The sequence below is a fragment of the Podarcis cretensis genome, assembly GCF_951804945.1.
Source record: "Podarcis cretensis genome assembly, chromosome: 3".
Taxonomy (NCBI): Eukaryota; Metazoa; Chordata; class Lepidosauria; order Squamata; family Lacertidae; genus Podarcis; species Podarcis cretensis.
In genome coordinates, this window is record NC_137172.1 from 35,718,641 (window position 1) to 35,957,871 (window position 239,231).

Sequence of the window (239,231 nt, forward strand, 5' to 3'; positions counted from 1 at the left end):
TCCCCCTCCACAAAGTCATGGAAATTGATTGCTATTGCCCGGCTTGCTGTCCACGCCAGTCTGCAGCGTTCAACAGATTGTATCCAGAAGTCCTCCTCAGCTTAATCACTCCTTCTTCCACTGTCTTCTTCAGTTCTGGGCAGGCACACAGGTATCTGTATGCACAAACCTTTTTAAGAGAGAAATTCCCAGGAAGTGTACAAGAACGCAAGAGCAAATATTATCAGCCTTATCCAGATGGCTACCATGGTTTGCAATAAGCAATAAGCAAAATGGGGGTGCAATATTCATTTCTATTTTTTAAATACCTCCAATAAAGAGCTTTGTATTTTTTATTTTTTTATTCTTTTCTGTTGTTTTCTTTCTTTCTTTTTATTTAGATGAATCTGTTTTTTTTAAATGTTATTCTATGCTGAAAAGTTTCAATAAGAAACAAATTTCAAAAAGAAGAAGCATCATACAGCATCAGACTGAAGGTCTCTCAGTGAATCTAGTCAGGGGGATGGATCCTGAACACTCCCTGTGAGTCATCTGACAGGTGGGTGGGGCCATCCTGTTGTTATCAATCACCTAATGTCACCATAACATCAGGTGATTCGACTTCAAAGGAAAACTAGTGTGCTCCCAATTCTTGCTTTCTTGTATTGTAGAACAGGGCTTGCATTTAAAGCTGCACCTACAAAGGAAAGCAATGCTTCTTCTTTTATTTTTTTGAAAAACAATGGCACGTTTGGTATCAGTGCCTTTGGCCTAGTTTTCACTGAAGCTGTAACCCAGTGGCTAGGCTGTACCACATTAGACACCAAATGACATGATGCTCCTTTGTACAAAAATCCCCCAAAGAAATTGGGTACCTCAGAGGCTGAAGTCCAGAAAAGTCGAATCCATCTCCCTGGCATGCAGGTCTCCATGTGGAGGGTTTTTTATGTTTAGTCCTGAGCAACATTCAGTTACGTGAGTTCCCATCCGCAATCTGAAACAGTGGAATTTGCCACCTCAACTTTCGCTGGCTCTGTGTGCATACGTTTGTAATGCATAGATGTATAACCTACAGATATCTAAAACATTTTTAGCTTCTCACTGCCTGTTTCTGGGTGGGACTATTCCTGATCATCTGGATTTAATCTTATTTCTTTCTCAAGAAAATATGCTATTTTAGTGTTTTAGCGTCTACTGTAATGGAATCTGTGTTCCTTCATTCTGTTTCTTTTTCCACGCTCCTTTTGCTGATCAAAGGACTTTCATCCAAAACCATTTCATGACATAAAAACCAGCTTGTTTAGCCTGTAAGATGTATTGTGTAAATGAGCAGTCCTACTCTTCCCTCCACCCACATTTTTAAAACCATTTTGCAGGGGGCAGAGCAAAGAACACATTTCTTCTGAGATTACATGAACATAAGAGGAGTCCTGCTAGATTAGACCAAGGGAAACTGTTGTAAATCACCTTGTACACAGAGAAAACTCAATTCCTGAGCTGGAACAGGCCAATGAGAACTGGAGCCAATGACCTGGCTCACATTTCACCTAATTACGGTTTGTATGAATGTGTGAACCTATCCAGCAGACTATAGTTTGTTTGCTGCCAGCAAACCATGATGTGAAACAATGGTTTGTTGTTGGTTTACAAACTATGTCTTAGTCCAACCACAGATTGCCGTTATGTCTGAACACAACAGCCTTGCTTACCCATGTTTGGCAATCCAGCCCCAAGCTACACAGGCACGAGGCAAAAGCAGCTGGAAAACAAAACAAGTGTCAGAGATAGAAGCCACGGCTTGTTTGCTCATTTGCGAGATGACTTGTGGGTTGTTGAACACACCACTGTTAAAACAAAACATAGAATCATAGAATCATAGAATCATAGAGTTGGAAGAGACCACAAGGGCCATCAAGTCCAACCCCCTGCCAAGCAGGAAACACCATCAGAGCACTCCTGACATATGGTTGTCAAGCCTCTGCTTAAAGACCTCCAAAGAAGGAGACTCCACCACACTCCTTGGCAGCAAATTCCACTGTCGAACAGCTCTTACTGTCAGGAAGTTCTTCCTAATGTTTAGGTGGAATCTTCTTTCTTTGTAGTTTGGATCCATTGCTCCGTGTCCGCTTCTCTGGAGCAGCAGAAAACAACCTTTCTCCCTCCTCTATGTGACATCCTTTTATATATTTGAACATGGCTATCATATCACCCCTTAACCTCCTCTTCTCCAGGCTAAACATGCCCAGCTCCCTTAGCCGTTCCCCATAAGGCATCATTTCCAGGCCTTTAGCATTAGGCACAAATATAGCTATTACAGAGCAGTCACAATACTTGACCCAGGAGAGGTTATAGCTGCAGGTGAAACCATAGCGAGGGATGCTTGAAGAGATTAATCATCATGAAATGACATGAGACACATCTCTTGGACTGTTGAGTAGACCGGAACAGAGCTCTCCACCAAATTTCCCACTTCTCTGAACACTGCAAGATGCAATTCTTGAAAACATATCACAATAAGCATTTGAATACACATTTTAAGAAAAAAGAGAGTTGCAATGTGATTGTACACATGCACACTTCTTACGGGCTAAAATAGTAACAGAGATAAGAGACAAGCAATTCACCCATCCCTAACCAGAGCTGAGTATATGATTTACACACAGAAGGCCATTAACAGTATCTCCGGGTGGGAAAGATCTTTGCCTAGGACCCTGGAGACTCACATCCAGGTAGCCTGACCTAGAATGAGGCTGGTCATAGGATGTGGGTGTGGTCCTGCAGTTAGACAGAAGGCATCCTTTGCTGTCTTCCAGTCGTAGGATTCTGTTCCCAGCTCTGCGGTTGATTAGTTCTTGTTGACGGCTTCTGGACGACTTCCCAGAGGGATGCTTTTGTTCCCCTGCATGTACAACAGGCCTGTTGGCTGCTTTGCAGGGCTGTTGTGAACTTTAATTAATTAAGGCTTGCAAAGTGCTTTGATGCTCCTGGATGAAAGGTGCTGTGTAATTGCAAAGTGTTATTAATATAATCCAGAACTTCGCACGCTGTCTTCACCTGGCAGGAGGGGTGATGAGATAGGATCAGCTTGTGATGCATACATTAACGGAAGCTGCCTAAACATGACTTTCTTCATGCTTATTAACAGCTGCTGCAGTTACTATCCATCCAAGCAGAGTCCCACCCAAATGCCCACTTCTTGCGACTGTGAGACAAGGATGAACAACAATCCTCCAGCATTTCTTCAAAGTATAATGAGATACTGATATGGTGAAATTATGAGTAGTTTTCATTCAAAATTGTACCATGATATTTTGACCTCAAATCAAACAAGTGTTTTTTAATACAGTGGTACCTCGGGTTACATACGCTTCAGGTTACACACGCTTCAGGTTACAGACTCCGCTAACCCAGAAATATTACCTCGGGTTAAGAACTTTGCTTCAGGATGAGAACAGAAATCGCAGGGTGGCAGCGCAGGAGGCCCCATTAGCTAAAGTGGTGCTTCAGGTTAAGAACAGTTTCAGGTTAAGACCAGACCTCCAGAACGAATTAAGTTTTTAACCCAAGGTACCACTGTAATGATCATGCATTAAAAACCCGTCTATCCCCATATCTGATTTTATGAACTGGGGTTTCCCTGCAATGCCCTTTCTCTTATGTGATCTGTCAGAATATGTTGGTGGGGAGAAGTCTTGATCACAACAAAAATCACAGAATTGTGGCGCGGAAGGGACTCCAGCAGTCATCTAGTCTAATCCCCTGCAATGCAAAAATCACAGATAAAGATGAAGGCTGGCTCCACTCCCTGTCTGTATCAATGAAATTAATGTTTGATGTTTTACTATGTTTTATATATAGCCATCCAGAGTGGCAGGGGAAACCCAGCCAGATGGGCAGGATAATAATAATAATAATAATAATAATAATAATAATAATAATAATAATATCATCATCTATGTATTATAATATTTACGTATCTCCAATTCATACAATGTAACACAGCAATGTACATTAGTATATACAAACCAGTATAAAATACAATAAAAACAACACAAAAATATAAAAATATAAAAATGACTGGCTGATCAAAAATATCAAACCACTGAACAGGCCTGCCTGTAGTGCAAGAACAGAACATGCCACAGCTTTGAGGCAAACCCCCCCCCCCTCAAATAAAGGTACACAGTAGTCAAGGCTGTCCAAGTTATTTTGACACCTGTGGCTGGAAACCCCACAAGTGCGTCTCCCTGGGAATCATCACCTTCAATAAATTCCTGCCCTTGCATGACACCCCAAATCAGCTCCTAAAAATAGCTGCCTCACTCTGCCTAATATTAGTGTTGGCTTGTGGGTGCCTGTCTTTATTCTCCCAGCCAGGTTAATACCTGGGTTGGAGCAGGGTGAGTTTGACTGGGGAGGCAGAAGGCTGCTGTTCTAATAAAGAATCAATCAGGCGATATGATCGCAGCTCTCCTGCATCACATATATGTCAGCCTTAAATTCTCTAGGTTTCGCAACCAGGCACCCTTCCGATGTTTTGGACCACAACTCCCACATGCCAGCTGAGGCTGATGGGAATCGTAGCCCCAAACATCTGGAGTGCACATGCGATTGCTCATGCAGTTGAAGTTTTATTTTGTCTAGTCACTTGGGCATTAAATGTAAGATGCTTCGAATACAGTTTTAGGTGTTCTGCTGAATGTCACAGCCTTGTTCAGTTGCTGTCGTTCTTGTAGTGATTCCGAGATGTAGTTTTTTATTATTTTATTGCATGTTGCCCTGAGAATTATTACAGAAGGATGCGACAAATGCACCTTCAAAACAGACCCACCAAGTGTCCCTATTTTCCAGGGACGTCCCTGATTTCGAGAAACCATCTGGGTTTCTGATTTGAAACTGGAATGTCCTGCTTTTCCTTTGGATGTCCCTATTTTCATTGGAGAAATGATGGAGGGTATGGAATTAGCCAACCCCCAAGCCATCTGAAGGCAGTCCTGTATAGGGAATGTTTAATGTTCTATTATTTTTTTATATATGTTGGAAGCTGCTCAGAGTGGGGCAACCTAATAAGATGTGTGGGGTATAAATAGTAAAATTATCAGCATGGAATGGGACGTCCCTATTTTCATTGGAGGAATGTTGGGGTGTGTGTCAAAACAAACAAACAAACAAACAAACAAACAAACAAATGCTAGGCATTACTTGGGAATTCACACAAGATGTTGCTTGGGAGATCTAGTATATCAACAAAATCACTTCAGGTTTGAAATCAGTGCTTAAGGTTAGCACAGTTTTGAAAGGTTCAGTCCGCCACTTTGATTCAAAATGGTAGCCAAACACGGATTAAAAACGTGCTCCTTGATTTCAGGTACCATCATGCACCATTTGGTTACAGTACCTTGAGAGGTGTCCAAAGGCATAGCAAGCAAAGAGAAATATGTAGTAGATACTGCTGTGTTAGGAAAAGGTAATGGAAACATGCAATGAACGATTAATTTTGCAATAGTACTGAGGCACGTCAGGAGACATAGATAGGATTGAGATCAAGCTTCACCTCAGCTTTTCTTTTTGCTGTTACCTCCCAGGCTTAAGCTGAAAGACGCTGTCCTTCTAATTAATAAAAGATAAATATGTTAATTCATGTTTTGTTACGTGCGAGCGAAGGATTCCTGGCAAGCGGCCAGGCAGGCAGGCGTCACAGAGCTCTGAGGTACCTGTACAGTGAACTCCTTAGGCCTGTTTACATACAGAGAGAGATCTTCGGGGTGATGCCAGCCTTCGTGTTGTGCGCCGAGGACGAGGCCTCTGTCTGCATGCCAGTGGAAAGGAGCAGCAGCATTGGCAAGGGCAAAGCCCAGAGTAAGCACTTTTTCATGGCTTCTGCCCACACACTTCTGGAAGTAGTTCAAAGGACCAGAGCAGCAGCCCTCGTAGGCTGGGTTTGTGGCGAGGAAGTGGTGAATGCAGGGCCAGCGCCCAGCCCCAGCCTTACTGGCGTGCTATGCCTAGAGAAAGAGAAGGGGAGATGGAACCATGGGAGAGGGAGGGGAAGGAAGCAAAGCTGGCTAGCTTCAGGTGCAAGCAGCTGGGCACCACACAATGAGAGGACAGGACGCAGTGTGGGCCCTGCTTGGCCAAGCAGTTGGGCAGCAGGACAACAGAGGCAACTTCAGGCCTACCCAAACAAGAATATTGGTTGCAGATGGCTTAGATGAATCCTTGCGAGTTATGTAGCTGCTCCAGGAATTTGTGTAGTCACCAGTCATTGGGATCTAGAGAAGAATTCTAATGACCGACAGTGGAGAATCGGGCGTATTCACTCAGAATGAGTCCCACTGAGGGGTGCAATCTAAAACAAAGCTGGGCTCAGCATCTGGCACTCTTAGGCAGCTGTTGAGACACAGCACCCTATCAGGGCCCAGGGCACACAGACACCTTTCCTGGGAGTGAGTGGGTCTGCCTCATGCCTTCTTAAATTTTCCACAGTGGCCTTGTGGCTGCAGGGTATTGTGGGAAATTCTAAATAGTGGTTTATTGCTGCCCACTGCTGCCATCAACTGAGCCACAGTCAAGGCCCTACTGGCATATGAGGAGAACTCGCCAGAGATTATATTGCTGAAGATCCTCCTTAAGCTGGATATAGGGCATACTTGGGAGTGCAGCACACTGATAAATAGGTAAACAAAAGGTTTTGAAAGTCTAGAGATAAAAATGCAAACGGCCTTCCCTCTGGAATTCAGGAACAGAATTTCCTAGTATGGGTGGGAAGACTTCGCTTTTTGTCTCCTGGCAAATTAAGGTGGCTGGTAGCTGGGACCCCACCATCACCACACTTTGTAAAAGGCCCCACAAACAAGTTATCACTTTAAGTTATAAAAAGGAGGCAGAAGTGATAGAGGGCTTGCTGCCCTCCCAACCTGGGCTTGAGCTGAGCCACATTAGAAGACCCAGCAATCCTATATTCACGTCCCTGGGAGTAAGCGCCGTTGAACTCAACTAGGATTTACTTATGAGTAGACACGTCTGGGCTTGCACAGTTATTGTAATGAGAGAACTTAATTATCGTCTCATCAGAATGAATCGTATGAAGAAGAAACAGAGCTGATTTGAATTAATTAGGGTTGCCATATTTCAAGAATCAAGAATTTCAATTTCAAGAATTTCAAGAATCAGAACAACCCACACTTGCCTCCAAATGGTCTGTGGGGTCAGCACAAATATATTTTTCCTTCCAAAAACTGATGCACCATGTCATATCTTCCAACATCTTGAGTCCCAGAACTGGGAAGTGCATCTTCCCACCCGTGTTCCAGTGTGAGTCACATAACCCACACAAGATCAAGGAGTCCAAAATATGTGTTTTTTTCAGGGTGTGTTAGCACATTTTGGGGTGCTGGGTGAGATCATGGCCCCAGAAAAAGATTTTTTTTGGAGGGGTGCTTTTTTCATGGCACCTAAAATGGCTGCCGTGCTCTTTTGTGAGAAAATGACAGGTCCCTTTTTTCTGGGACACTTGTGGGGTATACCATGTGATCAGGGAGAAGATATTTTGCTATGGTGCAGGAGAACCTGGGTCACACCTCTGGAGTGATTGTGACAAGAGAGATTATCCCAGCATCCTTGACAGTGCGAGGGAATCTCTGAAAGTACTTCTCCAAACCCACCTGCTTCACTGGGCCTCCTTAAAAACATACTGACTCGCTACAGAAGCTGCTTTTTTATAATATTTTTATTCATTTTCAAAACATTTTTATACAATCAATTCACATTTTATCACACATTCATTGATTTTTTGACTTCCCTCAGTTTCTCTGCCAATCTTTCATTTAAATTTATATTGTTAACACATTTCTAAACTTAATATTGTCTTTAAATATCACCTCTCCCTTCTTACTCTCTTTTTTACAATATTTCTTAATTTTTCACAGAGTCTCTTGAAAACCAACAAGCGTTATCTGTACATCACATATGCTTTTCAGATATTCTGTAAATCTCCCCCAGTCCTCGATGAACTTTTGGTCTCTCTGGTATCGAATCTTCCCTGTTAGTTTGTCCAATTCTGCATATTCAGTCAGTTTCGTTCTCCATTCTTCCACCGTTGGAATTTCTTCCTGCTTCCATCTTTGCGCTACAGAAACTGCTTGGGCATGTGTTGGTGGCTTGGCTCTGCCCATTTGCACAGCAAAAGTGGACAATAGCAAGTCCAAATCGCACAGGCCAAAGAGGGATGTTGCTCTTGGGACTTCTGGATATCCTGACTGACCAAAAAATGCCACACTGTAAAGAGCAGATAATCAAGTCCCCAAATGTTTATGCCTTCTGTAACTGTTGTTTTGGTCAGCCTGCTTCCTAAACAGCTGTTTTGTCTGTGCGATTAAATCTTGATACATAAAACTGAGCACACGCAGACACAAAGCTTCAAAACAAAGCATTTTAATAGAGCAAAGTGGTGGAATGGCAGAAAACAGGCTTGGGAGCAGAGGCGCAGCGCTGGACCCCTGACGTTTATTAGTATCTGAGGTTACACCAATACCTTGTAGATACTGACGCCACTACATCTGATCAATGGCTGTGCACTGATGTTGGATCAAGCCCAGTTATGCTGTTTGCTATATCAGACAAAGCAGTATTTTGTTTAAATAGCTATGCTTTCAGAGATTTCAGTATTACATGGCATCCCAAGCTGCTTAGGCAGCACAATATTTAGCAGGAAGTGATCCCCACCCAGGAAGGGTGGTCTAAACCACTGAGCTTCTTGGGCTTGCCAATCAGAAGGTCAGCGGTTCGAATCCCCGTGATGGGGTGAGCTCCCGTTGCTCTGTCCCAGCTTCTGCCAACCTAGCAGTTCAAAAGCACACCAGTGCGGGTAGATAAATAGGTACCGCTGTGGTGGGAAGGTAAACGGTGTTTCCGTGCGCTCCGGCTTCCATCATGGTGTCCCGTTGCGCCAGAAGTGGTTTAGTCATTCTGGCCACATGACCCGGAAAGCTGCCTGTGGACAAATGCCGGCTCCCTTGGCCTGAAAGCGAGATGAGTGACACAACCCCAGTCGCCTTTGACTGGACTTTGACTGGACCTCAGCCTTCTCTAACATGGGATTCCCAACTCCCACCAGTCCCCAGTCAGCATGGTCAGAGTAGGCGAAATGTAGCTGGAGGGCACCAGCTCTAGGAATGCTTCTTTAAGTTGTCCCCGACCATGAGCAAGGTCTCTCAATTAGGGAGACATGGCCCATACCATACAATTTAAAGCAAATCCAATGCACGTGAGTTCCTCCCACAAATCCTAGGAAGTTGTAGGAAGGGAAACTAGAGGTCCCAGCAATCTTTGGAGGAAGCAATGTGCTTTTAAATGTGCTTCAAATGCACTTTAAAAGTATGGTACGGATCTGCCCAAGGAAACCCCAGCTTGACAGGGTTGTTGCTGCAGCAGAACTCCCAAAGCATATCACATTATGCTTTTTTGGGCAGTTGATGTGTATTCAGAGTCTTCCAACTGTAAAGAAAATACTACAATGCTTTGTCAAGGAAGGCAATGACCTCTCCTCTATGTTTTTATTCAGGTAATAGCTCAAGACATTATTTAAAGGAGCTTAAAGTATGCTTTTCTAAAATGAGCATTGATGGCTATTGGCTAGGTTCTGACTATGTGGGCAGGGGAAACAGAGAAACGCTTGCTTTCTCCTTGCTCATGTTGTGTATTTGTAAAAAAAAATGCCTTGAGGTCTGCAGGATTGTGTCATAATAAGGTAAAATGCAGCTTCTGAAGCTCTCCAACTCTCAGAGATCAGGGAGAGCAAAGCACTGCCTGTTTGCAAGATGGGCAGTTGGAAGATGGCTTGCATAAATGTGATACAGTCAAATCTTGGTCCCTGAACGGCTCCGTTTTGGAACTATTTGGCTGCCGAATGCTGAAAACCCGGAAGCAAATGCTCCAGTTTTTGAACTCTTTTCAGAAGCCAAATGTCTGACGTGGCTTCCACTTGAGTGCAGGAAGCTCCTGCAGCCAATTGGAAGCCCCGGTTGTTGAACATTTCAGAAGCCGAATGGGCTTCCGGAATGAATTACATTCAACAACCGAGGCATGACTGTAACAATAAATTTACAAGTTAAAAGATTTTCAAGTTTTCAAAAAAGGACGCAGTATCTCAAATGTTCCTATAAAATCATGAGAATCTTGAGGTTTAGTCATTTCCCCCAAATAGACCAACATTCTATGACATTTTCTTATTCTGCAAACTATCTATTTAATGCACCCTTATACATTATGTATATTAAGTATATTTTGCCATCACTGAAGATTTTGGTGTCAGATCAACATCTCTTTAACCAGGGTGAGTGGATGTTTTCCCTAACTTTGTTTTGCTGCTCTTGTGATTTTGTTTAGTTCTGTGGCTTTAACTTAATGGTTTTAATTAATCGTACATTATTTTAAATTTGAGTTATTCGATGTAACCCATTATGGAACAAATTAGTGACTGGCAGAATGTTTGTATAAACTTACATAATATAAATAACATCACAGTATTTACTTATATACTATCAGTGTGTATGGTACTTTGATTTGTGCTTGTTTTACTTTTCAGTCTGAGAGGAAATAAAGATTTTACAGAAAAAGTAAGGGACAAGCCAGTGTTGCTGCTTTACAGAACACAAGAGGGCAGGTCTCTGCCCCCAAGAAGCACACAGTTCTAAATTTCTATACCGCCCCCCCCCCCCCGAGGAAGGGGAGGCGGCAGCAAACACCAAATATGAGGTTTCAGTTGCATATGCTTAGGCTGAGCTCCAGAAAAGTAGGTGAAGTAGAGTGTTGTGCCAAAGGCATCACAGAAAAGGTGAGTTTGGGGACATAATTTTAATGATGACAAAGAGGAATCATTAGGCAGGTAACAACAACAACAACAACAACAACAACAACAACAACAACAACAATTTATTTATAACCCCAATTATCTGGCTGGGTTTCTCCAGCCACTCTGGGTGGCTCCCAACAAAATATTAAAAACACGATAAAACATCAAACATTAAAAACTTCCCGGAACAGGGTCTTCTAAAAACAGATGTCTTCTAAAAGTCAGATAGTTGTTTATTTCCTTGGCAACTGATGGGAGAGCGTTCCACAGGGCAGTCACCACTACTGAGAAGGCCCTCTGCCTGGTTCCCTGTAACCTCACTTCTTGCAGTGAGGGAACTGCCAGAAGGCCCTTGGTGCTGGACCTCAGTGAACGAGGCTGAACGATGGGAGTAGAGACGCTTCTTCAGGTATACTGGGCCGAGGCCATTTAGGGCTTTAAAGGTCAGCACCAGCGCTTTGAATTGTACAATCAAGATGGGCATTCCAAGAAAATGGAGCAGCAAGGAAGAAAATACAGCCTTTTGAGGGAGCAGGACATCTCCATGGGGCACAGAACCTCCCTGGTGTTTTGAGTCTTAACTTTAAAAACAACAACCCACGTTCAGTTCTGTTGAATTATCTCGGCACATCTTGATCACCTGAAACACTGTTCAAACTGCATTTGGTGTTGCAAAAAAAATGACCTCACAAATAGCCTAGCTGCCTTCAAAACAGATTAATATGGGTTACGAGGGAGTGTCCATTTCCGCATAAAGTGCCACATGATTGGCTAACCAGCACCACACACAGGAAATGGAATTTGGTAGACTGACGTCGAAGTTGGCAAATCCGGTGCTTCAGCTCAAAGGTCTGACTACATTGACTAAGTAATTTTTAATTTTGTTATGTTTTACATTTTCCTTTGTGCTCCATCAACATAACCAGATGTTTATATAGCTTTGCAGTGGCCAGTCTGCATGGGCAATAAATGCCACTCCATTAGAAGTTGCACAGGAAGATCCAGTTAATTTGCTTTTACCTTCAAGTAGCCCATAATTAGGCTCACACACAGGGTGAGTCATTTATCAAAAGCAGTCCAAAGTGCTATTACAGCCAGACACGCCAAGGCCCGGCATATAATTATATAATCCACCACCATGTGGAAATTGCCCTATTAAGCCACCTGACCCCATTAGCATGAAGATGTTTTTTTCCCTTGTTGGCTAGAAGTACTGTTAGTGCTTGGCAGGAAGACCTTTACTCAAAACTCAAAGATCTTTACTCAAAACTCACCTTGTTCTTGCTGAAACCAGAAAATGCCATCCCATTTCCTTGGTTCATCAGCGGGTTAAGGGAAACTAGGATTTGGCATCCCAAGGAAAGCAGAAGATGCCGAGAGATGGTGTGAGGTCTTTTCAGATGAGGTTTTTCTGATAATGCAGAACAGGAACACAGAAAGCTGCCTTGTACCACTAGAAGTTGGTATTGATGTTTTGAGCTGGACGGACTGATTGACAGTGACTCTCTAGGATGCCTCTCTCCCAGCTGTTCCTGGAGATGAACCTGGGACCTTCTGCACGCAAAGCTGAGGTTCTACACTGAGCCATAGCTCGGATGCTATTTCTCAAATCAGCATCTCCACTGCATCAAGGGAATCCAAGCCCTTTCCTCTACAGAGCATGGCAGTTGTAAGGAAACCGGTTCCCCCAGGATCCAAACCTATGTTGCAGCTGAGGCTGCTGCAGGGAAAATGCAATTATCCCTCAAACGTGAGGTTTCATTATTTTGTGTATTCTGGTATATATGTCTGAGTTGCAGGCACCTACTGGTCCTACTTTGACCCTGAAGTCAAAGGCGGGTTTCCCACTCTAACTGAACCTGGCTACTAACCCGATGATTATGTTCTACATCCACTATTGAGGGCAGCATGTTTCTGAATGTCAGTTGCCAGAAACTGCAGGAGGGGGGAAGTGCTGGTGCACTAAGGTCCTGCACGTATGCTTCCCATAAAGGTCTGGTTGGCCATTGTGAAAACAGGATGCTGGACTAGATGGACCACTGCCCTGATCCCAGAGTCTCTTCTAAAGTTTGTACTCTTTCCCTCAATGCCTGCATTGTTTTAATTCTGCCGTAAAAAATAATCAAATGCAGTAAACATTTTATCCACGATTACAAAGATGTGGGGCATATTTGGGTGTCATTTGAACATTCTGAACCCCAGCCCAGAGAGGTACAAGTTCAAATCCCTGCTGAACTCTGAACCATCCTTGACCACGTACTTGCAGCCCTGCCTACCGCACAAAGTTGTTGTGAGGATAAAATGAAGAAGTGGAAGAACCATTTATGCTACTTTGGGGGATGTGGCACAGTATAACCTTTTGGGAGGAAGTGTGGGATAAAAGTGAACCAACCAAATAAGACCTTTGCCAACTGCAGCCATATTCCACCACTGATGGGACCGGTGTGTTTTCTAAATGTAACCTAATGGGGATTGCCCCATGGATGTGACAAATTTTCCTATTGACTACACCATGACCTATATCCACAGAGGCAGATTTCAGGACATTTCTGGACGGAGCATTTTCTACATGAAGCATTTTACGAGTGGTGACTAAGAGCACTGGTCAACCACAATCCCCATGTTCTGGGTTAAAATCCCCGTGCCAGCAACTGCTAAGCCGGACATGTAATCATATTCAGCACATGTGGCATTAACTGTTGTTGCAGCAAAACAGTCGCCAGAGACCTAACCTTCCCGCCCCAGTCAGATAAACAGGACTCCTCGCTGTAGATGCGTTAATAAGATACCTTATGCAAGCTGGCACTGCAATCTTTCCAGACACACAAACCCCCAGTGTGTTTTTTTTTCTTTTCCAAGGCAATTATTAACAATCTTTTAGCTGTAGGGGATGGTGGGTGAAAAGAAACAACATGTCAAACTGAAACCCAGCTCGAATTGTCATGAACAAATCCAGAGGCACGACAAAGGTACCCCGGCTCACTGGCAGACTTAACCAGTTTGCAGAAATGACTTGCCGCACTGCAATTCGAGGACTTTTACAGCTCTGCACAGTCGGAGCAGAACACCAGAGCTCTGCATTTCATTGGCAAGGCTTTGCAATCCTCACAGGTGGAAAAAAAGAAACATTATGGCTTCAATACACTTCGATGAAAACATGTAGCGACCCACAGATCAATTTTCGCTGCAGGTGGCTTGCAAAGGACATTTATTCAACAAGAACGCATTAATTCTTCAGCCAGTTCTGGAAACAAGTGCGCTCAAGAGAGCTACCCGCATGAATAATGTTAGACTTTTGCTCTCTATTTATTCTGAAGGCACCTGCAATTAAGCACTTGCCTCCTTTCCAGCTATTTAAGATGGCGTCTATTCTTTATTGGCTTATGAAAGCCCTCACATTTAGATGTTTTATTTCTTTTTAAGTGGTGCCGGGGACTCACTTGACGGTTTGGATGGTGGCCTTGGCAAATCAGCGGGGCACCTGCTAAATATTCTACGCTTGCATTCATTGTCCATTTCTTGACACTTCAAACATTACGCTCAGCAATTGATCTTGGCCTCCCCTCTTGCCCACATTCCTTCTCCACAATTAATTGCTGTGCAAATCAAACTGCTGCTCGGTGGTGGAAAAGAGTGGCACATGTGAACACAGGTGAACGGGAGGCCTCAGAAGCCCCAAAAGCCTTGCAACACAAGGCAGGGCAAGACGCGACAGCAGCAGCAGCCAACCTGCATCCTGTTGATTGTCTGCGGAACAGGGATGGGGAGCAGGAGCCACAAGACTGGGAGAGAGGAGGAACTGATCCGCCAGTAGCCTGCGCTTTTTTCACAAGAAAACAACTGCCTGAAACTTTCCTGCTTTTCTCTTTCCACTGTAAGAAGAATTACTTGGGCATAATTGGGGGAAGGGATGAGGAGCACAGCAAAGAAAGGGCTGATCCACACTTTCTCTTCTCCCGCTGTTTTTCCCCAGGGGCAAACAGCAATTCGAGTTTTCTCTAGATAGACGTCTGCTCCGATTTAGCACTGAAGAGCAAGTTTTCTCTGCGAAAGGAGCGGGGCAAGGGTGAAACCGCTCAGACCTGTGCCTAGAAAGCATGAATCAAGCGGACTTGTGCTTTCTAGACGCAGGTCAATTGGAAGTATGGACGAGCTCAGAGGGATCAGCTGCCACCAGCCCATTTTATAAACTGCTCCATCCTAGGCAGGCTTAGATTTAGGGGGAGATGAACCAGGTTAACACCTGGGGTGCCAACTTTGGAGGTGCTCGTCACATACTATCCACTCACAGATGAAACAACATGCAGAGTTTGTTTTCACTGGCAAAGCTGGAAACAACAATGTGCACAGTTTTCTCTTTCATTATTATCCTCACCTGGGTGGTGGTGGGGGAATTGACAACGTTGGTGCCCGTTCAACAAACAATGTGAAATGAGAGGAATTGCAATCGGATCCCTGCATGGAATGTACGATTTTAATGACAAGAGATAAATCATGCATGTAGATCATTTCTCAAACTCACGAACATGGGCTACAAATCCAGCAAGAAGGTATTCAAAAATTGAACCAAGGAAGGGAGGGGAAATGCCATAGAATCTTCCTGCCAACCCTTTGGTCTCTGCTGGTATAGACTGAGCAGCAGATCCAATCCTGTACAGGGCTCTGCCACCACCACATCATATCTGTTTGGGCTCATAATGAACATTTAGCAATATATATCTCCTATATTTGCACCCTTCTGATTGCTCAGAATAGCCGAGTCACCTTAATTTCTAGTTTCACAAGCCTTTGAAGGAGGTTAAGCTTAGCGATAGTGACTTCTGAAGGAGACCCCGATAGCTTCATGGCTTCAAGGGTGATTTGAAACCAGTCCAATTCATTTTCATGCAAATCTTTTCTTCTTTTTTATGCATCCATGTAAATATAAAGTATAAGGAGAATATTGGCACACATGTCAAAGCATCTTATAGCTCTTCCAGTTAATAACAATAAAAGCATTTTTCCCCATGACCTATTACTAGTGATACCCTTGATCTGCAGCGGCTCTGTATGATCAAGTTCCCACATGTTAACAATAGGCTTCTGGTTTTTATAACCATAAGCCAAAACATACCTCTCACCAGGCTTTGGGAAAGAGGAGGGCAGCCTAGTCAAAAAAAGGTAAAGACATGTGTGCATCAATAGTGGAGCCCACAGTACTAATTTAATGAAAAGTCATTACATGGCAGAAGTGAACCGACAAGATTTCCCTTTCACACACGCTGTTGTCAGGTTCACCCGAAAACAGAAGTGAAGGTAATAAGTGAGTAGCTGCATCTGGAATAGAAGTAATTTAAGGTTTTTAAAAACCCACCGTAAACCAGCTATAAAAAAGTGACGATGCAATAGTTTGGGAGAAGGTTGTCTGTCTTCGCAGTAATAAACGAGTGGCTGAATGGTGTCATCTAAAAGGAGAAAAGAGTAAATGTAGAAGCATGCTTATGGGTACCTGCAGGTTACAAGTGAGGCAGTTTATTTTGCAAAGAAGCAGATGGAGGCGATTAGCTTCTCACACTTATTATTCATCCGATTCTATGCATGCATTGTATTTGGAACTGAGAACCTGCCAATTTGTGGTTTCTTAAATGCTCATTAATGCTTGGCCATGCCAACTCCCTGGAAAAGACCCTGATGTTGGGAAAGATTGAGGGCACAAGGAGACGGGGACGACAGAGGATGAGATGGTTGGACAGTGTTCTTGAAGCTACGAAAATGAGTTTGACCAAGCTACAGGAGGCAGTGGAAGACAGGAGTGCGTGGCGTGCTCTGATCCATGGGGTCACGAAGAGTCGGACATGACTAAACGACTAAACAACAACAATGCCAACTTGTTTTTAGACATTGATCCATCACTGATGGAACTGAACCAGAAGGGAGATGTAACCTTGCTCACCTTGGTAAGTTCTAAGCATAGGCCACGATGCTACGTACCTGGGACTAAAGTTGCACTGGAGCAAATCACAAAACACATTTCTATATGGAACTAGTCCACTGCACTTGCTATGGGGAGCTATGGATTCTCTATGTGATCTTATATGGTACTCTGGAAAGCTTCCGGGAAGAAATGGACTTTTGAGTTCTAGATGACAATTTTTTATATTCAGCATTGTCTTTTTCTAACTTTAAAAAAAACCCCACTCCTATATATTTGAATATTTGACCATGTAATTGACCATTATTGACCAACGCTGACCAATCCTACCTAGAAGCAACTTCAATATAATGTTGACTACATGCAGGATTCATGTACGATGTAGGAAAATTGGCCTTGTGCGCACATGCCTCAAAAGATTTGAGCCCAACATGCTGGTGTGGAGGCAGAAGGCCCTGTAAGCCACCTAGCCTGGTGAGAAGACCTCTGCCCTCTGAGCTGTATTGAAACAAGGCTGCTCTGGACAATGGAAGTCCTTCAGATACTTGGAACTACAAATTCCCATCAGTCCCAGGTAGCACAACCAACTGTCAGGGGTGATGGGAATGGTAAGCCAGAACACCTTGAGGGCACCAGGATGGGGAAAGCAGACCTAGTCTGGTAAGAAGACCCTGCCCGCTCCAAACTGTATTTAAGCCAGACCCTTGGAATGCAAGATTGGAACTAGTTACGTGGGTTAGCATTTATTTTACCTGTCTGTTAATTTTGTTCTGAACTTATCCCGCCTTAAGTCTAGATTAGGTAAGGTAAAGGTACCCCTGCCCGTACGGGCCAGTCTTGACAGACTCTAGGGTTGTGCGCTCATCTCACTCTATAGGCCAGGAGCCAGCGCTGTCCGCAGACACTTCCGGGTCATGTGGCCAGCGTGACAAGCTGCATCTGGCGAGCCAGCGCAGCACACAGAACGCCGTTTACCTTCCCACTGGTAAGCGGTCCCTATTTATCTACTTGCAGCCGGGGGTGCTTTCGAACTGCTAGGTTGGCAGGCGCTGGGACCGAATGACGGGAGTGCACCCCGCCGCGGGGATTCGAACTGCCGACCATGCGATCGGCAAGTCCTAGGCACTGAGGACCCACAGCGCCACACGTGTCCCACCAAATCTAGATTACTTCATTGTAATAATTTATCCTATGATTTTGGAATTGTTGATGTTGTCTTGTTTGAATTTGCTGGAGCTTTAAAAAAACCCATTTTTTAAATAAAAATGTTCTGCGTTTTAAAAAAAATTGTTTATTGCTATCTGCTTTGGGCACGTTTTACGGTGGAAAAATGGCATATTTTTGTTTTCGTCAGCTAAAAATATCTTCTGTTATACAGCGCTAATGCACAATTGGGAGCCTTAAAGAACAAATCCTGGTAGTGCAATGGCAAGGGGAAGCAGGCTCTATCTCTACTAATGGGCAATAGAGACAAAGCCTGCTGGATCAGGAAGCAAGATTCCCTTGTGCACACAATGCCAGCAGAAAGAGGCCTGCTGACCAGGTGCACCCAATCCCTGGGACAAAGTAATTGGGTAGTAATAATAATAAAGAGTACTGTCCACTAACCTTCTAAGAATGATATTCTATGGGTTCTATCCCACTAAGCAGCCATTCAAAGTATGACTTAGATACAACTCTATAATGTTAGTTACATTTCAAGGTATAGTGTCATATTAGGCTACTAGAGGTGTTCTGGATACAACAGCAGAAATTGTTCAGTTTTGTTCTGTGAATCACAACGGAACTAAAGTATGTTTTCCGCATGCTATTTACGAACGTTTGATTCCCTGTTGGAAAGCACCCTGAGCTATTTACAAAATATGGGAAGTTAGTCCACGGCTAGTCAGACAAGCGGCTTGCCGAAATGTATCACAGGAAAGGAACAACAAATGGCTCAGATGCTGAATGTACAATTCCTGTATAAGAAAGAATGATGCATCCAATTATGTTTTCTCATAAAGTCATCTAGATGTGAACTAAACCATACATTTTAGGTTGAAAGACTATGCATTATAAATTAATAAAGGTACTAATGACACTGTTAAGTTGAAAGCCTGTTCAATAGTGGCATTTGTGTTTCTCATCAGAGCTGTGCTGTGAAATGTGAATTCATCATAACTTACACATTTAATTTTTAGACACTACTGGTATTCAAATGGTAGACATTTCTTGGTAGCATACTGGATAGTGAAAAGATAGCTCATCTCAGATTTGGACCTGATAACAAGAGTACAAAGCAGAATTCTACAACATGGGGGACTTCCAGTTAGAAGCACTAAGAGTTATGTGCCATCATACTACCTTCTGTAGCAATTAAAATGTTCCTCTGGTTTTGTTCTTTCAGACTCAATTGGAGATAAATCTTGAATACAAATAATTACAAAGGCATAATACGGCAGTGCTTCGTCTAACAAGGCTTATTGCTCAGCTATTTTCTGTTTACTTCTAATATGTCAAAAAGTTGAAATTCATCACGGAAAAGTTCACAAGAAAGCCTGAAACACTGGTATAGAAAAAGAATTCACAAATAAGGCATCACGGGAGGGGGGGCACATCTATGCAAATTATTTTTAATTTTGATCACACAGATAAAATAAGAAATGTGTTTGCATGTAGGAAAAATGAGCAAAATATAGCAAAAAATGTTTAGTCAGCCAAGGTCCTCATATAGACAAGAGTAAATTCAATCTGTGGTGATCACAACAGCACCCCAGAGGCAAAACACACCAAGAGACTGAAGTCCAAACTACTTGCAGGAAGCCATCTTGCAATTTGTTGACAGGCAATGACATAAGACTCTGTTTGGCATCCTTTCAGGATGAGGTTGTCTCCCCCTTTTATGATCTTAGAGTTTTCCATTGGCAAATGCTGCCTCCTGGAACTGAGGGACAAATGTTTTGAAATGAGCCCTAGTGGAGGAAAGAAAAGGGTTGAAGTTAGTAAAGAACATAATTATTTACTATTATTATTCTTATTATTAGAATTTATATACTGCCCTATACCCGGAGGTCTCAGGGCAGTTCACAGAACGAAACAGAGAACATGCTGCACAGGGCAAGATCTTCTAATGTGCAAACCTCAAGACAGATTGAGAACTTTTCTCAGTTAAAAATCTCCTTGTGTAACACCTGTGCCTGCCTCAGATCAAGTCTAGCAGCACGATCTCTCAGCCCCAAATAATGTATAAGGGATATCCTTGCTACATCAGAGGGCTATATTCCTCTTCATTTAAAAAACAAACAAACACCAAACAGCAGATATGTCTCTTAGGTCTTGAGCCATGACCAGTTTGCACACTTCAATCTTACTCTCAGTGAGTTTCCCTGTTATTTATACCCCAGCCACTCTTTACTGCGATTCTTTATTGGTGTTTTGTCATGGAATCTGCTATCATTCCCACTGAAATAGATTTTGTAGGCAGCTAAGTATCATCAACAATGGCTCTCTCTCCTGTCTCCCTCAGCCCAGATATAGTAACTCTAATTCTTTTAAACTAAGCAGAGCAGTATTTTGCAGCAATCAGCATGAAAAATGTACTCCCCTCCATAGAACTTCAAGAAATGGACATGCCTGCCATTTTCTGTCATACCATTTGCTTCAGTGTAAGGTGGTAGAGCACCTCTGACATCTTTGATTGTCACGTTTTTGGGTTAACTGGATTCATTCATGATGACAGGGCATGGATATTTAGTAGAGCAACCAATGGAGATAATAAATACTGCAGATGGTCATAAACTAAAATCTGCTTTCAGGTAAGTAGCAGAGCAGGCTGCCAGAGGCAGTTAGAGTTGATCTTAAGGGGATCAGTTAATTCAGGTTTTTGAGAAAAAAACATGGTATTTTAAAGTAACTTAAAATCAGAATATTTTGTGTATGTTCTGGAACTGATGAGTGCATTAATTGAACATTTTAAAAAGGTTTAGGTTCAGAATCCTCTCTTGTTCCAATAATGGGCAGAGAATGTCACATTTACCCCAAAGTTGAATAAATTCAAACAGTTTCATGATAATCTGCATCTTGTAATTGAAGAAGAGTAAATGTAATCCACTACTGCTCACTTGCTAGGCTAAAATTTAAATTTGAGCAGACACTAGCCTCCCTTCCTTTTTTCTGTAGAAGCGTTATTCTACAGATTAATATTTCTCTTTCCTCTCATGCTGTTCTGGGTAAATTTCTGGAGAGAAGGTAGCTGTGAATTATATCCTTTGCTTTATTACAATGATTATTATGAACAAAGTTGCCAAAATCCCAGGCATTTCTTAATACAAATTCTATGCCAAGCATCCCTAAAGCAAGTAAAGGGGGGGGGGAGGGAATAGCTCTGAATGTCACAATCTGGATAGAGACATTAGCAGCTTCTGAACTCCAATTATTCCTCTGAATGGTGGAGGTTGGAAAACCTGAGTAACCATAGAATAACAAAACTGGAATATGTCAAAAACAAAGTAGCCCACTTCCCAGCAATTCAAAACTTCCCTTAACCTAAAGCAGACTCAAGAAACGCTATTGACTTTATCACAAAGACATCTGACCGTATCATAGAAATGCAAATGGGATCTAGCTGTACAAACAAGCCAACTCCTTTTGAACGTTCTGTAGAAGAGGAATCCAGAAGGATGCTGTGCAAATTTCCTCATTGTCCAACAGTGTAAACAATTTGCCACCGGTTCCCTGAATATTCACACATGTGTTGTTTGACACAAAATGAACCCAATGCTTAAACGACCGTTGTGCAACTAGGCTTCATCAGAGCTAAGCACAATGTGTTTCTTCTTCCTTTCCTTGTTTACACAAAGCTCTGATTTTTGTGACTTGCAGAAACTAGCTCACCCATCTTCTAAACAGACGTTTCCGAGCACGATTCAAAGTGTTGGTGCTGACCTTTAAAGCCCTAAACGGCCTCGATCCTGTATACCTGAAGGAGCGTCTCCACCCCCATCGTTCAGCCCGGACACTGAGATCCAGTGCCGAGGGCCTTCTGGTGGTTCCCTCATTGCGAGAAGTGAGGCTACAGGGAACCAGACAGAGGGCCTTCTGGGTAGTGGCGCCCGCGCTGTGGAACACCCTCCCACCAGATGTCAAAGAGAACAACAACTGCCTGACATTCAGAAGACATCTTAAGGCAGCCCTGTTCAGGGAGGTTTTTAATATGTAACGCTGTACTGTTTTCAACACTTGACTGGGAGCCGCCCAGAGTGGCTGGGGAAACTCAGCCAGATGGGCGGGGTATAAATCAATTATTATTATTATTACTATTATTATTATTATTATTATTATTATTATTATTATTATTATTACTACTACTACTACTACTACTACTACAGGGGTCCTAACCGTAACAGAATAAAATGATACCTCTGTTTACAATGTCTTGCATGCAATATATCCTCCCCTCTTTTTTGCAACAGCACAATATTGGCCACTCCTTGTGTTTATATTTTTCTGTAAGAGGCAGTGTTTTATAGAGTCAGTGTACCCCCCACCCATTCTTGGACCTGTGGAAACCATTAACGGAGACAAAGCCTTGGGCAAATTATGCAGTTGCTCACAACATTAGCTTGGTATGTAAAACAAAATACGCCACACTGTACTCTACTATCATCTTGAGGGATGGAACACAGTAAAAATCAATGCAGCCTCCTGTTCCCTGCCTCAAACTGGTTGTTGGAACCTGATGGTTCTGCCTGGGAGCAAAAGGGTAGACTGCAGAATAAAAAAATAAATGCAACAGGCATATAAATAAGAAACTTGGGAGTGATGCACATCTTATATCCTCCATCACCACTGCTGAAAACATAGACTCAGATTTGTCATGGTTGCCTTAAAACAGGAATACTCTGATCTGCTTTATCAGAGACACTACATTTGCACTTAAATGTACCTGAGACGAAATAAAAGAAATGATTAAGAGAATGACAACAGTGGAACTGTCAAAATGATACGCAAACTCTGTATCTATCTTTCCTACCATGTCTCATTATATCTGTATGTTATATGGAATTGTTTGAAGATGCTTTTGCTTTCAAGGAAATCGTTTGAAGATTTTTTAAATAAACAAACAAACAAACAAAAATCATAGTTTAAAAACCAAACTGGATATCTGTGGAAAGGGGCACAAACCGCTTTATTGGTTAAAGGTCTACAAAGCCATCTCTGTGTGTGCAGTGACCTCCACAAGAAGTGCTGAAAGCTCTTGACTGCTGTCAGTGCAGTTACCACAGGCTGGATATCAACCGAAACAGAAAAGGTGTGATCCTACAAACCCTTATGGTTGCAAAGAGACTATCTTCCCAGCCATGAAGTATAAAACACTCACTACCCACTGTTTAGTGGTCTGAAGACCTCCTGCCCTTTCTACATTTGAATGTATATCTTCTAATTGTCAATCTCATTTGGATATTTATTTGGACATAGGGACTCTGTGTGTGTCTGTTGTGTGTGTGAGAGAGAGAAAAAAATGATGTGCTAATGTGAGCTGAGGAAGTTTCTTCTTGTTATATTTGCCAAATAAAAATAAAAGAGGAAATAATGTGTAAGCAGGAAGTAGGGCCAGGAGGGAAGAACTGTGTGTGTGTGTGTGCGCGCACACACATGCATGTTTAGGTACCATGCATCAGGAAGAAGCAGGCAAAGTGTAAGTGCTAGTTGCACACATGCCAGTCCAGAAGCCAAAATGTGTATGTGAAAGATTTAGTCAACTTACAACTGGGGTGCAATTTCATAAGAGTTTTAAAAATCATGCTGCAGACTAAGCAAACAAGATACAGCCATACAGATCACCATTAAAAAAAAGAAAAAACAGGATTAACTGCATAATGTTATAAATGTAAAGAGAAGTTACAAGTTGTGCTGAGAGTTTCTTTGTGGAAAAGGAGTGGGGGGAAAGCACAAATTATAAACTAATTTGTAACAACTTGAGGGCAAGGGAAGGAGATGGCAGTTCACCTCCATACCATCTGGCATGCCTGAAATGTGGGTAGCTGATACCAGAGTCTTACTGCTACTACAAAAGAGAGATAGACTGAAGAAGCTATTGCCCTGCAACAGATGGAAATAGCATTCAAATGGATAAACAGTTTCACCATAATTTACAAAAGACTGCAGTAAAAGAAACAAAAAACCAAGTTAATTTTGAGAAGCATCAAAACAAAAAAAACGTTTCTGTACACGTGAAACGCGGAACAGAACAATTTCTATTCACGTGAAGCACAGCTCTCTTTTTAGTTGTTCTTGTTTTATCTGTAAGCTGCCTTGAGTCCCTGTCAGGGAAAAAGGCGGGGTATAGATCAATATAAAACAACAACAACAGCAAGAACAACAACAGGGTGGGTCTTGTTGTCTGGGCAGCTGCATGCACACTGCCCAGGCTTGTGCCCCAGGAAGGTCATTTCGGTGCTGCTAACACTTCACCCCCGGAGGCACACTCCATTGTCTTTCGAGACAGATGGATGCCAACAACAACAAAGAATGATGTGATGAAACTTAAAAGAAAATGTTACACTTGCCCTATTATTAAATTAGCTGTGCACGTGCTGCTTATATTTGCTTCCAATGTCTATCATATGCCACTGGCATGCTGGATCTTCCACTCTCACCTCCTGAACTTTGTAATAATTTGTCAAGGTACATTTCCTCCTACATGTTTTCAGTAGTTTCGCTAGGCTTGTATGTGGTGTTGATTTAAGTCACGTGATGTGTCTTCCCAGGTACCATAGCATGTGGGTGACCGTAGATTACCTAGCATTTAGTATTCTGTTGTTGTGTTTGGCAGTACTAGAGTGGAGAAAAAATGTCTTTGCATTTCAAATTGGTGATAGTGTGCAGTGGTTGTACACAGAACCCACACAAGATATGTAAATTTGTTCAGTTTGCATCAACTAGTGCAGCGGTTCTCAACCTGTTGTTGGACTACAACTTCCATCATCCCTGAACTCTAGCCTTGCTAGCTAGGGGTGATGGGAGTTGTAGTTCAACAACACCTGGGGACCCACAGGTTGAGAAAGGCTGAACTAGTTCAACATTTAAGCTTGGGAGTCCACCCCACCCCCTAAGTTAGGGTCAGTGGTATTGGTGATAGTGAGACAAGAGAGAGGTGAGTGAAAGAAAGCTCAATGTTGCATTTCCCCTACCAACAGAGGGTATAATATTGTATGTTTCACATCCCCTTCCTTCACACCACAGGCACCAGCTGCTTTGGATAGCTAGAGGGAGGGATTTAAGGAACTCTTCCTATGAAACAACCCATTGTGGGGATGTTGGACCATAACCGCAGTGGAGCTCAAGACAGGGAAAGAAAGGCACTGCATTTCAACCTACGCAGTTACAGTGGTACCTTAGTTTACAACCATAATCCGTTCTGGAGGCCCGTTTGTAAACCAAAACAGGTTGTAACCCAAGGCGTGCTTTCGCCAATGGGGCATCCAAATTTTTTTTGTTTGTAATCCCCCCCCCAAAAAAAAGAAGGGTTGTAATCCAAAAAAGGTTGCAAACCAGGACACGCACTTTTAGAAATGAGGTTTGTCACACTCCTGTGTGTTCAACAAAATCTGTTGCAAAGGAAGAGGAAACAAAAGAAAGAAGGAATATGAATTGGGGTGTTGTTTTTTAAATGACCCTGTGTGGAGGAACACACTGACTAGGTTAGCCAAATTGTGAGTCAGGGCCCTAGAGTTGTGGTATCTCCTCTTCCTAATGTTCCAAGAAGGACTGATTTTGATCCAGCAAGCTGGGGTTCAAAGGCTCAATAAATACACTATAAGGACGTATCAATACAAGGCAAATCATTAGTTTCTTTCACCATCCATACTCTAGAAGCTATCAAGGAAAACTTCACATTTCACTTGCTTAAGAAGCACACTGATGCCATGCCATTTGACAGTGAGAGCCTCAAAGCCTTCTTTCCATGATATAACTATTCATGTTGACGTACTTCTATCTGTTAATACTCTGGCTATAGTTGCCCCAGTGCCTTAAATGTCAAGAAGTGTCTTCAAGAAGAAAAAGCAAACATCAGTTGATGGTCCAAAGATGGTTGAAAGTATGAAGTGTAAAGTCAGCACCTAAAGTAGACAATTCATCGCCAGTACAGAATGGTTTGACTTAACCCCAATTTTCAATAGCAAGTGACAGGCCTTTAAGAGAAAATAAATAAATTGCAGCGTAGTCATCAACATTATGTAATGTGCCATTTCCTTCTACAAGACCACTGAATGCTCTACGGTTATTCTTACTTGGGGGCAGTGTCAACTAATCTCACTTGTGCTTCTCTTTACTGGTGGCTTTCAAGAGATGTGCCAGTTATTTCTGGTGTGCTTACCCCCGCTAATTAGTGTTATAGTATCAATCACTCTAAAGCTAAAATCACAAATACTGGCACAAATATTTTAGCTGCTGGGAAGGGGATGGTAAGCTATATGGCTATACCTCAATGAAAATGAAGGATCACAGTTTGAGTACGGAAAAACTCATGTGGAGATCAGGGTTCGAAATTAGCAGGGCACCAGATTCGCCATTTGTGAGCACCTCCAAAAGTCTGGGTGCCATTTTTTGCACCTGGCTGACACTCAATGATTACAGAAATGTATGGGCTTTGAAGCCTCAAAGTATATGTTAAGGGTAGACAATATATTAAGCAGTTTAACAATAAAGAGTAGAGTGTTTTGAAAACTGAAGCATGGTACCAATATTTTTATTGTCAACACCAAATTAAACATACATTAACAATTTCTGCTAAAATGTGATATTAACAATATGTTACTTATGTGAATTGGGACGCGGGTGGCGCTGTGGGTTAAACCACAGAGCCTACGACTTGCCGATCAGAAGGTCGGCGGTTCGAATCCCAGTGACAGGGTGAGCTCCCGTTGCTCGGTCCCTGCTCCTACCAACCTAGCAGTTCGAAAGCACGTCAAAGTGCAAGTTGATAAATAGGTACCGCTCCAGCGGGAAGGTAAACGGCGTTTCCATGTGCTGCTCTGGTTTGCCAGAAGTGGCTTAGTCATGCTGGCCACATGACCCAGAAGCTGTACGCTGGCTCCCTCGGCCAATAAAACAAGATAAGTGCCGCAACCCCAGAATCGGCCACAATTGGACCTAATAGTCAGGGGTCCCTTTACCTTACTTATGTGAATTGCGTATTAATTCATGCTTATCAAAATAATAAATAACAAGTGTTGCTGATCCCCGCCCCCAGTGGTAACTAGACATTCTGTTTTGGTGCCCATACCCCAGATTCCATAAGCCAGGGATGTCCAACCAGTAGATTGCAATCTACCCGTAGATCCCTGGCTGATCCTGGTAGATTGTGGGATCCTTATTGTGTACAAAAAGTTACGGGGAAAAGCTTAAAAACTCTGCAATCCTCCCCACAAAAAGCTCAACAACTCTGGGCAATCCACCCACCCCACGCCCGCTCCTCCTCCCTCCAATGACAATGCGTAGATCACTGCCAGTTTTTCTATGCTGGGAGTAGATTGCAGTCTCTTGGGAATTGGACATGTCTGCCATAAGCCATTTGGCTCTTAGCTTTTCTATCCCAGTTTCTAAGACTGGTGGAGATTAGGAACAGGATGATTATTCACAGTGGCCAGTAAGCAGGGACAAAAGCAGAGAAACAGGCATTTGGAAAGAGCCCAAAGGGCAGTTATGGGGAGCCCAGAGGCAGGAGGCACTGGATTACAAATTTGGGATGTATGGGAAGCATAGGTAAAGGGTTGCAGAGACATATCAGGCTGGAAGATTCACATGTCTGAATAGAACCATGAGTTCAAGGGCAATTCTGCATTTTTAAAAAAGGTTTCAGGAGAATTGGCATGGTTTCCAAAGTGCATTTTAAGGTATTTATTGACCTGTTTTCTTCTCTTCATCTGCACGTAGCCCAGAGTAACACTAAACTTATACAGGACAAACTAAAAATCATAATATTAATTACAACTTCTCTTCTTACATTTGTCTCGGCACTGCAATCAGAGGCCAAGTGATAAATGGAAAAAAGTGGAAGAAAATGCCTTTCAGAAATATTAACATGAGAACACCATAGTAATGTGGCTTTTATCAAGCATTTCTGTTTATCTTATTAGGAGTCACTCCATCTCAACAGTGCCCAAGCATCATGATTTATGCAAGCAGGCCAAGAGTAGACTTTCAGTATCAAAGGCTTTGCAATCCAGACCAAATCCCTTCTAATCAAAATAATTCAGACCAGGGAAAATCTGGAGAGCGTTCCACTCTCTTCCATAGATGAGATGAAAGCTATAGCTAAACTCAAGAAAGACCAGGGCAAAGATCATATGACTTTGTGTCTTTGACCTATTCATCTCAGACTGTAATTATGATGTTGCCAATTCATAATAATGTCATGTTACATAAAGGATGTCAACAGTGTGGCCACAAAGTGCACCCAAGTTCTTGTAAATCCCTCTGACTATACACTTTTTGAAGCTCAGACTGGTAATTCTAAAGGCTTTATAGTTCCCTGTTCTTGCAGCAACTTGTCCTGAAACAAAGAAAACTTGTTTTGAAAATGCTTGCCACCCACAGCAGTCTGTTCTTGGGCATTTGACGAGGAGAGGGCCAACCCTTCCCTGACCACAGATAGTCTGGCTGGCTCTTTTTGTGCAACTCCCAGTAATTAACCTTTAAAAGCACAAAAGACAGATAATAGGATGCTCTCAGAGACAGGGTTACTACCTTTCCAGATGCACTGACCCAGAGACATGCACTAGGGGTGGGGATAGTTATAAAAAACACAAGTGATTTCAAGAAATTTAGTTTTATTACTACTTATATAACTGAAGTGATCAAGGCAAAAAGGTGAAATTTAAGAACGCGTAGAAACTGATCCCAAAGAGGTCTTTTAGCCACAGTGGTGGACAGACATCTGCATGGCTTTTGTGGAAAGTGAAACAGAGTCACTGCATCTCATGCCATGGAAAAACACTTCAAAACTTTTTGGCTCCTTGTGGTTTCGGTGCACTGGCTCGTTGGCAACTGCTTTGGAATAACACACAAGGAGCTATGGGCTCTTTGGATGAATGGCAGAGTATTGATGTATAAAATAAAAACCATGTGCACCTTCATGTCTGAAGTACAAACACAACACAGCATCTTTTGCCATTAGTTACTTAACTCAAAAAGTGATAGGACAAATGTCATTCCTAATCAACTGATGGTTGCAGTGTGGCAGGAAAGAAAACTGCCTATGAAGTTCTCCCCTCACTTCCGGGTTAGCGCCTCCGGCAATGGAGGAGTTCCTCTGATCGGGAGGAACTTGCTCCGTGGAATTTAGGGTCTGGCCGCCACGGCGAAGGCGGAGACCCACTAAAAATCGCAGGCGGGAGAAGCCTGTGAACGTGGGATTCGGCTGGCACCTTTTGCGCCTCCCCTACTCGCGGGGAGACCCAGTTTCGGGTTTCCGGAGCGATGTGGGGTGAGCGGCGCGGTGCTTCGAATTGACTGTTTCTTTCATGGAGTGAAGCCGCATTGCTGTTGCCGGATTGTTCCTGTGGACAATTTGATTCTAAACAACTACCTGTGAGTAGAACGGAAAATTGGATTTTTAAACGGGGAGGTTTCAAACAGGAAGTCTGCCTTCCCCTTTTGTAAATAGATTGAAGCAAAGAATTTGCAAGCTAAAGTCTTGGAAAGTCCTATGTAAAGGATTAAACCTCCAACGGCTAAAATCATTAAACCCCCCTTGGAGGCAGGAGAAGAGGGAGGAAATTTTGGATCGTGTAAGCCTGCAGGAGAGAGTGAAGAAAGTTGGATCACCACCGCTCTGAATCTGGAAATGGACTGCTAGTAAGACTGACGTTTTTGGGAAAGTTACAGATAGGTAGCCGTGTTAGTCTGCCATAGTCAAAACAAAATAAATAGTAACTTAGTTGGTTTTTAAGGTGCTACTGGAAGGAATTTTTTAATTTTGTTTTTGGGAAAGTTCATTGACTGTGACAGTTAGTTAAATAAGAGAAATACATTGTTTTCATCGTCTCCTTCTGCGTTGAAAAAGGAGTAAAAGTAGCTGAAAATTGAAACTAATTTTACTGCTTGAACTGTGCTTAAAAGGATTGATACAAACAGAAATTGTTTCCCTCTAGAGGGAGCCTTTGAAATTCTTACAAGAGTTGGGCTGGTGGAATCTCCAGCTGCAAGAGAAAACCGTGAGATTGACCTTGGATTGCTTGAAAATGTCGACAGAAGAAGCCTTAGTGATTGCACTATGCAAGATAAGTGAGTCATTGGAACAGCTCCATAAAAAGATGGACGTGATGAATATTAAAATTGATATTTTGGGACAAAAAGCGACTAATTTGGGACAAAAAGTGAACATCTACACAGAAACTATTCAGGAACCGATACAGGAATCTACTTTGACATGCCAAATGGTGGAGAAAGCAAGGGAGAAAGTTGTGGTTGTTGAACCTAAAGTAATACAAGTGGAGAGGGAGAGAGCCCCAACCTTACAGAGGCAACTTGATGATTACAAGTTGTTGCCCTCTATGATTGAATTCAGAGAAAGTCAGATTGGAACCCTGCTTGGACTGGAGAAGGAAAGTTGGATAGATCACCTCATGCAGGGATTTACTGACCTTTGGGACCTGGACCTGGGTCAGGAGGAAATTGGAGTTGTGGGGACCTGCAGATTTGGAGGGACTTTGAAACACGTCCTGAAATATCTTTTGGATTTTAGTTTTAACCATGGAGATGACATGTCGAGAAGGAATAAAAACATTGTTAGGTTGGAGCTCCCTCGAGACCTACTCTTCAGCATCAAAGAAAGGAAATTAAGAACAAGATCAGCAGAAGACAAAGTAAAGTGCATGTATAAATGCGAAGACGACTTGTAGAAGGTACCTTGAAAAGAGTTAAGAGCCTCGGACAGAAGAGCACCAGGTTGATCGACTATATGGAATTGACGGAAATGACTGGCAGAATCCGAGATCAGGGAGAAGAGACGGTGGAAGAAGATTGGAAAAAGTTTAAAGTTTATTTATAGAAATATGGTAAAATTAATTAACATGTTAGAAAAATGTTGGAATGAAATTATATGGCCTTAGTAGAAGTGTTATAAGGAGTTAAGCATAAATAAGTATTATAGTATTAATGGAAAATAAGTTTAAAAGAAGTTAAGATATTTATATGACAGAAAATAGTGAAAGATGGAAAGGATTTGCTGAAACAATTAATAGAAGTGGAATACAAAAAGGGAGGTGAGAGGAAGTCGATGAAACAAGGGAATGAAAGATAAGGCATTGAAATGGTATGATGTATGTTTTTAAATTGTTTTTGTTCTGTTCTGTTTAGTTTAATGCGTTAATGTTGTGTGGTGTATTGTTTATATATTGTATTGTATTGTTTTTTCTTTTTTTCTTTTTTCTTCTTTTTTCCTCCTTTTCTTTTTCTTCTTGTTTGTAAGGTTTAAAAGTAATAAATATTATTTTTTAAAAAATGAAGTTCTCCCCTCAAATGGTATGTTTCCAGATCACTCAGGAACAGTAACATACCCCTGCCTCCATTTCCTCCTTTCCTCTGTTTCCGTGTATCAATTTTATATTGTAAGCCCACTGAAGTAGTGACCTGTCATGTAAACATCATGGGGCATAGACGGCACTAAGAAGATAAATATGATGGATGGTTTTTGTTCTCTGAATAAAAAAAATCAGGGAATTATTGACTTGCGCTGCAGCTCAAATGGATTATTTTAAAGCTCACGTGCAAGGTCTATGCTGGGCTTTTGCACAACCCCACAAAGGACACACGGACTGACAGATGGACATACCCTCTTTTATTCACACATACAAGCAAGCAACACATTGAGACAGATCCTCTCACACATGTAAAGGCCACCTTCCAGAGATACTCACTCACATGGGGGACCCTGATCCTGATCCTGAGACAGGCTGCTATTTCACTGCTGTACAATTTTTGACACTGTTGTCCCCTTCTGGGACCAATCTCCATGCACTACCCTTGTCAGACTGGTGAGCTTATTTCTGGCAAGCTGATTCTGGCATATGTGGTGGCAATCAAGCACTGAAACTGCTGAGGGGCAGGTCAGAGGTGACTGCCAGAGTTCAAAATTGCTACTTGATGCTAGGAGCATGAGAGGGTACAGCAGGCAGGAGCTTAAGTTCTGTGAATCAGAACTTGAGCTCCTACACAGCAATGCCTAAAGTCTCGATGGTGTAGCTTGCAGGATTCTTCAATTTCTGCAACAAATGGACTCTGGGGAGCCAGCTTGAGAGGAAGTAACCCACTCTACCACTGGGCAATCAAACTGCATGGCTCTGGGATCCTCGGTCTCCCTCACCTCCATATCTGCCACCTACATAGGCAGCCGCGGCATGTGCACACAGATCCTCCACTATGTGTTTATTCTAAAGTTCAGCAGCAATTTGTTGGATGTCCAGTCAGCAGTACACACCTTTCTAATGCATGGTCTCTGGAAGTCGCCCAACTTTGCCAATGGCTAATGAGAGAGCCTGATCACGTGTCCCCAGGTCACAGCTTGTGTGACAGTTACGCTAACTAAAAGTGGGACAAAAGAATACAATGAAATGTTTATGGACTTGTCTCATTTTAACTTATGTATGCCTAGCAGTTTTAAAGTCCTGTTTATTCAGACAAACAACGAGAATTTAAAACTGCAAATAGTTATTGTTTCAAGTGTGGTTTGGTATGTAGGTCACATTTCATAACAGGATTAGATGGAACTGTAATGTATCATTATACTCAGAAGTATCCCTATGATCTAGAAAAGAAAGTCTTACGTTAAGCATTTGCTCAATAAACAAAGTTTATGAACATCCCAAGGTCACATAAAACATTTCAATTATGCTTAACAAAAGACGCAGGCCTTATTAAAAATGAACTTCCATTCAAATTAAGCTCTGTTTACATTCAAATTAACATTCTAAAATCTTTTTCTATTTCTAATTACTATCATCTACAATTCTTTTGTTCCAAAAAAGTAATGGAAAATTCCATATATTTTGTTTCCTATGCAGTAGTTGTGTTTGACTGTCCTTATGGGACATAAAAGTTTACATTAAGAGATGAAAAGTTTTGTGTGTTCTTGGAGAGCATCTTGTTGGGTTGGTCCATCAAACACACTATTTTATAATTAAACTGAATGTGTTTGTTTTTCTAAGTCATTATACATGTGCCATCCAGAACAGGCAATTATTTGTCATAAATCTAGACGGTATCAGTTTCCAGATTCAAATGCAGAGATCAACTCATCATTTCTATTTGGTTGTGTGACAAGTTCCTATGGAATTCCAAAAAGAAACTTTCCCAGTCATTTTGGTTGGTAAACTGGTTAAAAGGGGACTAAGTATTACTGCATTGGCCTGAATATCAGCCTCACTTTCCCCCCAAATTCTGACCGTGAAAAGTTAAAGTGTGGCTTATATTCGCAACCTTATGGTATGCAGCCAGGAGCGTGGGGCAAACAGAGCCAGGAGCATGGCAAAGCGGTGCCTGCCCCGTGCATAGTCCCCTGTCCCCAAGGCCAGGAAGGGAGAGAGTGAGGAAGGGGAAAGGCGGACGGCAATGCAGCAGGGCTCCCCTCCATCCCCAGTATGCAGCCAGGAGCAGTGAGGAATGGAACGGCTTATATTTGGGATATTTTCCTTTTTTTCTTCCCCCCACCTCCAATTTTAAAGGTGTGGCTTATATTCGGGTACAGCTTATATTCGGGCCAATACGGTATTACTCTCCAGTGGATCCATGGTGTGATGGGATGATGAGCTGCTTGTGCATAAAGCTTAGTCCCTCAGAGTTTGGCCTGGTTATCAAAGCTCTGTCTATAGCGGAGCCCCTTAAACATGACTCCCTCAATCGCCGGCAGAATCCGACAGTGGGCGTTTGCGGAAACGCTTCCAGCATAGAAGCTCCTTAACGGAAACGCGTCTTCTGGATTCTCGGCGCGACAGTTTCCGGCGAGGGGTGGGTGTCCCTATAGGAGGTCCTGAAACTTCCCCACTGTTTTCGCTGGAAGTCTCTCTGAGCCATCCCTCCGATTCACTTTCCCTTGGAGCTGCTTCTCTCCCCCTGCTGGTTCCCTCCTCTGCTGCCGAGTCTCTCCTAACCTCCGTGAGCCCTTCCACCGCCTGCCCTTCCGATGGCAGTTCCCTGACACATGGGTAGTTGGGCAACTGTACTCAAAGACTCTCTATGAAGATGGGAGTCACTGGAAGCACTGCTGCTGTTCAAGTATTTTACTACTGGATCGTATGAAAAATACCAAATATTTAGCATGGCAGTATTCTAGTTTAGAAGACAGGAGTGCCTGGCGTGCTCTGGTCCATGGGGTCACGAAGAGTCGGACACGACTAAACGACTAAACAACAACAATTCTAGTTTAGCATATTCTACTGCAAATAGATGAATACTCAAGTTAAAACCAACATTAGTTAGCAACAATTCTTCAGCTTCTTTTGGATTTCTTTCCCTCTTCCTTCAGGCCAAAAGATGCATGCTGCATGCATGCTCATTTTCAAGGTCTCCACACACATATTTAGGGTACAGAAGGAAATAGCAGAGAAATATCTCTCACCAGATATTCAGTTCACATTCTGGAGAGCAGAAATTGTCTTGTGAAGAATTCCACTATGTAGATCAATACATAATTAAAGAGTACTCATTTCTGGGCATTGGGGGGAAGCTACACTTAAAAAAAAAATGTACTGTCTGTCATAAGAGATCCTATACTTTCATTGAATAAAATAATCTAAATGTAATTATATACCTTACTTAATACTTGAAATTTTGCTATTTACAACAATGCTGAGATGGAATGTTTCAATACTGCATATTCGTTATTTAGAAAACCCTGTATTCCGTCAAGAATTTCGCATATGCTTATCTCCCACCATGGTATTACATCTTTAATCATTGTTTTTCCTTTGCCAAAGTCAAAGATTTAATGAGAAGTGACCAGAAATAAGTTTCCCAACCCTCCTAATTTGGCTGAAATCCACATTATGCATGACAGCACTGAAGATCCCTGGCAGGCACCTGTCAGAAACCAACATACCATGTCTTAAGAGCTGCACTCAGCTATCCAAGACGACACTTTTCAAAATGTACATGAAAAATGTGATTCAACTAGCCAGACACTACTGTAATGCCACCCACCGTCATGAACATACACAGATTTCACTGCAATATAGATTGCTCCTCCATTACAGACCATCATTTGCATTCGTTTTTGGTCCACTGGTTTTTTATTTGTCTCTACCACAGCATCTATCTAATTAAAGGGGATTTTACAAGAGCTGTTAAGCTACTAATGCATTAAGTATCTTAATAATAAAGCATTATGTGATATTAGAGTAAAATGGCGCTTCCTTCTACTTTCGTCTTTCTGGATGTTGGCATTTTATCCCATCGGTAACTATATATTTTATTTAGTGAACAATTCCTTGAAATTAAAGTGTGCAAATTTAAGGAGGGTAGGCTTCATTAACTCAAAGGAAGTAAATGAGGACCTTTAGGGTTCTTTCCCAGAATCCACTCTGCTTTCCAGCTCCAGGAATGAAATCTCACTATCAATACTTTTAATGAGATTTGCAGTGTTTAGTTAATTAATCCATTTGATTAAAAGTCATTTCAGCAGAGTTAAAATTTCTCCTTACAATTTGTTTTAAATTTAAAATATTATTTCTAACGCTAAAAATATTCACAGAAAATGTGGTTGGCAGGTACTTTCATAGAAGAAGCTCTCCTGCTGGTTTCAGGTTTAAAGTGCCCTCTGAAAAGTGCACATCACCGAGTTCCTTCCTAAGGTTTGCCAGAAGGATAGCCTGGAACATGGCAGAAGAGCGTTTTTTTCTTCAACTTTAAACTGCAAAGAATAGCAGCTGAAATGAGTGGCGATGGAGCTTTTTGGCACCTGACCTTTTCTTTTTCCTGCATGCGCTGGATGTTGTCATCTATGCCACTTGGGGTGACAGGATAAGATTCCAGATGCCACAATCATATGTCAGCTGCCCCTGAAAGCCCTCTTTTCCCCCATCTGCAATGCCCTAGACTGAGTTGGCATTTGGACACGGTGGAAAGAAAATGGTAGCTTCCAGGTGAACTATGGTCATTGGGGGATCAGAGGGTGGGCAAGCATCATCAGCATGGCAGAACCTACCAAGGAACTGGTGCTCCAGTAGCCTAACAATACAGAATATGGATACCAGGTCTGAAATAAACCATATTTGTGGTTTTGCATAATTTATCCTGCTTCTCTAATCAAGGGGAGGGGCAAAGAGTTGCCAACCACAGAAGTCTTACTTTCAAGTATCTGAAATGGTTCATTCAGAGTCAACCAAGTATTGCCCTACATGAGTGTCTGGAGGCGGTTGGAGGATGGATGGCGGCTAACAGATTGAGGTTGAATCCTGACAAGACAGAAGTACTGTTTTTGGGGGACAGGAGGCGGGCAGGTGTGGAGGATTCCCTGGTCCTGAATGGGGTAACTGTGCCCCTGAAGGACCAGGTGCGCAGCCTGGGAGTCATTTTGGACTCACAGCTGTCCATGGAAGCACAGGTCAAATCTGTGTCCAGGGCAGCTGTTTACCAGCTCCATCTGGTACGTAGGCTGAGACCCTATCTGCCTGCGGACTGTCTCGCCAGAGTGGTGCATGCTCTGGTTATCTCCTGCTTGGACTACTGCAATGCACTCTACGTGGGGCTACCTTTGAAGGTGACTCGGAAACTACAACTAATCCAGAATGTGGCAGCTAGACTGGTGACTGGGAGCGGCCGCCGAGACCATATAACACCGGTCTTGAAAGACCTACATTGGCTCCCAGTATGTTTCCGAGCACAATTCAAAGTGTTGGTGCTGACCTTTAAAGCCCTAAACGGCCTCGGTCCAGTATACCTGAAGGAGCGTCTCCACCCCCATCATTCTGCCCGGACGCTGAGGTCCAGCGCCGAGGGCCTTCTGGCGGTTCCCTCATTGCGAGAAGCAAAGCTACAGGGAACCAGGCAGAGGGCCTTCTCGGTAGTGGCGCCCACCCTGTGGAACCCCCTTCCAGCAGATGTCAAAGTGATAAACAACTACCTGACATTCAGAAGACATCTTAAGGCAGCCCTGTTCAGGGAAGTTTTTAACGTGTGATATTTTACTGTATTTTTTGTTTTTATGTAAGCCGCCCAGAGTGGCTGGGGAGGCCCAGCCAGATGGGCGGGGTATAAATAATAAATTATTATTATTATTATTATTATTATTATTATTATTATTATTATGTAGCTTCTTTGCACCCAAATGAGCTAGAATTTTCCCTCCTTCCCTCCCCCATAGTCAAGGACAAGATTCACAAGATGCTGAAACATTTTAACTGCCCTTGCCTAGATGTGTGGGAAATGCCTAACTTGCACTTTTTAGAATTTAGACTACGGTATGGAAACATGGCTAACACCAGGCCTCGCCTGCATTTCCTGAAGCCTCATGGGATTTTTCTGGAACCGAACAAAGCGTAACTGAGAACAGACACTAATCCGGCATGCTTCCAATAGCTAAGTATTACGTGCACAAACAAGTAAGCTTTATTTACAATATTCCTACATAAAATTGCAGCCTGAGAGACTGTATGTTCTGTTTACATAGACATGAATGCCTACTTAAGAAGAGAAAAACACAACATTTTTTTCCCCATGGAAACAAAAATCCTGGGTCTGCTTTATATCTATACCATGAATAGGAGCATTGGTTGTTCACAATTAGCTATATATTTTATGCCCACCATAGATTACCATGAACTGTGTGTTTCAGTACACTGGCCTGCAGTTGTCTCCATGCATTCCCCTTTTCTGCAAAAGCAGCTTTTGTGTTGTGAGAGTAGAACTACTCTTGACGGCTAATCTATAGATGTCCTCTTTCCCCCAATCTTCTGTTTTTCTTATAGGTCATTAAAGTCAGAGTGAATTTCTGGGTCAATCCATTACAATCTACCTTCTTCTATAACTATCTCCACCCTTAAAATGGTCCTAGCTACTTTCTCACGCTTCCTTGTTTTGCTCCTATAATGCAGTTTGTCGTCTCTCCTTTAACTTCCTTCAACTTTCTCCAGCTCACATCCTTACCAATGCACTCACATTTTCTCCCCACAAAGTCTCCTATTCATTAATTTGACTTGACCACAAATAGGCATATGGACAGAAATAGATAAGCAGAAAAGACCCACATGTTGTTCTGTTTACTATTTGCATTTTGCTCCATACTACTTCATTCATACGCATGGAAATTTATATACGGGCCTCAAAGAAGATAGCAACTCAAACTGGGTAAGACAGAGAAACAAACAGTTTCAAATCATGCTGCTGTTACAGCAGACTGGCATTCATACATATTTCAGGAGTGGATATTTATTTTCAAACTAAGAATTCATAAATCTCTTTAAGAAAGGAAACAAGATTTTTCAGGACGATGTGACTGTGCGTTGTCCCCATTTGTAAATACGGGACATAAATAAAGGCTTTACAAGGGGAAATATATGGAGTCACTTTGTATATAAAAAGCAAGAGCAAAAATGGAGAAAGCTTGTGTAGAAATTACTCATCAGTTGGAGGCACGTAAGTAGAAAGAATTTATAAACGAAAACAGGCAAAGAGAAAGAAGGTGGGTGTTTTGAACATAAAAAGTAAAAAAGGTAAAGGTAAATGACCCATGGATGGTTGAGTCCAGACAAAGGTGACTATGGGATGCGGCACTCATCTCGCTTCAGGCCAACAGAGCCAGCTTTTGTCCACAGACAGCTTTCCGGGTCATGTGGCCAGCATGACTAAACTGCTTCTGGTGCAATGGAACACCGTGACAGCAGCCAGAGCACATGGAATCACCGTTTACCTTCCTGCCGCAGCGGTACCTATTTATCTACTTGCATTGGTATGCTTTCAAACTGCTAGGTTGGCAGAAGCTGGGACAGAGCAATGGGAGCTCACCCCATTGTGTGGATTCGAACCGCCAACCTTCTGATCAGCAAGCCCAAGAGGCTCAGTGGTTTAGACCACGGCGCCACTCAACCACTTCACTCAACAATGGCACTTAAAATAAAATAACAAAAGTTGATAAAATAGCCTGTAAATAACGCAACCATCGACTTGTATTCTTTTTACTAATGAAACCTGACCAAGAGATTTTATAGGTGTTTCCTAATTTTTATGAAAAAATTAGAAAACCTGAAAAAAGATTCTAAGTTTCTTAAATGAAAATGTTCCCCATATGACTTTAATGCATAATGAAAGCTAAAAATGAACATTCAAGTTCCTCACAAGGGACTTAACAGAATAAACCCAACCTCTGAATATCAAGACTAATAAGCAGGGCTTGGTTCCTTGCAATCATGAATTGGATTATTTTGTGCATAGCCTTACTGTCTTAAGTCCTGGCATAAGAATAACCGTGTTGGATCAGATCAAAGGTCCACACAGTCCAGGATCTAGTCCTGATTCCAACAGTAGTTGGAGAGATGTCTCTGGGAAACCCACATTTGAAGGTAAAAATGTTTGGTCTCAACCTCCAGCTGGTGGTATTTGGAGGAACACCACCACTGACCTCACATTTGAAGGCTATTGCTTGATTATACGAACAGCTTTGTCAGTCCAATGGTTAGGGCAGAGAGCACAACCAGAAGCAGTGAAAAGGAGGGAATAAAAAATGATCTTCTTTTATGATGTCTTCCCCAAACTTTTGAAGAAATTGTGAAGGCACTGTATTTTAACTTGTTCGTTTTCTTAAAAAGGTCTTATAATAAGAATTTACAGTGACCTCTGCGAATTCTTATACTACTACACCTGTCTATGCTGCGTAATATTTTGTGAGAGATGATATTGATTTATAACTGCTTCTCTTGATCTTCTGAGTAACACCCATGCCAGAACCCTGGAAGGGCAAGATAATAAGGACACACCCAACAAGACAATAAAAGGTAGGCATGTTTAAACTGGCAGCACCTCCCATGAAGGATCAATGTCTTTAAAAATTCCCACTGCAGTATATCACCATAAGGACAGGTACTATTTGACATTTCTGCATTTTATAAAAGTACAAATTCTCAACCACACTGGTTAACTATGCTGCAATTCACCACTGCAGATAGTTAAAAATGCTGTATACTGAACTCCTATGTGAGAGGTTTTTTAAGGTCTATTCCATGACTACGTAACAATAAGCAAAAAGCGAAACAGAATAATCAGCCAGCCTGAATTCAGAACCTGGTCGCCTTCAACAGTGAAGCAAATTCAGGTGTACAGTTCCCTTCACATATTACTGAATATGTGTTTCCATAGCTGAAGCTGTTTCACAAGTTCAAGGATGTCACCTTAAATTGACAGCCTTTGTTTACAATGACAAGGAATCTCATTCCCTTCCCAGGATGCTTTCAGATTTCCATGTGCTCACCCTGAACTGTAATCTATACCTTCATGCAATCACGACCAGCCCACATACTTCAAAACAAAACAAAACATGAAATGAGAAGCCCCCTAATTATCTGGTGGCACTTCTACCAGTCACTTTATTCATCCTTAGATTAATTTAAATCAATCATGTCACTGATCACAAACTTAACTGAGGGCAGAATTATAGTTCTTTATATTCCCCTGGCAAAAATTATTCATTTATTAACAAAATTATATACTGCTTGACTGTAAAAGCAAAACAAACAAAATGCCTTCTTAAGTGGGTTGCAAAAAATATATAACAAATCAAAATTGATTTTAAAAAACCAGTTAAAAACAGGTATTTAAACATTCAAAATATGACTGAAATCAGCAGTAGTTAAAAAGAAATAAAACACATGTAAATTCTGTTTGTCTGGGCAGGCTTGACTAAATGAAAATGTTTTAAGCAGGTGCTGATAAGAGTACAGTGAAGGCTCCTGCCTGATGTCAATCAGCAGGGAGTTCCAAAGTGCAGGTGCTGCCAGACTAAAAGATCGATTTTTTTGCCAGTGCGGAGTGAGTATTATGCAACACCTGCCATAATGCCAGTTCTGCAGATCAAGGCAGTCAAGTGGGCATATATGGATTAAGATGACCCCACAAGTAAACTGATTCCAAGCTCTTAAGGGCTTTATGTGCTAATATTAACAACTTGAACTTGGCCTGGTAGCAAATCGGCAACATCTGAACAAGATGTTATATACTGGCAGGGTCTCCCTCCTGACCGCAACTGTGCGGCATTATTATTATTATTAATTGGATTTATATACCACCCTATACCCAGAGATCTCTGGGCAGTTCACAGAAAAGATCAACATAAAAACCACAATATATATAATCAAAATAAAAACAACAACCCAGTAACACCCCAACTGCATTCTGCACCAACTATAGTTTCTGGATCAAATGCAATGGAGCCCCACAGAGAATGCACTAATTACATGTAGCAATCAACATGTAACGAAAACATTTCTATTTTGCTGAGTTTATACAATGGTACTAGCATATTCATCCATTAATCACAACTAAACTAAACCGAACGGTGCTTTCTGCTATGTTTCAAGGAGTGATCAAACCTATTTTATTTTTTTCAACTTGCTGATCTCTAACATGTTGCTGTTTCAACATTTTTGCAATTTGACAAGTCAATAGAAAGCACCTACAAGGGGCTGATCCGGACCATGGAAAACACGGCCTCCATGGGGCTGTCCCTGAATAAGTTTGGCCCATAGTCGCGGACATGACTTAGACCTGGTGTTCACCTCTATTGATGTGGGTGATCTGACACTCAGTAAAAGTGAAACAAAAGAAGTGCCATGGTCAGATCACTTCCTGGTGCAACTGGACTTCTCTGCGACCCTTCCCCTCTGCAGGGAGGTGGGACTGATTTGGATGGTCCGCCCCCCGCCTTAATGGATCCAAACGGTTTCCAGAGGGTGGTAAGGGATGTTTTATCCCATGTTGATGGCCTTTCAGCTGATTCCCTGGTGGCCCACTGGAATGCAGAGTTAACCAGGGCTATCAACTGTCTGGCTCTGAAGTGCCCTCTCTAATTGCATGAAGCCGGGTCAGCCCCATGGTTTCTCACGGAGCTGAGGGCGCTGAAACAGTCGCTGAGACGGCTAGAGCGCTGGTGGCGGAAAACTCATTCTGAATCGGACCAGACACGGGTTGGAGGTCAATATCGAGCCTACCAAGTGGCGATAGCGATGATGAAGAGGACTTTCTTCATATCCTTAGGAGACTCTTTCAGGTGGTTCACAATTTAACAGAATCACTTTTGCCATTGGGGCCTGGTAAAGACCCCAAGATCTCCTGCAATGATTTTGCAAAGTTTTGCAGATAAAGTCACTCAGATTTGAAAAGAGGTAGACTCCACAGTGGGAGCAGGGCTGGGGCGGGAGAGTGCTAGACTCCTGTCTAGTCGAGTTGCATGGAATCAATTCCAATCTATTACCTCTGAGGATGCGGACAGGCTGCTCGGACGAGTGAAACCGATCACCTGTCTCCTTGATCCTTGCCCATCCTGGCTAATAAAAGCATGCCGGGAAGGGCTGGGCGATGGGCTCTGCAGGGTGGTGAATGCTTCCCTCTGTGAGGGAGCCTTCCCAGACCTGCTGAAAGAGGTGGTTATTAAACCGCTTCTTAAAAAACCATCTTTAGATGCGGCCAAAATGGCCAACTATCTCCCAATCTCAAATCTTCCATTCATTTTACTTCAAATACTTTGGCCCTTAATGTAAAGTGAAACAAAGCAAAGAGTGGCTTAACGATGTAGATCTGCTCAATATTGCCACAATAAAATGGATAAATACAATTGTATAATCCCACTACAGGTTTCAGAATAAGAAAATTGCTGAAAGTAACAATTACATGCCTGCTTGAGCTGATGGAGGTGGTGTGGAGAACCCCAAGGCTATAGTTTTGGGGGATTTCAACATACATGCTGAGGCAATCTTATTTGGAGCAGCTCAAAATTTCATCGCTGCCATGACAACCATGGGTCTGTCTCAGATTATATCTGGCAAAATGCATGTGGCAGGACACACTTTAGACCTGCTTTTCTGTACTAGTGTTTGGTGGGGGAGCTGACAAAGACTGCTGTCATGGATATATGACCCTCTAATCAGACTTGGGCTGTATGCTGCAGGGTATGGGGCCAACGGAAACATCTACCACTGGAGATGTATGGAGCCAGATAGCTTCCTAATGTCCCTGGGGGAATTTCCCACAGATCTGTCCAGTGGCCCTGCCAGAAATTGGGAGATTACTCATACTACCAATATGGTCTCATTGACATGTCTGTCAGCAAGTCACTGAGTCATGTTGGCTCCTTGGTATTTCAAGGAGCTGAGGGCAATGAATGGCAGAGTCAACAACTGGAGGACTTGAGGAGAACATGGCCGGACAGAGATGAAAAACCCATTTTTATGTTTATCATTTTTATGTTGGGAACTGCCCTGGGATGTACTTAATAAAGGGTGGTATAACAACAACAACAACAATTCTGCAGCGGTGATGACAGTCTGCCCAATACCAATCAAAAGACCTTTTTAAATTGGTAAGAGGCCTGGGTCCAGGAGGTGGGCCCATTGAGTCTGCAAAGACCAGTTGTGACAAATTTGCACTTCATTTAAGGAGGACACCTGAGAATTTGAAGGTCTTGTAATAGGGAGGGGAGCTAAAAGGAAAAGGAGCTAAAGTCTGGTGGTAAGGAAAAGGTCTGGAGGGAAGAAAGTGAATGGAGCAGTGTTTATCTGCATGTAAGAAAGTAGCTTAGGCTTCATCCGCCTCACTTTCCCCTAATCACATTTCAGAGGCAGTTAGCTAGTTCAAACAGAAAGCAAACTACATGTATAGTATCTGGCAGAATTACCCCACAGAAAGAGAGATGACTTACTTTGCTCTTTTGGCCATCTCATTGCCATCCCAACGTGGACTGTAGGGGTAGTTTTTCTGGGCTTGCGAATAGAGCTCCCCACTGTTAGTGAAGTGATAGACAGACTGAAACGTTAATGTTGGCTGGTCCCGAGGAAAATAGAGTGGGAGGTCAACTGCAAAGAAAGAAAAGATGATGAGTTAAGGGATTTTGTTCTTTCTTGCTTTCATCTTCTTCATTTGACACACAAATTAAGAAACTTCTAAGCTTATCAGTGTAACATCCACAGCAAAACTTTAACATCATGACAACGTAAAGCTTCCTTTCACTCAACAAACTCAAATTGTTTTAGTCACAGGTAGGTAACCGTGTTGGTCTGCCGTAGTTGAAACAAAATTTAAAAATTCCTTCCAGTAGCCCCTTAGAGACCAACTAAGTTTGTTATTGGTATGAGCTTTCGTGTGCATGCACGAAAGTCTCTGAAGAAGTGTGCATGTACGCGAAAGCTCATACCAATAACAAACTTAGTTGGTCTCTAAGGGGCTACTGGAAGGAATTTTTAAATTTTGTTTCAAATTGTTTTATAAGCTCTATAATGCTCTCCTTCCCTGGAGTCTTTTAAGCAGAAGCTGGACGGCTACCTGCTTTGTATGATCTAGTTGAGATTCCTGCATTGCATAGCGTTGGACTAGATAACCCTTGTGATCCCTTCCGACTCTATAATTCTATGATTCTATTCTTTGTTGTTTGCGCTTTGTATTTAAATTCCATTTCCTTTATGTGTTTGGTTGTTATTTTAAATTACTTTTCCCTCAAGCATCAGGTTTCTTTTAAAAGCAAAATTTCTTTGTGCAAGTGGTATAAAGCAGTGAGAGAGGATAATAAAACTTCAGTGAAGAAAGTTAACAGTATCTGTTGTATTAGTTTCATTTGTCTTTTTACTCAAGAATCCTAAGTTTCCCCATTATCTAGATTTTTAAAACCTCTGACTTACTGAGAAAGGCACTAATAGCAGTTTTCCTCTTATTAAGTAAGTCAAAAGCTTTGTTTTAAGAGCAAAGTATATAGTACTGAAGTCATGTTTAAAAGCATAATAGAGACATGACTGTCAATTCAGAAAAGCTTTCATTTGCGGTGATTAGTCTTTCAGTGATTGCTGAATCCCCCACCCACCCCAACCACAGGACTGTTTCAGAAGAAAAGGGAAGAAAAGGCTTCTTCCAGTTAACTAAAAAACCCTCACCAAGGTTCTATTATGTCCAGCTATTAAATCAATGTGCATGATCAAGTTGACCCCCATGCCTTCTCAGCTTTCTTGCCCATAGTACATTTGTACTTCTATAATTCCTCCTTAAGGTGCCATTTCTCCTGACCCCAACTCTCCTGTGAACAATTTCACTTCTTAGTCCCAGTTGATTTCCAATTTCTTACAGAAGTTTCCCCTCGTTCTCTGTATTCATGACCCCCCTCTGAAGACGAGAACTCGCCGCACATGAAATATAAAAGATCAATGTAACTAGATACAAAATTGAAAAATTTAACACAAGCAGTGGCCTTGGAATGTATTTATTTATACACACAGGTATGTATTTATTTCATTACATTTGTATTCTGCCTTCCTTCCAAAGAGTTTGAGGTAGAATAGATGTTTTGTCCCCGCAACCTGTATCCTCACAAGCAACCATAGGCCAAGATGTAGACACAGGCCAAAGTAACACAGTGAGAATCATGGCTGAGCAGGGATCTGAACCATGTCTGTCCCAGTTCTAATTCAACATTCTAGTTACTACTCCACACTGACTCTCATACCACCAAATCTGAAACAGCCTACATTTCATCTATAGGAAGTCCAACAGGAGGAGGAGAGGGAAAAGCAAAGCAAGGGGGACAGGGGAAGATATGTACAGACACTCTTCATTATTTCTTTAAAAAAATTAACCTTGGTCCTTTGCCCAAAAGTCCTAGGGCAGAAAGACATAAATTCAAAACTAAACATAGCAATAAAATCAAAAATAGGAAACTAAACACAACTTTCCAGTTATAAATTAAACCAGCAAGAACAAGAACTCAGGTAGCCAATACACCTCTCTCATCCCCAGAAGCCTGGGCCGATAAGCTGACAGCAGCAGTTGGAATAACATGAGGTTACCAGCCAAAGGCTTAACAGGTTGGAAAACGAGTGAGGTCCCAACTAAAGAAGAATGGTAACTTAAACTGATGGAATATGTGCAGCTTGCGGACATATCACATAGAATAAGAGAACAAGAAGAACATACATTTAAAGAAGACTGGAAAATGTTTATTGAAATTGTGTACACTTGAAAACGTTGGCAGCGTTAAGATAAATTCAACAGTGTAAATAAGCTTTGATGGATGTAATAATGGAATACTGAATGGTTCAGTTTATGTAAAATATGCAGGGATTTATGTTATGCAAAATGAACCATGGAAAGAGAAGAAGAGAAGTCATTGATATTTCAAGGTTGCTTAAATGAATGTTCTAAAACGTAAAACAGAAAAATTAATAAAAATTATAGAAAAAAGGCTTAACAGGAGAAGTCTGATGAGGGATTTTGAACAAATATTGGGAGTTAAAACAATGTAGTCCTAGGAGGGGATTCAGTGCGCAAGAAAGGAAGGGCAGAAAAACTTTAAAAAGCAGGACACTTGAGCAGCAGAGGCAATATGAGTCTGAGGAATGAAAGTCATGGGGTGGAGGACAGGAGACAGGAACAAGTCTGTGGGGGGGCTTTAGCGGTAAGAGCAAGGAGTTTTTATACCAGATGGTGGGAAGGAGCTGGGAACACAGTGTAGAAAACTGAGGAGAGGTATCATTTGGACTGAATGAGGCTAATGACTTTGGCACATCTCAGTTCTCTCACCTCTAGCCATAATCCTCCTTCCAAAATAAGGTTGAATTAGACAAGGCAGGAGATGACTAGAGCACAAACCTTGAGTTTCAACCAAGAAGAGAAAGAGAGATTTTGCTATTAGAAATGACAAGGCTTTGCAACAGAAAAGGGGGAGCAAAGATAAACCCAAGGCTTCTAGCAGAATTACTGGCGATCCTAGATTAGATCAAGGAACAGCTCTAATAAAGATAGAAAATGCTGACACCAGCATATGCAAACATTTCAGACAGCTTGCTACATGCCCAAAGACTGCCTGAATTTGGCTTGAGAATCTGAACTTTGCAAAACCATGCTTAAGTTTTTCCCCCCATGTTTTGTAGATAAAAAGTATGTTAGCATTCATGTCAATTGCTGCAAATACTATTTCCAAACAAGTTGACTCACAGATACCTTGGTGCTATGTCTGTAGACAATAGATGCGTGAGTCATGTCTGTAAATTCCTGGAAGTGCTAACCAGACCCCTTGCTTAGTCATCTTTTAAAGGCATGATGAGTTCACGAGCTCTGTAAGCCATAATAAAGGGCTCTAAGCTGTATACCATCTCCCCCCGTTACATTCTGTATAGCACAAATTAAAAGTCTAAAAATAACTTCATACATATGAGTCACTTCATCTAACACGTTTGCACAACTTGTGTTGTTAAACAGTGATATCTAGTCAGGAAGGTATAATTCTGTCGCCATGCTAAAAATAAAAAGGAAAAATGTGTCAGTGGAAGACATGAGATTTATTTGACCCCAAGAATATAAGTGCTTTTCGAGGAATATTTCCACGAAGTCTATTACAAGCCACAAAGCTTCACAATAATTAATTTTAAGGAACCTCCAGCCCATGGATCTAATTAGGCCTGCCAGGCCTCTTCATTTAAGCTAGCTGGGCCAAAAGGGGCTTCTGAAGTACCAATCAGCAGATTATCATGGATTCTAAAGCCAGTATGCAATTCTTCTGAAGTCCTAATGATCAGTTGATTTATAGAGCTAAAGAAGTGCTTCACACTTGGCTTCTGAAGTACCGAAGATCAGCTGACTGAAAATAACAATGCAATGAACTGAAGCTCCACTGATGAGATGGTTGTTGGTGCTGCAAAGTGCTGTCCATCTCTCAAATTTGGCCCATGGGTGGTGTGTATGTGTGTGTGTCTGTGTAGGGGAGATAAGAAGCAACCTGCTGGTCAGATTCAGTTCCCTTTGCACAGCTTCCAGTGTTCTCTGATGTCAAATATGAAGTGCAGAGGGACCCATGTGTCATCAAATGCTTTGTTGACTGGCACTACTAGAACTGAAGTGCTGATCAGTTGACTGGCGCCTAAGGCAGGCTCTGCAGAAAAACACATTCTTTGTCCACACAGCTTGATGTCAAACTGCAGGGGCAAAGGAAAACAGCTCATTTGATGTTATGATGAAATCAGGCAACTGACAAGTGGCCCACTGGCGTTGGGGGACATGCCCACCAGTTCAAAATGGCAACAACTCTTGCTGCTGCAATTTTTGTTTCTTTAATAAGAGTGTGGTACAAAAATTAAAATTCTTGCCAGCAGTATTGAACAAAAGCAGCTAGACTCAAATCCAATACTTTTTGCCTTACAGAGGGGACCACAGGATCAAAAGATGAGTATTTCAAATTTATCACTTTGGTATATTGCAGCTTCTTAAATTAATTAGCTATAGAATAAGGGTGAGGACATTTTTTTGGCCCACCCTGCAGGTGGACTTTCACAGATGGGTGAAACAACCCACCTGTCAATCAAATGATGCCATTATTGACACCACATGATTAAGAGGTGGGTTGTCTCATGCATGTGTCAAAATCCTATATTCAGGGCTCCCAAGTGTCTGACACCCAAATAGCTGTTTGGCGCTTGGGAACTGTAGCATAAGGGGCATTGCTGGCCCAATGCTCTGTACCAGGCTAGCAAAGCACTTCTTGCTCCCATCTCCATCAGCTGATGGAGTGGCAGAGAAGCTGGCATTTTGAAAGCATCTGCTGCAAGACCAAAAAGTCCCTCTTCTCAGCCAATACCTGCAAACTGCTTGCTTGGACTGGGTGGGACTGGTTTGGCTATGCATGGAAGAGGTATGCATAGCCAACTGAGCATGATTTATCCTTGGTACACATGCAGCCAGCACACAAAGGAAACCCCCCCTCCCCCATAAACTGATGTCACAAGTGATGCCAGCTGATTGACATGTGAGCAGGAGTTGGAGAAAACGGTCTTGCATGCCAAATTGGACACCCTAGCTGGCCAACAATGGCCCATAGGCTGGAGTTTCCCCACTCCTGCTACAGAAGTATTGTGAAAACCTTACTCCAGTAGGGATGATAATAATAAATAATAATAATAATAATAATAATAATAATAATAATAATAATAATAATAAATTTTATTTATATCCCGCCCTCCCCAGCTGAAGCCGGGCTCAGGGTGGCTAACAAAAATAAAACAGTACAATGACTGATCAGGGGCAAAAAAATTATGTGTTACAAATACAGGCAGTGGCTTCTTGGTTCAAGCCAAAAGCCAGCATCGCCCTTCATTCTATTTCCAACACCAAACAGCAAGATTCCTATGGCAATCTCACAAGAAGGGAATGACAGAAATAGAGCTCTGTGTTTGCATACCCAAAGAGCTGATACTCGGGGGCATGCTACTTTTGAACATGCAAGTTCCATTTAGCCGTTATGTTTAAAAGCTGCCAAGATGTTAGGCTGCGATTCTTTGGTCACGTACAACTTCTGCTGCACATAAACAATATTTGAGAAATTTGATCTTTATGAATCACAACATGAACTGAGCTGACCCTCATCCTGCCAACTAATATGCGGATCAAAATGTACATGCGGAAATGGGGCAGAACGGGATTATGAAAATTATTACTACTTATTAAATTTGCACGCCACCCTTCACCCAAAGATCACAAGGTGGTTCACAAATGAAAATGAAAGGAAAATGGACCAGAAAGCTCATGTGAAACCCATGCAAGGTAGCTGTGATTCCTACTACTGGGGAAGATCCATAACTAATTGAGAGACAAGAGATTGCTGACCCAGGCATTGCCCATTTCTAATGCTGGCCTAGCAAAGCTTTGGAGAAGCGGTGTTACCCCTCACTGATGCTGGTCTGGCAGCTCCACCCCCCCCCCCATCAAGCCTGACCCAGGAGCGGAAGCCGGGGGCTCTGGTGGCACTCATCCACCCAGCGGTGCCTCCCACCCCAGTGTGTGCATGCACCTCTGGAGGTAATCGTAGATGCTAAGCCCCTGAACACAGCCACCATTACTAGTAGTCACTGATAACCATGAATTTGTCTAATTCTCTTTTAAAGCCATCCAAGTTGATGGCCATCACTGCTTTCTGTGGGAGCAACTTAACTCTCTTTTAAAGAGTTTCAATGACTGTAGGCAGCAAGCAAGACTCCACCCCAGGTTTTAACTCCATTATAATTTATCACATTGGTAAAAATGTGCAGCATAGCTATGTATTTAAGACAATGACTATTTTGAAGCCCGCAAGACCTTATTAGGTTTCCCACGATATTCTGCCGATAAAACAACAGCTTCCTGGCACTTCATCTAGTTATCTGTTCCTAGTTATTCATTGATCTACTCTGAATTATTCCTTTAGGGTTCAGAATTTTAGGAGCTTGCTTAGTACGTTATGAATCAGGCGGGACACCAAGAATGTCAGTCAATGAGGCATACACTGATGCAGATGGCTCTAAGGAATGCTCCATATTGGCATTGCTTTGCTTTAAGCTAACCTAGAACTGCATGACAGAAGCAGTGTGCATGTTACAAAGAAGACAGAAACAACAAAAACTGTTTGCATTGGAAACCCTGTGGTATGTTGCAACCAAGCAAACAAAACCAAAAGAAAGGAAGCAGAGAAATATAGGGGTCCAGTGTGTTAATAATTGTCTAACTGTAGGTGACCCGGCAATGCATTGCTTTCTATTACAATAGCTCTATTCATATTTTCAACCTCCTTCTATACACTGGGCTTGTCTCCCATGCTTATAAATCCTAAGCGAAAGATAAAGTAACTTCATTAAAGGTAAACATATAGTAAGAACATAAAAAAATACAGTTTGGCTTTATCTTTCTACTAAACCTATATTTGACTAAGACCCTCCCAGTAGATTAGTTACCTATTAATTCATAAATAAATTGCTGTACGGCAAACAAACACCCTTGACAGTTCAACACATAGCAAATGAGTTCAATTCACTTTTGTGGTATGGAAAGAGGTTGATGGCTCAGTTCTACAAATGATTACAGTGGTGCCGCGCAAGACGAATGCCTCGCAAGACGGAAAACTCGCTAGACGGAAGAGTTTTCCGTTTTGGAGGTGCTTCGCAAAACGAATTTCCTATGGGCTTGCTTCGCAAGACGAAAATGTCTTGCGAGTTCCTGCGGTTTTTCCCCCCTTCCCTCCCTTTTTCTAAGCCGCTAAGCCACTTATCTGCTTATCCGCTAAGCCAATAAACCGCTAAAAGCCGCTAATAGCGCTAATCCGCTAAGCCGCCAATGGGCTTGCTTTGCAAGACGAAAAAACCACTAGATGAAGAGACTCGCGGAACGGATTCTTTTCGTCTTGCGAGGCACCACTGTACTTGGAATGAAGTTTTACCGAGTTCAGTAGGACTTGCTTATCACAAAGTGTACTTAGAAAGGTACCCTTAAGAATGCCTGATGGAGTACATTCAAGTATATTATAACATTTATCCCGTGTTTTGAAGAAACAAACTGTTGGCTAAATCTGTGCTGGGTCCAGAAGTTAAAATGCCTGGAACCTTAATTATCACTATCTAGCGATCCCTATATATGTTTTGAAGAACACAACAAGGCCTGGTATTGTTATACTTCCTCTGATGTACAGAAGCTTTTATATTTAAATATCATACTTTTAATTCTGACTTTTAAACATTTAATTACTATGACACCAGATGCTATGGAACATGACTTCAGAAAGATGGGGCGCACAAAAAGACACTTGAGAATCTCTGCCCTACAAAGGAACACAGGAAGTTGCCTTGCAGCAAGTCGGACCATTGGTCCATAAGGCTCAATACTGTCTGCAGTGACTGGCAGGGGAAACTGGCAAGGTTTCAGAAAGATACCCAGCCCCACCTGGAAATGCCAGCAACTAAACCAGGGATCTTCTGCATACAAAGCAGATGCTCTGCCACTGAGCTATGGCCTGTACATTCTGCCCTATGCCATAGGGCTAAATAATAGAAGAAAGAATAATAGTCAAGAATTCCCTTACAAAAAAATTAAGTGTGTTCATTAATTACATCTGTACCATTAGCTCCTGTTCAGCAGCCGCTACTAACAACACTCTAGATTATTTTTTTTAAATCAAAGCTCTCTCTTTAATTGGGAAAGAAGTCAACATTTCCCAAGAATCAGTATGCAATGAATAGCCCAATGCCAAGTGCTGGATCCTGGTTCTGTCTGAAACAACAGCAGGCCCTGGTTGGGAGCAGAGGCTGTGTGATCTGTGGATCATCATTGCGGCTTTCACTGTGCAATTAACAAGGTAAGTGAGCCTCTGGCAGGAGATGTTGCCACGGACCCCCAGGTGTGTTCTGTGGACCTCCAGGGGTCCTCTGACCCTGCACTGGGAACCACAGATCTAAGCCATGGGAAGTTGCCTGAAAAAAGGAGTTAACATTTTATAATGGCATCTGAAGTGCCATTTTTTTTGGCTTTGTATTATTTACTTTGAAAACTTCAGCTGACTCAAGTAACATCTGGAACAGCGTTTTATAGTTGGCAAAGCTCCTACAATCCTTCTGTATCCCTTAGTTACTTACTTTCCATGCAAAGCCATAAGAAAAATTGGACTAGTACAATTTAATATACTTGTATATGTGAATCAAGGACAGGATGAGCAACAATCAATATTTCTCAATAAACTGTCCTCTCTTCATCCATATATAGTAGCCTTCTTGAGTCTGCAGCACTTTGTTGTTGTTGTTTAGTCGTTTAGTCGTGTCCGACTCTTCGTGACCCCATGGACCAGAGAACGCCAGGCACTCCTGTCCTCCACTGCCCCCCGCAGCTTGGTCAGACTCATGCTGGTAACCTCGAAAACACTATCCAACCATCTCGTCCTCTGTCGCCCCCTTCTCCTGCAGCACTATAAACTCATATTTAAATTTAAAGGAAAAAGGGGAATGAGGAACAACATTCAATTAAGGCTAACTGGGGAATATAGGTCAGCTAAATATACCGTATTTTTCCCTCTATAACACGCAGATTTTTTCTCCTAAAAAGGAAGGGGAAATGTCTGTGCGTGTTATAGAGCGAATGTGTGGTCCCTGGAGCCGAAAAAGCAGGCAAAAATCAAATCACGGGTCTCCTAGAAGGGAAACTTGAAAAGAGGAAGCGGCTGCTTTCCTCCATTCTGCCTCAGGGTCTTACTGCCCACCCTCCTATGTTTCGTTGCTGTGTTTGCTCAAACGGAACAAAGAGCAGGGAAAGCCCCTCCCTTCCAGGCAAGCAGAGGGGAAAGTGTCGTCTCTGTGCTCCGGTACTGCTGGGGGAGAGGGAGAGAGGGGGGGGGGGGAGGGAGAGAGAGAGAGAGAGAGGGAGGGAGGGAGAGAGAGAGGGGGAGGGAGAGAGAGAGAGATAGCTGGCTTGGGTGGGGGGAAACTTTTGCCTTTCCTTCCTCCCTCCCGTTAAATCCCTCTCCTGCATTCCTCCCCTCCAGGCAAGAAGAGGGGAAAGTGTCGTCTCTGTGCTCTGGTACTGCTGGGGGAGAGGGAGAGAGAGGGGGGAGGGAGGGAGAGAGAGAGGGAGAGAGGGAGAGAGAGAGAGAGAGATGGCTGGCTTGGGTGGGGGGAAACTTTTGCCTTTCTTTCCTCCCTCCGTTAAATCCCTCTCCTGCATTCTTAGCCAGCTGCTTCTCTGCACACCCCTCTCATGTCCCTTCTTTGTTTTTCCTTCGCTCCCCACTTAAAATGTGGTTACAAAGCATAGATCCACATGGATCCTCAGGATCTTTGCATTGGGTCACCCCAAATTCACCATCAGATCACATAGCATGTCCATGGCTACAGCCTGCCCCCCCCAAATCACGCACCCACTGTTGCCTGGGGCTGCAATGGTGCAAAAACGTGGTTAAAAAGCATGGATCCACATGGATCCTCAGGATCTTTGCATTGGGTCACCCCAAATTCACCATCAGATCACATAGCATGTCCATGGCTACAGCCTGCCCCCCCAAAAAAATCACGCACCCACTGTTGCCTGGGGCTGCAATGGTGCAAAAACGTGGTTAAAAAGCATGGATCCACATGGATCCTCAGGATCTTTGCATTGGGTCACCCCAAATTCACCATCAGATCACATAGCATGTCCATGGCTACAGCCTCCCCCCCCAAATCATGCACCCACTGTTGCTTGGGGCTGCAATGGTGCAAAAACGTGGTTACAAAGCATGGATCCACAGGAATTCTCAGGACCTTTGCATTGGGTCACCCCAAATTCACCATCAGATCACATAGCATGTCCATGGCTACAGCTTGCCCCCCCAAATCACGCACCCACTGTTGCTTGGGGCTGCAATGGTGCAAAAACGTGGTTACAAAGCATGGATCCACAGGAATTCTCAGGACCTTTGCATTGGGTCACCCCAAATTCACCATCAAATCACATAGCATGTCCATGGCTACAGCCTGCACCAAAAAAATCACGCACCCACTGTTGCCTGGGGCTGCAATGGTGCAAAAACGTGGTTACAAAGCATGGATCCACAGGAATTCTCAGGATTTTTTGCATTGGGTCACCCCAAATTCACCATCAGATCACATGTCTGTGGCCACAGCATGAAGCCCAAAAATGATACATCCACTGTTTCATTCAGAATGTTTTTCCCTTTGTTTTCCTCCTCTAAAAACGATGTGCGTGTTATGGTCAGGTGCGTGTTATAGAGCGAAAAATACGGTAATTACCTGGATTGGAATTTGGCCAGTACTTTAGGGTTCACATGTTACTGACAGAAGAAATATGCTAATATTTTTAAATGCACACTGACCAAGATGAAGCTGAATCTAGTGTATTTAGATATAATTAACAGCTGTATGTTGTGCTTTACCTGCTCCTGTATTTCCTATTCTAATTAAGGTTTCAACAATTTCTGTACCTCATTTTTCTGTATGCAGAACAAAAAGCTAGCAAAGGAACTCATTCATTATGCATCTTGACGTTAAGAAAGATGATCTATTGCTTGGTAAACCACACAAAAATCATAGAATCATAAAATTGGAAGGGACCCCAAGGACCATCTAGTCCAACCCCCTGTGGTGCAAGAATCTCAATTAAAGCTTCCATGACAGATGGTCACCCAACCTCTGCTTAAAAACCTCCAAGAAAGGAGAGGCCACACTCTCCTGAGGGAGACAGTGTTGTACAGGTCTTACAGTCAGAGAGTTCTTTCTGGTGTTAAGTTGGAGTCTTCTTTCTTTCAGGTCCTACCCTCCAGAACAGGAGAAAACAAGCATACTCCCTCTTCCATGTGACATCCCTTAAGATATCTGAACATGACTATCATATCTCTTCTCAGTTTCCTCTTTTCCAGACAAAACATATCCAGCTCCTTCAACCATTCCTCATAAGGCTTGGTTTCCAGACCCTTGATGATCTTGGTTGCCCTTCTCTGCACACGTTCCAGCTGATCAGCCTCCTTTTTAAATTGTGGCGCCCAGAACTGGACACATGCAATATCAAATACAAAAGTCCAAATATGCCAATCAATTTGGACTTTTGTATTAAATATCAAGATCAATTTAGACTTTTAGGTCATGTGAATGCTGATGCATACCCAGTGGGCACATGAGCACTGGAAATTCATCATGACAAAACCCTCACTCCAAATTGATAGCACTGAAATGGACCCCCAGGTTGACCTTTCTTTGCAAGAAGCTACAATGGTAGGAATACACTCTATTGAGATATGGGCATGCTTGAGCTCCAGATGGGCAGGGGCCCTGCCTCTCCACATGGAGACAGACCAGCCCAAGCAGGGAACATGGAGTATAATTCTGTTCCCTCCAAGCCTGACCAAGCTGCTGCTCACTTTCTTGTTTTTGTAGAGTTTGGACACATCAGAGTTGCAGGCAGCTGGCAGAAACTCTAAGCACTCGCTGCCTAAAGTAATTCCCCCCCTCCCATGAGCAGCAGCCACCCCCAGGAACTATTTGTTCTATACTTGCCTAGATATATGCTGTTCCTCAGAGGACAGATAAGAAGTGATTTTTGCAGATTGCTGGGAGAGGGAGGAAAAGCAACCCATTCTGCCCAAGCTGACCCTGAATTAGGATAAATAAGCAGCAACGCAAACTCAGTTTTTTGGGGGGTGGGAAGAATGCAAATTAAATTGTCAGGAGGCTCCCCCCCCAACAGATAAGATAGGGATCAGAGGTTATACAGCCACTGCCATTTGTACTTTGTGGGGAAGATCAGCTCTACCCCTTTAGTGCTGAGCTCCACTCTACCCCACTGCATGGATCCTCAGAAAAGGTTCCAGGTTGTAGGTTGGGGTTTGAGGTGGGTCCCACCTCATCAAGTACTGATCTAGTATACGGCATGTGTCAGTGCAGAGCTTCTCCATCCTTTGTTTAGTCATTTACCGTAACCTTGTTGTTGTTTAGTCGTTTAGTTGTGTCTGTCAGAATTCAGGGCCGGTCAGAGGTATGTGCCTATCTCTCGAGGCACCGGCTGAATTCTTTCGACCTCCCTCCGGCGACTCCCGGTAGGAAAAACACACGAGGTCCGTTCCGGCGATTTTCCTCAGGCTGTGAGGAAAACACACCAATTGCTCTCCTCCTCCCTGCTCTCCAGCATATCCCCAGGGAGGGGAATCAGACTCAGACAGAAATGTATCTACATTGTCTTTATTCCTGTCTTTCACTTCAGTACAGAGAAAACATGTCTGCTCTCACCAACAAACAGAGAGAAACTCCAAACTCCACCCATGTACATCCTGTACAGGTCATATGACACACACACTGAGCTAACATCCTGTGCTCAATAAGGAGAATGGACTGCCCCTTTGTTTCCATGGCAACAGTCACATACATCCTGTTTGGCTTTCCAGCCACAAGCAGCTGACTTGGCAGCTGGTGCCTTTGCTTGCTGCAGCATTGCTGCTTTAGAATAACATACTCCCCCTAAAGTATCAATGCGTGCTGCGAGCAAAGCGTCATCCAGAGAAGAAAACAAACAGTTGTTATACTTATAACACTCCCCTGTTGTTTCAGTTCCACCCTTGGAACTACCCGCCACTGGTTTTACCAATGTACCTCTCTGGTTGTGTGACTTCCAAGGAATGAGTGCTTCTGCATTACCTTGGTTAGCAACTCTCTGTTGTGCCTTTGTCTCTGACTCAGACACAGCTTCAATTTGACCTTGGTCGTTTACAACAGCAACACATGCAATAGCTAGGTTTGCAAACTCCTTTGAATACCTTTTGGGTGGTACACCCTTCGTTGCTCTCTCAGACCTACGTAAGAGGTGCTGCTCTCCCTTGCTTTCTGGTTCAGCCTCTGAACTCTCTGGAGAACCAGTACTAAGCTTAATCAGTGGTTCATCCTCCTCTTCTGAGGGTCTAGTCATCGTGTGAGATTTCCTCTCAATGACTGTGACAACTGAGCTGTCTGAGCTATCGCTGTCATCATCAGTACTACTGAACTCAATAAGATCAAACTCATCATCATCATCATCAGAATCATCATCATCTCCTGTGGGAAATGTGTGAACAATCACTCTCTCCTGTTCAGGAGCACTCTCTAGAAATTTTGTGAGAATCACCTTACCAGATTCAGACAAAATTACTCTGTAGAGACCCTTTTCATAACCCACAAAAATGCCTCTGGTATTCTTTACTCCACCTGGAGCTTCTGTTCTCACATGAGACCCAAAAACCTTGAAATGGGCAACAGAAGGTTTTCTGTGGAACAGTTTCTCAAAAGGAGAACATCCCAAGTCTTTTGAAACCTTTCTCAACCACGTGTAACAAAAAGACATTAGTGACTCAGCCCAGTACTCATGTGGCAGATGTGAACTAAGCAATTGCGCATGCATTCCCTTTTGCAATTCTTTGTTCACCCTAACACAGACACATCTGTTCCAAGCTTCTTCGGAAGCTGCAATTTTGTGTCCTATCCCTTTCTTCTTCAGGAACCTCTGGAAATCCTGTAAGAGAAAAATTGGCTTCTCATCTGTGCAAAGACAATCTATGTCAGCATCATGCATATTTTTAACCTTGTCACAAAACTCTTTAAACCTTTCTAAGGCGTCTTTTGGTCTCTCCAAAAGATAAATCCAGACAAAACCTGTAAAAGAATCAACACATATTAGGTAATACTTTGCATTGCCTCTAGATGGTGCTAAAGGACCAATCACATCAGCATACACCCGCTGAAATGCCTTGTCGACCCTTGAGGTGACCTGCTTGGCGTTCTTCTTGGCTACACCTGCAAAAGAAATCATGTTAGAATCACAAGAATTACATTCCATGTAATCACTTTGATCAAAAGTCAACAAATACAGTCCATCTTTCTCTTTGGCAGAAAGATACAACTCTCCATCTTTGTAGATCTCGCAGTGTTGATCATCATAGGACAGTTTTAGTCCCTTCTTGGCAATCTGCGAAACGCTGAGCAGATTGTACTTCAACTCTGGAACCAAATAAACATTGTTTATAGTCAAGTTCAGACTTTTAAGATACACAGTCCCAATTCCGGTGGCTTCCAGCTCTTGACCGTTGGCTTGTTGTACAACGAAGCTTTGCTTCTTAAACGACGAAAACAAATCCCTGCGATGGGTCATGTGAACCGTCGCTCCCGTGTCTAAAACGAAGGAATTCCCCACTTGTGGTGTGGCTTTTAGGGACATCAAAGCCTTTGCAGGCTTCGCCTGTGACTTGGCATGACTTCTGCCTGACGCCTCAGACTTCGTGGAGCTTCCCTTGGCTCCTTTGTTCTGACGTGGCTTCCTGCAGTACCGCTGAAGATGCCCAGTCTGTCCACAATTGTGGCATTGGACAACGTTCAAAGCTACAGCGTCTCCTCCAGTAGCTACAGCAGTGGGGGTGTTAGAACTCCGTTCTTGACTCCCCCTGTCCTTGACTTCCAGGGCGGCAAGTCTGTCATGTTCGTTCAGAACCACGGCAAAGACCCTGTCCGACGTTAGATCTTGCGCTGGGAGAGACCCCAGCTGACTGGCAACCGTTTTGTAAGTCCGATTCAGGCTGTTGATCACCATGAAGCAAAACACTTCCTCATCCAGACGGAAATTGCGTTCCACCATCTGCTGACGCAGAAATTTCATTTCCGTCAGGTGCGCTTGAACATCTCCATCAGGCGCAAGCCTCAGGTTAGTCAGCTTTTCAAAATACAGCAACGCTGAAGAACCTGCATCTCTCTGATGTGTCCTTCTCAGCGTGTCCCAAACATCTTTCGCGTGCGGTAAATCTTGTATATGAATAAGCTGAGAGTCTGACACGCACAGAATTATAGCAGTTCTGGCCTTCATATCCTGTGACTCCCAAGCACGCGTTGGTGCTGCAGGGATGGGGTTCTCAATCACCCTAAACAGTCTCTGATTCTGCAGCAAAGCCTTCATCTTAATAGACCAAGATGCATAATTGTCACTGGTCAAGAGGGATGGAGAAGGCAGGCTTCCCTTCTTGGCATCCATTTTGAGTCCTTGCATTGACTCTCAAACACAAGCCTCTAAAATCCAATAGCTGGCTTGTTTACACTCTGTGCACCTGGCAGCAATAACACTGGCCGCTTGGAAAGTCCCTTTCCAACAGTTCCTTTGTAAGGCCTAGTCAAAACACGAGCTGTTTGTGCCTCTTTGGGCATAGCCTGACTTCCAGCTCTTATCTTGAAACTGGCCTGCGTTGCTAAGCAACCACATTCCTTTCCTTGGACAGGAAAAACCACAGGAATGTTGGAATGCAGACTCTTCTCTCTCGGAGCTGTTTTTCCCAAACGTTGCTCCCGTGAAGCAGAGAATTAATCCATCTGCATTCACACTCTTAAGCCCGAAAATCTCATACCTGGGCTCCGTAGCTTGGCTTTCAGCTTCTTCTGGTCAGCTTCTGGCTGCAGAGAATCAGCATCCATCTCAGGCTTCCATGGAGAGGGATGAATACAGTCTCCTTGATGCAGACTCCCATGGATCGTAGCAACCATCCTCTGCTACCAATGTCAGAATTCAGGGCCGGTCAGAGGTATGTGCCTATCTCTCGAGGCACCGGCTGAATTCTTTCGACCTCCCTCCGGCGACTCCCGGTAGGAAAAACACACGAGGTCCATTCCGGCGATTTTCCTCAGGCTGTGAGGAAAACACACCAATTGCTCTCCTCCTCCCTGCTCTCCAGCATATCCCCAGGGAGGGGAATCAGACTCAGACAGAAATGTATCTACATTGTCTTTATTCCTGTCTTTCACTTCAGTACAGAGAAAACATGTCTGCTCTCACCAACAAACAGAGAGAAACTCCAAACTCCACCCATGTACATCCTGTACAGGTCATATGACACACACACTGAGCTAACATCCTGTGCTCAATAAGGAGAATGGACTGCCCCTTTGTTTCCATGGCAACAGTCACATACATCCTGTTTGGCTTTCCAGCCACAAGCAGCTGTCTTGGCAGCTGGTGCCTTTGCTTGCTGCAGCATTGCTGCTTTAGAATAACAGTGTCCGACTCTTCGTGAGCCCATGGACCAGAGCACGCCAGGCACTCCTGTCTTCCACTGCCTCCCGCAGTTTGGTCAGACTCATACTGGTAGCTTCAAGAACACTGTCCAACCATCTCATCCTCTGTCGTCCCCTTCTCCTTGTGCCCTCCATCTTTCCCAACATCAGGGTCTTTTCCAGGGAGTCTTCTCTTCTCATGAGGTGTCCAAAGTATTGGAGTCCCAGCTTCAGGATCTGTCTTTCCAGTGAGCACTCAGGGCTGATTTCCTTAAGAATAGATAGGTTTGATCTTCTTGCAGTCCATGGGACTCTCAAGAGTCTCCTTCAGCACCATAATTCAAAAGCATCAATTCTTTGGCGATCAGGCTTCTTTATGGTCCAGCTCTCACTTCCATACATCACTACTGGGAAAACCATAGCTTTAACACCATAACCTTAACAGTATTAAATTTAATACTGCTTCAGAGATGTTTCTGGAAGCAGCTTTCAGTGTGACTCAAAAGCTTGCTTCCCATATTTTATATATGTCTTACATACATATAGTGGAACCTCGGGTTGCGAACGTGATCCATGTGAGAGGCACATCCGCAACCCACAGTGCTGCATCTGTGCACGCACGTGACACGATTCAGTGCTTCTGCGCATGTGCGAGCACCGAAACCCAGAAGTAACCCATTCTGGTACTTCTGGGTTCGGCGCAGTCTGTAACCTGAAAATGCGCAACCCGCAGCGTTCGCAACCCAAGGTATGACTGTTCGTCATTTTATTTGTATGTTGCCTTTCCACAGTTAAAACCATGCTCAAGGCGACTTAAAGGTAAAGGTAAAGGTACCCCTGCCCGTACGGGCCAGTCTTGACAGACTCTGGGGTTGTGCGCCCATCTCACTTAAGAGGCCAGGGGCCAGCGCTGTCCGGAGACACTTCCGGGTCACGTGGCCAGCGTGACATCGCTGCTCTGGCACACGGAAACGCCGTTTACCTTCCCGCTGGTAAGCGGTCCCTATTTATCTACTTGCACCCGGAGGTGCTTTCGAACTGCTAGGTTGGCAGGCGCTGGCACCGAGCAGCGGGAGCACACCCCGCCGCAGGGATTCGAACCGCCGACCTTTCGATCGGCAAGTCCTAGGCGCTGAGGCTTTAACCCACAGCGCCACCTGCGTCCCTCAAGGCGACTTACAACAAGAAAAAATGACATTACAGACATCACAAAAGCAGCCATAAACCACAATTAAACACATAAAAAGTACACAACCAAATGAATAACTTCCACATATATTATAAAATCTAAAAATAAAGATGCAGAAAGCTAATATCAACAACAGCAACAAAAATCCCTAAACAATACTCCAAGCCCAAGAGCCTGTTCAGCCACCTCAGCTTTTGTAGCTGGAGTTAGTCAGGGCCCCTCCCTCGCAGGCCAGGTGGAAAAGGGCCTGCAAGGCAGGGAGCAGGTCTTCCAGGACTGACAGCCAAGCTGATTTAAGTAGTATTTGAATAAATTTAAAGTATTTCTTCACTTATTTTGAGATGTCTAATGCAGGGTTGGCTAAACCCTGTGGTGATCTGAATATTCAAACCCCACCGAATATCGCGGAACTTACTTCTGAGTAAATATGGCACAGGACTATCAGCAAGCAAGCAAGAAAAAACTTACTCTGAAATGTAGCCACAGTAGAAAATTCTTTACTACTACACAACAGTCTCAGTAACTAGCCTGAACAAGACACCCGAGAGTGCACTAAAAGGAACAATCCACTTTATCCTCTAATAAGGACCTTGGAAGTTTACTGAGTATGAGATACAGGCCTAGTCTTAATGGCTTCTACTTTATCTTCCTTTAGTTCTCAAGGCCTTTCTCCTAGTTCCCAGTTCTTAGCTTTGTTTCTGCTGCATGAGTTGCTATAGCAACCCCTCCTAACAGTGATTACACTGGCACAAATTCGTATTTCACTACAGAGTATTAATTATGCCAACAGGAGCCATTTAGAAACCCATATTGAAGCCCAAAAGGACACACAGCACCAGTTGTGAAAGTTTGCGTTTTTCATCTTTTCACAGAACACAGTGTCTCTCGGTGATGAAACAGAACTGTTCTATTGTTGGTGGAACTACAACCATGGGATGGTAGATGAGTACTGAGAAGCCTGCTAAGGAACAAGGAGGATGGAGGCTTCTTGCCTTCAAATCCAGGTGTGGAAGACTGCTGTAGTTTGGCTGTGGAGCTGGCAATAGGGAAGTAATTTAAAATTTACCGCAGAAGCCCTTTAAAGGTAAAGGTAAAGGTACCCCTGCCCGTACGGGCCAGTCTTGACAGACTCTGGGGTTGTGCGCCCATCTCACTTAAGAGGCCAGGGGCCAGCGCTGTCCGGAGACACTTCCGGGTCACGTGGCCAGCGTGACATCGCTGCTCTGGCGAGCCAGAGTCGCACACGGAAACGCCGTTTACCTTCCCACTGGTAAGCGGTCCCTATTTATCTACTTGCACCCAGAGGTGCTTTCGAACTGCTAGGTTGGCAGGCGCTGGGACCGAACAGCGGGAGCGCACCCCGCCGCAGGGATTCGAACCGCCGACCTTTCGATCGGCAAGCCCTAGGCGCTGAGGCTTTAACCCACAGCGCCACCTGCGTCCCTTTTATATCAGGACAATCTGTAGACAGCCAGACTCAAATTACAAAACAGAGATAGACACTTAACAGTTCCAAGACTTCCTTCCTTCCTTCCTTCCTTCCTATGGTCTGTAGTTTTGTTGTAGGTCACCTCAGAACATTTTAAACATTTTAAAATAAAATAAAATGCAAGGAAGCGAGAAAAGGAAGGCTACTGGAATATTTTAGGCAGTTACTGGCATTGTGGGCTTAAGACACTGAGTGTCTGAAGCAGTCCAAAGATGTCTCAGTTGGGGAAAGAGTGAGATAGGGAAGACAAATGTTCCAGACAACACACTGTTGCTTAAACTGCAGTGAGTACACATAGTTTGGATTTTGGAGGACAAGAACGGAGGAGGCAATGACAATGAAAAAACAGCACTACAGCAGAAGCCATAGAGCCGTTTACTGCTTTCTGCTGCTTTGCCATTTGAGCCTGACAGTCTTCCCCCTATGTCTCCTGCAACAGTTACGTTGTTCAGAAGGCTCCTTTCATAAATAAAGAAAATCAGAATGTTATTCACTATACTATCATACAGCACAACCTTATTTCTTTTACAACACAAAACCCAACCAAGAATGCGGGGCAACATTTTGAGTGATAGGCCACTAACTGCTTCCGCTAGCACAAGAATTTCTGCTTGTTCAATGGAACTTTTCCTATCTTTCTCCCCTTACAGCCTCCCCAACTGTGCTCCGGAGGGTTGGGAAAACCCCCCAAAGGAGATTTTAGGGGGGGGTGTGTGTGTCAAAAGTCTGTGCACTAGTGGAAGCAGTTCACTGGAAATGCCCAACAATATTATATAGCACTTTCCTCACCACTCAGAGCATTTACTAATCATGATTTCCCAGGATTCCAACACTTGAGCAAAGTTTCTAAGTAAGATACTGGACTCAAACACTGGACTCGAACACAAGGAGGTCCCAGGTTCATCCCAGGCAACTCCAGGTAAGATTGGCTCCTGCCTGAAGTCCTGGAAAGCCTCTGTTAGTCAGTGTAGATAATGCTAAGCTACATAGACCTATATAGTCTAAGTCGGAATAAGTCAGATTTCTAGGTTCCTATGTTGCTAAGACTCTTTTCTCTGGGGACAACTTCAGTCTGGATGCAAACTTACTCTTCTTCCAAGTAATTGACCTACCAAATGCAGTATTAATTTGCTTTTCAGAGGAAACCTAAAATAATACATTCATATTTGTGTCTAAGGAACTCAGGCAATAGTTACAGCTTCTGAACAAATGTGCCTAAGTGCCATTTTCGCTCGCCCCCCTAGTTGTGTGGCATGAAGGAAGCTACTGTGAAAATAATTGTCATTCAATCCATTTGTTAAAGTGCTTTCCATTTTCATTTGAGAGCAGGTGAAGCAATAGCAATATAAAAAATGTTACGTGTCCATCACAATACTAATTACAGAAATGTTGATGTTTGTGCCCATCTTCACAAGAATCTTTGCCTTCAATATATCATCAAGATAAAATATTTCAACAAAATATCATAATAAAAAGGCTTAATTGTTTATTGTAAGCTATTTGCAGTTTCCTTTTATTCAACAGGCTGATAGCAACCACTTAAGTAATTCGCAGTCAAAGAAACTGTTCTTTAAGGGGTGCTGTCATTAAAAAGTAACAGTGTTCATATTGTAACTTTTTGGTAGAGCTATTAAAAAGGTTCAGCTCACCAATAGTTGAACTAAAATTAACATTCTGAAATCTGACAAAACCTCCAAAGAACTCTATACACAAGGGCATATTTTCAGTCTTCAGGAACAAAAGTCAAACCCATTCATTAAAGTATCCGCCACTAAATGTAACAGAACAGAGTACTGTACAGCCAAAAAAATTAGGTTCTTTAACATACCTGACTCAAGCTTTTTAATTTTAAACATAAATTAAAAATGATAGAGTAGTGAAAACACCTCTTTGTTCACAGAATCTAAATAGCAGAATCAATGCCTCCCTATCTTCTTTTTGATCTGACAATTACATGCTCTACCCACATTTTAAAGACTTGCGAGACTCTAGCAGATTTCACTTGCTCCGCTCATTCCCCACCCTCACTTTGAACTTCTTTCTTTTAAATAGACACTATGCACACATTTACACACAAACTATTTTAATATAAGTAATTTCAGATTTGAAAACTGAAATGTTTCCCTGGAACACTATGTTTTGGTTGACAAGAGATTTCTTAACACCTGGGAAGCTCAGAGGAAAAGTTCAGTTTTGCCTTAAAAGAACACAGCGGTGGATCACAATCATGTCTGTTAGGCTATATCTGATGAAGCCAAACTAAGAATTGACCCACTGAAATCAATGGACTTAAGTTGGTCCCAACTAACCTGATTTTAGTAGGTCTACTCTGAGTATGACTTATCTGGAAACAATTAATTACAGGCAGCTCCCAATTTGCGTGGGGGCTGCCTTCTAGGTTATCTTCCGGCCACATGCATGGATGCACAGTGAAGTGTCAATTGGATGCATATAAATTGGTCATTGCCTGTACATACATTTTGTATTTTCCACAAACAAAAAATCAATAAATTCAATGTTTTTCTCCATAAATGTTGGTATCATTTCATGTATGAGTGGTTTCTTTGCACTGTCTTTTAATACATGGAATGGTTTGCCCTGGGTTATTCATCAAAGCTAGTGATGCAACAACTTGCATGTGTACGTTGCTATGTGAGCTCTAAGGCTGTAGGATTAATTGATAGTGACAAGCTATTCAATTGTAATAATCTTTCTCAAGAGCTTTAAAATTAATTAAAACGAAAGCTCAAAAAATTATTTTACAGTGAAAACCTTTGGTTACTGAAGACTGAATTGACTTTGTGAAGCATGGCAATTTAAAATTTACTGAGAACATATTCCACATTCTTTCTGACTTCAAATATTTGAATTTTTAAGTAAGCTTAAATTACAATCTATAGTTTTCTTAAAAATAAAAAATAACCAACCATAAACCATGAACCAACCAACCATGTGGCTTGAGGAAAATGAATTAGCCCAAACAATCCTTCAGAACTGCTCCATGCAAAAACAGAAGCTCAAATCAAATCAAACAACCTACAGTTTGACTACCTACAAGAACAAGCAGTGCAGTGGCAAGTGTTGGTTTGCCATTTTGTCCAGATGAAAAGAACTATGGTCTGTGCAAATTGTAGTTTACTTCCTTTGTACAAAATAGCAAACTAGAAACGGAAGCTTTTAATCTCCCACAAGTAAAGAGGAAGATGGAGAATGCAAGACTAAGGCTTGCCACTTCTTATTCACGTGATGTAGTTTGTGGTTATGCCTGAATTGAATCACATTTTATCAAAGTAATGTAAATTTCTGTAGAACGAAATGCAACACCTGTAAGACCCAGACCTGGAATTAGGGTCATATGCTAAGTAGAAGAATCACAGAGGGGATAAAGACGTGCTTCATGTGGGGAACTCAATGAGAAGAACAAAAAATCCACAAAGTTGTGTGGAAGATCCCAAGGAAGATCCCAAGAAAAAGGAAAATGAAATTCAGTGCAGATAAAGGAAAAATGATTCAAAACGGGGAAACAATAATCCTAAATGTACGATAATGGCTTCTTAATTGAGATCTTGTAGACATTGCTTGGTGAAAGTGTAATCTCAGTAAAGCTGACCACATGCACTGTATACAATTAACATACGGAATTTTGCCAAATGATGGGGTGATTGCTAAGAGTACAAGGGGATTCAAAATGACTCTCAATTATGGAGAATAAAGGATATCAGCAATCTGTCCTTACTTGTCTTTTAACCTTACCTTGCCATAGAACAAAATTCTGCTTTGAATAAAGGGAAATAAAATGCTGGAGAGATTAAAAAATGGTGTCTCAGCATAAGCTGCAACTTTACAGAAAATCATTGCAAAAGATGCATGGCAGCCAGGGGAAGATAGAGCACCCTCAGAACCAACTTGAGAGTGATGTCACTGGGGCCACCAAGGCATAAAGGAAGCAGCAGTGTGAGAAAAGAGGATGGGAAGCAGGCAGGTGAAGAGGTAGAATGACTGCTGCAAGAGAACAAAGCTGCTTGCATAAAATACTTGCCCTTCTCATTACAACAGGTGACTAAATTGACTGCTAAAGGCTTGGATCTCAGATACACATATGCATGGTCCTACTGTATTGAACCCTCTGTGCTGGGTCTCTTGTTAGTGTACTCACTGAGGTGAGTGGACAACCTCCAATGAATCACAGAATCATAGAACTGTTGAGTTGGAAGAGAGTCCAATGCCCTACAATGCAGGAATCTTTTGCCCAACATGGGGCTTAAACCCGCAATCCTGAGCATTAGTTTCATGCTCTATCCTGGGCTATTTCATCCATAAGTATCACTTGTCGGCCTTCTACTAACAGATGGGCTGTCAGAGTGGTACAATCTAATTTTTCTGCCTATGACTTTTAAGTGACTTTCTGTTGCATGTGACAGTTTAAATGCGCACACAGACAAATGAATGTTCCTAATCTGCATAAAACATTTCCCCTCCTTTTTTCAGACTGCAGGTGGGATTTTGCAAGTGTGAGGGCCACATCAAAAATGCATAGACATAGAGTAAAAATAGCCCAAACCTTTAAACTGTTCTTGTAAGTGGTTTTTACCCTTTTGAATGTTTTTTATCTTTAAGGGGCTAGACATCTGTGCCCAAGGCAAATAGCTACTCACTGTGAACCAGGAAGCAGAAATCTTTCCACATCAGTAACAAGGTGAGTTTTGTGAAACCCTCTGCATCGTATTCTACCACGCCACTATAAAAAAGCATAGTTTTAACTATAAATATTGAAGCATAAAAATAGATTTGAATATGAGCACAAGTCAGACTGCAGGGAGCCATCTCTTCCTTCGAATTCACATCTGCAGGCATGGGCTTATCGCAGGATATAATGCAGTTCCACCCTCTCTTCGCCAGGCACTAACAGTATCAAACAGTTACTCCCAGCAGAAGGACCATCAGTACCTCCCAGCCAGCAGCCTTTTCCAGGTCCCTGGCTCCACAATGGTCTTAGAGAATTCCCTCTTACATTGTGCATCTATAGTTATGGCAGCTGCATGCATAGGGGGTTATTATAACATTCAATATAAGTCCACCAGTAGCTCCTTAACAAAAAGAATTGGGTGTTTGTGTGTGGAATAATACACTGAAGAATAAACATACATTTTTAAAAAAACAAACATGCAGAATAAAAAAAATCATAAGAAGCAGCAATTAAAGTCATTAAGAGAGGTGGCTGAATTAAAACTTGAAAGGCTGTTTGCATAAAAATATTGTGCTGCACCTAATGAAGCCATGTGTTAGATGAAAACACATCTGCTTGTGTGAAGTGGGGCAGCCAATTTTCAACGAGCCACCCAACCTACTGTCATCACCCCAAGTGTTCCTTTAAAATAGTGTTTCTCAAACTTGGGTCCCCAATTGTTGTTGGACTACAACTCCCATCATCCCATGTCCTGCTAGCTAGGGATGATGGGAGTTGTAGTCCAACAACAACTGGGAACCCTGGTTTGGGAAACACTGCTTTACAAGCTTGCTCCTGAGGGCTGGGGGACTTTCTGGGAAGTGTAAGGGATATATTATGGAGGGTAGGTTGGAAGAAAGGAGGGGATCAATGAAAAACAAGTGCCTCACTTTGCACAAGTGATAGTGCAAAGTCATCATTGGATGCAACCTATTTTTAATTTTTGTGCAAAACTCGACAAAGTAGGTGTCAAGCAAATTTAATCAGGAATGACATTCCAAGGCGCTGGTCATCCCTATCCAAAGTGCAGATCAGCCTGGCAGAACTTACCGTGGTGAATTGAATTGTGATGGGAAGAGAGAAAGGACTTAAAACTTTTGCCCCCGCAGGTGGCTGCTACCATTGATCTCACTTTCAACAGCAGTGATATTGACTTTGATCTTATGCAGCTTTGTCACAAATGGAAGGGATTCTTTTGTTTAAGGAAAAACTTTCAAACCAAAGGAGGCTCCTGCCAGCAAAATGGTGGGCTGCGGAGAGGTGATTTCATAGACCATCCCTTCCTGTTACAGCCCCATGTGCAACTACGCTCACTGGTCCAGAGAGTCCCCCGACCCATCACAGCAGATGCTGAGGAGAAAATGTCCTAAGAGGTATTAACCAGGGCTATGATTCTCAACATACATTGTAAAATTAGGGTAAGTGAAAACTGGGAGCAGGTGCGCACTTCTTACAACTGCTAGGATCTGGTAGCGAGCTAGAGAATAAAAAACCATTTTAATATGGTTCTGTTCACTTTTTTAAAAAAGTATGTAGAAATACTTACGTTCCAAAGTGACTAAGAAATGCTGCAATATACTCTCTTCTCTTATGGTAACCCTGAATAACATATTGTACCTTGAATAAAAATGAAAGAAAGAAACCATAAAGACACAGTGAATAATAGTACAAACTGTTCATATTAGGGCATTTTTCTAGGAAAATGTGCTGGTTTCCTATTAATAACATAGCTTACAAAGTTATGAATGCATATCCGGTGTGGCTGGTTAGTGGTATTACAGGTTTTTCTTTTCTTTCTTTCTTTATTTTACATCTCCTGTAGTTGTCTGGGTTCTGCAGTATGGCAGATTGGTGGGGAATCAGCAAGTGGGTTGATAAAGTAAGAATGAGCTTCTGTTTGTTCAGTGATGTAGAGAGATGGCGATAATGAAACGTGGTGACTGGGTTAAGTGGCACAGTGCTAGGTTGACTACCATCCTTGGGGAAGCTGACAGTGACCTGATAAGCTACTTCCGGGTATACTGTGATTTTGATATTTTATATTGTTTTGATGATTGATTTAATTAATTATATTTATTGTACTTCTACTTTATCTTTCTTATTAATGAGCTGTTCAATGCTTTGGGGGACTTTGGGCCAAGAAGCAGTATATACCATATTTTTCCGTGTATAAGACGCCCCCTATTTTGAGGGAACCCAAATTTAGAAAATGGGCATATGCACCATCCATGTATAAGACGCCTCCAGATTTGTAACCGTATTTTAAACTAAAAAAACCCTAGTCTTATACACGGAAAAGTACGGTACAGTGGTACCTCGGGTTAAGAACTTAATTCGTTTTGAAGGTCTGTTCTTAACCTGAAACTGTTCTTAACCTGAGGTACCACTTTAGCTAATGGGGCCTCCCACTGCTGCCACCGCACGATTTCTGTTCTCATCCTGAAGCAAAGTTCTTAACCTGAGGTACTATTTCTGGGTTAGTGGAGTCTGTAACCTGAAGCATCTGTAACCTGGGGTACCACTGTATATATATAACAGTTCTATATTGATACAGAGTTTAACCGAATGGGATTCAAGAATATCATTTTAATATTCATATTAGCAATAAGGATAGGTAAGATTAGACTCACATAAGAGTTACCTAATGCTTTTGGCACCTTAAAAACTATCAGATTTACTCATCCTGAACGTGCTATGTGACTCTGCTGTTTTTGCAATAACAGAGTGGCATGTTACGCCTCTGGAATGTCATGTATTTAAAAACCTGTAAGCTAGATACTAAAGAGTATCTATAGCTAAAAGCAGCACCCTTAGATTTCCAGGCTGCTTTGTTATGCCAAAAAGGCAATTTTACATTTATTTCACATTCCTCAGATTTACTGTGCCAACATTTAATACCCAATTTTAGAAAATGTCAACTGCAATGCCAGTATAATATGAAAGTATATGACAAAATGCGAAATTATAAAAGTATTGTAGCTATGTTGTGCCTGTGCACAACACTCAAACAATTCTCCATTAATATTTTATAACAGCTACTTTCTACAGCTGCATTCTTACAGTAAAAAAATAAAATAAAGTATACACGTTGTTTATGTTGGCTGCATTAATACTGGATTACCTTGGCTGGCAAACAGCTGTGCTAAATTACTTGAAATAACCATGATACAATCAGTGCTAAGAGCCATGTTACACCCTCTCAAAATAAAATAATTCTATTTATAAAATTGGATGTATTTCAGTTCATGAACAAATGCTTGTTTTGAAGGCTTTATGTGGGATCTAAAATGTTACTCTGGGAATAGGAAAAAAACAGCTAATCTAGTTTAAGCAAGCTTGAAAAAAAGTTTAAAAACAGGCTCGTGCACTTGAAAAGTAAAAACAACAACACACACACAACTAACTTCAATAGAGAGCCACAACAAAAACAACTCCAAAGATAGATTCCTGCATAATTATAGAAATGCATTTTGAAAGAACGCTTCATAAAGTCATAATTTATAGGCTTCCTTTAGAAAGAAAGTTTAAATTGGAATAAAGGACAAATCTGGAATATTTGATAACCAGATTGTTGAAAGCTCTGACTACAAGTTGTCTCAAAAGCTACTGAGGCTGAGATTCAGAATGCTATGCAAAGACTTTTCTGCTTTTCCATCTGGAGCATTCTTTCCCCCACAAACTACCACTGAAGACTGGGAGAACTACCAGGCAGGTATTTCCTTAGGTACTAGAAGGTAAAATCATCAGCCAATCAACACATGCATTTTAGAACTCTTTGGATCCTGGCCTACATGAAACTTCAAATATATTCATCTCATATGCATGATTGCTCTTTTCACCTTGTTAAAGCACTACAACATAAAACAGCAGCAAAAAGCAACAGTTCATGCCTTTTGGATGTGCTGCAGAGAAAAATCCCAAAAGAGAACAGCATTTCCTTTAAGAGACAAAGCAGCCAAATTTTACAGTGGTAATCACCATGTATAACTCTAGAAAGATGCATCGCCTTATCATGAAGGTTTAAATAAGCTTTCCCCACCTGGTGCACTTCAGATACTTGTAACTACAACTACAACTTATCCCAGCCAGAACAGGGCTGATAAGAGCTGGAGGCCAAGGCATCTGGAAAACAGGTTGTGAAAAGCTTGTTTAAATACTTTTGCTGGGCACTGGCGTTTGTTGTACAGCCTGACACCTTCCTTATCAGCATTGTTTTTTAAAGATTTTTTTTAATCCATCAGATTCCAAGACTGTTCTTGGAAGGAACTAGCAGAATAGTTTGTCTTGCCTAAGTATGCTGCTATCTAGTCAGAAACTAATATACTCTGACTGGGATGTGAAACTTTAGGTCTGCTCAAGAACTCAGGAACACACAATCAGATTTTAACTTTTTTTTTTCCAGGGAAGTACACTTCCTCACCTCCAAATGTCATATCTACCAATTTGAAAAGCACTTTGCCATGTAGCACGGACAGACAGACTCAAAAAGCTTGAGTCTGAAGCCCTATCAGATCACAGAGAGTTAGGTTATGCTAACATTTCATAAACAAGCCTGGCTCTTCAGGGTTCCAGCCTTCATACTGGTAACATCTTTATAAAACATCTCAATAGGATAAAAGTAATTTTACAACAATTTACCTTGTTGGTTAGGAGTTGACATACTTGGGGAACGTAATCAATGAGGCAGCCTCCACCTGGAAAAGCAGGGATGTGAAGGGCAGAAGATCCTCCAAGAGCACTAAAAAGATGAGTTCATTGAACATATTACATTTATTATTCTTAATCCTTTTTTCAAATCATGTTTTATGAACAAACAAGCTCACAGTCATCCTCTAATACAAAACATTATATAGGTATAACAGTAGCATTACTTGAGTCTCAGTAAAGTACAATAAAATAAGTTTATAAAATGGTGCATGGTATTAAGGAAGTGGGTAGAAAACAGTTTTCCTCCCTCTCTCATTACACCAGAACTTGCGGACATCCAATGAAGTTGAACGTTGGAAGACTTCTTTAGGCAACACATAGTTAAAGTATGGAAGTCTCTCCCAAGGGAAGCAGAGATGGCCTCCAACCTAAACAGCTTTAAAGGAGAATTAGGCAAATTCATGGAGGAGACAGCTATCAAAGGCTTCTAGCCATGATGCCTATGCTTTGCCTCCACTATTGAAGGCAGTAATGCTTTCAGGTATGAGCTGCTGGAAATCACAGGAGGAAGAAATACTCTTGTGTTCAGGTTCTGCTTGCTGTTGGGAATTTCATTCCTCCGTGCTGCAGATGTGTGACTGCTGTGGTCACCTGTCTGTGTTTACATTCTGGTTTCCCACAGGCATCTGGTTGGCCAGTGTAAGAACAGGATGCTGGACTAGATGGGCCATGGCCTGATCCAGCAGGCTCTTCTCATGTTTTTATATCTTTACGTACAATATGGAGCCACTGCTGAAGCATCGTTTTGGGTACGGGGGAGTCAGGCTCCAATCTATGCTCAGTAACAAAGAGCACTTACTGACTTTGGACAAGTCTCTAAATGTCCTGTACACAGCTGCTGTGTGCAATCCTGTCTAGAAAAGGCTGTCTTTCCACCTTCTGGATTCAAGAACTTGGAACTTTTTGTATACTATATTTAGTAAACCAACAATCCAAACAAGAAGAGCAAATGTGGCAGGCAGATAGTGGTTATAATTTATTAATCACTACTATAAGCATCCTGGGCTCTCTATTTTTCAGAAAAACACACCTATTTGATATTTTATACAAGGAAAAAGATGAACCCAGTTCTGCATACTTTCTCAAGGACACAAGAACACTGGATTTATGGTTGTCTTGGGCAATTTGCAAAGGTAAGGTAAGTTCCACTTAATACAATGGTTTTATGCTCATGAAATGTAAAAGGCAGTGTCTTGTCAACAGAATAAGACCTGCTTTGAAAGTTCTACAATTAATAGTTAACAAGAGATCTCCCATTGTTGAAGGGCAATGTTTCTTCATCACTTTTAAAACATGATGCAAATATCTGCAAGAACAAGGAAATAGCACCAACACATCTAGAGGGAGTAAAGAAAAAGATTAGATTGCATAAAGCACTAATGCTGATAAAGGTCTTAGCTGTAGCAATGAACAGCACGTGGCATATTTGATCTCACTATCCTTAGTGCTAACTCCTGTGTTACAAGAATTTTAAAGTCTTATATATATAAAATAGATGTTCATAAATATACCAAGTAAACACATACAAATATGTAAACCACATGTCTGAAACTTACAGAAATGCCCTGAAACCATTTTCTCTCTTCCAAAATGACCTCAAATATTTCTCTGCAAGGTTGAAGGAAATGGGAAATCTCACCATTGTCTCTTTGCTCACAAATCCGGTCTTAATCGCATATTTAAGATATGAATATGGCGAGCCTGTGACCTGGACTCAGGAACTGAGTATTTACCATTACAAAGGAATCACCAGACTGCCCAAATAATGTAATCAGTTATCATTCTCAGGTAACATGCAGACAGGTTTTCTGCTGTAGACCGCCTCTTCTATGATGTATCTATGATGTATTGGGGGGGGTCTTGGGCTCCAGGGTGGGCCATTCAAAATGTCTATATAAGTGCTTGCGCGCCATTGTTTTGGGTCCCCCCCTCCTGTGTGTGTGTGTGGGGGGGAGCATTCTGTTGCAACAGCTTTAATAAAGATCAGGCTTACTAGCTGCTTTGCTTCTCAATATTCTCTGGTTAGTCTCTATTACAGTGGTGCCCCGCAAGACGAATGCCTCGCTAAACGAAAAACCCGCAAGACGAAAGGGTTTTCCGATTTTTTAGTGGCTTTGCAAGACGAATTTCCCTATGGGCTTGCTTTGCAAGACGAAAGCCCATAGGGAAATCTCCGGGGACAGCGGGGAAGCGCAGCACCTGTCCTGAAGGCTTGCGGTGGGAGGTCCGGGAACAGAGGAGAAGGCGCGCAGCGCTTCTCCTCTGTTCCCGGGGCTTGCGGTGGGAGGAGGGTTTTTCCTCCCCACCGCCAACCTTCAGAACAGCCTTCTGAATGTTGGCGGTGGGGAGGAAAGCCCTCCTCCCACCACAAGCCTTCAGGACAGGTCCGGGAACAGAGGAGAAGGCGCGCAGCGATTCTCCTCTGTTCCCGGGGCTTGCGGTGGGAGGAAGGTTTTCCTCCCCACCGCCAACATTCAGAAGGCTGTTCTGAAGGCTGGCAGTGGGAAGAAAAGCCCTTCTCCCTCCTCCAGCCTTCAGAAGAGTTCCCCGCAGGGCTCCCCAAGCTGTGAATGTCTGCCCCGCGCGAGGGGCGCTCTGCTTCAGAGCGTCCCTCGCACCGGGCAGCAAGCTGCTATCCGCAGCCTAGGCAGCCCTGCAGGAACTCTTCTGAAGGCTGGCGGCGGGAGAAGGGCTTTTCTTCCCACCGCCAGCCTTCAGAAGGCTGTTCTGAAGGTTGGCGGTGGGGAGAAAAGTCCTTCTCCCCCCGCCAGCCTTCAGAAGAGGTCCGGGGACAGACTGTCCCCGGATCTGGTCTGAAGGCGGTCTCCCTAGGAACGCATTAATTGATTTTCAATGCATTCCTGTGGGAAACCGTGCTTCGCAAGACGAAAAACTCGCAAGAAGAAAAAACTTGCGGAACGAATTAATTTCGTCTTGCGAGGCACCACTGTACTTTCTCCTACCGATAGAGAACCTACAAAAGGACTATATGGGCTCTTGGATACCCCATAGGGGAAAAGGAGCAGTTTTTCCCCTCATAACACCTGCAACACAAATGAATGCTTGGGACTGGTGATGTTCTATCCAGGCACGTGGAAAACAGGCTTCAAATGGCAACACTTGAATAGAAGAAGGAGGAAATCAAGTCCCATTCCAAGTTGTCTGAAGACCTTTCAAGACTTATGTACGTATGTGTTTCCATAGCTCTCTAGTCCAGGAAGGAGGACATGAAATAAATCAAACTTTTCTAGTTTCCTTATCTCATTGGTTCTCTAGGCAGCTGGGTTGTCTAGAAAGCTGGCAGTAATAATACTAGAACCCAGGATCATCCAATGAATTTGAATGTTGGAAGATTCAGGACAGGCAAAAGGAAGTACTTCCTTATGCAGCACATTGTTAAGCTATGGAACTTGCTGCCACACCCTTTAGTAATGACCACCAACTTGGACAGTTTTATAAGAGCATTAGACAAATTTATGAAGGAAAAAGCTATCAGTAGCTAATAGTAAAGATTGCTTTGTGCTACCGCCACCTCCAGTATCATACTATTCTGCTATAAACCTCCCCATTAACTGCCGTCATTTTCAAAGACCCCACTCAGGCTGCTGATGCCATCAGAAGTAGAATAATGGGAAAGGCTTTTCAGTGATGATACACAATTGGAACTAATTCCCAAACATGGCATCTCCTTTGTTATCTTTTAGGTGCCAGGTGAATTCCACCCTGCTCTCTGAAACTTTTAAAGGTATTTAAGAGCCTTTTAACTACTCATTCAACCTTTTTTAAAAAACAAAACAAAACACTCTAGGAAGACATGGCATGGTCACTATGGGAAAGATTCTCCAAAACTGATCCCTTAAGTTGATCCTTAGACTGGGTAAAAGGTAAAGGTACCCCTGCCCGTACGGACCAGTCTTGACAGACTCTGGGGTTGTGCGCCCATCTCACTTAAGAGGCCAGGGGCCAGCGCTGTCCGGAGACACTTCCGGGTCACGTGGCCAGCGTGACATCGCTGCTCTGGCGAGCCAGAGCCGCACACGGAAACGCCGTTTACCTTCCCGCTGGTAAGCGGTCCCTATTTATCTACTTGCACCCGGAGGTGCTTTCGAACTGCTAGGTTGGCAGGCGCTGGGACCGAGCAGCGGGAGTGCACCCCGCCGCAGGGATTCGAACCGCCCCAGCAAATTCTTGGACTTGGGGAAGGGGAGAGACACACAAAATCACTTAAGAGGCCAGATCAAGCTTGCAGCCCAGGGAGCTCATCACCCCTAGCCTGACTGCTAACTATAACAATAGACTAGATTAAAATTAGATCATATCAGAAGCAAGTAATAAATAAATTATCTTTGTTGCTTCACAGTTAATTCAGGATGTTTTACTTTCATATTGAATCCTTACATGATTTGTTTTGTTATGTTTCAAAATGCATCAATATGGCTTGCAAAAGCTAAAAGATGGAATAAAATACCTAAATAAATGAATCAAGCATTGACTCAGTAACTTCTAATGCTTAAAAAAAATAAAATCTGAACAGTAAATATTTAACCCAATTTATGCGTCTGTCACTATGATTACGAGTTCTGTGCTATTTTAAGCAATCAAGTGACTGCACTATTCTCAGGAGGCTGGGAATGCTAAGCTTTTTAATAAACTATAACAGGGAATTCTTATTTTTTCCATCAACAATAAAATCAAGGGTGGTCTTATCAATGCAAACTACACTCATGACTGCCTACAACCTCTATCAGGAGTATTTACAGCTATGTATATTTTAGAAACCCCTTCATGGATCACTGCCTTGTTGTGGTGAAGGGGCTTGAATAACTCAGAGAAGTTATGAGCTACGCCGTGCAGGGCCACCCAAGACAAACAGGTCACAGCCGAGAGTTTAGACTAAATGTGATCCACCTGGAGGAGGAACTGGCAAACCACTCCAGTATTTTGCCAAGAAAACTCCACGGACATAAAAAGGAGAAGCTTTGAGAAGAAAGTGAGAGTTTCCAAGGCATGCTCTGGTTCATGGGGTCACGGACAGTCAAACACGACTAAGACGACTAAACAACAAAAACATTTTAGAAAAGATGTGAAATCCCATCCTGACAGCATGAGCATGGGGTGCTTCCATTCATAACCAAGGTTATGATGCATGCACATGAAAGCTCATACCAATAACAAACTTATTGTTGGTCTCTAAGGTGCTACTGGAAGGAATTTTTTTTATTTTGCTTCGACTACAGCAGACCAACATGGCTACCTACCTGTAATTAATCTGAGGCAGCTTTTTAGCGAATTAAATGTTTTTTAATCACTGACTGAATTTATATACCAACTCTCCTCTGCGAGGAGCCCAAACTAACCTATTTAGATACTGCAACCCTAATGACGCACCACAAAAGACAGGAGGTAAGAAACAGCAGTTTTAATCAAACTGTCAACAAAATAAAATAATAAATTCATAGATGGGAGAAAACCAAAAAGGAATACAGACTAATGGGCATGTTCCTGGACAGATTAAACTGCCCATTCTAAATGAATAACCATGTCAAATGTCTGGCTAAGCAAGCAGCAAATTGTATTCTTTCTGGGCCATATCTTTCAGATCCATCAAAAGGACAACAATAGCCTGAAGTTAATTATTTAGCTTTCAGGAAAGAGGTCAAGGGAAATAGTCATCTGATTTTCATTATCTCAGTGAGGTTAGATTGAAGTGTCTTTCACAAACGAAACCAGCTTAAGAAAAGTGGTCTTTTCTTCAGAAATATCACTGATAGAAGAAATCATTCTTTAGGGGACACCATAATATACATGACCACACTGCCCTGTTCCTTAACTTTTCTACTGCCCTCCCATGTGATGTTTGAATCTATAAAATAAATCCAGGTATTTCTGCCACTCCCAGAAAAGCACTAAATATAAACCAATTTCCATTTTTTGAAAAACTGACTGTTTAAGACACATTCATATTTGTGATTATTCTTCCAGTATGCACTGTGTGTAAACTTTAAACCTCGACAATTAAAAAAATGAAAAATGAAAGTCCCTAGAAGGGACAATTTTTTTTTTAAAAAAAGCATATAAATCACAACTGCTACTTCATAAAATTTCATTTCATGAAATTGATTTCACAGAGCAAGGAAACGGCAAAGGGGGCATTATTACTACAGAAGCATTTTAGTTGCATAAATGATTTTGCTGCAAAAAGGAAACCAAACGACTTCACTTTATGAACCACAAACAAGTGAAAATCATGTTTTAGGGTGAAATCCAACAGCCCAGGTCTGCCAGAAGAACGAACACCATTGATGCCACAGATTCCTCCTCCCCCTGAAGCTCCCTATGTACTTCCTGAAATCTGGTCTGGAAAGCTTGAGCCCCTCTGGAGCAGATTTGGAGGGTGCAGGGAAAGGAGAGGAAGGGGAAATCTGCTGACATGACACAGGATGTCACTTGAGCGATATGCTATCAAGTGATGCTTGTGAATGTCTGTAGAAGCAATGCGACATAGTGGGAAAATTTTGGACACAGACGAGGCAGACCTGGCTTTGATGCCCCAAGCAGCTACAAAGGAAGGATCTGGGGCAATAATTGTCTCTTAACTCTGCCTACTGAACGGAGTTGTTCTGATTATAAACATGGAGAAAATCTTGCACATGACACTCTGAACCACATTACTGCTAACCATCTTCCATCTTCATTACTGTTGTTGTTTAGTCGTTTAGTCGTGTCCGACTCTTCGTGACCTCATGGACCAGAGCATGCCAGGCACTCCTGTCTTCCACCGCCTCCTGCAGCTTGGTCAAACTCATGTTAGTAGTTTTGAGAACACTGTCCAACCATCTCGTCCTCTGTTGTCCCCTTCTCCTTGTGCCCTCCATCTTTCCCAACATCAGGGTCTTTTCCAGGGAGTCTTCTCTTCTCATGAGGTGACCAAAGTATTGGAGCCTCAGCTTCACGATCTGTCCTTCCAGTGAGCACTCAGGGCTGATTTCCTTAAGAATGGAGAGGTTTGATCTTCTTGCAGTCCATGAGACTCTCAAGAGTCTCCTCCAGCACCAGAATTCAAAAGCATCAATTCTTTGGTGATCAGCCTGCTTTATGGTCCAGCTCTCACTTCCATACGTTACTACTGGGAAAACCATAGCTTTAACAATACGGACCTTTGTTGGCAAGGTGATGTCTCTGCTTTTTAAGATGCTGTCTAGGTTTGTCATTGCCTTTCTCCCAAGAAGCAGGCGTCTTTTAATTCCGTGACTGCTGTCACAATCTGCAGTGATCATGGAGCCCAAGAAAGTAAAATCTCTCACTGCCTTCATTTCTTCCCCTTCTATTTGCCAGGAGGTGATGGGCCCAGTGGCCATGATCTTTGTTTTTTTGATGTTGAGCTTCAGACCATATTTTGTGCTCTCCTCTTTCACCCTCATTAAAAGGTTCGTTAATTCCTCCTCACTTTCTGCCATCAAGGTTGTGTCATGTGCATATCTGAGGTTGTTGATATTTCTTCCGGCAATCTTAATTCCGGCTTGAGATTCATCCAGCCCAGCCTTTTGCATGATGAATTCCGCATATAAGTTAAATAAGCAGGGAGACAATATACAGCCTTGTCATACTCCTTTCCCAACTTTGAACCAATCAGTTATTCCATATCCAGTTCTAACTGTAGCTTCTTGTCCCACATAGAGATTTCTCAGGAAACAGATGAGGTGATCAGGCACTCCCATTTCTTTAAGAACTTATCGTTGTTTGCTGTGGTTGACACAGTCAAAGGCTTTGCATAGTCAATGAAGCAGAAGTAGATGTTTTTCAGGAACTCTCTAGCTTTCTCCATAATCCAGCGCATGTTTGCAATTTGGTCTCTGGTTCCTCTGCCCCTTCGAAATCCAGCTTGCACTTCTGGGAGTTCTCGGTCCACATACTGCTTAAGCCTGCCTTGTAGAATTTTAAACATAACCTTGCTAGCATGTGAAATGAGTGCAACTCTGCGGTAGTTGGAGCATTCTTTGGCAATCTTCATTACTACCTGTTGTTTATTTAAGGACTTTTCTGCTTGCCATCATGCTGTGTTTCATATGATATCTGAAGGCCCTGGAACCAATTCCTTGTCCTGTGAAAAAGTGTTTTTGCATTTAAAACTAATAATATTAAACTGACTAATGTGGGGGAGGAAGACAGTGCTCCTGAAGGTAGGAGTCTATCAATTGATGAACATGATCATCCAAATGTCATAGACCAAATGGAGCAAACAGCACGCAGACCTAGTGGTGGGAGGAAAAAATCCTTAAATAAGAGACACGGGGGAATGATTAATGGACTTCAATGTCTGTACACTAATGCGCAAAGCATGGGTAATAAACAAGATGAGCTTGAGCTCTTGGTACAGCAAACTAAATATGACATAATAGGCATCACTGAAACCTGGTGGGATAAGTCCCACGACTGGAATGTAATAATGGAGGGTTACAATCTATTTCAGAGAAACAGACCAGACAAGAAAGGAGGAGGAGTGGCGTTATATGTCAGGGATGTGTATACCTGTGAAGAGATCCAAGATTTAGAACCTCAAAGCCAAAGTGAGAGCATTTGGGTCAAAATTAAGCGAGAGATGAATAACAGGGACCTCATTGTGGGAGTTTACTATAGATCCCCAAGCCAAACGGAGGACATAGATGATGCCTTCCTGGAACAGATGGCCAAGCATGCAAAAGGAAGGGAGATAGTAGTAATGGGGGACTTCAATTACCCGGATATTTGCTGGATGTCAAACTCAGCCAAGAGCATAAGGTCAAACAGATTCCTCAATGGCCTTGCAGACAACTTCATTGTCCAGAAAGTGGGAGAAGCAACAAGAGGAACAGCCATTTTAGATCTGGTCCTAACCAATGTTGATGACCTGGTTAGTGGGGTAGAAGTGGAAGGATCATTAGGCGCGAGTGATCATGCTCTTCTGAAGTTTACTATACAGCGGAAAGGAGCAGCCAAGCATACTAGGACTCAATTTCTTGACTTTAAGAAAGCCGACTTCATAAAACTTAGGGAAGTGCTGGGTGAGATCCCATGAACAGTAATACTAAAAGGAAAGGGAGTTCAAGATGGCTGGGAGTTTGTTAAGAGGGAGATAGTAAAAGCACAACTTCAGGCAATACCAATGAGACGGAAACATGGAAGTTGCCTAAAGAAGCCAGGGTGGCTATCTAAAGAACTTTTAACTGAGTTAACATTAAAAAAGGATGTGTACAAAAAATGGAAAAGGGGGGAAACCACCAAAGAGGAATTCAAACAAATAGCCAGCACGTGTAGACACAAAGTCAGAAAAGCTAAAGCACAGAATGAACTCAGGCTTGCTAGAGAGGTTAAAAGCAACAAAAAAGGCTTTTATGGGTATGTTCGTAGCAAAAGGAAGAACAAAGAAACAGTGGGGTCACTCAGAGGAGAAGATGGTGAAATGCAAACAGGGGACACAGAAAGGGCTGAACTCCTCAATGCCTTCTTTGCCTCAGTCTTCTCCGATAAAGAAAACAATGCCCGACCTGAAGAATTTGGAGCAAATGATTCAGCAGAGGAAACACAGCCCAGAATAACTAAGGAGATAGTACAAGAATACTTGGCTAGTTTAGATGTATTCAAGTCTCCAGGGCCAGATGAACTGCATCCAAGAGTATTAAAAGAACTGGCAGATGTGATCTCAGAACCACTGGCAGTCATCTTTGAGAATTCCTGGAGAACAGGCGAAGTCCCGGCAGACTGGAGGAGGGCAAATGTTGTCCCTATTTTCAAAAAGGGGAAAAGAGAGGACCCAAATAATTACAGCCCAGTCAGTCTGACATCAATACCAGGGAAGATTCTGGAGCAGATCATTAAGCAAACAGTTTGTGAGCACCTAGAAAGGAATACTGTGATCACCAATAGTCAGCATGGATTTCTGAAAAATAAGTCGTGTCAGACTAACCTGATCTCGTTTTTTGACAGAATTACAAGCCTGGTAGATGAAGGGAACACAGTGGATGTAGCCTACCTTGATTTCAGCAAGGCATTTGACAAGGTGCCCCATGTAAAGAAGCTGGTAAAATGCGGTCTTGACTATGCTACCACTCAGTGGATTTGTAACTGGCTGACTGACTGAACCCAAAGGGTGCTCATCAATGGTTCCTTTTCATCCTGGAGAAGAGTGACTAGTGGGGTGCCACAGGGTTCTGTCTTGGGCCCGGTCTTATTCAACATCTTTATCAACGACTTGGATGATGGACTCAAGGGCATCCTGATCAAATTTGCAGATGACACCAAACTGGGAGGGGTGGCTAACACCCCCAGAGGACAGGATCGCACCTTGACAGATTAGAGAACTGGGCCAAAACAAACAAGATGAATTTTAATAGGGAGAAATGTAAAGTATTGCACTTGGGCAAAAAAAATGAAAGGCACAAATACAAGATGGGTGACACCTGGCTTGAGAGCAGTACATGTGAAAAGGATCTAGGAGTCTTGGTTGACCACAAACTTGACATGAGCCAACAGTGTGACGCGGCAGCTAAAAAAGCCAATGCAATTCTGGGCTGCATCAATAGGAGTATTGCATCTAGATCAAGGGAAGTAATAGTGCCACTGTATTCTGCTCTGGTCAGACCTCACCTGGAGTACTGTGTCCAGTTCTGGGCACCACAGTTCAAGAAGGACACTGACAAACTGGAACGTGTCCAGAGGAGGGCAACCAAAATGGTCAAAGGCCTGGAAACGATGCCTTATGAGGAATGGCTAAGGGAGCTGGGCATGTTTAGCCTGGAGAAGAGGAGGTTAAGGGGTGATATGATAGCCATGTTCAAATATATAAAAGGATGTCACATAGAGGAGGGAGAAAGGTTGTTTTCTGCTGCTCCAGAGAAGCGGACACGGAGCAATGGTTCCAAACTACAAGAAAAAAGATTCCACCTAAACATTAGGAAGAACTTCCTGACAGTAAGAGCTGTTCGACAGTGGAATTTGCTGCCAAGGAGTGTGGTGGAGTCTCCTTCTTTGGAGGTCTTTAAGCAGAGGCTTGACAACCATATGTCAGGGGTGCTCTGATGGTGTTTCCTGCTTGGCAGGGGGTTGGACTCGATGGCCCTTGTGGTCTCTTCCAACTCTATGATTCTATGATTCTATGATTCTATTTGCATTCTCATTGGAGGAAAACAACAACAACAACAATGGTCAATGTTAATTATCAGTGGCTTGCTACTAATGACCACCAAGAATATAACTGAAAGCAGGACAGATATTAAGTGCAGGCAAAAAAAAAAGTGTCAGAAATGTTGAACTTGAAAGCCCTGTGCAGCTAGTTTAGCAGAACTCTCATCACACCTAGTGTGAATTTTTGAGAACATGGGGGACTGCGATAGAGAGTGAAACAACTACCTGCAAACAGAGAAAAAACATTCACCTTGGGAATAAAAAGGGTCATTCCCAGTCACCACCTTGTCTGAATGAAACACACATAACTATGGGTCCCAAGAAAGGCTCCTAATTCTGAAACGCCACTCAGCCATTGTAACAAGGTGTGTGCCCTTTATCCCAGTAGGAAGGAGAGAGCTGGAGTCCTCTAGTCATTTCCCTGCCTGTCTTATCTAAGTAAATGTACTCAGGAATCAGGTGTTAGTTGCTTTCTTATGTCAGAAGATTATAGAAACTATAGACTCTCACCAAGCTGAGAAGACTTTATGGCCTTGGGCCATTTTTAAACTTGCTCACACACAAAACAACTGAGTTCTCAGTCTCCTTCAAGCAGAACCCCACCTTCCTTTTCTTTTCCTCCTTTCAATAGCAGCAGCTTAGTTTGGGAACATCAGCTTAGTTTTCAAAGCGGGAGGCAGGCCTTCCTAGGGACATCGCAGCAGTTGCCAACAAAGCATTCACTTCTTTTTGATCTTTCCCACTATGTGCCTTTTCCAAGACAGCAGACAGAGTGGCAGCCCCTCCTAACCAGTAAATGCCGTGCACATTTTTAATTATTATTTCGCGTGTGCCTACAGTAACTAGGCGTTGTACATAAAACAAATTAAGACACAGCTCCTGCGCACAGGCGTACCGTCTAAAAGCAGGAACAGACAGTTACTGCAGCCAACTTACCCACACAAGTGGGTGTAATGGAGGAAGAGATTCGTCGAGGGTTACTACTTCTCTTCTGTATTAAGTGTGCAGGAGCAGTTATTCGTGTGGCCAACTCTGTCTGAATAATGCTGTTTGCCTTTCAACGAACAAGGTTCTTCTCCTTACAAAACAGCACAATTCAACAAGGAATTTAAGGGCTTTATGAATGTTTCGGTCGTATAAAGTACACTCCCCAGCAACTTTAAATAGTTAAACTATGGAACTTGTTGCCACAAGATGTGGCAATGGCCATCGACTTTAATAGCTTAAGAAATTCATGGGGAATAAGGCTATATTAATGGCAACCAGTCATGATGGTTGTGTTTTGCTGCCAGTTTCATGGGGCAGTATGCTGCGAATAACAAGGATGTTGGACTAAATAGCACGAGTGCTGGACAAAATGGCCCTTTTGCTTGATCCCGCAGGGGTCTTGTCATGTTCTTACATGAAATTATAGAGAGACCACAGGGACGTTTAGAGGTATGGTCAGATTTTAAGGCCAGATTTTAGGGCCCGAGTGGCACACTTAAAGCTGATAGTGCACCAGAAACGGAAAGTATAATAATATGTGGTACTGCAGCCAATACTAACCTGAGATCCTCAACAGGCAGCTTGATACAATAATGTCTGAAAACCATAGGAGGTAGCAGTAAAAACATATTCTTGAAGCACAGCACAGTTCAGGAAAAAATAATCTGAGAGGATGCTTTGTAAACTCTGTGGCAGTTTAAGTAGTTTGCACTATTATTCTCCTCAATACAGGCACTGTGTCCATAAGAAAGTTCTTTGCCGTAGCTTTGGGATTCCCAACATGCTGTTTGTGGGTGCTGTGGGGCTCTGAGCCATTTTTCTCAGCACCTGCTGAGCCCCTTGTGTCTCCGGATTTATGTATTTTTAAAGAGATGAAGGTTTTTTTGTTTTCTAATCTTGGGTAGCACTGGGCTACTCAAACCTCTTCTCTCATTTTCTCCAGAATGCTTCTGGGCTCAAGTGGTCTGGAAGACATCCGTAGGAAGGGAGGAGGAGGAGGAGGAGGAGGAGAGTTGGGCAGCTGAGGGAATGGCCTTGTCTTGCCTTCTAGTCTCCACCTGAAATTCTTCAGAAAAGGAAAAGGAAGTACCGGTACTGCCTGGCAAGTCCTGGAAGAACTACAGGGTGTGTGTTTGTCTTTTGTGTGTGTATAGGGGATGACCATGTTTTGTTTGCTTTTTTGTTATTTCATTGGGGGAGGGGATTGCTTATTTTGGTTTAGTTAGGAGGGCAGTCTACAAGCTTCATTTGTTCTGTCTTTTTGGGGGGGATGCCTGCTTTTCTTGCCTATGTTCTCTTCCCTTTGGGATTTGTGGGGATGTTTCACCTATTGTTTTGGAGAGCAGGTGCTTCCGAACACTGCCATTTTTTATTCCGCGAAATGGGGATTTTGTGGTTCCATTAACACTTTCTTAGCATTCCAAAATGTGCCTCTGGACCCAAAAAGATTGGGGACCCCTGCATGAAAAGGCATGATTTTGGGAAGGAGCTGTAGCTCACAGGGGAAGAACGCAAGGTATGCAAGCAGAAGGCCTTAGGTTCAATCCCTGGTGAACCGCTCTGAGATCTGTGGATGAAGGGAGGTATACAAATTTAGCAAACAAACAAAGAAACCATGGAGAGACATCACTAATCAGTGTAGGCAACACTAAGCTAGACAGACCAGTGGTCTAACTCAGTATAAACCTATTCCCTAGCTCTGTCAGCAAGAGAATATTAACTTTGCTTTCTACAACATTTGCAAAAGGAAGCTCATAGAGATGGGGTAATCCTGCATGCCTTGGGGTAGATGTAGGTTGATATGCTGGTGTGTGTGTGTTTGTGTGTGTGTGTGTGTGTGTGTGTTTTAATAAAACAGGTAACAATGTATTATATTTGCTCCATGCAGGGAATTAGCTCTAGGTTTGAGACTGGAGTTTCGTAAAATAAATAAAACCCTGCACGGGCATATGCTTCTACCCATAAACATGGTTTTGCCCAGGCAGGCAAACTATCCAGTACTGACTCAAGTTCAGAAATTTCTGTAATCATATATTCACTATATATTAAAACTGAAATCATCAGAAAACAGCACTGGGGCTCTTGTAAACTATTTGGTTAGATGTTTACTCTGCTCTAAGATTTTAAATAATGCTATGCCTGTACATAAGAAACATTTTGTATTGGGTTATTTAACCACAAGACGCTTATCCCTTCACCTGGCTAATGTTCAAGCATTAATATTGCTATTAATTGAAGGCATGGCTCTTTGTCTAGAATTATTTCTTTACCAGCACACATGCTTCATAATTCTCTAAATACACACACTACGCGCTGTTTCATTGGGAAATTGCAGCTTATTTTAGGGATAGGTAATATTGAGAGAGAGTATGTCTGAAACTTAATGGCAGCCTGAGATAAGAAATTAAGAAATACACAGGAGTGCTCTTCCCTCTCATTTCTACATTTTTTAAAAAATGGCAAGTACTTTTTGATCTCCATCTGTATTTCTTACTATTTCCCCTTTCTTTTTTATTACTAAGCAGTTCCTTTCATCTTTTTCTTTCTTTCAGATTTCTCACTTTTTATACATTACCCCATTTTGTACAGATGACTTAAGAAACCACATCACAACAAGGAATGTGACCACAAAATCTGCTTTTGAGACTCTCTGTTCCAAATTCGTCATCCATTTACCAGTTTCAGACGCATTTGCCCATACCTTATCCTCCATATCATATTGCTAATAGGGCCGTATTTCTGCTTTTATCTGTAGTAATAACAACAAAACAACAGAAGTCTGATCCTGTCTGCCCAAGTCAAGCATTTGCAAGTTTTGCCACAGCAAGATTCCAGGAATCGAACACATACAGGTTTGGAAGGTTCAGGCCTCCCAAATGACTGGCAACCAAAAGCACCTAGCAAGTTTTTACTTAGCTTCCCACCCTGCTTCTTCAGAAGAGGGAAACAGATCTTGAGGAAAACGGGGTGGAGGTGGTGGTTCTAGACAAGTCAGAGCCAGCGTCAATATACAGCTGCTGGTCAGAAGTGCTGCCAGAAGGGTCATAGAGGAGCTTATGCTTCATCTAAAGCACTTTCTTGTGTCTCTTTATGAGATGACCCACATCTTATTCGTGCACTTCGCAGATCACAGTAAACCATCGTTAATGACACCTTTATGGGCTGCTACCAAATGGAGAAAACAAGCCATACTCTGTCCAAAAGAAGCATGGTTTGCCTTGCTGCAACAAATACCCATCAATTTGCCAAAAACAAACTTTGGTCACAGGCTATGCTTTGCTGGGTGCAAACAAATCATGACTCCCTGTTTCAGAGGTAATTCTAAATCAGGGATTGTGGTTTGTTTCCTCCATGTGCTATCAGGAAGGAGACAATCAACCCAGAAAAGTGTGATTATGGAAAACGATTAACTGTGGTTTACTGTGATGTGTCAACAAGGCCACTGAGAAGCTCTGATTTACATATCCAATTTTACAATGTCTCCAGCGCACTCTCCACTAAGTAGCAAATCCTATACTACAATGGCCAGACAAAGGGGTGTCTGTGGTTTTTGGAGCTACGGTTAATCGGGTGTTGCACAATGAGGCATTCAGTGAGATATGCAGGCAAAGGATTAAGATGTGTTATAAAGTTCCACTGCTGTAACTAAGAGGTCCCCCTGCTATGTGGATAGGAGAGGGAATCCCATGTATATCCCTAAATTTTAACTTAGTTTTTGTTATACAAGCAACAGTGACAGATACAGACAAACAGAAGCCAGAAAATAAATCCTCAGCATATGGTAAACCTGCCTATATATATAGGTGTTTTAGTGCTATCCGTAAAATTATTTTGGATGTTACACAACATTTCAGCCCCTGATTTCTTGGAGGGATACAAACATAACAAGTATAGAAATGGAACAATTCATGTTGGTTAAACAGCCTTTTCATAGATCAGAGGCTTGTAATCTGTTTTGGGATGCTCATCCGGAAATTATCAGTAAATGTCCTAGAAGCAACAACTATGGGTTGCACCTGAAAACCAGATGTGCGTGAATGTGTATGATGTACAGGCAGGAGGAAGCTGTGCAAAAACCACCTGGAAGATTATTTTGGCCTTTTGTCACTTGTACTGATTCTGTTTTGGAATCAGCAGAATCACTACTACCATTCTCTGTCAAATTGGTAATTATTATTGTTGTTGAAAATGAAGGCACCTTAAACTGCTAGCCTGGCTGTCTTGTCCTTGATCAAGAACAATCCCGCCCCAGATGAGATACGGCAGCAGAGAAGAGGATAGGGCAGAGATTTGGCACACCACTCTCACAGATAGCTGACTTGGATGTTGGAATCCTCACAGGAGGGGGCTCTATAGAGAGACCCTCTTTCCTCACCAATGTCAGTGGTGGGTATTGAAAGCTCATGAAATGTATGAGGAAATTTAACAAATTAAGATGCTCATGGGAATAAATTATTCCATGAAGGAAACAGCTGCTGTAATAAAATGGATATATTACATATATTTGCATGCAACTTCAAAGGAGCTTCTCGGCAAATACAGGTTCTTGCTTCCCTTAAACCAGGAAATATCCAGCCAGCTGTAGCCTATTTCCCTTGCAAATGTAGTATTTGTTTGTTACATTTCTTTGTATTCCTCAAGAAGTTTGTTACGGCCACACAATGACCTTGTGAACTAGATTTTCCACATCTAAACCTAACATTCTAGCTACTAGAATAACTTGGAGCTATTCTTGTGGCACTGCAAAATAGAAGGCAGATGGGATTTATTTATGTGGTAACATTTGTGTACCACCCATAACTTCCATGTTCTGAGCAGCAGGCAATATAACTTACTGTACATATAGTTTTGGACCAGCTGAAGTTTCTAGACTGTTCTCAAAGGGAGCTTCATGTAAAATTCTTTGCAGCAATGCAAATGGGAGGTTACCAGGGCATGGATGATGGTAGCAAGGCTAGAGTTCGCACAGCAAATCTTTCCCTTCGTCCCTCCTGCAGTTTCTTACATGTCTTAAAAACTTCTTCAGGGGGTCATAGAGACCTACAGAACATTACGGGCTGCAGTGGAAGGAGAAGAATCACCTGAAATCAGGTGAAGAAATCTTACATTAGCACAGCTCTCCTCATTCAAGATTCTTCCACCTGATTTCAGATGATTCCCCTTCCCATTTCATCCCTATACAACCCAAATAAAATTTTCAGTAGATTCCTCCTGAGTCTCTGGAAAAGTTTTTCAGGAAATACAGGGGTCTGCAGATGAGAGGAGGAAAATATTGGCTGCATGAGCTACCATCTGCTCATGCAACCATTGGATACAACCCAATATCCTTAGAGGAAATGATAATTTATTGAGTATCACATTTTGCAGTCCGGAAGGTTGTGAACCACGTAAACTAGCAGTGCTGTTGTTTTAGGTTCGCAGATGCTGCCGTCAGATCCCCTCCAGTTTAAGTGGGGAAAAGAATGGGTGTGGATATTTGTTAAAACTTTGCTAGTTAAGAAGCAGACATAATATATGAATTTACACTGAGTGATCTTCAAATCATTTTGATTTTTTTGTTCTCTTCAATTGCTGAGAAATCTCTGCAAAATTATATGAAGCTTAACTATACATTTTCAGCATTTTGCTGTAGCAAGGTAACATGTTTGTGTTTAATCTTAGGAAAGTAAAGTCTTGCAAAGTGTCCCAACTGTTTACTGGAAACTGACTATATTGTATTAAGCCTTGGTAAAATCATGTGAGATATCACAAACAAAATCAAGCCTGAGGATTCTAACCCTATTTACATGTCTGATGGATATCATGAATTTCACAACTGAACTTTAAAAACAGAAGAACAATTTAATTTTCATTAACACAGACAAACTTTAATTTTCATAGCTTCTCTCTCACCACCGTAACTCTTTCCCCTGAAAAAATACATTGATGCCTCATATGCCTGCATTCTGTCCTGATGAATCTTACAGAACTGGATGTGTGAAATGACCTGCAGTTTAGAATACTTCCCCATAATTCCAAATAACAACTAGAGGAAGATGAACAGATATCAAAAGGGGAGACAGCCCAATCTGATTATCTGGATAGGCCATTTTCTGGTTCACAGTGAGAAGCAACTTTTCAAAGTCCCCAAGGATAGAATTGACAATTGCCAGTAGAAATCAAAAGAAACCCAAGATTTTAATGCTGCTGGGACCAGGTGACCAGTGGGCCCCCATCCTCTGCATAGCATAGAATGCTGACTGGAGGCTTGAGGAGACAGGAACAGGATGAGACAGAAAAACAAAGAAGGGGGATTGAAAGAGATTGGTCTGAACCTTCTTTGGTAAAAGGGCAAAGATTTATACTACCTGAGGAGAAACCAGAGGCTTCATGCTGCAATATTTGGTTGCAGGACCCCCCCCCCCCCTTGTCTAGAAATATCTACATGTGATTATAGCTCCACACTATTTTATTCATCATCATCATCACCTTCATCACAAAGAAGTGCCTGACATTTTCCATGCCATGTGGCATAGAATATTTCTGAAAGACAACATGAAACATTAGAGACTCTATAATGAGAGAGAGAATGAACTACTGATGCAATCAAAAGAACAGAAAATGAAAATTAAGCTCAGAAAATAAGCTTAACCCATTACTCATGGGACAAGAAACCACCAGTAAACACTTGTCTGCCGGGTAGCATACAGAATGCCAGCAAAGTCTGTAAAATTAGCAGGGACAGCTGGAGACAGGAGAGGTACACCACAGGGTTTACCATAAAGACTTCTGCAATCTAGTCTGATGGGAAGAATGTGCTCTCTTTGTCTCTTCTTGCCTAAAAGAATGTTAACCAATAAACACACCTTTCAGGGAAATCATCAAATGGAAGGTGGGCAAGAGCAAGAATGAAAACAAGGAAGAAAGTCGAGAAAACACACAAACACAAGCAACAAAGCCCCAGTGGCCAATTTTAGTGAATAAAAACTTATTCAGAAGGGTGTATATCCACATGGTGACAGAATGAAGGAGAAAGGGCCAATAACTGCCCCATCTCATGTCCTACTGCCCCACACTACAAAAGGGGAACAGGAAAGCAGGGGTTGGGAGTGGGAGGTAAGCTGAAGGCAGAGGAAGAGAATCCAGGACATCTTTATCAGGTGAAGTGCTGAGTTTGAACACAGCACATAATCAAGGCACAGCACAGTAGACGCTCGGGTTGCGAACGTGATCTGTGCGGGAGGCACACTCGCAACCCACAGCGCTGTGTCAAAGCGTGATTTAGCACTTCTGTGCATGCGCTGAAACCCAGAAGTAACCCATTCCGGTACTTCCAGGTTTGGCACGGTGCGCAACCTGAAGCATCTGTAACCCAAGTATGACTGTACATACCTAAACACAACTAATTTGCATTATGTTGAGATACCAGCTATGAGATGGTTGCTGTATCAGATTATTTAGCATTACTTAGTAATCATGAATAGCCTTGTAAGCAATAATAGGTATGGGGGGGGGGTGGAGCTCATTCCCACACCCATCTAATTTTTTGCTACTCTTGTCAGAATTCTAATTTCCTTAAAAATTTCTCATATGTTTCTCTTAAACATGAGCTTTCCAATCTGCTGCAAAATTTTGCTCTCAAGCTTGTGAACTTTTCCCCAAGGAAAAAAAAATGTCCCTGGTCTTGGCTTAAACCAACATTTCCCAGAGCAAAAGCTTTTACTTTACCCTTGGCCAAATAATCATGGAGAACTATCTGCATAACTGTTCTTGCATTTGTTTACAATCAATATGTATTTTACTCAACCGATTGTTTTCTAACATTTTAGGTACCATTATGCTTGACTATTGCACCCAACAGGGCTAACCGCATACACTACGGCTGACATTTCTTCCAAAATAAAAATAAATAAATAATGACAAACTTTATTGCTAAGGCCACCAAGTTGCTTTTATGCCATCTGCATATGCAGATGAAGAACAGAGGTCTAGAGCCCCTGTAAACTTACCACTGAAATATTTTCAGAAATATAAAAATGGTTAATTTTTTAGTATAGATTCTAGTGACAGATTGTAAATTGGATAATTTATTAACTATTCTTATTTTATTGATATTCTTTGGCTGCATCCCACACACAATGACTAGGGAGTAAGCCCCATTGAACGCAGTGAGACTTATTTCTGAGTAAACACACAGAGGTTTGTACTGTTGTAACATATTTCTTTGCAACACTGCCAAGAATATTACTGGTATTATTAAAGAATACGATTCCAAAAGGCCCCACTTCAGATACTGCATTAATTTTGCATCTTTCTCTAGTCCCTTGATAATTGGGTGGTGCTGTTTGAGTAGGATTTTTGAATTTCAGATGGAGAATTATGTTCTAAGTGTACATACTAACTTTCTTATCCTTCTCTCAGTGCTCAAAGGAAATAATGGTAAGTGAAATGCTTTCATCTTCTCCCCCCCCCACGACAAAGTATCCAGAAAGAACAGATCAGTATCCTCCTTGCATCAGCAGCATTAATGTTTTCATATACTTCAACCATTTTAGAATCTGGATTACCGAGATTGCATTGGAAAAACTTGCCTGCCATACCAGAAATTTTTTAAAAGGCGTTTCAGAGCAAACTTGCATTATGGATTTCCCACAGATTTCCCCTCATTTTAGAGGTTAAAACACAGGTACTGCTTAGTCTATAGTAACAATTTACTGTAATGCCAAACAATGAGATTAATTCCTCATGGTGATAGACATAAATACAAACACTTATTGTGGGTATATGTATATGTTGTTTAATTACAAAGGAATCAAAGAAATTCCTGTAAATGCCTCACTAAAGGAAGTATTTTTAGCTTTATTTACCTGAATCTGAACTCTTTTCTTGAAAAATATGCTGTTCATTCCCGCAAAACAGTGATGTTGGTGATTAACAAACAACAGAAGTAGAATTGGTGTGCAAAGCCCTTAAGCAGGGCTGCTGCCATACATCAATGGGCATTTGGCATGATGCCACCAATGGGCCAACCTGGGCCCCTACCCAGTGTTGCTGCATGCTGCTTCCACCCCTGTATATTTCTCCACTGCTTGTCACTCATCTCACCCTAAACTGGGCTGACCTGGGAAGGTGGCGGAGGCTGGTACCTTCCACTACCACTTTTGAGTAGAAGCCGGCAGTCTCTGATGGCAAACTGTCATGTCTGAATACCCAAAATGCAATGCCTGACCCAATGCGGGTAATGGGATATGGCAAATGGCCACTGCAGATTGGAGCTGACTGCTGGCTTGGCTCGCATTCGAAAGCACTGCTGCCTCACAGACCAGCAGGCAAAACAAGCCTAGAAGGGAAAGGTAAGAAACCAGTGACGGTAAGCAGCAGCAGTGCCCTGCCACGCTGTGACTCAAAGGTGGCATTTCACCACGGCCCTGGTATTGCGAGTGCCAGGGACCTCAGCAGGTACCCAGTCAGATCTGGGGACAGGATTGCATAGCCAATGCAAAGTGAAACCACTGTCAGCTGGTGGGTGGGCATGGTTTCGGGGGGAAAGGTAAAGGGACCTCTGACCGTTAGGTCCAGTTGCGGACGACTCTGGGGTTCCGGCACTCATCTCACTTTACTAGCCGAGGGAGCCAGCTTACAGCTTCTGGGTCATGTGGCCAGCATGACTAAGCCGCTTCTGGTGAAGCAGAGCAACGCACGGAAACACCATTTACCTTCCCGCCGGAGCGGAACCTATTTATCTACTTGCACTTCAACATGCTTTCAATCTGCTAGGTGGGCAGGAGCCGACCAAGCAACAGGAGCTCACCCCATCACGGGGATTCGAACCGCCGACCTTCCGATCGGCAAGCTCTAGGCTGTGTGGTTTAGACCACAGCGCCACCTGCGTCCTTGGAAAAGGATGGAATAGGGGAAACAGGTTCCCTATTGCTGATTGACTCCCGACTGCAAAAATGCATTAACTAGTTTTTCAAAGTTAAGACAAAGTCATGCAATATGACTTCAACATGAAAAGTGCAGTAGCATATAAAGATATGCACAAGATAATTAATACAACTATTAACTGAATGATTTAAGGGACGCGGGTGGCGCTGTGGGTAAAACCTCAGCGCCTAGGACTTGCCAATCGCATGGTCGGCGGTTCGAATCCCCGCGGCGGGGTGCACTTCCGTCGTTGGGTCCCAGCGCCTGCCAACCTAGCAGTTCGAAAGCACCTCCGGGGGCAAGTAGATAAATAGGGACCGCTTACCAGCGGGAAGGTAAACGGCGTTCCATGTGCTGTGCTGGCTCGCCAGATGCAGCTTGTCACACTGGCCACATGACCCGGAAGTGTCTGCGGACAGAGCTGGCTCCCGGCCTCTAGAGTGAGATGAGAGCACAACCCTAGAGTCTGGCAAGACTGGCCCGTATGGGCAGGGGTACCTTTACCTTTATTAACTGAATGATAGGAGATCACAATCTTGTTTCATAAGAACTACATGCTACTTCGATACTACATGAGGCGTTTCTATAGTTGAATTGATAAAAATTCAACTGCAGACCTATCCAACGTCAGAGTAAACCCACTGAAATTGACGGGCTTCTGATTTTAATGGGTCTACTCCAAGCGTCACTTACTTGGGATATCACTCAAAAAGGTTATAAGCAAAAGAGAGAAAGGCTTGAGATGGAAAAAGAAATTGGGAGAGAGGATTGTTTGTGACCCATTGTTTAAACTTTTTCCTTTGAAGGGAATAAATTATATGACATGCAACAGGAGGTTTTTTGGTTTTTATTTCTCAAAGAAGTCATTACACATTTAACAAGTTTTGCAATATATTTAGTGATCCTTATATGACAGACAGAATTGCAAAAGGTGCTATTAGACCTAGAATGGCACCAGAAGATCTGTCAGACAGTTTATTGGTTATATAAAATCATGCCCAGGAAAGCAATTTTAAATATATACTGTGGGAAACAATTCTCAGTGGAATTCCTCAAAAAAATTTTTTAAAAAAGAAATAACTATATTCTTGTTTTTCTTTACTAGTTCACAGATTTCCACAGCTCTGTGGAATATATTCCCTGAGGGCTGATTCTGGCATTTCAAATAGATGGTTAAAAAGGCTGACTTGTTTGTATATTGAATGATTAAATACATCTGAAATGTGTAATTTTTTTGTTCTGGTTTCTCAGTTTTAATTATTTTATGGTTTTGGATTTAGCAAGCTGCCTTGAAACACATTTGAGTGAACAAATACATGTTAATAGCAGTACAGTATTTCTGGGAATATGTAAGAATACTAATCCCAAAGATAAACTATAGCAGTAATGTAACAGCCCATAACGACTCCAGAACAAGTTTCCCTGACTTTTGGTTCCCCAGAAGATCAAAAACCAAGTGATTGGCTTGTTTTTGACAATTGTTTGGTTTGTTTCTTCCACTGCTGTACTGGCTTTTCTGTATGTTGATTATATTGGTGAGTTTTAATTGTATTTGTTAGCTTAAAATTTTTATTATATTTTAATGTTCTATTGGGTAAACCGCTCTTGGATTTTTTAATATATTTTTTTTAATGCAGAGTGCTTTATAAATACAAACAAGTTCCTCTAAGCAATTTAGCTTAGAGTCCTCTACAGTAAGGACAGTGGGAATATTGCAGTCAAAGTGGAAACACTTTTTAGACACATTAGTTTCACTGGAACAGAGCTAAGCATGGGGTTAAACCTTTCCCCATTGAAATACAGATGTGCCTTTTGAATTTGCAAATGTAAAGAATGTGTGAACATTGGTGTTTATCTCATGTAAGCTAGGAACAGTAAGACAAAGGCGAAGGCCAAGCCACAGAAAAATATGTAGTTCGAAGAAAGCAAAACAATAATGGGACAGCACCCAAAGCCTTAGATCAGTGATGGCCAAACTTGGACCTCCAGCTGTTTTTGGACTACAACTCCCATCATCCCTATCTAACAGGACCAGTGGTCAGGGATGATGGGAGTTGTAGTCCCAAAATATCTGGAGGGCCAAGTTTGGTCATCACTGCCTTAGATGAACTTTCTCCAAAAGGTAAGTTTATGGTAAATTCATTTATCCCTGTCATGCATGCCCATGAAGCCCACCTAGACAGAAAAGCAACAGTATATAGGCGTATAGCTGACAATTTTTCATTTTTGGTGAACCTGCAAGTAACCAAGGAGCAGATTCACAATGGCATTGAGATGCTGATGCAAAAGTATCCAAAGGATGTTGACCTTAGTCTAGTCGATGAACTCTTGCACTTCCACCCATACGTCAAACAAGCTCATCCTGAAAAAGAATATTTCAGCCACCAAGATAAGTATCAAATAATATTCCAGGAGAAAAGTCAGACAGCTTTTCCAAACGTGGAAACAATTTTCAGTTTGTTATTGTGTTTAATCGTTACAAACTGTTCTGGCGAAAGATCATTTTCTAGACTAATAACCTGTGCCCTCTGCCTTATTTCAAGCAGCTCACAGAGATGGGGAAAATGGCAAAGAGGCAGCAGGGATGTGGTGGCAAATAGAGTGAGTTATACAATCCTGCCATGCTTCACCTCCTGACTTCTCCCATTGGACCATGACCTTTCACGTGAAAAATGTTATCCATCCCTGGCTTAAAGATTGCCACAGAGAAGAAAGAAGGAGTGGAAATTTTCCTCTATTGCTACATACAAAGCAGATTTCCTCATGCACTTGCCCAATTCCATATCCAAGCTCATTTTTTCATTCCTACCCTGAAATTTTGGCCCTTACCATGCATCAATGTACAAGCAAATGGGTGAGTCAAACCACCTAGAAAGTTGATAACATCATAAAGAATGCACTGCCAAAGGTTCCCAGAATGGCTTGCACAATTCCAACACTGCAAAACAAACAAACAAACAAATAACGCAGCTCCATCTAGAAAAGGCAAGGATAGAATAATACAGAGGTACCTCTAGATACGAATGGGATCCGTTCCGGAGCCCCGTTTGCATCTAGAGGTAAACGTAACTAGCGACGGTACATCTGAGCATGTGCGCGTCGCTTTTCGCCGCTTCTGCACATGTGCGTGATGTCATTTTGAGCGTCTGCGCATGCGCAAGCGGCGAAACCCGGAAGTAACACGCTCCATTACTTCCAGGTTGCCGAGGAGCGCAACTCGAACGCGCTCAACCCGAAGCGTATTTAACCCGAGGTATGACTGTACATGCAAAAACAGTACTTCAACACACTAACTCAGGGGTAGTCAATGTGGTGTCGTTCAGATGTAGCAGGACAACCCTCATTCCTGACCATTGGTCATGATGGCTAGAGATGATGGAAGCTGGTGCCCAACAACATCTGAAGGGTAGCAGCTTGACTACTTCTGCTCTAAAAAGGCTGAAATCTTATAAGGCCTTGGAAAATAAAAGGGTGTTGATCTGGTGCCAAAAAGATATCAGATTCAGCATCAGGTGAGCCTCACTAGGGAAGGCATTCAAAAGCCAGGATGACACAACTGAAAAAGACCACCCTCTTCACTTCTGAGACACAAAGAATTGCCTCTGCAAATTTCATGTGGGAGGTGGTCAATAAGCCAGCTGACTATGAAACACGTTGTGGGGAATTCATTTTGTGACATTTTGCATCCTGCTAATCAATACTGACACTTTACAAGCATCAATGGTAGGTAGAGATGGAAGTTATCCTTCTTTTCATAGAGAAATTGTTTGGTATTGGTAAGCACACGACAGATTCCAACCTTACGTATGAAGTAATTGTTAGGTAAAAAGGTTTGGGTTAGATCTGGGGAAATGTTTTCTTAAAGCAATAATAGTTCAGCAACAGAACATGTAGCAGAACAGAAAGAAGTATTCATATATATAAATTTTTAATTAGTTTTCCAATATACCCCCAATAATAACAAATTAGAACAGTAACAATAACAATTAATTCCCAAAGTATACAATTATCAAAATGCCAATCAACTTCCAATCAATACATTTTAGTTAAAGTGGCTCCCCACATGGTGGTTTGGGTGCATTTCCGATATTATATCACTTAATTAATGTCAGTTACATTTCAGTTATAATAACCCCTTAGTCAACAGCTACATAATTAATGATTTCCATTCATGATGTTACAATATAAAAATTTATAAAGCTTCAAGTGAGGAACTCAAACTATTATCTTTATTCTGCCCTGCGTGTGAAAACTATCATGTCCCTGGAGATTCCTTCTGTCCATGTATGGGGTTGTCGTTGTCTCTTTCACTTCCCAGCTATTGTTTTCTCCCATCGTGACTTGGGGCAGAACTGAATCTCAAAGTTTCTCAGAGGTCTTATCTCTCCGTCCCTTGTTTCAATGTCTCGGAACAGGCAACAGTCTGCTAGAAACCATTCTGCCTCACTAGGAAAACATGTCGCAGATCTTTGCCATTTCGCCGCAGACTAGGAAAAGGTGGGCAGTTTTTGAACGCACTGAAGATTTAATATTCCTTTCCAACTCCCAGAATCTCTGCATCGTTCTTATCACAGCCCCAAAATTCTTTTCCTTCCAGCTAGAGATTTATGGCCCAATTAAATTTTATCCTAGATTACATTCTGTCAGAAGCACACACAAATCTCGGTCTCTTTTTCCTTGTCTGTTGTTTTTAAATGGAGGTGAGGGCAATTACTCTGTCATTCCAACACAGTCATACTTGAGCTTTCCTTTCCCCTCCTTTTTTCATTTCAGATCACATGCAGTTTCCATTTTTGCTTGTTAATATCAACATTACCCCAATGCCCCTTCTTCACTTGTAAATACATTTTTTATCTTGTATTCCGGAGAGGGTTGCCGAATCATAAATATATAAAAGCAGCTTAGAGTAAACAAACTGTGGGCTTCCCTCTCTCCAACTGACTCTTGTGCCGAAGAAAATCTTATCTCAATTCAAACCTTTGTTCCATGTGGCTGATATATTTTACAGTATGCTGTTGCAACTCTTTTCCATCATACAGAAAGCCAGTTAAAGATCCAATGAAATGGAGAACCTCTGCTTCTTAATGGTGACATGGGAGGGCTTTTGCCAGGCAAAATGCTTTTGCACTTGGTGCCTCCCTGCCTCCCACATTCCATGTTGGAGTGAGAGCCAGGTACCAAGATGAACTGTGAGTGAAATCCATTCCCCGCTGTCCCTGGGGGGAATTTGCAAGGATGATTTACCCTCTGTCACCCTTGTTTTTTGTTTGCAGACAATTTCCTGCTGTCTTGGGGGCTGCCTCCAGGAAGGTAGTCAGGACCGGAAGCTGAAATAAGTATTCTAAAGGGGGTTTAGCATCAACTACGTGCTCTGTCCATCACTACCAGCTGCTACAGGAATACCTGACTATTCTAAGCTCTGTGTCTATTCTGCCTCCATTGCCTCCAAAGCTGTCACTCAAGGGTGTGTCATAAAGTTTGGAGGAGAGAAAAACCCACTATGACATGGGCGTAGTTATGACAACTGAGATACAATAGAAAAAACATTTACGATAACTGAACAACTGGGAAACAACTTTGATTGGTAGCATATTTAAAGAGCAATCAGGATAGTACATGAAGGTTAGTTTGAGCAAGTCACCTTGGTTAATATGTGATCTTACAAGGCCACAAGCAACTTGCAAACCAGCATCACTCTCATTCCACCCCTATCAAATATAATTACAGGGGGGAAAGAAAGCTAACCAGAAACCAACCCAAGAGATTGTTTTCAACCCAGAGAAGCAATTTATTCAATATGATTTTTTTTTTCCAAATCCCCAAATTACTGTCAAGGATGGTGGGGTGGGGGGAGAATTCAAGCATAACATGGAGATAGGAAATCTTCCAAAGGGAATGGCACAGATGAATGCTTGAAGGCTGTTGGGAGTTACTAGCAAACAGAACAAAGGGGCATAAACTTAGAAACTGTACACAAGGCAGCCAGCCACTGGCAGAATTTTTTTGCATGCAGAACCAAACATATGGAACAAAGACTACCAAAGCAGTGCAAGGGAACAATTAGCATAAACAGTTTTGAGACTATCTTGGAAAAATTTCAAGGAAGAAAAATACTGCGGGATACATCACTTAACATAGAAGAAGGCAGGGCCCCAGACGTTTTTCTCCTGGCTTGCCTATGTCCTTAAGTGACCTGGGTTTTTGTGTTTGTGTGTGTGTGCCTTCAACCAGTAAATAGGCTATTCAAGGTCAGAACAGTACTATAGTAGCATAACTCCCTCCAGCAAGATAAGAGCTTGACATTGCTAAGCCACACAGAAGAGCAGAGCCTCTCCTCCAGAAACGCCATGTTATCTGCAAGCAGAATTGTTTTGCTCTATTTGTACAAGTTTTGTTCCCGAAAGCTCTGGTGTAACTTCATCTCTGACAAGATTTTGCTCATTTAATAGGGTTACTTTTTTATTATTATGAAAGGTGCCCCGTACTGCAACAGAACTGATCCCTGCTTTTAAGTTACATATCAATAACTGCTTTTAGGTTATATACAGATACATTTAATTTCTCACTAGAGGAAAAGCAAACATTTTATACTACACTTGTTGTTAAAAGCCTTGATCATACAATGATGTGGAACAGAGCTGTGTGTGCATGTAACAACCTGCACAATTAATTGGGCAACTGGTAGTCACTAGTCAAAAAAACAAGGAAATTTGCCATATCAGAACAATTTCCTTGAGCAGATCCATCAGCTACATTAGCAGGGCAGACCAAACTACCAAGCGAAGTATTTCTAAGGGAAGCTGGAACACTTCTGAAGAACGTCTCGACAAAAACCTTTCCAGCCTCCTGATTTAGCAATAGATAGTTGTCTCCTACTAGATTCACAGGCTGGCAAACTAGGGCTCGTACAAAGATGCAGAAACAAAATCAGAAATGTAAAGGGCATTGTGAAACAAAGACTGAAGTGGCAATCTCCCAACTGAGTGAGGTTTCCATGCATGTTTATTAAAAGGAAGCTAGCTGCACATGAAACTGGCCACGGTAACAGTACTGAACATTCTGAATTGCAAGATTTCACATCTGAACAGGGTTTGAACTCTCACCAAGAACAAACAAATAAATAAATAAATAAATAAAAATTATGTCCGCACGGCAACAAAAGGAGGCTTACAGAGAGGGAGTTAACCAGAAACCATGCCTGTCAAGAGCTTTGAACAATTAACCTTTTTGAACCTATTACAATCACTCTGAGGACAAATTCTAATTAGTTAATTTAAAACTACTGTTACTCACTTCAGTAATTAGTGCTTGGGTCTGTGTATTTTTGGTGGGCGGTGGTACAGGGCAAAGGAACGATACGGCAACGGCTGAAGCTTTCTTTTTGGGAACAGGAAATGTGATGCCCCAGTCACACTACAACTGTGATAAGTGCACATTTAAGGGTATAAATTGGCAAATCTAAACAGGACCCCTTGGAGAAGCATTAAACTCTATGGCACTCAATAATTTTGACATACTTTTTTCCAGCAGGAGTCATGTTTTGTTCTAGCAGAGACATAATTTGTGTGGGTTGGGCAGTCTTTAGTGCTGCTTCAGTGTGATTTCCCAGCAATTCTTCACCCCCCTGAAACATTTTGCAAGTGTACCCAAAACACCAAAGCAAAGCTAATTAGCTTTTGATCTGTAAGCATACAGAGAACCTTAAAAAAAAAAGCTTATTGTAACATTTACTTGAGATGAATTGAAAAGCTGTTTACACATATGGGGAACAATCAATTTCTGTCTACTAGGTTGCTAGTACTACACTGAAGTAGTCATCATACCTGATCAGGTATCTTCTACTCCTAAAATCTGTGTGCAAATGTTCTTGTCCAAGAAAACTGGGGCACCCTTCTTGCCCCAAATTGGATGCAGATCATGGGCATGCACTGAAGATGAGGTATGCCAGATACAGGTCACAAATGTATTTTACAGCTTGGGCAGTGCATCAGAGCCACAGGGCGTGTGGGTTGCAACCAGATACAGTATAGAAATGACTGGATACTTCCTTTAGCTTGAAGGTTTACAAAGGTCTTTTCCTAAATGGGAGCCCATTTAAAGTTATGCTAACTTAAGCTTTCTGCAGGCATGAGGACAGCATGGTAATGCACAGGGAAAGAACTGCAAGGACAAGTTCTACCCTGATTTGGAGAAAACCATCTTGAGGAGACTCCTCTATCAGCAGTGTCTTCCCATTCATTTAAAAACCTGCTTTAATGTGATATGCAACAGTTAAAATACATTGGAGAACCATACTTCTCAGGAGGCCACACTGTACCCTTTTATTTACAGGTTCTGACACTTCAGAACTTTCAGATCTACAGCTAACACTTTTCCCATGTTTAAGCATGCTAAAGCCTCTGAGAAGTTTACATATAACTTTTTTGCCATGAATTAAAACTGTAACATGGGAAGTGGAACTGAGGGAGAAAAGATGCCCTTATTATAAAATGGCATAAGCCATTTTCTGACTACTTTTCTCCAAACCTCCATGTCCTTTTGCCCAATTCTGACACATCTTCTGATTCTCTACAGTGTTGGTTCTGAACCACTGGCTCAGTTGCCTTACAGCTGTGTTTGTATACCACTTACTGACCTTTGCCGCCTATGCATTTCAGCTGGCAGACATTGCCAGCATGGGATCCTCGCCTTATAAACATTTTAATGAGCATTTAAGCAATATGATGTACAACTTTAAGAAATCTGATTTGTATACCAGCTAAATTATAACCAAAGCTTTTGAGAATGTATAGCAAAATGTTACGGATCACAAGTTTCTTTATAAATATTATATCTGTAAATTCTCTTGTCTGTCAGTCAAAACAAAATAAAGTGATTTTTACAGTTTTTAGTATTTTATCAGTTTAGAAACAGTGAAATTAGAATTATTCAGTCATGCACGCATGTGTGCATGGAGACAGCCCCATAAGGGGTGTGTGTGTGTGTGTGTGTAGGTTTCCTGAGAAAACTAGCCCATCAGCAGAAGTTTTGTTTAGTTTTCATAGAGCAAAATTCATGTTTTAGCTTTTAGGGGTCAAGATGTTCTTTTTGGGGGTCTGGGAGGAAAGCTAGGAGGGATCTGTGTGACTCAAGATGGAATTCCAAGTTCAAAAAGTTTTCAACATTATGGGCAATGTTACAAACACACACACACACACACACACACACACACACACAGCCCAAAATGTATGGACTCATCTTTTTTATTTCACACAGCTTGATAATGAAATATGTATATTTAAAAAACTGATGGAGAAAAAAATCAAGTCATGTATGAATCTATCTTGGAATTAAGTATTTATGGAAACATGCTGTTATATAAATGCAAACAACCCCTAAGCAAGTAGTAATATTTAGATGCTTTCACCCAGTTATCTTTAGAGAGATGTTTGATGAGCAAGGAGGAAAACAGTGAATGTGAAAAGGAATGTGAAAAGGAGTCATTTATAGCTGATTGTAGGGTGACAGCTTATTGGAAATCTTGCCTAGTTTGCATGTATGTAGTGCATTATGAAATGTTTGACGAGGATGTTAGGAAAATGGTCCTGTGCAAACAAACAATAGCAATGAATGCACAGCTGCCTGTGTTTCAAGTAGCTGGAAATTAACAGCATCGCGGGTGGCGCTGTGGGTAAAACCTCAGCACCTAGGACTTGCCGATCGCATGGTCAGTGGTTCGAATCCCCGCGGCGGGGTGAGCTCCCGTCGTTTGGTCCCAGCTCCTGCCCACCTAGCAGTTCGAAAGCACCCTTAAGTGCAAGCAGATAAATAGGTACCGCTTTATAGCGGGAAGGTAAACGGCGTTTCCGTGTGCTGCTCTGGTGCCGGTTCGCCGGAGCAGCTTCGTCACGCTGGCCACGTGACCCGGAAGTGTCTGCGGACAGCGCTGGCTCCCGGCCTCTAGAGTGAGATGAGCACACAACCCTAGAGTCTGTCAAGACTGGCCCGTACGGGCAGGGGTACATTTACCTTTAATGAAGGGTGGGCTATAATTAATATACTGGTTATCCAGACACTTTAGTTGGCTTGGATATTAACATGCTAACATAGCATATAGGTATAGGCTCTCGCTTTTATATCTCGTCCTCTATTGCAAACAATCTCAGCATATTAAAGACTAGGACACAATGCTTATGCAAATGTAAAGAGCCCAGCATACATACGCCATACTTGTTCAGCTGTATGTGGTTTTTTAATGGCTGCATAATTTGTTTACAAAGTCCACTAAGCTCAACAAGGAACCAATTTTTAGAGACTTGTTCCGAGGTGAAACTAGCTGCCAGGGCTTTATTTCCCAGAGGAGCTAATATTACAAAAGCTCTAAAGGAGGCCTAAAATGCCTTCAAAATGCAAAACAGGCCCACCCAGGGAGACATGTCCTTAGAAATCAGCATGCTTAGATCATGTCAGGCTCTCCATCTTTACTGCACAAATGTCAAACAAAGTCAAGGAGACTGTGTTCATAAAGCACTACAGAAACGGACTTATTTAAATTAGCAGCAGCAGCTACCTACACCGCTGAATTAGTATACATATGTGCAGCAAACCCAAAGCTCCAAATGCTTTTTCAACACTGTCTGAGAGAGACTACAGAACACACAGAAACATTTAGAGGCAGGGTCATGTGAACAACTTTGAAGTTGACTTACTGCTACAGAGTTGAAATTCCTTCCAGCCTCCCTCACAGGACTTCCTGTGCCAGTAAATGTGGTTATGGTGGGTCTTATTTAGCAAGGACACCATTCCCACTCTGGGCAGATATACACATAATTGTGAAGCATACGAAATCCTAGAGACCCCAAAGGGCTATGGCCTGTAAATCTATCACTAATACAGTGGTACCTTGGGTTACAGACGCTTCAGGTTACAGACTCCGCTAACCCAGAAATAGTACCTTGGGTTAAGAACTTTGCTTCAGGATGAGAACAGAAATCGCGTAGCGGCGGCACAGCGGCAGTGGGAGGCCCCATTAGCTAAAGTGGTGCTTCAGGTTAAGAACAGTTTCAGGTTAAGAACAGACCTCCAGAACGAATTAAGTTCTTAACCCAAGGTAGCACTGTACCTGACTTGACCTGCAAAAAAATTAAACCATTTGATTAAGATTTCTACTTACATTTCAGATTGTACTGTTGTTTAAAATTTTGTTTTATATTTTAATAAGCCCCCTCTACCTATTTCTAAAAGTTCCTCCTTTTAGCTGTGATTTTACCAGATGGATCTCCTGATATGACACTTTTAATTATTGAAGCATACTGGAAGCCAGAGGAAGCTATAATATACTGGTAATAAAGAGAAGGCTACCAACTGGAAAGAGTTCCCCGGAGATTTATGTTCCTGAAACTGGTTCACTCTCCAAATCACTTGGAAATGAACTTCATTTGCTGCTCAAATTTGGAAACAGTTGGATAGTGTGAGTCAAACAATAAATCAGTGTTTAGCGTAATAGAAATGTAAACATGCAACTCCTGTTGCTGCTAACTGTAATACACTGTGCTTTTAAAAATGTTTTAAAGGGAGGCAGCAGGAATTTGATGTCTTTCCATTCCCAACATTGTTGCTGAATGACTTGATGCTCAAAATCCATGTTAGTCACTCAGACTCCTTCCTCCTTGCCATTGCCAAATAACAGTAATGTGGTTAATCACCATGTGTGTCCAGCACCTATTTAATAATATCAGTTTTAAGACTTGTGGTCGTTGTCTCCAAGGTACTCCTTGGACCTAACATGGGATTAAAAAAAAAGAGCAGGCTGCTTGTGATCTCATTAAAATTTCCCTTTCTTCTGACTTGTAAGTTGGAGAAGGAGGCCAGGGGCCACCTATTTTTAAGAAGAGACCAAGAACATTTTTTTTTCATCCTTCCTGATATGCATACTCATTCTCTTTGTTAAACGTGCCTCCATCTTGGAGAGGGGAGTGGGTTCTTGCTCTTTTCTGTTTCGTGACCACTTGCAGCAGCTGTATCTATAAACTGCACCCAATTATTCTGTGCAACACAGGGCTGCTGGTGCGGGAAAACATAGAAGCAGGGTTTACAGCTATTATATCTGGCGCAGCTCACTAAAGTTGACCCATTATAATAATTTTGCTTGTTAAGACAGATATCAGATACATTTTCTTAATTTTGCAATAAATACCTCTTGGTTAATGTTTCAAAAATGGTGAGGCAGAGCTCTGCCTTGTGAATATGTTTATATAAAGTACACAACACGAATCTGGAAGAGTTCTAGCCACTAAAGCATAATTTTTAGATTTCTGGAGGCCTTCTAATATTCTGACAAAATTACATGCAAGTAGATATATTTGTATGAGTGTCAAGTGATCACAAGTGGCAGCTTGACTTGATAAGCCAAGGCTCCATGATGGATTAAGTCTACATTTAAACCGTTAACTTTCAGGAGGGTAAGTGTACCACAAAGTTGAACACTGCAAGTGCCTACTCATGTTTCGTGTAAGATGTTAAACATGAAGCCAAGATTTGCCAGTTCAGAAATACCTGATAAAAGCTAAGTAAGCAATTATTCAAATTTAACAAAGTTTCTTGAGTAGTTTTCTCTCCCCGTAAAAAAAAATTTGTATAAACTTTACCTTAAAAACTCACCAATCATAAATCTAAAGAGATGGATCGATCTTTACAATTACCCTCTTCTACACCACAAATTGGGACGCGGTTGGCGCTGAGTCTAAACCACTGAGCCTCTTGGGCTTGCCGATCAGAAGGTCGGCGGTTCGAATCCCCCGCGACAGGGTGAGCTCCCATTGCTCTGTCCCAGCTCCTGCCAACCTAGCAGTTTGAAAGCACACCAGTGCAAGTAGATAAATAGGTACCGCTCCGGCGGGAAGGTAAATGGCGTTTCTGTGCGCTGCTCTGGTTTCAGTGTTCCGTTGCGCCAGAAGCGGCTTAGTCATGCTGGCCACATGACCTGGATAAACCGTCTGAGGACAAACACCGGTTCCCTGGCCTGTAAAGTGAGATGAGTGCCGCAACCCCAGAGTCATCTGCAACTAGACTTAACTGTCAGGGGTCCTTTACCTTTTTACATCACAAATTACCCCCCAAATAAAATGGTAGTATAATTTAGTCAGTAGAGGCTACACCAAAGAAGGGACAGACCATTAACTATCCTGAACTTTTGCATTCCTAGCAAAATTGTCAAAGTTATACCTTCTCATGCGAGATAAACAACTGTGGAGATTACAATTAGCATTGTAACAAGCACTTGCTGAAGCACTGGCCTTCCTTTTCACAAATATAGTCAGCTAGCATTAAAACAATGAAATAAACTGGGTAATTTGCTTGCATCGGAAGTCAACAAAAGATTATTTCTAGTGCTTTCTTCCTTAAAAGAATCTTGATGACATGCATTTCACTTAACCTTTTCACATGAGACCATTATGACTTGTATTTAAAATCTTATCACCCCATTATTGCTAAAGAATGTTTGAAGGTGTCTGAACAATATATTTTCATAAAATATGTCTAAGTGCTTAACTAGATGCTAAATTTGACAGCAGCTGTCATAGGGTCAAAGTAAATGTGATGGTAAATGCATATTGTGGTTCGAGGACCCGACCCCCGCGAGTGAAATGAAGACACAGGGACACGTGATAAAAGGTTAATGGGCTAGAAAAGGCCACAACTTTATTGATTACAGCAATGAAAAGGTATTGGCTTAGGCATTGGATCGCGAAACAAGTGGGTTTATTCACCAGGGGTTCATCACCTGTTGATGCTAATCCAACTATAGGCTCACCCCTGATGTCACCGAGGGTCGTGCCATGGCCTCCCGCCAAGCAGGCTTCGGACGGAATACACGACCGCCAGATTCCTTTAACGGAATACCCCTAGAGATTGAAGGCATAGGCGATGGCCACACCTAGCACTTCGACACACCACAACACATTATTCCAATGCCTAACCTACCCACCAATACCACAAAAAGTTGTGAGGATTGCTACGAGGTAGGCGAAAAAACCAAAAAGCCTAATGCCAAATGGAAAAACTCCTACCAGGCCCCCCGGGCAACCGGGGCGACCAACCTAAGGTCCATAGCAAGGCCAATGACCTAAGCCCTAACTCAAAGGGAGTGGAGGGTGGGTGACTCGCACAGGACGACGAAGAGAAATGAGGCCGGGGAGAGGCTGGCCCTGCAGCATAAAGGCTGCTGGACACGCCCCCCCATGGCACCTGGTTGGACGGCCACCGGGGGGGGCGTGAGCGCCAGCCAGGTGAGCTGGAGGCAGGGGGCAACGCCCCCTGCTAGGGGCGGTGTTCGGGCTCCCGCCCACAACCACTCCCCTCTCTTTCAGGGAGGAGAGTCTTTTGCATTTAATGTGCATAGTTTTAAAAATGAAAACAGTGGCTACTGGGCGTTGTATTTGATAACTATCAGGATTACAGCACGTAGAGAGGGTGAGTTTAACCCTTTCCCTCATGCTATGTATGGGCCTGGGGCCAGAGACCTATCCTCTCAATGAAAACAGCAGCTTTTGAGAAACATTCCTTATGACTGATTAAGCTCACTTATTACATTTTTACTTATGCTGGTCTGCAGTAATACAGATCTTAATGCACACAGAGGTGTACAGAGAAGGTGGAGTTCCTCCAAATATCTGGGGTCCAAACCACTTGGGCCTTGAATGGCTAAAACCAATACTCTGAATTGGCCTTGGAAACTCTGGTAACCATAATGGCTCAAAAATGGAAACAAGAAGAATTACCAACATTGGAAGAATGGAGACGGAAATTGATGGATTTTGCGGAACTAGACAAACTGACAGGAAAAATTAGATACCAGAAAGATCACAAGTTCACACAGGACTGGAGAAAGTTTACGATTTATCTGGAAAATATTTGTGATGAACAGACAACGCTAGTTGGTTTTAAAGAGGCTTTGTGATGAGAAAGGGTATTGTGGGAGGGATAAGAGTTGTAAAGTTTAATTAACTGGCAATACAATTATAAAGGAAATGTGAAATAGATATAAAATCATGAGGATTGTGGAGGAAGCGGGGGGAAGTCCAAAAGAATTTGACATGATGGTTGATGTGAATGTCTTATTTAAATTTGTAAAAGAAAACTTTTCTAAAAAATTAATAAAAAAAAAAAAAAAAAAAGGAAACTCTGGTAACCAGAGCAGTCATTTGTGAGTTGGAGGTATGTTGTCCTCAGCTGCAGCCAGTCAACAATGTAGTCAGCATTCTGGACATTGTTCCAAGGTAGACTTTTAAAGGATGCCTTGCAACTAGGCTACTGGACCGTGGTAGGCAGGCACACATATTTCTCAAGCAGACACTATGAATATACCACAATATACTACTCAAAGTGCTTTTTGGGGGGAAGGAACATATCTGGCTACAGTGGCCACTCAAAGCTAGGTCCAGCAACACTCCCAAGCCCCAAAGCCTCCTTCAGCATGATCAGTATTAATCCTAATCAAAAATTAATCCTATCTAATTACACTTTCTTCTTTTGCAAATTACTTGGCACTGTGTCCCATAGGCGTTCACAATCCAAGTGTATGCACATTTAACATCTATAATAAAAACAAACCTATGAAGGATGTATTTGTCCAATCAGTTACCTGAGACCATTTCTTTCTTTCAATATCCTACACTGTCTAGACTAAAAAATAAATAAATAAATAAAAATCATTCCAGTAGCACCTTAGAGACCAACTAAATTTGGTATTGGTATGTATGCACATGAAAGCTCATACCAATAACAAACTTAGTTGGTCTCTAAGGTGCTACTGGAAGGGATTTTTTTATTTTGTTTCAACTACGGCAGACCAACACGGCTACCTACCTGTAACTATGTCTAGACTAGGTATTTGAAGAAGCAGGTCTTCCACCTTAGATACTGCATCCATTTAAGGACACTAAAAACCTTTAAAGCCTTTGAGGCTTTCTTTCAGGTTAACAACTTGTAACTTTCTCTTTGGAAGCCTTCATCTGTTAAGACGTAAAGCAAAACAAGAGGTTTTTCCACGGATTCTTATCTCTAAGGTAAAGTACATTTAAGCCTGAAGCTCTGAAGCAGACCTTTCAAGACTGAAGTACAAAGTGCCGGGGGGGGGGGCTGGAAAAGGAACAGAGATGCACTCAGCTCCAAAAATGGAAGAAGAGAAAACTAAAGAAGGAGGTGGATTTTCTCCACCACTTCCAATGCTTCCATTTTAGGAGCAAAATTAGTTTATTAGCAGGTCTGCTAAATGTATTGCACAGTAACTTTCAAGTAAAATGTTCCTTCATGTGCTTGGTCAAAATAGCTTTTTAGACCACAGATTCCCAACTGCACTTTAAGAAAAGCATTCTTACAGCTTGCCTAAATGCCGCTTAATCTGGAGAAGCCTTTTTCTATTCTCATAGGGCATAGTTTAGGGGGAATGCTATTCAACAACAACATATAGCAAAATTATTTGATAGCTTGATCCTATTCCCTGTTAAATACTGCATTAAAAAGGTGAGAATTAAATTTAACCAGTGCTCTGTCCATTTGCAGAATGAAGCTTGTTGCATTGCATTCCTCACTCCTGACTACACAGGTTGGAAGATTGGCTACTGACTTACTCACAATGTAATAATGACGCAGCACCAGGCATACAGAGGCTGCGGCCGGGAAACAAACATCACTTCCTGGTTCACACCACTCTGACCCCATTCCTACAGTAGTGATTCAGAGATAAAGAAACACACAAGCTAGCACAACAGCCAAAGAGTTCCAGACGCTTTGATTTATGCCTCTCAATAAAAATATCCACTAGCTACAGCTGAAACACATTGCAAGAATCTAAGTTCACTGCATAGGAAAACACAATGAAAGGGTTAACAAGACACCCAACCTGGGCGAAGGCATGAGTTGGGGCTGTCACTCATGCAGCTGTGACATTGCTGAATGGTAGCATTTAATTACTTTATTTCATTTTTAATAGGTGCTAGAACCATTGGTGAGTTGTGCCATTTTCTATGGTTATTCACTGCTGTTTTTTCATATATTATTCTGTCAAAGTTGCTCCTGGGATAGTGCGCTGACTGACCAGATGACTGACATACAAGCAGTGGATAGCTCAGGCAGTAGAGCATGAGACTCTTAATCTCAGGGATGTGGGTTCGAGATCCATGTTGGGCAAAGTATTCCTGCATTGCAGTGGGTTGGACAAGAATCTTGTGGTTCCTTCTAACTCGACAATTCTGTGATTCTATGATCAGCCTGTCACTGCCGTTTTATATGTTTCCCCTAATGGAAAAAATCTGAGAAAAATCTCTGCACCTTAAATCCCCTTGGGTGGGGGGCGTGGTCAATGGAATAAAGAGAGAAAAGATGGAACCTTCAACCAATACCATTTCAGGAAGCTACAAGCTGCTTGCAATACTGCCAATGTTGGCTCAGCTCTAATAGTATTATATACTTAAGGATGGATCTGGCATGGGAAACTGCATGGCTTTACCACCATAGCCACTTACAATCATAATCTTGGCTTTTGTCAATTAAAAGTCAGAGAGGTTTGATGCCCCCCAAAACTTCCTGCATGAACAGCAAGAGGTATAATTAAATGTTATGAGAACAGGAATATCATATATGAGGTGCTGCACTTACTGTTCGATTCGTGGAGACAGATACAGTTTGGGGAAAACTTGAGTAGCTTCTGTATCCTCAAAGCTGACGGAAAGAAGAGCAACATCTTCCCCGGGGTCTTCATTTGCATCCTACAAACAAACATACACAAAAAGAAAACAACTTCAGACTGAAAGTAGGCATAAGCTCAATAATGGGAGAGAGTCCAAGGCCTCTTCAAGAGGTTTGCAGTCTGCAAGTGCAACCCATTAAAAAAAATGTGGAGAGACAACTTGCTCAGCACTGAGGGGCACACTGGAAAACAGAACATTAGCAGGGACAAATCTGCATATTTTAGGTGCATGTGGTCGACATAAATTACATGTCATTGCTATGAACATGGCAGATGTCAAATTACTGCTAGTGGGCATGTCACAATATTCTTCTGCAGAAATTGTTGCCCTCAAAACTCAACTCAGCTCTTAATAATAATAAAATTTTTATAACTGTAACAAACAAGGAATATGGGTTGATTCTTTGCTTCATGATTTGTAATCTTGAGACATTTTGCTGCCACCATTTCAATTTGCCCTTCACAACTATGAATGCAAGATTATTTTTAAAATTAAGGAAGTGAGTTTATGGTTTTCTAGATGCCAAATTTGGCCATGTGCATGGACTATTCTGCTGACCCTCCCAAAATTTGAAAAATGTAGTTCTCCAATTGTTTCAATCAGCTTGACTTTCTCTGTTTTTGTTTTAAAAGTTGTAAGAGGACTAGTGAGCAACCAAGCAATATCTCTTTCCAGTGTTGCTAACATTCCAGAGAATAAATATTCTGGCAAAAAGTCCCATGGCTCAGAAGTCCAGCACATGCTCTGCATGCAGAATGTAATCAGGTTCGTTCACTAGTAGAAAGGCTGGGAAAGGCTGAAATCCAGGAGAGTTGTGGCCCAATACTGGGCTAGATGCAGCAATGGTCTTAATTTGGGAACAAATCAGTTTGTTCTATTTCCATAATTCAGTAGGGTATTTGTATTGCTCCTAAATGTTTATATATTGTTGCACACCTCCCTGAAGCCTTGTAAGATGGGGGTATATAAATACTGTGATAAATATATATATATACTTAATTATTCATTTGGTAAAGAGATAACAATACAACTATGTAAGCATGATGGAATCCTTTTTCTAATTATCGCAACTTGAAAGAGAAATACCCTATGGGGGTAAACCAAGCCAGAGGTATCACAGATGACACTTGCAGGAAGAATTTGTAGCATGCCTGGACAAGAGCTGAAGGTCAAGCAGGCCTGCTTATAATACTGAGTCACTTCTATATGCATGTCTGTTTTTTTCAGTGCCACTGTCTGCTCCCTATCTGCTGGGGGGGGACACACCCCTAGACATTGGGGAGCCCGGGACTGCATATGTATTGTTTTGCACACTTAACTGCACTTTCTCTAGGCAGAGTGCACTTACTGAAGAAAGCAGATCTGACGTTGGTAGTCGATGTCCTAGTGGTTTAACCGCACTCAGAATGGACTATTACAACACTTTCTATGCAGGGCTGCCTTCAAGGACAGTTCAGAAATGATAACTGGTACAAAAAGTGGCTTGTCAGGACAGGCTGTGGCAACTGGAGCACAAAGATTCTATACCAAAGGCACTGGCTACCTATTAGTATACAGGCCCAGTTTAAGTTAACGACACCCTGATTGGTTGCCTTCGCCCGTATAAATCCACTTGATCAAAGCCTCAGCTCAGTGACTGCCCTCACTCAGCTTACTGACTGCCCACACTGAAAGGACAGTTGGTAGGATCCAGGAACAGGGTCATCTCAGTGTTGGCACAACTTTTACAGAACTCCCCCCTAGTCTGATAGACTCTCTCTCTCTTCTTTAAATGTATGATCACACTACTCATTCATACTAAACCAGAGGATGGGGGGAAGCCCAGAACAGATTTATGGGGTACAATGGTTTATACTGTGAACAAGCCGTATGAACATAAACACTGCTCAAAATTACCTACCACTGTTCCTGGTTCTGAAAAAGCCACGGTTCCCAGTTTTGAAGATCACAGATTTTAAGCGGGGGGGGGGGGAGGGGGGGAGGGGAAGGATGCTTAGAACATACAACTATTTTAAAAACAACAACAAACCATTTCATTCACCATAAAGCTCTCAATTTGTTATGCAGAGATTTTGATATTATTTTTACTTTTATTTGTAAACTGCTTCATGTGCATATTGGAGTGATGGGGGTATAAGTTTCTTTTAAAAACAAATAATTTAAAGACAATGCATTTTTAAAGTAATCATTTCCCCATAATGTATAGTATGCTAAAATTCTCTTAACTGAATTTTGTGTTTTATCCATTAGGATCATTTAAACGATGCGCCAGTTCTTGTTCCTTGTAGTGATGTAGGTTTCAGGATACCTTTCACAATTTGTTTTTTATTTGACCATGTAAGCCATTAAACAACAGAGTAACCTTTTAAAAAATAGATTCCTGGCAACTAATGCCCAAACACATTCAAAGCACAATGCACGAACACATTGTTTTCCTGCATCCTTCTACCTACTGTAACCAAAAACTGGGAACTTACTGGAACTGAGGATTTATGATGAGTCACAGTGCTAATAGCCAGTCCAACCAAAACATCTGCTCTACACTGTTACAACTGCTATAATTCATTTCCCCTTGTGTTTGGAGTAGAACCAAGTTGCATAGTAAGGACCTGAGAAACGAAGAAGCCTACAAAAAACAGGTATAAACTCAGGAAAGGATACCGATTTTCAAAAGACAATATTTATGCCAACCAAGTACCCATAATTATTTGTAACTAACACCCATCTGAGAGGGTGTGTACATGTTCCCAGTTCAGCCCTTTGCACAAACCTACACAATTATCCTAACCATTTTTGCCCAGTTAGATTGAAGGACACCACCATTTGCCTGTCTGCCTGCCTGCGTCCCCCCCTCCATTATTAACATTTATAGCCTCGTGTTAATAGGCAGTATTGGAGACAGCTTCCTCATTCTGGAGATATTAGATGCTAAAAATACTGTGTTGTATGCAGTGGTTGCGTGAGAGGAAAGCAGCTTGCGCAAACAAGCTTTCCTTTCCCCTCCCCTCTCCAGAGGTTGTTTTTTCTTTGTGGTGGGGGGTGGGTGGGATCCTGAGCATGGAACTGCAGTCTAAGGGGGAAACTGCCTGAAATCAGATGGAGGAACCTTGCTTGAAATGGAACTCCACGGCTCGATTTTGGGCCATTCCTCCTTTGTACTGTAGTTCTGTGCAAGAGAAGCTTAGATAAAATAAATAGACAGGCATGAAAGATTTCTTCATGCTCCATCTTTATGACCATATACCATCTGCCTCCTACAAAGACACACTCCTCCTTCCATCTCAGAGAAAAGAATAGCTTGCATCTCAAGTTATCCATTAAATATGCTAGCACTGAAGCTCCTCTGTACAGTGGTACCTCAGGTTAAGTACTTAATTCGTTCCAGAGGTCCGTTCTTAACCTGAAACTGTTCTTAACCTGAAGCACCACTTTAGCTAATGGGGCCTCCTGCTGCTGCTGCGCCGCCGGAGCACGATTTCTGTTCTTATCCTGAAGTAAAGTTCTTAACCTGAAGCACTATTTCTGGGTTAGCGGAGTCTGTAACCTGAAGCGTATGTAACCTGAAGCGTATGTAACCCGAGGTACCACTGTACTGTATGAATAAAGATATAGCTAGCCGGACAATACTAGAAGCTTTTAATCATAGTAGCTATCTTAAGCAGTTGAGGGGAGGATTTTTCAGCAAAGGTACTCTCCTGGGCATGGCGGGCTCCAGGAGAGAGCAGAAAAGTGAATGCCAACCACATAAGAAGAACTGAGAAATCAATGTTTAGATGCAAACTTGTTGGAGAGCAGCAGTCCATCCTTGTCTAAAAAACAAGCCTCAAGGTTACTGACCAGTGGAAAAAGGGAGAGTGGCTATCTCCAAGGATGAATTGAACAGTGGTGCCACAACATAGTTAACATACAGAACTTAAATACTTCTGCTGCAATATGGATGTGTATTACAGTGATACCTTGGTTCTTGAACTTTACCTGTTCCAGGAGTCTGTTCAACTCCCAAAACCGTTCAAAAACCAAGGAGCAGCTTCTGCTTGGCTGCAGGAGCTTCCTACACTCAAGTGGAAGCTGTGTCGGACGTTCAGCTTCTGAAAAACATTCCCAAACCGGAAAACTTACTTCCAGGTTTGTGGTGTTTGGGAGGCAATTTGTTTGACAACTAAGCCGTTTGAGAACCAAGGTACCACTGTATGTCATACTGCCACTCTAGAAGTTGCCTGTTGAACTGCTGGCTGCCTCAAACACAAAAAACACTCCTATACATAGTTTAAAACAATGGCACATACACACAGATATCTCTATTCACCTCCTCAACTCTAAAGATGTGGTGTCTTTAAAAAATATCAGTGCTTCAGTGTCTCATGCATTCCATGCAATACGTGATCTGCCTCTTTGGAAGGTACTTTGGCTTTTCTTTTAGGTTTCTAATGCCGCAAGTGGATGTAGGACCTACATAAATTATAAAGCTTTTTAATGCTTTATAGAACAGGGCAGCCCAAGTTTTCATACCACGTGAGGTTCAACATGGAACCTGCGGGCCACACACTGCTTTGTCCTGCGTGGGGGCAGGAGGGGAAGACTAAAACTTGATGTCTCCCCCCCCCCCCAGCCCTCATGCTGCTTTCCCAAAGCTAGCTATGCAAGGCTCCAGGGCTTTGGGAAGGAAGTGTTAGGCTCCGACAGGGTCCTAGAGCCCTCCAACCTCCTTCGCAAAACTGGGAAAGCACTAACTAGGCTTTGGGAAGGAGGTGGGAGTACTCTAGGACACTGCTGGAGCCCTCATGCCTCCTTGCCAAAGTCCAGCAGCTTGCTTAACCAACTTTGGAAATGTTGCCGAAGGGCACCAAAAAGGCATTGAGGGCATTGAGCCACATCTTGGACCCACCCTGCTATAGACTAACTAGACATTCTATCAGATCCAATAGCTATTTTCAACAGCAAAACCATCACAACCATTCCACCAGCTGTTGCTTGCAAACCTTATGGCAGCACCTCAGAAATTCACAACTTGGAGGTGCTCAGGCAAGAGTGCCATTTCTCTCACACAGAAATACTTTTGAATACTCTTCCTTGAGTCCAAGTTATTTTGCTCAGTCCCTGATGACAAAAGATCCAACCAAGAAAAGAGAAAGACTGTAATGAATTCCCACCCCCTGTCCACAAAACATATTCTCTGCAGCTAAATGGCTCAGATCAAATCATGCCCAAACAGCAGATAAAGCTCTTGCTGAGATTGTGAAAACTCCTTAATTGCTTGCATACTGGAAAGGTTTTCTAACCACACGGATCTGCACAGCAAAGGTATTTTCTTTCAATTTTACAGCTTTCTGGGATAAAAACCATCATAATGAATAAAACTGATTGATAAAAGCAGTAAAGAGACTACACTGCTCCTTTCCAAGTTAAGTGGTTGCTTTTAGAATATATACTGAACAGCGACAACAACTTCACTGCGAGGGAATAAGAGTTGCTTCACCAGCTCTCCCTCCATCTCAGGCAGCTTTCATACTCCATGCAAGAGCCCAGCTCTCACTACTAAGTCAGGAGAGAGTTAAGAATGCCATGGGTACACCTTACTTTCACCTGGGTGGGGGATGGGGACCATTTCTACTGAGTCTGTTATCAGCTGCCCCAGGCCTCCTCTAACCTCAAGAAATGCAAGACTCACACCTCTGGAATTCCCTCAGCTGCTGTTCCCTACCCTGGATATGATGCTATTGAGGTAAGTACTATTTAGTAAAATATCCACTTTCCGCAACTTGAAATCTGCTGCTTATTATACAGCCTTGGATTGATGAAACAAGAGGGTTTCTTTTGACCTAGAGCAGGGGTCAGCAACCTTTTTCAGCAGGGGGCTGGTCCACCGTCCCTTAAACCATGTGATGGGCTGGACTATATTTGGGGGGTGGGGAATGAACAAATTCCTATGCCCCACAAATAACCCAGAGATACATTTTAAATAAAAGGACACATTCTACTCATGTGAAAACATGCTGATCCCCGGACCGTCCGCGGGCTGGATTTAGAAGGCGATTGGGCCGCATCCGGCCCACAGTCCTTAGATTGCCTACCCCTGACCTAGAGTATTTCCAGCCATATATCTGGTACAACATTAACCAAGAGAGGGCATACAGGGAGGAAGGATCATGCCAGATGAGTGAGGTATTTCCAACAGAAGATACCCAGTGGGGAACATGGCCAGTTTTGTACCTTGTGCTGCGGATCCATCAGGTGTCAGACAGATACACAACTATTTGACTTTTAGAAGACATCTGAAGGCAGCTCTGTTCAGGGAAGTTCTTAATGGTTGATGTTTTACTGTGCTTTTAACACTTTGTTGGGAGCCACCCAGAGTGGCTGGGGAAACCCAGTCAGATGGGCGGCATATAATTATCATCATCACCATCATCATCCAGAATTTTCAGCTCAGCCACAAAGTTGGCCAGGCAGCAGGACTGGCAAAGGTCATTCTGGATTTGGCATTGTGAACTTCTAACATATTGGGGGTGGGGACTTCAAAATTTATGGCAAATGCTGCCTTATCTGGGTCTCAGCTAAGGACTTCATGGTCACTATTACCACCATAAGATGGAAACCAATATTCAAAGCTGAACCCATATCATCTTAAACTGAGATTGTTGGCTTTCATATTACACAAACTGGGCCCAATCCAAGTTCTTATTTCCCTCTTGAAAGGAATGGAAGCTGCACATGAGTCTTGCTCAGGAGAGCTTCTTAATTATGCCCATTATTCCCATTTCATATGAACCCACTGCATTCTTTCCCTAAGCCTGAAAGACAGGAAGCGCTATAAATCTAAACACATACTTGGCTACATTAGATATAATCTACTGGGAAAACTACTGTCCTTTCAATAAACAGGACTCCAAAGTATTTTTTTAAAGAAACATACAATTTCACCAGATTATGTCAAAACAATATTTTAGAAAGTGACACATTGAGTTACTGTAACCAATCCGATATTGTCAAACAAAGAGTAGAAACCGCCGAACTGATTGCAGTCTAGCTAAAGGATATTTCTACCCTTATCAACAATACTGCTGTGTGAACACCCTGCTCAGGCTCCTTCAATTCCCATCCCCTAACCATATACACTGCATGAATACTATGAACGTCTCAAGATTGAGGTGACCCAATTGAGCTCCTATGTCTTTCCTGTCCTCAACAGAACAATCATAGTTATGCCCAAAAACAAACATAGGAAGCCAAAGCAACAATGAAAAACAGTGCATCGGTTTCAAGTTCATCCATGCAGGTGGTTTCTTTGCATCATGCAATGCACACTAAAGGCATCTTTTGTTTTTATGATGGTAGTGCAGTAAGAATGAGTTAACATTACAGTCATGTGCCTATGTTTGGCCAGCAGGTAAAACACTCAAAGCATATTTTAGCTACATGACAAGTCTCTAAACCTATACCAAACAGTTTCGAATAAACCTTGCAGTATTATTTTGCTAAGTGGTGACAGTGTACTTGAGCTATTCAAGACATAAAGGAAAAGATGAACTCTTGCCTGAGGAGCCTGACATCTTAATGTGAAAAGATAAGAACTGACAACATACTAAGGAATCTTGAGAATGTTATAACACAGGGCTTGATCTTGTGAAGTACAAGTAATAAACACTACTATTTAGTATTAAATTTGACATCTAATCTGCATAAGTTAAGACGCATTCTGTGTATGCTCTGTTTGCTTTAAGATCTTTCAGTGGCACATCATAATGCTATTTATATTACCAGGATTGATTCTTGGACAGCATTTTCTTTCATTGTATTTAAAATGTGCATCCTGCATCAAAATGCATTTCTTTTTCATTTCAGCTGCCCAATCTGGCACTTTTAAAAAAGCAATGTCCCTTTCAGGTGTGATCACAAGCCCAGATATTCTGGATATGTTTCTTAATATGATCAACCCTTGTTGCATACCTACATGGGAGGTAAAAGGACACCTTGTTCCCATAAACTATCTTAGGGTGATGCAAACATGGTATGAGTTAGTGTGTTCTATGCCAAACTGTGCCCAACCTAGAAGGCTATCTATATTTGGTAACAAACCCTAGAAATAAGCAACTAGTCCTGCTTGGCAAGGAGGACTACTCTTGACAGGCTAAAATATGAGTTTGCCAGTAGCAAGTAAGTAAGCACATCTGCAAAAGCTTTGCTCTTCATATTGCCTATTCTTTCTCTTTCTGTCTCTTCCTTCAAAACTCTTTCTGCTATCTTAAACTCTTCAGCTCATCTAACTTTTAAAAAAAATTCAAATACTTATAGGCCACCTTCATGACTAAAACTCACTTGTTGAGGCTAACTGATAAAAAAGAAATTTATGTTCCATTTGTTGCAAAGTTCATTTTGCTCCACCACACTTCTCTGAACATTGGCTCCCTGTTTCTTCTCACATTTGTGAACTTCTACAAGTTTTCAAATGCCTTTGTTCCCTTCCTTATCTACCTGCTCTTCACAATTCCCACGCACCTGGCGCTGTTTGTTTCCCCTTCTTGCTACTCTCTACTATTGAGATGGATGTTAGGAGCCATATTCCAAAGTGAAGAGGCAAGTTTAACTTTCGCTTTCTCTAACAGAACTTGCACCTTTTCAGTTTCCACAACTCTTCCGCTCCATATCTCATTATATTAAGGTTGTAGGATGGAAGACAGGGTTCACTCCCCAGTTTTATATACAGCAGATGAATACTGAAATAATCTCAAGGACAAAAACAATTTGACAACCTGTATCCTTTGGTCACTTCAATGAGCACAATGAGCACAGATGTGGCAAGGAGCTTCACCACAGCAAAATGTCCCCTTGCCTTAGGTGAGCTGAATGGCATATAATGGTTCTACATAATTATGCTGATAACTCCTTCGCTAGCTCAGAAGTTTGATTGTAGCTCGGGTTCAAGTGCTACCCAGAACCAACGTAGTAACCTTAGTGAATGCAAAGAGGAAAGCATCATATCCTTAAGAGATGCAAGATGAAAACACACCAGAGTGTATTCTAAGATAGTCTACAACAGGCTTGGGGAACCTGTGGCCCTTCAGATATTGCAGGCCACCAATTCCCTTCTTCCTGTTTATCAACCATAAAGACATGAGTTTGAATTCAACTATATCTGGAGGGTCCGTATAATTAAAGCTACGGTTTTCCCAGTAGTGATGTATGGAAGCGAGAGCTGGACCATAAAGAAGGCTGATCGCCGAAGAATTGATGCTTTTGAATTATGGTGCTGGAGGAGACTCTTGAGAGTCCCATGGACTGCAAGAAGATCAAACCTCTCCATTCTGAAGGAAATCAGCCCTGAGTGCTCACTGGAAGGACAGATTGTGAAGCTGAGGCTCCAATATTTTGGCCACCTCATGAGAAAAGAAGACTCCCTGGAAAAGACCCTGATGTTGGGAAGGATTGAGGGCACAAGGAGAAGGGGACGACAGAGGACGAGATGGTTGGACAGTGTTCTCAAAGCTACTAACATGAGTTTGACCAACTGCGGGAGGCAGTGGAAGACAGGAGTGCCTGGTGTGCTCTGGTCCATGGGGTCACGAAGAGTCGGACACGACTAAACAACAACAACAACAAATATCTGGAGGGACACAGGTTCCCCACTCCTGGTCTAGACTATCTACCTGATGTAAGTTCCAATTTGGATTAATAATGCCAGGCACTGACAGTCTTCCTAACAGATTATGATTCTAAACAGGCTTGACAACAGCACTTCTTGGAAAGGGATCTGAAAGGCAGTAGAAGTCTTGGCCTTCCCGCAGCCTCTGTAATAAATACACAAAATAAAAAGCACCATAATGTTGGGCATTTAAAGCAGGGTATATATGTCCTCCCAAAAGTACACAGAGCAGCTTGATTACAATCCTGCCCCCTCCAACTTCTTCCATGAGACTGAGAAAGCCTGTTCTTTCTCACAACAAAATGTACGGTTTTCACATCATAAATTGTTTGGCTGCTGCTGTTTTTGGTTAGCATCCTCCTGCAACTTATCCCCACGGGAGAGGCTATCACAATGCTGCAGCACATAATATTCTGCATTTACATTTATACCCGGGCACAAATGAATCATAGAACTGCAAAGTTGGAAGGGATCCCCGAAGGTCATCTAGTTCAACCCCCTGCAATGCAGGAATCAAAATGCAAAACGCAATACAGGAAACAGATTCTTAAACTGGCAACATGTACTGTACAGTTTCTCCTGCATTATACTTTTAACTGCTTCATCATCTATTAGATCACATGTTTTCTGTCACTTGAAATAAGCAGGAAACACTGTCATTTAAACTGGCTCCCTAATAAACTACTCTTCAAAGTTTTCAAGCAACCACTTCAACCTATTTTGTACTTTTAAAAAGACTATTCAGGAGAAACTGTTACTTATTTTGTGAGTCTCCACATGCACATATAGTAATTAGAATAGTATATAGTTGTTCATGGACTAGTATAGTAATTAGCAGCCAGAAAGTGCATATTGTGAATAACAATTTGCTGCAAAGGCTCTTTTCTGGAATATTATTCTATCACATACTGTTTGAACGGAAATATTTTTCTCCAATAAAAGTTCGTTTTACTCCTTTCCCAGCCACACAAAACAGGAAGACATAACACATCGCCTTTTATGGTTAGAAATATCAGACTGAGGTCTTAACGTTCTTGGACAAGCAATGCCCACATTACTACCAACACTTTTTTTTTTTACTTAACAATCTTTGAAGAGGACGTCAATGCCTCGTATGCTCTAGGCTAAATAGAGTTATTAGCAAGACAGATACTGACAGAAATGCTTACCAGAATAAGGTCATTGATTAATCAGGCAAGGAGTCTGCTACAGGAAAGGAATTAATGTATTTGCCGAATGCCACTTAGGGCAAGTTCACACATTTGCAAAAATTAAGATTTTCTGTGTGGCAAGGTGAAGACCCGCACGCGACCCTCCACCACATATGACTCAGAAATTTATGAACCTTGTTTTAAAATTAAATAAGTGCAGAGATCGCATAAGAGTGGGGAGAAGCAATGTAGATACAGACCAGGAGTCGGCTTTGTCACTGCAGCAAATGGAAGCCACTGTATGAATGAGAACTGTGTGCATCCACATGCATTCAGAATCATCTAGATCAAATGATTGCATTCCATGATGGGAAGAACACAGTGACCTGGTTCACATAACATGTTAAGCCAAACTATGACATAGTGTGAACTCAAAGCACATGAGCTCCCAAAAAGGACCTCATGGCTTCTTTGCTCCTTCTCAGTCATTTTGCTGCTGCGTTGCACTGAGTTAAGCCATAGTTTGGCTCACCATATCATCCACGTGTCTTAGCTCTCTAACAAGAGACTAACCGTGAGCTGTAACCAAGGTTTGTCCTACGGTTTATCCAGCAGAATTAAAACAACAAGTCCAGGTTTATATGACATGCTAAGCCAAGCTACGGCTTATGTCAGGGAACTGACATCGGAGCGAGAGGTGGAGGCAAGGCTCCCGAGCGATGCAGGAGAGGGGACCAGCAGAGGGGAAGGAATTCAGCGCAGCACCAGTAGAGAAGGGAGGGAGATGGAGGATTCGGAGAGGGGTCTCCAAGACTCTTCGCCCGAAACTAGTGGAGAGAGCACAGGCACACCTCTGCCCACCCCTTCCTTGTGCAGAAGAGTTCCGCGCAGGGAGAGTAGGCGGAGACTTGGCGTCAAACAACTTCTATGCTGGAAGAGGTTCAAGAAACGCCCACTGACGGATTCTGCAAGCGACTGAACGGCCACGGAGTGAAGGGCTGTCAGCCGAGGCATGGTTAGCCAGGCAATCTAGCCGAAAGTAACGGCAACTTACGCACAAGTAACCCCTTATAACCATTACAGCTTAGTTCACCATAGCAGCAAAATGACTGGGGGGGGGGAGGGGAGTAAACTCATCACTATCTCCTCTCTTGAAACCAGTGCATTTGTGCTAAGCTATGGTTTGGTTTGGTTTGGCTTAGCATGACATGCAAACTAGGGCACTGCTCATCCACAGCCATAATGAACCCGCAACAGGTTCCACTATTACAGTGATATTTTCATCAGCTAGAGTGGTCAGGAAAATCTCTGCAGAGTCATTGCTCCTATATCCATGGATAGGCCATTTTACACCTTAACAATGTTCACAACAGTGCTGCTCCTAGGGTCATTGATAGCTTTCTGGATGGAGTCAATCTTGTCCAGTTAAGCTGAACCCCAAACACTGACGCCATTATGAACTTAACAGCTGTTGTTCAACTCTACTTGCACATATAAGTTTACACAAATTCAGTGTGGTGTTTCAGCTCAATTACACTTATCATATAGATATTGATTAGGGAAAACTTTTTGCAGTGTTATGTGAGATAAATATGAAGGCAGGGGCAGCACACAGTGGCCCACATGCACTCTACCACTTCTGTCCCTTCAGATGAAACGTGAGGCAGAAGTCTCCCAGTTTCCCACCTACTGCAACATTTTTTTTCTGGCCTTCCTTTCATATACCACTGACTTCTCATGGTTTCCACGTAGTTCCCTTTTCGGCACAAAATGATGACCTTAGAACGGGAGCAGCTCCTACACCGATGTGCCTTTGCTTATGTTACAAAGATAAACTACAGAGTACTTGCAAGGCATTTATATGCAAAGGCAACATGGAACATATGACAAAATAAGGAATATTTCAAATCTTATCAGATCAGATTTGTGGGGCTATTTAACATGTCCAATCATCATGATCTAATTTAATAAATCAGAAAGTGGACACATTAACATTTAAATAAGCATTGTAGAATGGCTGAAATTAAATGGAATTAATTTTCATTTGAATACTCAGCATTATGAATACTAAAAGAGTGAAAATTCTGATTGGAACAAGCTTCTGTAGCAATCACCGTTTGAGGTTAACCAACCCACCAGCCCCCAGGGTTCTTCCAAACAAGTAACTGATGGTTTATGTATCATCAGAGAGACATCAGTCAGCTAAGATGATTTTTCCCATCTGTCTAGAATTTTATACAACCTGAAAGCACTTTTCAAGAGAGGAAAGGAAATTTGCTGGCTCAAATAATAAATACATAAAGCATACAAAGAAGAGGGCATGTTTGCATGACTGAGTAGCAGAAAAAGTAAAGAAGTTTGAGAGGTGGGAAGAGAATTCTGTTATATGGTCTGAATAAAATACTTGTTGTTTTTCAAGACCTGTGTGTTTTTCTTTTCTTTTATCAAAACAGTCTTTGGCTTTTAGTCTTTTCCTCAGGAATTGTCATACTTTTCTCATTTCCCCCAATCCACTTAACTTTTTCTATCAAAACCCTAACAGAGGAGCACCCTCACTGTCATTGTACAAACCTGAGTCATTCATTTTTCTTAACGTCTTACTTCATGATCGATTACCATGTCACCCACAGTCAATCATTCTCAACCAATACCTTCCTCTTGGCATCCAGGAAGAAAAGATGACACTCTAACAGTTTTCCCAACTTACAGATGCAAGAAATCACTATCAAGTTGAGGGCTTATTTTAATTTTTTTTATATATAGAAAAGACAAAAGAACTGAGCCATTTCTACACTCATAAGCCCTATGCACCAGGTGGAAGTGTTTGCATTACACTACTTGAATCAGATTTACCATCTTGTTAGAACCTGTATTCATGCCAATTCTGTACCGTAGCAATATAAGCACTGATTTATGATACTGGAATGCAATGGCTATAAAAAATAATTGCAGGTTATTACTCAATGGCATCACCTATTTTCCTCTTATCCGGATCAAAGCATTTTATACAAATGCCTGGCCACACACGAGATCTAAAAAACCAACCTATTTTCTCAAATGATTTCTCTTTCCATGTCAGTAAATTATCTCTGCCTACATATAACTCATGTTAAGCACATATGTTAATACGCTATATCTATCCATTTCTCCATACTTATTTCTGGTCTATCAGATATAGCTATTATTCATAACATAAAGAGCAAGTTCAATCAAATATGGGACCCAAGTTATTCTGGTTTCAGTGACTTAGGGTTACAGCCTTAATGCCACAAGTATCCAGAATCAAGGAGTCAGTCAGTATGAAGGCATTTGTATTGTGTTAGGGGTATGAATTGACTTTTTAAAAAAGGGATCTCTACATTGTGACCAATACATGTAGCAGTTCTAGGATACCAAGCAGGTGCTCAAATAAGGAGTGAGCAGCTGCTTTCCAAGATTTCAGGTAGAAGACTTTCCTAGTCCTGCTTCCCAACATCCTTTAACTGGATACTGAGGACATTTTACATGTCAGGGGCATGTTTTTCCTTTGCGACTGAGTGCCACTGTGAGTATTTGGACCTTTTGGAACTAAGCCTTAGGCACCAGGCTCCGCAACCTGGCCACCAAGCTTACATGTGTGTCTGACTACCTTGTTCTGATCCTACCCTCTGTTGGGCAGAGTTCAAGGAAAGAAACCAAGAAATAGCTGAGAGGGAGAATCAACAGATATAATGCTTTTGTTTCCTGTTAAAGCCCCAAGTAGATTTAAAGACACTCTCAAGGCAAATCTAAAAAAAAAAAGGAAAAGAAGTAACATAAGCAATGATGACTGGGAAACACGGGCCTGCGAGCACTCCAGTTGGAGAACAGCCTTTACCAAAGGTGTCATGGACTTTGAAGAAGCACAAACTCAGGGTGAAAAGGAGAAACGAGCTCGTTTGGCAAATCCTCACCATGATCAACTCCTGCTCAGTAACCTATGTCCCCACTGTGGAAGGATGTGTAGATCCAGAATTGGCCTCCACAGTCACTTATGGACTCACTCTTAAAACCGTTTCCATGGAAGACAATCTTACTCAGCTATGAGTGATTGCCGAGGAGGAGGAGGAGGAGGAGGAGGAGGAGGAGGAGGAGGAGGAGGAAGAAGAAGAAGAATGAACTGAATTGAGAGGAGCATGGGGGAAAGGGTGATAAAAAACTGGAATTGTGCACAGCATAGAAGATGACTATAAAAATGCCTGGATTTATGTAGACTTTTGGTTTTTTTTTAATAATTTTTTTTTATTAAATTTTCACATTTTATAAAGACAAACATACACACATATAGACAAAGACAACACATATGGAGTTTCATATCCTTACATTCCTAACCCCAGTTCTTGACCTCCCCCCACCCCCCTTCATACATCCTAATTCAATTAAATTAACTCAGCAAGTTCATATCTCTCATCCTTTACATATTATTATTGTATATATATTTTTATTTTTTAAAAAACCTTTTACTTGGCCAGATTTTACTTATCCAGTTTTCTTATAAATATTAAAACCTTTTCTAAGGTCGACTCGAGTTCCTTCCACGAATTTCCCTTTTATCTTAAAAATAGGTCATAATAATCAAACACAAAGGTCATAAACATTTTTTAAAAAAATTCTTTTTCTTCCCCCCCCCCGCCCCGGTTTCTGTCCCTTCCCAATGTCCCCATGTCCACAAAAACAGTTTTTAGCCTGGGTTCCTCACATCTGAGGCCTTTAAGTCCCTGTCAGTCTCTCTTCGCCGATTTTGTTGGTAGCCCTCTTTGTTGGTCCTCGGGTCTCGAGGAAGTTCTAGCTCAGTCTCATCAGAATTTCTTCCATCCAAAGTACTTGATACCAGCTGCTGTGGAAGGTCAGCTGATCCATACTCAAAGAGGAAGCCCCAGTCATATTTCTTGTTTTTTTTAAATTCAAATATTCCAAATGTTCCAGGGGCTTCCTCCCTCCTCTTTCGCATCTTTCGCAGATTTGTAATCCAAGGGTCGTCTTCTTTGTATTCTGACAATGTAAGCTTGTGGTTGGTACTCTCCATCTGTACTGGCCCTTGTTCACTCTCCCCCTGTTCCGAAGTTATCTCTTCTGGTTCAGCTGCAGGTTTTTTCCCAGTCAAGTCCATTGTGCCTTCAGCAGAGTCACTTATTTTAGAGTTCAAGGTTATAAGTTGTTTACTCATAGCCGTAGTCTGCTCCTGCAGCTTTCCCACAAGAAAAAACATTCTTTCTATCTCTGCCTGTAATTTTCCATCTGCAGCCATTGTAGTATTTCAATGTTTCCCCTAGGGGGATTCTGGTTACTTATTAGTCTTTTCCCAATAGTCCGTTACCTTGTTATTTCCCTACTTTGTTTCCAACCACTTTAGTTCAAATATAGCAAATTAAGTCCAGAAAGGTGTTAAATAACAAGGTTTTTAACTTTCGCTGCCCGTTTGGCAGCTCCTTTGACAGCTGTCAAACTCCTCGTTCCTTTTTCTCCAGCTCACATAGAGGACACTCCCGGGTCTGGGGAGGTTTAAACAAAAGCTTCTAAAATTCCACTCTTACTCTCCAGCACAAATCTTCTTCTGTCAAATTCGTGCAAGTATTATCTTTTACAAAACACCAAAGAAAGAACTCTCCACCTTAGTTCTCCGATCCTTGCTTTAAGTTTTCTGTAAGCAGGGGGGTGCGGACTTCCCTTTAGCACATCCCCCGATCGTGCCGAATTCAAGGATAAAAATTTTAAAGTCCAAATTCCAATCTACTCACGGATTAATTAAAGTCCGAATTTCAGGGAAGAAAGTCAGCGGTCTCCGGCCATGGCTCGCGGCTTCGCTCCACTGCAGTAGCGGTCTACTCACAGCACCACGCCACTCCCCGTACCCTCTCCGCAGCCTTTAAAAAGGCTCTTCGTGGGTCGGGGGGCGCTTTAGGTGCCCGCCGAGTCACCAGGTCCGCAGGCTTCCGCGCCTGCGGTTTCTGAGGGTCCCCGCGTCGCCGTCGCGGTGGACCCGTCTGCAACAGAGCCGATTCCCTCCGGAGCTCGGAGGGAATCCGCCATTAACCGGATCGCGCTAACCCGGAAGTCCCATTAAACTTTAATTAGTTTAATGTAAAGTAAATGTCCGGTGCGCTTCCATCGTCTCAAGTCCCATTACAGCAGAGCATTTCGCGCAGCAGTTTAAGAAGGGCAGGAGAGGCAGTATTTCTTTTCAAAGAGGAGTCTTGGAGCAAGCGGTTTTGGAACTCAAAGAAAGGTTTATTTACAAAAACAAAAAACCCGGAGACGAACCACACATATCAGCAAATACGCCCAAAAGGGGAGAAGGGAGGAGCAAACACACAGGAGACTATTTATACAAACTCATGTTCCTGGAAGCCTAATGACTTCCAGCTGCTCAGTGATTAGAGCGTTTCTGCTACCTTTTAACCCTTTGATAGCAACACCCCCTCTCGCTCGTAACACTGAGCTGTACCAACCTTAATTCAAATTTAAACCTGAACAGAAACATTTATGAAATTGCGGACTCAAAGCTTTCGTAAAACCGTCTGCGAGATTTTCTTGGCTTGGACAATACTTTAGTTCAATTAAACCTTGTTTTACACTTTGGCATACATTTTGATAACGGATATCCAAGTGTTTTGTGTGTGCCTTGAATTGACCTGATTTAGCTAGTTTAATACAAGGTTGATTGTCTTCCCACACTCTGATAGGTAGGGAACATTCTCCAAACAATTCTTGTACCAGTTGCTTATAAAATTCCAGTTCTCTACATACATCTGATAATGCATTAAACTCAGATTCAGTTGAACTTAAAGCTATAAGTGACTGCTTTCTTGATCTCCAACCAATTAGTGCATTTCCAAATTTTATTGCCATTCCTGACACTGATTTTCTATCTGGTCCAGCATCTGCCCAACTACTGTCGGCCCAACATTCAAGTTGTGTGCTGCCCTCTGCTGATAGTTTTAAGCGAAACCTTTTGGTAGTTTGGAGATACCTTAAAACTCTTTTTACTCCTTGCCAAGCATGCATTGATGGTTTTTCAGCTTGTCTACACAGCATGTTGACAGCATATGTTATATCGGGCCGAGTCCACTGTGCAATGTGGAGTAGACTGCCTATCGCTGACTGGTAAACCCCGGGATTAGAGAACTCTGCATGTTGCTCGGCTTGAGCATCCTTTGTGTAACTTAACTCCATTGGGGTTTTAACACCAGCACAGTGGTCCATTTTAAACCTTTCCAGCAACTGCTGGATCTTAGCTTCTTGGCTAAGCCAATAGTTCCCATTTTCATCTTGCTGAATTTTAATTCCTAGATAAACAGATACATTGCCTAGTGATTTTATCTGAAACCTTTCTCCAAGCTTTGTGGCAAATTGTTGTGCAAGTTTATCGTCCTTTCCACTGTATAATAAATCGTCAACAAATATCAAGACTGCTTCTTGTTCACATCCCGAGCCTTTTAGATAAAGACACGCATCTGCTGCGCTCTTTCTGAAGCCCATGCTCTCTAGAGCATCGTTTAAGCAGGAATTCCAATTACGGGCAGACTGTTTCAACCCATAAATGGATTTGTGTAGGCGCCAGACCTGGTTTGGCTTGTCTCCTTCAAAACCCGGTGGTGGTGTCATATAGACTTCCTCCTGTAAGTCTGCATTTAAATAAGCCACATTGACATCAAAATGAAACAGCTTATTTCCCTTCTTAGCTGAAGAGGCTAAAAGCATTCTTAGTGACTCCGATCTTGAAGTAGGGGCATAGATTTGAGAATAGTGAACACCTTTGCGCTGCGAAAACCCTTTTGCAACTAGTCGGGCTTTATATTGCAACTCTTCAGTAGTTGTGGGCTTTAAACGATATACCCATCGACAACCTACAGCTTGTTGCCCTTTCGGAAGCTCTGTACTTGTAAACACACCGAGAGATTTCATTGAAGCCATCTCCTTTTCCATTGCTTCCTGCCACTTTGCGGCTTCTGAGCTTGGAAGCTGTTGTACTTCCATATAGCTATCTGGCTCACACTGTGCCATATTTACGTATACACTTGTCACCTTAAACCGCTCTGGTGGCTTGCCCTTTGTGGCACGGTTTGACCTGCGCAATTGTTCCTCTTGTGCCCCCTCTGACCGTTGACTGTCAGAATCTGTCTCAGACTTTATATCTGGATGTGCCTCTAGGGATAAAGACCTCCGTTTAGATACCTCCCTTGGGCTTGGTGTTGCAGGTGACCTGCTTCGCTTTTGCTGTCTGCTAGGCCTACTGGGTGGCGATGTTGGAACACTCCTAGATTTTGGCTTTTCTACCTTAGGAGAAGAACCTTGTGCCTGGTCAGAATCTGCATCTGAACCATGTGCACCATCCCCTTCTGGCTCACTACTCTCTGGACTTTCATTCCCAGCATAAATGCCTAAATCATCTCTCAAAATGTCAGGGTTAGCATGTAAGTGAGTCCATCCAGACTGCTCACAAAATTCAGCGCTCCTACTGAGGACCACTCTTGTAGTATCCCCATTTGGGTCCACGAATCTCCAAGATTTGGCGTGTGGTTCGTACCCACAAAAGATGAGTTTCCTAGTCCTTGGACTTCCCTTTTTCCTTAATGCCTTTGGGATAAGTACATAGGCCTGACATCCAAACACCCGAAAGTAATTAATTTTGGGCTTCTTCCCATATAAAGCAAAATATGGGGTAGTGGCAATTACCGAATTATATACTCGGTTCAGAATATGAGTAGCCGCCTGCCAGGCTTCCGCCCAGTAACTTTGAGGGAGATTAGCATCAAACAACATAGAGTTTGCCAACTCTTGCAGAACCCTGTTTTTACGTTCGGCCACGCCTCCTTCTTGGGGGGAATAAGGTGTAGACAGACGATGCTTAATTCCCTTTTTCTTAAAGAAATTCTGCAACACAGACCCGGTAAATTCTGACCCTCTGTCTGTCTGAAAAGCAAGTATTTTAGTACCGAATTCAAGTTCTACTGCATGAACCCAATTTTTAACTGTTTCTGCAGTATCTGCTTTTGTTTTGAGAGGAAAAAACCATGTAACCTTCGTTTTGTCATCCAAGAGACACAGTGCATACCTCGAACCTCCCATGCTAGCAACAGGCATTGGGCCACATAGGTCCATATGCACAAGTTGGAATACTTTGTCAGATTTCCTATCTGAACTGGGATAGCTGCATCTATGAACCTTCACCCTTTTGCATGCAGTACAATCCAAATACTTAGTACATTTGTTCATTTTGCACCCTTCTGATAATTCAGGTTGCTTTTTAACATACTGAAAATTAATATGTCCCAGACGGCGGTGCCATAAATGGACACAAGAATTATGGGTAGGCGTGTTCACACAACCAGCATGAACCTGTTCAACTTCATCTGGACTTGTCTCAAAATAATATAACCCATTTCTGCGTTCCACCTGCAAAAGAGATACGTTATTCTTTGAAATAGTGCAAACCCCATTTTCAAACACAGTCTTGAACCCAACTCTATCAAGTTCTGACACAGACAAAATACACCCCTTCAATCCCTTTAGCACGTAGGCATCAATTTCTGTTTGCAAACAATTCAAGAACACTGTGCCTACGGTCTCTAAGGAACGTTTAGTTGAGTCTGCCATTGTCACAACTTTAAGGGTTTGCAAATGTCTGCAATTCTGCAAACGGACACTAGATGGCGCCACCAGGTGGTGAGATGCACCACTGTCAATCAACCAGCGTAGATTGCTGCCTTGGCCACACCCTTGCATCAACGCCATTGCTGAAGCCATGTGCTGTGTGCTGTGGGAGTAGCCACGACCACCTCCTCTTCTTCGACATCCCCTGGAACTCCTTGTCTGGTAACTAGGGGTAACGGCCTTGGTGCTGTCTTGACCAGGTTCACGTGTGCAATTCCTGATTAGATGGGAGGGGGAACCACAGCGAAAACAGTGTCTAGCTGTAAAAGCATTTACTGTGTTCTCAAACTCAGCATCCCCACTCTTAGGCACAGCATAACTCCCCTTTGAAGACAAACCTCTTTCTCTTTGCCTTTTATCCTGTTCATCTGCAAGCCGAGATGAAATGTATTCAAGGGTTAATTCAGTTGAAGGCATAGCCTCCAAAGTTAGAGCTAGAGTCTCATAGCTTTTATCAAGAGAAGACAACAATATGTATGACTGCTGCTCCATAGAGAAAGGAATGCCCAGCTGTCTTAGTTGATTAAAGGCAGACACCATTTTGGCAATATGTTCTTTCACACACGCTCCCGGTTGGAGACGTAAATCAAACAAACATCTTGTAGCATGGATCTTGGCCCCCGCAGTGTTTCTGGAATTTAACCGCAGCAGAACCGTCCAGACCTCATGCGTGTTCTTTAACTCAGAAACATAAGGCATTTGCTCTGGTTCCACTGCCAAAACTAGTAGACCTTGGGCTTTCCTGTCGCGTTTCTGTGAAGCTGCTGCTGCTGCTTTGTCTTCTGCAGATGCGTCTGCAGCTGCCTGTAAAGGCGGTGCTTCAGTGCAACTCCACAACTCTTTTGCTTGCAACCAAACCCTTACTCTAGCCTTCCAATCTTGCCAATTTTTCCCATTGAGTCGCGTAAATGGGACAGAAAAACTTTCCTGGGACTCTGCCATCCTCCCTGGGGCTTAGGAACGATACTCACACACCTGTAGACCGTCTCCCAGCTGCTGAGGTGGCTCCTTCAGGAATAAGACGTCTTCCAGCGAGTACAAACTGCTCAGTGCCTGTTTAAAACTTTTCTAGGCACGTTGCAGGACTCAAGCTGCTTTGAAGGCTTTCATTGTCGGCAACCACTTCTGACTTCGCTCCAGTCCTTGCATAAATCACTCTGAACTGCACTCCTTAGCTCCTTCTTGACGTACAAACAGCCATAACCTGTCCCATTAAACTTTAATTAGTTTAATGTAAAGTAAATGTCCGGTGCGCTTCCATCGTCTCAAGTCCCATTACAGCAGAGCATTTCGCGCAGCAGTTTAAGAAGGGCAGGAGAGGCAGTATTTCTTTTCAAAGAGGAGTCTTGGAGCAAGCGGTTTTGGAACTCAAAGAAAGGTTTATTTACAAAAACAAAAAACCCGGAGACGAACCACACATATCAGCAAATACGCCCAAAAGGGGAGAAGGGAGGAGCAAACACACAGGAGACTATTTATACAAACTCATGTTCCTGGAAGCCTAATGACTTCCAGCTGCTCAGTGATTAGAGCGTTTCTGCTACCTTTTAACCCTTTGATAGCAACACCGGTTTATGTAGACTTTTGGGGCTGCCCAATAGTGATTGTTCCACCCCTGTTGCCTCCAGCTCCTTTGCCCCCTAAATAAGGCAGCCTTAAACAATGTGTAACAGTAGGGAGAGTGAAAGCAACTGAAGAACTACGGGTGAGAGTGCAAGGAGTCACTCCCATTTCTGAATTATTTTAATCACCAGGGAAATAAAGGACTTTGGGAAAGTGGCCAATACCCTGACCCAATTATCTATAGAGAGTAGTGGGAAGAAAAACAGGACCCCAATGTTGTGTGTTGTGTTCCAATTAGTTTCCCAACAGCCAAATACTCTGAGCACTCTGCAAAGAGCAAGGTTAAATCTGTGACTAGTTGACCATCAATATCTTTTTCAGTTCCACTGTCACTGCTACACAAAGCGTTTGCTCGTCCTTGCAAAAAAGAGACAGCCAAGACGGTGGTCCCCTGCAGCATGGATGCATGGTCCAGATCAACCATGCCTTCAGTATCGTGGGCCCAAATTTATGGAATTTCCAGTTGTGGTCAGAGAGGCCTCCTCCCTGCTGCACTTTTTATAGTTTTTTTAAAAATAGTTTTAACTGATTTTTACCTTTTCCATATTGTATTTTCTGTGCATTGCTTAGAGATGACTGTAGTTAAGAGGTATATAAATCGTTTAAATAAAATAAACAAAAATGTTTGAAAACCTTACTGCCCCCTCCCAAATATTCAGATTAAAAATCTGGCACCATAGTAAGAAACTGAATAAATGGTGTTGAAGTGCTCTGATGCTTGTCCTTTATGGATATAAGAACACAAAATACAGGATTTCAGAAGCAAACATCAGCCACCCTGTGTCAATGATTTTTGGACTCAAAGGTTTTAGGAGTTGATCCAAACCATCTAACGTCAACATATGGCTTTCAAATCGCCATAAACCAAACCCAAGAGGAAATGGTAAGCATATTGTTCTTTAGAAATAATGTTGCAAGACATTAAAGTGGTGACTCTTTAAAATTCCCAACTTATATAAGCCTCAGATTAATAGTTACAGTAAATCAAACAGTAAATCAAGTATTTAATTTCAGGCAGAAAAATATATTAAAATTTTATTGCACTTCTGGGTATTCATTTCAGCAGTCATAAAAGCATAACTTATTTGATAAGGCTGCATATATTTCTTTGAGTTGGACTGCAGACAGCATGGTTCCAATCAGTTCTCAGCAATTACAGTTGTACTGACTGCATAAATAGAATTCAGAAGAAATAGCAGGGGGAAGATATTTAATTTCCAAGGTTCTTTAAATTGTTGGACCTTTACAACTACTGAAGAAACAATACAGTAAAAAGCTCCTTCCATGAGTTATTTTCCCTTTGTGAAACCATCCAAAATTAGTATCCACAAAATGTAAGGTAAGGTGGCAAAAGTACCTTGTACATATAGAAAAAATTATTGAAGTTAATTCACTGTACTCTTCTAGAACTGACCCCATACATTTGTAAGACCATTAACGTGAGCTTTCATTATGAAAACATGCACTCCCACACATTATTCAGTTGGAAACACAGTTTGCACACTCAATAAATGTGAAGAGTTGTTTGGACTATAATACTTATCGCTTAATTATTTCATTCTGGAGGTGAACAGAAACATTTTCAGTGTCAAGAATTTACATCTTACCCAGTACAATACCCCAGATTATTTCCTAAATATATATTTTGCCATCTGATTTCCTAACACTGATTTCTGATAACAGCTTAACGTTAGTATCTTCCAATCTGTGTTTCAACAAAACACATTTCCTATCACTTAGATTCTACAGAATGAACTTGCTGGAGATGCCAGAAATGATTTAAATTAAATAAATTAGAGCTCAAAACTATGCATATCTATTCAGAAGTCAGCCACACTGAATTCAACTGGGATTACTCTCAGTAGAGAACTATAGACTTAGTGTCAAATGAGCACTGACAGGAATCCAGTCTTGGAAGATTATAATATGTGTCCAAAACATGGCGAAACTTGGCTAGCTTTCCCTTGTTTCTTTCATCATTGAAAGGATAGCATGCATGCAGTTTACCAATAGTCCACAAAAGCTTCAAGCAAACTAAAAAGGCTTCAAGAGCTCTCTTCAGACCCACTCCAGAGGCTCACCTGGTACCAACCCTGTCATCGTCTCAGTGCCAGGTAAAGACATTTTTGTTTTGCCCGATATTGGGGGCAGCATCATTTATATGATATTGCACTGTTAAATCTGTGAACATGGAATTTTACTTCCAATGTAATTATTGATCTTTGGTTGCATCTCCTCATTTCCATATAACATATTCTACCCAGTGTATTTTTTCATAAATTCTCCTTCAAGCTCTTGGGCTGATTTGCACGCAATGCCAAGCCATGGTTTAGCCCCACATGGATGAGCCTCAGCAAGTCAAAGCACAGCTTCAGAGTCAAATGATTTCCCCTTCTCCCACTTGCATGTCTGGGAGCAGATTTTCAGCTGTGTTTATTTTCAGTTTCAAATCTCGGCGTAGATGTTAAAGAACCTGGCCTACAACAACTGATGACTACTTCCTACATAAGCCTGATGACTACTTCCTACATAAGCCAACTTCATTTTTGCACTTAATGCTAAGCTAAGATTCTTTGAAATGGGAAGAATCTCCTCCTGGTCACACAGTGGGGAGATGAGTGGGCCTGATGATTTAACTGCCTTTGCTGTTGCTTGTCTATGTAGTGCTTAACCATGGTTCAGTGTTACATGTGAACCAGTCCTTTTTGACAGTCATACTGTGTTTTATATTCCTTCATGCAAACTCCCACTCTTTCTCTAGCTCTGCAGAGTTGTCAAGCATAAGTTTGGTAATTATCTAAATTCTGTATATTCACTCCCTGTTTACTTAAGTATATATTTAAAAGTGAACAGAGGCAATTTCCTTGGCTCTAATTCAGTAGCTTGAGCTGTAATAACGATAGGAAAGTTCCTATGGGCACCTCCCCCTCAGTTGGCTTGCTGATGCAATGACTAAATTTCAAAGGCTTAACCAGACTCTTCTGATTTTAAGTCTAGTCAGATATTAGGTGTCACGCTGAAAACTAGTAAAGGCCTGTTTGTAAATGTTAAAAAGACTGTATGCTCACGCTGGTAATTAAACTCATTTCATTTCTTCTTTGGGAAAGTATGCCAAAGTAGACAGCAGGGACCAGAAATGAATGTAGAATGAATTTTAAAGTGTGGCTGCAGATAGTCACTAATCACGTTGGAATCTGAGTCCAATCATCAGTATTATCCAAAATCATTCTAGTAGCAGTGCCCCCATGCACAAATTAAAAACATATTTTAAAATGCTAGACTATCACTTGTTCCAAGCAGATTAGAATAATTTGAATGCCGAATGTCTCATCAATTCAGATTATTCCACAGAATAACAGGCTAGCTAACACTGTGGTGAATCATTACCTTGAAAAGGTAAGTGGGGATGTTGCTGAAGTCCACGGGCAATTTCAGAAGGAAACGAGCTGACAATTCACCAGTCTGTCAAGTGAAGAAAAAATAGTGAGACCTATGCTGAGCAATATCACTGTACAGCAGAAGCAACAGCCGGAATCGTACAACAAACTTTTTGAAAGTTTCCTAATGCTTTCCTAACAATTTAGAGAGCTCACTCTAGCCATGAATGAAGCCAAGAATATATTTATAGTTTAGTAAGTAGTACACAAACGTGTCTTAGCACAACAGGGAAGGAAAGGTACTCGGAACACCCTTATGACAACAAATACAGTGGTACCTCAGTTTACAAACTTAATCCATTCTGGAAGTCCGTTCTTAAACCAAAACCGTACTTAAACCGAGGCACGCTTTCCCTCATGAGGCCTCCCGCCACCAGTGCCCTTCCACCGTTTGGCTTCCGTTATAGACCGAGGTAAAGTCTGCAAACTGGGACACTACTTCCGGTTTTGCAGAGTTCGTAAACCAAATCATTTGTAAACAGGGCTGTTCTTAGACGGAGGTACCACTGTAATTATATTAGACTAGGTGCCCTCCAAATGGTTTTTATTTATTTATTTGATGGATACTGTAAGCTCTCTCCCATCATCAGATAGTCCAAGGGCAAATATGTCACAGTTAAAACAATTACAAGTTACGTTTAAAAACAAAAATAAAAAGTCAACAACAAAGCAGCAGTACACAGAAATGCAGAAGCCAAGAAATTCACATAGCAAAAGGCCCGAATAAAGACAACTCCCATTAGCCCTAGCAAACACGACCACAGGTCAGGGATAGAGGGACCTGCTGTTCAACAATATCTGGAGAGCAGATCATATATTATGCAGCTGGACCTTCCACATTATACTCATCATTATCTGATAATACTTTTTGCAGAGACAGGCTAAACTGAGTTGAAGCATTTGTATTCTTTGCTATGTTATTTCAACACCCATCTATGAACAGTCAACCTAAAAGGAAAACTCTGAAGGATGTACATCAGACAGCACTGTGCAAACTGCAGCCCAGTCAGTAATTCGTTTTCATAGAAAGCCACTTCATGAAGGGGGGGGGCAACACTTCGACCCCATCCTCCTGAAAATGACTGCCTGCCAGTAACTGCTGCAATCCTTTTCTCTACATCTATTTGCCTCTAAATTAGCAGAGCAACAGAGTTAAAGAACAAAAGAGGGAGTAGACAGCAAGGACGGTAAATTGAGGTCAAGGAAGGTAGGCTGAGGACAAGGAAGGTAAACTGAGGACACCTCACATACTTTAAGAGCCACACACCTAGCACAAATAACCTTTCCAAATCAATGGTTACAGTACCCATGAAGAAAGGATTTCTACATTATTTTGCTAGTAGACTTACAACCACTTACCCAGTTGTTCTTTTTGCCAGCATAAATTTCCATGTTTTCTCCATACTGAGGTTCTTCAAGTAATGTTTGATATTCAAACATGAGGCGAGAGCTCTCACGTAGTCTGCTGCACTGGAACTGGTGATATTGTTGAACAAGTTCTTTTACAACAAGCAGCAGGCATTCTGGGTTTGAGGGATTCCATGAAGCCAAGTTCTGTGTAATGAATTGAGACAATGACCAAGTTAATTCATGAAAACAGGAATACTAACACAGTGGTACCTCGGGTTACAGATGCTTCAGGTTACAGACTCCGCTAACCCAGAAATAGTACCTTGGGTTAAGAACTTTGCTTCAGGATGAGAACAGAAATTGCATGGCGGTGGCGCGGCGGCAGTGGGAGGCCCCATTAGCTAAAGTGGTACCTCAGGTTAAGAACAGTTTCAGGTTAAGAACGGACCTCCAGAACGAATTAAATTCTTAACCCAAGGTACCACTGTATACTGTATACCTGTATACAGTGGTACCTCTAGTTATGGACACAATCCATTCTGCGGTGCCGTTCACACCCAAAAAAGTCTGAAACTAGAGCGGTGCTTCTGCACAAGCGTGGAGCATGATACAGCGCTTCTGCACATATGCGAATCGTGCAGAACGCTTCTGTGCATGCCGCGTTCACAAGCCAAAAAGACACAACATGAACCTAACGCAACACGAGGTATGACTGTAGTTGCTTTTTCACTGCCTGGCCATGGAAAGTTTTCGAGTTAGACCAAGCTGTAGGTCATTTCACTTGCTTAAAAGAGAATGGGAGCAGTTCAGTTAGAAGCTCAAGTCAAATGCCTGCTAAAATGAAAACTTAGGGAGAATACAAGACAGATTAAAAATATTTCTCTCTCTCTACCTAACTGAGGCTATGATATTAAAGATAAACTATGTTAAGGAAGAACCTGCAGTGACATTATACTAAAGGGAGTAATTTACTTTCAGCATTAGAAATTCAGAGAAATAAAGTGAACTTTGCTCCGCTGTCTCCTATAAGGCCCTGGACAAGGAGCATTGAATTTATGGGAGAAACTATAGTTTATTCAATCTTCCAAAGATAGGAAGGACTCAAGGACAAAAATAAAATATAAGCCTAAATGTTTAAAAGATAAAGTAGAATTAGGTTCTATTATGGAAAGCTGGAGAAATTGTCTCTTCAATATCACCAAGGAAGAAGATGAAGTCTAGACAAAACGCTGGGCCGTGTTCAACTATAGTAACTTGTTGCATTAGCGGAAGCCAGCACAAAGATTCCTACTATTGCAAAGGGACTTCTCACTTCTGCCACTCCCATATATATTTCCCAAATCTGCTTCAAAGAGTTGTTAAATCCTCCAGAAGTGTGTGTGTGGAAATCACATGAGAGATTGTTCTGTCAGGCAAGTAGGAACACTTGAGCTAATGGTACAATCTCCTTAGCACTCCATTGAATACAACATATTATTATTATTATTATTATTATTATTATTATTACTACTACTGTTGCTGCTGCTACTACTACTACAGTGTAATGCACATGGCACTTTGCAGAGTGAAAAGAGGACAGGTCCTTGCTTAGAAGTGCTTACAAATATAAATTTTATTAGAAGGGGAGAACATAGGAGAGGGGAGGAAAGTATGGGGAACAGGCAATCAACATGAGTAAGCAGGCACCAAGGCTATTTTTCAGTTACACATTAAGTAGAGGAGATGTCTGGAATCTTTCAGTGTGAGAAGGCCTGTGATCCTTACCACATACTGTGATTTAAGAACTGGTAATTAGGTGCAATGGCTATTGAGGTGTTGTACAGATCAACTGATCAGAAAGTTCACTTTTATCAGATTTTGTCAGCTAAGCCCACAGCATATCATGTAGGAAATCAATCTTGCATCACAAGGTCAGAAATCAAGCAAGCAGACATGTTCTGCATAGTTGCTATTTCCTTTCCACAAGCCTTTAAGCAAACATTTTTCCCAGAAAGTTGAAGGATGGAATGTGCCAGTAGGGGCTGACATCATTTTAATGAGAAATGGGAATGCCTTCTCCCCCCACTTTTTTCTATTGTGTTGCATCACTGGTATTGTGTTAAAGGAAATGACCCACGTTTTAATAACTGTCCTACATTGGAGTGGAGTATTTTTCCCAAGCACTAATGAGACAGAAAATCACACCCATATATGCTTTTTTAAAACAACTAACAAACATTTAGAGGGGGAAAAAAGCAGAAAGAGGAAGCTGTCATTTGTTCTTGTTCCGACAGCAGGGTTATTCTTGTCAAGCTGAACAATATTGCATCAGAACAGAGCTTTCAAATAGCTTCACTCTAACACATCAGTTTTAGACATAAAAATCATCTCACAAGATAGCTGTTTTGGCTCCAACATTAACTATATTTTTTTTAAGTAAGTCATAAGAGAAAAATTACTTGGAGGATAAACGAAAATGATGTTGAATCTGATAATGAAGTACAAACACATAAGAATCAAAGTTGGGGGGAATCAATGAGAATCTTTATTTTATGTCAGACTCCTATATTTTAAACATTTAAGTTAAGTGTCTCTTTGAAAAAAATATATCCTGGTTTTAACTGAAGTCAGAACTTGAAATGTCGAAGTCTGCTTTTATAATCCAAAATGTATTAATTTAAAAACTGCTTTACCATATAAAAAGAACAAACACCAGTGGGTGTATGTATAAAGATGAAGGCCAAGCATTACTGGGCAAACCACCAAGCCTTGTTTCTGTAGCGTTCTGGACAATTAAGATAGTTTTATCATCTCTTTCTATACAGAAAGAGAGACAAGCCAATGATCTGTTAATTTCACAATTGTTTCCCTTATCTAAAATGACACAGTTTTGTGGCACAAGAGTTACGTGGGCTGCATGGCTAAAGGTTCTGCTTATGCCACCAGGAAATAGAACGGCTCCATGCTGCTGCTGCAAACCAATCAGTTCAAATTGTTATAGGAACCAAATGCAAATTTCTTCAGGAAACACATGATTTAAAACAATTTTCTTCTGTCTTTTTCATGTTGATTTAATTGGCTTTGATTTAAACAAAATGACCCTGTTCTTAAAACGGTCATTTAGAACTACAGTGGTGCCTCGCAAGACGAAAAGAATCCGTTCCGCGAGTCGTCTTGCGGTTTTTTCGTCTTGCGAAGCAAGCCCATTAGCGGCTTAGCGGATTAACGCTATTAGCGGATTAGGGGCTTAGCGGATCAGCTAATAAGCGGCTTAGCGGATCAGCTGTTAAGCGGCTTAGCGGATCAGCTGATAAGCGGCTTAGCGGATCAGCTGTTAAGTGGCTTAGCGGATCAGCTGTTAAGCGGTTTAGCGGATCAGCTGTTAAGTGGCTTAGCGGATCAGCTGTTAAGCGGCTTAGCGGATCAGCTGATAAGCGGCTTAGTAGCTTAGAAAAAGGGGGAGGGAAGGGAAAAAAACCGCAGGAAGTCGCAAGACATTTTCGTCTTGCGAAGCAAGCCCATAGGAAATTCGTTTTGTGAAGTACCTCCAAAACGGAAAACCCTTTCGTCTAGCGGGTTTTCCGTCTTGCGAGGCATTCGTCTTGCGGGGCACCACTGTACCAGCTTATCAAGAGATTTGTGAGCAGCTGCAAAACAGAAAGTTAAAGAATAAACATGGCAGGCAGTAGGGAGATGACTTTCAATGAGCTCCTGTAAATCTAGGGCGGAGGAGCAGGAATGCACTCACTTTATTTGTACTATCCCCTCCCCACTACAGACAACCAAACTTGTGCACATTTTTTGGCCCCGAATATTTTGGATCCTAGCCATTACATATAACTAATTTGTTTTTGTCAAAGTAAATCAGAACAGCGGTCAGGCAGAAGGAAAACATAACACTGGAAGAACCATTTCTTCATATTGTCAGTTCTTATAGCCTCTTAATAAACTTTTTTTGCCCAATCTGCACACAAAAGTCACACTATACTATGTCTGGCCAAGGAGCCACACACACTCTCCTGACCACACTCACATAAAACCCACCCTTAGAAGTGTAACCTCAGTTACTTATACTACTGTTCTGCATCAGGAACCAAAATAAGGTACAAACTGCAACGAGAAACATTTGTGCCAGCATCATTATTCCAGCAAGATGAGAAAAGCAATGGTACCAGATACAGGTTAGCACAGTTTCCAGATCTTCAACACAGAGAAATACGGTATAGCTGATTGTGCAGTACCACAGATATGGCAACACACACTGGCAGAAGCATCCTGCAGATGACTACCTTCTTTCCTGGCACATTCTAGGGCAGTATGACTGAAGACAGTTTTTCTGCCTTTACCAAATGCTTTCAAGTGGGTAAGATTCCAGGAAGCAATCCATCTCTTGAATTCATACGCTAATATTAAAAAAAGGAGTAAAACCACGAGTTGGGCAAAACTTTAGTTAGCTATGTTTCACCAGACTTCCATTTCCTTTTTTAAAAAAAAGGAAGCTAGGCATCACAGTCACAAAAGACTGTATCCTCCTTTGATGTTATACAATGGAGGTCGCCAACATGGCACCTGACAAGTGTCAGTGTGTCCACCAGCCCCTCCCATGGTGCCCACAAAATAAGGTTACCAGATTTTTTTTCAATGAATCAGGGGATACTTTTCAACTTCAATGGATTTTGTATGGGGACTGATGTATAAATCCAGGGACTGTCCCCAGGAAACGGGGACGTCTGGTAACCTTACCACAAAAGGTCTCAGTAAATATCCCCTTGAAAATCCACAGTGCACAAGAGACAGTTTGCTTTTCTACTCAGTTCCTGTTTGTATTATCTTGGCCTCTCCTCCACTGAACATGCCCCCTTAAACGTGGTATGTTTCAATGGATAATCCACCCTCTCAGCAGAGGAGAGCAGCAAGGATTTTCTTACTGCAAGTTGAATGACTGGTTTTCTATCCCACCTTTTCCTCCAAGGAGCTCAGGGCGGCATACATGGTTTTCCTCCTTTTCATTTAATTCCAAGAACAACCATACGAGGTAGGTCAGGCTGAAAAGGCAGTGACTGGTCCAAGGTCACCCAGTGAGTTTCATGGTTGTGCAGGGATTGGAGCCCTGGTCTCCCAGGTTCTAGTCCAACACTCTTAACTACGACACCACACTGACTCTTTAAGAGCTGCTGTGGGTGATGTAACAGATATTAAGTTGACTTGGTTAGGTAGATACAATAATAATAATAATAATAATTTATTTATACCCCGCCCATCTGGCTGGGCTTCCCCAGCCACTCTGGGCAACTTCCGACAAAATATTAAAATACAGTAATGCATCAAACATTAAAAGCTTCCCTAAACAGGGCTGCCTTCAGATGTCTTCTAAAAATCTGGTAGTTGTTGTTCTCTTTGCCATCTGGTGGGAGGGCGTTCCATAGGGCGGGTGCCACTACCGAGAAGGCCCTCTGCCTGGTTCCCTGCAGCTTGGCTTCTCGCAGTGAGGAAACCGCCAGAAGGCCCTTGGAGCTGGACCTCAGTGTCTGGGTAGAACGATGGGGGTGGAGACGCTCCTTCAGATATACTGGACCGAGGCCGATATACTGATGAATTAAAAACCATCAAGGTTGGAAAACATCAGTGTAATTTCTGCCTTTTATAAACATACAGCAAGCGAGGAAGTGTATAGTGGCACATCTTAATTCATAAAACCATATAACATTTCTATGGAAGAGTACAGCAATTTTAGATTTGGAATGCTATTTTAATGCTGTTCCGATTAATTGCATTTAATACATATTTTACTATGGGTTGCCAATCAAATATTGCCACACCACCAATTTAACAATATTTTACTACAGGCATGTGTTCTATGAAACAGAAAATATTCTGGCATGGGAAGCAGCCTACCATTGGGTTTGCTGTTGCATGAGACCATGAAGAAAAGTCAGAAGGAAATGTTGCTTGGTTCTCGCACTTGTGGGAGCTGCAACACACAATCACGCACTGTACTGACAACCTCTCTTCTGCTCTATAGTCATATTTAAGAGTCGTCACATGTCTTTTATAGTTGCTGTGTGCTTTATTTGCCTCTAGAAGAAATTGAGGCCATTTGAGCTATCCCTTGAGTTCTAGGATTTATGCCATTAACTCCTCATATGCATGCATACAATATTGTTTTCTGAAAATAATTGATTTTAATCACCTACTTCTTAATATACCTGTTAACTAACTAGGGGTTACACTATGTCTCTCTCTCTTTTGGTTCTATTAATACAACAGTTGACTGCAGTCGGGATCAGAAAATCCACTCTTTACCAGCGAATGGGAGCAAAAGGCATTCCGTGGAAGACTCTAATTGCTGTTTGTTTTGATTCAGCATTAAAGAGCGAGTTTTCCTGGGGACAATAGCGGGACATAGACTGGGAAAAGACGGAGCTGTGCCTAGAATGCGTGTAAGGCAAAAGGGAACTGTGGACGAGCCCTATGTTAGGCAAAGAAGGATTTTTGGTATAAATATAGAAATATTTACTGAGCTGAGCAACTGTACCTTTGCCCTGAACAGGCAGAGGGTTGGACTAGATTATATTTGAGGACCCTTCCAACTCTATGATTCTAACATCAACCAAAATATTATGTGCACACTACAGCCAAAGACGTCAAGCACTTTCAAATCCTAGTAATTTCAAGTGAAGAGCATTCAACATATGCTTCTTCATACCTTCAAGGAGGCTTAAAAGTGCTCAGCTGCTTTGGCTATATCACGCCCCAGGTTTCCAGATACTACTTATTTTATTTATTAATGTTCCTATATATGCGTGTTCCTAAGCAGAATTACCTGGAAGTAACACAATGAACTCAACAGGACTTTCTAACCATGCGCACTTTGGAATGTTTCAGATTTTTATAAGAATTTAGAAGAAAAGCTGTTGGAATTTGCAGATCAAAAGATAGTTGTGATGGGAGATATGAATGGGGTGGTGTCTTCAGAAATGGACAGATTAAGGAACAATGGATCGAAAGAAGGAAAACTACCCAAAACTTTTTTTGAAATGGTCAAAAACTGTAACTTAATAGATATTTGGAGGTTAAGACACCCGTTGGAAAAACAGTTTACATATTACTCGGAACCAAATCAGTCAATGTCCAGAATCGATCAAATTTGGATATCAAATGAATTAACTCCAAGAATTCTTCAAGTGGAAATTCAACCGAGAGTTATCTCAGATCATAGTCCCATTAAATTAGAACTTAAAGGCTTTGAAGAAAGAACATTTAGATGGAGAATGAATGACTATCTACTAGATGACCAAAAAGTTGTGCAAGAGGCACAGAAGAAATTGAAAGAATATTTTGAAGATAATTGTAACAAAGGAACGAAGATGAGTACAGTTTGGGATGCAAGCAAGGCGGTGATGAGAGGGTTCTTTATACAACAGAATTCGATCAAAAAGAAAAATAGAGAGAAAGAAAAGAAAGAAATTTTAAAACAAATTATGGAAAATGAACAAAAATTAATCAAGAAACCAAATAACGTAAGAATCAAACAAAGTATTAAGGTTCTACAAACTCAATTTGCAATGATAATAAACAAGGAAGTGGAATGGAACATCAAAAAATTGAGACAAAAGAACTTTGAATTCGCAAATAAATCAGGAAAGTGGCTTGCTTGGCAGATCAAGAAAAGAAAGGAGCAAAACACAATAAATAAAATTGAAATGGGAGGAGAAGAGATAACTAATCCCAAAGATATTAGAAAAGGATTCCTGGACTTTTATAGACAATTGTATAAACGAAAAGAAAAGAACAACATGAGAAAAATAGAAAGATATTTAAAAGAGAAAGAGGTGCAAAAGATCCCGACAGAAGCACAAGAAAGGCTGAACACCCCAATTGATACAGAGGAGATGAAGGCGGCGATAAAAAAATTGAAGAATGGAAAAGCCCCAGGACCAGATGGTTTTACAGCAAGGTACTATAAAGAATTGGGAACAACCCTAACGTTACCACTGAGAGAAGTAATGAATAATATATTAAAGGAGAGAGAAATTCCAGAGACGTGGAAAGAAGCATTTATAACCTTTATTCCAAAAGAAGATGCGGACTTAACTCAAGTAAAGAACTACAGACCAATCTCTCTTTTAAACACGGATTACAAAATTTTTGCAGGAATAATTGCAGAGAGATTAAAAAAGGTTTTACAAGAAATCATTCATGAAGATCAAGCGGGTTTCCTTCCTGGCAGACAGATGAGAAACAATGTGAGGAATGTCATAAACATTTTAGAGTATCTGACGGCCAGGAATGAGAAACAAGCAATGTTGATGTTTGTGGATGCCGAAAAGGCATTTGATAACGTATCATGGGACTTTATGTTGAAAAATATTGAACAGAGGGAAATGGGGAATGATTTCTTTAATGGAATAAAGGCAATATATACGGAGCAAAAAGCGAAGTTGATAGTGAACAATATGATAACAGAAGAAATTAAAATTTCTAAAGGTACCAGACAGGGTTGCCCGCTATCACCATTATTATTCATAATGGTCCTTGAGGTCTTTTTAGATTCAATAAGGAAAAATGAAAGTATAAAGGGGGTGACAATAGGCCAAAACCAATATAAAGTTAAAGCCTTTGCTGACGACTTAGTTTTGATGGTGGAAGAACCGATGGGGACTGCAGCCGAGATACTGGAGGAAATTGAAAAATTTGGAGAGGTGGCAGGTTTTATAATAAACAGGAAGAAAACCAAAATTATAGCCAAAAATATGGAAAAAACAACGATGGAAGTATTGCAACAGCAAACGGGTATTGAAATTGCCAAAAAGGTGAAATATTTGGGAATATGGTTAACTCCAAAAAATATTGATCTGTTCCAAAACAACTACGTCCCGGTGTGGAATGGAATTAAGAAGGACCTGGAAGTATGGAGAAGACTAAAACTATCCCTTTGGGGTAGAATCTCAATGATTAAGATGTTAGTGCTACCAAAGATGTTATTTTTATTCCAGATGATACCAATACTAAAAGGAGCGGCGATCTTTAAAGATTGGCAAAGGATGATTTCAAGATATGTCTGGCAGGGCAAAAAGCCGAGAATCAAATATAAATTATTAACAGATGCAAAAGAAAGAGGAGGCTTTGCCCTGCCAGATTTGAAGTTATATTATGAAGCATCATGTCTTTGCTGGTTAAAAGAATGGATTAAACTTAAAAATACAAAGCTCCTGGATTTGGAAGGATTCGATAACAGATTTGGATGGCACGCGCACCTTTGGAAAGGAAAGAAAAAGGGTTATAAATCATTTGAAAATCATATCTTCCGGAGATCGTTATTGGAAGTTTGGGACAGATACAAAAATATACTAGAAATGGGGGTCCCACATTGGTTATCCCCATTAGAGGTTATAGGTGTCAAAAAAATTAATATGAGAAGTGACTGGATCACCTATGGAGACTTGGTGGTGAAGGAAGGGGGGAAGTGGAGATTAAAACCATACGAACAAGTAAAAGAACATGTTTATGATTGGTTGCACTACTATCAAATAAGTGAAATGTTTAAAAAGGATGTGAAAGAAAAAGGGTACAAAGAAAAGGATTCAAAATTTCAAACAGAAATTGTTAATAATGATTGTAAGATAATTTCCAAAATGTATAAAATTCTGTTGGAATGGCATACAATGGATGAGGAAGTAAAAGTGGTTATGATTCAATGGGCCAAAGATTTAGGATATAACATAGAAATAGATGATTGGCAAAGAATATGGAATGAAAACCTGAAATTAAAAGCATGTATCACATTGAAAGAAAATGTTATGAAGATGGTATACAGGTGGTATATGACACCAGTAAAATTAGCAAAAATGTACAAAACTTGTAACAAATGTTGGAGATGCAAGGAGAAAGAAGGTACATTCATGCATATGTGGTGGGATTGTAAGAAAGTAAGGGGGTTCTGGGAGATGATACATAATGAATTAAAGAAAATGCTAAAATATAGCTTTGTTAAGAAACCAGAAACCTTTTTGCTGGGAATAACAAGAATGGACATAAATAGGAGAGACAGTAAACTTTTTCAGTATGCAATCACCGCAGCAAGAATACTGTTGGCCCAAAAATGGAAACAAGAAGAAGTACCGACTTTGGAAGAATGGAGGACAAAATTAACAGACTATGCAGAACTGGATAAATTAACTGGGAAAATCAGATTCCAAAAGGATCACAGGTTCTTTGAGGACTGGGGGAAATTTACGGAGTATTTGAAAACTGTTTGTGAGGACTGTACAACGCTAGTGTGCTTTAAAGAAGCTTTGTGAAAATACAAGGAATATTGTTAGTAAGCAAATAAGGTCAGAAATATAGTGTTTAATGGCAATATTAAAATTAAGGAATGTGAAGATAGGATTCGAATTACGAATGATTGTCAGAGAAGTTGAGGGAGGTCCAATAAGCTAAAATATGTGATGTGTAATTTGATATGACTGGAGTTTTTCATGAAAAATTTTATAATAAAAATTTAAAATATAAAAAAAGAGAGCCCGTATGGCATTATTTATTTATTTATTTATTTATACCCCACCCTTCATGGTTTAAAAACCAGGCTCAGGGCAGCTAACAGCAAATATAAAACATTGATTAATATGTGACTTTAAAACAGCATAAAATGCAGCATAAAATGCAGAAACAATCTCAATGAAATTCAAAAATTCAGGGGTCATTTTTTTTTGGGGGGGGGAACCCAATCAGTAGACATCAAATGATCACAAGGGCTAACTGGCCAAGTTGGTCCTACTAGGGCCAGCAAGGAGACCGGGGAAGAATTTAAATGTGGGGTCCCAGAAAGGGTTTCTTCATAGAAGAGGAAAGGGGAAAAGGGAATAGAGGATCAGGCTAATTCAAATTGGTTAGAAACAATTAACCACACCAAATACACAGCAGACAAGTTCACATATGCAATGACAAGTTGCATCATCCATCTTATACAGACAAAAAAAACATGCTACTGGGTATTTTATTTATTTTGATTTCCAGCCCACTCCTATGGCTTTGGAAAGCATACTGAAGTGCATCCCCTCTAGCCTCCACTTTTTAAAACCACTCAGGGCAAGAAAAGGAAAACTGAATACTTCGAAATTATTGCAGCTCAATCATAGTGAGAGAACAGTACTCCATTCTAAAAGGAAGCAACCAATATTACTTATTGCTACCATGCCGGATGACACATAGTTGCAGTCCTACAACAACTGACTTCAGCAGAACTGCAGCCTGCCATCTCAACATGCTTAGCGACCACCCATTTCAATCAGCTAGTTTTGGCTCATAGGATATTTAACCAGCCATTAGAAGTCTAGATCTGAACTGTCAAGACAATGCTTGTCAGGATGGAGCTTGTGTGCCTGTAAGACATCTTTCCCATACATGTGGTATGATCTCTTTCTAAAACCAGGAACAATCTGCATAAGATGCAATTTGTTCCTGTCATTAAGAGAATAAGCAAATCGTTTCTTAATTAAATGGAACTTGTTTTTCTTAAGAATGTGCTTAAAGCATCCAGGTTGCCGGAATATCTTCCAGGAACGTGACTTTGAAGAAGACAGCTTGCTACTGTTTTTTCTGGCTGTACTACAGAAAACAGCAAGATCTTCAGTTGGTGCACTGGTTTTTTTTTGGTGTGTTTTTTTTTAGGGAGTATAGAATTAAGTGCAATAATTGTCAAGGAAATAAATGTCAGGAAACACAAGAATCAAGCCCTTGATAGCAGTTAATAAGATTAAATTTATGCAGAGCCTTTCTTCACAGATTAATTGCAAACACTGTACAAGTTCAACATGTAAGCAAAAGAGATTTGCTATAAAAGGTCTGTCGAAAACATTTTATTCTGAAGCAGTTTTGATATGTACTAATGCTCATAAACCAACAGAAAAATATGAATATTTATCTGATAACTATTCCATTCTCCATCTATTCAATCACCTTCTCAGCCACAAGCATTTATTTCCACTTATATCCAAAGGGTCCACTTCACAGGAAGTATCAGAATCTGTTTATACATTACAGCTTTAGGCATACACTTAAAATATTTAAACATACACCTGAAGTGTACAAATGTGAAAGTTACAGACAGGTGTTTGCAAACACTTGTAGTAGGCAGGCATACTGATTGGGAAATTAGGATAGGCCAACCCTTTGGCAACAAGAACATAAGAGCAGCTCTGCTGGGCCACACAAAAAGCCCATCTGGTCCAGCATTTTGTTCCCAATAGCAGCCAAACAAATGCCTATGGAAGGGACGCAGGTGGCGCTGTGGGTTAAACCACAGAGCCTAGGACTTGCCGATCAGAAGGTTGGCGGTTCGAATCCCTGTGACGGGGTGAGCTCCCGTTGCTCGGTCCCTGCTCCTGCCAACCTAGGAGTTCAAAAGCACATCAAAGTGCAAGTAGATAAATAGGTACCGTTCCGGCGGAAAGGTAAACGGCGTTTCCGTGTGCTGCTCTGGTTCGCCAGAGGCGGCTTAGTTATGCTGGCCACATGACCCGGAAGCTGTACGCCGGCTCCCTTGGCCAATAAAGCAAGATGAGCGCCGCAACCCCAGAGTCGGCCACGACTGGACCTAATGGTCAGGGGTCCCTTTACCTTTACCTTTAGATGCCTATGGAATGCCCACAAGCAGGACATGAGCTCAACAGCATTCTGCTGCTTTTGTTCTCCGGGAACTGGTATTCAAAAACATACTGCCTCTGAGTCTCAAAATAGTATTCAGTCCTGACTAGTAGCCACTGATAGCCATATTCTTCATGAACTGGTCTAACCTTCTGTTCAAGTTAGCAGCCGTAACTACATCCCATGGAAGCAAATTCTGTATTGAAAAGCTCTGTGTGAAATAGCACCTTCTTTTGCCCATCCTGAATTTCGCTTCTTTCAGCTTCACTGGGCAATCCTGGGTTCTACTATTATGAAAGAGGGAGAAAATTGTATCTGTATTCAGTGTCTCTGCAGCAGCCATAGTTTTTATGCACCTCTAACATGTCCTCTAACCTCCCCCCCCCCCGCCGTAAGTCCCCTTCCTCATAGAGAATTACTCCAGCTCACTGATCCTTTTAGTTGCTCTTTTCTGCAGTCTCAGAGTCTCTGTGTAATGTATGAAAGTAGCTCTGAATATACTACAAATTATTTACCATTCAAGTTGTAACCATGCAGTGTGTCCCCTTAAGTGTACACAACCAACAGTTGGCTAGTATTTCTTGTTTTCATAGTCCGAAATAGACTTGATTAACCAAACTTATGCTTAAAAGTAATTGCTATTCACATACAGATGGCAACCATTTTCTGCATACTCAATTGATGAGCGACCACCAATTGGCCTGGCTCCTTTTGGACCCAGAAGATGGGCTCTCTATAAATGCTCGCAGGGGCCAGGAACAGAACCCCAGCGCAAAATGGTCGCCGCCTATAAATCAGCTTGCCTCTAAGTAAGCAGACTTTGGATGAAAGTGTAGATGAGAAAAGTTTTACAACTTCTATCCCAATACAACATATTATTGGTTTCCTTTTCCAATTATAAAATGTCAAAAATCAAAGCAAACTGTATTGCTATGTAGGGGGAAAATCAAAACAAAAAGGAACCCCCATAAGAAAGATATTTCTGTTCCAAGTAGAACAGAAGTTACAAACTGAAAAAAATAAAAAAATTAAAGGGGATTAACTACAGCTAATTATTTCCTAAATGACATGCACTAATCAGACAAATTACATGTTTTACTTGCACATTCGCAAGCAGTTACTTTCTCTCTGGAAAAATTCTTATGGTCCAATAATTAGAACCTAAAGGGCACAGAATTGCTAATTTCAATGATTTCTCATTAAAAAATGAAATTAAAAGGCAGGAATTAGAAAGATACTTCTTTTCAACTTGCAAAATGTGCTTCTAGGAGACTCACTGCCTCCTAGCTAAGCTTCAACATTGGCTGCATACACAAACTGTGGCTTAGCATAGGGCGGCTAAACTATAGCCCCCCAGCTATTGCTGGATTAGAACTCCCCTCCTTGACCATTGGTCATGCTTCCTGGGGCTGATGGGAGTTGGAGTCCAACATCTGGAGAGCCACATGCTAGTTACCCCTTGCTTTGCACTACTGTATATGGATAAAACTACTGCATTTATATAAATGTATTACTTGGATGAGGCCAGATTCTTATCTCTAGCCATGGAGTAGTTTCTTTCCATAATATAAACATAGTGCAACAAAAACTGTTCCTCAAGGGAGGGATGATCTGTTTACCACCTTAGACAATGACATCCCTTTTTTTGAAGGGCTATCCATCTAGCATACTTGATTCTTGCATCCTCCCTTCCTGAAAGCATGCCTATCCTTATTACAAAACACACTTAAATCTTCAGCTTTCAGAGTGTTGCCTAACATGATGAAACCTGGAGCACACCTTCACTTCACGTCCATGCTTCAAGGTATGAATACAGAACCTCACCCTCACAAATAGTACTTTCTGTACTATAGAATTAGCCCTTCTTAAAACCTATACAATGTTTATTAGAGGGAAGTCTAACCTATTATTAGGCCCACAGCAAGGCGTTTTACAATGAGAGGGCTAAAGACATCAGATGAAACATCTCCCGTGGCCTCTACTTCTAATCTTCCTGAATGAATACTGTTCCATGCCTTTGGTCTCTACAACTCCACTCCCGGGATTGCAAGAGATGGTTATGTGGAAAGAGTTCCTCAGAGTTCCCCACTACAATATCCTACCCATATAAGAACTAAACCCTTCTTATCCTTGAAAGGCCTGCTGTCTCAAGGCAAGAATGTTGCGGGCCACAAAAATGAAAAATGGATTGATCATGAAAGGCAGAAAAGTGACAGTGGAAGTCCAGCTCAATAACAGTGGCAGGAAAAACAGATAACTCATCAGAAAAGGAAAGATTACAATGTGATCACTTTAAGGGCCATGTGGCAGCAGATTTCTTTTTTTTTTTTTTTTTAAAAGGTAGAAGTATTGAAAACTCAGAGGAATATGTAAACTTTTTCAGCAGATGTCACAACTCTGTCAGGCAATGGAAGTCTCTCTCCAGGACTGTAGTTTCTAGCTAACTGTAATGTATTCTCTACGAAAAGTAACAGTTACCACAATTATTCAATCGGTATGCTATAGAAAAAATGACCAACTATTGACAGCACCCTGATTCACGAAACTTAGGCAAAATCTAATTTACATTAGGATAATAAAAGAACATACATGTATTAAGAGAGCAGTGAAAATGCAAGACTGAAAATCTTTGTTGGGTTTGCAAATTTCAGTTCAACTTTTTTTAATTGGTTTTGTGCGTTTTCAGCCCGCTGTTGCAACCAATAGCTGAAGGTACTTATTAATTATAATTATAATAATTCAACCACATCATTAGCAATATGCAGTTAAAAATACAGAACACATTATAATACAAAGAATCCACTAACAACAATTAGAGCAATAAATAAGCAACTTAGCCCCACCACCAAATGCCTGCCAGCACAGGCAAGGCTTGCCAATATGAAGGTGGGTGAACACACGTCATTCCAGAGCTTGAGGGCCATGGATAAGCAGCCAAGTAGGTGTCTGTATAAATGACAGCACACAAAACACTAGAGATGTACTCACATGTAAAGCTGAGGGATCAGGAAGGAACTCAGCATCCTCTCCAAAGATGAAGTCAGGAGGCAGTTCTGGATAGTAGGCATTAAAAATTATATCCCCTAAAACAAGCAAACAAGTAAGGAAATAGCTTAACTACCACAATAGCAAAGAAAAGTCTATACACACTGACTGCATTCAGGTGCAATGCAAGTCCATGGTGAGGCTAAACTATTAGCATTATCTAAAGCACTTTCTGTAAGCGAACTCTTATACATAAATTCTATACTTAAAAGTCTCCCACATCTTAGTCCGGAAGATGTATTGGCTCCTTAAAATACTGTTCTAATGGAAAAAAATATGTTACTATGAACCTGTCATATAATATAATATTAATGCTACCTTTGAAGACCATTTGGAAACTGCAGTTGCTCTAGAATTATTGTTGATATTTTTATTAAAATTTATTAGATAGACACTTTATCTCGTTGCAGGCAACTCAATGCAGAGGTCAGACTAAAACTATCCATCACAGTGACTCCTAACTGGTTTCCAGGCAAGTTGATACACGAAGAGCCACCTGCTGCCAAGTGTGTACCTGTCCAGGTACGCAGGTCATCACCCAAGTCCCTGTTTCATGTTCTGCAACCATAGGCTAGCTTAGGCAATCCCAGTACTGTTTCTTTTATTGCCCTCAGATTACAGAACAGCTTCCCAAGGGAGACTCAGCTGGTCCCTTCCCTGGCATCCTTTCTGATACAGTACAAGCAAAATGCTTCTCTCTTCCAGAGAACCCTTGAGAAGCAAGGGCTAACCCACTTGAATTGTAACTTTTTGTTCTCTTACTTATTACTTCTTTGTGTGTGTGTGTGTTTTGTTGTCTTTTAAGCTCCCTGGGTGCCTTTGAGGACAGAATTAGTCAGATATACATTTTAAACATAAGGAACATATGGGTGCAAGGCTTTGCCTCCCTGCCCCTTTGCCCACATGTATGAAACTTATTTGCTGTTCCAATATAGATCAGAGGTTGCCAACCTTTGTGGACCAGTGGGAACATTATGAATTTTGAGGACATGCTTTGGGAGCCAAGTGAGTGTGTCATAGCGCAAGGCTGCTTGGGGGAGGGAAGGATGGCAGAACACAAAATTAGAGAGCATACTAGAAAAGGTTTAGTCTGTTCAATTTCTGGCTGACACATACTGTTAAAGGCACAATAACCCTTTAGTCCTCAATGCCAACACTAAATCAAAGCCTAGGCTGTCATCCTGTACCCACACTTATTGTGCAGTAGTATTTGCAGAAAATTACTTTTAGGGTCTACCTGATCTCAAGACAATCCCGCCACGGTAAAGATGCATCCAGGTTGCTAGGGAAAAGGAAGGGCAAACTACAGAGATTCCAAGGACTCGAACATGAGATAAAAGCAGAAAAAAGCACACTAAATGGGAGTACGAAACAGCAGCCCTTTACAACCCCAGGGACTCCTATTGCAAACAACTCACCAATAACAACTCTTACCCATTGGCTACAAACACTGACAAGCAGGAGCAGTCAGGCTGGCTCATTTCACAGAAATCACTTAGAAGGGTACCTGCACATTTTACTTCCTAACTTTCTTACTAGGAGGGCTAAATACTATTTTTTTAATGAAAGTTCAGAGCATGGGTCCCTGGCTCAGGGTGCCAGGGAAGACTCTGTAGGTGTCATGGTGCCCATGGGCACTGTGTTGTAGACCCCCAATTCTAGATTATAACTGTATTGTATTCATTACAATTCATTTGTGGTTAAATGATTCAAGGTTACCTGAATCCAAGCCTCTGTTTTTTAAGCATCACTTAAATGACAATACTACTGGTTCTTATATGGTTGTGCTCTGTTAATTATATGCTTATTATATTGTATTTTCTACTACAAGCAGCTTTGGTATTAACAGGAAAGTGGAGTATAAACATAGCAAAGAATAAACTAAACTACATCTGCAAAGTGCTAATCTTTCTTAATAGATCACAACGAGGATTGATAGCCTTGGCAAAATTGGTATTTGATGAAGTTCAAGAGACTATGAAACAAGGACAGACAATAAATCAAAGTGACATAAACGTGCAATTTGGAGGGATTTGTTCACATCTGAATGCCAAGGAACTTTAAACAATTAGGGAACAGTGTAAACTAGCTATCAGTTTCAATACAAGATGCACTGTGTTGCCACAAAGTCAGTTCCTAACACGGTAAATTCAGTTTTCCCATTGACTTCCAGGGAGAGAAAAAGTCAAAGCAGTGGTACTTCCCAAATGCCAACTGATTAACACACCAGAATAAGCTACCTGGATTTGAAGTATGGCAGCTGTTGTGAATGATAATTTGGAGGAGGAAAACTGATCTCTTACAAAGAGGATGCAGTGGTTAGCCACAAAGGAAGTAGGCACTTCAGCTTGTACTCAGCACCAATCTCACAAGACAAAACCATGAACACTTCAAAATGTTCCTGTTACGACATTCAGTGACCATTTTTCATAGAATTATTCTGCTTTCAAAAGATAACAGCCACACATCTAGCAACAGGATGTTTGGTGTTCCTGTACACTGTTGTCTGCTTATAGTAATAATTTCCACAAGTGCCAATTATGAATGTCCTTTGCCCATCAAAAAACATTTTGTTCTGAACCACAAGCACTGTCATTCATAATGCTTCCACACATTAACACTTTTCATCTGCTACTTATTTGCAGCTATATCCCATCTATATTTGCATGGGTTTAAATATGCATTCTCTCTTAGCATAGATTGCCATTTTTCATTTGAGTAGATCTGACTCAAAAAAACTAGCTGCCAATCTTGCTGGATTTGTAAAGAGAGGCATGTGTAATATTGGGAAGTTGTTATATTCAGCAGACCATAACATAAATATATTCTTTCTCGGTACTGTTGCAATTCTATAAGGACCCAACAATAATCATCATGGGGCAGGTCTCACCTGTTGCTTTGTAATTGTTTTAATATTTTGTTCATCACAGTCTTGTCACCTCCAACTTCACCACCATCCTGTACTGTAGGCTAGGTTAAAATAGCAAACATCATATACACAGCTCCATGATGAACAGGGTTTGAACTGAGGTCTCATCATGCCTCCCTGTACAACCCTGGCTGTTTTGTGCTTCATATATATATATATATATATATATATATATATATATACACACACATACAAATGTTTTAAGGCACCAGGGGTGAGAAACATGTGGCCTTCTAGATGTTGTTGGACTGCAACTCCAGTCACCCATTGGTCATGCTGGATGAGGCTGAGAAGTATTGGAATCTAAGTACATACTGTATGAAGAACCATAGGTTCCCCAGGCTAGTTTAAGAGCAGTACGACTTTTTAAAAAATCATGATGTCAAATCTTTTTCTTCATCGTATATATCCAAATACATGGAACTATGCCACTGGAATTTTACCTGATATCACAGAAAAAGCCTAATGTTTTGTTTCAGACAATTCAGATACTTTTTTGTGACGTATGTTAAAAAATTCATAAATTGCCTAAATAATGATTCCTTTTCAGATATAATGCAGTTAGGAAAAAGCTGCCACCCGAGTTTATGTGTAATCTCAACATTTAAACTGTATAAACACGTACTCTGGATGATAAAACATTTCCTACATTTTAGGAACACATAAGCTTCTATGCTCTACTAAAATACATAGACTACTTGCTACTTGTTTTCCAGTTGTCTTTTACTGACAATTCAGAAAGCCAGTCTCTGCAACTAGTATAAGATGGTAGAATATAATTTTCTTCTTCTCAGCGATTACATGAGTATATATGAAACAGAAAAAAGCTGCAAGAGTTAAACAATTTACATTAGCTTACAATATGTTCCTCTTATTCAGATATATTGGTGCAGCTTGCACAGGTCAGAGGCCACCCAGGCACCTTAGAAATAACGTATCTTTCTCATTGGGTGGCCATTTAAACATGAGTGACAGAGGCTTGTAAACACCACTACAAAGAGACCTGTGCATGTTCAGGCAACTGAGAATGAAGCCCTTGAACTAGGATGAAATAGACGACATATAAGGCTAAGGCAGTGTACACACTAGGATGGTAATACGCATATGCGTCACACAGATCTGATTTTTCCATGCAAGCTTTTGTGCATGTCTGTCAACAGAGGAGCACTTTCAAATGAACTTTGTCTCAAGAGATTTTTGTTTTCCAGCTACACTACTGGGCAGTGCTTTAGGGGATGTATTCATATTGTGTGCTGTTCTCCCCTTGCCTCAATTAAAAAGGTAAAGGTACCCCTGCCCGTACGGGCCAGTCTTGACAGACTCTGGGGTTGTGCGCCCATCTCACTTAAGAGGCCAGGGGCCAGCGCTGTCCGGAGACACTTCCGGGTCACGTGGCCAGCGTGACATCGCTGCTCTGGCGAGCCAGAGCCGCACACGGAAACGCCGTTTACCTTCCCGCTGGTAAGCGGTCCCTATTTATCTACTTGCACCCGGAGGTGCTTTCGAACTGCTAGGTTGGCAGGCGCTGGGACCAAGCAGCGGGAGCGCACCCCACCGCAGGGATTCGAACCGCCGACCTTTCGATCGGCAAGTCCTAGGCGCTGAGGCTTTAACCCACAGCGCCACCTGCGTCCCTTGCCTCAATTAGTACTTCCTCAATCACTCCAAGTTCAGGAAATCTGAGGGTCACTGTGGGAATGCATGCAAGTATTTGTTCACCTGTGCCTAACACATTTTTAAAAATCTTTTTTTAGATATGGGTTTTCCAATATACCATATTACACAAAACACTGGGTTTATTAAAAGAATCCCAGTTGTGTTTGCCCCACTTTATCCATCAATTGGGGACTGTCCAAATTAAACAGGGGGTAGGGAGCGATGGCTGCCACTTGGATGAGGACAATGTCATGTGAATGTGAAAAACATGCACACCTCAAATCCACTTTAAACTGCTATGTGTACACAGCCAGAAAGACTAACATCAATGGCTAAACCTTCTTCCACAGAGTAAATACTGATTTTTTAAAAAAATATTTCTACACGAGGTCCAAAGAAGTCACCTGTCTGAATCTCCCACATGACAGCAACTCATGAAAAATGATTCCCCTCATTATATGGGACTTGGTTCATTTTGTCTAACTATCTGATATATTTTAATAAACGTACCTGGAGAAAGAATTACATAATGAATGCTAGTGTGTCAAGAGGATATTCACACCCTACCTTAAAGCAGAAGCTTGGATAAGATCAGCTTCATGTCCTTTGTATATGAGCTCCCTATGTATATTCCAGAATCTGATAGCTGGCTACCAAACCAAGCAATACTCATGGCCGCTGGGAGGAGCACAGAGAGAAGAAACATCATGGTGCATATATAACAACGAAAATGGTTGCCTTCATCTTCCCCAGCTGCAATAAAACATGCCTCTCTCATATAAGTCTCTACAGCCACAGCAGGCGCTGTAACTCACCAACGGTTTGACCTTACCCTCAATGGCACACTCTCCCATTGTTTCTTGAGAAAGATGGATGCCAACAACTCATTGCCTTTTTAGGAAATGAGCATCACATTTGGTCAATTACAGCAATAAAGAAATTAAAAACTATACTTGCTCCTTTGTTTCCTGATGCCATTTTTCTTTCATGTGACTTGCACAATTAACAGTTTCAAAGATCTCAATCTAATATAAAACCACACACAGCCAACAGAATGAACTCCAAAAGCGGTAACCCACAAAACCAGATGCTACCACATCATGTAAGATGCCATCTTTAACTCCACTGAATTAGATGTCTCCACCACTGATGTAATAGGTTTGGATTGCATCTTAGGGGGTGATTCACTGACCACTTCCCACTTGCTTTCTCCCACTGACTTCAAAACACTTTCTTGGTTTATGGTCCACTTTAAGAGTGATGGAGTGTGGAGTGTGTGAGAGTGATGTAGTCCAAACTGAGATCTGTCAACCAACGCCTGTACAGAAGAGACACTTACTAGAAAAGCTTCACCATTAGAACAACAACTGTCCACAAAAAGCAACCAAAAAGATCAATAGAATTAGAAACTCCCCTATTCTTAAAACAGAGCCCCACATACTGCCAGAGACTGATGACTGCACAGGAGAGAGCTGAGACCTTTGGAAACCTGCCTGCCAGGCTCAATTCCTCCACCTCCCTGGATTAAGGACCTGGGCATACATCCCTCAAGGCCAAATGCCTTCCCCAGAAGGGACTCCACTGGGTTTGCTGCACAGGCAGATTTTTTTTTATTTTATTCCCCAGCTGCAACAGGGACAGATCTAGTAGACCAACTGCCAGATCATGTCAGCTGCAGGAGAGACGAGCCCTCGCGGTTTAAAAAGACTGCACTGGAGGGGAGACCTGCCCTTCAGTGCCTCATCCAATCTTGCCTCCCCATTCCCTGCACTGCACTCTCTCCTCAAGCCAGGCATTTCTTGGATGCAGAACAAGGGCTGCAATGGCTGCTGCCGTGAGAGCCAGTTCCATAAAGCCTGGAAGCTTTGACAAGGTTGGTTAACAAACTGGTAAAAGGGAATCAATGCACATGCATATTTTAACAGATATAGAAGATGCAACAGAAACACCTCTAATCTGTTTATTTAAAACATGTGTTACCCCACTTTTCAACTTTACAACTCCCAAGGCAGCTTAACAATATATGGGGAGGAATACAACATCATGCTAAGACCATCGCTCCATCAGGGCAATCATTTTGGCTTGCCAGATGGAAAAAACCCCACCCTTCCTGCCCCTGTATGCTGTTCTGGCTATTTTCCTGACACCCTCTACCCCGTGAGCTGATTTCAGGGGACACGGGGGTGGGAGGGAGAAAGCCTCATTGAATGAGCAGTACTCATTGTGCAGGGTTTCTGCTAATGGGACTCACTGGTTCAATTATGTTCATTAAAAATACATAAATAACCAAATGATCAGCATATAAAAAAATAAACTGCTAAAAGCAACAGAAATGTATTTTCATAAACCACCACAATTAGAACAGAGTTAACAAACATTATGTAAAACATTTAGGGGAAAAGAAATGTCTTCTATCAGTCTTGTACCAAATGAAGGTTCAGCACCATAAAAGCTTCCCTATGGAGAGCATTCCATACAGCAGGCACTTTCCCCAGTTTGTCTCAGAAGGTAGTTGACTTTAAAGTTTGAGCACTTACATTTTAGTGTTTCTCCAGCATATGGAATATGCAACTTAAAGCGATCACAGCTGGGCCCAAGAGTCAAGGACATGCAGCTAGAAGGGAAAGAAGAGGGAAGTGAAGGACCAAGATGCACACAGTATCAGAGTCTGATCAATGAGCAACACATGCCCAGATTAAATGACCAAGGCATTAGCTGGGGAGGGCGGGATATAAATAAAATTTTATTATTATTATTATTAATGGTTCCTGTCCAAAAAGAAAAGAGCAATGGCTGCAACAGTTCCTCCATATATTGCATGTGGACTTGCTTTCTCTCAAGGAAAACATCCCCATAATATAATAGAATACCTAATGCATACCTCAGATGGCTATTATGGCTGCAGTCCTATGCACTGCCATAGATGGGAGTTCAATGAATACAGTGGTTTACATAAAAGTAAACATGCATAGGATTTACTTGCCTCTTTAGTAAGCCATTCAATAACCTTCTCAACCCTTTATTAACTGACTTTTATATGATACAAGGAATTATTCTGTGTCATTGTCACATTTATGCTATAGCCTTGCTGTATTCGGGGGTTTTCCTCGAAGTTTTCATTTATAATTATGTATGTCTTTAATATCTTATATAACATCAGACTTCCTCCCCACCCCACTTCACACATCTGACAAAAAAATTCAAAAAAGTTGATTTAAAAAAAAAAACCAAAGCCGTTTGGGGATTCTCTGTGAAGAGCTGCCAATAGGGATGATCTAAAAATAACTCCAGCGTACTGCCATGGGCACCTTTGGCCATGCTCAGTGTCACGGCTCACCACTAAACAGTCATCACATGTCCCCCAAGATGTAGAGAGGGAGGAGAGAGTTGGCAGTGGATACAGAATCAAAATCAAGCAGTGAGTGACCACCAGTGCATGAGAGGGTTGCACCCCAAGCAGAAACACTGGCCTATGAATAATTTCCCTCGTGGTCTACGATTAAAGGCTCCACATTTATGTTTTGCCCCAGCATGGCCCGATATTCTAAACACCTGTTCAAACTCATGGACAGATCCATCTTTTGCACTGAACTCTCAACATCCATTGAAACAATCACAAATGCATGACATTTAACTTTTCACAAGTTCCCTATAACACATCAGCAGCAGATTATTGCTTATTGGACATCATACTGAGCTGTAGCTTGAAATGTGATTCCAACCTTCTTGTAAATCATAGATTTGAAGAGTGTTTAGTCTAGCCTCATGTTCAGAGCTAGAGCATACCTAATAAAAGGTTGTCCCCACCCCTGTAAGTAATTGTGTTCCTTGTCAAACTGATCTTTCAGGTATTTCTTCCAAGGTCTCATTAAAATCTACCTTCCTATAACTTCTGCCCATCAATCTAGTCCTGCTGTCTGGGGCAGCAGAGGACAAGTCTTTGCTCTCTTCATTTGACAGCTCTTCAGACATCTGAAGAATGCAATCATGCCCACTGTCCCTGCACCCTTGTCTTCTCATCGTCTAGATAAACATACCCAGTTGGAATAAAAAAGGTATTTCTGATTTTGCAAATAAACCACTTCATTTAGTTCACCACAGAATAGCAGGGGGAGAAAGGATAATATACTTTACAGTGTAATAGAGATAATAATAAGAGCATCCTTAAAAGCAACACTAAGTATTTTCCAGGCTGTTAAGATTTTGCTTTTTAAAAGACACACACACACACACACACACACACACATAAATACTGGTCTAGAAATGAGAGCTAACAGCAGCTGCGGCTACATTTTGTCAAATTACTTTTTGATAAAGCTACACAAGAGATTTCAAAAGCAGGTACTTTCTGAGCAAAAAGTATTAGTTAGCAAAATACTTTTAAGGAGCTACAAATGCTGTCAAGAGAAAAAGTAGTAGTAGTGAGAAAATTGAGCACTAATAGTGGTTCCCAAGATATAAATCAAATAGATGCAGGCACCATACAAGAAAACTGAAGCATATCCTGCAACATTTACTGGTTGTGTAAAGTCGCATCTTGCTTGCTTTTGCTCTGCCCCCATCCACAGAGTAGAGGAAGCTTATCCACAAGTTTGCCGTATCATATTATGAGCCTTCTGTAACAGTAGTTCTAAAATATTAAACTTTGGGAGCTTTGGGAGGAAAAAGTGAACAGCTAGCTTTCTTGAAGTTGTCCAAGTTACACATCAAGATACTTAAAGGCAAACTCAAACTCATTTCACAAAACCAACACAACTGTGTTAATACCAAAAAAAATAATATTTGGAAATATGACTGTCCCCCACTACTATGCTAAATAATGGCAGAAATACAGTTAGTAAGGGGTTCAGCTTATCTAAGCTGAATAGGCAGTTACCGTATTTTTCGCCCTATAGGACGCACTTTTTCCCCTCCAAAAATGAAGGGGAAATCTGTGTGCGTCCTATGGGGTGAATACAGGCTTTCGCTGAAGTTTGGAGAGCGAGAGGGGTCGGTGCGCACCAACCCCTCTTGCTCTCCAGGCTTCAGGAAGCTATCAGCAAGCCTGGGGAGCCTGCGGGAGTTCCCGGGCGCGCGGGAGTTTCCGGGCGCGCGGGGTGCCCTGAAGCAGAGCACGCTGGGCAGACATCCGCAGCGTGGGGAGCCCTGCGGGAGTTCCCGCGGGGCTCCCCACGCTGCGGATAGCAGCCTGCCGCCCGGCGCGCAGGATGCCCTGAAGCAGAGCATCCCACACGCTGGGCAGACATCGGCCAGCCCCACAAGCTTGGGGGACAGTGGGGAGGCGCAGCGCCGCCATCCCGCTGTTCCCCGACCTGGTTTTTTTGGGGGGGAATAAAGGAAAAAAATTTTTCCTTTATTTCCCCCCCCCAAAAAAAAAAAAAAAATTAGGTGCGTCCTATGGGACGGAGCGTCCTATGGGACGAAAAATACGGTACCTTGTTTCACTCTGCCTGATGGATCAAGTTTGCAGTCTGAGAGTGCTCCTGGATCCTGCTAGGCTCCAAGAAGCCAAGGTAGCTGCCATGGCCAGAAACATTTACATCATGCTTTGACTAGTGTACCAGCTGGACCGTCCCCTAGAAAAGGCCACCACTATGCATGCCATTATCAACTTTGGACTGGACTACTGCAACGCACTATATGCGAGGATGTTTTCAGACACTTTGATCAGTACAGAGTGCAGAAGATAGAGTTCGTGATTCAGATGAACCAGGATTATTCACTGGTTGTCAATTAATTTCCAAGACTATTTCAAAGTGTTTCTTTTAGCTTGACGCCTGTCCCCTTTCTAATTTTTAGCAAGACCTGTAAAGCTGAATGCACACAAGTTAAATGTATTTAAGTTGTGAGTTATCTGTCGTGAAATGATACGGTCATTATGCCTGGTAGCCACTGACAGTCTTATCTTTCAAGCCACTTTCAAAGATGTGGCTATCATCACATCTTTAACTAAGTGCTGTGTGCAAAAGTGCATCCTTTAGTCTGCCCTGTATCTGATGACCCTTTCTTCTAATATTATGATAGAGAGAACACAACATATCTTTCTTCACACAATGCATAATCTCTCACACACCTACCATGTCTAACCTCATTCACCTTTTTTACAAGCTAAAAAGACGCAGATGTTGTAACCTATCCTTGAGCCCCTTCCTTGATCATTTGGCTGCCTTTTTCTGCAACTTTTCCAGCTCTGCAAAATCCTTTCTGAGACATGGTGACCAAAACTGTACACAGTATTCCAAGTGTGGTTGCACAACAGATCTTTATTTGGTATTGTTTTGTCAGTTTTATTTTATTTATTCCTTTTCTAATTACACCCAATGTGGAATTTGTACTTTTTCGATAGTGATGCCTAGATTTGCAATTCCCTGCCCAGGTGAGCCACACCTGGCTCCCTCTTTACTTGATTTTTAGGGGGACCAAGTCTAGATGTTGCCATTCAGATGAGCATGTATGACTTAGGCAGTGGTCAACTTTGGTAGTTTTAAATCTCGCTACTGCTGGTGTTTCAATTTATTTATTTATTTATTTTACTATTTTTTTATGAATTTGTTGGTTGGTCGTTGTTTATTTTTATCTTATTATGGGTATTATTAGTCACCTTAGGTGTCTTTAAATAGGCTGAAAGAGACAGCATAAAATATTTAAATAAAATAGGTTACAGGGGAGTTTCCCAGAAAAAGCAAGACCTATTCTATATTAAAATTATATGAGCAAATCCCTAGGTTAAGAACGTGCTTATTATGTTGTGTGAGCTGTGCTCAATTATTCCCCACAGCTCAGAAATGTCAGCTGTCAGAACAGACCCACTAATGAAGAATTCAGCACAGAAACATGTCATAGTGTTCGTGCTTGACAGCAGTGTCAGCCACTGAAATTTATTACTATTGCTTCTCTAGACTTGTGGTTGTGGCTGGTACAACACCAAGTTATACTGAGGGTTCATTGAACATCAGTAATGTATGCAAAGTTACAGCTACCATCCTACATCTATTGGTGGCCTTCTGGCCAGGTAGAAGAGTCATGCTTAGGAACATAGTTCACCTAGCTCAATACACTGTGTGGGAGCAGCATTCCAGGGTTTCAGATAGGGGTATTTTCCCTATGTAAAGATTTTGGAGGCTGAACCTTGGACCCTTTGCTTGCAAAGCATGCACTATATCACTAAGCTGCAGTTCTTTCCTAAAATAAAAGTTCTTCCTCAGCCCAATCCTAGTCCTAAGGTAAAAAAGATAAAGGTAAAGGACCCCCGGACAATTAAGACTAGTTAAATTTGACTATGGGGTGCGGTGCTCATCTCTGCTTTCAGGCTGAGGGAGCTGGCATTTGCCCGCAGACAGATTTTCCGGGTCATGTGGCCAGCATGACTAAACTGATTCTGGTGCACAGAATACCGTGACAAGTGCCAGAGTGCATGGAAATGCAGTTTACCTTCCTGCTGCAGCGGTACCTATTTATCTACTTGTGATGGTATGCTTTTGAACAGCTAGGTTGGCAAGAGCTGGGCAAAGCAACGGGAGCTCACCCCGTTGCATGGATTTGAACTGCTGACCTTATGATCAGCAAGCCCAAGAGGTTTAGACCACAGCACCACCCGTGTCCCTAGATCTAGTGCTAAACCTCCATCTAGCATTATTGCCAACAGTAAAAGATGAAAGGTGGTATTCAACAACAAGAAGTGGCAGAGAGATATTTCTAGATTTGTCTGGCAGGGCAAGAAACCTCGAATAAAATTTAAGATACTAACTGATGCTAAAGAAAGAGGTGGATTTGCCCTGCATCTTTAAACTTTATTATGAATCAGCCGCTTTTTGCTGGCTGAGAGAATGGTTGCTTCTTGAAAATACTGACGTGCTGGATCTAGAAGGTTTTAACAATGTATTTGGGTGGCATGCATATTTGTGGTATGATAAGGTCAAAGCACATAAAGCGTTTAAAAATCATATTGTCAGAACAGCACTGTTTAACGTCTGGATAAGATATAAGGACTTGCTTGAAAATAAAACCCCAAGGTGATTATCACCAATGGAAGCGAAGGCTCAGAAAAAGCTCAATATGGAGGCCAAATGGCCGAAATAATGGGAAATTCTGGAACAAGAGGGAGATAGATTACACAGAGTTTTGAAAAACTAAAAAATAGAGTGCGAGATTGACTCCATTATTATCAAATAATGGAGGCATATAATCTGGACAAAAAAATTGGCTTCCAGGTGGAAAAATCAAAATTGGAAATAGAACTGTTAGATCCCAAAAGTAAGAACTTGTCAAGAATGTATAACTTGCTGTTGAAATGGAACACTCAGGATGAAACGGTGAAATCAGCTATGATTAAATGGGCACAAGATGTTGGACATAATATTATGATGGCTGACTGGGAACAGTTATGGGCCACAGGTATGAAATTTACGGCATGTAACGCCTTAAGTGAGAATATAATGAAAATGATATACAGGTGGTACATGACACCAGTCAAGCTTGCAAAAATTTATCATTTGCCCGATAATAAATGTTGGAAATGTAAAGAGACTGAAGGCACATTCTTTCACCTTTGGTGGACATGCCCAAGTATTAAGACTTTCTGGGAAATGATCTACAATGAAATGAAAAAGGTATTTAAATATACTTTTCTGAAGAAACCAGAGGCCTTTCTCCTGGGCATGGTCGGCCAATTGGTGCCAAAGAAGGATAGAACTTTCTTTATGTATGCTACAACAGCAGCAAGAATACTTATTGCAAAGTACTGGAAGACACAAGATCTACCCACCCGGGAAGAATGGCAGATGAAGGTGATGGACTTCATGGAACTGGCGGAAATGACTGGCAGAATCCGAGACCAGGGAGAAGAGTCGGTGGAAGAAGATTGGAAGAAATTTAAAGTTTATTTACAGAAACATTGTAAAATTAAGGAATGTTAGAAGGAGGCTGGAATGAAGTTATGTGGCTTTAGCAGAAATATGATAAAGGATTAAGTAAAAATAGATTGTTAATGGATGAAAGGAGGAAAGGTAAAGTTACATTATATTAAGATAAATTATAGGATAAAAATTGGGAAAGATGGAAAGGATTTGCTGAAATAGCTAACCGAACTAGAATACAAAAAAGGGAGGTGCGAGGAGGTCAAGGAAACAAGCAAATGAAAGATAAGTTATGGGAAGGTTCGTTGTGTTTTTTAATAGTTTCTATTTTTCTGTTTTTCTGTTTTTTATAAAAAAAAAATTCTTTTCCTATTCTCTTTTTTCATTATTGTGATGTGTTGTTAAGTCTTTGTTTAACTTGGAGTTATCTCTTTCTCTTTCTGTAACATTTAAAACTTTAATAAATATTATTTTTTAAAAAAAGAGGCTCAGTGGTTTAGACCACAGCACCACCCGTGTCCCTAGATCTAGTGCTAAACCTCCATCTAGCATTATTGCCAACAGTAAAAGATGAAAGGTGGTATTCAACAACAAGAAAATTCTTACACAATATAACTAGCATTCAACAGTAACATCTTAAGAAAAGTTAACTTTGGGGAGCCCTATTTTTCAGATTATGTATAGCTAAATACTTAAGACAGGCATTTAGGGCTGGTTACAAAACCAAATGTGATATGGAAATGAAATGCTCAAACACATTAGATTCATTTCTGAAATCAATTACCAAGCTCTACCAATGAATAATAACATTAAATCCAATTGTGTTGCACTACACATTAAACCACGATTTCTATAGCCTTGCTAAAACTTCTTTAATTTCTTCATTCCAGATAAATTAAACGTGATTACAGACAAGAAAAATTGGCACATAGACATTATTTGAATTCATTGAGGGCACTTACCCAGATTTCAGATCTGTAATCCTTAAACAGTTAGTTGCATCCAATCCTACTTTTCCATTCCTGACCACATTAGAAACAAAAGGAGAAAGTGCTGGAGATATTCTGTGCAAAGCAACTTCAGGGGACATCCTAATCTGCAAGGTGCACACAGTTCTGCAAGGAAAAATAATTGTGAACGTATCAAAGAGTAGCCACACCATTTCTATACATACGGTTTTTTTGCTCTATAACACGCACCCGACCATAACACGCACGTAAGTTTTTAGAGGAGGAAAACAAGAAAATAAATATTCTAAACGAAACAGTGGATGTATGATTTTTGTGGTTCATGCTGTGGCCACAGACATGTGATCTGACAGTTTGGAGTAGCCCAATGCAAAAATCCTGAGGATCCTTTGTAACCACGTTTTAAGTGGGGAGGGAAGGAAAAGCACTCAAGGGACAAGGAGCATGCATGGGGTGAGTGGAGAAGGATGCTGCTAATAATGAAGAAGAGGGGTATAAGGGGAGAAGGCTCCTCTCCTCTCCCGCTTTGCTCCTTTAAAGCAAGTAGGCTCTGCTTTTCTCCCTCCTCCCCGTTCATCCCCGGCTTAGCGAGCTGAAAAACTTTGGTGCTATTTAGCTAGCTGAGTGGGGAGGAGAGAGGGACAGAGAGCCTGCTTGCTTTAAAGGAACCAACCGGACAGGAGCTGCTTACACTTGTGCAAGCGGCTCCTCTCCTCTCCCGCTTTGCTCCTTTAAAGAAGCAGGCTCTCTGTCCCTCTCTCCTCCCCACTCAGCGGCTCTTCTCCCGCTTTGCTGTTTCAAAGTGAGCCACGGAGGAGGGAAGGAAGGGGAACCATGGATCCTCTGCTCATGACTGCAGCAGATCACCCCCGCGACCCGTAGGCATTCCCTCCATAACACGCACAGACATTTCCCCTTACTTTATAGGAGGAAAAAAGTGAGTGTTATGGTGCAAAAAATACGGTATTTTAAAAGAGACGACTCTTGAGACCCGACACACAAGGCAGGGCCAAAGACAAGGCAAGCAAGGAAAGGATGGTGAAAGCCAGCAACTTTTTGAAAAAGGCTGATGCAAGTAGGGGCCAAGGGAAAGGAAATGGAAGCAAAGCCTGCTGGGAACAGGGGGCACATTTGGGCTAGCTGCTGCCCATCCACTTGGCTATGGTCCACAGTTATAGCCACACGACCATTTGCACTCCTAATATTTAGTAAGCATCTCACTCATAAAACATGGTTCTCTCATTTTGTTCAGTGGTCCATTATAAAATACAATGCAACTTATGACCTAACAAGATGAGAATAGCCCACCACTGACTTGATAAATCTTCTGGTTCTGCTGGTTGCTTGGGGTGACAAAAGCAGAGGTGAAGGGGTGGTTGTTGGGCTCTTGGCAGACAACTGTATCCAGCTGATGGGCTGTGCTCAACTCAGTGTGTCACCAGTTGTGCAGGCCTGATAGTTACTTCAGCAGTTGGACAGTGCCCTTTTTATTAATCTCTCAATGAGTTTAGTGACCATTAACACATTTTAAAGTTTACCAGAGTATAAAATTTACCTACCATTCCAAACAATTTACTAAAATACCTTGTTAAGTCAGAACTGGGATCAAATATGCTGTGCTTATTATTTTAATCCAAATAAAATTGGGGAAAAAATTGGGAGAAAAGTGTCTCTTAGTAACAATAGAAAACTTAACGTGCTTTGAATTTCTGCCCAAATACTACATATGAGATCGCATTAAACTTTGTAAATAGTATATAACAATATTCATATAAAAGTGCAGAAGACTACAGTGCTGCAAACAAAACTGAACATTTCAGAAATAAGATAAATGGTTAAATGCCATTGAATCATTTCCCACTTTTATTTATAGATTCATAAATTTATAAATTGTTTACACAACCCTCACATGAAGCTGTCTTATCCCAAGTCAGAGCACTGGTCCATCTAGCCCAGTACTGTCAACTCTGACTGGTAGCAGTTCTTCAAGCTCCTATCCTCATATTGATGGTAGGCAGCTGGCGCTTGTTTTTGTAGGGCGCCCTTACCTTTTACAACTATGTGTTGTAAAACTCAACAGTTTTCCTCAACGTAACATAAAATACTAATACTCGGCATGCACAGATAGCTGTTCAAGCGCCGAACACACACTTCACACACCTCATATCACAACAACCTTACAGGGTAGACTAGAATTATTATACCTGTTTCCCAGTTTTGAAATGTTAAAATGACTGTAAAATTAGTGAAATGTATAAACCTGAAAAGTGTGTATATATATATTTAAAAGAATTATTATACCCATGATTCCAGATTCAGGTCGGTAGCCATGTTGGTCTGACACAGTCAAAATAAATATATATATTTTTTTGGTTCAGTAGCACCTTAGAGACCAACTAAGTTTGTTCTGGGTATAGTGGTACCTCGGGTTAAGAACTTAATTCGTTCTGGAGGTCCATTCTTAACCTGAAACTGTTCTTAACCTGAGGTACCACTTTAGCTAATGGGGCCTCCTGCTGCCGCCACCATGTGATGTCTGTTCTCATCTTGAAGCAAAGTTCTTAACCCGAGGTATTCTTTCTGGGTTAGCAGAGTCTGTAACCTGAAGCGTCTGTAACCCGAGGTACCACTGTATAAGCTTTTGTGTGGTCTCTAAGGTGCTACTGGAACATTTATTTATTTATTTATTTATTATACCCATATTGCAGATGCAGCGGATCCAGTTAAATGGCTGCTTAAGCTCATGGCAGAGATGATGCCCGAGCCAGGGGACTTCCCAACTCAACAGTCCTTATCCACTACAACTGGCTTTCGACCTGTAGCAAGAATGAGTGGCACATGAGCCCAGCAAGGGCACCAGCTGCTGCAACCCTGCAATCTATCAAGAAACACAGCAAACGGGTATTATGAGCGACAGTATTGATTCATAAATTAGCAGCACCTACAAGTAAGTACAGCACAAGCCTTACACACAATTGGTAGTGGCTGTTTCCTATAAAACGGTCTCCCCACGTCAAATGCCCAGGTCTGAGGGGTTGTTGTCCCTTTCCACCCCCCAGCCAAGCCACGCCCCCCCCTTACTACATGCTTTGCTCCCCCAATAAGCAGAGAAAGAGGAAGGGGGGGGAAACCCCACCAGCATCCACCCACCCCACCCAGCCTGAAGGGGAACCATCTTTGCCCCCCCCACCCGACCCCCTGTTGCTCTGTGTAAAGGGAGACTGCACGGGGCGGGGGGGGGGGAGGGGAGAAGTACGGGCAAACAAACCTCCAAGAAACCCAGCAGCTGCCACTCGCCTTGCCCCGCGCGCCTGCGTAGACCCTCCCACTCCGCCCAGCACGCTCCTGCGTGCGCGCCCGCGCGCCAATCTCCTGCAGAAAAGCCAAGCGCGCACCCGATAGGCAGTTTTTTTAAAAAAAGAAAATCGGGGCTTCCGTGGATATATAGGCGACTAAAGCGCGCCTGAAAAAAAAAAAAATTCGCGCCCGTTAGAACGGGCAGCAGAGTTATAATGGGGTGCTCTGATAACGGTGTGCTGAGCTCGCTCCGCAGTCGAAGTTCGCGAAAGCGCAAAGTGAAAACTCAGGCGCCTTGGCGGGCGCACATAGCGGGCAGGCGAAGGACCCCCCTCTGGCAAAGCGGGGTGAGCGGTGGTTGGAGAGCTAGTGCCCAGGCAGCTCAGGTAGATGCGAGTCAGGTTAGGTGCTGTGGTCCTAAACCTCTTTCTGACATGGCAGCTGCTGAGGTCGTGGTGGTGGGATCCTGTATGACTGATCTGGTGAGGTTAGTATGGCAAATGGGATCCTCTGCTGCTGCGCCCCCTGTTTTACCAACTGCTTCGGTTTGCTTAAGGCTCTTACCCCGAAGGGGCTGCAGAGTCCAGGGAGAGGAGGAGGCGTGTTGGAGGCTGCAGCCCTGCAAGCCCAAGCCTCTGGAAGTAGAGAGAAGGGGGAGCGAAAGAGCAAACTCTGGTCTTAGTGGCGAAGTTCATCATGGCCAACTGGATTGGAAAGAGTTGCAAAGAGAGCAGGAGCCCCAAGTGAACTGGTTTCTCAGAAGAGCCCATGCAATTCCCCGGCTCCCCTTCACTCTTCCCTCCTCAGGTGGCAGTTGAGGAGCAAAAGGCCCGATGGACCTGATATTTCAGCAGAGCTGACAAAGGGGCTCTCTCTCTCTGCTGCAGCCTAGTAGATGTCATGAAGGTTTCTTCTGAAGCATGCCTAAGATGTACACTCGGGAGTAAGTCCCTGTGAACTCTTTGGGTTGCATGCAGCAGTACTGATGTGAGCCATTCAGCTAGCACAATTTCTCTTTCCACAATGGAACATTCTCCTCATTTCCACACAACCCCAACTTGTTCTGGGTCCTGTCCCCCACTGCCGTCAAACGCTCTGGAACAGATGTAGGGAAGAAAGTAATGAGTAATCCTTTTTCACTTGCACCAGTTCTGGAACTAATTATTGCACTAGCACAACTGTTCATTGCATACTACCGGTGCTTCTTTTTTTTGTTAAAAAATGTTTAGGGGTACTCTCGTTTTGACTCAAGAAAATCACCATTTTATAGTTCAAATTGGGGGAAATGAATACAGTAAATGGACAAAAGTACAAAGATTAACAAAATGTTTATGGGTATGCGTCCCCGCCCCCCCAAAAACCCACTGCATACCACCCAGTGTGACTTAAGGTAAAGGTAAAGGTACCCCTGCCCGTACGGGCCAGTCTTGACAGACTCTGGGGTTGTGCGCCCATCTCACTTAAAAGGCCAGGGGCCAGCGCTGTCCGGAGACACTTCCGGGTCACGTGGCCAGCGTGACATCGCTGCTCTGGCCAGAGCCAGAGCCAGAGCCACACACGGAAACACCGTTTACCTTCCCGCTGGTAAGCGGTCCCTATTTATCTACTTGCACCCGGAGGTGCTTTCGAACTGCTAGGTTGGCAGGCGCTGGGACCGAGCAGCGGGAGCGCACCCCGCCGCAGGGATTCGAACCGCCGACCTTTCGATCGGCAAGTCCTAGGCGCTGAGGCTTTAACCCACAGCGCCACCTGCGTCCCAGTGTGACTTACTTCTGAGTAAATATGCAGAGAGGTGGGTTGCAATGGTGCACGCTTAGGATCGTGCTCCTAATAAGTCCAAAATAAATACTATCCTTTTGTAATTGCAGTCGCCTCTCTGCACATATTGAACTGAAGTAGGAAAAAAACTTTATCTGTTTGTGTGTTGATTGTGAATACAAATTGTAGTTAAAGTACCTCCACGATTCTTTCTGGAGCAGAAATCAACTTTAATTTGTGAAAACATTCAAGCTTTTGAAGTAATTTTAGGTTCACATAGCTTTTTTGTGTGAGAGGGGAAAAAATTGAAGTTAAGAGTTTGCATATTCTTACAGATCAATGTATCCCAGTGAAAATATCACTGTGGACTTTGCCTTTTCAGTTATCGGGAGTTAATACGTTAATAACTCTTAATGGGATATACAAACAGAACTGAAGAGTTCTAATTCCCCATGCTCAGTGTGACTCAAGTAACCATATTCCTTCCAACTAAGACAAAAGTGCCTACTACAACCTGCTGTTTATACAGGAAGGATAAGATACAGTCCACAATGGATCCCATGTTCTGTCATTACGTAATCTCCATTCCCTGACATTATTTACTTAGTATTCCATTTTTTTACCAGAGTTAGAGAAGTTCACAACAGTCATAAGATGTAAAAGATCTATCAATAACCTTACAGTCATAACGACAAACAAAAATACCCCCAAGAACATAGGAAGCTACCTTATATCAAGTCAGGCTTTTTGCCCATCTATTCTTTCTGGGTGTTGTTTTCCAGGGTTTCACGCAGGGATGTTTCCCAGAACCTGCCGCTGGGTCCTTTTAAGTGGACATGCCTTAAGGTTGAGCCTGGGCCCTTCTGCATGCATCACAAGTGCTCTGCCGCAGAGCTATGGTCCAGTGGAAACAGGAATATCTGCCTGATACACTTTTGCCTTCCTACTGCAAATGAAAGTATTGTTCTGAGACCACTGTGACCTGCTACAGAAGTGATGGGTGACTTACTTATTTACTCAATAATTTCCAGGAACACTTTCCTCATTTGATGGATTGTTGATGACTGCTTCAAAATTCTTACATGTGTCTTTCAGAGGATTCTGGAGCATGTTCTAAGGCAGTAGCCTTTAATAATTTCAAACCAGGGACCCACCTTTAGCCCAAACTTACATTGGGAGACCCATTTCTTTTCTCTTTTTTGCCACCTGCTGTTTCAAATTTCCTTAGATCATGGCCCCATGTTGGGTCCCAGCTCACTAGCTGAAGATCAGTGGTCTAAGGCAGAGATGGAAAACTTTGGACCACATGTCTCTATTTGGCCATTAAGACTCTCCCTGTTCCTCTGGCCACATCTCTTACTGGCCCTGCTCAAACCCTCAAGTAATTTTGTGTGGCTATAATGTTTCCTTGGTCTCCGATAATTTGTCTTGTTTGGATGAGGGCTGGAGAGGTGTATATGTGTGTAGAAACCTCTGGTATTTGTGTGCCTGAAATGTAACTTGTTGTGCAAAAGTAAGTCTTCCATCCATTGCTCTGCCCGCTACAGACCAGTGGCTCCTAGAAGGTTGTCCCTGAAAGAATGCAGTCCTTGGACTGGAAAAAACAAAAACCCTCCAACCCTGGTCTAGGTTGCAGTCGGCTGACAAGCACACAGCCAGGTTTGTTAAGCTCACTTGTCACCCTAGAATGCTTCCATTACTTTTCTTCAACTATGCATTTCAGGGTAAATCAGTAATAGTTCCCCAACAGTCTTTCAGGCAGCATATCCATAATTATCTATCTTCTCATCAAGAAATCCCTGAAGAGTTTCAGTTAAATCCCAGAGTTACTTGGAACACACTTTGCAAATACTAATTTAAGCAAATATTTGGAGCAGATTACATATTACTGCTAATGAATAGCTTTTATGTTTGTTCCCTAAAACTAATTAGACAGGGAAGAATAAAACTAAAATAAAAAATAAAATAAAATAAAAATATGCCATCTTTTGCAAAATTAAAAACATTTTTGCGTCCACACTGACTTAAGTACAACAAAGAAAACACTAAACAGATTGGTTTAAAATCTGAAACTTGTGGTTTATTGTGATGTTCAAACACACACTGTTTCCCCCCACTGCATTCTGTTGTATTGATTGTCAATGTCAGTGACTCTATAAAGCACCCCAGAATTTTGGCACATATTTGTGAGAAGAAATGCATAGCATTGCACTATAAAAATTCTAAAAGGCCCTCATGAGACCTTGTTCTTTCATTTTGTATAAGAAGGCTAGCATGTTTTGTGTCTACTGTGTTGAGGATTGATGATAAGCCTTTAAATGTTCGAATTTTAAATGTCTGTTGGTGGCAATGGCATTTTAATTGTTGTTAACAGTGGGAGAGACTATGTCAGGTCTATTAACACCTGACGTTCTAGAAAAGGGATGTTAAAGCTAAAATAGGAGCCTGTGGCCCTCCATATGTTGTTGGATTCCAGCTCTCATCCATTCCACCTGCTGGTCCAAAAACTCTCTCCCCCATTTTGCTCTAGAATTTAGGAAACTTTATGTGGGCATAGAGGATTGTGAATGCCTTACTACAGCCCTCCCCTCCAGTATCCTGCCAGTAAGTTGACAAAACCTTCAGTCTTCAGCTCATTACATGAATCTACACACATATTGCCTTATTATAGTGGAATTTAATTCCGGATCAACATATATGTTCATGCAACATTGCAGGAATGCTTTAGAATGGCAGTGAAGGGAACTTAGAGATGGCCAGTATTGGCTTAAGATCTGCATAGCATTTCATGCAGCTGAGAGTTCCAGTACACAAGGCTAGTGAGAATGAGACACACTAAAAATAACTGAATTTAAAATGGAAAATTGCTGTAATAGATGAAATTAAATGCAGAGAGCTATGCTGAAACAATAATATTGCTTCCTTCTAATTTTTTTGAGAACAAGAAAAGTTGCAACCCTGAAATCAAGCACGTATGCTTGTTGTGGGCAAACAATATTTCAGTTCTTACCCTCTCATGGGGATTCATTTGCGTCTGGCTTGCTGTTTTCACCACCCAAAAATAGGAATGGCATCCTTATTTCTAGTCCTATCTTGTACTCAGTTCTGTTAATAATAATTTTTAATAGGCTGATTGGCTGAGGAGGAACAATGAAAAACATATGCCTTAGGTTTTAGGAAATGATAAAGGCAGCCTCAATCTACCAAAGCTTCACACTGAGTAACAATAAACAATAATCATAAATACATTCAAAAGATAGGCAGAGCAATCCTATACTTTATTCTGCCGGAAATAGCTTTGCGAATGGAGGCATCTGCAAGTGTATTAGAAGAGTTCTGCTGGCGTATTTGTCATGCCACCAGCATATTTGGCATTCCACCAGCATAGCATTTATTTGAAACATTTATATGCCATCTTGAAGAGTAAACTCTTCCAAAGAGGTTTCCAATAAAATTAATATATAGTACAATATACTCACAAGTAAAATATCAGCAAACCAACAGCTGATAAAGCAAGCAACCCACAATTTACTAAAATATAATTGCAGCCAACAATTGGCAAGGCAGTTTACAACATAAAATCTTACTAAAAAAAAAAAAGCAATTAATACTGGTAGGTTTAAAAATGCAAGTTTCAAAAGAAGGCAGGGTTGACTCCTACCAGACCTCTACTTGCAAGGAGTTCCACAGGCAGGGCCTGTCACTCCAAAGGCTTGATCCCTGGTGGAAGAGAACATAGCCATCAGGGTTAGTAGACACGGACAGCCTCATCCTCCATGTAAAAGTGTATTTTAGCTTCTTATACCACACAGACCTATTGTGAAGCTCAATTATATGTGGTGGCACCTGGTTCCAAACATCACAGTAAGCAAATGGCTTAGTTCATGGGTAGGCAAACTAAGGCCCGGGACCAGATCCAGCCCAATTGCCTTCTAAATCTGGCCTGCGGGCAGTCCAGGAATCAGCGTGTTTTTACATGAGTAGAATGTGTCCTTTTATTTAAAATGCATCTCTGGGTTATTTGTGGGGCATGGGAATTCATACATTTTCCCCCAAATATATTCCGGCCCCCCACAAGGTCTGAGGGACAGTGGACCTGCCCCCTGCTGAAAAGGTTTGCTGACCCCTGGCTTAGTTTGTGGTAAACTCTGGCTTACTAGAATTCACAAACATGCAGTTTCCCTGAGAGGAGTTCACTGCTGCTTTGCTCCTACCCCAGTGGGTTTTTTTTTTTTTTAAATTTCTCTGCCAAGCAAAGTTTGGCTTGGCATGTTGTCTGAACACAAGCTCTTAAGTTCTCTTCTTGCGAGCCATGAGCAGTCCCTGTAAGCAATAGTTTGTCTTACTGTGGCAGGCAAACAAGGACAATTGCTGAAGGTATTTCTCTCCCGTGAAGCCCAAAATACTGAATAGGTTATTTTTCCTTCCAGGGTACCAACCCTGCTCTAAAATGTGTGTATGCAATTATCTTTTGCTTCTGTCTGCTCTGTGCAACTCCTCCTTTGATGTGAACCATGAATAGTATTGTTTTTAGAATGTTCTCTCTTGGCCTCATTATTTCTTTTTTCCAATTACAACAAGTTGTTTCCATTCCCTTCATAGATTTCCCCAAAACCAGTTTTCTAGATTTATATCTCCCCAAGATTTGAAAAAACTGCTTTGGGTTCTTTGAGGAGAAAATGAATTTCCTTCTCTGCACAGCCCTTATCTCCGCCTGCATTCCTCCACTCCCCGCGATCTGCCTAGACTTCTCCACCTTCCCTTTGTCTTTCTCTCCTCCTCTCCAGAATGCGTGCCTTCTTTCATGTTGGCGAATGTGCCTGGAGCCACCTTCCAGCTCTTTTTCTCCATCCAGCCTTAAACACATCTATAAACTCTCAACAAAACATTTGAGTTATCATTCTGTTTCATTGTTAGTTAGCCTGTAATTAAAGCTGTTCACGCGTGAAAGAGAAAATACATTATACAGATCTCTAAGCAGGCACTTGACTAAAAGCCCTAAACCTTTAAAATGTTTCACAGTGGCCAGTTGCATTTCTGATTTTCATTTTCTAAATGGTTTGTTGCCACAGAATATATTTATTGTAGTCACTGGGCATGTGACCCAGAGTCACTGAAGGTATTATCCAAGACACCAAGATGTGTGTCAGAAGCCTGGCAGTTGTGTTAGTTGTTAATTTGGGTTCCACTAAGTAGGTTCTACTTAGAGTAGATCCTTTGAAATTAAAGATCCCGAACTAGTCATGCCCATTAGTTTCAATGGTCTGGTTCACTCACAAACCATGGTTTAGCATGGGGGAGGGGACTCCCAGGGAGGAAATTGTGGCTGTTTTGCTCATGCTTTAGTTCTCTCCAGGCTAACCGTGCCCTATAACCAAGGTTTGTCCTATGGTTTTACAGCTCATGGTTTGTTGTTGAAATGTGCTTGATGTGTGGCAGGAATATAACAGATGGGACAAGGGGCAAAGTGGAGAGCTTAGAATCGTAGAAACAGAGAAGCAGAAATAACCTCAAAGGCTATCTAGTTTAACTCCATGCAACAGAAAATCTACTGTTGTGCAGCAGATGGCTTAGTTCATGGGTAGGCAAACTAAGGCCCGGGGCCAGATCCGGCCAGATTGCCTTCTCAATCCGGCCTGCGGACGGTCCGGGAATCAGCATGTTTTTACATGAGTAGAATGTGTCCTTTTATTTAAAATGCATCTCTGGGTTATTTGTGGGGTCTGCCTGCTGTGTTTACATGGGTAGAATGTATGCTTTTATTTAAAATGCATCTCTGGGTTATTTGTGGAGCATAGGAATTCATCCCCCCCCCAAAAAAAAAAATAATAATCCGGCCCACCACATGGTCTGAGAGATGGTGGACTGGCCCATGGCTGAAAAAGGTTGCTGACCCCTGGTCTATAACTTCCAAGGCAATCCATTTCTTCCTCAAGCAGCTCATACCATGAACACATATTTCCTGAAGTCTAATCAAAATCTCCTTTATTGTATTTTGGGGCTATTGGTTCATGTACTGCCCTGTGGAGCAACAGAAAACAAATTTGCTCCATCATCCATTTGAAGATGGCTGCTGTGTCACCTCTAAATGGTCTCTTCTGCTGTGTGTCCCCCACAACTTTCCTCATATGCCTTGCCCTCCAGGACCCTTGTCATCTTTGTTACGCTCCTCTGGACACGCTCCAGTTTGTTGGCAGCCTTCTTAAACTTTGGTGTGCAGAACCACAATCCCAGTAAAGATCAGCTGGATGCAGGATAGTAACAACTGAGGAGCAAGGACTGAGATTAGAGATGTTGGCCAGCCCTGAGAGGATGAATAATAAATTCTCAGATGGTGCAGATCCTGCAGATAGAAACAGCACAGGAGTGTGTAAGGACACATGGACATTTCCAGAAACTTGTGTGTCCTACAGTGATCCCTAGGCTAGTATGAACTGTTGGTGTGTGTTCGTCTGTGTGTATGTTTAAGCAGGCTACTTTAAATGTTTATTATATTTGAAGGCTGATTTATCCCAGCTGTCATTTCCACTTTACACAGTCTTCTCTGTTTTCCATAGAGGTGAGGTCGCTGTTTGTAGTGCTAACTATTTCCATGGCAGTAGACTGTGATGCCATCAGTGGAAGATTTAGGCATTCCTCTGAGTACTGGCAATTAAAAATTATGGATTGTGAGATAAGGCTTGCCTTTACCAAGCTCTATGGCATTATAGCCCACATGGGGCTTGGAAACCATTGCTTAATTCTTTGGGGCCTTAGCATGGGTAATGGAATAAGTGAATTGGCGTTGTTTGATCTTAGAAGGAAAACAGTTATGTTTAAAATGAAATAAAATCAGCAACTCAAAAGCGTTTTCTGTGCTTGTGTGGAAAGAACACATATAAATTGCAGTCTGATGACTACAGTTTGTGCACTGAAATTCCCAGAGAAATTTCTATTGCTATGCATCAGTTGGGAGCATTTCAGTTTGCCTGTCATGTGACATTGTTTTTGAATGAACATGCAATGAAAAACTAGCTTTAGCCCTTATGAAACTTAAAAGTTAGCCCCACTGCATTCAGTAGAGCTTACTTCCAGCTTAGTGTGCATATGATTGTGGCCTTAACCTTTCCATCATGTGCGTTTAAGAAATATGTTTGCCAGAGAACGGTAACCTTTTGATATTAGATAGTATGATTGCAAAACTGTGTCAGCTGGCTTTGTTCCATTCCAGTCAAAGTTATTTGAGATTCAGGTATGCTGGATTAACAAATTTATAGACTACAGATCTGATCATAGCACAGGCTTCCTCCTGACATCTATGGATATATCCTTCTTTAAATTATATATTTTGGGTTATAGGCAATGTTAATCATACTCAGAGTAGACCCATTGAAATTAATGGATATGACTAACTTAGGTCTATTCATTTCAGTAAATCTCCTTTGAGTAAAGCTTAGTGTGTCTACTGCTACAGAAGCAGCCTATGAAATGGATCAGTTAAAAGTTGTTATGAAATAGGAGAAGGCTATACTGTATAAACAATTTGGAAAACTGTTCTGCTGGAATTGCACCAAATGTGTTCGTGTGCACAGAAAATTAAGATAAAAAATAGAAAAAGGGATTAGTAGCACTATGGAAAGTGTGTGGGGAGGGTAAATTTAAAAACTGTTTCTGTTCCTTAAAATCTCCACTGGATGCAGCTATTTTAGCAACAGTTTAACAAAAATGGAATCATTCCAGTGGAATTTTAACAGTAATCAGGTCAGGCCCCTGAACAGGGTTAAGGAAATTTTGAGTGATAATAAGGCCGCTAGTATTTGAATATCTTCAAATAAGAGAGAGTTCAGATACAGAGTGGAATTGAGACAGTTAAATACTGTTGAAGGATTAATTTGAGATAAACCAAGAAATATGCTGTTTGAAATTTACCAAATTATACTGAGTAAGAGAGAAGACAGAAAATAGGATTACACTTGAAAATGGGAAGCAATGATAGGAGAGGGGTTCTAGAGGATATGGGGGAATATATGAACAATATCAATTGTATCAATATCATTAATAAAAAAACTCAAGTTATAGACTAGGTGATATTCAACACTTTTAAAAGGGTATATGTGATACTGGTAACACTAACTCTTGGAAGTGTTGAACAGAGTGGATGTTATCCACTGTTGGTGGACTTCCCAGAGGCAAAACATTTATTTCAAGAAATCATATTTCATATTAGCAGGATATCTTTTATATGGTATTAGCAGCTAGAATGCTGCGTGTAAAATACTGGGGGAAAGGAAATTCCTCTAAAAGAGTGGTTCACTAAACTATGGGAATTTGCAACTGTAAGTAAAATTAGATGGAATTTTAGGGTTAGACAAGAAAAGCAGAGGATTAATAGATTTGAACAAGAATGAGACCTGTTTAAGAATTTTAAGGATGATCAGGTGTAACACTGTGAGCAGAGGGTTTCCCACGACTGGTAGAAAGTGGCATGAGAAGTGGTGCATGGCATCACGTTGGCATCAGTTGTCCGTCTAGTGCTAAAAATGAGTGCTGTGTGCTAGACTGCAGAAATCAGGCAGTGGCTGCAGACATGGCTAATATTTAATCCTGATGAGGGTTAAGAGGGCAAAAAATAATCACTTCTGGGTGCTAGAATTCTGATGATGCAGTTTCTTCTTTGCCATCAGCACCCATTATCTGGACATAAATTGAATTTGTAAGTCTTGAACGCTGAACGGATAATATAAGTGGCACCAGCTTCCAAGGAATCTGGGAAAGGAGGGGACTTGTAAAAATCCTGTTGTCAAAGCTAAAGTATGGCTGGCATCCTTGTCCTGCCCTTTTCATCTCTTATGTACAAGCTGTGAGAGGCTGTCTTCTCATGCCTTGTTACAAGTGTGCTCAGTTGCCCACATTGCTGAGATGTAGCCACCCTGAGCCTTTGTAGTTAGGTAGTGACAGAAGAGGAACATTTCTCCCAGTGATCTATCTCCTTGCATGATCATCCTACATAGATCCTCCATGGGAATGTGAAACTCGACTCACACAGGAGCCAATTTGTCCCAGGTCTTGTATTATATGGACTCTGTTCATTCTTACAGCTCAGTCCAAAGGCGGAATCAACAAGACTTGCAAAAATAAGATTCTTCATAGACAATATGTTGAGCCAGTGTCTTCTGTTAGCAACCTGGCTACTATTTGTCCCAAGCAAGCCCTCACTCTGGTTGTCATAACCAAAGTTGTGAGGAACCAGTGGCAAGGGACTCATCCAAATGCATTATACAGTGTTACCTCGGGTTAAGTACGTAATTCGTTCCAGAGGTCTGTTCTTAACCTGAAACTGTTCTTAACCTGAAGCACCACTTTAGCCAATGGGGCCTCCTGCTGCCGCTGCGCCGCTGGAGCACAATTTCTGTTCTCATCCTGAAGCAAAGTTCTTAACCTGAGGTACTATTTTTGGGTTAGCAGAGTCTGTAACCTGAAGCATCTGTAACCTGAAGCGTATGTAACCCGAGGTACCACTGTACCTTCTTGATAGGAGATAATTTTTTACAAATTACAGTACCATGAGTAAATTTGACTTCCTCCCTGTCTCCCTTATTTGGTGTTTTTTTTTTCAAACTTACTTGGACTTTGGAGGTTGAGAGACGTGCTTTGGATGCCCTGCAAAGTTTTCACTCCATCTCACCATATTTTAAGATATTCACAAACTGAACATTGTGCTGTGTTGTCAACACCCTTATAACATTTTTTGTTGCCAGGAACAAAGTCCTGGGTAAACATCTTCTGCTATGTGGCATTTAGCATGCCTCCTTGCCAGTTCTTTTGCCCGTTTCCTTGGTTATTAAGTATTTTCTTTAAAGCAATGCATTTAAGACTTCTGCTCAAAACTCTTGATGTGTGACAAACCCAGTACACCAAGGTTTATAAGCAGATCACTCACCATTGAAGATTTTTCTTTAGATTCCTTTTATTTAATATGCTTCTGTATATTTTCTATACATATGTGCAGGGGAGGAAGTCCTATTGAACAGACATGCTTAAAATTGCAGTGTAAAGTGACAGGTTGTTGAGCTCAGCCCCAGCGCACAATCGCACAATTTAACATGTTGCTCTGTGGTAGCGGTAGCAGCAGCTATGGCAGTTGCTCTCAGACCCCTTATCTGAATGGTCTTCCCCAGCCGTAGGTAGTAGGGTTTCACGCTTTGTATCAATTTTTATTCCTGTATGTGTTAACAGTGCTACAAATAAATGAGTCACTGCTCCACTTTCCTGAATGAAACAAAAATAGGATGGGGGAAGGCGGTCATATCAGATTTTTCCAGGGGATTTTGCTTTGCATCCACAATTCTCTCATGATGTAACATAAGTAAGGACCGATGAAGAGAGGCTATAGTTGAGAATGAATTCAGTCGTACTGTGGGATTTCTGATAGTCTTTGGCAAGGCAGTAAATTCTGACCACTGAATACAAATGGTCTCAATCCATCTCTATGTTAATGTTTGAAAAAATACTTATGTAGGACCTTTTCTGTTACTTATTTAAAAAAGTGCTTGGAGTTCCCCAGTAAAAACCTACTGAGTTTTGAGATCTATGGGGAGGCCTGGCTTGTGGTACCCTCATGAGTATGAGCTGGAGTGAGTAGCAGGGTCTTCTCAGTGGCAGCACCTCGTTTTTTGAACTCCTGCCCAGAATAGATACAGATGTCCTCTTCTTTATATTCATCCAGGTAGCAGCTGGTGACCTACCTATTTCTTCAGGTTTTTGGAGCATAGTGAGAGTAGCCCTGTTGGATTAACTGAGTGTGATATGTGTTTTAACTTGTTTATGTTGAATTTTACAAATGTCAGCAGCTCCGGGATCTGCATGAAGTATAAGGGGGGGGGGATATTTTTGTGCCACCTACCCTTCATCAAGTCAGGTTCTTGGGTGCAGCATATATCGTGTCAAATTTCTGAAACTGAAGGATGGCAGCTCACACACCAGGTGACCATAGAGACTGGGAGTCCCCAATATGGCACCCTTAGACACCCTGATACCTGCGGATACCTGTCAGTTTCTTTCTCTTTTTTTAAAAGACTTTTGTAGGGGGAGTTGGTTGTTTGGGGGGTGTTCTTTTCTTTTATGCTATATTCCTGATATAGTGGGGGATCCCTGATGTAGGCAGACTGCATTCCTGTCTATCATTCCATCAGTCCCTCAAGAAGAATCCTTCAGAGAGGCTGTGTCTCAAAGCACCATCAGCAGTGATATGGTGCCAGAAAGAGAACAGGTAGTGCAAAATAGCTATTATATTAACAAAGGTCAATATTAATTGGCAATATGCACAATTAAACTGGGAAGAAAATTGGGGAAAGAGTTGATTTAATTTAATTCTGATTACATTACAGAGTTTGCTGTATACAATGGAATGGAAATTATGTTAACTCATCTGTAGACTATTTTAGTGGTGTGCACATATCCATTTCACTTGCAGTGTATGTAATTCTAACCATGCTTACATCAGAAATAATTCCCACTGAGCACAATGGGAATTATTCCTTGATAAGTCTGCGTAAGGTGGCAGTCTGAATGTTTATGTCACTTATGAATTACCGTAGAAAATGTTGTAGGCAACAATTGTGAACATCCTAACAAAGTTGTTTGGGTTTAGTTTGTAATGTTAGCTGTTTCTGTGTATGTGTGCTTTTGGTCTATTATGCAGTTTTGTGGCAATGTTAGTAAGTGTAGAATTCTGATGCTTCCTTACTCGTACAGATTACTCATCATTGTCAATTCAAAGCAGCGGTCTGAAATGCCTTTTAAGCTAGTCTGATGAAAAGCAAAATCTAATAATTGCTTCTCATTGCAGAAATCTGTGACAAGATAATAGCATTACATTTTAACAATACTTCTATTTTATTAATAGCTGTATCGGTAAAAGTGAACCTTCCATAACTGCGTATAGATGAGTGTTTGGGAGTATGTTTAATATGCAAGGTGGAAATGTGTTTGAGGAAGAATTGTTCTTTCTGATGATTGCTCTCTCTGTGTGTGTGTGTGTGTGTGAGAGAGAGAGAGAGAGAGAGAGAATTACATAGAATTTGCTGAGTGGTTTTCATCAGATTCCTAGCATAATTGTGCAATTGCATTTTTTGTAAAAAAAAATAGTTAGGTTTTAATTTTTTTATAGCATATGTTATCATTATCAGCAAAGGTAACTGTCTCATCCTCTTCTATTAAGCCATGGATGGGGAAATTGTGGCCCTCCAAATGTTGGCTTCCGACTCCCAATGACCAGGGGTGATGAAAATGGTAATCCAGCAACAGTGGGGGAGCACCAGTTTCCCTAGCTCTATGCAAAGTTGTTGACCCGGGAACTTTAAAGCTTTATTTTGGACCTTGTGGTTCATGGTACCACCTTCTGCTGTGACATATCTGTTAACAACAAAGTTCAATGCATCTGTTTTAAGGCCTGTTTTTCTTCATACTAGTTATAGTGGTGGAGAAGATTTGAATGGAGAGGCTTATAATGAAAGAGACTGCATTTACCTATACAGTGTTACCTCAGGTTAAGTACTTAATTCATTCCGGAGGTCTGTACTTAACCTGAAACTGTTCTTAACCTGAAGCACCACTTTAGCTAATGGGGCCTCCCGCTGCTGCCGCGCCGCCAGAGCACGATTTCTGTTCTCATCCTGAAGCGAAGTTCTTAACCCGAGGTACTATATCTGGATTAGCAGAGTCTGTAACCTGAAGCGTCTGTAACCTGAGGTACCACTGTACTGGATTACTATTGTAAGTACTTTTGGATGTATCCCAATAGCTTTGATTCCTCTATTACATTATGTATATGCCCAATTGGTATGAGGTTTGTAATTCTTATGATTTCAGTTGTTAATTCACTCAAACCCCATATTATATTTCTTTCTTTAACTGCCAGCCTTACCACACGCCTGCCAAAAGCTGGAGAAACCATACACGGTCACAGGTTTTTCTCTGGATTTGGAGGGAAAGGTGCCAACCAGTGTGTCCAAGCTGCTCGACTTGGGGCGAAAACCTCCATGATATGCATGGTAAGCGTCTTCTGGGTTCACACCTGTTCCAAATATACGTATGGTCGTAAGTGTATTTTTAAAAAGCAGCAGTGAAAAACAAATTAAGAGCAGAGGGTTCAAGTCAGCTTTCTAGCAGTGCACCTTAAGCTAGCTCCTCAGAAGCCTGGTTAGAAAGGATGGTCTTTATTGCTTTCCTTAAAAACAACAGTGGGGCAAGTGGGGCATACAGTGGTGCCCCTCAAGACGAATGCCTCGCAAGACGGAAAACCCGCTAGACGAAAGGGTTTTCCGTTTTGGAGGTGCTTCGCAAAACGAATTTCCTAAGGGCTTGCTTCGCAAGACGAAAATGTCTTGCGAGTTCCTGCGGGTTTTTTCCCCTCCCCCCCCCTTTTCTAAGCCGCTTATCTGCTTATCTGCTAAGCCGATAAGCCGCTAAAAGCCACTAATAGCGCTAATCCGCTAAGCCGTCAATGGGCTTGCTTCTCAAGACGAAAAAACCGCTAGACGAAGAGACTCGCGGAACGGATTAATTTCGTCTTGCGAGGCACCACTGTATTTTCCTCAGGAGGGAACTTGATATAATGGGTACCCCCACTGCAAAAAGCTCTGTTTGTCAGGCTGCAGGGAATCCGACCCACCCTCCACAGTAGGCTGCCAGGAATAGACAAAACAAAATAAAAAAAATTCTTCCAGTAGCACCTTAAAGACCAACTAAGTTAGTTCTTGGTATGAGCTTTCGTGTGCATGCACACTTCTTCAGATACCTGAAGAAGTATCTGAAGAAGTGTGCATGCACACTGGTATCTGAAGAAGTGTGCATGCACACGAAAGCTCATACCAAGAACTAACTTAGTTGGTCTTTAAGGTGCTACTGGAAGAAATTTTTTTATTTTGTTTTGACTATGGCAGACCAACACGGCTACCTATCTGTAACAGGAATAGACAAAACAGGGAGAGTTCTTACCAATGTCTTTTTATTCAATATTCACAGAGAGAGGCCTAGAAATGCTGCCTCTTAGAGTAATGGCATTGCTCTGACTAATCCCCACCCCCCTTCTCTCTTCAGTCATCAACAGCACCACCCACTGTACGGTGGCTGCTTAGGGCCATTTGCCAACGAGCCCTTTGCTCTCCTATTTTCAATTCTCACTGGGTTCTGGGAGAAAGGGGGTCTGGATTGCTTTCTAGTGATAATGTGACAACCAGCTGCTCCGGCAGTTTCCCCCTCCTCCTCTCCCATTATTACCCAACTCTGCCCTTCCTCTACCTCTGAGCTGTGACTTTCCTCAAACCACTGTTGTAAATCTATGCTGTCTTCCTCTTCTTTGGAAGGTTCAGGAGGGGTAGGCGGTCTTCACCATTCCTCCAGTCCCTGACACTGTTTCTAGTAGCAGTATTCTTACTTGAGATGCTAGTGGCACCGTTTATAGCTCTGCTCAAGGGAGATATAGGAGTGGATAGTCTTTAAGGTATCCTAGGTAGAGACTATTTGAGATGGGGATAGGCTGTAGCTCAGTGGGTATAGCATGCAGAAGGTCCAAAGTTCATTTCTTAGCATTGCCAGGTAGGGCTGGGAGAGACCCCCTGGCTGACTTTCTGGAGTGCTGTTGCCAGTTATTATTTTTATTTTATTATTTATTTAATTTCTATACCGCCCTATACCCAAAGGTCTCAGGGGTATAGGGCGTATAAAATATCAAATACGTAAAATCGTATCAAATACATAAAATCAGTTAGTGTCAACAATACTGAGCTAGATGAGCCTGTGGTCTGACTCGGAATGAAACAGTTTCCTATGTTCTTATATTCCTGTTTTCCAAATGTCATTGGACTCAGCCCAACTTCCATCAGTCCTGACCATCAGTCCCAGACAGCATGTCCAGTGATCAGGGGTGATGAGAGCTGTAGTCTTAACAATTGGATGCAAGCTCTCCTCTCCTCTTTTGAAGGCTGAAACCTGCGCCTTGGACTTCTAATAATGCTGTAATGGACTAGTGAAAACAAACAAACCCTGTATTGCTGCATCCTGGACCAGCTGATGTTTCCAAAAATGTCTTCAAGGGCAAGCCCATGTATGTCATTAGTCAAGGCAAGAGATAGCCAAATCAGGCCAGACAATGGTTCAGCCCTTCCAGAAAGGGGTCCCCCAACTGGTGAAAATAACTCCTGGCCATAGACAGACACATCAACTTAAAGGAGCAAAGCCAAATTGACCGGTGCTCATAAGGACTGTGGCCCTACACCCACCTTTAACAGACCATCCACCCCCAGCATCTCCATTTTATCTGGCCGAGCTTCAGTTTTGTTCCTTTGCAGCACTTTAAGAATGAAAGTCGCCTCTGAACCTCAGTTGTGCTTTGTTAGCAAAGGCTTGGGTATGCTAAGTATGGAATGTAAAAAAGCTTTCAAATCATAGGTCACTGCCAACTGCATTTGTGATGCTTGCAGGACTGATGTGGGGAACAATCCTCTGAAAAAGCATTGCTGTTTTTGTTACATAACGGTGTGAGTGTGTCTATGACAACAATGAATTTAGAAGCTGAATTATGACATCCTAAGATATGATTTAATCCCCCCATCCCAAATTCATTTTACTAGATTTTTAATTTTTGATAACAAAGTTGAGATTCCTATGCAATAAAAATAAGAAAGATACTTCTTTAAAAAGTTGACCATAGAATTTAGTTATGCAGAACAGATAGTTGTTGTTGTTGTTAATTGAATTTATACACCGCCCTATACCCGGAGGTCTCAGGGCGGTTCACAGAATAAAAAACCCCAAACCAACCACAAAATACATAATCAACATAAAAACAACAACCCTGCCCCAAAACCCCACATTTTAAAAGGGCATAGTGCAGTAATAAATGCTTGTAAATACTCCTGCCCATCCCAATATAATTAATTTGCAGATTAACAGATTATTTTGATTCTGTAGGCCAATCTTAGCCAACAACATCCTGCTGGAACATTGGATACTAGGCTGCTGGAAGGGGCAGTCCAAAAATCAGGAGGGCACCCTATCATTGCAAAACCAATTACCTTCCCATTCAAAGTCTTACTTTTGTTATCAAATGCTTGAAGGAAGGGGCACAAGAAAGAAATGACGCCCAAATAGAAGGTATATTCTTCCCAAAGACCTGTCCTTGGATCCAATCCCTTCCAACTCTACAATTCTATGAAATTAGTACCATTTTTTTTTTATTCCAATCTGACTGAAATCAGTGGCTTGAAGCAAAAAGAAAAATTTAAAAAGTCTTAGATGGTTTTATGCTACATTCTGCACTACCCTAATGCATTCAACCACACAGAACACTCTAGGGAAGCATAGCTAATGTCAGCTCTGGTAAAATGTTAACATAGGAATCAAGGACCGACTGGGAATCCTGAAACCACAAATCGTTCCTGCTCAGTTTCAAGAACCACTTGACATGTTTATTTGTCTAATTTCTCTCTGGTCTGTGACCCCAATAGTCCATCTTTACCAAAGTGTCCCTGATGTCTATGTTCTCCCTTAGGAGCAGTGATATTCTTTAATGGCATCTTAATAGCATCTTCTAAAATGCTTTGTCTTGCTATATGCTTTTGAAATCACTTTCAACCCATGGTGCTAAACATTCGCTTAAAAATCTGGTTTTGTGGAGCTTGTTTTATGGATATCCTATTTTTGCATTTTTAAAATACTCTTCTCCCAGAGAGACCTTACACTACATTATTTTGCAATCACTTTATACGGTGAAAGAAATCCCAAGTGGGACATCGTAGAATCCTAAATATGAGTTGCAGCGATACAGCAAAATAATATGCCTATTAAACTTTCTGGGGGGAATTCAACATATGGTATGTGCATGGGGACATGATTCATTCTCACACTGAGATGTTTCCACCCCCTCCTCCCACCCCATGCACCCCTTAAACCTCTTTGGAGCTTCCCCCAAACCTCCAGAGCGGATTTAAGGGGTGGAGGAAGTCCCCCACTTCTTTGAATGGACCTTGTTATGCTCACGGAACAACTTGGTTAAATTCCACCTCATGTATTTGAAATGGTCTTACAAAACAGGAGTGCAGAATGCTTTAATGTTAAAATTTGCTGAAACTACAGCCTCAGTAAATCAAGATGCACAAGAAGAGAGTGTACCTCCCCCCCCCCTTGTTGATATAGAATATTTGCATTTGGAATACAATGCTATGACATGTGCAATATAAAGTTGCATAACATCAACTAAATGTAAGAGATCTAATGTTTTTTTTCACCTTTGCTGTGTAGGTTGGGAAGGATTCCTTTGGCAATGATTATCTTGAAAATTTTAAGAAACATGGGATTCCCACAGGTAAACGTTTCATATTCTAACTATGTTGCACCCAAGTAAATCACAGACCATCAGCGGTATGAGGGTGGGGGCAGCAGTGGCATCCTCCCAAGGCTGATGAGACAGTACCAAGGTCAGGAAAGCTCTGGGTTGGCAGTGGCAGCCTGCAGGTGTATGCCCACCTGCAGAGCCGCTGCCAAGCTAGAGCTCCCCTGACTTTTCCATGTCCACATCCTGCCCTATAGCCATCCTGATGAGCACAGGCCAGCCAGAGGCTACTGGATTAGACCCATAGAAATGAATGGGCAAGCTTCCAAGCAGTTTACAAGTATGCAAACCAATTACACAAGCATTAAAATATAAATATCCATAATTAAAATACCCAATAAAACAGCACTGTAATTGAAGCAGGAGAGTCGTGTCAAGAGATCAAGGGGAAGGCCTGCTTAAACAGGTATGTCTTAAAAAACTGGCCAAATGCCAATACAGATGGGACCTCTCCTTTTTCAGCAGAGTGGTTCTTCAACAACTAGGTCGCCAGTGAAAATCGTTACAGTGTGACGTGGATAAATGGATTCCGTTTGTTCATCCTAATGCCCTGACCCTGGCAATGCAGGGGAAGTCTGGCTTTCAGATAACCTGGTCCAGAGTTGTTACGTGCACAGAAAGCCCTAAACAACACCTTCAAACTGTTTTGGCGACTGATAGTTAGCAAATACAGGTCCCATAGCCCAGTTGTGACATGTACCTGGTAAGGGGCGCCACCCACCACTCTCCTCCTCTCCTCCCCCCCCCCCCCACTTTTCCTGCTTTCTCAACAGTCTTCTGCACCAGCCTTCTGCACCAGCTGCCATTTCCAGAAGAGCCTTAAGGGAAGCCCCACACAAAGCCCATTACAGTTGCCTAAATGTAAGGTTCCCAGCACAGGTGCCACAGTGACCAAGCTCCTTTCTGCTTTTGTGTTTTTTCTTTGTAGAGTGGAATTCTTATTGACCTGAAAGCCTGTTTGTTTGTTTTTTTGTTTGTTTGTTTGTTTGTTTGGCTGAGGGATGGGGAAAAACATGCTTTAAATAAATAAATTGTATTAACACAGTGAGTTGTTCTATAGCAAGTCAGAGACCATTGGCCCATCTAGCTCATCCTCTAATGTACTCAGCTGCCTCATCCCAGCCAAACGCAACAGATCACTTTGTTTTGCAGGAGAGGGCATCCTGCAGATGCCATCCTATAAGGAGATCAGTTTCAAATGATGCCAGCAGCACCTACCCTTTGAATAAACCCTCCCATTGCATATTGGATAGGTGTCACCTCTATGGGTTTTCAGCACCTCCTAAAGGCGTTCCTCTTTCAACAAGCCTTGAAAAAGATTTATCCCAATTGGTATCTGTCCTGGATCTGAATTGATTTTATGTGTGTAGTTGTGCTCACCCTGTGGAATGCCCTCCCATCAGATGTCAAGGAAATAAACAGCAATCTGACTTTTAGAAGACATCTGAAAGCAGCCCTGTATAGGGAAGTTTTTAATGTTTGATGTTTTAATGTGTTTGTTTGTTTTATTTTGCAGTAAGTTGCACAGAGTGTCTGGGGCAACCAAGTCAGATGGGCGGCTAATAATAATAATAATAATAATAATAATAGTGTTTTAATTGTCTTTATATGCAATTGTAATAATAATAATAATAATAATAATAATAATAATAATAATAATAATAATATAATGATGATGATAATAATAGTTTATTTATACCCCGCCCATCTGGCTGGGTTTCCCCAGCTACTCTGGGCGACTTTCAACAGAATATTAAAATACAATAGAAACATTAAAAGTTTCCCTAAACAGGGCTGCCTTCAGACATCTTCTAAAAGTCTGGTAGTTGTTGTTCTCTTTGACATCTCGTGGGATGCCACTACCAAGAAGGCCCTCTGCCTGGTTCCCTGTAACTTGGCTTCTCGCAGCAAGGGAACCGCCAGAAGGCCCTCAGTACTGGACCTCAGTGTCCGGGCAGAACGATGGGGGTGGAGACGCTCCTTCAGGTATACTGGACTGAGGCCGTTTAGGGCTTTAAATGTCAGCACCAACACTTTGAATTGTGCTCAGAAACGTACTGGGAGCCAATGTAGGTCTTTCAAGACTGGTGTTAATGTGGTCTCGGTGGCCGCTCCCAGTCACCAGGCTAGCTGCTGCATTCTGGATTAGTTGTAGTTTCCGGGTCACCTTCAAGGTAGCCCCACATAGAGCGCATTGCAGTAGTCGAAGCAAGAGATAACTAGAGCATGCACCACTCTGGTGAGGCAGTCTGCGGGCATGTAGGGTCTCAGCCTGCATACCAGATGGAGCTGATAAACAGCTGCCCTGGACACAGAATTGACCTGTGTCTCCATGGACAGCTGTGAGTCCAAAATGACTCCCAGGCTGCACACCTGGTCCTTCAGGAGCACAGTTACCCCATTCAGGTCCAGGAAGTCCTCCACACCTGCCCACCTCCTGTCCCCCCCAAAACAGTACTTCAGGATTCAGCCTCAATCTGTTAGCTGCCATCCATCCTCCAACCACCTCCAGACACTCACACAGAATCTTCACCGCCTTCACTGGTTCTGATTTGAAAGAGAGGTAGAGCTGGGTATCATCCACATACTGATGAACACCCAGCCCAAACCCCCTGGTGATCTCTCCCAGCGGCTGCATGTAGATGTTGAAAAGCATGGGGGAGAGGACAGAACCCTGAGGCACCCCACAAGTGAGAGCCCAGGGGTCTGAACACTCATCCCCCCCCACGACTTTCTGAACATGGCCCAGGAGGAAGGAGCAGAACCACTGTATAACAGTGCTCCCAACCACTCTAGATGGTCCAGAAGGATGTTATGGTCGATGGTGTCAAAAACCGCTGAGAGATCCAGCAGAACTAGGAAACAGCTCTCACCTTTGTCCCTAGCCCGCCGGAGATCATCAACCAGTGCAACCAAGGCAGTTTCAGTCCCATGATGAGGCCTGAATCCCGACTGGAAGGGATCTAAATGGTCCGCTTCTTCCAGGCATGCCTGGAGTTGTTCAGCAAACACTCGCTCAATCACCTTGCCCAATAATGGAAGATTTGAGACTGGGCGATAGTTGGCCATATTGGCTGGGTCTAAAGATGATTTTTAAAAAAGCAGTTTAATAACCGCCTCTTTTAGCGGGTCTGGGAAGGCTCCCTCACAGAGGGAAGCATTCACCACCCTCCGAAGCCCATCGCCCAGCCCTTCCTGGCTAGCTTTTATAAGCCAGGATGGGCAAGGATCCAGGAGACAGGTGGTTGGTTTCACTCGTCCAAGCAGCCTGTCCACATCCTCGGAGGTAACAGAATGGAATTGATCCCACACAACTTGACTAGACAGGACTCTAGCACTCTCCTGCCCCGGCCCTGCTTCCAAAGTGGAGTCTACCTCTTCCCGAATCTGAGCAACTTTATCTGCAAAAAACAGATAATATAAATGTTTTATATTGTATTGTAAGTTGTTTCAAGATGATTTATGGGAGGTGATTCATAAATGAAAATAATAATAATAATAATAATAATAATAATAATAATAATAATAATAGTTCAGCATTGTCTACTACATTGTTAGCAGCTCTCCAAGATTTCAGACAAGGACTTTTCAGAGTCCTACTTTAAGATGCCACGGTTTGATGCAAGTGCAAAGTACTTGCTCTGTACCTGAGCTACAGTCTTCCCCCAAAGACGGAAGGATAAATTATAGTAATGAGACACAAACTGTCCTCTGAATCCATCATTAGTTGAGATTTTAATCTGGAACTAAATCAACAGCCATTATAATAGTTACAATGAAATATTAACAGCATTTGAAAGCTAGCTAGGTGGCATTTCTAAGTATTGAGTTGGATGCTACACACAAGGAAAAAGAGCCACCTGTGTGGTCTCTTTCTTAGTTGTTTATGGGGTCCAAAGGGGAATTTGCTTTGGAAAGATGCAGAGGCTGTATTCACATCAACACTGCACTAATAATTTCTATCCAAAGTCCTCTTCCTCTACTCAGCAAAGCAGGCCAGCAGAGGCATAGGAAGTTTGTAAAACTGTGCACATAAAACGCAAAAAAAAAGTGGATAAAGAAAAAGAAAATCTTCATAATATTAGAATTCTAAGTGACCCAATGAAGTTGCTTGAACAGTATGTTCAAGACTGGGGAAATGTATAACTGTGGACATCACCGTGTGCAGAAGTCACATAAATGTTTATTCTGCCATGTGTACGCGAATTAACAGTACACTGCAGCTTCCAGTAAAGTCTATATTAAAAGCCCGCTTTTGCTGAAACAGAGAATTAACTGCAGTTAATTAATCTGAGTTTGTTTTTATTGTCTTGTGATTTTTTTTTAGCATGTATGAGGTTCTCCTCACGCCTTGGTATTGCTGCAGTTCACTACACACACACACACACAGTGGTACCTCGGGTTACATACGCTTCAGGTTACAGACTCCGCTAACCCAGAAATAGTACCTTGGGTTAAGAACTTTGCTTCAGGATGAGAACAAAAATCGTGCAGCGGCAGCAGGAGGCCCCATTAGCTAAAGTGGTCTTCAGGTTAAGAACAGTTTCAAGTTAAGAATGGACCTCCAGAACGAATTACGTTCTTAACCCAAGATACCACTGTACACACACACACACACACACACACCAGTGGATTTATCCTAGTTTTCACTATTCTTAATGGCATCTTTTTTTCTTTCTTTTTTTTAAATTGCCATAAGTACTGTGCTAAAACATTACGCCTTATTTATTTTATTTTATTCTAGAATTTGTGGGCCAAACAGAAGATGCTGCTACTGGAGCGGCTTCGATCATTGTCAACAAGGAAGGTGGGTATCTAGGGATATTCTGAATTTTTTCCCAACTGTTGTTCTAATGAAGTTGCTGGGTTTTGAAGGGGCTGGGGAATCAATCATTTTTCTAGGATTCTGAAAGTTAAAGTGGCACTGTGGTTTAACGTTCACTGAAAACTAAAGTTCTCCTCATGCGTGGACAATAAATAACTGTTGGAGCGGAGGTAGAGAAAAGAAAAACCAACCCAACAACATCCAGGGAGGACAGCTCTACAGTTCATTACATTAGTCAGTACAATATTACTCTTCCCATTTACACTATCCTCGCTTAGCAGAATTAGTTTGCTCGGTAACAATAAAACCTGCAGTATTATCCTGCTCTTCCTTTTCTCGCAAGCCTTCGTAGATAGGTTTTGTACCATTCATATTTTCAAGAAAAGGTCATTTATAACAGAAGGGAGAAGAGCTGTATCTCATTGGTAGGACATCTGCTTTGCACTCAGAAGGTCCCAGGTTCAATCCCAGGTTACACAGCAGAGCCAACGGAAGCCAGGCTATCCCATCCAGATCAGGACACGGGTGGCGCTGTTGTCTAAACCACTGAGCCTCTTGGGCTTACTGATTGGAAGGTTGCCAGTTCGAATCCTTGTGATGGGGTGAGCTCCCATTGATCTGTCCCAGCTCTTGCCAATCTAGCTGTTCGAAAGCACACCAGTGCAAGTAGATAAATAGGTACTGCTGTGACGGGAAGGTAAATAGCATTTCCACGGACTCTGGTTTCCGTCACAGTGTTCCGTTGTGCCAGAAGCTGTTTAGTCATGCTGGCCACAACACCCGGAAATCTGTCTGTGGACAAACGCCATCTCCCCCTGCCTGAAAGCGAGATGAGCACCGCAACCCCATAATCCAAGGCTGCTTTACCTTTTACCTATCCCCATCCAGGTAGTGGGGGTGGGGAGAGAAAGTGGCAAGGCAGTGTCAGGTAGTACCAGGGCCCTTGAACTGTTTTGTTCCACCATAAGAAACTGCCATTCCATTCTTCCTTGTTATTGTCATCTTTTTATCTCCACCCACCATTCCTTTGAGATACAAGATGTTCCCTTGTTGCTGTTGAATATAGCTATCCTGGGAATAAGAGCGAGTATTATGACAACTTGGGGTCTTCCGGCTATTTGCTATGACATTTTACTGACCCACATATGAGTTTTTGGTGGGGCAGATGCCTTGGGGTCGAGCAGGCTCTGACAGCATTGACAGAACTGTAGTATTCTGCAGACCCCTTCCTTGTGTTGTCTCTCCCTCCAAATGCTTTGTGTAATTTTCCACATTGTTTGACTTGTTCTTACGTGTGAGATGTCCTCTTGTAAAGTGCAGATTGTTGTTGTTGTTTAGTCGTGTCCGACTCTTTGTGACCCCATGGACCAGAGCACGCCAGGCACTCCTTTCTTCCACCGCCTCCTGCAGTTTGGTCAGGCTCGTGTTTGTAGCTTCGAGAACACTGTCCAACCATCTCGTCCTCTGTCGTCCCCTTCTCCTTGTGCCCTCCATCTTTCCCAACATCAGGGTCTTTTCCAGGGAGTCTTCTCATGAGGTGGCCAAAGTATTGGAGCCTCAACTTCACAATCTGTCCTTCCAGTGAGCACTCAGGGCTGATTTCCTTAAGAATGGATAGGTTTGATCTTCTTGCAGTCCATGGGACTCTCAAGAGTCTCCTCCAGCACCAAAAGTGCAGATTAGCTCTTACCAAACCAAAGGAGAACATTCATCCCTAGTCTGGAATAGGAAAGGATGGATGGCTGACTTGTTATCCTTGATCAAATTCCATAACACTCTTTTCTAGGAGCTATTTCTGTTCTGAGCAAGGATTTGATGGGCTAAATAGCTGATATGTCTACATCAGGTTAATTAGTACAGATAAGCTGACCCTGCCCAGAACCTATTGCTTAAGACAAAGGTACAACTTTGTTTTCTCCATACACGAGTTCCACAAAAAACCAAGCAAAGATCAGCACTTGTAGACTTAGGCTGGGATCTGGAGGGCAAAATTCACTTCCGCTCATGCAAGGGCTTCTTCTCTGCATGGCATTCCATGGCATTTTGGACGACCTTCCCAACCTATGTTCAGTCCTGAAATAAGCTCTCAGTATCTTGCTATTCCGTGATCACCTCCAATATTCACGTGCTTTTCTTGTGCCTGTCTAGTGAGATAGTGCTGGGGGAACACAGTATTTCTGGGTGAGAATGACATCTCCTTTGTTCCCCGGCATGGCCTCTGATCGGGCGTGTCAGCATGTTATGACTGTGAAGCCTCAAAGGATACTGGCCAGTCTAGCTGAGAGCACCAAAATAGGCTGCTATACGATATATATAAAAGCCAGGACAAGTCCGTGACTTCCCTGGGTAGCTTCAGGGGGCTCAAAACCCTGGCAGGGCCAAGCACTGTGCTAAAGACCTGGGGAGGTCATTCAGCACTTCGCTTTCCTACAGTACCTCTGATGTAGCATTGTTCTGGGACACTGGGAAATTCTAAAAAGCAGAGTGTAAGATGAGCCTGCTGGAACAGGCCAATGACCCTTCTAGTCTGGCATCTTGTTCTCACAATGGCCAACCAGACACCTTTGGGAAGCCTGCAAACTGGACATGAGTGCAACAGCACTCTGCCCTCCTGAAATTCCTAGCAATTGGTATTCAGAGGTACAATGCCTCTGACAGTGGAGGTAGAACATAGCCATTGATAGCCTTGTCCTCCATGAACATGTCCGATCCTCTTTTAGATAGCTCATTCGGTAGAGCATGAGACTCTTAAATCTCAGGGTCGTGGGTTTGAGCCCCGCGTTGGGCAAAAGATTCCTACATTGCATGGGGTTGGCCGATATGACCCTCATGGTCCCTTCCAACTCTGTTCTATGATTCTGAGTTGGCGGCCATCACTTCTTCATGTGCAAGCAAGTCCCATAGTTTAACAATGCGCTGGGTGAAGACGTTCTTTCTTTTATCTGTCCTTGAACATTCAGCTTCATTTTGTTGTCGAGCAGCTTGGAGATCACTGTAGCACTGCTGCCACCCACCAACACTGCCAGGTAAGTGTTGGTCCCACCAACGCAGGAGACAGAGACAGTTTGCCAAGGGCCCCCTCAGAGTTGGAGCCAAACCAGGAAACCAGCAGAAGCCTGCTTCAGCTTAACTGTATCTTTTGCTGTTAATTAATCATTACACAAAGACTGAAGAAAGACTTTTTTCCATGCATGCAGATGCCTGAGTACAAAAGGTCTTAAGTGTACCTTGATACCAGTGAAAGCTTTTGTGTGTGTGTGTGCGTGTGTGTATTTACACACACGTAAAATTTAAAGAAGTAAGATTAAAGAAAAGTATGTCAAACACAAACTTTGACTCTGGAGGGGCGTGGGGAGATGTTACGTGGATCTCGTGTGTTAGCTTAATAAACTTGGCAGCTGTTGTACAGCCAGAGGGGTGCATGTTGGGTTTTTCAACATCGTAGGCAAGAGGTAAAAACAGAGGAGCTCCACCCACAGCTTGACCTTGGCTACTTGAACACTGTCACCTAGCGAGCTGTCATAGCTTGCTTGCCAGAGGAAAGTGGTTTAGAAAATGATACACAGGAATGCTGATTCTGCTGCTGAGGTTGTTGAGACAGTGTGCCAAAGTGTGGTCACTGTTGTCCAGCAACACTAGCTAGATGCTCCAGATTAAAGGACACCTGCAAATCTTGGTCAGCTTGACACTTAATCCACTTCCTAGTGTGGAATTCTCAGTCTCACCATAAAACAGTAGCCTTCAGACTTTTCAGACCTGGGACCCACTTTTTTTAAAAAAAGCAAATTAACGGTGCTTATTTTCTATTCCACAATATGTTTGCAGTTCCTTTTCTGCTTTACTGTCTCCCTCTTAAAAATAAGAAGAGAGGATAATGATATTTATATCCCAGAATTAGGGGCAGGAAATAAAGAGGACAGGACTTCAGCACTTCAATAGTCCTGCAAGATGCACCTTCTAAAATTCCCTTTTTGATACAGCTTCGAAGGTGCAGGAACTTTTCCCTTTTCCCAATCTCTCCACTCTAGACCCTAATGTAATAATAATAATAATTTATTATTTATAACCCACCCATCTGGCTGGGTTTCCCTAGCCACTTTGGGCGGCTCCCAACAGATATTAATAAATGTAACCCACATTCATTTGGGATCTTAACAACTTGATATGGGGTTGTAATGTGTTCGTTTTGCTCCAGATTCTGGATGCCCTTCTAGAATTCAGGGTGTCTCAATGGTTCGGTCAGAACAAACGAAATGAGTTAGTTCTTCATGCAGTCAATAGTTATCATATTCTGTGGTGTGAGATATATTTAGTGGCCACTAGCTTATATGGACTTAAAAATAAATAAATAACCAGGTGAGTAAGTATCTTAATGGCCATTGTGGCTAAAAATGGAAACTTTATTTAGCTTAGAAATTCTGAGTTGTATCCAACAAGGTCATCCCAGTCATGCAAGGACTTCCACTTGAGCAACAAGTTTATCCCTGTGATCCTCGGATGAAGGGCAGAATATAAATAAATAAATAAACAGAACTTACCTTCTTTGTTTTCTTGTTCCTTCTGCACTTCACAAATCTGTTCTGGGGTTTCCCCATCCTTTCAGAGCAAGGTTTAGGAGGGGGTGCCAGTGGAAGTCCTTAGGCGCATGGGAAAACTTTGTTAGACTGTATTTCTCTGATTAAAAGGCACCACTGCAAACACTGGTAATAGTTATCTCAGTCGTGCACTGTTTGAGAATCTCCCAGGGACAACTGGATCGCCATTGTTGAAGATAAACCAATGGACTTTGGTGTGATTCAACAAGTGGATTCCTTTCTTCTTAAGTCTTGGAAGCTTTGCAACAAATTGCATCATGAGCTTCATATCTAGGACCAATGTTATCTAGGACAAACTTTCACACAGTTTCTAGTACCTTCCTATTGAGGTTTTCAGAAACGAAATGATAAGAGTCCAATCCAACAATGCCTCTAGGAGGAACTCATCCCAGGAAGAGGAGGGGGACTGTGAAGATCCCTCAACACCACTGAGGATCCTGAAGAAAATGCTGTCACAGTCAAGCTCTCTAGTTACCAGCCCCGAAAACAATTTGCCTGCCCCCATGACCCCCCCCCCCACACACACAAATGCTTGCCTCTGGCACAGGCTCTGCCTTCACCTGTAGAGCACACATGCACACATATACAGGGGCTGCGGTGGTGTTTGGGCCAAAAGAAATCCAGAACTGGCAGATGAGTTCTTGCCTGGTGCTTCACTATGGGCGGGGAGCAGTCTGGTCAGGAGGAAGCCAGAGAAGAACCAGGTGTGCATTGAGATCCAGCAGCTGAGCTGGAATGGGAAGGAGCTTCCTGGGCGGATATAAACCTCCTAGTCTCTCCTGGACTTGTGCTGGGATGACAGCTGCTTATCATGCTCCCATAAGCCAGCTCCAAGCTCAGCCTCCCATGAACCTGTTTCAGTTACCTTTGCTCCATCTCCATCTCTGGTTCACCTTGTTCCCAGACATGGGGAACGGACAACAGGCACTGTGCAGGGCACATTAGGTGCACCTCGGGAGCTCTTGGTGGGCACATTAATAATAGGCAGGTTTCTTTCCCCTGTTCAGACATTCACTGAGAATATGGAAAGAAGAGTGCAGCTCCACACACTGAACCACCCATAACTCAGGCCTTGGTGCCTTGAGCAGGAGAGTCTGAATGGGGAATCAAATGGTGTTTGGCTGAATACACTTTGAATTCTTCATGCAGTCAGGGATCCCAGTCTTAGGTCTGCATGAATTCAGACACAAGGATTCAAACGGCATTCTCAGCAAGGATTTGAAGTGCATTTAGCAGAATGTGTCTCCCACTTCAGACTTTCCTGCGCAGCACATGAAATTTGGGGTTGAACCAATTATGATACTGTAGTTCCGGCTAGCATGTGTGATCTTCTCCCACTGTCCCTCCACACATTTGGAGAACAGGTCTTTTGTCTGATAGGGAAAAGAGAAGGGCAAAAAGCTTGGGCTTTAACCAAAATAAGCTTTCACATGTGACTGTTTGAGCTATGTTACCAGTGGCCTAATTGCTTTGGAAACTTGAATTCCTCCCTGTGAGTTCATGATGTTATCTTATCACTGTATTTTTGGGAGGCGCTTTTTTGCACGCAAGGAACTTGGAAATCTCATTCATGAAAAATACTGTGTTCCTAAAGCTTAGCTCTTTCTTTGCAACCAACCCACAGCCAATCAGGTGACCATTCATGATTTGCAAGCCCCAACCCTTCTCTGGTGAAGCTTAATCCCCCCCCCAACTGCATCCCACCCCCCCCACCCCCGAGATCAGCTTCCTGTGGCTGCAGCTATGACCCAATACACCTTCCAAACGCAATGGGATTTACTCCCAAGAAAGAGAGAAGTCAAAAGTGCAGAATCACAAAGATAAAGTTTAAACTCTTTCTTAGCATTTCAAGCCCCTCCTTTGACCTAAACATTAGGAAGAACTTCCTGACAGTAAGAGCTGTTTGACAGTGGAATTTGCTGCCAAGGAGTGTGGTGGAGTCTCCTTCTTTGGAGGTCTTTAAGCAGAGGCTTGACAACCATGTCAGGAGTGCTCTGGTGGTGTTTCCTGCTTGGCAGGGGGTTGGACTCGATGGCCCTTGTGGTCTCTTCCAACTCTATGATTCTATGACCGACACACAGCCGGAGTTGAAACACATCAAACCATGACACGGTGTACCGACATGGAATTGAAACACAGCCCCACTGCATTTTAAGCCTTTAATGTGTACATGGCCTTAGCAACACTCCTTAGCGATAGCAGTAACTTCAGGAGCAGGCAGACACTGGTGTGGAGGAAAGCCAGGCTCAGTGTAGTGTGTGGTGAAGCAGCACTGACATCTCCTTCCCTGGGGTCATGGAGACTCCAGGAATATAATCACACCAGGCAGTTGTACCAATCTGTCTTGGATGTGCAGTATGTGCAACAGCACCACTGTAAAACATGCCCTAAAGGCAAGGCTGCATGCTACAGTAAGCTGGAGCTATACATTATGATAAACGCAAGCTGCTGCCGAAAGCAACAGACCCTTGTCACGTTCCCCTCCCCACCCACCCCTCTCAGAATAAAGTGTAATGAAACATAACTGAGTTCTGATGTCATCATCAAAATACAAATCTGAAGTTGTGGTGTCTGTTCAAGGAAGCGGTGGGCTCTTCTAAAATAACTTGACGCTTGCTGTTTATTTGTTTTATTTCAGAATTGTTAGTCCACTTATTTGCAAGTTCTAGTCATCACAGTACTTTTTCTTTTTAAAAAACAAACACACATGCTGAAACATTAAGTAGGTGCCTTCTGTCTCAATTTTTAAACAGCTGTTGAAAACTCTTCTATTCCGTCAGGTTTAAGCAGGCAATTAAGAATAACATATTTCCATAATAGTTGGCTATTTTCTGATTTCAACATTTTATATAGTTTTAATTGAATGATTTTGTGTATAATTGTTGTAAACTGCTCTGACACTTTTTATGAATAGTGGTATGTAAATATTTTTAATAAGCAAACAAATAAAAGCACATCAGAATGATTTCTGTCCCCACGCTGGCTTAATCTCAGCCTTGAAGGGCCCCTATTAGAAGAACTTTGAGCAGATCATTTTTTTAAACCTAAAGGGGTTGTATTCCCCTTTGACCAACGCTCTTGAGAGTCATGCGCCAGTGGTAGACAAGCAAAAGTGATTCTCTCTCTGACACACATTTTCATATATTGGGACAGGCATTCCTTATTGGAACCAAAAAGTTTTCCACTGACAAATTTCTGTTAAAGCATCCTCTTGACAAACGTTAATGGACACTTAGGAATCAGTTGACCTAAGGATGTGTCTCTCCAGTGTGCTTCCTGAATCTCATGAATTGTCTTGAGCCTATGGAAGCTCAAACCATAATATTATTTTAGACGACAACATAGCATGAAGTTCCCTAGGTGCAAGCTCTGATTGAAGCGAAGGGGAGATGTACAGCTATGTGGGTAGAATCCATCCCTTTGCGAAAGAGACTGGTTGCATGGTTACTTGTAAACATTTTAAAAACCAGAATTCGTTTGTTTTTTAGGGGAAAACTTTATCGTCATTGTTGCAGGAGCAAATTTGCTTTTGAATTCTGATTACTTAAAGAGGGCTGCGCACGTCATCTCAAACGCTAAAGTCATGGTCTGCCAACTTGAAATAACCCCAGCTATTTCTCTGGAAGCCCTGAAAATGGCACACACCAGTGGAGGTAATCTAATAATCTGTCTTAATTATTTGCTCCCTTTTAAAATGTTTTTATATCCTTTCAAGGCAGCAGGGCTTCAGGACTATTTTTAAAACTCAGTAGTGGAAAAGAAGGTGACGTGTGTTTGGCAGCTTGTGCCAGATTTGAAAAGAAGAGCAAAACTATGATTCAATTTGATTGGCATGACAGAGTTCATCTCTTAATTGTCATAAGAGGCACATACTCACTGGCTGGGTTCATGGAGCCTTCCCCAAACTGATGCCCTCCATATCTTTTGGACTGTCATGTCCCATCATCCCTGATCATTCTCCATGGGAATTTTAGCCCGGAAACATTTGGAGCACATAAGTTGGGAAGGCAATGTCAAACCATGGTTTAGTGTTCTGTGCACGAGCAGCAAGAAGCCATTGCAAGCCTTGGATTTTTATGCTGCTGCCTTTCTTCCTCCTCCATTACTGGAAGGGGGACTACATAGCTTCACTTTCTGCAAAACACTGCTTGTCATTATGTACGGCCCAAGGGACTGGGGTTTAAAACAAACTGGTTAGTTAAACAAGCCAGCTTCGAAACCCATAGTTTGAGGTTGGCTTGCTTAGAAATTGGCCAGAGTTTGTTTTAAACCACAGTCTTTGCTTCATCCATAACAATAAGCCACGTTTTGTGGAAAGTGAGGCTAAATTCTTCTGCATGACCCTTTACTGCAGCAGTCACACCTCTGAATGTTGCTTTCGCCTACAGTCATCCTTCTTGTTCTCCTTACTTGCTACCCCAGAAATTAGTAAAACTTCAGTCCTACAGCCACTTGCCTCAGAGGATGCTTCGTTGAATTCAATTTGAATTACACTGAGCAAACATGCATAAGTTTGTGTAATCTTTTGCTTAGAAAACCCATTTGTTTCAACAGTGCACACCTGCGCTAGGCTAGAGTGACAACCTTGTGCATCTTATGAAGTGACCATAATAAATTTGTTGTGCCATAATAAATTTATTAGTGTTGAAGGAGCTCTTTTTGTAGCAGCAAGGGCAAATTATTAAGTGTTTCATTACATCACATGTGTTAAACCAAAAATAAATAAAAAATTATTAGGTGAATGTGAGCAAGAAAGGCATTAGCAAGTTAAGGCAAGAGACTGTGTAATTGGAAGATCAGAACCATCCTAACCATTCCATCTTTCGTCACAGTGTGCTCCGTACTCCAGTAAATCTATGGCCACCTCTCCCCTAGATGACAGGACAAACATGTCAAACTGCCTTGTTTAACCACATCCCCATAAACACTTTGCTAACACTGCGCAGTATTAAACACCCTCCCAGCTGGAGTGTGTTAGTGGCATTTCCTTTCCTTTAGTCTGCAGATGCTGCATGTTTAATGCAGGGGTTTATGTTAGGAAGCACACTAGACTATTTGTGTTTAACAGATGCACACCGAGATGCCATGCTCAAAAGAAAGGGGGAAGTGAGGAAACGGAAACTTGCGGTTGTAAGCCCTCTTGTCCCCATTCACTTACCCCCGTTTTACAAGGCTGCGAACCGACAGTGTTACACTTGCCAATGTCTCACTGTCCTCCTAGTAGTCATTAAAGGTCCCTGTGGCAGCTTTTGTCTAAGCGCTGGCCTCTGTTTTGACTGGCACAGTGCCCGGACAGGTCATTAAATCCAGCATGCCAAAGCGATTGTAGCACTCTTGACTCGAATGTTATTCTTCTTGTTTGCTTGAGTAGTTAAATGGAGGAGCTGAAGTCGCCCATTTATGGACCCTGCTTTCTCAGAAGTGCCTAAACAAAAACATTGATTCACCCACCATTCTGCTTTTTTTTAAAAAAAACGTATTGTTGGTATATTACCTTATACCCACAAGTCTCAGGGCGAATTGCAAGATAAAATCACAATATAAAATACATAATAAAAATAAGAACAAGAACAACTCAGTTAACCACCGCCCCCAACACATTCTAAAGGGGCTTTGGGTGTCAATAAACCAAAGGTTGAAGAGGAATGTTTTTGCCTGGCACCTAAAGGTATATAATGAAGGAGCTTCCAAGCCCCTAGGGCAGGGGTGGGCTACCTATGGCCCTAGTTTCACCTTCAGTCTAATTTCAAAAGCTTTCTGCAAGCCATCAGTTCAGATCTCAGGCAAGAGCGATCTGTGCCACCTCCAGGTAGCCCACTGGGTGATGCAAGGGAGAGAGAGAAGCGGGTGGCAGAAAGGGAGAGAGAGAGAGAGATAAAAGGGGATGGTTCTGGCCCTGCCCACCACCGGGATGTAGCTCCCTGAAGCAATGTGGCCACCAATGGGGGGGGGGAATGACCCCTTGTCCTACCTGCTAAGGCTGTCCCTCCCTCGCCAGGGGTGGACCCCTGCCCACTTTGCTTCAAAGAAAACCAGCTTGCAGGCATGCCACCACAAGCTGACAGGGATGGGCCTTGACTCTCTTGACGTGGCCTGAAGACCTCAGATTGCCATCCCTCTGACTAAGCCAGCAGTCCTGACAGTAGAGGCTTGCATCATTGCAACAGGAGACAGTAAGAGGCAAGCTGCTTTGCTTGCCTTCTCCACCCTACCGTGTCTTGATGGGGCTAGAGAGCATTGTGCCAAATTACCATCACACAGTCAGCAGAATATAGGGAGTTGGTTGCCCTGTTGCATTGGATTGCTGGTAGTTGCTTGAGCAGCCTTTTCTATTACTGTACGGATTATCCTCCCGTGCATTTTGCAACCTGTCTTGGACGTATTCCAGCTCCTTTCCTTTAATTTGCTTGTACTCTAACGGGATAGAAAGTGCCTCCCTATCTTCACAGCTCCTTTCTCATACTACAAAAGTGTGCTCTCAACCGCTTTGAGGGATGGAGTGATGAAAAACCTTACTTCATTTCCAGTGCTTACATTTCAGTTTCTGCATAGTTTAGGCAAATCTCTCCCCCCCCCTCCATTTCCCCTGTCTTAAATAACCATTTTTCTGGGTGCTGCTAGCATGATCCGGGGTCGGTTCCCTCACTGTGCCTCTGTGAGGGGGGTGCTACTTTACAACATAGCACCCTTCCAAAGGCATTGCTGGGAGAGAGGAGTGGCCGCCCCATTGAACAGGCCCCCCCCTGCCCCCCAACAATGCCGCTGGAAGGTTGTTACAAGGCATCCTCTCACAGAGGCACACTGGGGAGAAATGGCCTCTGACTGCACTAGGACTGCCAACCTTGCTTGTCACATTGGCAGAAAGTTTATGGAAAGGAGGAGGATACGGCTATGGTGTCTTGAACTCAAATTGCAAGTCCCTCTCCCTTGCCCCTCAACAAAGCTTGAAGCACATCTTTTCCGCTTGCTGGCACTCTTATCATCAGAAAACATGAGAATTTGAGCCCAACTTTAGGTTATACACAGTGCACTAGGGAGTGCTGCAGGAGCACTGCATACTTCTGTTTCCCATATTTTACAGAGACTAAGACAATCAACTTGAAGGCATTAAGTGTGACCAGGGTTTTGAGGAAGAGTCCAGGTGTAACAGCTAGCTGAGCGGGTAGCCTTGGTTGGGCCAAACTTCAGAGATTCTGTGGGATGAGGCAGGCTGCTTATTTACTGAGGCACATGCTGGCAATGAGCTGCCATTTCTGCTGTATGAGCTTCATTTCCTTCCATGTTTCGCATTGGAAGTATTCCTGCTGCAATAGGTAAACATTAGGATAACCAGAACCAAGCTCAGTGAATTGCATCTCTAATCTGGAAGAGGGTTTGTTTTATATGGAAGGCTGACAGGACACAGGATGTTAAAGACAAGCTGGATTCTGTATTTGGTACTTCCATTAGCTGAGTGAGTTTCCATGCACCTTTGATTTTCAAATTAAAAGCAGCAAACAGTCTTGTGATTCTTAGATGGAATATCTTATAAAAATATTAAACAAATTAGCAGTAACTCAACTTTATGTTTTCTGAATTCACCAGAGCTTTCATTTTGCTAATTAATTCTTCTTTTCTCACTGATGACAGTGGCATGATAATCAGGGCTTTAATATTCTAACAAAATTGGTTAACTAAACCATTATTATTTATTGTGAATCGGAGTTGCATTTTTGTTTTGTAACATGAGAAAGTAGGATATTTTCCTGAAGATTTGTGGGTCTGCAAGTAATTTATATATCTTGGTGAGGAATGTGGAGATGAAAGTGCCTTCGCCATAACAACACAGAGTTTTTGCTGGATTCTGCCCAATTATACATATTCAAGCATCATGTGCCATTGATTTAGACATTTTCCATTTTCTTATAGTGAAGACTTTATTTAATCCTGCTCCAGCCGTTGCTGACCTAGATCCACGATTTTATACCTATTCTGACATCATCTGCTGCAATGAAACTGAGGTAAATACATGTCACCACGATGATTTTGGTCGCTCTGGACCAATGCAACTTTTTAAATATGTTTTCTGCTACATTTGAATGCAAATAATTGGTTCAGATTCTGAAAATGCTGTATTGTACAATGCTGGCTTTACTTGGAATGGGCTGGATAGCACCTGAAACAGAACTGATAATTCCCCCCCACACACACAAAAGGTCTCCATTTCACTGGTTGTAGTGGCATAAAAAGTAAAGGTAAAGGGACCCCTGACCATTAGGTCCAGTCGTGGCCGACTCTGGGGTTGCGGCGCTCATCTCACTTTATTGGCCGAGGGAGCCGGCATACAGCTTCCGGGTCATGTCGCCAGCATGACTAAGCTGCTTCTGGCAAACCAGAGCAGCACACGGAAACGCCGTTTACCTTCCCGCCGGAGCGGTCCCTATTTATCTACTTGCACTTTTTGGTGTGCTTTCAAACTGCTAGGTTGGCAGGAGCAGGGACCGAGCAACGGGAGCTCACCCCGTCACGGGGATTTGAACCGTTGACCTTCTGATCAGCAAGTCCTAGGCTCTGTGGTTTAACCCACAGTGCCACCCGCGAAAGAGGAAATAAACATACAGTTCATACTTCCACTCTGAAAGCTTTGTCCAATGGCTGGGTTTGTAATGCGTAATCATGGTTCAGAATTACAAGAATAAAATGAAATAAGAGGATTAAGTGATTTTCTCAGGGTGGTGGAGGGTGTGAGTGCTGTGTCCCCTTGGTGTGGTGATTGTGGCACTTGCCCTTCTTCTGATAGAAAAGGTTTTCTCTTGGCGGGTGGCAAAAATGGGGGGTCAAGAAGGATCAGTTGGGAGGGAAGGAGAAATGTCCCTATTTTCATGTGAGGAGTGTTGGAGGGTCTAGGAGAGCATAGTGTATAAACCTGAGAGATTCCAGCAGACTGCAAGAAAGAAAGAGAAGGAAAGCAGGGCTATTCTGTCGTCTTCTCCTCCATGTGTCACCTTGCAGTGCCCAGTGCTAGCAGACTACCTGATTTTTTTCCATGCCAGCTAGCCAGCCAGCCACCATTATAAGAACTGTAACTATAAGAACTGGTACTTTCCACTTCTCCTCTTTTCCCCTTTCTACTGTGCCTTTTCTTCTCCCAACCCATCCTTCCCCCCCCCCCCTTTTGTGTTGTGTCTAGAGTGTAAGGCTGAGGGCAGGGACGGCTTTTTTAAAAAGTTGCTCTGCAACTTTATTTGGGAGCCTTTTTCATCGAAGAGCAGGGTAAAATGCTTTGAATATAGGCTCGTAAACAATAAACTATAGATCCAATGCACTGCCTTGCTGAACTTACTCAGCTATATCCAACTCCACTCTTGACATTTCCAGTCTAGTTTTTGTCATCTTGTATCATGACTGGAAGTCCACACAGTCAGCCTGTGGCAGAGATGGGGCATGCTTGCAGGTCTGCCTGATCGAAGCCCACCTCTGTGTCCATATAGTTCTCATGCATCCACATGGTCCCAAAGATTAAAAGAATGGTGCCATCTCTCACACCAGGTTTTCTCCCATTGAGGGCCAGCATGTTGAGAGGTGAAAGATCCCACATAGCAGGTTTATAGATAATTTAGTAAAATTATTACCTGTATTGGAACAGATGAAGCTTGACCATATGGAACACAGCAGTATAGGGGGTGGGGGTGGGTGGGGGTGTAGGGGGCAGTATACCTGCCAATCATCATCTTGAAATATTTCTAAAGGAAAAAAGAATTCAGAGCTCATCACAATTAACACCCGTCCAACTTTTTGCGCTGACTAGCCACCTACTTCAAAGGGAAGTGGAAATTTATGCCCCATTGTCAACATGAGCTGTGAAGTTTCTGCCAGGTTCCTTAATAATTCATACTGTGTGCTTGTAATCGTCCATTTATGATTGGCTGATAACAGTTATGGGATCAGACAGGAAGTTTCTGTTATTTATCTTCTGGGCAGCAGAGGCATAAAACTAGTCTGTGACTTTGCAAAGCCTTGGAAGTACCCCAAGTTGCTGCAAACCCTGCCACATGGGCTGCATCCTCCAAATATCTGTTGGATGGAAGCACATCCACCAAACACTTGTGGATGCTTCGACAACCACAAATACTTGGTATTGTGAAACATTTTGTTCATTCCGAATTGTTGTGCTAGAATGGAGCAAAAAAAAACAAGGGTATAATATCAGTGGGCTATCTACCACAAAGGATATTTCACAAGCTGTGGTTTCAGATACATATTTTTCATTGCTTTAATAAACTTTTATTTGTGCAGCTTCTACTTTTTGTATGTGGTTCGTCTGCAAAATACTGAGAATGCATCTTGCAAGATTATCAGTTCCTGATTTTTTGCTTAGCTGGTAGTTTGGTCCGGTCCCTCCACCCCCCCCCCCGACTTTTCCCAGAAAGATCAAGCCTGTTGAAACTGGCTTGTTAATTCACTGTGCACCAGATGCAGCAGAGCCTAATCCCTGAGGTTTGCCCAGGAATGTGCTTGTTCTCTGTTCTTTCTAATTCTTCTAATAAAAGAATTGCAGAATAAGTATATCAAATGTTGGTCCTGTGGAAGCCAAAACCCTAAGGTTGTGTGCCACTAAGTGATTTCAGACTTGAAGGGAAATGGTTGTAGGTGTTGCATTTATAATGTCCTTGGCGCTTTAGAGAGTTATTCCAGGAAAAAAAACCAATCTCAGATGTGCAGGGCCAGCCATGTGTATGTTACTGAATGCATTTGTTGCATTCACATATAAGGGGTGTGTGTGTGTGCTATTATTTACACAAAAAACATACAGAGGAGGGAAGCCCAAACCTGCCCCCTTCCCATCTTGCTTCTGTTCAAGGGTGCCAACTTGAATAAAATATGGAGGGGGGGGTAGGTAAGCCCCGCCCTGCATAATCAATCACAAGACGCGGTTCACACACAAACCATTTGAATGACAATGCCTATCAACTTGGGGGGCAGCCCCATCAAATATTTTATTGGGAGGAACGAAGCCCCCTCAGCCCCTAGGATTTGGCTCCTATGTTTTCGTTGCTTTAAGCTCGGGGTAGGCAACATTTTTGTCTGAGGACCATGTTCCTTTCAGAGAAGACACCCCAGGGCCATTTTACAGTGGTGGGTGGAGCCAGAGACAAAGGTGGTCAGAGTAACAAATGTAAACTCAAACTTTGTACAGTAGTGTAGTCTCTACACCACCACCACCCATAACGTGGACCTAACGGCAAGTGAAAAATCCCAACAATGGATGGGACTTTGCTGAGCAAAACGGGCTAGGGCTGGGTGGCACAATGCTATTTTTGCATTTTCCACGTTACGAAAAATGCATTGCTCTTTTTGCATTTCCCGTAGTAGACTTGGAACATGCCTGGTCATGTTTCTAAAGGTGTGACAGTTTGGAGTGGGTACAATGAAATAAGGAGTCACACCTTAGAAATTCATTTCTGCAGAATGTGAGCTTGCATATCTTTACGCTGTTGAATTCTGCATTTCTGCTTAAGCACTTGGTTCTGCAGCAGTAGCATTACCTGTAGATATGGGGGGGGGGGCTAACAGATGTTGCCAGACTCCAACTCCCATCAGCCTCAGCCAGCATGGCTAATGGTCAGGGATGATGGGACCTGTAGCCCAACAGCATCTGGGGGTACCACATTGACTGTATATTGACTTGTAGATTATCAATATAAGTAATTTGGTCATTTCCTCAACTCTCTGTGAGTGTTTTACGCCTTTTTGCAAAATGTGGGGGTAGGAGCCAGAGGGAAGAATCTTTTTCCCTTGGTCTTATGTAGAAAGCTCTTTAAAAATATCCTCCTTGGCCTCCTGCTATTGTGTCTTCGTTTTCTTTTTTAGAGCAGCCATTAGTTATTTCCTCCAATTGTATTTTTTTTTATTTAAAAAAGGGATTTTATTGGAGGGAGGAACTTTCCAACACAGCCCAGCAGTTTTATATTTAATTTCACAATTGACACTTCGTGGTACATTTTAACTTTTGGCACGTAGCATCTGTCTAGTGTCTGTTACCTTTGCGGGAAATCGACTCCTGGCCTGCCTTGCGGTGTCCTCATTTCCCCCCTCTCCCTCTCTATCTCAGCTGCATCACAATTGTTGCAAATACAGCTGGAGGCAACTCTTTGCAGATGGCAGACGCAGCAGAAACTCCTAAAGGCATCTGTATTTGCCTAATCGCTCCGCAACCACCTTTGTATACTGTGCAGCACAGAAGGAGGGCCAGACAATAACAGTCAAGGACTGTGGGCGCTCTCTGGGATTAAAGCAATAACACAGTGTTCTGTTCTAAACTAGGTACTATCACAATCCATGCAATCAACAGGGTGTGGTGCAGATGTATTTGCATCTTGTAACCTGCCCTTCCTTCAAGAACCTCATTGTGGTATTGCCTCATTGTGGCATTGTAGCATGCGCCCCACTTTGGGGGATGGTGAGAAGGGCTAGGGCCAACGGTACAGGGTTTCATATCTAGACTAGAATGAAATGGTGGAAATGATTAAGGAAGCAGACTTTGGCAAGGCACTAGGAGAAACTTGCTAACCGTAGGCGGCATTCGATGGTGGAAAAGACTGAGCAGTGGACTCTCCTTAGGAGACAGAATCATAGAGTCTTAGAGTTCGAAGGGACCCCAAGGGTCATCTAGTCTAACCCCCTGCAACGCAGGAATCTCAGCTAAAGCATCCATGACAGATGACCATCCAACCTCTGCTTAAAAGCAGCTTCTCAAGAGTGTGGCCCCAGGTTCATCTCTCTCTCTCTCTCTCTCTCTCTCTCTCTCTCTCTGTGTGTGTGTGTGTGTGTGTGTGTGTGTAACAACAACAACAACAATTTATTATTTCTACCCTACCCATCTGGCTGGGTTTCCCCAGCCACTCTGGGTGGCTTTCAACAGAACCGTAAAAACAGAATAAAACTTCAAACATGAAAAACTTCCCTAAACAGGGCTGCCTTCAGATGTCTTCTAAAAGTCGGATAGTTGTTTATTTCCTTGACGTCTGATGGGAGGGCGTTCTACAGGGTGGGCGCCACTACCGAGAAGGCCCTCTGTCTGGTTATATATTCCAAAACTTCTCTCTCTCCCTCCCTGTCTCTCTCACACACACGCACATTGGATTGGCTTATAAATGAACCAAGCCTTCCCCCCCCCCCAAGGGAAAGCATGGTTATTTCCCAAACCAATCCAAGTTCCTTCATTTCCCCCTAGGACAGCCCTTCCAAAGAACCTCCTGCGCAAAGCAACACAGACCTTTCCCCCCCATTGCTTTACATAGGTTCTACTCCCAAGGAAACTGGGGAAGGAACAAGAGGGAACCCCCACAGTGGTTTTCTTAGAGGTGGTTCTTCAAAGCACCTCCTTGGGTAAAGCAATGGAAAATAATTTACCTCCCTTGAACAAGGGAAGCTCATGCTGGAATCCCCGTTATGGGCAGAGCACACAGTTGGCCACTTCGCACATTTTACTAGGGTGGGTTTTTTATGTGCATCTAAAAATGTTGCTTGTTTAATATACAGTCATACCTCGGGTTGAAGTTGCTTCAGGTTGAGCAGTTTCGGGTTGCGCTCCGTGGTGACCTGGAAGTAACGGAGCGCGTTACTTCCAGGTTTTGCCGCTCTCACATGCACAGATGGTGAAAATGATGTGCATGTGCGGAAGTGGCGAATCGCGACCTGCACAGATGCATAGACACAGGTTGCGTTTGCTTCAGGATGCGAACGGGGCTCCGGGATGGATCCCATTTGTATCCAGAGGTACCACTGTATTAATGTTTCAAAAATGTGCTTTTGAGCATGTGTATCATGCACAAATCAGGAAACTAGGTTTGGCTGAATGCCACAGCCCTGAATTAATTATTTGTAGAGGTTATTACAATAGTTATTACGTTATTCTTCAGCCCACTACTCTCTGAGTCTTGCACCTCCCACTATATTTCCTGGTACACACCATTGACTCGTCAGTGCATTTAATAGTAGCAAATATTACGTATCTGAAATAAATTGATGCTTTTGCTTAATCCCCCCCCCCCAGCTAATGTGGGTTTTGTGTTGTTTCAACCTTTTCCCCTAGGCAGAACTTTTAACGGGAATCCCAGTTGGCAATGTTGAAGATGCTGGGCGTGTGGGACGGATCCTGCTCGAGAGAGGCTGTAAAACAGCCATTGTAACTTTGGGTCCAGAGGGCTGTGTGTTGGTCTGCACAAAGGAACCCACCCCGAAACATATACCCACCAAGAAGGTCACCGCTGTAGACACCACGGTATGTACTTGCGATTCAAAAGCCTTGCTTTGGGGGGAAGGCTGCGTACACATTGCCAGCTTAAAACGTGGCTATGTCATTCTTTTCTTCAATTCTGATAGAATCTGGTTGGGGGGGCACACACCTCAAAGCACAGTATTTCATAAGAAATCACAGTATAGATGTGGATTGTGGCTAATGTCGTGTGCACGCCAATTCCCAAACCAGCATTGGGATGCAGTGCTGGATGCAGAGTAAACCGGAGTGTGTACACAACTAATTATTATTTGAACACTAAAAGCCCAGAGTAATCAGCCACATCTTTGGGCAAGGCATAATGCATGCCAGCAAACCATCCCATTCCATCCCACTGCACAGTGAATGTCAGTTCACCCAAGGTTTATAGGCTGGTGTTCCATAGACAGGACAGACCAGCATGTACTGATGAAATCTATGTATTCCTCCTTCACCCTCCTGTCTATTCCGTATTGTGGCAAACAGTGTGAGCGGCGACTCTGTTGCTACTTGTGGAAGATGGCGACATAATCCCTCAGCGCCATCACCTCGAAACACCCCTGCTCTTTCTGTGGTGGGAGAAAGGAGACGCCCAGCCATTCTCTCCTCAGACTCCCCAAAATTGAATGACTGGCTCTGTCCACACATGCCTGAACTGTTTGTGCTGGCAAAAGCCTTTTGCTTTGTAGAGCTTAAGTAATATCAGGTGCTCAAATTCCACAGGGCATAGTTAAAAGGCAGAAGCGGCATGCCGTGCCAAATTAATTTTGTCGCGATTTGTAAGGTCAATGACCTGCATCTTTCATAAAGCCTGAGGTTCGGGTCGTCCCCCCCCTTCATTCCTTTCCTGTTTATGATCAAGCACTGACTGAACACTCCTTCAGTGGAATGTTAGGATTATTAGCTCAGCAGCAGCAGCAGCAGCAGCCATCAAGAAAGGCAATAGTTAAGATTCCGATAGCAATATTATCTCACCCACATTTTTACAAGAGCTGGGACATTTTGTACTCGCAGTTCTGTCTGATGCAAATCCAGAGTAGTTCTGGTGAGAGCACTGTATGTACTAGCTATACATTTTAACTGCCTGATGTCATGAAATGTAACATGTGTTCTCCTGCTGCAACCGTGACATCCCCCCCCCCCTTTTGTTAAAAGGCAAAACATAGTGCTGCTATGTACCTAAAACCAGAATAGCCGGTTCAATTCAGGGGAAGGCAAAGGAAACGGATCTGTGCTCGTGCTGACTGCCTGTGCGCAGTGCCGTGGTGACCGCCTCGAGACCCGCTTTGCATCTCCCCCCCCCAAAAAAAAAATAGCAGACCAGAATTCTGAATACAAGCAGTCGCGATCCAAAGGAGCAGGCAAGCATATTGATCTTGAATGTTCCTGAGGTTTCCTGCCCCCTCCCAAGCCATAAATAGCAGGCCGGGAGTCTGTGGACCACAATCCAAACAGCCGTATTTCCATGCTTCGTGTGTGCAGCCTAATTCTTCCTCCTCCAGAGCAACTGCTGCCATAAGCTTCTGGAGTTTCCCCACTGAGTTTGTCACTGGCACCCATGCTTTCTAGTACTGTAATCAGGGTGGATAAAAATCAATGATTTTAAAAAAATGAATTTTTTAAAATTAAAATTGGATTTTTTAATTTAAATTGGATTTTGTTTATTTAAATCAGATTTTTAAAATAAAATGCCTTTGGAGGAAAAATCTTTCCAAATATAGTTTTCTATTTAAGATACATTATATTCCAAAGGCTATAAGGAAATAAGGATTTGTTTTAAGTTTTTCATGTGTTGTTGTTTTTTAAAACAACAACAACAACAACACCGTTTAACCACATCAGTTAACAAACATGGATACATATTCTATAATGTTACTGTTTTAGTTAAATAAATTGTTTAAATTGTTATTAAGGAAATGATTAAAGTACAGCAGAAAAGTTGTCCAAATATAAACAGTTAGCTTATTAAACCCCACAATAATTTCGTAATTATCTGTCTATGTATTTCTAATAGTATAACCAAATCAGTAATTTTTGATATAACTGTAAAAACTACTCTGAACGTTTATTATTCCAAAAATGAAACCTTCCTCTGGTTGTAAATATTAAGATTATACCAGTAAGAATGAGTCTTTCTGTAAAAAAAAAATATTTAAATCAAGTCTTACTGACTAGCGATTTAAATCAAATCCACCCTGACTGTAATGGTACAAGCGAAAGTGTGAACAACCCCCAAGTGAGTGACCCACTGTCATGGCTGAGTGAGGATTCAAACTCTGGTCTCCTGCATCCTAATTCAACACACTAACCACTGCACGGCAATGACTCTCCATCACTCTGTCGCAGAGAACATCCACCTCCTCTCACCGATCGACTGGGTACAGGCAGGATGATGCCAACCTTGGACCTGGGCTACTGCTACTTTAGTGCTCAGACAAAAACCCTTTTGTCACTGTTTGCTGGGAAGGACCTTAGTCTTTTCACAGTAGATGAGAGTAACAAAGAAAACATTTGTCAACTTCCTTACTCAGAGAAGCACAGGCTTATTGGCAGAACTGCTGCCTGTTGAAATTTCGTGGTATTTGCTAAGCTCAGGCAAGTGCTCAGTTTCCAAGAAGATAGGCTGAAAAGCCTAATCTCTGCACTTGCTTTTTCTTCACACTTCCCAGGCCAATCCTGGCACTTAATATCAGCTTCTGAGACTGAGCTGTGGTTCAGACTGAGTTCAGCTGTTGGTTTAATATAAAAGTGCTGATGTTTGATTTTGTGAATGAAAGCTTCTATTATTTTGCTGAGCAATACATCGGTTTATGACTTGGCTGTTTTCAAGTCAGCTTCCCTTTGTTCTTATAAAGTGATATTTCATTTAAACACCCCAGTCCATGCAGAATTGTCTCTTCGTGGTTAGATGAAGGGTTTTCTCAGACAGGTTTTTACTGATTAGACAACAGTGAAATGCTTTAGTGAAGCAATTGTACGTACTTAATAATTGTTGATTACTGGTGCATTATTGGCACCTCAAGGTTTGGCTAACAAGGTTGTATTTGTCACATAATTTATTGCTCCTTACAGTGAAAACCATTAAAATAGTTTCACAATTATTATTATTATTATTATTATTATTATGCCAATTTTTAAATTTGATTTTCAATATAAACCCAATTACACAAATTAGTTCCAAATTAAAGCAATTTTGTCAAGAGGCTTTGCGTGCACCTTTCTTGATGGGTCTTTATAATCTAATATTACTATGTTTCATATTCTTATTTACTTCTATTATATTCCCTTTTCAAAATCATCACATAATTAACAGCTGCACTCTTAACGATTTCTATTTGTGTTATTATATTATTTAACTTCCCTCCAAAAAAGGCTTCAACCGAGGAACCATAGCTTTTTCCTTTTCATCCTGCGTGTGCCACATCCAAAAGTCGGTTGTTAGTCTCTTGGCCTTATATTTCTCTCTGATGTTTTCCTTTATCCTGTAGCATTTGGGGCTATCTCCTTATTCCCACTGTTGTATTATTCCAGCTTGGTTGGGGTGGAGCTGCAACTTCAAGGTTAAGCCCTCTTCCTTCTCCTGCTCAGCTCTTTCCCATAATACTCAAGCAGTTCCAAATCGACAACAGCAGATCCCTCCCTCCCACTGGCACCAAATCTACAAGTTCCAGAGATTTGCCATTTCTTCTTCCAGAAGGGAAGACAGCGCCATTCCTCTTCCAGCACCCAAAACCCCCTCACGCCACTTTCCTTTTGCCACTACCATAGCATTTTGCTTTAAAGAAGGGGGAAAAGGTTATATCTCAACGTCTCCACGATCTCTTTCAGACTTTTTTTTAGGGGTGGGGGGCGTAGGCTCTAATTCCCAGCAACATCCTTCCAAACAAAACAACCAGACTCTCCCTCCCTTGACTCCTTTCAAGCCGCAAGCAGCTTTACATCATATTTTAAATCCCAGTGTTACAACGTACATCAAACCATCCTTGCTTGTATATCTTAAAATTCAATATTAGGGGAGGGTTGCCAAATCATAAATGTAAAAATTCCCATAAAACGTAGCAGAGCCCACCCCTCCTCCATCCACCTCCAACTCAAGATAGAATCTTCTCCCAATTTCAAACCTCAGTTCCATGCAGCTGATTGTTCGCAGTTATAATGTCCATCTCCTCCAGTGTGTGCCTAATGCCACTTAAAATCCAATTATAAGGAGAGCCTCCACGTCCAATGGTGATTTGGGGGGGGGGGTTCACATCAGGTGAAGTGTGTAGCACCCAGTGCCTCCACCAGTTCCCACTCTGATCCGTGTGGGGGCGAGCCATTGAGGCGACCGTGGGTCGCCAGTACCTCCTGTACCCGAGAGGTTTATAGGGGATAGTTTACAGTGGTGCCCCGCAAGACGAACGCCTCACAAGATGGAAAACCCGCTAGACGAAAGGGTTTTTCGTTTTGGAGGTGCTTTGCAAAACGAATTTCCCTATGGGCTTGCTTCGCAAGACGAAAATGTCTTGCGAGTTCCTGCGGGGGTTTTCCCCTTTCCCCCCCCCCTTTTCCTAAGCCCTAAGCCGCTTATCAGCTGATCCGCTAAAAGCCGCTAAACCGCTAATAGCGCTAATCTGCTAAGCTGTCAATGGGCTTGCTTCGCAAGACGAAAAAACCGCTATACGAAGAGCCTCACGGAACGGATTAATTTCGTCTTGCGAGGCACCACTGTAATCCCTTCTATCCCCTTTTTTCAGCCTGTGCCTCTCACCGATGTTGAGAGAGCCATCGCCATGGTGCGGGACAGGAACCGGAAGCCAGTTTCACAAATATTATAAACCAGATTCCCCAGAGAAACATTGTGTTGGTATCTTTTGGGCTTCAAAAGCTTTCAAAATCAGGTCTTGCCTTATCATGGTGTATATGAATAATACAACTAATAATAATAATAATAATAATAATAATAATAGACATAAATAATAAAATTGTTGTTATTGTTGTTATTATTACAGTGGTACCTCGGGTTAAGAACTTAATTCATTCTGAAGGTCCGTTCTTAACCTGAAACTGTTCTTAACCTGAGGTACCACTTTAGCTAATGGGGCCTCCCACTTATGCCGCCACCACGCGGTTTCCGTTCTCATCCTGAAGCAAAGTTCTTAACCCGAGGTACTATTTCTGGGTTAGCGGAGTATGTAACCTGAAGCGTCTATAATCCGAGGTACCACTGTATTATATTTCTTCAGCACATATAAGAAGAGCCTGCCTGGACTAAGGGCCCATCTAGTACAGAATATTGGGTTAGATCCACACTGGCCCACCTGCCAATGGAAGGGATACTAGAGGGAGGATGTCGGGTGCCATACATGTAAAAGCTTGCACCCATTCATCAGCAATCCTGTGCACACTAACTAGGGAGTAAGTCCTACTGAAATCAAGGAGACTTCCGAATAAACATGCATGTGATTAGTAGTCATAATTTTAGTAGTCACAATTTAAATCACAGATAAGAAAATTCCACTGGGAATTGATGTGTTCAAAACTTGCCATCCATTTCCTTCCACCAACTCATACACTGTTTTTTCTCTTATTTTAAACAGCAAAAACACAGGGGTGTATTTAAGTAAGCTGAGGAGATAATGGTCTTCTTAAGATAAAACCACCCCCTTTTCACCTGTTTTGTTACACCAGAATGTTGCAACAGGCAGAAATGTCTCCTGTCTAATTGCCTTCCGTCTGAAGTTTTGTGGTTGTCTGTAATAGGTCATGTTGCCAGAATCCTGAAATGTCACTCACACAATATGTGTGAAACTTCCCTCTGCCACCTTTCATTTTGTAACAAGATGCAAGGGGAGCTCTTTGTTACAGTAAGATTGATATACTGTACATTTCACCATATTAACAGCCGACTGTAGTGGTGGTTTCTCAGGGACAGGGCGATGGGCCTCCCATTAGTTTGAGTAGGGTATGGGGAAACCTTGGCCCTCCTTGCTTGCTGTGCTGATGTGAGTGGTAGTTCAACAACATCTGGAGGACCAGAGGTTCTCCACACCTGAGTGAGTGTGATGGCCCCTGGTGGGAGATATTGGGGGTCAGGAGATGCTGGAGGGCAAAGGTTCATGTGCCACCTGTCCTGCGTCCCATGACCTAGCCTGGTGTCCTCAGATAAAGTGGAGAATGTTGTCCCATCAGCTTCAGTTCACAAGTCTTAGTGGCTTCTATATGCAGATAGCAGGACGGGGGGGGGGGGTATTTTGTCTGCCTCAGGCAGCAGAATATATTGTGCCAGGTGTAGGTTTCTTGCATTCTCCATAAAGTGCTTTTATGGGAAGGTAGTCAGTTGTAAAAATAGTGTTTTCTATTGTGGCGTCTGGAAAAAGCAAGTATCTTCCAGGCCGAGGTGGGGGACTCATAATGAATCCCTTCAGACTTCTCTTTATTGTTATTATGCATTCATGAGTATTTGTGCTTGTGGTGTTATTGGGGCAGTTATACGTAATCCTGCTTTTGATATTGTTTACACCCGGTGAAGTTTTGGAGCAGACATACCGCTTCATTTTCTGTGGGTGCATGATTCACAGCTCCCCACCGAAATCCTTTAAATACCCATACCACAAATGTTCTGCAAGGTGGTGGGGCAGGTTGTTTGGTTGTCCCTCTTTTGATGCACTACGGTTCAAGGGTTCAAGGGTGCCCCTCCAGATAATGGAGTGATATTGGAGATCCATTGCAGAACAGCTGGTAGCGTAGAATAAATCCGCCACTAATAGCATTACATTAATGACCTTGAAGCAAATATGCCTGCAAAAAACCCCACCAGTCTGGAGGGGCCCAGCAAGGCCTCCACACACCTCCATTCACTGCCGCCACTGGTACGGTGCATTCAAACATGGAAATACCGTGTTAGTTTTCCTCCTAGCATTTCTGTCCCGTTTTCACATTGCAGTACCTGTTGTCTTATGGAATTGTGGCTTTTTGACTGATATACCAGCATATTGCTCTAAATTTCATTCATACCAGTGGGCGTGGTGGTGAGACACAACAATTAATGTCATCCATTGGACAGTATCACTGTTCCCCCACCCTTTCCACATGTGTGTGCTTCTGTTCCCCCATGAAAAGAGCAGGAAAGAATGCTAGGGTACCGCCCCAAATTCTGTCACTTTACTCCTGTAATTTTCTGGGTTAAGGGGGATACAAATGGATTTTATCTGGAATCAAAATACATGGAAATGAGTGCTGAGCATGCGTTCCATTCCGTTGGTTTTCCAAAAGTGGCTTTTACGTCATGTGAAAGCTCAGATATAATGTGATAGGCAGACTCTTGAGTTTGATAAGATGGCTACAGTGGTCCGCTTCAAATTTTATTTCATACTACTTATAGTGCTGTTTAACTGCTGCATTGGGGTAGGCATTCTGTTCACTTGTAACAACAATTTCTCCACATGTGAAGTTCACCTCACCATAAGGCTGTGACAGAAGTCAGGTCCGTTCTTCATCCCAAGGACATTCCTCAGCATTGCCCATCCTCTTCTCAAACTCCTGCCCACTCTTTGCGTATAATTTTAATGTTTCTCCAAATTCTGGATGAGAACCAAGCCAGGAAATTGCAATGGCTACTGAAATAAAATGGAAGCATACGCAAATAAACCCTGAACGAGAGTCTTTTTTTAAAAAACAAAACAGCAACCTTTCTTTGTTTCCCAACTTTGTGGCCTAACGGCTATGACTCAGGGGCTTATAAATACTGAACTTAATCCAGTGACTAATTGCTCAAAATTCTGTGCATCAGCAGAAGTGGAACCTGTGGTTGGTTCTAATACTATCAAATGCCTTTGCTATTCAATAATATCCCTCGGAGCTTGCTATCTAGTATGCAGTTTGCCCAAAGAACAGTGATTTTTGTTTCAGTTATCCTCCTGACAATGGGGAAGAAAACAGCTGCTAGTAAATGAAGCAGTTGGCAGACAGAGTGTCTGAGGGAGACTTCTGCAGTTCACCAAAGGAGGGTGGTTAACCTTTCTCCTACCATAGCTGTTTGCACTATAGTGAAAAAATGGCCTTGACCACAGTGTGAGAAGCCTGTTAGCTGTGGCAGCTGTTAACAGTAGGCGAGCAATTGGGCTCTAATTGTGGTTAATTGCACGCACCAGCATGGTGAGGTGGAGAGTATTATTGTAAAAAATTACGCCCCAGATAGTGATAGTATAATAGCTCCCTTTATTTATCATGCAGCCAAAATAACCCTGTGACTTAGCCTTCTGCTTTCTCGCCTACAAATATGCAATCCAATGAATTTTTTGTAATACAAAGAGCCTTACAGAATAAATTAACCCACCAGCTGCTCCAATCAGCAGCTATTAAATTTTATTTAACACTGCATCTATTATTTTCTAAAGTTCAGGCTGGCCGCGAACATCGCATGACTCGAAATCATCCCCTCTGACTTGACTCACTTTATAGCAGACCAAGGTCCCTTAGATCACCCCAGCTTCTGATCCTGATACAGACCCCTCGGGGCCTTTCCGGATGATCTTTTCTTTCCGCACAATAAACATGCACTTGTTGCTCATGGGTTGCAGGGGATCCAGATGTATTTCCTTCAGGAAGTGCTTCTGTTGCCAAGGGCATTTGCATTTGTCGCTAGGAAAGCGACCTTCTAGATAGTGCATTATTTGCAGTGGGACGTACAGTGGAAAGTGGCGTGTTGGGTATCGTGGCTACTACTGCAGCAGGGCCTTTTTCCACAGAAGGGGCGGGGATGGAGAACCTGTGGCCCTCCAGGAATTGCTGGACATCAACTCCCATCAGGATGGACAGTGCTTAGGGATGATGATGATGATGATGATGATGATGATGATGATTATACCCAGCCCATCTGGCTGAGTTTCCCCAGCCACTCTGGGCGGCTCCCAACAGAATATTAAAAACATGATAAAACATCAAACATTAAAAACTTCCTTAAGCAGGGAGTTGTGGTTCAATACCTTCTGGAAGGTCTCAGGTTCATCATCTCTGCCATCTAGCCTCAAATCTACAGTTACTTCAGATTGTGCTAAAAGAAAAAAATAAATCGGCAATGGATGCAGACTTCCCAGCCAGCTATCAGGTCCATTTCCAGCCTTCCACTTTTTAGGGAACATTTTTTAGTAAGTGATTGCCCTCCCGTTCCAGACACAACTGGATATAATCAGTCTCCTGGACTCCTGCCATTGTTCCATCACAACCTTTCAGAGCAACTGAGAGCGCTTGCTTGACTGTAGCATCTGTTTGCCAAGTCTGAGCAGCAAAGAGAAGCTTACTCAGTGAATGCTCCATGATTGTTCCTCATCCAATCAGTTCAACAAATAGCTTTCCTGCTACATAGCAAGGCTACCGGTCCCTCACTTTCCATTATATGGGAACTGGACCTGGTGCCATATTGATGTTGCATTGGGGCTAACACAAGTATAGCTTTTAGTATAGAATCTTAAAGGCCAGAGGGATTAGTCAGGCTCTGCACTTGCAGATGGTTCTTAACAGGACGAGAGATGCTGGAGTCAATATGTTTTGCAGGTATTCCTGTGGACAAGGAGCCAAATGTGAAGGAGAATGAGTAATTGTCACATGCATTTGCAGTGTTGTGTAGGAGCTCCTTGTCATGCACTAGGGCTGTTCTGGGCACCATTCCAGAAGAAAGCGGGGGGCTTTCTCTGCTTCTATTTGCTAACAGACCTGTATTGTGCATCTGAGCATTTTCAAAGTCCCTTGCAAACCTTGGGGCATCTGACTACCCTTTGAGATCAGAAGGCATCATTATCCCTAATTTGCAGAGAGGATAAATGAAGCATCGGGAGGTGCACAGATTTTTCAAAGATCATCGACATAATGAAGCAACGGATGCGTTGCCAAAGGTTGCTCTTTGATTCACTGCCACGCAGCCAGATACTAAGCCTTGTAATACTGGATCCCAAGGGCCTGCCCTGACTAGTACAAGACAGCACCATATGATTAAAAAAAGGCATTTTCCCCACTTAGTATAAATGGCTTTTTGATCAATGAATGGAAATGTAATTTAAGCAAATTGAGCAAATGTAAACAAGGGTTTGTACGGTGCTGCTTGCAATCTTAACATATGTAGCGGGAGAGCTGGAAGACCACCCAGGTCATGGTCTGGTCTTATTTCTAAGCCACCCAGCTCCCTAATTAAATCCCTTTCTATTTCTCATTTTAAGGGGGAGAGGGCCTGCAAGCCTTTCATAGTCTCCTTCCAGATGGGAACGAAACATTTAATGGAGATCCAGCTGTTGGAGGGATGGGAATTGTGAGCAATGCCATAAAATCAAGACATTGATGAAAATCAATATCTCATCATGCTCTCCTTCTGAGTTTAAAGAGAGCCTTGTAGCTCAAACACAAGACAGCCCTAGGCCTTAATTTGACCAGGGCTCGGCCGCAGAACATTGCATTCACTGCCAGAGCTATCCTGGGGTGTGTGTGATATAATAAAAAAAGAATGCCTATGGGGATGTGCAGAGGGCCTGCCCCTCATTACTGAGTCACTGGAACCAGGCACTGTATATGTAGAACAAGGGAGAAGAGCTGTCACGGCAAAAGGTGGAACTTCTCATAGCTTCAGGCGCTTCTCTTTAGACATGTTAAACACAGGACATGTCTAATGGCTCAGAGCTCTACTGCTTTTCATCAGTCAGGTGAGACCATGCAGCTTCTGCACTGATACATAGCTGCTATGATGAGGCCTAATAAATTGAAACTAAATCCTGGTAAGATGGAGGTGCTGTGGCATAGCTGCTCTCAGGTCCAGGAATTGGGGAACAGGCTCCTTTTGATGGAGCTGGGCTCTCCCTGAAAGAGCAGGTGCATATTCTGAGAGTGTCGTTTGATACCACCTCGTCGCTGGAGACACAGGTGTCTTCCATGCCAGGAGTGCCATTGCCCAGCTCCAGTTAGCTCACCAGCTACAACAGTTTCTGAACCAGGATGCCTCGGCCACCGTAATCCATGCTCTTGATAACCTCCTGCTTGGATTGCTGCAATGCACTCTACATAGGGATGCCCTTGAAGATGACTTGTAACTTGGGCAAAATGTGGTGGCCTTCCTTTTGAGTGGAGCCACCAACCAGAACCACATTACAACGATTCTCAAAGGAGGCCCAGCTTAAGATTCCACTCCAGAAACTGCGCATTTAGCAATGACGCGTAGGTGGGCTTTGTCTGTAGTGGCACCCTAAGCTTGCAGTGCCCTTGCCCTTGAAATTGAGATGGCTCCCACACTGCTGGCACTCTGACTTGGCTATTTCTTAACCCCCTTTTAAAATGAGATATTTTGTTTGTTTGTTTGTTTGTTTGTTTGTTTGATTAATGCAGTTGTTACTCACCTCAATATCTTTGTATACGGGGAAACATAAAAACCGGCAAAATTAATAATGACCACATTATTCTTCCCACAGAAATGTATACCAGGGAACTGGGCTTTTTCCCATTGCATGTTCTGCAGTGCACATGGAGTGATAAGCAGACCTATAGCTATTCACCTTTTGGGGGGAGGATGTTGGTGCTCCTTAGCAGTGGAAGAATCCCAGGGGCCTAGAGATCAAGTGCTGACCATCTGAATCTGGAGTATTTGTTTGAATTTCCATTGCACTAAACCTTTTGGTTCACCAGAGTGAAACATCACCTCACCTGTGCAGTCAAAAGTATAATAATAAATTAAACAGCTGGAAATTTGCTGCCCTCTGGCTGGCTTGCTCTTCCTGGTGGTAAAGCCAGGCCCAGTTTTAGGCTGGTATCCGCAAATTGGGCAATGATAAATATTTGTACTGCCTTCTAGTTCATACACTGCTTCCAGCATGATGCATACCACCACAAATCTTCCGAAAGTGACAAACAGGATAGCAGCCTTTGTTTTTAGAAATCTACTCCAAACTACTCCAAGCTGGTGCCCTCCTATCAGCCCCAGCCTAGCAGAAGTTGGGGTTGCCCAATTTAATTGATTAGCTTTAGACTCAGGACAGGCAAAAGAACATTCTTCTTCATACAGTTCATGATTTGTGTATGAAATATACTAGCACAAGATGTTTTGATGACCGTGGACTTCATTAGACCAGTCCTGGATATGCCTGATAAACAGCTATCACTGGCAACCCAGAAAAATGGGAGGCATATAAATAATAAAATTCTTCTTCTCCTCCTCCTCCTCCTCCTCCTCCACCTATGAAAGTAGCGTTACTATTTAGTGTCCGTGTCCTTCTGAGTACCAGTTGCTGAGACAAAATGATGCTTGATCCTTGGTCTGATTCCCCATAAGTGTACTTACGTTCTTAATGATCAAATCAGCAAGTCAGAGGAAAAGAGGATTCACTATGAGATGACACATCCATAGTTTTCTGAAAGACCTGACTCAGAATCAAAGCGATCATAACCAGGAAGGCATGAACAATTCACACAAACACACATGCACACACACCCCATTTCTTAGCAAATATTTCACAAAGATTCTTCAGTACTTGGATAAAAGAGGGTAACTTCTTCTGTGGATCACAGTACAAATTAATGTAAATGAATACTGAGATTCTCCTCCCCCCACCCTTAGAAAAAGACAGTGCAGAGTTCCTGAACATCAGTTGTTATTATTATTATTATTATTATTATTATTATTATTATTAGTATTATTAGTATTATTATTATTATTTTAAAAAAACATTATTCAGCACTGGGCAAATCAACAACCCAACTGGAAACAGAATAATTGACTACTTGAAGTACTGAGTGCTCAGTTCCAACAACAAGGCTAAAGGGCGGGAGTTTGCACAGCATCAGACCTTTAGTTCTTATCTGTCTAATGAAGCAGGTATCTTCCGTCCAACAATTCTAACAGGTTATCCCATGGTCAGCAGGCCTGTGCCACATGCAGATGAGAACAAGGTCACCGTGCCAGAAATGTCAGCTGGCAAGTTTGGTAAATTACAACCAGGTGAATCAACTAAGGACCATGCACACACTTGCATTGAACAGCAAGTAAAGCCTTCATGAATGTCCCATAAAATGTGCTACAAGACAAGAGTTGCACTAACTATTTAGAAATCAGAGATGAATGATAGTCTGGATCCTCAAAACCAGTTGACACTTCCAAAAAATGTATGCTTTATCGCTGTGCCTGTTCCCAAGTCTGTTAAAAAATGAGACCTTTCCTATCTTCTGGGTGATTGATGAGCCTCAAGAATGCATAGTGTTACAGAGATTACAAGAATTATCAGGCTATTGAGCTCTTTTTAGGTCAATGTACAGAAGGGAGGGGAGAGATTGCCCAGGACTGATAGTTGCCTATCTCTTTAGTTCTTTCACAAGGTACACCACAAGCTAGATAACTCTCCAGATCCCTGTTCTGCTTTGATCTTGAATGGCTTTGTGGAGTAGGATGTTTTCAAGACACTCTATCTGGGCTCATCTCTCAGGAATGCATGGGGTTAACAGTCAGCACCATTTAATTGTTTGCAAATAACCCATCAGGAAATCTGTCAGGAAGTGGGTACAAATTCCTGAGGATTGATGCAAAGTATTGCACTAGCATACTTTCCTAGCAACAGTCCATGGTCTGGTTGTGTCTGACTGATATACATGCCCTCCACAGATATGAAGGTCACTGTAGTAGCTGCCTAACTGTGGAGTTCTAACAGAAATCCAAATACTTGACTATACTTGAACCAATCTGAAGTCAATAAAATATATAACATTGTGAGCTCTTGAAAGATTGATAGATCTCCAGCAACCTGCAGGTAGGGGAAAAAACATGAGAAGTAAAACTATGTCTTTGGTGCCTTGGGCTGATGGGATTTGTAGTCCAAAACAACTATCTGTGGTGCATTTGAAACAGATCACACCAAGCTTGTAAGCGGTCACATGGATCAATATCAATTGGCAGGAAGTTATTCTCAGTTTTATTGAAAATTCAGTGCAGTTTGACGTTGGCATGAATCACTTGAAGTAAAGATATGCATGTCATATTTGCAGATGCTAGAAAATTGGGTGGAATGACAGGTACTGCAGAGATTCAAAAATAATCATAATAAACTGTGTGAGTAGTAATACAGAATTTTGCTATCGCAAATATAATGATATCAGTGACCGAAAAGCAAAAAAGAAGAGGTTAAAGGAACTGAAGAAAAGAATGAGAGAACAGCAAGCAACAAAAAGAGGGAGAAGAGCTGTTGGCCGAGGCCATTGAAAGAAAAATTGAGAAGCGGATTGTCAGAATTGAAACAGACCAGGTGCATGTTTTACCTTCTACTGTTGAGGAATGAAACAAGTTGAAACATAATTTATGGACACTTTCCTTGGGTCCTTTGGCTATGAAACTACACAAGCCTATACTAGGAATGCTTTAAAAGTAAAGAACTAAGTGGTGAAAGAGCACAAGGACATACAGCTACAGGAGACCAACAAAACATGGTGGTGTTGTGGATTTAATCTCCATTCCACCATACTATGTCAGCCTTCCCAAAATATCTAAATGTTTTTGTTATGCAGGTAAACCTGCCACTGGAAATACTGAACAGTGCAAACTCTGATCTAAAGTTGTTTGTGCCACTAAAAAAAACAACAACCAGCACCCATGTAGTCAAAATACTGTATGTGTGATAAAATACATCATGAGAATAAATAATGCAAAGTTAGACAAGGTGCAAACTTTTGCATGATATCTTCTGATATTTGGGGACGGGAGCAGCTCTGCAGGGCACTGGAGCCCCATCAGAAACCGGCTTCAGCCACGCCTCTGGGTTCAAAAGTTTTAGGCCAGGGTAGGTCACCTCAGGACTTGGTGTCAAATGTGGTCTACCAGGCCTCTCAGCCTGATCCTCAGAATTCTCCTCAGGCCACAGCCCTCACAGGCCCTACTTTGCACCCAATTGTTTTTGCCCGACTAGAATTGCACCCTTGGACCGCGATGATGCCTCCCGCTTGTCTGGATGGAAGATAAAGAGGGGTGTGTGGTTGTGTGTAGAAACTAGTCTACTGCACAAAGCTAAATTTTACATTTGTTGCTGTGCCTGCTCTTGCCTCTGACCCCCACTGCCACTGGCAAGTGACCCTTGGAAAGTGAACCATCATGGGGGAACTGCCCCCATTCCTGTTTTAGTCATTGCCCCACGCACTTTCAACCATTTCTCCAGAGCCGAAAAAGTCTAGAAGTGTACATTATAAAAATAAAAGTGTGCTTCTGAGGAAGCTAGATTATGTGCCTGTACTGCTCTTCTCTGGAAAAACTGCAGTTAGCAGTGTTTCACATTGATCTGACTTCCAGATCTGATACCCAGACTACACTTTACATGCAAGTGTTTAACTGCCATTACAAACACACACATTTGTATTTGTTGGGGGAGAGACACTGGAACTAATTGTATCCCTCTCTTGTCTGCTGATCACTCCCATCAAAGCCAACTTTTTCCGCCTTTAACCATGAACACACATGGACGCAGAAAGGATAGAAAAGTATCATTTAAAGTAAATTTCCTTTCTTTTTTTCTGCTGCATTTTCCACTGAGTGCAGTGGCTCTGGTCTTGTCCACGACTTTATTACATCACTTTGTTAAAGCTGTCATTTTCCCTTGATGTTTTTAAATATATTTCATCCCTTTCAGCATTTGCTATCATTTTAAATGCAATTAGTGTGACAAAGCAGAAAAAGTACCTAAATCGACAATTGGGGTCACCAGAGCAGAATTTGACTTGCACATTGATTTCACACTTTTGGATTCCAGTTCCATATTCTTTTTTTAAATGACTGATGAATATTATTAGAGATTTGCACAATGACTCTTCCCTAAGAGGAAATAACTCTGAAAAAGAGGTTGGCAGAGGTTGCCACTGCTGGCTTGAGTGTTGTTGTTGAGGGAACGTGTAGCATACCCTTATCTTTGCAGTCCAAAGTGTCCTTTTGGCAAAGTGTTTTATTTTGTACAATGAAGAATATCCTTTTATTTTTAAAGTGGACTGGCTGGCAAGTTCTTCACAGAGGGGAAGTAAGGCTGTCCCATAAGACTATTTCCAGTTATAATGCACTTGTCCTTAAAGAGCTTCTTAGACTGTTATATAAAGCCATCATGGCTTCATGAGCCACTGACTAACCCATTATATTTGCAGTTTGTACATGTTTGAGTTCACTCAGCTTTGTCCCTCACAAGTCTATTCCGCCTAACATTTCAGAATTCTGAGAAGCCAAAAGGCTGTGTGCCCATTTGACAGTGGAAGTCAAAGATCACCTTACCTCACCTTCAGGGGAAGTAAGAAGAGACTGCTGGATTCGGCCACTGGCCCATCTAGTCCAGCATCCCTTTCTCCCAGTGGCCAACCAGATGCCCATGAGAAACCCACAAGCAGGATTGAGCAGAAGAGCATTCTCCTCTCCTGTGTTTTCCAGCCACTGCTATTCAGGAGCACTGCTGCCTCCAACCATGAAGGCAGAACATGGCTATCATAGCTAGTAGCCATCAAGAGCCCTCTCTCCCATGAATTTGTCTAATCCTCTTTTAAAGATTTGTGGCTGTCACCGTATCCTGTGGGAGCAAGTTCCATATGTGCTGCGTGAAGAAGTATTTTCCTTTTACCTTTAATGAAGGGAGGGCCATAGCTCAGTGGTAGAGCATCTGTTTTGCATGCAGAAGGGTCCCAGGTTCAATCATCAGCATCTTCAGATAGGGCTGGGAGAGACCCGTCTCTGTAACTGTGGAGAGCCACTGGCAGCCAGTGTAGCAGGCAATAGTGGGAAGACAGGCGAACTAATATCAGTGTACTGGAAGAACCAAAGATCACCAGTGTTGAAGCAATGATTCTTCAACATCAACTTTGTTGGACTGGTCATATTGTGTTGATGCCTGATTATCGTCTTCCAAAGCAACTACTCTATTCCGCACTTAAAAATGGAAAAGCGTAATGCTGGTGGTCAACAAAAGCGATTTAAAGACTGTCGCAAAGCAAATTTAAAAAAATATAGTATAAACACCAACAATTGGGAAACACTGGCCTGTGAGCGCTCCAGTTGGAGAACAGCCTTTACCAAAGGTGTCATGGGCTTTGAAGACACTTGAACTCAGAACGCAAAGGAGAAATGTGCTAAGAGGAAGGCATGTTTGGCAAATGCACACCATGATCAATCCCCCCCCCCCGAACCAGTGTCCCCAGTGTGGAAGGACGTGTGGATCCAGAATTGGCCTCCACAGTCACTTACAGACTCATTGTTAAAACCGTGTTTATGGAAGACAATCTTACTAGGCTATGAGTGATCACCATAGAAGAAGAAGGGAGATAGATGGACCAAAAGTCTGATTCTGTATAAGGCTGACCAACATTTTGTGCCGGTATTGATTCAAGGCCATTAGAAAAGACATCACCTCTCCAGAGTAATTGAGAAAGAAGGTGGGATTTTATTTTATTTTATTTATTTTATTTTATTTAAAACATATTTGCCATCCCTTTCCTCCAAAGAGCTCAAAATGGCTGCCAACAAAGATAAAACATCCCTTACAAGTTGACATTAAAGCTGCAGCAGGAAATAAAATACAGCTACTATTGCCAAATAAGAGCAGGAAAATAAAAAGTGCCCCCACCCCACCCCCTTAACATGGGAGAGAGATTCTCTCTGTATATGAAGGATCCATTCTTAGCTGCAGTGACTAAATAAGATTTTGCTAGGGATTGCCCTTTATGATTTTGTCTACGCCTTTAAAAAAAATAAAAATTGCAACTAAGCAAGTGGCCACCAGCAAATCTTGTGGGAAATGCATTCCATAATTTTGTGGTTTCCAAAAATTCCCTTTCGTCAGTCTTGAACCTGCTGCCAAGGAATCTTGACGTGAAAATCCAGCTGTTCTTTTGAGACAGAGAATAATTTCTCTCTGTACACATATTCCACATCTTTGTAAACTGCACTTTCATTTTAAAAGCACAGGCATATTGGACTTTCCCCACAGGGAAATTGTCAGGGTGCCTATCTGCACCCCACGACTCCAACCAGAATTCTCAGGGAATTCCAGAAATGGTGAGAGAAATAGGTGTCTCCCAACAATTCTCAACACTCTTCACAAACTACATTTCCCAGGATCCTTTGGGGAAAGCCGTGGCTGTTCAAAGTGGTATGATACAGTGCAGATGGGGCCTTGGTCATGCTTAGAACAGAACCATTGGACTCAGTGGGATTTGTTGTTGCAAGGCTGCATAATGTTTTTCACCCCAAGGGCCACATTTGCTTCTGGGCAATCGTCCTATACACCCACCCATCTCTAACCTCCATCCAAGTAAGCAAGAAGCATTATTAGACTGCGAGGACACATTCCAAAACACAGGCAAAAACACTCATGGCTTGAAGCAGGGTTGATGAGAAGGTGCAGCCTGGAGAGAGCCCCAAAGGCTACTCAGAGGCCTGTTAGGGCTGCATTTTGCCCCTGGGTCTGAGGTTCCCCACTCCTGTGTTAGTGGAAGGTGGATCAAGTTTTCGTGGAGGGTTAACTAAAACAGTGGCTCCCACTGTCCAAATTTGCTTGGCATGGTGACCCATCATTCTATTATCGCATGAATTTTGGGCTTTTAGTCTTCAGCAGCTGTCAGTTTCATGCATCTTAAATGTAAGTTTGCCTATTTATAACCATTACCCAAGGCATCCGAATTTACTTAACGCCTCTATTAAAGTAGAATTCGTTGAACTATTTATAGTACTTAGAAAGTTATTAACAGTTTTTAATGGGAATGTAAGAATACCAGTCTTCTAATTGCAAGATATTGCTTCCTAAGTTATAAAAATCTGGTCCAAAAAATATGGTTACACAAGTGGTGTTAAATATAACAAACTGAATATTTAAAATAGTTTTTTTCCAGAATAAAGCCAATTTGGGCAAGCATTAGTGGGATGGCTGAGCTTGCTTTTTGACAATGTGTAGGGTTTGATAGTTGTCAGGCATAGCCTTATTGATACATAGCCTTTTATTTCATCTTCATAGCAGTCTCTGCAGAAAAACCTGCTTCTCAAAAATCTGTACCACCAAATGCACAAGCATTTCTTAAGCCACAAGCTTACTCAATAGTAACTAAGTTGTCTCTCTCTCTCTCTCTCTCTCTCTCTCTCTCTGTGTGTGTGTGTGTGTGTAAAATGAAGCCAAAATTCAGAAAACCTCACACACAAAAATTGTCTTTGAAGGTCAAATCACATGGCTTTTCGATAAGCTGTTCCTTTTGAACAGATAAAAACAACTTTGTGGCATCAGCTGCAAATGGGATTTCCACCCACTCAAACATCTCTGTTTCTTCAGCAGAAAAGTTGTGGACAAATTCTGACTAAGCAGTTCCCAAGTGTTAACACAATCATTTCCTACATTTGGTTACAAGTGTCAACACAGCATTATAATATGACGACAAATCAAAAAGTTCTAAGAGGTAATATCATGCAAGTTGAGGATGAAAAGCAAGAATTGTTTGGGGTTTATTTATGTAGCCTGCCTGCTGTCTACTTGCTCAGGCTGAGAACTAAAAGATTGCCTCCTTCCCCTTCTCTGGTTATAAGGGCGGACCGTGCCTTGGTAGTTCCACCACCCTCAGACACAAGGGTGGTGGCGGCCCAGCAGAGTGCATTCATTGAAGGGATCCCAAGGGTCATCTAGTCCAACCCCTGCAATGGAGGAATCTCAACTAAAGCATCCATGGCAGATGGCCACCCAACCTGTTTAAAAACCTCCAAGGAAGTAGAGCCCACCACCTTCCAAGGTAGTCCATTCTACTGTCAAACAGCTCTTAGCATCAGAACGTTCTTCCTGAAGTTTAGTCGGAATCTCCTTTCTTGTAACTTGAAGCCATTGGTTTGGGTCCTACCCTCCAGAGCAGGAGAAAACAAGCTTGTTCCATCTTCCACGTTACAGCCCTTTTAGACATTTGAAGATGGCTATCATATCTCCTCTCACGCTCCTCTTTTCCAGGCTAAACATACCCAACTACCTCAACCCTTTCTCACATGGCTTAGTTTCCAGGCCCTTGATCATCTTGGTCACCCTCCTCTACACATTCTAGCTGGTCAATATTCTTAAATTGTGTCACCCCAAACTGGACACAGTACTCTAGGTGTGGTCTGACCAAGGCAGAATAGATTACTACTATTACTTCCCTTGAACTGGACACTATATTTCTGTTGATGCAACCTGGAATAGCATTAGCTTTTCTGTCGCATCAATGAGTGCTAGTAGGGACAGGAGGCAGCCAGCACAGGGCTTACATTTCCAGCTGTATAAACTGAAGGAAGCAGAAGTGCATCAAACAGCCTTTTAGAACCCGCAGCTGTACAGAAGCACAGCTGGATTTCAGAATTAAAGAACTACACATGGAAAGCAGGATGAAGGCACTTCTACTACAAACCTGGTGGGTGGGTAGGCACATATTAATACATTGGGCTGCAGAACTTTAAAGACTAAGGATGACTCCTAGAAAGTAACCAGGGGAATGTGGGTTGTACAAGTTTGAAGTCTGAAATACGTTTGTATTTGTATTGCTTCTCCTTAATAAAGCACCTTGAAGACTAATCTTGTACAGATGCCACTAATGTGAGAGGTTGCTAATCTTTTCACTAAGCCACTGTTTCATATTTGTCCCTGCTACTCACATTATATCTTGCAGATTTGTACTGCTGTTTGGTGAGTGAATGTTCAATGAATGGTGATCATTTGACACAAAATTTTGTGAATAAGAACATAATACATAAGGAGAGCCCTGCTGGATCAGACTAAAAAAAACAACCCACCTAGTCCAGCAGCCTGTTCTCACAACTTGCTGAAAATTCAAAAAATTAACTTTTTCATATGTGATAGTAATGTAAGTAAGAAAAAAGACAAGCATATGAAAATTTTCAGTAGCACATTCCACTGCATCTTTTATTACTGTTGGCGTATGTGAAGGCATCTTTACAATCCGAATGTGAAGAATTTCTTGCAGGTTAGGAGCAGCAAGAATTCTGTGCAAAAAAGTGGGGACAACCTACTACCCTCTCTATTAAAGTATGAGAACTTGTTACAATGGCTAGGTTAACTCATTATCTTAGAAGTAAGGGAAGCAAACAAAGCCAACATCATCTTATGAATGGATGGATAAACTTCATTTCTCATTGTAGCAGGAGGTGGGTCTCAAGCACAAAGCTGTTGAGTTATAGTATTTTAATATGTAATCAGAGGTTGAAACTATTACAATTTATAAAACATTTATGAGAATTGTATAACATAGAATAAGCCAATCCATCAGAATAGGAGAAAGAATACTTGTAATTTTGTCACATAGCTGTCATGGGTAGCAGCCACTGATCACTTTATTCTCCATGTCCACAAGCTCAGAAATATACCAGTGAATTTAAGTCACTTATACATGAGAGTCAACATTTACTTCTGTGTTCTTAAGGTAGGGAAATAAACGCCCTCCCACTGTAGCACCCTGCTTGTGGTTAACGCTTAGCTGGAATGAAATATTCAACGCAGCAATAGAGAAATTAAAATAATAATTTATTTGTCAGACAAATAAATGAGAGGCACAGTGGTATATGGTTACCAAGCTCTGGCCTGCCCTCCTGCCATTCTGGCCAGCACTTATACTTCCTTAACCCAGCCCCCTTGCTCCTCCTGTGGCTGCCTCTGTCCAATCAGCCTGGTTGAAATTCCTATTGGCTGTTTGCTAGAACCAGTCACAAAAGATACACCCATTTCCTTTTGCCCTTTTATGGGAAACAAAAAGCTATATATTCTTCTATCTATAAATGACAAATAAGTAGTAATATATCTTACATGTGTCTCAACAAGGAACCTTAATTACCAGCTCACCTCTTGCCCTCCTTGCCCTATTGCCCTCCAAAACAAATGGTTAATCTTAAATTTTTATCTTAAACAGATGTCAAGGATCTTGAGTTCACATCATCATTGAAAGATCTCCTTCTCTTGGAGGTCTTTAAACAAAGGCCTGACAACCATATGTGTGCTCTAATGATGTTTCCTGCTTGGCAGGGGGGCTGGGCTGGTGGCTGATGGCCCCTGTGATCTCTTCCAACTATATGAAATAAGAATCTAGCATAAGGATTTAACATTTCTTAGCTTCTAATTCCTTTGCATAATTACATTTAAGCCAATATATTTAATACATAACATAAATAACCTTTTAAAAGAATAAACCTTCTCAAAGTAAAAAAGGAAGGAACATTTTACAGCCTCAAAATAAAATAGAAAGAAAACCTCTTCTCCAGCCAAGCCAGTTGCCTTTTTCACTGCTCTTGACCTTTCAACCTTAGGAAAATATGGCTCAAGTTTAATGGGAGGCACATGGTTTTATTTTACTATTTACCCACTCTTAATTATGTTTATCTCTTTTTTTTATCTTCTGTAATATGTAGGGTCAGTGTAACCTTGGCTCTCAGCCTGTAATTCCCTTTTTACGACTTTGAGAATTGTTTTCTGCTATAAATCAGGGGGCCCCCTTGTCCAGGAGAATAAACATTTTGCCAAGGTTCTTAGGCAGCTGGTCTTCTGCCTGGCATAAACATTTGAAAATCTTTAAGCTCTTTTTAAGATACAGGCCTTAATCAAAAATATAAGCTTTGATAAAAATGCAGGCTTATGATTAGATGCCTCACCACCAGATGTCAAAGAGAAAAACAACTCCCAGATTTTTAGAAGACACCTGAAGGCAGCCCTGTTCAGGGAAGCTTTTAATGTTTAATAGAGTATTGTATTGTATTGTATTGTATTGTATTGTATTGTATTGTATTGTATTGTATTGTATTGTATTGTATTGTAAATATTCTGTTGGAAACCGCCCAGAGTGCCTGGGGAAACCCAGCCAGATGGGTGGGGTATAAATAAATAAATATAATAATAATATTCAACAAGTATCTGAAAATAGTAATCAAAGATTACTGTAATTACAGTAATCACTGTTTATATGCCGTCACCAAATTCTAGCCATTCACTGCAGAGCACACATGTACATAAATGTATTTTTATAAAATCCGAATTTAAATGTATATTCAAACTCAGATTTCATGAAAATACTTATTTGTTTAGGCAAACCGTTTCCCTTTGCAGGACTTTCTATGTAACTACGTTTGAAGGAGCAGTAACTTTGGTTTGTCTCTTTTCAGGGTGCAGGTGACAGCTTTGTGGGGGCACTGGCTTTCTACCTGGCTTACTATCCCAACCTGCCTCTAGAAGAAATGCTGGCGAACAGTAACTTCATTGCGACGATTAGTGTCCAAGCAACAGGGACACAGGCTTCCTATCCCTATAGAAAGGACTTGCCCCAAGACCTATTCTAACCTGCCCACTGCACTGTCACAATGGTGGTCCACTGATTTTCAATTTGTAAGATAATGTATAATTTCAACATTTTCTACATATATCTGAAAGGAGACAACTGTATCGAACACATTCTTATACGTAGGTCCTGGCCCCTAATAAGGTGTGCAGGGTACCATTCACTGCAGGGTCTTTCCAAGACGCTGTGAAATACTTGACTTCAGATCTGTGAATGAGACACTCCCATTCCTCAGTTAAGGGATGTGAAGAGATGAAGTTTGGTTTGACGTTGTTATGATGCCTTAATTATAATAAATGTTTCACAAAATAATTTCTGAAGTTGTGATCTCAAAATGGCAAGGTTTTTTTAAGAATAAAACTTCTTAGGTAACTGAATTTTCTTTGTTGGAAAACACAGCTGACAAATTTAGAAACAATGTTGTTCAGTGTTTACACTGGACCTGCCAGCACAAATACTTAATGAAAGGCTAGCTGACCAGGCAATGGAGTATTGGAGCAGCTCGCTCTGTCTGTCTGTCTGTCTGTCTGTCAAGTACAGTGGTGCCTCGCAAGACGGAATTAATTCGTTCCGCAAGTTTTTTCTTCTTGCGAGTTTTTTGTCTTGCGAAGCACGGTTTCCCATAGGAATGCATTGAAAATCAATCAATGCGTTCCTATGGAGACCGTCCGGGGACAGAGGGGAAGCGCCGAGCGCCTTCCCCTGTCCCCGGACCTGTTTAAAGCAAGGGGCGGCGGGGAGAAGATTGCTTCTCCCCA

At 42.1% G+C, this 239,231-nt stretch overlaps 2 protein-coding genes across 4 annotated transcripts; one reads left to right on the forward strand and one right to left on the reverse strand.

Moving 5' to 3' along the window:
* Positions 1-19,338: 19,338 nt before the first annotated feature.
* BABAM2 (BRISC and BRCA1 A complex member 2) lies at positions 19,339-172,422 on the reverse strand. The gene is made up of 12 exons (XM_079969318.1): positions 172,341-172,422; positions 169,067-169,219; positions 161,787-161,863; positions 154,608-154,702; positions 139,005-139,199; positions 137,596-137,670; positions 112,031-112,140; positions 72,272-72,371; positions 69,180-69,250; positions 67,563-67,645; positions 43,624-43,777; positions 19,339-19,693 (listed from the first exon to the last, which is right to left on the reverse strand). Exons 2-12 carry the CDS (start codon positions 169,192-169,194, stop codon positions 19,630-19,632), a joined length of 1,152 nt encoding a protein of 383 aa, XP_079825444.1. The 5' UTR covers positions 169,195-169,219; positions 172,341-172,422; the 3' UTR covers positions 19,339-19,629.
* A 133-nt stretch (positions 172,423-172,555) lies between these two features.
* RBKS (ribokinase) lies at positions 172,556-238,785 on the forward strand. 3 transcript variants are annotated; one of them, XM_079969320.1, is made up of 8 exons: positions 172,556-172,856; positions 187,026-187,158; positions 191,408-191,471; positions 196,243-196,305; positions 204,407-204,571; positions 208,827-208,918; positions 214,993-215,181; positions 226,605-227,751. In XM_079969320.1, the coding sequence occupies exons 1-8, from the start codon at positions 172,585-172,587 to the stop codon at positions 226,764-226,766; spliced, it is 1,140 nt and encodes a 379-aa protein (XP_079825446.1). In that variant the 5' UTR covers positions 172,556-172,584; the 3' UTR covers positions 226,767-227,751. The 3 variants fall into 3 exon arrangements, with proteins under 3 accessions (XP_079825446.1, XP_079825445.1, XP_079825447.1); XM_079969319.1 differs by lacking the exon at positions 226,605-227,751 and adding an exon at positions 238,301-238,785 and having other exon boundaries at positions 172,566-172,856; XM_079969321.1 differs by lacking the exons at positions 172,556-172,856; positions 226,605-227,751 and adding exons at positions 173,223-173,300; positions 238,301-238,785.
* Positions 238,786-239,231: the final 446 nt, after the last annotated feature.

What these genes read in the sequence shown, in the direction of transcription:
- BABAM2 (XM_079969318.1), bottom strand. Translation starts at nt 169,194, where the DNA reads ATGTCCCCTGAAGTTGCTTTGCACAGAATATCTCCAGCACTTTCTCCT. An exon ending in TCCCCACTTACCTTTTCAAG is followed by an intron (nt 112,141 to 137,595) that starts GTAATGATTCAC and finishes GTTTGTTTGTAG; the next exon opens with GATGCAAATGAAGACCCCGG. An exon ending in GAGATGGCCAAAAGAGCAAA is followed by an intron (nt 19,694 to 43,623) that starts GTAAGTCATCTC and finishes TTCCTCCACTAG; the next exon opens with GGCTCATTTCAAAACATTTG.
- RBKS (XM_079969319.1), top strand. Translation starts at nt 172,585, where the DNA reads ATGGGGTGCTCTGATAACGGTGTGCTGAGCTCGCTCCGCAGTCGAAGT. An exon ending in AAACCTCCATGATATGCATG is followed by an intron (nt 187,159 to 191,407) that starts GTAAGCGTCTTC and finishes TTTGCTGTGTAG; the next exon opens with GTTGGGAAGGATTCCTTTGG. An exon ending in GATCATTGTCAACAAGGAAG is followed by an intron (nt 196,306 to 204,406) that starts GTGGGTATCTAG and finishes TTTGTTTTTTAG; the next exon opens with GGGAAAACTTTATCGTCATT.